Source organism: Callorhinus ursinus, unplaced genomic scaffold, assembly GCF_003265705.2.
Source record: "Callorhinus ursinus isolate GAN/ISIS: 27379988/994484 unplaced genomic scaffold, GSC_fseal_2.0 scaffold86, whole genome shotgun sequence".
Lineage (NCBI taxonomy): Eukaryota > Metazoa > Chordata > Mammalia > Carnivora > Otariidae > Callorhinus > Callorhinus ursinus.
The window spans coordinates 991,630-1,266,096 of NW_027397148.1; the positions used below are offsets into that span (position 1 = coordinate 991,630).

General features: G+C 39.9%; 2 protein-coding genes and 2 pseudogenes across 14 annotated transcripts; 1 reads left to right on the forward strand and 3 right to left on the reverse strand.

Moving 5' to 3' along the window:
* Positions 1 to 13,823: 13,823 nt before the first annotated feature.
* On the reverse strand, positions 13,824 to 30,290 carry LOC112817874 (uncharacterized; annotated as a pseudogene).
* A 36,389-nt stretch (positions 30,291 to 66,679) lies between these two features.
* On the reverse strand, positions 66,680 to 213,016 carry CEP192 (centrosomal protein 192). Of its 12 annotated transcripts, none has more exons than XM_025865172.2 (46): positions 209,109 to 213,016; positions 208,265 to 208,435; positions 202,246 to 202,413; positions 201,181 to 201,306; positions 192,707 to 192,882; positions 185,123 to 185,175; positions 182,608 to 182,728; positions 170,474 to 170,622; positions 169,210 to 169,348; positions 168,275 to 168,408; positions 155,292 to 155,652; positions 154,748 to 154,891; positions 149,062 to 149,126; positions 148,413 to 148,622; positions 146,122 to 146,248; positions 144,703 to 144,821; positions 137,687 to 138,512; positions 137,473 to 137,599; positions 129,592 to 129,760; positions 126,345 to 127,263; positions 125,221 to 125,369; positions 123,519 to 123,749; positions 119,199 to 119,324; positions 118,862 to 119,005; positions 118,671 to 118,734; positions 118,090 to 118,229; positions 117,899 to 117,991; positions 117,232 to 117,350; positions 116,166 to 116,342; positions 112,032 to 112,122; positions 111,706 to 111,882; positions 106,891 to 107,151; positions 106,532 to 106,647; positions 104,894 to 105,003; positions 101,665 to 101,815; positions 89,831 to 90,006; positions 89,103 to 89,226; positions 87,087 to 87,192; positions 86,434 to 86,641; positions 83,974 to 84,053; positions 82,967 to 83,062; positions 78,924 to 79,043; positions 78,359 to 78,480; positions 75,543 to 75,672; positions 74,992 to 75,050; positions 66,680 to 67,118 (listed from the first exon to the last, which is right to left on the reverse strand). In XM_025865172.2, exons 2-46 carry the CDS (start codon positions 208,372 to 208,374, stop codon positions 66,977 to 66,979), a joined length of 7,755 nt encoding a protein of 2,584 aa, XP_025720957.1. In that variant the 5' UTR covers positions 208,375 to 208,435; positions 209,109 to 213,016; the 3' UTR covers positions 66,680 to 66,976. The 12 variants fall into 12 exon arrangements, 10 of the variants coding, with proteins under 10 accessions (XP_025720957.1, XP_073744147.1, XP_073744145.1 ...); XM_073888046.1 differs by lacking the exon at positions 209,109 to 213,016 and adding an exon at positions 208,881 to 209,086 and having other exon boundaries at positions 75,543 to 75,669; positions 170,474 to 170,619; XM_073888044.1 differs by lacking the exon at positions 209,109 to 213,016 and adding an exon at positions 208,881 to 209,086 and having other exon boundaries at positions 170,474 to 170,619.
* Positions 143,405 to 143,966, forward strand: LOC112817866 (small ribosomal subunit protein eS24 pseudogene; annotated as a pseudogene).
* A 130-nt stretch (positions 213,017 to 213,146) lies between the features above and the next one.
* On the reverse strand, positions 213,147 to 241,090 carry SEH1L (SEH1 like nucleoporin). Of its 2 annotated transcripts, none has more exons than XM_025865178.2 (9): positions 240,830 to 241,090; positions 236,851 to 236,901; positions 234,565 to 234,711; positions 228,438 to 228,649; positions 224,283 to 224,381; positions 219,237 to 219,377; positions 217,964 to 218,121; positions 216,495 to 216,645; positions 213,147 to 213,823 (listed from the first exon to the last, which is right to left on the reverse strand). In XM_025865178.2, the coding sequence occupies exons 1-9, from the start codon at positions 240,938 to 240,940 to the stop codon at positions 213,628 to 213,630; spliced, it is 1,266 nt and encodes a 421-aa protein (XP_025720963.1). In that variant the 5' UTR covers positions 240,941 to 241,090; the 3' UTR covers positions 213,147 to 213,627. The 2 variants fall into 2 exon arrangements, with proteins under 2 accessions (XP_025720963.1, XP_025720962.1); XM_025865177.2 differs by lacking the exon at positions 213,147 to 213,823 and adding an exon at positions 214,966 to 215,445 and having other exon boundaries at positions 240,830 to 241,088.
* Between the last annotated feature and the right edge of the window lie 33,377 nt (positions 241,091 to 274,467).

Consider the following 274,467-nt stretch of genomic DNA (forward strand, 5'->3'; position numbering starts at 1 on the left):
TTATTTCTGCTCTAATTTTTGTTATTTCCTTTCTTCTGCTAACTTTAGGCTTTGTAATTCTTTTTCTGGTTCCTTGAGGTGTAAAGTTAAGTTGTTAATTTGAGATTTTTCTTGTTTCTTGAGGTAGGCATTTCTTGTTATGAATTGCCCTCTTAGAACTTCTTTTGCTGCATCCCACAAATTTTGGTATGTTACTTTTTATTTCTCTTTTGATTTCTTCATTGACCCATTGGTTGTTCAATAGCATGTTGTTTAATCTCTACATATTTGGGAATTTTCCAGTTTTCTTCACGTAATTAATTTCTAGTTTCATATCACTGTATTTAGAAAAAATGTTTGATATGATTTCAATCCTCCTAAACTAGCAAGTTTTGGCCTAGCTTGTTTTTAGCCTAATATATGATCTGTCTTGGAAAATGTTTCATGTGCACATGAGAAGAATGTATATTCTGCTCCGTTTGGATAGAATGCTCTGTAAGTTTCTGTGAAATCCATCTGGTCAAGCATGTTGTTTAGGGTGATATTTCCTTACTGATTTTCTGCCTGGATGATCTATCCATTGATGTAAATAGGATATTTAAGTTCATTATTATTATTGTATTGCTGTCAGTACCTTCCTTTAGGTCTGTTAATATTTGTTTTATATATTTAGGTGCTCTGATATTGGGTGCATAAATATTTACAAATATATATCTTCTTGTTGGATTGACACCTTTGTCATTCTGTAATGCCCTTCTTTGTCTCATTAGTGTTTGTTTTATTATTTTTATTACATTTTTTATAGTCTTTGTTTGAAAGTATATTTTGCCTGAAATAAGTATAGGTACTCCAGCTTTCTTCTAGTTTCTATTTGCATGGAATATCTTTTTCTATCCCTTCACCTTCAGTTTGTATGTTTTCTTACAGCTAAAGCTAGTCTCTTATAGGTGAGTCTTGTTTTGGGGGGTGTTTTTTTTGTTTGTTTGTTTGCTTTTATCCATTCAGCTTCTCTATGTCTTTTTAATGGAGAATTAATCCATTTATATTTCAGTTAATTATTGATACATATGTGCTTATTGCCATTTTGTTAATCATTTTCTGGTGGTTTTTGTAGTTCTTCTCTGTTCTTTCTCTTGCTCAGTTCATTTGTGGTTTGAAGCTTCAGTAATATTCCTTTCTCTTTTCTTTTTGTGCATTTACTATAGGTTTTTGCTTTGTGGTTACCATGAGGCTTATATTACTACTTTTAAGTTGATTATAGCTTAACTTTGATCCCATTGTAAAGCTCAACATTATTATTCTCCCTTCAATGTTTATGTTGGTATTTTTGGTTTTTGGATTGTTTTTGTTTTTGTTTTAAGATTTTATTTATTTATTTGGTGGGGGAGGGACAGAGGGAGAGGGAGAGAATCTCAAGCAGACTCCCCACTGAGTGTGGAGTCTGATGTGGGGGTTCAATCCCATGACCCTGAGATCATGACCTGAGCTGAAACCAAGAGCTCAACACTTAACTGACTGAGCCACCAGAGAGCCCCAACATTTTGTTTCTGAAGTCACATTTTTTATTTTGTGTATTACTTAACTAAATAATCTACTATAAACTAAATACTTAACTAAATAACTTACCTAAAAAATCAGTTATTTTCACTAGTTTTGTCTTTAAATTTTTATACTAGCTTTATAAGTGATTAATCAACTACCTTTACTACATATTTACCTTTCCAACAAGATTATTCTTTTGTATGTATTCTTGTTACTAATTAGCACCTTTTCTTTTCTGCTTAAAGAAGTTCCTTTAACTTTTCTTGTGAATCTTGTTTAATGGTGATGGACTCCTTTAGTTTTTGCTTGTCTAGAAAACTCTTTATTTCTCCTTCAATTCTGACTGATAACTTTGCTGGATAAAGTATTCTTGAATAGCAGGGTTTTGTTTTTTTTTTTCTTTCAGCACCTTGAATATATTGTGACAAACCCTTTTGGCCTGCAAATTTTCTGCTGAAAAAATTTACTTATAGTTGTTTCCTTGTACAGAACAATTTATTTTTCTCTTGCTGTTTTATAATATTTTTTTCTTGTCTTTAACTTTTGACATTTTAATTATAATGTGTCTTGATGTGGGTTTCTTTGGGTTCCTCTTATTTGGAACTTTCTGGGCTGCCTTCTCTAGGTTCAGGAAGTTTTCAGCCATTATTTCAAGTAAGATTTCTGCCGCCTTCTTTATCTCTTCTCCTTCTAAGACCCCAGTGCTACAAATGTTAGCCTGTTTGATGTTGTCCCGTTAGTCCCTTAAGCTATCCCCATATTTCTTTTCATTCTTTTTCTTTTTGTTGCTCTGACTGGGTGAATTCCACTGTCTTGCCTTCTAGTTGACTGATCCTTTCCTCTGCTTCATCTAGACAGCTGTTGGATCCCTCTAGTGTATTTTTCAGTTCAATTATTCTATTCTTCAGCTCTATGACTTCTATTAGGTACTTTCTTGTATTTTCCTTCTCTTTGTTGAAGTTCTGTCTGTGTGCATCCATTCTTCTCTACAGTTTGGTGATCTTTTTATAACCATTACTTTGAACACTTTATCAGGTTAAATCACTTATCTCTATTTCATTAGGTTTTGCTTTGTTTTGTTTTCCTGAGGTTTTATCTTGTTATTTCATTTGGAACATATTCTTCTGTTTCTTCATTTTGCTTGATGGTCTGTGTTGGTTTTTATACAATAGATGAAACAACCTCCTCTTGCAATCTTAAAGGACTGGCCTCATGTAGGAGATGAAACTTGTCATTCAACCCTGCCTCAGGTCTTGGCTATCTCTCAAACCTTTGTGTTTGTCCAAGCAAACTATCATACTTTTAATAGCTCCCAGTATTTGAGGATGTGCAAGTCCTGTCAATGTGCCAAAAAGGAGAATCATCTCAGCTCCTAGATTCAGGCTGATTGAACACTAGACCTACAGGCATCAGCTTTTTAAAGTATGGACATATATACAGTCCTGTGGAGCCACAAGTGTAAGCCCTGTTGACTACTAACTACAGGCAATCTATAGGTGTCCGTCCCCTGGGCAACATTACAGAGATCTGGACTCCAGGTGAGTGTATAAGCTTTTTTTCTGGGTGACACCAGTGAAGTGGAGCAAGGCAGCGGGACAACATCAAGATGGTGTCCACAGCTTATGATCCTAGAGAGCAGTTCTGTAGCCATTAAAAGTTTGAAAGACCTGAAGTTTGCCCCTCAGGCCAAAGATCCAAGACAAGCAAAGAGGCCTCTTTCTCTTTCACAGAAAGACTGGGGAATGTGCCTCAGTCCACTATCTGTGCAAGATGTGCCAAGAACCATCTCTCCAATTGCCACAGTTCTGTGGGACCCAAGAATGCAAACCCCTTCACAGCCACTAGAGCCAGGTGATAGAGGGGCATCCGCTGGACAGCAGCCTCAAAAGCCAGGGCACCAGATGTATGTAAAGCTCCCCTCCATGACACATTGGTGCTCTGTGAATGTAGCACCTACCCTCTGAGGTCTCTGGAAAAAATGACTGTCAGTATCAAGATGCATATTTAACTAGAAGCCTGCCCCTCAGGTCACAGTCATGATGATTAGCTAATAGGCCTCCTTCACAGAAAGACGGAGCTCTGGGTCTGTTGTCTCTAGCTGTGCCCTGAAGATAGTAGCTGTTTAAGAACTCTTTTTCTGTTTGTTGCAGTCCTGTGGGACCCAGCAGTGTAAGCCCCACTGGCCACCAGAGCCAGGTAACGTAGAGGTGTCCCTGGAAACAATAGCAAAAATCAGGGTGCCAGACGGGGGTATGCCCTCCTTTCTGAGTGACACTCTTTATTACAATCCCATAGGACCAGGAACACAAGCTCCCCTGACCTCCAGAGCCAGGTGATCAAGAGGTGGCAGCTGCAAAAATAGGGCACCAGACACATGTAAAAGCTCCCTTCGAGGAGATGCTGGAGTTCTGGGACACAGGAAAGGGAGAGCTCAGAGATGGCACCTGCCAGTCCCGGACCCCCAGAGAGTGTTCCAGCAGGCTCCTCGATGTCTGTGTTAAATTACATGCCTGCCCCTCAGGCTTATGTTTAATGTAAACAGGTGAGCCTCCTTCACTTTAAGTCTGGGCACAATCGTCTGCTCTGAGCTGGGCCCTGGGGCCAGTGGGTATGAGGGAATGAGCCCTTTTAGAGCTTTAGATCAGTCTTGTGGGTCTTGGGACATAAGCCCTGTTGGTTTTCAAAATTAGATGTTTTGAGGGTCTTGTCTCAGAACTGTATGTCTTAAAAGTTGGGAAGCCTGATAAGGGGTTCAAACTCTCTACTTCTCAGGGAGAAGCCCCAGGTTTTTTGTTTTTGTTTTTTTAAAGATTTTACTTATTTAATTTGTCAGAGAGAAAGATTGAGCACACAAACAGGGGGAGCGGCAGGCAGAGGGAGAAGCAGGCTCCCTGCTGAGCAAGGAGCTCAATTTGGGACTCGATCCCAGGACCCTAGGGTCATGACCTGAGCTGAAGGCAGACACTTAACCGACTGACCCACCCAGGCACCCCGGGAAGCTCCAGGTTTTGAGTTCCCTCCTGAATGTGGGACACCATACTGGGGGTGGTCTATGGCAGGAAGGTGTCCTAGCCTCCCCTTCCCATTTCAATGTGGTTTACTTCTTGCTTGATCAATGTGTAGTTATCAGTCAGCCAGCCTTCAGGTTGTTTTTTTTTTAAAGATTTTATTTATTGATTTGAGAGAGAGAATGAGAGAGAGAGAGCACATGAGGGGGGGAGGGTCAGAGGGAGAAGCAGACTCCCCACTGAGCAGGGAGCCTGATGCGGGACATCGTTCTACATGTGGCTGTGGGAGGAGGTGAGTTCAGGATCTTCCTATGGCACCATCTTGAACTGGAACTTCTATTATCTCTTTCTTTAATAACAGCTTTATTGAGATATAATTCACATGCTATACAATTCATCCATTTAAGTATATAATGCAATTCAGAGTTGTACCATCATCTCCACAATCAATTTTAGAACATTTTAATTACCCCCCAACACACACACACACAAAATCTGTACTTTTGGCTATCACCTCCCACTTCCTACCCACCCTAGGTCTAGGCAACCAAAGTTTACTTTCTGTCTCTATGGATTTGCTTATTCTAGAAATTTCACATAAATGGAGTCATACAATATGTAGTCTTTTGTGTCTGGCTTTTTTCCCTTAGCATACTGTTTTCAAAGTTCTTCCACATTGTATTATATATCAGTACTCTGTTTCTTTTTATTGATGAATAATTCCACTATATGGATATACCATATTTTATTCATCAGTTGATAGATATTTGATGTTTCCACTTTTTAGCTATTAGAATAATGCTTCTATGAACCTCTATGTACAGGTTTTATTGTGGCTGTATGTTTCCATTTCTCTTGAGTATATATCTAGCAGAGGAATTGCTGGGTCATATGGTAACTCTGTTTTACTTTTTGAGGAACTGTCAAACTGTTTTCCACAGTGGCTTCAAGATTTTATATTCTCTCCAGCAGTGTATGAGAATTCTAATTTCCCCACATCGTCTCCAACACTTTTTATTATCTGCCTTTTTTATGATAGCCATCCTAGTGGTGTGAAGTAGTATTCATTGTGACTTTGATCTGAATTTCCCTTGTGGCTAATATTAGTAGTGCTTCCTATCCTCACGATCCATGTACCTTGCTCAGGTGTTTCTTCTGCCCAGAAAATCATTCTCTTTCTTGCATTCCCTCGAGAGCTGTTGCACAGTCATGTCTGTGAATTAACTGTGGTGCATGGATGTGTTTATTACCTTGATTGTGTGGTGGTTTCACATGGTATGCACATGTCAGAACTTACCCAATTGTATACATCTAAGTATATGCAGTCAATTGTACATAATTTATATCTTAATAAAGCTGTCAAAACAAATAACCACCAGGGCGCCTGGCTGGCTCAGTTGGTAGAACATTCGACTCTTGATCTCAGGGTCATGAGTTTGAGCCCCATATTGGGTGTAAAGATTACTTTAAAAAAAAAAAAGGAAGCAAAGAAATAAAACAACAACAAAAAACGAATAACCACGTTCCCCACCCCCCCCCCCCCCCCCCCCCCCCCACCCCCCGCCAAGCGATGATGATGATCCATGCCAGCTGTCTGGAACTATATCACCTTGTTCTATAAAGTTTCTGGACTCTGTTTTTGCCTGAGAGCCTTTTTGCCTATGTGTCTTTTTTTTTTTTTAAGATTTTATTTATTTATTTGACAGAGAGAGACACAGCGAAGAGAGGGAACACCAGCAGGGGGAGAGGGAGAGGAAGAAGCAGGCTTCCCGCCGAGCAGGGGGCCCGATGTGGGACTCGATCCCAGGACCCTGGGCTCATGACCTGAGCCGAAGGCAGATGCTTAATGACTGAGCCACCCACGCGCCACTTGCCTATGTGTCTTAATATTGTAGTGTTTCAAAATTTCTTGGGCAATAGGCCTGATATGAGAACAGAAAGGCAGAGGGACTTCGGAGAGGGTGAGGGGCCCTCTGGGGGACCAGTTGGGGAGGAAGCATGTTGGTGGGGAGGGATGAGAAGTGCCGAATACACAGGCTCTCTGTGTCGCCCTCCAGCTCAGAGTGCTCCTGCGTGATGCGCCATCAGCCGGGACCCCTGGAGAAGCTCTGGGTCTTAGCTCTTTACATTCAAATCAACCCCATACTCTCGGGGACAGATAACAAATGATCTAAACCTGAAAACAAATCTCCGTCTATTTATAAACAATTGGCAGTTTTAATAATATCATTTAAATGTCTATGTGGCTTGACTGATAGTCTAATACGCCGAAAGCACTAACAAATGCTAATTAATAATGAACGCTAAATAATTATAAGATGATGATAAAGTTAGTATCACTTTATAATTATAATCAGGAAGATAATAATTAATAAATAAACCCTAAACAAAGAATACAGAAAATAGTTCATGTAGACTCAATTCTCTTGTACTTTCCATTAAATCCATTAAAGAAGAAACTTAAAAATCACAATAAAATTTACAATATCATATTCTTTTTTTAAAAGATTTTATTCATTTATTTTAGAGAGAGAGTGAGAAAGCATGAGCAAAGGGGAGGGGCAGAGGGAGAAGGAGAAGCAGACTCTCTGCTGGGCTCTCTCTTAAGCAACTGAGCCACCCAGGCACCCCTCTAATATCCTATTTTTTTTTAAAGATTTTATTTATTTATTTGACAGAGAGAGACAGAGTGAGAGAGGGAACACAAGCAGGCGGAGTGGGAGAGGGAGAAGCAGGCTTCCCACCGAGCAGGGAGCCCGATGTGGGGTTCGATCTGAGGACCTGGGATCGTGACCTGAGCCGAAGGCAGACGCCTAATGACTGAGCCACCCAGGCGTCCCTCCAATATCCTATTCTTGACAAGTGAGTTAGGACGCCACAGGAACATGAAAAAACAAAAACACAATGATCCGGTCTCTAATGATGAATTACATACTGAGTTCGCAAATCAACGCAAATGGTGAAAGATATGCATGCATTATAAATTGCTTAAACATCCATGAAGATAAGATTACTGAAGCTCTAGTAAAATGTGAACATATAGATTTCTGCTATTCAGAAAAATAACACAATAAATCATAAGTGAATATATGTACTAACCACATATGTATTAAACATATATGTGAAAACTTTGTCAATTGAAGTTCTAAGAAACGTAAATGAATTTTAAAAGCCAGTTTGAATATGGACTAGAAAGTCAAATGTATATATTTTGGTAAGTAATACATTTGTGTGGGGTGAAGCTTGTGACACCAAATGTGCAGTGTAGAAAGGCAAAGGTCCCTGTCCGTGTTTCCAAGGCAATTTCCAGAGCTAAGGGGCCCTTCCTCCACAAACAACCCGGTGTGTGGTAGCCAGCTAACTTCCTCCTCAAACTGCTCATGTGATCCTGAAATGATTCCCTGTGTTGGTGGTTTGTTTTCAAAGTCCTGCCCCAAACATCCCTCAGCTCCAGTAACACCTTCAATTCAGCAACCCCACCTGTAAATACATTTATGCTGCTCAAATGTCAAACACAATTACAGGTTCAGGAAATTCTCCCCTTTTACTCATTGACAATAGTGCCTTCAAGTAACACATCACCAATACCAGGCAGAGATTTGATCACGCCTTAGTGCAATGATTTACAACTGCTTGGAAACACCTTTTTTAAAGTCCAATTTACTAATTCTCTGAAAGTCCCTGCATTTTAATAAAATGTAGTTTACACTTCTGCTGTAGACCCAGAAACTGTCTTTTAACATTGGCTCTTAGCACCAGATACCATCTCCAGCGACCCAGGAGCTCCATCAGGGCCAGTGTCCCAGTCCTAATATTGTCACCCTGTGGCCTGAGCTGGTTACAGACTCTGTGTCATCTGTGAAATGGTCACAGTGTAGTGTTCACCCTGGTTTTTCAGAGAAATTTTAAAAACCAAATAAAAATTTTTTGAGCCGAAGTATCTGTAAGATGCAGAGTGCTGTCTAAACCTGAGATCCATGGAGAGGGGACAGGGGAGAGAAGAGAACCAAGCAAGAAGAAAAAGGGGGAGAGTCACGGTACTGAATTAAGATACCAGCACATGAGAAAAATATATAGAAAAAATAGAATAAATAAGTTCATCCTCAGAAGCTTTAGTTGAGACATTCCTCCTCACACAGGTGAAAGGGTACTACTTAGAATGAAGAATTCAGCTTTCCGAGGGCCATCTGTAGAAGGTGCTCACAGGGGTGGTAAGGGCCCCTCACAGACCAACTCTCCCTCAGACAACAGCCATAAACTCAGGACAAAATATAAGCAGCTTCGAGGAGGCACTAGAGGGCCCCCAGAGCAGACCGACCTTGAATAGAGTCTGTATTTGGAAGAAGGAATCCGCAAATTCTTGTTTTCTGCGGCTTTTAGCCTGTAAACTAAGGACCCCCGTCCCTGCTAAGCTGGGGTTGCAGGGATTCACATAGAAAGTCAGCAGGCTTGGTGGCTTGAAGAACAAGAGAACAGAATTTGAGCAGCCCCGAAACCCTGGAAAAAGAAAAAGCCAAAGAAGAGGAGTCCTAAATTCTGTGGCTACCTAAATCTCCTGGGAGATTCCAGCTAAGGCGGGGGTTTGTAATTGATGGGTCTCTTTGCCAGATCAGATGCATTTTTAAAATAATACCAACATGGCCTAGTAGCATATTGCGATATTATTTATTCTGGAATAAACTATGTTGAAAGAAACTGGTCATTGGTAGGAATGATAGTGCTTACAAAGCATGTTAATGTAGGCAACCATAACTTTTTATTGGCGTGAAAGTTTTAGTAACATTTTGCTATGCAAAAAAAAAAAAAAAATTTTTTTTTGGCATTGATTCAATACAACAAACTTTTGACTAAAAGGCAAGCGGATTTCTTCAGGAGAGAAGACCTCCCTGGAGCTACTGGAGGAGGCTGGTAGTATGAGCTTCTGTGGAATGATGGCCTTAGTCTCCCAGGAAGTGAGTGATACCCAAAGTCACCACTGGCTTTGTGTCCACATCCAAATGTGGACCTTGGAAAAGCCTGCAGGCTTCAGAGAACTATGATCAGCAGTCAGCTATTTTCTTCACATGCTTTTTCTGTGCATGCACATCAGGGTGCCTGTGGGATCCTTTAATTTCTCACTCTTGGTCACGTCCCTCAGTAGGCCCAGGTAGACAGCCATAACCAAAGGAGTCCCATAATATCCTGCCATCATATAGAGATAGTCAACAGGACTTTTTCCTGTGTAAACTGTGGGGTGCAGCTAAGCCCACCAGAAAGATATTTCAAAAGAGTAACATGGGCATTAACTTTACCGTCCTCCTTGTTCCCTTCCTGGCGAGTTCAATAAATGTGTTACATGTCTTCATTCTACATTTGAACGAAGGTTATGTTTTTTTCTCGTTCTACAAATGAGTTGGACAATTTTGGAGGCCCCTTCGAGATGCCTGGCAGACTCACCCGACAGAGCCACAGAACTCCCCCTCCTGCGAGTGCCCCAAGGCTATAAAATTGATGCTTGATCTCCAGGGTAAATCCCAAATGGCACTAGAACATTCCCTTCACTGACTCGCTGGTTCTTTTTCTCTTGACCCTGTGTTTCTGTTTTTGTTTCTGGTTCTTGGCCAGCTTTGATTCTGGTTCTGGTTTGGCCAGATCCAGTACTTTCTTCCCCACTAGCAGCAGCAATGCCCGAGAACCAGGTTTTATGGTTGGCCCTTAGGAGGCCCATCTCCTTTGGGGTGGGAGGGATCAACTCTAACAGGTGACAGATGACAAAAAATCTGGTTTAGTCACCTTTTTTTTCTGTCTGTTTGTGTGCTTGCCTCCATCAAAATGATGTGTTGGGTCCCCTAAGAAGAAGAATGGTTTTTAAGGGCTAGATCAGGGATTTGTCACGTTTCTGGAGCTGAGGTTATAGAAAGAGAGCTGCAAGTGCTTTCTCTGTGTTTCCAGTGAGACTTTCCTCATTTTCTCTTTACCTCTCACATCAAGCATTTGAAATATTTTCTGTATTAATATTATATTATATTATATAGAATATTAGTGTATCAATAAATTAGATTATAAAGTCTATCACAATAAATAAATTTTCTGATTGGCTTATAGCCACTAATAATGCTTACATCAATTTAATGCTCCCAGAATTCCCAGAAAATATAGAAACTGAACTTGTAATACTTTATTTAATGTGCCAAACTTTTAACAGAAAATCTTCCTCCCCCAAAAAAATTTCTCCCCAATTTTCTGTAAAAAAAAAGTGAATCTAATCAAAGTGATTAAACAAATCATACTAAGTTAATAAGTATGGTTTAAAAACAGCTAACATGCTTTTTTCTTGGTTTTAACCTATGTGAAGTATAATGCAAGCATACATTTATTTCTTATAAATTTGAGTTTGTCTTATCCTGAATAGATTAAATAATCTGAACTTCCTATACTTCTTATATTTATCAAATAAGCTAATATTACTTCCATCTAAATTTTCAGATTTAAAAAATGTAAAATCGGGGCGCCTGGGTGGCTCAGTCATTAAGCGTCTGCCTTCGGCTCAGGTCATGATCCCAGGGTCCTGGGATCGAGCCCCACATCGGGCTCCCTGCTCAGCGGGAAGCCTGCTTCTCCCTCTCCCACTCCCCCTGCTTGTGTTCCTGCTCTCACTGTCTCTCTCTGTCAAATAAATAAATAAAATCTTTAAAAAAAAAAAGTAAAATCCTGTTCAACTCTATTGAATTACAAATCTAACAAACTTTGTTGTACCAATAGTAATTATGTTCGGTAGAATGTCATTTTTATGTATCATTTCCAACGTCCTGAATTAACTTTAAGACTTGCGTTAATATTAAACTAATCAACAGATAATCTTTAAGTACTTATTTTTCTTATTTTTATATGTCACGGAGTGGTGATACCTTTGGGCCATGTTACAAGTGTGTCCATTTTTCCACTTTGATGGGTTGATATGAAACACTCTTTAGTATCTTTTTTTAAAAGATTTTATTTATTTGTTTGAGAGAGAGAGCCCAAGAAGGGAGAGGAGCAGAGGGAGAAGCAGACTCCCCACTGAGCAGGGAGCCCGATGCGGGCTCAGTCCTGGGACTCCAGGATCATGACCTGAGCCAAAGGCAATCGCTTAATGGCTAAGCCACCCAGGCACCCTCACTCTTTAATATCTTACTCTTAATTGTATCTCAGAATTCATAAACAAATAGTTTTATTGAGTTTCTTTGCTTTGAATGGCCTTATCTGTGTACATTCAATAAGAATCTGTCCTTATTTTTAATCAGGATACAACTGGACAAATTGTGCAACTTTGTTTGCATTTTTTGTAGTGTTATATTTGATAATAAATTCTATTTGATCAGGTATAACAACCTCAACGTTGAGGAACATGGATTGGACTTCAAATCTGGTAATAATACCTCTAAAACCCTCCTGAGGAAAAGGAAGGAAGGACATTTTCTCACAGGCTGGGAATCTTAGCAGTTTTTAGGACTTCGAGGAGAGTGGAATTAACCCTCTTTTATAGGTTCTGCAGGCAAAACTGAGTGGAGATTCCTTTCGTGGGTTGAGTGTCCCAGCCTCAGAGTAGAACATGTAAGAGAATTTTTAAATCTCTGGAATGGTAACGGTTATTGAAAATGCAGTCCTCGAATCCTCGTGCAATCTCCACAACGTGAGGTTAATTTTCCGGCCTCATTTGTTACTAACGCTCTGAGCTCCAGTTCCCCTGACAGATGACAAGGAGTCTGACCTGGCTTAACACCTTGGCTGGACCTGTGTCAGCGAGCCAGACCAGCCTTCCTGTGTTCAGGGTAACATTGGGAGCTTATCTGCAATTACAAGGGGGAGCACTTAAGAAAAGAACTATATCAAACTTGGAAACAGGAACACAGCTGAGAGCCTGTTCTCCCAATGCCACCCCAAAGCACCCACCAACAGGCCCACTCGAGGCCAGTCTGTTCTCCAGCAGCGGGCACGCTGGTTTTCACTGAATGCACTCTATTGAGGAGGGTAATTTATAAACCTCCTGGGGTAGATGTTCACTGACAGCAATGCAAATTATCCTTGCCCAATAGCAATGCGGTGAGTTTTGTCTTGCAAACATACAAATGGTCACTGTCCAGTAGAAAAGATTACAACCCAGAGGTTACAGTTTTATTACCCTGGGGCGTTGACCAGTTTTGTATGTAATTTAGCAACTTTATTCCTACAATCTTTCAATGACTAAAATACGTTTTAAACCAGCTCTGTCATCTTACTTGTCCCCTCATTAATGAGTTAAATAAGTCCTTGGCATGTGCTCATTCTTAAAAACAAACAAACAAACAAAAAGAACAACATCAAGGTCACTTTACAGTGGGTGCTGTCGCTGGCTAAAGCACCGGCCCCCGCTGTCTGCAGGGCTTCACCCTGGGAGTGCCCGGACTCTCCCCCAGTCACTACCCTTGCCCCATCCTCCTGTGGGTATTAGCAGGTGTCCCTTGAGCCTAGGTCCAGCACAATGCCTCACAAGTCTAGTACTTCCAGAAAACCAGCCCCGGGTTGCTTGGACAGAAGCACCCACATGCTGGAGTGGCTCTCCTCCCGACTTTGACCCCTTCTTCCCCTCGCCAGCACCCACTCCAGGCTGGGGCTGCCTGGGCATAGTGGTCAAACAGCAAGATGGGGAAACCAGTGGCTTTCCTGACATATCCCCACACATACGCATACCTTTGGGGGCTGATAATTTTCTGCTAATGGCTCAAGTGAGTCTGGAAGCTGCACAAATTCCATCATTATGATAAAATTCTTTCTGTAGACCAGTTACAGCCCCAGTTAAATCGTTGCCCTTTCTCGAGGGAATAGAAGCACCACCCCCGAGCTGATAGAAAAGTCCTTCCGGATGGAGAGGCCAGTGCAGGGGGCATGCGGGGTGCTCCCCTCACCATGTCCCTGGGGAGCAGACCCCACGCGCTCTTAGCCACCCAGAGGGTGTGGGCAGGCTCCCCAACATCAAGTGGTCTGTAGTCTGAGGTGACGCAGCAAGGGGGGCCCTTTCCCAGTTCTCTGTCCCTCAGGCCTGGGCCTCACTCTGCGTGATTCCTGTGACTCTTTCCACCCCCCTTCCCCGGGTTCCCAGCCAGGCACCTCTGATCACTCCTATCTTCTGTTCCTCTGACTCTGTTCCTTTCCCCCCCCCCCCAGGCCCTCTGTCTGAAGTCATCTGTGTCTGGGCTCCCACAGGGCCTGCTTTCCTGGAAGCGTGTCCGATCAGGCCACTATCCTCCCCATCACCTTTCCCTGGTTCCCACCGTGTGAAGCCAACCCCCCAACTTGTCACGCGCTGCCGCCCCCACGCCACACTCCCGAGGCCATCATGGTCCCCGTGCTGCAGGCCCAAGGCCTGTGGTGGCCGCCTGCTGGCTCCCAGCCCTGCCTGGCCCGGCCACCCCTGCCCCGGAGGGCTGTCCCGCCCACGGTCACCACACGCCTCTCCCACCGGGCTTTACCACATTCTGTCTCATAACCACCCACGTGTAGAGCGTGTTGGCCCAGAAGCTGGAGAGCCTCTAGCAGAGCTGAGGATGGGCAGAGGGGACACATCCCTGGGGAGAGGTCTGGACCACATGGACTCAGCCCCCTTTAAGCTAGAGTTCAACTCTCCGGTGGGACAGACAGACCCAGTCACACAGCCTGTTTTGAGGCTGCCCAGAGAGGAGAGAATCTGGCCCCAAGGCAGGCTGTCTTCATTCTTGGCTGACGGCCGGCACAAAGGGATCCCAAGGGCTTATGTGGTAGGCTTCATTACTGTCCTTTCCTCCTCCAGAACAACCGCACAACTCCTAGGCTTCCAAAGTCTATTCTTGGAACTTGTTCTGTCTGAGTGCTTTTTGGCCAGCAAGCAGCACGCTCTCTGTCATCCCCATGAACCTTATGCCAACCCTAATACTTGGATTCCAGGGCCCCACCTTGCCACTGGGGTCGACAGCATGCAGATGGCCTCACTGCTGAGGGTGAGACTGAAGGGATGCTGCCTCTCAACAAATGGCATTCACGTAAATGTAAAATTCAAGCCCCTCTCCTTTTTTTAAGTTTTTTGTTTGTTTGTTTTGGTTTGGCTTTTACTGATCTCTACACCCAATATGGGGCTCGGACTCACGACCAGAGATCAGGAATCTCATGTTCTTCCTACTGAGCTAGCCAGGTGCCCCAAACTCCTCTTCTTGGCCTGCCAAACCATGTTCTTGCCCACTAGAATGAAAGTGGGGATATCCTGAGGACAGAATGCCCAGCACGTGGCCCTGAGTCCAGTCATTGCTGTCACCTGCTGCTAACCAGCTCTGGCATCCTGTGTCTTCCCTTGAGGTAGTCTTCTACAGAGACTAAGGAAGCCTCAGCTTCAGGAAGGTGGATTGTCCATCAAGGGATGGTGCAAAGAGGCCTGGAGTCAGAACGTGAAGACTTGGGTTCTAGTCTTGGATACACCCCTTTCATACTGTGTAGTTGGAGCAGGTCAATTCATCAGACCTTCAGTTTCCTTATCTGAGGAATGGGGATACTAATTCTTTCTTTTCCATTTTGCAACATTATTCAAATTAAATGATCATTTCCTTAGCCAATATAACAAACAATGCTCAATTATTCATTGATTTATTACTTCCTAAGTAGTCTTTTTACTTTTTTTTCTCTGAAAGTATTTTAGTCTCGGGGAGCCTGGGTACCTCAGTCAGTTGAGTGTCTGACTTTTGATTTCTGCTCGGGTCATGATCTCAGGGTTGTGGGACTGAGCCTTGCATCAGGCTCTGCACTCAGTGTGAAGTGTGCTTGTCCATCTCCCTCTCCTTTTCTTGCTTGCTCTCTCTCTCTCTCTCTCTCAAATAAATCAACAAAAATAAATAAATAGCCATTGACAAAGCACCAGATTATCCTTCCCAAAACAAAATTACTTCTGGCACAAAAACACTCCTTACTTACTACCCTGAGCTGGATACTTAAAAATGGTTAAAATGGTAAATTTAATTTTGTTTTAATTTTCCTACACTTATACAGAAAGCACTCCTAACTCTCCTGGAATGTTCCTTTCATTCCAACACACCCTCAGTCTCTGCCCTCTCACAGTGCCCTGCACCAGTCCATAAGGTACTTCCTTGATCCCCCTGTCATCAGGGCACCTGTCACCCAGTGGTGACACCCACTTATGGGACATTGTGCCTCCCCAGCAAGATGGCCATCACCAAAATTCAAAAACCAAGACTTCCAGCATGTTGGCCAACACCTTATGCAAGAGGGATAGTCAGCTGATTTCTCCATCCACAGTGAAGGGAGGGAGGTGAGGCTCAGGCCTTTCAGGGATGTGACTCCTTGATAGCATGTCCTTTATTCCTCATGAATTTTGCTCACTGCATCTTTTTGATATCCATATTAATTCCTATTGCTGTCCTAAGAAGTTACCACAAGGGAGTTATATCAACTAGATGGCTAGGAAGCCCCAGATCTCATTTCCCCACACAGACACCAACGAAGCAAAAATATATAGTCCAAAAAAAGCATTATGAGAACTCTAGAGATCACTAAATAAGTCATAGTAGCCCAGGCAGGCTCAAAGCCAAGAACAAACAAATTCAAATAGGTAAGAAGAGCTGTTTAATTTCAACCCAACAGCCTTTCCCCAAGCTGGAAAGCTTGGTGCAGTAGGGAGAAAGCATCCCACATATAACTTCTCCCTCAGGAGGGGAAAAAAAGAAGAGTAGAATGTATGTCCAACATTTCAGCTTTTCAAGACACTTCCTGAGGGACTGGTTTTGGTTTCATCTGCCTCAGAAGGCTCATGGAACCAACATACTTTGGATGCCTGAGGCCATGGAAAGCAAAAGAGAGCTCGGAGGCTTGTTGAAACACCCAGGACTTGCAGTACCATAGACAGACACCAAAGGAAGTGACAGATTATTAGCTTCTAAAAAAGAAAAAGCAGGGGCGCCTGGGTGGCTCAGTCGTTAAGTGTCTGCCTTCGGCTCAGGTCATGATCCCAGGGTCCTGGGATGGAGCCCCGCATCAGGCTCCCTGCTGAGCAGGAAGTCTGTTTCTCCCTCCCCTGTTCCCCCTGCTTCTGTTCCCTCTCTCGCTGTTTCTCTCTCTTCAAATGAATAAATAAAATCTTTAAATAAATAAATAAGTAAATAAATAAATAAATAAATAAATAAATAAATAAATAAATAAATAAGAAAAGGCAAATGTCTCTGATTAGGAGATTACCATACAAGCCCAGAGAAGACACATCCTCAGAAAAGGATTAAGAGGCTCCCAGCAACTCTAGCTGTGCTGATTGGTGAGGGCTTTTCCGGTATGAAGCCAGTTGAAGACCACACACAAAAAATTTTTTTTAATTTTTTTATTGTTATGTTAATCACCATACATTACATCATTAGTTCTTGATCATTAGTTCTTGATGTAGTGTTCCATGATTCATTGTTTGTGCATAACACCCAGTGCTCCACGCAGAATGTGCCCTCTTTAATACCCATCACCAGGCTAACCCATCCCCCAACCCCCTCCCTTCTAGAACCCTCAGTTTGTCTTTCAGAGTCCATCATCTCTCATGGTTCGTCTCCCCCTCCGATTTCTCCCCTTCATTCTTCCCCTCCTGCTATCTTCTTCTTTTTTTTTCTTAACATATATTGCACTATTTGTTTCAGAAGTACAGATCTGTGATTCAACAGTCTTGCACAATTCACAGCGCTCACCGTAGCACATACCCTACCCAGTGTCTATCACCCAGCCACCCCATCCCTCCCACCCCCCACCACTCCAGCAACACTCAGTTTGTTTCCTGAGATTAAGAATTCCTCATATCAGTGAGGTCATATGATACATGTCTTTCTCTGATTGACTTATTTCACTCAGCATAACACCCTCCAGTTCCATCCACGTCGTTGCAAATGGCAAGATCTCATTCCTTTTGATGGCTGCATAATATTCCATTGTGTATATATACCACACCTTCTTTATCCATTCATCTGTTGATGGACATCTAGGCTCTTTCCACAGTTTGGCTATTGTGGACATTGCTGCTAGAAACATCGGGGTGCACGTACCCCTTCGGATCCCTACATTTGTGTCTTTGGGGTAAATACCCAGTAGTGCAATTGCTGGATCATAGGGTAGCTCTATTTTCAACTGTTTGAGGAACCTCCATACTGTTTTCCAGAGGGGTTGCACCAGCTTGCATTCCCACCAACAGCGTAGGAGGGTTCCCCTTTCTCCGCACCCCCGCCAACATCTGTCGTTTCCTGACTTGTTAATTTTAGCCATTCTGACGGGTGTGAGGTGGTATCTCATTGAGGTTTTGATTTGGATTTCCCTGATGCCGAGCGATGTTGAGCACTTTTTCATGTGTCTGTTGGCCATTTGGATGTCTTCTTTGGAAAAATGTCTGTTCATGTCTTCTGCCCATTTCTTCATTGGATTATTTGTTCTTTGGGTGTTGAGTTTGATAAGTTCTTTATAGATTTTAGATACTAGCCCTTTATCTGATATGTCATTTGCAAATATTTTCTCCCATTCTGTCAGTTGTCTTTTGGTTCTGTGGACTGTTTCTTTTGCTGTGCAAAAGCTTTTTATCTTGATGAAATCCCAATAGTTCATTTTTGCCCTTGCTTCCCTTGATTTTGGCGATGTTTCTAGGAAGAAGTTGCTGCGGCTGAGGTCGAAGAGGTTGCTACCTGTGTTCTCCTTTCGGATTTTGATGGACTCCTGTCTCACGTTTAGGTCTTTCAACCATTTGGAGTCTATTTTTGTGTGTGGTGTAAGGAAATGGTCCAGTTTCATTCTTCTGCATGTGGCTGTCCAATGTTCCCAACACCATTTGTTGAAGAGACTGTCTTTTTTCCATTGGACATTCTTTCCTGCTTTGTCAAAGATGAGGTGACCATAGAGTTCAGGGTCCCTTTCTGGGCTCTCGATTTTGTTCCATTGATCTATGTGTCTGTTTTTGTGCCAGTACCATACTGTCTTGATGATGACAGCTTTGTAATAGAGCTGGAAGTCCGGAATTGTGATGCCGCCAGCTTTGCTTTTCTTTTTCAAGATTCCTCTGGCTATTCGGGGTCTCTTCTGGTTCCATACAAATTTTAGGATTATTTGTTCCATTTCTTTGAAAAAAGTGGATGGTATTTTGATGGGGATTGCATTGAATGTGTAGATTGCTCTAGGTAGCATTGACATCGTCACAATGTTTGTTCTTCCAATCCATGAGTATCGAACGTTTTTCCATTTCTTTGTGTCTTCTTCAATTTCTTTCCTGAATATTTTATAGTTTTCTGAGTACAGATCCTTTGCTTCTTTGGTTAAATTTATTCCTAGGTATCTTATGGTTTTGGTGCAGTTGTAAATGGGATCGACTCCTTGATTTGTCTCTCTTCTTTCTTGTTGTTGGTGTATAGGAATGCCACTGATGTCTGTGTATTGATTTTATATCCTGCTACTTGACTGAATTCCTGTATGAGTTCTAACAGTTTTGGGGTGGAGTCTTTTGGGTTTTCTACATACAGTATCATATCATCTGCAAAGAGTGAGAGTTTGACTTCCTCTTTGCCGATTTGGATGCCTTTGATTTCTTTTTGTTGTCTGATTGCTGTGGCTAGGACTTCTAATACTATGTTGAAAAGCAGTGGTGAGAGTGGACATCCCTGCCGCGTTCCTGACCTTAGGGGAAAAGCTCTCAGCTTTTCCCCATTGAGAATGATATTCGCTGTAGGTTTTTCATAGATGGCTTTTATGATATTGAGGTATGTACCCTCTATCCCTATACTCTGAAGAGTTTTGATCAAGAAAGGATGCTGTACTTTGTCAAATGCTCTTTCTGCATCTATTGAGAGGATCATATGATTCTTGTTCTTTCTTTTGTTAACGTATTGTATCACGTTGATTGATTTGCGGATGTTGAACCAACCTTGCAGCCCAGGGATAAATCCCACTTGGTCGTGGTGAATAATCCTTTTAATGTACTGTTGGATCCTATTGGCTAGTATTTTGGTGAGAATTTTTGCATCCATGTTCATTAAGGATATTGTTCTGTAATTCTCCTTTTTGATGGGGTCTTTGTCTGGTTTTGGGATCAAGGTAATGGTGGCCTCATCACAAAAAAATTTTTTAAAGGCACATGAAGAAACAAGGAAACATGGCCCAATCAAAGAAAAAAATTTCATCTCCAGAAATCAATCCTAAAGAAATAATATATGAATTGCCTCACAAGAATTCAATACAGTCATCTTAAAGAAGCTCAATGTACTATAAGAGAACACAAATAGATAACCAAGGAAAATCAGGAAAAAATGCATGAACAAAATGAGAATACCAACAAGGACACTGAAATGAAAAAAGAACCAAACACAGATTCTGGGAAGATGGCAGAATAGGAAGCACCAGGAATCTGTTTCCCCACCTAGACAGTAACTACACTGGCAGAATCTTCTGCTATAACTATTTTGGAACTCAGGAGCCTATTGAAGGCTTGCAACTTCCAGGGGAAGGCTTGGATAAAAAGTTGCAGTTTGGGCACCTGGGTGGTGCAGTCGGTTAAGGGGCCAACTCTTGGTTCTGGCTCAGGTCAGCATCTCAGGGTCTTGTGATCAAGCCCTGCATTAGGCTCAGCTTTCAGCAGGGAGACAGCTTGAGGATTCTCTTCCTCTCCCTCTGCCTCTCCCCCTGCTCATGTGCACACATTCTCTCTCTCTAAAATAAATAAATATATTTTTTTAAAGTTTCAGTTAATTTCAGTCAATTTTAGCTCTTAACACAGTAGCAGCTATACATCCTCCACCCGTCAGCCATGTGAAAGGCAGCTGGGCATATGTTCCTGGAGCAGCTTGCATGCAGCTTGCCGGAGTCAAGGTGGGCAGAAAGGACTCTGTCTTCCAAACCTCAGATATGTGCTCTGACTGCTAATAGTTGCTTCTGATCACAGAAGAGCAGACACGGAAGTGAGTACCCATTGTTATACCTCCCTGATTATAGCAAGCCTCTCCTTCCTCTGGCTGAGGTGACTTCTTGGGGATTTAAAGAGCCAATGCCCACCCCCCAACCCCCACATTTCATCTTTCTATTTTTCCCCTTTTGGGAGCCAGACATAAAGATTAGGACACTCAAAAACAACTGTAGAGGTGGAGTTAAGATGGCGAAGGAGTAGGGGACCTGAGTTTGTCTGGTCCCTTGAATACAGCCAGATAGTTATCAAATCATTCTGAACACTTGCAAAATCAATCAGAGATCTGAGAAAAGAAATGCCGCAATTCTACAAATAGAAAATGACCCTTTTTTGGAAGGTAGGAAGTACAGAGACTTGAATCCAGGGTGATATATCAGACAATACAACAGAGGGTAGGGAGCTAGCTTAAGGAGGCTACCACAAAGTATTATAAACAGTGGGGAGCAAAATCAGAACTTTCAGAAGTCTGTTACAGTGGGGGATGTTCCTGGTTTAAAGGTGTTCAGGTGGTGAAGTGGGGTGGAATTCCAGGTGGGACAGCATGGTCTCAGGATCCCCGGGGTCACAAGAATAATGGGGATACCTGAGTGGCCAGAGTTCTCAGGCACAAGAGTGGGGAAAACAGCTGAAAACAGTGAGTCTAAGTGCTGGCTTTCTGCTCTGTGTTGCCATAAACTGCAAACCAGTGCATGGTCATGCAACCGCTTTCCTGGCAGGGACCCAGCAAAAGGCAGAAGTGTGGTGAGACTGACCCCCCTCCATCCGCTAAGAGGAACAGCAAGGGTCCACACTGCAGAACTCCATAAGATTTGGAGTTTTGAAACTCAGTCGCATGCCTGAGATAAAAACGCTTCGTCAGGGGCGCCTGGGTGGCTCAGTCAGTTAAGCATCTGCCTTCAGCTCAGGCCATGATCCCAGGGTCCTGGGATCAAGCCCCACATCAGGCTCCCTGCTCAGCGGGGAGCCTGGTTCTCTCCCTCCCTCTACCTGCCTGTCTGCCTACTGGTGATCTCTCTCTCTCTCTGTCTGCCAAATAAATAAATAAAATCTTAAAACAAAAAAAAAAAAGCTTCATCACATGCTGGGTAAACACAGAGTTCAGACAAAAACCAGGGAGACAAAAGTGACTGCTTTTCTGAGGGCTCACTGAAGAGTAAGTGGGCGGGGGGGGTGCAAACTTTCAGTTCCAGCACTAGAAAGCAGGGCGCCACCATGTTCATCCCACCATCAGTGCTGAAAACCTTCAGGGAGCAAAATAGCACCACATAGTAGAATCCAGAGCTGCTTACACTGAGCCCTCTCTCCCTGTGATGGGAGGCACACTTCCACTAAGGCAAGTGGACCTGGAGATTGGCACAACAGGCCCCTCCCCGAGAAGACCAGCCTGAACAACTGGCTCCCACCAAGTTTATTGACCAAAGAGGGCTGCAAAACCTCAGCTCTTGGGGAAAACAGTGTGGAGCCTTTGTTGATTTTGTTTTTTTCCTTAGTCTTTCAGTATTTTTTCAGCTCTTTTCTTATTTTTTCAATTCTTTTTTATTCTCTTTTAATTTTTATTTATATATATATGTTTTATATATATATAATTTTTGGTTTCCTTTCATTGTATTTTACTTTATTTTTGCATGTATATATCAGTTTTTCTTTTGTTCCTATTTTGGGATCAGTTTCTTGTAATAAGCACACCAAAACACACCCAGGATCTAGTGTTCTGTCTTGGTCTGTTTCTTGTTTGTTTTTTTCTTATTTTGTTTTGTTTTGTGTTTTGTTTGGTTTGTTTCATTTTCTGTTGTTCTTATTGTTGTCTTTTTCTTTCTTCTATTCTTTTCTGGACAAATTAACAAAATGGAGAAATTCACCCTAAAGAAAGAACAGGAGGTAGTAATTATTGCCAGGGATTTAATCAATATGGATATAAGATGTCTGAACTAGAATTTAAAACATTGATTATAAAGATACTGCCTGGGCTTGAAAAAAAACATAGAAGACACTAGAGAATCCCTTGCTGTAGAAATAAAAGAACTAAAATCTGGTCAAGCTGAATTTGAAAATGCTATTACTACAACACAGTCCTAAATGGGAGCTATAAAAATGAGAATAAATGAGGCAGCAGAGAGAGTGAGAGATACAGGAGATAAAATGAAGGAAAATAAGGAAACTGAAAGGAAGAAAGACTACTATTGGATCACAAAGGGAGACTTAGAGAACTTAGTGATTTCATAAAACAAAATAGTATCTGGATTAGAGTGGTCCCAGAAGATGAAGAGAAGGAGAGAGGTACAGAAGGTTTCTTTGAACAAATTATAGCTGAGAATGTCCTTAATCTGGGGAAGAAAACAGGCATTCAAGTCCAGGAGCACAGAGAACACCCCTCAAAAATCAATAAAAACAGGTCAACACATCAGCATGTAATAGTGAAGCTTGTAAATTTCACAGATAAAGAGAAAATTCTGAAAGCAGCTTGGGACAAGAGGTCCTTAAACTACAAGGGTAGATACACAAGGCTGGCAGCAGAACTGTCTACAGGGACCTGGCAGGCCAGAAAGGACTGGCATGATATATTCAAGGTGATAAATGGCAAAAATATGCAGCCAAGAATGCTTTTATCCAGCAAGGCTGCCATTCAGAATAGAAGGAGAGATAAGGAGTTTCCAGGACAAACAAAAACTAAATGAATTTGTGGACACTAAACCAGCCCTGCAAGAAATATTACAGACGATCCTTTGAGTGGAGAGAGAGCCCAAAAGTAACAAAGATCAGAAAGGAACAGAGACAATCTATAGGAACAACAACTTTACAGGTAATACAATGGCACTAAATTCATATCTTTCAATAGTTACTCTGAATGTTAATGGACTAAGTGCTCCAATCAAAAGACATAGGGTATCAGAATGGATAAAAACAAAAACGAAAACAAGACCCATCGGTATGCTGCTTATAAGAGACTCATTGTATACCCGAAGACGCCTTCAGATTGAAAGTGAAGGGGTGGAGAACCACTTAACATGCCAAAGGACATCAAAAGAAAGTCAGAGTAGCCATCCTTCTATCAGACAAACTAGATTTAAAAACAAAGACTGTATTACGAGATGGAGAAGGACACTATATCATAATAAAATGGTCTATCCAACAAGAAGATTTGACAACTGTAACTATTTATGCCCCTAACTTGGAAGTGGCCAAATATAGAAACCAATTAATAACAACATTAAAGAAACTCATTGATAATAATACAATAACAGTCGGGGACTTGAACACCTCACTCACAGCAATGGACAGATCATCTAAGCGGAAGATCAACAAGGGAGCAAGGGCTTTGAATGACACACTGGACCAGGTGGACTTCACAGACATATTCAGAGCATTTCATCCTAAAGCAGCAGAATACACATTCTTCTCCAGTGCACATGTCACTTCTCCAGAAGAGATCACATACTGGGTCACAAATCAGGTCTCAACCGGTACAAAAAGATGGAGATTATACCATGCATATTTTCAGACCACGGTGCTTTAAAACTTCAAGCCAACCACAAGAAAAAATTTGGAAGGAACACAAACACATGGTGGTGAAAGAATGAATGGGTCAACCAGGAAATTAAGGAAGAATTTTAAAAATACATGGAAGCAACTGAAAATGAAAACACGACAGTTCAGAACCTTTGGGATGCAACAAAGGCAGTCCTAAGAGGGACGTATACAGCAAATACAGGCCTTCCTCAAGAAACAAGAGAAGTCTCAAATAAACAACCTAACCGTACACCTAAAAGAGCTGGAGAAAGAACAGCAAATAAGGCCTAAATCCAGCAGGAGAAGAGAAATCATAAAGATCAGAGCAGAAATCAATGATATAGAAATCAAAAAACCAGGAGAACTGATCAACCAAGCTAGGAGCTATTAATTCTTTCTTTGAAAGAATTAATAAGATTGATAAACCTCTAGCCAGACTTATCAAAAAGAAAAGAGCAAGGACTCAAATAAATAAAATCACAAATGAAAGAGAAGAGATCACCACCGACACCAAAGAAATACAAACAATTATTTATTTATTTATTTATTTACTTATTTATTTACTTATTTACTTATTTTTGCAAACATTTCTAGGAATATTATGAGCAATTATATGCCAACAAATGAGGCAATTTGGAAGAAATGGATGCTTTCCTAGAAACATATAAACTACCAAAACTAAAACAGGAAGAAATAGAAAACCTGAACAGACCCATAACCAGCAAGGAAATTGAAACAACAATTAAAAATCTCCCAACAAACAAGAGTCCAGGGCCAGACGGACTCCCAGCGGAATTTTACCAAACATGTAAAGAAGAATTAATACCTATTCTTCTGAAGCTGTTTCAAAAAATAGGAATGGAAGGAAAACTTCCAAACCCATTCTATGAGGCAGCATTACCTTGATCCTAAATCCAGACAAATGTCCCATTAAAAAGGAGCATTACAGACCAATATCCCTGATGAACATGGATGCAAAATTTCTCACCAAGATACTAGCCAATAGGATCCATCAGTACACTGAAAGGATTATTCACCACGAGCAAGTGGCATTTATTCCTGGGCTGCAAGGGCAGTTCAACATCCACAAATCAATCAATGTGATACACCACATTCAGAAAAGAAAGGACAAGAACCATATCATCCTCTCAATAGATGCAGGTAAAGCATTTGACAAAGTACAGCATCCTTTCTTGATCAAAACTCTTTACAGTGTAGGGATAGAGGGAACATACCTCAATATCATAAAAGCCATATATGAAAAGCCCACAACGAATATCATTCTCAATGGGGAAAAACTGAGAGCTTTTCTCCTAAGGCCAGGAACACGGCAGAGATGTCCACTATCCCCACTGCTGTTCAACAGAGTACTAGAAGTCTTAGCCTCAGCAATCAGATAACAAAAAGAAGTAAAGGCAGACAAATTGGAGAAGAAGAAGTAGTCAAATGTTCACACTTCCCGGACAACATGGTGCTCTACGTAGAAAACCCAAAGGACTCCACCAAAAAATTTCTAGAACTGATACAGGAATTCAGCAAAGTCGCAGTATACAAAATCAATGCACAGAAGTCAGTTGCATTTCTATATACTAACAATGAAACAGAAAAAAAGAAATCCAGGAATCGATCCCATTTATAATTGCATCAAAACCATAAGAAAAGTAGGAGTAAACCTCACCTAAGAGGTAAAGGATCTGTACTCTGAAAACTATAGAACACTTATGAATGAAATTGGGGAAGACACGAAGAGATGGAAAAACATTGCATGCTTATGGATTGGAAGAATAAATATTGTTAAAATGTCTATGTTATCCAAAGCAATCCACACATTCAATGCAATTCCTATCAAAATACCATCAGCATTTTTCACAGAGCTGGAACAAACAATCCCAAAATATGTATGGAACCAGAAAAAATCCCAAATAGCCAAAGGAATGTTGAAAAGGAAAACCAAAACTGGAGGCATCACAACTCTGGACTTTAAGCTGTATTAGAAAGTTGTAATCATCAAGACAGCATGGTACTGGCACAACAGACACACAGATCAATGGAACAGAATAGAGAATCCAGAAATGGACCCTCAACTCTGTGGGTCAACTAATCTTTGGCCAAGCAGCAAAGATTATCAAATGGAAAAAAGACAGTCTGTTCTACAAATGGTGTTGGGATAATTGGACAGCCACATGCAGAAGAATGAAACTGGACCACTTTCTTACACTGTACACAAAAAGAAACTCAAAAATGGATGAAAGACCTATATGTTTGACAAGAATCCATCCAAATCCTTGAGGAGAACACAGGCAGCAACCTCTTTGACCTTAGCCACAGCAACTTCTTGCTAGACATGTCTCTAAAGGCAAGAGAAAAAAAGCAAAAATGAACTATTGGGACTTCATCAAGATAAAAAGCTCTTGCACAGCAAAGGAAACAGTTGACAAAACTAGGCAACCTACAGAATGGGAGAAGATATTTACAAATGTCTTATCAGATAAAAGGCTAGTATCCAAAATTTATAAAGAAGTTATCAAGCTTAATACCCAAAAAACAAAAAATCCAGTCAAGAAATGGTCAGAAGATATGAACAGACATTTCTCCAAGGAGGACATACAAATGGCCAACAGACACATCAAAAAATGCTACACATCACTTGTCATCCAGGAATTACAAATCAAAACCACAATGAGATACCACCTCACATGGGTCTGAATGACTAAAATTAACAACTTAGGAAATAACAGATGTTAGCGAGGATGTAGGAAAAGGGGAACTCTCTTACACTGTTGGTGTGAATGTAAACTGGTGCAGCCACTCGGAAAAGAATATGGAGGTTCCTCAAAAAGTTAAAAATAGAGTTACCCTCTGACCCAGCAATTGCACTACTAGGTATTTATCCAAGAGATAGAAACATAGTGATTCAAAGAGGCACATGCACCCCAATGTTTAGAGCAGCAATGTCCACAATAGCTAAACTATGGAAAGAGCCCAGATCCATCAACAGATGAATGGATAAAGAAGATGTGGGGTGTGTGTGTGTGTGTGTGTGTGTGTGTGTGTGTGTGTATGATGGAATATTAATCAGCCAACACAAAGAATGAAATCTTGCCATTTGCAATGACATGGATGGAACTAGAGGGTATCATGTTAAGCAAAATAATTCAGTCAGAGAAAGACAAATACCTTATGATTTCACTCATATGTGGAATGTAAGAAACAAAAGAGATGAACATAGGGGTAGGGAAGGAAAAATAAAATATGAAAATAGAGAGGGAAGCAAACCATAAGAGATGCTGAATTCAAGGAAATAATGAGGGTTGCTGGAGGGAAAGTGGGTGGAGGGAAGAGATTATTGGGTGATGGGCATTAAGCAGGGCACTTGATGTAATAAGCACTGGATGTTATGTGCAACTGATGAATCACTAAATTCCACCCCTCAACTAATAATAGAGTATATGTTAACTAAATTGACTTTAAATAAAGATTTTAAAAAACCAACTGTATATAGGGAGAATTTTAGAGAGTGACCATGCCTGCCTAAAAAGCTCAGAAAAGACCTGAGATTTACAGCTCATGATGACCCTGGCCACAAAGAAAACCTACAAGAACCACAAAACCAAAACAGCAACAAAGCCCAGCAAATCCTGGGGAAAGAGGAGAATCTGATTTCCAGAGTTACCACATTGTTGGATTCAAGTGTCCAGTGTTGAACAAAAAATTCATAAGGCACACGAAGAAGTAGGAACTATGGCCCATTCAGAGGAAAAAAAAATAGATCAACAACAAAAAATTAATCAAACAGTGGCAGGGTGCCTGGGTGGCTCAATTGATGAAGCTTCCATCTCTTGATCTCAGCTCAGATCTTGATTTTAGGGTGGTGAGTTGAAGCCCCGCCCCCCTTGGGCTCTATGCTGGGCATGGAGCCTACTTAAAAAAACAAACAGTGGCAGGTATACCAGACCTGGGGGAAGGTATACTAGACAAAGCTATCTTAAAGATGCTCAATGAACTAAAGGAAGATGTCAATAAAGTCAAGAAAATCATGTGTAAACAAAATGAAAATATGAAAGAGATAGAAAAGAAATTCTGGAGCTGTAAAATACAATAACTGAAATTAAATATTCTCTAGGAGTCATAGACAGATTTGAGCAAGCAGAAGAAAGGATCAGTGAACTTGAATATAGGATAATGGAAATTACTGAGTCTGAGGCACTGAAAGAAAAAAAGTTCAAAGAAGCCTGAACAGAACCTGAGGGACTCCTAGGAAACCATCAAGTGGACCAATATACATATTGTGGGAGTCCCAGGTGGAAGAGAGTGAGAAAGGGGCAGAGAGAATATTTGAAGAAATAATGGCTGAAAGCTTCCCACATGTGATGTAAGACATGAATATAAACATCCAAGAAGCTCTGTGAACTTTGAGTAAGATGAACTCAAATAGATTGACCTGAGATACATAGTAATAAAACATTCAAAAGAGGAGAAAACCTGGAAAGCAGCAAGAAAGGAGAGAATTATCACATTCAAGGGAGTCTCAGTAAGATTTTCAGCAGATTTCTCATCAGAAACTTTGGAGGGCAGAAAGCAGTGGGTTGATATATTCAAGGAGCTAAAAGAAAAAAACTGTCAATTAAGAATCCTATGTCTGGCAAAACTGTCCTTCAAAGTGAGGGAGAAATTAAGACATTCCCAGATAAACGGAAGTTGAGGGTGTATGTGACCACCAGTCCTGCCCTAGAAGAAATGCTCAAGTGAGTCCTGCAAGGTATAATGAAACTGTAACCTGAAGCCATTTGAAGAAATAGAGATCTCAATAAAGGTAAATACGTGGGTAATTATACAAACTAGTATTATTATAACAATGGTTTGTAATTCTACTTTTTGCTTTGTACAGGATTTTTAAAAACAAATACATTTTCTTAAAAGCTAGTATTATTGTAACTTTGGTTTGTAATTCCAAATTTTGTTTCTAGATAATTTAAGACACTAATGCATTTCAAGAATTATTAGCTTATGTTTGCAGGAACACAATGTGTAAAGTTGTTATTTGGTGACATCAACTAGCAAAAGAGGTGAAGACAGAGCTGTAGAGGAGCAGCGTTTTTATATGTAATTACTGAAGTTAAGCTGGTATAAATTCAAATGAGAATGTTATAACTTTAGGATGTTAAATGTAATCCCCATGGTAACCATAGAGAAAAATAGCTACAGAATATATACAAAAGGAAATGAGAAAAGAATTGAAACGCTTCACTACAAAAAAAAAAAAAATCAAACATGAGAGAATAGTAATGCAGGACATAAGGGACAAAAAAAGCTATAAGGCAAATAGCAAATTGTTATATCAAATAGAAAAATGACAGAGGTAAGTCCCTCCTGATAAGTAATTACTTGAAATGTAAAGAGATTAAACTCTCCAATCAAAAGACAGAAGTTGGCAGAATGTATAAAAAACACATGATCCAGCTATATTCTGTCTACAATAGACTCACTTTATTTTGTGTGTGTGTGGTTTTGAAAATGTTTTTTTCTTTACTGTTATTTTGTAATGGAGCATGACAATCTTTTCCAGGCACCTGGGGGAAGTCCCCTACAGAAAGACAGAGAACACTGTAGTTGGATCAAACGGCTGCTGGAAACAAGACTGACACCAACAGCAAAGTATTAGCTTAACATCAAAGCACTTAACCTGGCAAATGCCTGCCAGGGAAAGCATGGTCAGCAATATTCTCATCAGAGAAATTAGAATTGAAGGCCAAAGGCATTAAAGATATGGGCCCCTTTGGCCCCTACCTCTGCCCCTCACTCTCCTGACATCTTGTACATCTCTTTGCGTCCAATGAAATGCATCTTCTGGCTTTTTCTTAGCTCTTTCTGAGCCCTTGACATAGCTCCACATTCTCTCATCAACTCCTCACTAACCAAATGCCTTTCCTGTAAGTCCTCCTGATGGTCCTTGGGGGAATGATCCATCCTCCCATTTTTCTTTTTGCTTTTCTGGGCACATAATCTTCAGCTAGGTGCTTTTTGGCAGCCCATGGCTCAGCCATGGCTTTTGCCAGAGATTCTGGCTTGCCCTCACTATGTGGTTTTTCTCTCATTTTCAGACGTGCCCTGCTTTTCTTGCTTTCTCTCACCTTCTGGTTGTCTTTCATCATCTGGCTGTCCCTCATTCTGGAGCTTTCCCTCATGGCCTGGTTTCCCTTCCACTTCCAGCTTTTCCTCTCATCTGATTTTCCTTCATCATCAGGCTCTGCTTTATCTTTTGGCTTTCCCTCAATTTCCACCATTCCTTCATTTTTATTGTAGAGTTTTTCCATGTTGATATTTCCCCTTCTTTCCCTGTCCTGCAAGGATTCTGGACAGGCTCTTCCTCCTTTTCCAGCCTTGCAGAGTGCTGGAGACAGACACACAAACCTGCAGGTCCAGGGCAGGCCTGTGCCTTCTCAGGCTCACCAAAGTCCTCTTGCCTACCACCAGGCAGCTCAGGGAGCTGCTTCCATGCAGACAATAGGAGTGCACAGTGCAGGAACAAGACCGCAGGACAGATGAGCCAGCTACAACAGACTCACTTTAGACTCAAAGATACAAATAGATTAATAGTGAAAGGATGACAAAAGATTCCATGTAAATAGTAACCAAAAGAGAGCAGGGGAGGATGTACTAATATCGGCAAAATAGATGTTAAATCAAAAAATTTATAAGAGACAAAAAAAGACATTATACATTAATAAAATATTTGATAGAGCAAGAAGCTATAACAATTTAAACATTTATGCATCCAATATCAGGCTATCAAAATATGTGAATCAAAAATAGATTAGAATTGAAGGCAGAAATACACAGTTCTAAAACAATGGTTGGAAACTTCGATATCCTATTCTCAATAATGAATAGAACAACCAGACAGAAGATGGGGAAGGAAATAGAGGACTTAATATAATAAACCAACCAGATCAAACAGACACATACAGAAAACTCTGCCCAACAAAAATAGCGTGTAATTCTTCTCAAGTGCACATGAGATATTCCAGGATAGATCATATATTAGACCACAAATTAAGTTTCAGTAGGTTAAAATATATAGATATTATCTGACAATCTTTTCTATCCACAATGGGATAAGGTTAAAAGTCAGTAACAGACATAAGGGCACCTGGATGGCTCAGTCAGTTAAGCATCTGACTCTTGATCTCAACTCAGGTCATGATCTCATGGGTCATGAGATCAAGCCCTGCATTGGGCTTTGTGCTCAGTGGGGAGACTGCTTGAGATTGTCTCTCCCTCTGTCCCTCCCCCTACTCACGCACATGCTCTCTCTCTCTCTCTCAAATAAATAAATAAATCTTTAAAAAAATCAGTAACAGACATAAAACTTGAAGGATCAGAAACTTGTGGAAATTAAACAATACACAAACAACCAGTGGATCAAAGAATAAATCACAAAAGAAACTGCAAAGTACTTAGAGATAAATAAAAATGAAAGCACAGCATACCAAGACTTTTGGAACTCATCAAAAGCAGTGCTAAGTGGGAAATCTATAGCTATAAGCACTTATATTTAAAACAAGGGCGCCTGGGTGGCACAGTCATTTAGGCCTCTGACAATTGATTTCAGCTCAGGTCATGATCTCAGGGTCATGGGATCAATCCTGGCATGCAGCTCTGCGTTTGGCAGGGAATCTGCTTGAGATTCTCTCCCTCTCCTTCTCTCTCTGCCCCTCCCCCCTGCTCACGTGCATGCTCTCTTTCTCTCTCTCTGTCAAATAAATAAATCTTTGAAAAAGATAAATAAAAACAGGAAAGATCTCAGGGCGCCTGGGTGACTCAGTCGGTTGAGCATCCCACTTTTGGTTTTGGCCCAGGGCATGATCTCGGGGTCGTGGGATTGAGCCCCTTGGAGTCTGTTTGAGATTCTTTCCCTCTCCCTCTCCCTTCCCCTCTGTCTTTCCTCCTGCTCAGGCATGCACATGCTCTCTCTCTCTCTCAAATAAATAAATAAAATATTTAAAAACAGGAAAATCTCAAATCAACAACCTAACTTTACAAATTACAGAACTAGAAAGAAAAGAACAATCTAAACCCAAAATGAGCAGAAGGAAGAGAATAATAAAAATTAGAGCAGAGATAGAAAAACAATAAAGAAAATTAATGAAACTGAAAGTTAGTTCTTTGAAACTGACAAGCCTTTAGCTAGATGGACTATGAAAAAAAGAAGACTCAAAATTAGAAGTGAAAATAGGAACATTATTACTGATATGACAGAAAAAAGAAAGATTATAGGAGAATGTTATGAACAACTATACACCAACAAATGGGATAACCTAGGTGAAATGGACAAATTTCTGGAAATACACCAAGGAAAAATTACAAAGAAATAGAAAATCTGAATAGAGTTATAACTAGTAAGTAGATTGAATCAGTAATAAAAATCTCCCAACAAAGAAAAGGCCTGGACCCTATGGTTTCATTGATGAATATCTCAAACACTTAAAGGAGAATTAACACCAATATTTCTCAAACTTTTCAAAAAAATGAAAGTGGAAGAAATACTTCCTAATACACTTTAAAAAGCCAGTATTAACCTGATAATGAAGCCAGACAAAGACACTACAAGACATGAAAACTACAGACCAATAGTCCTTATGAACATTGATGTAAAAATCCTTAACAAAATGCTATCTATCAGATTCAACAACACATTAAAAGGATTATCCACCATGACTAAGTGGAATTTTTTTCCCCCCTGGAATGAAAGGATGGTTCAACATTAAAAAAAAAAAATCAATTAATGTAATACATCACATTAATGGAATGAAGTATAAAATCTCAATTGATGCAATAAAAGCATTTGACAAAATTCAACACCCTTTTATGATAAAAACATAACAAATAAGCTTGAAATAGAGGGAAACTACCTCAACATAATAAAGGCCAGATACAAAAAGCCCACAGTGAACATCGCATTCAATGGTGAAAGACTGAAAGTTTTCCTGTAAGATCAGGAACAAAGCAAGGATGTCCACTCTTGCCACTTCTGGTCAACATAGTACTATTAGCCAGAGCAATCAGACAAGAAAAAGAAATGCAGGGTATCTGCTTCAGAAAGGAAAAGGTAAAGTTATCTGTTTGCAGATGACGTGATCTTATATGTAGAAAACACTAAAGATTCCACAAAGAAAAAAATTGTTAGAAAGTTCCAGGATACAAAGTCAACACACAAAAAGGAGTTGTTGTTTTTTTTATGCAGTGACAATGAACAGTCTGAAAAGGAAATTAAGAAAATGCCTTTTAGAGTAACACTGAGGGGCACTTGGGTGGCTCAGTTAGTTGGGTGTCTGACTCTTGATTTGGGCTCAGGTCATGATCTCAGGGTCATGGGATCATGCCCTGCATCAGGCTCCCTGCTCAGCAGGGAGTCTGCTTGAGATTTTCTCCCGCTCGCTCATTCTTTCTAAAATAAATAAATAAAATCTTAAAAAAAAAAAAAAAACCAACAAAACCAAAAAGAGTAAAGTACTTAGGAACAGATTTAACCAAGCAGGCAAGAGACTTGTACACTGAAAATTACAAACACTGAAATTAAAGAAGGCACAAATAAATGGAAAGAAACCCTTGTTTATGGATTGGTAAACTTAATGTTGTTAAAATGTCCATACTACCAGAAGTGACCAAGAGATTCAATACAACACCTACCAAAATCTCAGTGGCATTTTTGCAGAAATAGAGAAAACCATCCTAATATTTATATGGAATTTAAGAGGACCCCAAATAGCCAAAATAATCCTGAGAAAGAGAAACAAAGCTGGAGGCCTTGCACTTCCTGAATTCAAAACATATTACAAAACCATAATGCAGTTTTGCAAAATGAAAAAGTTTTAGAGATCTATTGTAAAGTGCTTATAGTTAATACAATCGTACTGTATACTTTGAAATGGTTAAGATGTTAAATTTTATGTTTTGTGCTTTTTATCACAGTAAAAAGAAATGGAAGATAATTCTATGATGACAAAGACCTTGTCTCCAGGGTCTAACACAGTGCTGCCACATAGTAGTTGTTCAATAACAACTTTATTTGCTGAATAAATGAATGAATTCATGAAACTAAACCCTATGCTTTTAATTATTATGATGTTCTCTTTCTAAAGTGGTAATGACCATCTTATTTTGAAGATTTGAAATTATCTTGTCCAGTCTTTTCATTTAGTGGAAAAAGAAACTGAATCTCAAAGCAGTTCTGTAATTTTTTTCAAGGTCACAAAACAATCCCATAGGATGATTTCTGTAGAAATTATTGTATACAAATGTTTTAAGGACTTACTTTTACTAAATAAAATGATTTTCTTGGAAAACAAATCACCACAAGCTTAGAACTTTAATCAAAACAAATGTTTTCTCCTGTAGTTCTGGGAGTCAGAAGTTCCATTTGGGTTTCACCAAGCTAAAGTTTGTGTTGGCTTGCTGCCTTCCTTCCTCAAAGCTTTTTTTCCTGCTGATTCGGTGGTTGGCAAAATTCAGAGTGTATGCCAGAGGTCCCTGTTTCTCTGCTGGCCGTCAGCTGAGGGCCATTCCCCACTTGTAGCAGCCACCCACCGTCTGTGGCTCCATCCTCAAAACCAGCACAGCAGACTGGGTCTGTTCGTTGCTTGCCTCTGAACTTCTCCTGGGGTGCCCTCTCTCTCTCATACACTGGGAAGGGTTCTCTGCTTTTAAATTTTTTTTTTAAAAGATTTTATTTATTTATTTGAGAGAGAGAGAATGAGAGATAGAGAGCACGAGAGGGAAGAGGGTCCGAGGGAGAAGCAGACTCCCCGCTGAGCAGGGAGCCCGATGCGGGACTCGATCCCGGGACTTCAGGATCATGACCTGAGCCAAAGGCAGTTGCTTAACCAACTGAGCCACCCAGGTGCCCTGGACTTTGAGTCTTTAAAAGCAGAGAACCCTGGGGCGCCTGGGTGGCTCAGTTGGTTAAGCAACTGCCTTTGGCTCAGGTCATGATCCTGGAGTCCCGGGATCGAGTCCCGCATCGGGCTCCCTGCTAGTCAGGGAGTCTGCTTCTCCCTCTGACCCTCTTCCCTCTGTCTCTCTATCTCTCATTCTCTCTTTCTCAAATTAAAAATAATAATAATAATAAAAGAAAAGAAACATTAAAGACTCAAAGTCCACAATGTTAGTCACATCTGCAAATCCCTTTTTGTCAAGTGTCAGGGGACATCACAGGGCAGTGGACTTCTTTGAGGGGACCATTATTTTGTCTACCATGCTGTCACTAACATTTCTTGTACACCCGTATTTGCTATAAACTATATTTAAATCTAGAGATTTGTACATATTCAGGCTTGATTTCTTTGGCAAGACTATGTTATATGTTATGCAATGTACCATAAGAGGAAGCACAGGTCTCTCGTTTTGTGAGGCTGAGATTAACCAGTGGGTGTTGCTGTTGTCAGACTGATGTATCCATTCCACATCAACAGTTCCCCCGATTGAGCAACCATGGATGAATATTGCCTTGACCTATTCTTTCACTAAAGGTTGCAAAATAGCGGCACCTGGGTGGCTCAGTCAGTTAAACGTCTGCCCTAGGCTCAGGTCATGATCCCAGGGTGCTGGGGTTGAGTCCCACGTCGGGCTCCCTGCTCAGCGGGGAGCCTGCTTATCCCTCTGTCTGCCACTCCCCCTGCTTGTGCTCTCTCTCTGACAAATAAATGAATAAAATCTTTTTAAAAAAATAAAGGTTGCAAAATGGTAATATTCTATTTTTCCTTCTTTATTCTGGTCAATAAGTTGGAATTTCTCTATAAGAAAAAGGATTTCTCCTCATCAACTCTTTGATTACTATGAGTTACAGTTTATAACACAAAGGCAGGTTAAATTGATGATTGTTTTTTTACAAGTTTTCAGACAATAAGCATTGGCTTCTTAGCATCATCCAAAGGTAAGTGATGAGTTGTGGGTTTTGTTTGTTTCAGTATTATTATGAAGTCCTGGATTTAGACGTATTAAATGTGTTTCAGTCCTTTGTAGTTACTATTCTTTTCATGTTCAAATGGTCACCTCTGGGGCCTAAGGAAACCCCTTCAAGTTGACATCTGAGTCTTTCTGACATGACCCTGGTCGTCTGTGATGACTTCCTTGCCTTCTGGTGAGGCAGGATGTTCCAGATTCTGGACATATTGTGCCTCAAGCCTGGAAGCAGTGTTTCTCCAGGGACGTCTGGTTCTTTTTCCTGTAGAAGTTCTTCTGGGTCCCTTGCTCCTCAGTTAACATAGGTTGTTGTAGTATTTTTCAACAGATAGAACCAGGAAATAAATTTTTTCAAAAGAAACTTATGAGGTTATTCTATTCCCAATTCAAATTTAGTATTAAAGGGGTTTTATTTAATTTCTTTAATTTCATACTTCTTTCTCTTCTCTTATGCTGAAAATTTTGGCTCCTAATGACATAATACAATTAAATATTTGCTTTAGCCTACCAAACATAATAGCTTTTGAGTAACAATGCCAATAATATTAGTAGTAGTAATCATATTATTAATAATGCTGGTATACAATTCTTCACAATAGAGTTCAAGATACATTTGTAATACTTTTTGGCCTTAGGATATATCCCACTAGGGATGTACAATTAAATTATTGAAATCTAAAGTCATTTGAAATCATTTCTCTTTGTGTGGTGTGAAGTCATAATTCAGTAGAATTAGTTTCACTTGTTTTATTTTTTATTTTTACAGATTGATCTTTTAAGCTTTAATATTGATTTATAATTATGTAACATGTTCATGTAGATTTTAAAGTCAAATCTACAAAGCAAAATACATTCAGGTTAGTGTAACTTTCATCCTGTGTTTCCTCCCTCACACTATATATAATGATTTTTATTAGCTTTCTCTTCTTTCATTTTAAAAAAGTACAAATATACATTCGTATTCATTGGCCCCCATACTAGTTTTCTTGTTGCTGCATAACAAATCACCACAAACAGAGAGGCTTAAAACAACACCCACTGATTAGCTAGCTCATGGTTCTGTAGGTTGGAGCCCAGCAAGGCATGGCTAGGTTCTCTGTTCAGGGTCTCAGGAGGCTGAAATCAATGTGTCGGCTGGGCTTTGTCTCATCTGGAGCTCAGAGTGCCCTTCTAAGCTCATTCCTTTGGTAACATTCAGTTTGTGGCTGGTTGTCAACCACTAGTCACTGTCTGGGAGGCTTCTCTCAGCTTCTTGGGCAGGTCACACCAATAGCTGTTTGCTTCTTCCAGGCCAGCAGGAGCTCACCTATAGGTCTTCTTCTGTAACTTCCTGGAGAAAACCCGGCTCCTAAAAGGCTCATCTGATTAGGTTGGACCCACCCCAGATGCTCTCTCTTCTGCCCGGGAACATAACATAATCACAGGCATGATCTGATTCTATTTAGAGGGACACCCACACTCAAGGGTTGTGTACACAGGGGGCAGGAATTGTGGGGACCACCTTAGGATCTGGCCTGCTATTCCCCCTTTCTTAGATAAAAGGTAGCATATAATTTACACCATTCTGAACTTCCTGTTTCCTCTTATTGTTTCCTATAGCTTATCCTAAAGAAGGGGATAGACATATTCCCTCATCCCTTTTGTTGTTGCTGCAGTTTCACTTCCATTTTATTATCTTAAAGTTTCACATGCAGGAAATTCACCCTTTTTGGTGCATAGTTCTACGAGCATAAACAAATGCACACAGTGATGTATCACCAACACATTCAAGATCAAAAAGTTTTATTGGGGCACCTGGGTGGTTTAGTCAGTTAAGCATCTGCCTTCAACTCAGCTCAAGATCCCAGGATCCTCACATCGAGCCCCACATGGGGCTCCCTGCTCAGCAGGGAGTCTGCTTCTCCCTCCTCCTCTACCCCTCCCCCTGTGGGTGCTCTCTCTCTCTCTCGCTCACTCTCTCTCTCAAATAAATAAAATCTTTTAAAAAAACAAACTGGTTTTATCAGCCCTCAAACTTTCCCCCATGCTTCCTTTTTGTATTTAACCCTTCACTTCACTTTTAATTCCTAGAAAACACTGATCTGTTTTCTGTACCAATAATTTTGCCTTTTCCAGAACGTCTTGTAAACAGAATCGGATAATATGTGGCTTTTGAGTTTGGCTTTTTTTTTTTACTTTTTATTTAGCAAACTACATTTGACATTTATTTATGTTATTGCATATATCAGTAGTTTCTTCCTTTTTATTGCTGAGTAGTATTCCATTATGGTATTTATCCATTCACCATTTGAAAGATATTTAAACCTGGTTGTTTCCAGGTTTTTTGGCTATGATAAATAAAACTGCTATGAACATTCAGGTAAGGATTTTCCCATGAATGCATGTTTTCATTTCTCTTTGGTTAATATTTAGGAGTAGGATTGGTGGTCATATGCTAACTACATGTTTAATTTATTTTTTTTTATTTTTTTTTAAAGATTTTATTTATTTATTGGACAGAGAGAGAGGGAACAGAAGCAGCAGGAGAAGGAGAGGGAGAAGCAGGCTTCCCGCTGAGCAGGGAGCCCGATGTGGGGCTCGATCCCAGGACCCTGAGATCATGACCTGAGCCGAAGGCAGACGCTTAACGACTGAGCCACCCAGGCGCCCCTACATGTTTAATTTAATAAGAGATTGTGAAACTGTCTCCAAAGTGACTGTACCATTTTGCATTCCCACCAATGAATGAGAGTTCTGGTCCCTCCACATCTTAATCAGCACTTGGTATTGTCAACTTTTTGTTCTTTTTATTTTTAATGCTGTTCTAATAGATGAACACTGGTATCTCATTGGTGTTTTAATATGCATTTCTTTAATGAATAATGATATTGAGTATCTTTTGCTGGGTTTAATTGCCATCTGTATCTCTTCTTTAATGATGAGTCTGTTTAAATTATTTCCTCATTTAAAATTTTCCTTATTTTGGGGCACGTGGGTGGCTCAGTCAATTAAGCGTCTGCTTTCAGCTCAGGTCATGATCCCGGCATCCTGGGATCGAGCCCCACACGGGGATCTGTGTTCACTGGGGAGCCTGCTTCTCCCTCTCCTTCTGCCTGCCTGCCTGTGTGCCTACTTGTGATCTCTCTGTCAAATAAATAAATAAAATCTTAAAATAAAATAAAATAATAAAATAAATTTTTCTTATTTTGACTTTTGAAGATTCTTTACATGTGATGGATACAAATCCTTTGTCATTTATGTGATAATAAATATTTTCTCCCAGTCTGTGTCTCCTTCTTTCATTCTCTTAATCTTGCCTTTTGTAGAACAAGAGTTTTAAATTTGATAGAGTCCAATTTACCCAACTTTTTCTTTTATGGATCTTATTTTTTTGGAAAGATTTTATTTATTTATTTGATGGAGAGAGCACACAAGTAGGCAGAGTGGCAGGCAGAGGGAGAAGCAAGCTTTCCACTGAGCAGGGAGCCTGATTCAGGGCTCGATCCCAGGACCCTGGGATCACGACCTGAGCCAAAGGCAGAGGCTTAACCTACTGAGCCACCCAGGTGTCCCTATGGATCTTATTTTTTACAGTGTATTTAAAAACTCTGCCTTTCCCAAGGACGCAAAGATTTTCTCCTGTGTTTTCCTCTAAAAATTTTATGATTTTAGATTTTATATTTAAGTCTATGATTCATTTTGGGTTCATTTTGGTATAAGGTGCAAGGACATGTTCAAGTTCATTTTTTTCTTTTTTTCATATTTGCTTTAAAAAGTAAATGCAAACCTCCAGATTATTAGGAATATTAAAGTTGCAGATATTGATAAATTTGACAACACAATTAAATTTTTATTGTTTTTATTTTAATTCCAGTATAGTTAACATATAGTGTTGTATTAGTTTCAGGTATACAAATACAGTGATTCAACACTTCCATACAACACTTGGTGCTCATCACAAGTGTCCTCCTCAAGTCCCATCACCTATTTCACCCAACCCTCCACCCACCTCCCCTCTAGTAACCCTCAGTTTTTTCTCTATAGTTAAGGTCTTTTTCTTGGTTTGTCTCTCTTTTCTCCTTTGCTTGTTTATTTTGTTTCTTATATTCCACATATGAGTGAAATCATATGGCATTTGTCTTTCTCTGATTTATTTTGCTTAGCATAATACTCTCTAGCTCCATCCACGTAATTGCAAATGGCAAGATTTCATTCTTTTTATGGCTGAATAAAATTCCATTGTGTATATATACATATACCACAACTTCTTTTTGCATTCATCCATCAGTAGACATTTGGGCTGCTTCCGTAATTTGGCTCTTGTAGATAATGCTGCTATAAACATAGGGGTACAATTATCCCTTTGAATTAGTGTTTTTGTATCCTTTGGGTAAATACCCAGTAGTGTGATTGCTGGATTGTAGGGTAGCTCTATTTTTAATTTTTTGAGGAAACTCCATCCTATTTTCCACATTGGCTGCATCAGTTTGGTTTTCCAGCAGTGCAAGAAGGTTCCTTTTTCTCCACTTGTTTCTTGTGTTTTTGATTGTAGCCATTCTGACAGGCATGAGGTGGTATCTCATTGTGGTTTTGACTTTCATTTCCCTGATGATTAGGGATGTTGAACATCTTTTCATGAGTCTGTTGACCATCTGTCTTCTTTGGAGAAATGTGTCTTCTGTCCATTTTTTAATTGGATTATTTGTTTTTTGTGTGTTGAGTTGTATCAGTTCTTTATATATTTTGGATACTAACCCTTTATCAGATATGTCATTTGCAAATATCTTCTCCCATATTGTCAGTTGCGTTTTAGTTTTGTTGAGTGTTTCCTTCATTGTGCAGAAATCTTTTATTTTGGTGTAGTTCCAATAGTTTATTTTTGCTTTTATTTCCCTTGCCTCCAGAGAAATATCTAGGAAGAAGTTGCTACAGCCAATGTCAGAGACATTACTGTTTGTGTTTTCTTCTAGGAGTTTCATGGTTTTAGGTCTCACATTTAAGGGCTTTAATCCATTTTGCATTTATTTTTGTGTATGGCATAAGAAAGTGGCCTGGTTTCATTTCTTTGCATATAGCTGTCCAGTTTTCCCAACACCATTTGCTAAAGAGACTGTCTTTGTCCCATTGGATATCCTTTCCTGCTTTGTCAAAGATTAATTGACCATATAATTGAGGGTCTATTTCTGGGCTTCCTATTTGTTCCATTGATCTATGTGTCTATTTTTGTGCCAGTACCATACTGTTTTTATTACTATAGCTTTGTAATATAACTTGAAGTCTGGAACTGTGATACCTCCAAGCTTTGCTTTTCTTTTTCAAAATTGCTTTGGCTATTTGAGGTCTTTTGTGGTTCCACATAAGTTTTAGGTGTCCTAGCTCTGTGAAAAATGTTGTTGGTGTTTTGATAGGGATTGAATTAAATCTGTTGATTGCTTTGGGTAGTATGGATATTTTAACAATATTTGTTTTTTGGGGCACCTGGGTGGCTCAGTCAGTTAAGCATCCAACTCTTGATTTTGGCTCAGGTCATGATCTTGGGGTCATGGGATCGAGCCCTGTGTTGGGCTCCACACTCAGTATGAAGTCTGCTTGAGATTCTCTCTCTCTCTCTCCCCCTTGCCTCCCCCACATGCTAAATAAATAAATAAAATCTTAAACAAACAAACAAACAGTATTTGTTCTTCCAGTCCATGAGCATGGAAAATCTTTCCATTTTTTTGTGTCATCTTCAATTTCTTTCATCAATGTTTTATAGTTTTCAGAGTACAGGTCTTTTACCTCTTTTGTTAGGTTTATTTCTAGGTATCTTATTATTTCTGGTGCATTGTAAATGGGATTGTTTTCTTAATTTCTCTTTCTGCTGCTTCATTTATTAGTGTCTTCAAATGCAACAGATTTCTACACATTAAATTTGTATCCTGCAAGGTACTGAATTCACTTATCAGTTCTAATAGTTTTTTGGTGGAGTCTTTAGGGTTTTCTATAGATAGAATCATGTCATCTGCAAATTGTGCAAGTTTTACTTCTTCCTTATTGATTTGGATGCCCTTTATTTCATTTTGTTGTCTGGTTGCTGTGACTAGTATTTCCAGTAGTATGTTGAATAGAAATGGACATCTTTGTCTTGTTCCTGATCTTAGGGGAAAAACTCTCAGTTTTTCCCCATTGAGTATGATGTTTGCTGTGAACTTTTCACATATAGCCTTTAACATGTAGGGGTATGTTCCCTCTAAACCTACTTTGTTGAGGGCTTTTATCATGAATGGATGTTGTACTTTGTCAAATGCACTTTCTGCATCTATTGAAATGCTCACATGGTTTTTATCCTTCCTCTTATTGATGCTATGTATCACATTGATTGATTTGCAACTATTGAACCTCTCCTGTATCCCAGAAATAATCCTACTTGATTGTGGTGAATGTTTTTTTAAGTGTACGATTCAGTTTGTTAGTATTTTGTTGAGGATTTTTGCATCTATATTCATCAGAGATATTGGCTTATAGTTCCCTTTTATTGTGGTGTCTATCTGATTTTGGTATTAGGGTAATACTGGCCTCATATAATGAATTTGGAAGTTTTCCTTCTTCTTTAATCTTTTGGAATAGTTTGAGAGGAATAGGTATTAACTCTTCTTAAATGTTTGGTAGAATTCCTCTGTGAACCCATCTGGTCCTGGACTTCTGTTTCTTTGGAATTTTTTGGTACTGATTCAATTTCTTCGCAGGTTATTAGTCTACTTAAATTTTCTATTTCTTCCTGCTTCAGTTTTGGCAGGTTATATGTTTCAAGGAATTTATCCATTTCTTCTAAATTGCCTAATTTGTTGGCATGTAGTTTTTCATAATATTCTCTTAAAATAATATTTCTGTCACATCGGTTGGATTTCTCTGCTTTCATTTGTGATTTTATTTGAGTCCTTTCTTTTTTTCTTGATGAGTCTGGCTAGAGGATACCAATTTTGTTGATCTTTTCAAAGAACCAGCCCCTGGTTTCATTGATTAGGTCTCTTGGTTTTTTGTTTTGTTTTTTTAGTTACTATATTGTTTATTTCTGCTCTAATCTTTATTATTTCCTTCTGGTTTGGGGTTTTGTTCATTCTTTTTCTAGCTCCTTTAGGTGTAAGTATGTATATTTGAGATTTTTCTTGCTTCTTGAGGTAGGCTTGTATTGCTATAAAATTTCTGCTATATAATTCCCTCTTAGAACCACTTTTGCTGAATCCCAAAGGTTTTGGACCATTGTGTTTTCATTTTCGTTTCTTTCCAAGTCCTTTTTTATTTCTTCTTTGATTTCTTGGTTGACCTATTCATTGTTTAGTAGCATGTTATTTAGATTCCATGTATTTGTGCTCTTTCCAGATTTTTTCTTGTGTTCGATCTCTAGTTTCATAGTGTTGTGGTCGTAAAAGATTCATGGTATGAATTTGATCTTTTTGAATTTGTTGAGGCTTGTTTTGTGGCCTAACATGATCCATTCTGGAGAATGTTCCATGTGCACTTGAAATGAATATGTATTCTGCTGTTTTAGGATGGAATGATCTGAATATGTCTGCTAAACCCATCTGGTCCAGTGTGTCATTCAAAGCCCTTGTTTCCTTGTTGATTTTCTGTTTGGATGATCTGTCCATCGATGTAAATGAGGTGTTAAAGTCCCCTACTATTATTATATTACTATTGATTAGTTCCTTTATGTTTGTTATTAACTGTTTTATGTGTTTGGGTGCTTCCATGTTGGGTGCATAAATATTTACAATTGTTATATCTTCTTGTTGGATTGTCTCCTTTATTATTATATAGTGTCCTTCTTTGTCTCTTTTTACAGTCTTTGTTTCAAAGTCTAGTTTGTCTAGTATAAGTATTGCTACTCTGGCTTTCTTCTGACATCCATTTACATGATAAATGTGTCTCCATCCTCTCACTTTCAATCTGCAGGTGTCTTTAGGTCTGAAATGTGTCTCTTATAGGCAGTATGTAAATGAGTCTTGTTTCTTTATCCATTCTGACACCCTATGTCTTTTGATTGTAGCATGTAGTCCATTTACATTCAAACTATTTATTGATATATATGTATTTATTACCATTTTATTGGTTGTTTTTGTGGTTTTTCTCAGATCCTTTCTTCTCTTTCTCTCTTCCATGGTTTGCTGGTTTTCTTTAGTGATATACCTGGATTCCTTACTCTTTATTTTTTGCATATATATTACTGTTTTTTATGTGCAGTTATCATTCTGCTTATATAGAACATCTTCTGCCTGTAGCAGTCTATATTAAGCTCATGGTCCCAGGCATTAACAAAATTGCAGTGAGCCCAGGGCCTCGGCCAACAGGTTTGAAGTGGGCGAGTCCTTAGGAGAACAAGTGGGCAAAGCACACCACTAGCTAATAGGTAGTAAGTGTCTGTGCAGCACTGCCTCCCAAAGTTGGCCCTGTGTTTACACCAGGGAGTGGGAAAATGGCACCTGCCATTTCCTTTGTTTCCAGAGAAGTCCCCCAACAGGCTCTGAAATCAGAATAAACAGATCTTCCTCCCATTTGCCCTATGCATTTTGCAAACAGTCACTTCTATGTTGCCTCTCCATGAGCTGCTGTCTCTTTAAGGGCAGGGACCCAACTATCTCTGGCCCTCCTGGCTGGCCCAGTGCTAAGTCAGCTGACTTTTAAAGCTCCTGCTGGTTACACAAATCAGGGAATTCAACCCCTCTGGTTTTCAAAGCTAGATGTTATGGGGGCTCCCTGGTGCTTTCCCCTCTCCATGACTGCAGCTCTCTTCTTCCTGTGGGCAGTTTCCAACAGCCATTTTTGCCCTTCCTAAACTCTCAGATGCTGCTTCTCTTCTACCTTCAGTTGTGGAATTTGTTCTGCTAGTCTTCAGATCGCTCTTCAGTTTATTTACATGGATGTGAATGATATCTAGTTGAAAACGTGGGACAGGGTAAGCTTTGGGTCTTCCTACTTCGCCATCTTCCCAAGCTCCTAAAAGTTAATTTTTTTCATATGGATGTCCCGTTGTTCCAGCACAATGTGTTGAAAAGATTATATTTTCTTCACTGAATTGCCTTTGCACCCTTGTCAAAAATTAATTGACTATGTATGTGTAGGTCCATGATACATTTTCATTTAGTTTTATACCAAGTGCGAGGTATATGTCTAGGTTCTTTTTTTTTCCATATGGACATCCAATTATTCCAGCACCATTTGTTAAACAGACTGTCATTTCTCCATTAATTACTTTTGCAGTTAAAATCAGTTGAATATATTTGTGTGGGTCTACTTCTTGGATTCCCATTATGTTCCATTGATCTAGATATGTCTATCATTTTGCCACTACTCTTGATTCTTGTAGCTTTATCATAAATCTTGAAGTCAGGTAGTGTAATTCCTTCTATTTTGTTCTTTTTCAAAATTGTTTAGCTCTTCTATTCCTTTTGCTTTTCCATATAAATTTTTGAATCACCTTGTCAATATCTATACAAAATCCTGATAGGATTTTGATTAGGATTGCATTAAATCTAAAGTTCAGTTTGGGGATAATCACCATTTTAACAATTTAAGTGTTCCAATCCATGAACATGGTACATCTTTTAATTTGTTTTGAACTTTGATTTCTTTTGTAAGTGTTTATAGTTGTCTGCATAGAGATCCTGCACATATTTTGCTAGATTTATACCTAAGTACTTCTGCATTAAAATGTTATCTCAACAATTAATTTCGAAAACTTTAAACAAATGAAGATATTGATAAGTGATCTCTGTACTATAATCTCTATCAGACTGAGTGTACCCAGGTGGGTTGGTGAACAGCATTGTGAGGAGTGACCATGAGGAATCCCTGGGAATAGAAACAAACATGTTGTTTAGTCTCCATGGATATTCAGAGCAAAGTGACCTCTCTGTTTAAATGAAACTCTAAACAATTAGTACAGATTGTAAATTCCATTAAGAGCTGTGCACTAAATGAACAAGTTTGCTTTCATCTCCTCTGAGATGAAAGATCTAAGCAAGTACATGTACTATTTCATGCTGGAATAATCTTGAACGAGTCTTAAAAGGATCAAGTTATAAAAATGAACTTAAAACAGTGCTCGAAAAAGGAATTAGAATTTTTCTAATTTATTTTTACTCACACAAAACAATGAATTGGAAAGCTTGCTAATAAGGCAAACTTCACCTTTAAAAATAAGCTATGACTTTCAAGGGAAACTCTGACCACTGCCTTCCATTTGTGTAATAAATTTGACAACTTTTTTTCAGAAATTAAACATTTGGTTGATATGCATGCAGGAAAGTAATTAGGACACATTATCTGCATTTTGTTTTGTTTTGCTTGAGAGAGAAGTTGGGGGGAGGGGAGAGGCAGAGGGAGAGGGAGAGAGAGAGAATCTCAAGCAGGCTCCACGCTAAGCATGGGCTCCATCTCACGACCCTGAGATCATGACCTGAACTGAAATCAAGAGTTGAATGCTTAACCGACTGAGCCACCCAGGCTCCCAATCTACACTTTTTTTTACAAAGCATTCCTATGCATTCTTTGAGAATGCATGTACACAATTTATGGAATGTTAAAAGACTACTGTCTCCCTGAAGAATATATTTTGGAAAAATCTGTGGATTGATCTGCATTCAAGAATCACCCAAAGAATCTCATGAACTTTGGGGACCTGAGTGGCTCAGTCAGTTAAGCATCTGCCTGTGGCTCAGGTCATGATCCCAGGGTCCTGGGATTGAGCCCTGAGTCAGGCTCCCTGCTCAGTGGGACGCCTGTGTCTCCCTTTCCCTCTGCATGCCGCTCCCCCAGCTTGTGCTCTCTCTCTGTCAGATAAATAAATAAAATTTATTTTATTTTATTACTTATTTATTTTATTAAATAAAATTTATCTGACAGAGAGAGAGAGACACACACAGCGAGAGCAGGAACACAAACAGGGGGAGTAGGGGAGGGAGAAGCAGGCTTCCCACCAAGCAGGAAGCCTCATGTGGAGCTCAATCCCAGGACCCTGGGATCATGACCTGAGCTGAAGGCAGAGGCTTAATGACTGAGCCACCCAGGTGCCCCAAATATATTAAATCTGAAAAAATAAAATCTCATGAACTTTGAAGGAGAGAAACTTACATCTCCGGATTTAAGTTATAATCAATATTTTGTTCAGTGACTATAGCTCAGTTTTAGGTAAAATAAGTCAGAAAGCTCCGGTTTCTACAAAAAAAAAAGCAGTGGATACTTTGTTGTTGTTTTGAACTGTATCTTTATCTGAAGATCAGTTTCAGCTGTGACAAATAATGAGCTCAATGCAAGGATTCCACAGCTCCGGAGAAACATAATGAATGAAAAGAGCCACTATTACCATACTGCTTCTATTCCATTTCAGGTTGGTTATTATTTTTATCTTACTTACTTTTAAAAGTTACTCCTATATATAATCTGCTAAAAAGGATTCATTTTACGTAAGTGATAAAACAGAATGAAAACCAAAACTAATTTTTTTAAATGTTAACATCCATGATCACGTGCCTATGACATCATAGCCCCTACAAGAGAGGCGGTAGGCATTCTGAGCCCACACTGTTGTTGGGGCTGGAAGTAGCAATCTGCTGCCAGGTCCCAGCGTAAGGGCTCAGCACCGTGGTGACAAAGAGCAGGGAGACAATGGTGTGGTGGTCCAAGAGCTCCCTGGTGTTAAGGGCAGGGGTTAGTATGCTTGGTTTGTTTTATAAAAGAAGAACCCCAGTGTTTGGGGACAGGGCCTTGCCTCCTGGGGGCAACGCTGGGATCCAGCTCCCCCTCTGGTCCTGGGGCTCTTTCCACAGCAGAGCCCAGGCAAGGTTGTGCTCAGTCTTGAGTCCTGACAATTCACACTATGCCTTCCAGCAGCTCTAGGGTCAGGGAGCCACTCTAGTGCTGGTCAGTCACTCAGCACAAGTCCAAAGCTGGAATTTGGAACCTTGTAAAGGAGCCGGGTGTGACCCTGATGCCACCACACTGTGTCCTGAGACTGTGCTCAGGCCCTTGGCTGGTTGCTTCCTTTTTGGGGGGTTAGAAGTGTCCTCTCTCAGCCTTCATGGTGGAATCTGGCAGGTCTCACTGTCCTCATCATTTCTGATATTCTTTACAGGGTTTTTAAATGTTAGAAAATATGAAAAACAAAATTAAGTTATAAATCACCCATAATTTCGGTGCCAAATAACTAAAGAAGTGTCCAAGACTCCAAGAACGTCTCTGATTTCCCCTAAATTTGCATATATATAAGTATGTACACACATCTGCCCTTCCAACTATGCTTTATTAAAGGGAAATGTTCTGTACCTATTGGGAGACAGCTTTTTATTTTCACTCAATGTGATAATTTAGACCTTTATATCAAAACAGACCTACTTCCCTTTCTTTCCTGGTTGCATGGCATTCTGTTGCATGCGGGGGACTTGGTGGGCCCCCAGCACCATCCCAGGCTGCTGCTGGTCCACCACCAGCTAGCCTTGGCAGAGACCCCTGCGCATGGGTCCCTGTGGACTTAAGCACATGTGTCTATACAGATGTCCCATGAAAGCCAATCTCCTGCTTCCACTCTGGCCGAGAGGCTCTTTCCACAAGCAGGCTCCAGTGCAACTTGTCCACCGAGTGAGATTCTGTTGGGAAAAGGGAAAAGGTTGGGCCAGGGACAGAGCGGAAGGCTGCAGTCTTGCCTTTCCAGGCGGTGGAGAACAGGCGTCCTGGTCCCCCGCAGGAGGGGCTTGTGGTAGAGGGGCCTCAGCCTCCCGGGCAGAGCAGTTGCCCAAGTTGATTAAGGCCTCCAAAATGTTTCTAGCACTTCTCCATGTCAAACTGCTCTCCTGAGGACATTACGCAGGCTCAAGGTTTCCATTTCCTTCCCGAAAAGATGGCGTTCCCGAACATTGTATAAGCTAGCCGGCCGACGTCTGTCTCGGGACCAGCGCATGGACAGGTGGACCTATTAGTGCCCAGAGGCGTCCAAGTCGGACGGCGGAGGTGGGGCCTCCCCCTTCCCACCGCACTGGAGGGCGCCCGGGCCCCTGCGACCCTGCACCACCCCCTCACGGCCCCAGAGGTGACTCCTGGGTGTCCAGGGAAAGGTGGGGGCAGGCCCGGTGGTGTGCCTCAAAAAAGGAAACCTCAGAGACTGGAAGATAGGCCAGCTGACCAGAAACCTGGAACCCAAACCATTCATTCATCTCTCAACAAACGCCCGGGGCTCCTCCAGTGTGCCCCGCGCTGGTACCTACCCTCTCCGAGGTTCATTCCGCAGCCGGTGATATTAGCGGGTAAAAGATGCTATCATGAAAAATTAAAAGGGGAGAAGGAAGAAGGAGAGGGGTGAGGGACGTTTTCCTTGGGGACGGCAGGGAAGACCCAGTGGAGAGAGTGATGTGGGGTGAGAGTCGCCCATAAGAGTCTGTGGGAGAACATTCCAGGCAGAGGGAACAGGGGTGCCACGCTGGAGGCCGGAACAGGCCTGGCTGTCAGTGCTGCCCTGGCCTCTGCATGACTTAATATGAGAAAAAATGGTTATATCCAAATATTATTTTGTGACTTACTCTTCAACCTTAACATTTTATTATAGACATCTTTAAACATAGGCAAAGGTAGAAAGAATAGAGAATATGAACCCCTACATCACTCACCTTCTATACTTACTAATATTCTTCAGGTTTTCCTTCATCTATTCTCCCCCTCCCAGCTTTGCTATTGTCTATTGCTTTTCCTAAGACTCTAAAGCAAATCCCAGACAACACATCGTTTTATCCATAAATGTTTCAGCATGTACCACTGACATAAGGAAATTTTAAAAAATTATCACACCCAATAAAGTTAACAATACTTTTGTAATAGCCAATCCCTTGTCCATTTGTCAATTTCACTTGTCTCAAAGTATCTTTCTACAGGTGGTTTGTTTGAATCAGGACCCAAACGGGGGACTTAGGCTTCTGTGGTTGGCGTCTCTTTTATGCCTCTGTCACCTTTTATTTAATTGAAGTATAACTGCCATAAAATATCCTATTAGTTTCAGGTGCACACAGTATTGATTCGGTATTTCTGTACATTATGAAGTGGTCCCCAGAATAAGTCTAGTTACCATCTTGTGTTCTGGTCTCTTGACCTGGGTTCACTCTTCTGGGCTGTGTGTGGGGCCCCGCCTGGCTGTACTGGCATTTCCACCTGTGAAACTTGAGTACTGAACCCTCCCTTCACCTTCCTTACTGGACACCTGACGGGACACCTGCATAGAGCCAGGGATTAGAAATTGTCACCATTTCCTGTGGCCCAGCTGGGCACACAGAGTATAATCGAAGCACGCTGACTCAAAGGTGGGCGAGTCTTCATTCTGCCCTGGAAGGGTGGTCGGGGTGTGTGGGGGGGGCTGCGGCAGACAGGCTGACACAAAGCAAGGCTCATCAGCACACTCCTCAGCAGGTGCACCTGCGGCAAACACACAGCTGGGCCAACCAGCGATCACAGGCCTGACCGTCCCTTGTCACATTAGGCAAACTCTCCAGGAGCCCCGTTTTCTGCCCCTCCCCCAGATACCTCCCACAAAACAAACAAATGCGCAAAAACCAAAACAGAACATGACCCTTCCAAAGGGGCAGATCCTAGTCGAGGGCACCATAAACTTGTCCCCTTGAGACAGCAGTTCAGGAGCACAGGATTCACGAGTTGAGGGCCGAGTGGCAGCCAGCCACAGCCACCCTCCCCTCTAAGCCCTTCCATTACATGCTCACCGCCTACAGGGGAAGACCTATTAGGAGCCCTACTTTCCGAAGAAGGAAACGAGGCACAGAACAGAAAGGCTCTGAGGTCTGGTCGCCAGGCACTTGAGCCCAGGTGGCCTGCTGCAGTGCCCCTTCCTGTCCTCTGTGTCACACTGCACCCCAAACCCAGAACAGGTGGGCTAGCCCCCTGGAGAGACTTGGGGGAGAAACTGAGGCTGGAGATGGATTTTGAGGAGAACGAAGGAGAAAAGAATAACGGGCAGAGAGTGAGAGGCGGGGAGGGAAGAAGAGGGGAGCAGACGAGAGTGGGGCGTATCAGATGGTGAGGACATCAACCCTCTTTGCCCAGGGAATGATCTCCACGCCAACCCTCCGCCCGGGGCCAGTCTGAGAGAGAGAGCGGTGGGAGAGCTCTTTCGCCCCCATCTGGGACATAGACCGCGCCCGGAATTGCCCCAGCCGGCCCAGCAACCTCTCCAGAACCTAGATCCTCGAGCTTAGCAAAACATTTTTATCCTGCTAACACTTTAGCCTGCATGACAGCTGCAGTTAAGACTGAATTTTAGGCTTTGAGATAAAATAGGAAGCAAATGAGATGTGTACTCTTTTATCCCTTTCAAAATTCAAGGTGTGCACGTGAGTGTGGGGGAGAGGTACCCTCCTCCGTGTGTCACTCTGGGGAAAGAAAACAGGTTTTCCCTTGCTCTCCCCACTCCCGGGTGGAATCTCCCACCTCCCCCCACCTGGAGAAGCGGTTTTGTCCTCTAGATCCTTTTAGTTGTCCTCCTGGGAATTCTTCCAGCTCTAGCTTGCTTTTCCTCCCTTGCTCCTGACTTTAGTGCTGTGGTGGGGAGTGGTCCCAGGAGGGAGAAGTCCCGGGACTTCAGGGTCCCTAAAGTCACTCTCTGCTTTAGGATCCCTGAAGCTCCTGGCTGTGTAAAAACTTCATTCCTTTTTATCAGCGCAGGAGACCCTGCCTGAAGACAGTCTCCCCAGATGGCTCAGGGCTCCTGAGGCCGGCAAGGGGTGAGGCGGGATGGGTCTGGAGGCCAGAGCTCTGGCCAAAGGCGAAGTGAGCTACCGTAGCATTTTCTTTTTGCCTTTATATTGTCTCATGTGTGGGGTTTTGGAATCCACAGAAGATGGATAGGCAGAGGATGTAGGGACATCACTCAGTTCTCTGTGTTGAGATTCAAGACACTTCAAGGCAGAAACTCAGAACACCCTAAATTGAAAGGAGACCCCCCGCCCCTGGTAAGAGGCTCCCGGGAGCTGGTCTCGGGGTCCCTCGGGGAAATTTTCTAGCACCAAGAGTGGAAGCAAACAGGATTGCTTGAATGTGCTCAGAAGAGGGTACTTCAGTGAGAAAAGCTGCTCCCTCCCATTGGAGTGCCGCTAGAAGTCTCTAAATGGGACCCCTGTAGCTTTTTGTCTAGAGACCTGCGGGACACAAAAGCTTGCAGAGTGCAGAGAGGTTGCTGCAGCGCTCGGTGGCCCCCTGAGTCTGTGTGTGGTTCTGAGCTCATGTGGTCTACTCACCAGGAACTTAAGAGATGCCAACTCTAAAATGAAAAAGGAAGAAAGAGAAAGAAAGAAAAAGAAAAAAAAAAAGAAAGAAAGAAGAAAGAAATCTTGAAGGACTGATGAAGGATGTGATGAAAGTGTGAGACATGGAATTTGTCAGCCTTCAGTGTGTCCAAAGGTTCAATTTGGGACACTCGGGAGAAAACCAAGAAAGCACCGTCTGCTGAACGGTCTTCAGTGAGCCTGTTTGTTTGCGGTCAGGTTCTCTTCTGCCCGGACTGCACTGAACAGCTTCGGAAAGGGAAGTCATCTGTATCCAATGCCTCTTCCTGGACCTGAGGCCCAAACCAGCCAACAAATCCAAGCGCCTGGGGACCTTGGGGCTGTGTGAGGCCCTGCCCTCGCTCCTGAACCCTCCACAAGGAGCTCCTGGCCCTGCGCTGTGACAGTCCAATCACCCGGCATGATACAAAATTCCAGACCGAATGAAATGCCATCAGGAAGAGCTGTATATTGGAGGTTTTGGCATCTTTCCATGACTGATTTTACTAATTTTATGCTAGAGAAAAGAAGTTAATTGTTTTTTTCCCCACAGTGGGCTGACTGCAGATTTTTTTTTTTTTTTTGTATTCTTTCTTTTCCCTTTTCTATCCATTCCCATGTGGCTAGGTTTTCCTCTTTGACCAAAGCAGAGAAAGGCAATGGAGCGATGCCCTGAAGTTGCATGGTGGGCTGCCTCCTCCTATGAAGTGGGGGGGACACGTGTGCTCCCCAGAGCCGCCCCAGCAGTTTGCCTCGGTGATCCCAGGTCCTGGGGCTGTGTGGTCTGCTTATTCAGATATCGCAAGGGCTGGATTTGAACTTCCAAAATGGCAAATGTAAATGGTTTCACTGCAAATGGTTATCTGGTGTTCACAACACACTGAGCGTTTGAATATTTATTGTGAGTGCGCAGCATTTGTCAGAGAACATACAAAGATCTCTTACTGCAATTATCTTGTTCCAGCTTTAAAATATCAGCTGTCACTTCTTTCATGGGTCTTGTGAGAAAGGAAAGTCCCTCTTTCTTTAACTCTCTTTTCCCTTGAACGCAATTACCACCTCATTCATGGCTCTTTGTGGCCACCTAATCTTGCTGATTATGCTGGTGACATGGCCACAAAGCAACATGACTGACGTACCTGACAGCTCTGGCTGGTGACAGAGCGGCCACAAAGAGGGACAGCCCTTTGTGGGATGAGTCCCACTGACCGCCTAGCTCTGAAGAACGCAGGGCGGGAAGGTGCACACAGAGAGGGAGGGCAGGGCGACCCCTTCCTCACCCGCAGGGGTCCCTTGCTTTTAACTTGATAGCCTGGTGCCACGAAGAGCAAGGACTCCTGAGCACACCTACAAAATTCGTCCATTGTTGCCTCAACACAACACTCTGCACAATGAGGCAGGCAGGTCTGGAGGCCCGGCTTCTGTGGGGCCACCGGGGCCTAATCTGCCTTCCCCAGGCCCTCCCTGAGTCCTGCCCCACCCCCACCAGGCTGGGAGGCCCGCTGCAGCCAGGCGCCCAGCTGCACACCTGGTGCAGGGACCCCGTGCACTGAATCTCCATGTGCAGCCATCCTGGGTCGGAAGGAAGCAGATACACTAAACTGACCTGGTGCAGGGCCCCCCAAAGAAGCCCCAGTGCCCTCAAGCTGACCCCTAGCTCGACTCTTTCGTGCAGGAAGTGACCGTGAGATTCGCCCCTTAGATGGCTTAGCTAGCATCAGATGCATTGGCTTGGTTATATTCTCTGAATTTTGGTCTTTTCCCCTCACCTTTCCTTTTGGGACGATATCAGTACTACATATTGATTTTTAAAACATTATCCAACCTCCCAAAATGCAACCTGGTTGTCATTGCAGAGCATGTTCTCCAAAAGGTTCTCTGTGCGTATATGGACATCCACACCATTAGTAGTCATCCGTCTTAGAGAAAAGGACTGCACCACGCATACTGTCTTACAACCTAACATTTTTCTTTATTCTATCGTGGCCATCTTTGCATGACTGACATTTTTAGTAACTGATCTTTGGTCAGTTTTAGGGATAGCTCAGGCTTGGGCTTGAGGGGAAGCAGTCGGCAACCCTAAGAATCAAAACTCACCTCACTGGCTGGAGCCCACTCTGCAGCCATTGCTCTGGGGGAACTGACTCAGCACCCTGAAAACAGGCTTGCTTCATGTCTAAAGATTTAAGTAGCTAGAAACGCGGAAAACTCTTGGGGGCTTAGGATGGACATTAAAATAACAAAAACCCTTATCAACTGAACTTCAGTAAAAACACAAACAGAAAACCAAACTTTAAATGCAACAGCGCAACCAGAAGCACTGTGACCAAAGGTACCCAGGCATGGTGAACATTTCACTTCCCGAAGGCAGGGCAGGTTAGGGGAGCAGCCCTGCACTGGAGAATGACCGAGAAATCCTTCCAGATCTCTCAGACCCTCTGGGATCTCTGTCACCAAAGGCTCTCCAAGGTGACCGGCCAGGGGAAACCAAGCCACCCAGCTCTGTAAGCGGTTTCTCACCGTGAACACCAAACTGAAACACTTTGTAAGCAGGGCTGATGGAGAGCATCCAGCTACCTGGTTACTTCTGCTGGCCGAGAGTTCCCACGAGAGGGACCCCAGCCTCTGTGGTTCATCAGAAACACCTGGGAGAAGAATGAGGATCTAGAGAGCAGGCTCTTCAGAAGGAAAGAATCCATCTAGAATTTTACTGGAAGGTGTCACTTCAAAAGCCTTCTGAGTGGCGCCTGGGGTGGGGGGCTCAATTGGTTAAGTGTCTGACTTCAGCTCAGGTCATGATCTCAGGGTCCTGGGATCGAGCCCCGCATCGGGCTCCTTGATCAGCGGGGAGTCTGCTTGTCCCTCTCTCAAATAAATAAATAAAATCTTTAAAAAAAAAAAAAGCCTTCTGAAAAGGGCTACCGTCAATGGGTAATATTTGGTTGCCCAATTAATTGGCCCAAATACCTTAATTAATAAGTGATAACTTCCAACAAGTTTACTGAATGTTGGCAGAAAAAATCTCTTACTAAACTAATTTGTTATGTTTAGCTTTTAAAACATCATTACAAAAATTGTTAATACTTGAACATGTTAGAAAATTTGGATAGTCCAGCAAAGGCAAGCTTTCCCCCTACCTCAGTCTAGAGGTTCTGGGGTTCTGCTGTTACAGGGCGCTGCCATGGGAGGGTAGTCTGTGCAGGATCCTAGCTGTTGTAAGACAACAGGACATCAAGGCTGGCAGCTCCATAGTGGCCTACATGGCCCAGGGCATCATCCTCTGCTCTGCCATTCTCAGAAGTGGCTTCTTGTCCACATATTTGTCAATACTTGTGGTCACAGATGGCTGTCATTGCTCCGGGTTGCATGTGACAGCATCCAGAGCCCAAAGGGAAGGATGGTCCTGGGCTCAGAGGGTCTCTCTTTTGAGCTCAGCTTCAGGGGGTGCTAGGATAACCAATGTCTGGCACATTCGACCTTCTTTGCTGGAGTCAGCCCTGATGAGAAGTGGGTGAGGGATGGCTACTGGTGGGTACCTGTCATGGTGGGCTCTGCTCCAGGGTTTGAACCCATTGTGCACATTAAACCAGACGCCACCTTTCACCTATTAGAGTGGGAAAACTAAAAGTTGGCTAACAGACTGTCTTGGCAAGGATGTAGAGGAACAGGCGCTTTTCATAAATTTCTGGCAGGAGTAAAAGCTTGTATAACCACCATGGAGAGCAATTTGGCAATATCTATCCAAATTAAAACTGCTCATACCCTTTGACCCAGCAATTCCACACTCCTAGTATTTTATCCTACAGATATCCTTGAACATATGTGAAATGACATCTGTATGTAGACAGTCTTAGTAGTACTGTTCACGATAGAAAAATACTAGAATAGCCAATATGTCCATCAAATAAAGATTGTCAAATAAATAATGGCACAGCCATACGAAGATGCTAGGCAGCCATTAATGAGAAAGAGGCAGTTTTATATGTGCTGATACAGAATGATTTCCAAGTTATATTTTAAAGTTAAAAAGAAAGCAAATATAGTATACTGACTTGTGTTTTAAAAATTATGTAATTATATGAAACTAAAATTATATGGGCATCTGGGCAGCTTAATCTGACTCTTGATTTCAGCTCAGGTCATGATCTCAGGGTCGTGAGATCGAGTCCCACATCGGGCTCTATGCTGGGTGTGGAGCCTGCTTAAGATTCTCCCTCTTCCTCTGCCCCTACCCCCCTCTAAAAAACCCCTACAATTATATATACAACTTTATATCATTTATTATGTGTCAGGTACTGTTCTAAGCATTTTACAAATATTTACTCATTTTCACAAAAAATCTAGGAAGTAGATACTAGTACTGGATGGTACTAGTGAGGAAAATGAAGCACAGGTGAGATCTTCCCAATGTCACAGAACCAGTGAAGTAAGTAGGTGGGATATGAACACTGTCAACCTGGTGCATGAACGAGCTCTCTCTCTCTCTCTCTCTCACACATACACAGGAAAGACAAGAAACTGACCCACCCATTTGCTTCTGAGAGTCATCCCATGGCTAGAGGACAGATGTGAGCAGACTTATTTACTATAAACCTTTTGTACTTTATACCATGTGCATGAATCACCTATTCAAAAGAATATAAATCATGGCTAATTGGTTGTTCCACATTCTTCATGCTTCCCATATTACGTTAGAATTACACCCCGAACCTTCTGGGCCCCCATGTTGGGTTTGCCTGTGTGACATGCTCTGGCCCATGGGAAGGCGGTGGACTGGCAATGACAAGGGCTTAGGAGGCAAGCCAAGGCCTTAGAGGAGTCGTGGCGTGTGTCTGCAGGGCCACCTGTATCTCTGGTCTCACCCCAAAGAGAACACGACACACACTGGCCAAGGAGAGTGAGAAACACAGGAGCTACCTGAACCATGCGCAGCCTGGAACCTGGCCCGCCACGTGCAGGTGTGATACACCACATCCTAGGAGTCTCCGCACCCCATGACTGAGAAAGACAAATGCGTCCATTTAGAGCACTGAGATTGAGATCATTTAAGAGTTAATTAGCACACTTATTTAAAAATTTTTTAAAAAGTTATATGTGTTCCCTTTCTATTAACTGTCTGCCCATGTCTTTTGCCTATTTTTCTATTGAATTGTTTTTTTAATATCTAAAGCCCCTTTACACAAGTGCAAATTTCTCCCCAGCTTGTCATTTGCCTTTTGACTGTGGTTATGCTTTCTCCACCCAGAAAATTTTAATTTGTGTGTATTTCTATGTGGTTGAATTTATCAGTCTTCCTTAGAGGACTTCTAGTTTTTGTTTCATAATTAGAAGTTAGCTGAAATTCCTGTCCCATATTTTCTTCTGGGACTTTGATAATTTCACTTTTAACATACAATTCATCTGGAAGATATTTTGGGATAACGCATCTTTTCCCCACTAAAATGCCACCATATACTAAATTTCTGTATGTATTTGGGTCTTTCTGGAGTCCATTCTGTTTCATTAATTTTTCATAAGCCAGTCTCACCCAGGCCATCTTAATTACTGTTGTTATGGCTTGAAGCGGCCAATGAATCCCACCAGAAGCTTCTTCCTACAGGTTTCCACTGACAGATGGAAGATCAGATATAAGCTTCCTTGCTGCCATGTTGCTTCCTGGTACTTCCTGTCCTGAAGGAAGGCAGGAACCCCAGCCAGCAGTGGCCCAGGCCTTCAGCCCTCAGATGGAGGGGACAAGACCCAGAGCTGACTTTTCCTCCCCAGAGGGCTGGGACTGAGGCTGGAGGTGGGGCTGCCCCCTCTCTCTCCAAGGGCTGGAGGGTCCTCACCTCTTTAGGGTGCCAGGAGGCCAATGGCTGGAGCCTCCCCCTCTCACTACCTTTTTCCACACTGTCCTGGTGACTTGTCACGGCACTGTTCCACAGCAACATTAGAGCCACTTTTCCACTTAAAAAATACTTTGAAGGTATTGTTACTGGAAAGGCATTAAACGAGATCAGTTTAGGGAGAACTGACAGATTCAATTATTGGATCTTTTTCTTCAAAAGCAGATTCCACTATAATGCAAAATATGTATTCCTAATTAGCCTCCCATTCACACACTGAAACTGAGGAAAACAGAGTTTGGGGATGACTACTTAAAATCAAATTTGTGGGCACCTGGGTGGCTCAGTCGGTTAAGCATCTGCCTTCAGCTTAGGTCGTGATCTCAGGGTCCTGGGATCAAGTCCCACATCAGGCTCCCTGCTCAGCCGGAAGCCTGCTTCTCCCTCTCCCTCTTGCCTGACGCTACCCCTGCTTGCGCTCTCTCTCTCTGTAAATAAATAAATAAAATCTTAAAAAAAAATCAGCTTTATAACTAAAGCATTAATAGTTGTTATATAATCCTAAGCTTTAGCGCCATTAAAAGGACATGTAAAATCCTAATAAAGATATATGTTAAGTATAGGGTTTTATCCTTTAAAAACAGGAGATGCTAGGTTGATGGAGGTGCCCTACAGAGGGCGGAGGCAAGAGCACAAATGTGGCTGCTGCACAGTCAGTCTCAGGCCCAGCGCCAAGCGCAGTGACGCCACAGATGAGGGTTGAGGCCATCCCCTGTGTTTGTGGAGAACTCTCCACCAGGAGTGGGCGCAAAGCGTTAGTCGTGGGGGGGGGGGCGCGGGGCGCCACCAGGCAGGCGTGTGTGACTCAGGCTACGGGGTCCTGCACAGTGAAGTGGGCCCGTGTCCTTCCTCCTATTCAAGCTTCCTTCTGCACCCTCCAGAGAGACTTTCAAGTCTTCTTCATATACATTTTACACATTTCTTTATACATTTATTCCTAGGTGTTTTAACTTGTCTTCCATTATATTCCGACTGCTCGTTATTACTTTCTCAGATACAGAAAGATGACAGATTTTTTATATCAATTTTGTACTCATCACATGACTGAATTCTCTTATTGTTTATAATTTTTAAAGGAAATTCTCTTGGAAAGCCGCATCAACAATGAAATCACCCGTCTGATCCATCTCATCTCTTCCCCTTGTCCACCTGCTCAGGGGCCATCAGGTAGGCCTCCAGAGCCACACCACATGACACCTGTGCCGTAGACAGGGTACCCTGCTCCTGACTCCAGTGCTGCTCCATTAGCACCATTTGCTCGGGGCTTGAGATAGAAATACATCATTATATTAGGGGCACCTGGCTGGCTCAGTCGGGAGAGCACGCAGGGTCGTGGGTTCAAGCCCCACGTTGGGAGTGGAGCCTACTTAAAAAAAAAAAGAAATACATCATTAAATACATATTAAACAAGGGTCCATCCGTTCCTCTATTATTATTCATATATTCTTGGTATTTCCACTTAAATATAGGCACAGAGGCTTCAGAGGTAAACCAGCCAGCCCTGGTCCCTGCCCTCATTGTGCTTCCAGTTGAATATATGGAACAGAAGCTCAACAGAGAATCATTCAACACAATTACCCATTAGTCAATGGGCTATCTTCCCTGAGGACCTGGAAGCCAAGTAAGAAAGGTCCTCCTGTGGGGAAAGTGTCCCCATGAAAGGGAAAAACTGTTGGGAGGCCCACTCCCAGGGTGGGGGTGGGGTCTGCCTGTGGAAGAGCAAGTGAGGGGGAACCAGGCCAGCATAGAGGGATTAGGGCATGCGTGGCCCCAGCAGCAGAACAAACTGGACTTTCTGGATGTTTTAATAAAGACAAGTTCCCAAAGAAGCTGTTGAAGAACCAACCTCCAAGACTGGGAATACAGTGCTCTGCCCATAGAGGTGCCCTCTGCAAAGCTGTGCCATAGCCAAGTGGCACTGGTGCCCTCCCCCACCCTGCAGCAGTGTTACACCCACCCCCCACGGGTCTGGAGGATGCCTGTTGTGAGTGCATTCAGATGATGGGGGTGTGTCCAGCCCTGCCTCAAAGCTTCTCAGGGCAAGCATAAAAGACTGCATTTCCTCACGCTGATCCCTACACAAGGGCAATTTTGTGGGTCAACCACAATATAAGGAGAATCTGGCTGAACCAAGCAGCAGAAGGCTTCCTGTCCCACCTGAAGTCATATTAGAAGAAAGCTGCCTTAGGCTGTGTATGCCAAGCCTGCTTTTGGAATTAAACACAATCACTTTCAGGAGCTTATACCTATCTTTCAGGGTAGGCACTGGCTGTAGAAGTAAAAGTTATAAAAATTCCAAGGAGGGCTAAACGTCCAGTTGTGCTTTTACCTGCCTAGCTCCTCCTTCACCTCAGTGTTACGCTCCTCAAAGCCAGGGTTGCTCAGCTGTCAACTTTCAGTCAAACAGGTGCTCCCTTAGGCATGCACCACCCACCCCACACACCCTCCTGTCTACACAAGCCCATCCCTCTGGCAACCCGAGATTAGTAACACGGACTCTCCTTCTGTTTCCCTTAGTGCTAAGCTTTAAATGCTTGTAATCGTTTGGTGTGCATTTGAAAACTTATAGGGTTCTTGGTGCCAGTCTGCCTAGATCTTTACTTGGGCATAAAGGGGAGTGTCCATTTGCGATGTAAAGAGAGCCTTCTAATCACAAAAGGATCAATAGTCGTTGGACTGTCTCCATCCGTTACAGATAATTATTTACCACTGCAGCTGATTTCTATGAGCTTGTTCCATTGACAACAGGTATTTTTTTCATTAAGCACCACTGTTAGGTATCTTCTGCCCCATAACAAATTACCACAAACTTAGTGGCTTCATCAACAAGCATGTATGATCTCAGTTTCTATGGGTTGGGAATTGGGGCCAGCTTAGCAACTCGGTGTTGGAGTCTCTCACAGGCTACAGTCAGGGTGTTGGATGAGACTAGGGTCTTGTCTGAAGGCTCAACTGGGGAAGGACCCACTTTCAAAACTCATTTACGTGGTGGTCCGCAGGATTCACTCACTGCCTTTTGACCTGCTGGACTGCACTTCTAGGCTTCCCCCAAGATTTCTTATCTAGTTTCTCATCAGTCTCCTGTAGACTGTTCCTCACCATAATAGGTAAACATTGAGTGGTTTCTATGCGGCAGGTAGTGTTCTCAAGTGCCCTATATGCATTGTCACCCTTAATTCTCATCAGCTTTATAGAGACAGACCCTTTCTTGGCAGGGAGGCCTGGGGGAGAGAGGGTCAGAGGCCTTTCTCCTGCTGTAGCCTCTACACACCTGTGACCGTGTCTGGGAACAGAGTGCTGAGTTGGTAGCAGGTTGTGGCAATAGGATACCTTATATTTCACATATGAGTGAAACCATGCAATTGTCTTTCTCTTATTTCCGTCAGTATAATACCCTCTAGTTCCATCCACGTTGATGTAAATGGTAAGTATTTGTCCTTTCTGATGGCAGAGTATTCCATTGTGTGTGTGTGTGTGTGTGTGTGTGTGTGTATCACATCTTCATCCATTCATCTGTCAATGGACATCTCGGTTCTTTCCACATTTGGGCTATTGTGGACATTGCTGCTATAAACACAGGAACTACATTTGTATCTTTAGGGTAAATACCCAGTAGTGCAATTGCTGGGTCAGAGAGTAGCTCTATTTTTAACTTTTTGAGGAACCTCCATACTGTTTTCCAGAGTGGCTGCACCAGCTTGCTTTCCTACCAACAGTGTAGGGGGGTTCCCCTTTCTCCACATCCTTGCCAACATTTGTTGTTCCCTATTTTGATAATTTTAGCCATTCTGACTGGTGTAAGGTGGTATCTCATTGTGATATTGATTTGTATTTCCAAGTGATGTGGAGCTTTCTTTCTCATGTTGCTTGGCCATTTGTAGGTCTTCTTCAGAGAGATGTCTGTTCATGTCTTCTGCCCATTTCTTGACTGGATTGTTTTTTGGGTGTTGAGTTTGATAAGCTCTTTATAGATTTTGGATACTAGCCCTTTATCTGATTAAGATATTTGCAAATGTCTTCTACCATTCTGCAGGCTGCCTTTTAGTTTTGTCGACTGTTTCCTTTGCTATGCAGAAGTTTTTATCTTGATGAAGTCTCAATAGTTCATTCTTGCTTTTGCCTTTGGAGACATGTCTAGCAAGAAGTTGTTGTGGCCGAGGTCAGAGGTTGCTGCCTGTCTTCTCCTCCAGGATTTGGATGGATTCCTGTCTCACATTTAGGTCTTTCATCCATTTTGAGTTTACTTTTGTGTACAAGGTAAGAAAGTGGTCCAGTTTCATTCTCCTATATGTGGCTGTCCAATTTTCCCAATACCATTTATTGAAGAGACTGTCCTTTTTCCATTGGATATTCTTTCCTGTTTTGTCAAAGATTAGTTAATCACAGAATTGAGGGTCCATTTCTGGGTTCTCTATTCTGTTCCATGGATCTATGTGCCCGTTTTTGTGCAAGTACCATACTATCTTGATGATTACAGCTTTGTAATATAGGTTGAAGTAAAGCATTGTGATGCCACCAGCTTTGGTTTTTTAAGATTTTTATTTATTTCAGAGAGTGAGAGAGAGAGAGCGTGTGCACGCACACATTGAGCAGGGGCAGAAGAAGAGGGAGAAGCAGACTTCCCACTGAGCAGGGGGCCCGATGCAGGGCTTGATCCCAGGACCCTGGGATCATGACCTGAGCTGAAGGCAGACGCTCAACCGACTGAGCCACCCAGGCACCCCTGGTTTTCTTTTTCAATATTCCTCTGGCTATTCAGGGTCTTTTCTGGTTCCATACAAATTTTAGGATTATCTGTTCCAGCTCTGTGAAGAATGTCGATGGTAGTTTGATAGGGATCGCATTGAATGTGTAGATTGCTCTAGGTAACATAGACATTTTAACAATATTTCTTCTTCCAATCCATTAATATGGAATGTTTTTCCATTTCTTTGGGTCTTTCCTCAATTTCTCTCATAAGTATTGTATAGTTTTTAAAGTACAGATCCTTTGCCTCTTTGAGTTAGGTTTATTCCTAGGTATCTTATGGCTTTTGGTGCAATTATAAATGGGACTGATTCCTTAATTTCTCTTTCTTCTGTCTCACTGTTAGTGTATAGAAATGTAACTGAAAATCATCCCTGAGTTTAACTGAAGACTAAAAACAGATGCCCTCTTACCCAGTCTCATTTCTGGACTAATTAAATCAGTAATGATGCACATTAATCATCCCTGAATTCTATGGAACTTTAGGTCTTGCCTGCTAAGTATCTTGCTTGGCTGAGAAGCAGAACTGTGTGTCAGATGTGCTAATTTGTGATCTCAGGTTGCTTTATAACCAAAGGGAATCAAACTTTTAAAAAGCAGACATATACCAATGTTATAATTTCTCTAATTACCACAAGAACAGTTTCTATTATCTGCAACTAGGCACCCAAGTCAGAAAAACCAAGGTTTGGATCCCAGCCCCAGCCTATAGTCTGAGCCTGAGTTTGCTCATCCACACCAGGCTATCCGGGCTATCCTGCCCTCCTGAGACGCAGCACCACCCACAGCCTGCTACCAATCCACCATTCTGTTCCCAGACATGGTCACAGGTGCCTGGAGGCTACAGCAGGAGAAAGGCCTCTGACCCTCTCTCCCCCAGGCCTCCCTGCCAAGAAAGGGTCTGTCTCTATAAAGCTGACGAGAATTAAGGGTGACAATGCATATAGGGCACTTGAGACACTACCTGCCGCATAGAAAGCACTCAATTAATGTTTACCTATTATGGTGAGGAACAGTCTACAGGAGACTGATGAGAAACTAGATAAGGAATCTTGGGAGAAGCCTGGGATGATGTTTACTGGAGCTGGTTAGAAGCATGACTGGGCTTCTGGGTCAGGACAGTGTGCAGAGAACCTTCCAGAACAATGAGTGCGGTCAGTCATATCATACATACGTGGGGCTGACCAGGTCTGGGGATGTAGTGGTCAGGAGGGGATCCCAGGCCCGTGGTCACACAAAGCTTACATTCTTGAGGGAGACAAGTAAACTAGTCAACAAGTATGTAAGAAAGGGTCAGGTAGAGAGAGGGTTGTAATGTGAAGTATGCAGTGTGATGTGAGATAGTTTGGGGGGGTTCCCCTGGACACAGTGGTCAGGAAAGGCCCCCCTGGGGAGAGGAGGAACCAGCCATGCCAAGATCTGGGGAAGAGCTTTAGAGGCCAAGGGTCCAGCACAAGAGAAGGCCCTAGTGACTGAGTCAGAAAACAAAGGTTGCAGAGCTGGTGCAAAGTGGTTGGAGAGGGGATGAGGCCACAGATGGAGGCAGAGGCCAGATGACGAATAGCCTCCTAGGACAACAGGGGAGTGAGTGTGGACTCAGACCATGTGTAATGTAATGATATATTTAAGCAGGGGAGCCTCGGCTCTGGTCTGTATTTTTATAAATGTAACCCTGCCTGCTGGTGGAGAAGGGCTTCCTGAGGCAGGAGCACCAGGAGCAGTGTTATGAGGGGACTACGGCAACAGTCTGAGAGTGAAGATGGTGGCCTGTGCTATAGTGGCCACTCTTGGACACAGACTGAAGAACTTCTGTGAGACAGGTTCATCGGAGTTGATGGGGATAAGGGTAAAACACCCAAACCTAGAGTTTTAGCTAAGATACTGGATGGACAGTGAGGACATCTGTGGAGATGAGGAAAGCTAGAGAAAAACATCTTTGAGGTTAGGGAGGGAATCCAAAGTTTGAGATGCTTATTTGATAACCAAGTGGAAATGTCCTGCTGAGTTTGAAGCTCAGAGGAGAGGTTAAGACTCAAGATATCGATCTGGGAAGGAATGAGAAAGAAAGGGGACCAGCTTCGAGATGGAAAGCTAATTAGAGAAAGCATATATGGCAACTTCGCCTATTAGATGCTCTTCCACACTGCATATCATAGTGAAGAGAGCCAGTGGTCATACAGCAGCGATGACTGGTGGCAGTCAATCACTGGTTCACATTCAACTGCTCTCGAAACTCGAAGCATCCAGTTTCCAAATCACAGAGGCACAGGAAGAAATGCATATCCATAAAAGCATACATCTATGGAAGGAGAGTCACTTAAAGTTTATTTGCTTAACATCCCTTTCCCCTCCCTTTTTTGACCTTCTGAGTATAACCTAAAAGGCAAAGTGATGGTTCCACAGAATTGTAACAACCCTGAGGAATTGAAAAACCATGGCAAACATTTTTTAAAAAGCAATACTGGGGCACCTGCGCGGTTCATTCGGTTAAGCATCTGCCTTTGGCTCAGGTCATGATCCTAGGGGCCTGGGATCAAGTCCCCTGTTGGGCTCCCTACTCAGGGAGCTTCTCTCTCTCCGTCTCTCCCCACCACTTGTGCTCTCTCTTGCTCAGCATTCTCTCTCAAATAAATAAATAAAATCTTTAAAAAATTGTTTAAAAATAAAAAAGCAGTACCACTATTTCAAAATTTTTGAGGCTGAATGTTATCAAGTAAGTACACATTCAAGCATGAAGTCACCCACATTTGATGTATGAAATCTATATTAGAGTAGGGCAATATCAGTAACAGCAATGACTGTTTTACTTGTGTTAAAATATAAATGTTTTTTATTTTATAAAATATAAAAAAATGTTTTTATAAAGAAAGAATTTCTAAGCAAGAGAAAATAAGGTAGAAGAGGAAAGAAGAAATTTTCTTTTTTTTTAAAGATTTATTTTTTAGAGAGAGTGTGTGTGTGCGCAAGCTGGGGGAGGGGCAGAGGGAGAGAGAGAATTTCAAGCAGAGCACCGTACCTGATGTGGGGCTCAATTTCATGACCCTGAGATCATAACCTGAGCTGAAACCAAGAGTTGGACCTCTAACCGACTGAGCCACCCAGGCACTGCCCCCCATTTCTAAAGATTTATTTGAGAGAGAAAGAGAAAGAGAGACGTTTGTTTTTCTAGCTCCAGCTCACCATAACTGGTTCCAAACTGTTGTAGATTGAGGCCATCAAGGAAACTTTTTGTATGTTCCATGGTCTTTCTGCACCATCAATAATATGGAGCCACTACACAACTGCTCACAATCCGGGATTTTGCTGCTCCAAACAAGGCTGTCAGCTGGGCTCAGGAAACCTTAACAGGGGACTTAATAGTAATGATTGAGAAGCAATTCATAATCATGTTCTTCCCGGACAGAACCAGGTTAACAGTGTCACACCTTTTCCACCTCACAGCTCAAGATGCCAGAACAGGGCACTTCTGCCCCCTCAGCGACTCACTGCCTCTCCACCAGCACCTGCTTGTGGAGCATTCCTTCTACGCAGGGTTCTGGAGCAGCTGTCCCGTTTAGCTTTAATGACAATAAATGCCATTTTAAAATACATCAACCTCTCCAATGTATTTGCAGAGAATATGAATTCCCCTACTTTGGAGAAAAACAATTTCTTTAAAAGTACACTTCCTTTCTAGTCTGGGCAATTAGCTAAAAGACAGAAGGACCAGAGAAGGAATTTCTTAGAGGAAAGGAAGCTATGTAATGAAGGAAAAATCACAAAACAGACCCAGCAGCTTGAGAAAATAATTAGCAGAATAAAGCAATATTCTGATTTCTGTAAGACATCATATAAAAAGACAGGTTCAGTAGAAATTAAATTTATTTCTGGATATACCACATTAAAATATATGCCGTATTTATTCAGAGTATCATAATCAATGCAAAAATAGAATTCTCTTCTCCCCTGTAAAGTTAAGTACAATACTGTAGGCTACATACATGATATTTTAGTCCGGTCTTCAGTATTAGCTTCTCAAGACAAACAAAAATCTAGTTATACATATCAAATCAATCTTACAAAATATATACAAAAGAATATCGTAGTGTAAAAAAATGAACCAAAATATAACTTATGTAATTTACTTTACACAAAATGTATCTAGTTAATTTTTTCAAGAGCTTCACCCATTAGTCGAATAGCGACACTCTTGCCTTCATCTGTTTGAATAAGCAGCAAAGCTTCAAATTTGCCCACTGACTTTGGTCTGAACTGCACAGGCATGTTGATGTAATGCTGCGCCCTGTAAAGAGAAAGGAAAGGTCACTGGCCTGATGCTACAACAAGCAAGTGCATCACCTGCCACAATAATAATAAACACGATGTATGGCAGAGAACACAGTCGATCTTCACGAAAGAATTTAATATTGTTACATTCAGCTTAAATTTGGTTCTCATTTCTTTGATGCCATTATTTAATAAGAAACTGGCACAGAGGAAAGGAAAATCTAAAACTGGATTCAAATTAATATTGCACAGGGACGCCTGGGTGGCCCAGTTGTTAGGCGTCTGCTTTCAGCTGGGGTCATGTTCCCGGGATTCTGGAATCGAGCCCCTCATTGGGCTCCCTGGTCGGCGGAAAGCCTGCTTCTCCTTCTCCCACTCCCCCTGCTTGTGTTCCCTATCTCTCTGTGTCTCTCTCTGTCAAATAAATAATAAAATCTTAAAATAAAACAAAACAAAAACAAATAGTATTGCATATACATTCCTGGCTATCCAAAAAAATAGGAGAAGGGAAATGAGAGGTCTGTTCTATTGTGTATGGAACTGTGTGTTCTGTCTGCAGAGGTGGGTGAGAGAACACCTGACATATCCTGCCCATCTTCCTCCAGCAGGCATACTCAACTGGGAAGGATATTAAACCAACCTGTCCCATGCCCATCAGTAACAGGGCAGGACTGTACAGGTTCTGCTCCAGTATTGTTAAGAACTTTTATAAAAAATTTTCTTGAAAATTTATTTTCAGATTATGTTTGACCCTTCAACAACACAGGTTTGAACTGAGCAGGTCCACTTACCTGCAGATTTTTTTTTCTTCAAAAAGTGTAGTACTATAAATAGAATTTTTCTCTTATGATTTTCTTGATCACATTTTCTTTTCTCTGCCTTACTTTATTGTATAAATATAGTACATAATACATATACAAAAATATCTTAATTGTTTATTATTGGCAAGGCTTCTGGTCAACAGTAGACCATTACAAGTTAAGTTTTGGGGGAGTCAAAAGTAATACACAGGGCGCCTGGGTGGTTCAGTTGGTTAAGCGACTGTCTTCGGCTCAGGTCATGATCCTGGAGTCCCAGGATCGAGTCCCGCATCGGGCTCCCTGCTCAGCGGGGAGTCTGCTTCTCCCTCTGACCCTCCCCCCTCTCATGTGCTCTCTCTCTCTTTCTCTCTCTCAAATAAATAAGTAATATCTAAAAAAAAAAAAAAAAGTAATACACAGATTTCCTACTGCATGGAAGTCGATGCCCCTAACCCTCGCATTGTTCAAGGGTCAACTATATACAGAGGCAGGTAATGAGCGCCCTGTGCTTAAAACTATTATGCTGGGGGTGCCCGAGTGGCTCAGTTGGTTGAGCATCTTCCGCTTGGTTTTGGCTCAGGTCATGATCTCCGGGTCATGAGATCGAACCCCGTGTCAGGCTCTATACTTGGCGTGGAATCTGCTTGAGATTCTGATACTCTCCATCTCTCTTTGCCCCTTTCCCTGCTTACACGTGCTCTCTCTCTCTGAAAAATAAGTCTTTAAAAAAAAGAAGTATGATGTTGGGAGATTTCTATTCATAAAACTAGGTCCCAAGAGCTTCATAAATATACCTTTATTCCCGTGGTGAATGAGACCACATATACTTTATCATAGCCTATGTGATGTCACTGACTTTTAGTTTTAATTGTCTTAAGTGAAAATTTATAGCTTTTAGACTTTCCTCAGGGGAAGGTACTTCATCCCTGAGTCTCATCTATTAACTACATGTTTTAAAGTTTAACAATCAGAACTGATAGATGCTTTTGTTTCCAATATATTTCCTGATAAAACTCAGTAAACAGTGTTAGCTTTTGGGTGTACAACTGCACTGGGCTAGGAATTTAGAAAACAGTTTTTAGTATTTCAAAGCCCTTACCCTGGATATAACTGGTAAGGCAGAATTTAAAAAATGTGTGCATGCACACACACATACACTCAGTTTTTAAAAGTCTGGGTTATTTTCCCCAAATGCATTATACCCTAATTTCCTGTATCAAAGCTAATGTGCCTTTTTAAAAAATGGTACCTAGTCCTTAGCACTGAAAAACTACTATTTTATCTTTCATGTTAGCATTTCAGAATTCCAGAAAAATGTACATTTGCCAACTTAAGAGACTTTATAACTTACGAATTACTAAAAGTAATAAAGTACCCTGAAATAAATCTGACAGATCCACCATTAACAAATTTTAATATGGAACATAGAACTGTTCCATATTCAACTGAGAACATGTTTTTAAAAATGTATTATGATAAACATTTGTATCATTTGCTTTAGATTTACAGGTACTCTGAATAAATTAGAATGTAATTTAGAAAGAACTGTGAATATCATTCTCAATGGGGAAAAGATGAGAGCCTTTCCCTTAAGATCAGGAACACAACAAGGATGCCCACTCTCACCACTATGTTCAACATAGTACTAGAAGTCCTAGCAACAGCAATCAGACAACAAAAAGAAATAAAAGGTATTCAACTTGGCAAAGAAGAAGTCAAACTCTCTTCACAGATGACATGATACTTTATGTGGAAAATCCAAAGACTCCACCCCCAAATTACTAGAACTCATACAGCAATTCAGTAATGTGGCAGGATACAAAATCAATGCACAGAAATCAGTTGCTTTCTAATACACTAACAATGCAACTGTAGAAAGAGAAATTAGAGAAACGATTCCATTTACAATAGCACCAAAAACCATAAGATACCTCAGAATAAACCTAACCAAAGAGGTAAAGGATCTATACTCTAGGAACTACAGAACACTCATGAAAGAAATTGAAGAAGACACAGAAAGATGTAAAAACAGTCCATGCTCATGGATCGGAAGGATAAACATTGTTAAAGTGTCTACGCTGCCCAGAGCAATCTATGCCTTCAATGCCATCCCGATCAAAATTCCAATGACATTTTTCAAAGTGCTGGAACTAACAATCCTAAAATTTGTATGGAATCAGAAAAGACCCCAAATCGGCAAGGTAATGTTGAAAAAGAAAAACAAACCTAGGGGCATCACGTTGCCCGATTTTAAGCTATATTACAAAGCAGTGATCACCAAGTCAGCATGGTACTGGCACAAAAACAGACATATAGACCAATGGAACAGAATAGAGAGCCCAGATATGGACCCTCAACTCTATGGTCAAATAATCTTTGACAAAGCAGGAAAAAATATGCAATGGAAAAGACAGTCTCTTCAATAAATGGTGCTGGGAAAATTGGGCAGCTATATACAGAAGAATGAAACTCGACCATTCTCTAACACCATACACAAAGATAAACTCAAAATGGATTAAAGACCTCAATGTGAGACAGGAATCCATCAAAATCCTAGAGAAGAACATAGGCAGTAACCTCTTCAACATCAGCCACAGCAACTTCTTTCAAGATACATCTCCAAAAGCAAGTGAAACAAAAGCAAAAAATGAACTTTTGGGACTTCATCAAGATAAAAAGCTTCTGCACAGCAAAGGAAACAGTCAATAAAACAAAGAAGCAACCCACAGAATGGGAGAAGGTATTTGCAAATAACACTACAGACAAAGGGCTGATATCCAAGATCTATAAAGAACTTCTCAAACTCAACACCCACAAAACAGATAATCAAGTCAAAAAATAGGCAGAAGACATGAACAGACACTTCTCAAAAGAAGACATACAAATGGCTAACAGACACATGAAAAATGTTCATCATCATTAGCGATCAGGGAAATTCAAATCAAAACCACACTGAGATACAAAAACTGACAAAGGCAAGAAACAACAAATATTGGAGAGGTTGTGGAGAAAGGGGAACCCTCTTACACTGTTGGTGGGAATGCAAGTTGGTACAGTCACTTTGGAAAACAGTGTGGCAGTTCCTCAAAAAAATAAAAAGAGAGCTACCCTATGACCCAGTGATTGCACTACTGGGTATTTACCCCAAAGACACAGATGTAGTGAAAAGAAGGGCCACATGCACCCGAATGTTCATAGCAGCAATGTCCGCAACAGCCAAACTGTGGAAAGAGCCGAGATGCCCTTCAACAGACAAATGGATAAAGATGTGGTCCATATATACAATGGACTATTACTCAGCCATCAGAAAGGATGATTACCCAACTTTTACATCCACATGGATGGGACTGGAGGAGATTATGCTAAGTGAAATAAGTCAAGCAGAGAAAGTCAATTATCATACGGTTTCACTTATTTGTGGAACATAAGGAACAGCATGGAGGACATGAGGAGAAGGAAGGGAAAACTGAAGGGGGAGGAAATCGGAGGGAGAGATGAACCATGAGAGACTATGGACTCTGGGAAACAAACAGGGTTTTAGAGGGGAGGGCAGTGGGGGGATGGGTTAGCCCGGTGATGGGTATTAAGGAGGGCACGTACTGCATGGAGCACTGGGTGTTATACGAGAACAATGGATCGTGGAACACTACATCAAAAACTAATGATGTACTGTGTGGTGACTAACATAATAAATAAAATTAAAAAAATATAACTGTGCAATTTAACACAGCTCTAGAATGCTACAAGATGGATATATTTAACATAGTACATGTACTATTACTATAAAACTGCTTTAACCTCTCTTTCTCTCTCCTCTACACACACACACACGCTTAAAAGGGAAAAGGTAAGAGTAAAGTATGCTGAACCCAGAGGACAGGTCTAGTTCAAAATCCCTTACTAGCTGAGGAGTAACGTTAGAGAGCAAAGACGCAGCCGAGAGTGAGGCAGTGTTTGAGGAAGACTGCTCTAGACCACCTCCTTAACTACATGCCCCCATCTACAGAACGGACAAAGTCTCTAAACCAGATTTCCTTCTTTTTTTTTTTTTTTTTAATTGTAAAGGAATACTCTGCAGGAAAAAAGTAGCCCGTTAGCACAGCTGAGGTACCATCATTATCAAAGAAATTGAAAAGAAGTGACAAACTCCTTGGTTCCTGTGTGTTGGTAAGAAGTAATGACAGCTCAGTGACAGCACTGTCCCTGGCTGTGACTTTGGCTGAGAAGCGTCCTTCCCTATGGAATGACACAGCAGGGTCTGGCAGCTCAGCAGCAGGAGGCTCAGAGGCGGGGTGCATGCAGACGTGGGCATGGGACACCGGAGATGCGCTACTATAACGTCTCAGCAGATTAGACTTGAATAAAACAATAGGCTAACAGAAGAATGCTTTTCAGGGCTAAGTGGGAACATAAATGAATTCTTTTTACAGAGATAGGGCAGAAAGGATACCTAGAGCCCCCAAAACAAACTTTACAAAAAAATGGATAATCAGGGTTTCCTTTTCCCTAATACCTTCTTTATAATCTATTCCTTTCAGAGGGCTATATCCCCAACATACATCCATGCTCCCCACCTCTGAACCAGGCAAAACCCCTGTGGCCTCTGGGGGAAGCTCTCCTATTTATGTGGCAGTCAGTTTATATCCCAAAGGCCTCGGGCCACTTTCACGTTTCAGTGCAAGAACTACCCAGAGCAGCCCCATCAGGCCTCACAACTGCCCTACTTGAAGTAAGGCACGGATTACCTCATGTACCCTACAGATGCCTCTGAAGTCACATTATTACTCTGGAAGGCTGGAATTCATGGTGTCATAGAGCAGAGAGTGATCTAATGAACAAAAACATCACTAATGAAAAGCTGGGAACTGCTTCTCAGATTCTCAGAACAGATTTTGTTCAGCTGCCAAGCAAGCTAACCGTTGCTCTCAACCAGCATTTGTAGTTCATGAGTCCCTGTCCAAAGTCAAAGTGGGATAAATACAAAAGCACTCAACACTTACAAGAACAGGCAGCACTATTTCAGTTTTGTGGTAAAAATTTTCAAGTGAGATACTGTGGCAAAGTTTTGCTTCTTCTCCAAAGTTGAAAGAAGTCATTCTTACGGAGTACAAAGAAACCAGCTTTTCTGCCTAACTTTCTGTAAACTTTCAGCCTATGGAGGGGTCTTGAGAGAAGTTTTCTATGACCCGGGGTTTACTTCACTTGGTCTTCTTACTCATGTATTTAGCAGTGCCCACCTACTATAACAAACAGTCTAACAACACCAGTCCTAAATCAGTAGAGCAAAGCCTCATTAATTGGAGGCCCGCAGGCTGCTGGGAGTCAGGGACTCAGAGTGCAGAAGCCAAAAGACGTGCAGTTAGTAGCTTTTTAAAACTTAGGCCTTTCTCTTCCATGTGGCTGTTGAAGGGATTAAAGGGAAAGCACAGACACAAAACTGTGGTGTTCCATTCTAATCCATGGGGTTGGTCCCGATGGACCCCGCCAGTAAGGCCGGCTGAAAGGACGGTGTTGTCAGTACTGCCGAAGATGCTACCGCCTGCTGAGTGCCTCCTAGGGCTAGGCACGCACACCTGCACATCGTTTACGTCCTTCTCCTAAGGAGTCCATGCTGCCAGGAGCGTTGTCATCTCTCTTTCACAGACCAGGAAACTGAGGCTTAGAGAGATGAGGTCTATGATAACTTTCCAGCTACACTCATTGTTTAATTTGCACAGTTTATGCTCGAGGTCAGTCCCTGGGAGGCAAAGGAAGCGCTGGGCCCTCAAGTACATGAAGATCAGGTTTTACAGGGTGGAGGCTCGGAGGGGATGTGGAAGAGATGAAGAGAGAAAAGAGAAAGCGGCGAGGGAACGGGCCTCCCCCCAGAGCCTCTTTTCAGTATCTAGAGATACGGGTAACCTTCCAGAGTATGGCTCTGCTAGTCTTAGTGCCTCAGAGGCAGTCCTAGAATGTTTACAGGGTGGTCCAAGTTTTCATGGAACAGAACATGTTTTTAGAATCACCTAATACTAAAATAAAAGTTTATAGTTAATTAAATGGCTTAATTAAAAATTCAAAGATGGAGATAAAATTATTCTTCAGTGTTAAGTCTGATAGAACCCTACTATTAAAATTCTAAATAACAGTGACAACCCAGTTTGAGATTTCAATCTAAATATATATCATATAAAAAAAAAACAAATGTAGATCATACGGAAAACAAAAAGTAGCAAGGATGACAAGAAAACAAGGCCCTGGTTTAAGAAGAATAGGGTATTTCGGGGCGCCTGGGTGGCTCAATCGGTTAAGCATCTGCCTTTGGTTCAGGTCATGATCCCAAAGCCCCATATCAGGCTCCCTGCTCAGCGGGGAGCCTGCTTCTCCCTCTCCCTCTCCCCCTCCCCCCAGCTTGTGCTCTGTCTCTCACTCTCTCTCAAATAATTAAAAAAAAAAAAAAAGTACAGGGTATTTGAAGAATGAAACTGGAAAAATATCATATTAAAGTTTTCCCAATTAATCTGGGAAGGTTTTTGTCCCTAATTATTGAAAATTTAACTCCCTGATCCTTAGCACAGTGAAAATAACATTTAAAGAAGAAATTATTCTAGGGGTGCCTGGGTGGCTCAGTCATCAGGCGTCTGCCAGGGTCCTGGGATCGAGCCCCGCATCGGGCTCCCTGCTCAGTGGGAAGCCTGCTTCTCCCTCTCCCACGCTCCTTGCTTTTGTTCTCTGTCAAATAAATAAATAAAATCTTAAAAAAAAAGAAGAAATTATTCTAAATCACAAGATAATTAATGTTCTATGTATTTATGTGACGGGCAAAATACCTGGTAACAGGAATCACATGCTAAATCCAAAACCTCTCACAAAATTTGGGTTGCTAGATAGTAAAGCACACTTGTGGGCAGTCAGGAAATGCTTTCCTGGCAGGTTCATCAGCTCTTTTTTAATTGACAAGGAAGGCTCTGTGGTGCTGGTGATGGAGATGAGGGGCTATAATGGAGGTGGGGAGAGTTCACAAGTCTCAACTCCCAGGAGAAATCCTGAAGTCCTGAAAACAGTCCTGCACATCTACGATGAGAATATTTTGATTTATGATAAACTCACCTCAAAGAATATTTTGAATGTTTGACGTAGAAAGGCTCTCTGGGACTTAAAAACTTGAGCTGGAATTTAATATGAAACACTTTATTAAGTTATGCAAGTTAAGGTATTTGAGCATACTTTAAAACATACCATGCGTTTCTTTAATTAAAGGTACTTAGTAAATTTAAGTATAGCCACAAAATTAGGTAAGACAATAAATGCTCATGGAAACACATTTAAAATAATTCTAATATGAATTTACTCTAGTTCTGACTAGAGTAAATGTTATCCAGAAATATGCTGGTGTGATGGTACAGAAGAATAAGACAATTCAGAAAAAATTTAAAAATGAAAATATGAAAACAAATGCCAAATATTTTCAATTTTCAGATAAAGGGTCATGAACTTCCCATGAGCTTCTTTTCAAATACAGTATAAAGCATTTAAAAAATTAACTCAATATTATAACAAGTATTATTTATAAAACAAGCTTCTAAATTATCAGGAAAATATTTATCAAATAGTTGAATACATCCGCTTTCCCAAAACCCCCAGTACTATTTCCAACTTACGGAGTGCATAATGAAAGAATTATTTCGCAAGTTGACTTTCAATGTCCTTGATTCCCCAACCCTAGTAGGCAGAAACCGATACACATCTTCTGGGGCATAAACTCCGCGGTGTGTCAAGTCAAGCTGTCTGCTTTGGAAACAGGTCTAAAAGTCAACTATTTAAAATCCAGAGTAATTTAAACAATTTATATATATTCAACAAGGAAGTGTTTTGTGTTTTGATTTGTATTTTCTCTCACAACTCAGCTGGAAACTAGTTCTGTAATGGCAACTTCATTAATCTGTATCAAGACAGAACGCCCGACACAGTACTCTGATAACGTGCAGGGTCAGCTGCTACATGGGACAGGACACAGATGACAGCACCACCTCTGCCCCTTTCTCCCTGGGGACTGGCTCTCCACTTGCCTCACACCCCCTGTGCATGCAGGTGCTCCTGTCACCTTAGTTCACTTCACTGGATGATCTCCATTTTTCGGGAAAGACTACCCTGACGGTGGGACACAAGCTCTGGCTTCTCAGCAGCATTTGATGGCAGTGACCTTGATGCCAGGCTCAGTCTGTGCAGGCTCATCCCCACTCCCTCACCCCAATGCTGCTGTCCCCTGTGGCTTGGCCCCGGACATCCCTAACTGCTCTAGCCACAGTCTCCCTAGGCAATCCCAGCTCGATGCTCCAGCAACCCCACCCATGTGACTCCCAGATATTCATTCTCAGCTCACACGGAACATTTGGGCAACATGCCTATCACCACACAGTGATCTGGCGCCACAAATACAGACTAAACCTGGGATCCTTCTTCTCAGACCTGACCCTCCACTTGTACTTCTGTCTGGGAGCCAACTTTGACTCCCTTTCTCTCTGAAGCCCCCTTACTCAACCCATTCACTAGGTCCTTCAAATTTCCTTCCTATATACCTCTCAGATCTATCCATTTCTCATCATCTTCCTTGACACTGCTTTAGTCCTGGACTACTTAAAAATAGCTTCTGATGAGGCGCCTGGGTGGCTCAGTCGTTAAGCATCTGCCTTCAGCTCAGGTGGTGATCTCAGGGTCCTGGGATAAAGCCCCGCATCGGGCTCCCTGCTCGGTGGGAAGCGTGCTTCTCCCTCTCCCACTCCCCCTGCTTGTGTTCCCTCTCTCGCTGGGTCTCTGTCAAATAAATAAGAAAAATAAAAAAAAAAAAAAAAAAAGCTTCTGACTTGTTTTACCGTATCTACTCTTGCCTCCTAATCACACCATACCACAGCCAGAGGATTTTTCTATAAATACTCAAATCTGATTACGTCACTCATGGCTTCCAACAGCTTCCCAGATAAACCCCAAATTAACATGTGACATGAGAGGCCCTGCACAGTCTAACTCTCCCCACCAGCCCTCTGGCCTCACCTCACACTACTCTCCCTCCCTCTGGGCTCTAGGCCTCTATGTTGCCTTTGGTTCCTCAAGGGCCAACAATCCCCACTGCCTGGTCTTACAGGGCCAGGAACTTTTCCTATGCTCGTCACCTCCGTCATTTCCACTCATCCTCCTCAACTTAAAGGTCCCATTTCAGGGAGGCTCTTGCCGGGTAGCACACATCAAACTCCCTCTGTCATGTTTCCCATGTTTCCCGTTTATTTCCTTCCAGTCCTTTCCACGGGTTGTAACCAAGCCATTTGTGATGTGGCTCCTTCTCTGGGAGATAAAGCCCCTGGAGGCAAGGATTAGGGCAGTTCTGCCTCCGCTACCTGGCACATGATGTGCGCTCCGTAAAGAGGAGATGAACAAATGAGTAAGTAGCATCAAAAGAGTGTAGTTAGAACACATAATCTTTAAAGGAGCCTCATTTCTTACAAAATGCATTATTTATTCCCATTAGAAAATAAATGACAACATGTGTATTAAATTTAGCAGGTATTTTAACATACATTTTTCTTACAACTGTCTTCCTCCAGAACAAAGTTAGATCTAAACATTAATTAATTAAGGATTGCAAGAAACATATTTATTAGGTAAAATACTTAAATACTATAATTAGAGCTGTGTAAGCTGCTGGTATAAAAAACACATTTTAAGAAGTTTTTAAGGGGTGCCTGGCTGGCTCAGTCAGAGGAGCATGCGTGACTCTCGATCTTGGGGTCGTGGGTTCAAGCCCCACACTGGGTGCAGAGATTACTAAAAAATATAATAAACTATTAAAAAAATAAAAATTAAAAAGTTTTTAAGAATCTACTTTCATACAGTGTTTTTGGGAACATAAAATGGTACGGTCACTTTGGTTAAACTATTCGGCAGTTTGTTTTAAAGTTAAACACATGCTTACCATATGACCCAGCAATTCTACTCTTCAGGTATTTTTATCCAAAAGAAATTTAAAAATATGTCCACAAAAATACACATACACTAGTGTTCATAGCACCTTCACTTATAATGGCTCCAAATGAGAAGCCACCCAAATGTCACCAGGAAAATGAATCAACTGTGATATGTTCACATAAAGCAATACTCAACAATGAAAAGGACAAACTACATATATACTCTATAACACAAATGAATCCCAAAAACATGTGTGGTGAAAGAAGCCAGACTCAAGGAGTGTGTATGTGTATGAAATTCAACAAAACTAACCCATGGCAATAGATCAGAATAAATCTGGGGTGAGGGCGGGGCTGACTGCAAAGGGATATGTAAGAGCTTTCTGGGTGAGAGAAATATTCTCTATTTTGATTGGAGTGGTAGCAATGCATGTAGGTCACTGAGCATTTTACTGAATGTAATTATATCTCAATAAAGTACTAGAAAAAACGTCGTAAGAATGACAAAACCAACATACCCTGGTATGGGAGCAGAAGCGTCTGATACAGCTTGTCTTCGGGGCTTAACTAAATTATCTAGTTTAATGAGGGAGTTTGTGGAAATTTGTGAACTTCCAGACTCATTTTCTGCTTTGACACTCTGTATAAAAAACAAAAAAAAATCACAGGGTAGGGGAAGGAAAAATAAATACTCTTGGAAAATATGTTGAATTCTATTAGTTCCTTCATAGTTTTTAAAAGAAAACTTAAGATTTTTAAATTCCCTAAATTGCATCCTTCCATTTCTTACTGTTCAGCTTCTTTTACACACACACGCACATGCACACACACATGCACACACACACAATCTTACCTAATCAAGTCAAACACAGATTTCATAGAGCCAAACCCAGACTTCAAACATGCCAATCAATAAAACCAAATGAGAAAATTAAGATTACAGGGCCAGACAACAGAATTAATGAAATTAGAATAATACCAGGAAAATAGTCTGCATTTTCAGGACAGTTTTCCATGTCAGTTTCACTCAATGTTTTTAATATAGACACACAATAATTTACTTAAGTTCAGCGTAATACTCACTTGTCCAGAGAGTTGAAATCTCAGGGTATGTTTCATGTGGGGCTCTTTAAGGGGGTGACACTCAACATCCCAAAACTGAGCATAATCCCCTCTATCCCTGGGCAAAAAAGTGATGGAGACCTACAAAACAACACATCCAGGGAAGAAATTTAGACACTAAGCCTCACATACGATATAGTTGGTATATGGTTTAGCACTGGCTAGTTTTGCCACTAACTGAAAAGGAATTTGAACAATTCTTTTGGTAGAAAATTATACCAGATTCAAGATAACACTTTTCTTTAGGGCTCTATGTAACATATTCCTCAAAATGCAAATGCTATTTACATTACCAAAAAATTCTAGAGCTGTCAAGTACAAGATCTAAATGAGGAAGGTCAACCCCAGAAACACAATCCAGTCTTTCATTGCAATGCTTATAGAACCCTCTGCTGGCCACGCAGTAAAGGCCCGAGGCCTGAAACCAGTTACACCGACCACACTCCTCAAAGTTATATATGTGAACTGTATGGGTACAACCTGTAAAAAGCTCAGTAATGAGAAAGTTGTCGTATTTAAAAATAGTATTTTATAAAGTTTACCAGTGTTAAGTGTTTCCTTTGGAATTCTTTGGAATTTAGTGTTAAAAATACTATTAGCTACATTAACCACTAATCAGTATCTCTGAGTCTGGACTTAACATTAAAACTGTTAAATGACCCAATTTCTGTCAATACAGAACATAAACAATGCAGCCAGCAAGTCTTAGGGTGTGGAGGCAAAGGCAGGATACTCATGGAGGAGACGTGGTCATAAAGATTAGGGAATTACACTGTTAAAGAGGGTGTGGACACTGCGAAGATCAAGGAAAAAAAAATGAAAAAAACAACCATGTCCTAAATGGTGAAACTCTACGAATTATCTGGAACCACTGGGCATTACAGTACCATGTACTCTACAAATCCCACCAAACACTGTCTTCCAACACCAAAAATAAACAAAGAGGAGGGGACAACCTACTAGTACTGTATGTGACACACAGTAGACACATAATAGGAACTTTAACATTCATTAGCTCATTTAATCCCATTCAAACTGACCAATGTTTCAGAATATTACTATGTACATCTCTTACTGTAAGAAACGGGTAACTAACCAACTAATGTTTTCTTCCTTCTGGATCACTATTACATACATCAACAGTGGTGCTTTTGGGGGAGTACTTCCCTAAATGGTCCCAGAAGGATGTGCCTTGCTTTCTTCTCCCCTAACATAAATTAAGTACTCAGGTCTGGAATTCAACTGACAAATGTGACCTGACAGTGGGGTAAGCAATGAGTTCAGTCCAAGATATGCAGTGATGAACACAAAAAGATCAAAGATCTCACAGAGGTTTCATTTCTATGTTAGGTACTGTGTGAAAGGAGAAATTCCCAGGAGACAATCTAGTCCTGCATCCTTGTTTTTCTATTTTCAAAGTTTCACTGAGATAGAACTCATATACGATACAATTTACCCACTTCAAGTGTAGTCAGGGGTTTTTAGTATATTTCCAGAATGTGCAACCACCACCACAATCTGATTTTAAAGTATTTTCAACAATCCAAAAAAAACCCAGCCCCATACCATCAGCAGTCATTCCCCACTCCCCACCTTCACTCCCAGCCCCAACAACCACATACCTACTTTCTGTCTCTACAGATTTACCTATTTTACACATTTCACACAAATTGAGTCATATAATATATGGCCTTTTGTGTCTGGATTGTTTCACTTAGCATGTTTTCAAGGTTCATGTGGTAGCATGTTATTAGTACTTCATTCCTTTTTATTGCCAAGTAATATTTCATTGTATGGGTATACATTTTGTTTATCCATCTATCAGTTGATGACCATTTGGGTTATTTCTATTCTTTTTGGCTATCTTGAATAAGGCTGCTATGAACACTTGTGTTTATGTTTTTATTTGAACACTGGATTTCTTTCTAAGATTTTATTTATTTAGTTGAGAAACAGCGCACAAGTAGGGGGGAGGGGCAGAGGGAGATGGAGAAGCAGACTCCCTGGTAAGCAGAGAGCCCAATGCGGGGCTGGATCCCAGGACGCTGGGATGAACACCTGAGCGGAAGGCGCTTAACCGACTAAGCCACCCAGGAGCCCCTCTTTATTTCTATTCAGATCTTTACCCATTTTTTTAAACTGGTTATTTGTCTTTGTATTATCTAGTTGTATGAGTTCTTTACACATTCTGGGTACAAATCCTTCATTAAATGTATGATTTCTAAACATTTTTTCCCATAATCTGGAATGCCTTTTCACACAGTATCCTTTGATGCAGTCAAGTTTTACATTTTGATAATTCATCTATTTTTGCTTTTGTCACTTGTGCTTTACTGGTGTCATATCTAAGAAACCAAGGCTTAACCCAAGGTCATGAATATTTACTATGTTATCTTCCAGAAATTTTATAGTTTTAGGTCTATGGTTTATTTCAAGTTACTTTTTGGATATGGTGTGAGGTAAGAATCCAACTTAATACTTCTGCATGTGGATATCAGTTGTCCTGGCACCATTTGCTGAAAATGTTCTTTCCCTATTGAATTGTCTCAGTACCCTTACTGAAAAAATCAACTGACGATAAATATGAGGGTTTATCTGGGGACCCTCAAGTCTATTCCACATATTCTATATGTCTATCCTTATGTCAATACTATAGTTTTAATTACTATGGTTTTGAAAATGAAAAGTATGAATCCTCCAACTTTGTTCTTTTTCAAGATTGCTTTGGTTATGCTGGTTCTCTTGCACATCTATGTGAATTTTAGGATCAGCATGTCAATTTCTTAAAAAACAAACAAAAAACCAAACACCAGCTGGGATTTTTGATTGAGATTATATTGAATCTGTAGATCAATTTAGGGAGTACTGCTATTTCAGTAATGTTAGGTCTTCTGATCCATGAACATGGGATGTCTTTACTTTTTTTTTGCAACCCTTCCCCCACCACCTTTGCCCCAGATGTTGAACTTTTGTTAAGCAATGTGTCTATCCCCTATTATGCTGCTTTGCCACTACTGTGGGCTGGGAAATGAAATAAACTATGCTGTAGAACAGTATGTCTTTCCAAAAAAGTCAGAAACCCCCTGGAAGCCTGTTATACAGACCTAGTAAAGTGCACTGGGTTTGTGACTATCACTGCTCAAATATTCTTGTATAGTCAATAATGAGCTCACAACTACAGTCTAGAATTGATTACAAGTCTGAATCTCTGAATAAATGGACCGTCATGTAAGTGCTATAGTTTATTTTTTTAAAGATTTTATTTATTTGAGAGAGAGAGAGAGAATGAGAGATAGCATGAGAGGGAAGAGGGTCAGAGGGAGAAGCAGACTCCCCGCTGAGCAGGGAGCCCGATGTGGGACTCGATCCCGGGACTCCAGGATCATGACCTGAGCCGAAGGCAGTCGCCTGACCAACTGAGCCACCCAGGCGCCCAAAGTGCTATAGTTTAAATGAGTTTCAGCTGTTCGCTTGAAAAAGCGTATTACTGAGGCCAAGTGAATGACTAGTGTCACTAAGGGATATCTGAAAAAGCTATGTCAGGTCTACAAATGAGTTAGAACTTAAGAGGGTCATGGTACTAAAAAGATCCATCACCGTTTGCCCATGAAGATATACTGTTGCCTATGACATGAACACAGTTGTTTTTGAGCGGTGGCAGATTTTTCTATTACGGCTGGTGGACAAAACTATTGTCTAGATTAGAGCTACTCTAAGTGTATTGTAAGTACTGGCAGTCTGTGGCCACATGAAGTGCTTATATCAGAATGTAAATCAATCCTACTACTAAGCACGGCATTTTGTTTAGCTGTTTAGAAAGCAAGACCTCTGCCACAGGAAGCAGTCCACTGATGTGCACTGAGGCGGGTCTTCTCCTGGGACGAGCCGGTTGTTAGCAGAGCAGCACTGGTTTAGGTGAAGCAACCACTCGGGGTGGAAAAATATGAGGGTCTCCTGGTCAATCAACACTATGTTCTTACTATGAAAAAAATGTCAAAACTCACCTTCCGAATTCCACGGCTTTCCAGTATACCAGAAATAGGAGAACATCTGAATGCTGCATAGGTAGCTCTAAAAACATCTCCACTGTCATCAACTCCCTACAATTATTTAAGCAATCAAATGAAAAAAATATAAAAGTCAGAGTGACACGATTACCTTTATGGTTACCAAGGACACACAAACCCATTTTGCAGGGGCCAGGAGAGCTCACTGCCTGCCTAGGAGTGGGAGTGCTACTTAACTCTGCTCACAAAGGCCTCACACTGACGCTCTTCCTTCCATCAAAAGCCACTCCTCCCTGGCTACAGTCATCTTTAGGATGGTGCTCATAATGTTCAAGCTCAAGGACCCTGAAGACCCTTGCTGAATGTGCATTTTAACATCATATGCAATACCAGTTATTTTTTTTCAGTAGGAACAGCACTATCTTTTGCACACATTTTGTTAGTATTAGGGCTCAAAACTGCTACTGTCACACAAAATACATGGCAGAAAGGCCACAGCATTCTAAACAACATACATGACAACATGCTCAATTCACGGAGAGCCTACTGGTGGAGACTATTTGCAGTATAGAGCAGGCTAGCACTCACTGACAAAGAACATTCAGTTCTGGCTCCTACACTAGCTCCTACCAGCTGAAAACACAGATTAGTACTCAGAACATGGGAAAGAAAAATGCACATGCGTGTGTATGCACACACAATGCTCCATAATAAAATTTTTATATATTTTTCAAAATAAAGTTATTTTCAGATAAAAATCAGGTAGGAGGTAGCATTAAATGAACAAGCACATATTTTCACACACAATCTCTAATCTGACTCTTAAAACCACCTTGTGAAGAAGATGGGGCATGTATTAGCCCCATCTAGAGAAAATCAAGTAAGTGAATTAGTGGGACAAAAAACCCCCAATAATCTCAACCTATGCTCATAATTCAGTATAAAAACACCCCGAATAAAGTTTAAACATTAAAATGAATATATTTAAGGCAACTACTACTGACCTTGACATAAGGTGGAGCTAAGGATGACAGATGCCACTTCACTTCTGTGTTACCATGATTCTCAAGTTCCAGAAAATTTTCTACAAGGAACACACATGTCACAACTCAAACAATTCTTGGAGAAGTAAACAAGCAGATTACTGTGATAATGTGTAATAATGACTAATTACCTCATCATAGGGGAAAAATACACTCATCCAATCCTTAGAGGAGCCCAATGGGAATTTATAGTATTTTTTAACAAAATCAAATTTGACAGATATCTTGTTTTGGATTTAATCAAAGGATAATGAAGGGCTTAAGCAAGAGAGCTATAAGATGATTTACATGTTAATTTAAAGAGTTACTGGCTGCTGTGGAGAGGAGAGACCACAAGGGGGTCAAAGTGGATGAGGAGCCCTGGTAAGATGCCACAGCAGCAGCTGCCTTGAGAGAACACATGTGGGGTGGTCTGCATCAGGCTTGAGTCAGTGGGAGGAAAAGCAGCGGGCAGACAGGGGATCCATTCTGGAAACGGACCGCAAAGGACTTGCTAGTGGACTGTGTGGGAAGAGGGAGGAAGCAAAGAACAAATAACTTCCAGGGATTTGGCTTAATGAGCAGATAGTGTGGCCACTTACTGACATGGGTAGGGCTGGAGGAGAGGCAGGTTTCATGGGTAAAACAAGAGTTCTGTTTGTGAGATGCCAGCACACAGAAGCTGAGTGGGGTGCAGGGAGAGCCTAGAGAAAGAAAGGGACAGAGAAAGACCCAGGAAGAAAAAGAGTCATCAGCGAAACCTGAGAAGGAGCATGTGAAGCAGGGAAAACCAGGAGAGGCACAAGAAAAAAAGTAGTCCAAGGAGGAAGGAGTGGTCGCCAGTGTTGAGGGATCAAATTAACAAAGACCCACAGAAGAGACAATCCCTTTTCGGTGACCTCAGTAGCAGGGTCAGGGCAAGGTGGCAGCATCAGTTCGTTTACAGCCCGAGGAAATGAAAGCAGGGAGCATAATCCTTCCAGGAGGGAGGGGTGTCACAGAAGCGGGGAGATCAGCAAGGAGAGGTGGGGCCAAGAAAGGCATTCCTTAAACATGTGATGGCAGAGCTGTGTGCCAATGGAAAGGCATCAACAAAGGGAGAAACTGAGGATACAGGAGAGAGAAGGGGCAGAGGAAGGCCCTGAGGAGGCAAGAATAGATGGGCCTAGATTCCAGGCAGAAGGGTTTGTCTGGGATGGAAGCAGAAGCCTCACATTTAGTCTAACGGCTTTTGCATTTGCAATGATGTGTGAGGCAAAATCAAGAGCTGGAAGAGTGAGAGCAGGAGCAGGGGAGGGGCACTGAGAAGAGAGACGTTGTCACATGCCTACAGGAAACAGGGAAGGACACACACCAAGGAGGGCTGCTAGAGAAGCGTGGGGCTGAGCGGCATCTGAGAGCAGAGACCCCGAATGGGTGGCTTTCTCCAGCAGCTGCGCCGCTACAGGAGAGACACGGAGCTGGTAGATGGCTGGCTCTCACAAGGGTCCAGATCTTGCCAGTCAGGAATGCAGAGGGAGGGGCACACAGCAGTTGAGAGCGTTCCTAAGACAGTAATTGCAGTGACAGAGCACAGAATTCAGGCAGAAGAGGCCAGGGCTGGAGTGGGGGAGTGAGGAGGCAGCAGGGCCAGCGGCCTGGATGTCTGAACGAGGCCAGAGAGCTGCTGGGACTCCTAGAGGACATGCGTAGGGTGGATGGAGCCAGGGGATGGGCAATGACCAGGGAGGGACAGGCTTCACGGGCAGTGGAAACTGAATGTGAGTGGAAGTGAGAGAGGCAAGGAGTGAGGGCCAGGTGACAGAAGGCCCACACCCTTTCCAACAGGTCCCACATGCAATCCCAGTCACTTAGATGAGCCATCACAGGGAGGGAGAGAGACAGGGAGGGAAAGCAAAAGCAGTGTTCTCAGGACCCTGGAGGAACATTAGCAAGACTGAGTGCCTACTAGGTGACAAACACTATGCCAAGTGCTTTAAATATATTATTTCATTTATTCCTCAAAGCCCTCTGTGAGAGGAGTCAATTATGGCCATTTTAAAAATGGGGAAACTGAGCATATTTATTTAACTTCTTTAGTGCCTCAAAGTTTCATTAGTGAGGGACAGAACCAGGTTTTACCTACTTTCTCCTCTTCTTCAGCTGCTAACTTATTAGCAGTTCTGGTAAAAGACTTAGTGAGAGCTGAGGAGGGATGGTTCTGACCGGGTAGAATCTGAGACTCCCGGAATATAAACAGTTCTTAAACATCTACATTTTATCATTTTTAAGCTCCCCCAAATCTGGCATGGCATGGAAATGACTGCCAACGACAACCAGAGTCTCCCCTGAAATAGGGGATAATTTTACTCCTGTCACTACGATAAAGGTCACTAAGAACACAGAGTGTTAGACTCAACCAATCAGTGGCCATGTGAATTCTATAACCTTGTGATACCACACCTGAAGTTTCACCAGGTTCTGTTGCGGGAAAAGTAACAGTCTTGTTTCTTATCTCAACTTTTGTGGAAGGTGGTTTTGTCATTGGTTTCACCAGATGACTAACTGAAGGCTCAGTTCCTGGAGAAAGGATTCCAAATGTGCTGGAGGCCAAATGAGTGAGGAGTTCTTTCTGGGTTAAGTCTTCACGAATTTGAACTTTCACAATTTTCTGAAATGAGCCAAATAAAGGAGGTAAGACACAAATGGATCTATCATTTTAAAGAAACAATTCTTATTTTTAAAACATAGTGGAGAAAAGTAATGCCAAATAAATGAAACATGGATGGATGAGAAAATTTATTCAGATCTCAAAGTAAATCTTTGACTCTTCCTCTCTCTCCCCCAACTCCCTTCTTTTTCAAAGCAGATTTTGCAAGTTAATAATGGTTTCTAGGCTCCACTCTCCATTCCTGCCTGCCCCCCCCCTCCCACCCCCAGGAGAATCGTTCAGGTCACTAAAGGGAAAACTCTGTGCTAAGTTCTCTATCTGAGTAAGTCTAGTTGGGCTGAAAGAACAGGCCCCTTCATTTCATTTCTGAAAAGTAAGTGCTAATAAGGATCACAACACTTAAGCTGCAAAACAGGAAAAACGTTGCTAAAAAAAAAAAAAGTACCTTCTGTCCATTGTCACAGTGTATATAGATTAAACCACTCCATGGGAACATTGAATGTTTTGTGGATAAGGAGGAATTAGGACTCACAAGAATTTGTAGCTTACTCCTGAAAAAAAGAATTTAGTAATGACAACCAAGAATATCCTATACTCCAATAGCAATAACCACTAGAGTTATGTATGTTCTGTCAATGACCAGCTCTCCTTGTTGCTCAGAAAGAGCAGAGAAGGGGCGCTGCCTGGGTGGCTCAGTCAGTCAAGCGTCTGCCTCAACTCAGGTCATGATCCCAGGGTCCTGAGATTGAGCCCCACATCGGGCTCCCTGCTCAGCAAGGAGTCTGCTTCTCCCTCTCCCTGCTGCTCTGCCTACTTGTGCTCTCCCTCTCTCTTTCTGGCAAATAAATAAACAAATAAAATATTTAAAAAAAAAAAAAAGAGCAGAGAAGAGGTGAGATCCCATATATGTCTGCATCAGCCCCAACTCAGTGGCTAACAAGAAGCTGAGTGGCATAAACCCATGAACCTAAGGGGAAAACTCATGTGAAAACAGCCCATACCATAGAAATACCATTTAAAAAGCAATTCAAAATAAAAATTTCTGGAGCACAAGGCCAATATACAAAAGCTCTGAGCCACTTGATAATAAAGAATGACACAGTTACAGTACAAAGAGAATGAAATAGCAGGAAAAGAAACTGGAAGAAAAAGAGGGGGGTGGAAAGGAAATGAAAAAAGACTGTTTTTTACCCAATTGCTAAAACTTTCTGAGCTCATTACTCTCTTCAAGAGCTATGGAATGTCAAAGATGACTTTTAAATGTGGACAATGTAATCAGATTTGTGACTCAGAAGAAACAACCAGTTACAAAAGACACTTTAGCACCCATGTCAAAAATCACGGAGCAAGGGTGCCTGGGTGGCTCAGACAGTTAAGCATCTGTCTTCAGCTCATCCTGGGACTGAGGGCTGAGTTGGACTCCCCGCTCAGTGGGGAGTCTGCTTCTCCCTCTCCCTCTGCCCCTCCCCCAACTGTTCGTGCACTCTCTCTCTCAAACAAATAAATAAAATAAAATCTTTAAAAAAATGGCAGAGCAAGATTATTTTCCATTCCTAACAGCTAAATATGTGGGATGATCTTTAAAAGTGAACAATCTGTTCTATCATTTCCCTATCTTTTCAACCTTAATTAGTAAATATTTAATTGATTGCTTTGGTCCTAGGAATGTTTCTCTGGAGCATGCCTAACCATACCTTAGGTCAGTATTAGTCAGCTAAACTCTTCTAAAATGCAAACTTCATCACTTTGCAAAAGTAAATAAACTTCATGTTGCTCTTCTGCAAAGTTGCCATTCCCAAATAGGAAGCAACTTTGAGATGTGAATGTTCTGTGCCCACCCAGATGAAGTCCCTGAAAAGCTGCAGAATTACAGCTTTACCTCCTATCAATAATTAAGCTGCACCTAGAGGACTGCTTATCAGCATTTGGTCCCCAAGATTTCCTTCTTAGAATATTATTTGTAAAAAATGGCAAGCTAGGTTATGGTTCAGACATATTAAAAGTCAAGACGCTTTGTCTATAAAATGTCCTTTAGACAAAACCAGCAAAGTAAGTTGAGCCAGAACCAAGGTAATGAAGTACAGAACCATGTGGGCTTTAGGGACCACCATCCCTCATCATCTGCCCAGCTGTATGCCTTGCTTTGTAATTTGCTACGCAGGGTAATATGTCCACACAATCTGATGTCTTCCACTTCAGGAACTCTTTCCCACCTCACTCATGTCTCTTAACCCTTTTAGGCTATATACACCCTAAGTGGCTGTGAACATGGGCTCTACACTGCTAAAGAGCATGAATCTTGAACTTCATTGTGGTCCCACAAAACCACATGGAGCTCTGTATAGGGAGCATATGGCAAAATTCTACTGAAAAGATTAAAATGGCATAATATCCGATCCTTCAAAAAAGTCACCATGCTAACATCTGAATAACATCCGGAGGAAAGGGAAGTCATACTTACTCTGGTGGGATAAATCCATGTTGTGGTGTTACCGTAAGGCAATGTGCTGGCCAGTACAACTCAAATTTCAGTAACCTAACGGAATTATTTAAAATCTGGAAACATGCAGTTTTTGCCAGATCACCTATTATATCAGATAAATAAAATATAACTTACATTTAGCATTAGTGAAAAAAACCCAAATGTTAATAAATAGTAAAAAATGGAATTCTAAATACTTAATTCTACAACTTAATTTTTCTTTACAGGAATTTCAAATCCCTGGTAAAATAAGACCATTTTGTTTACTCTTAAACTACAAAAATACTGAACAAAGAGGAAAAAAAGAACATCTGGAAATTGTTACCATCTGGTCTTATCGTGGGCACATACGGTGGTACCAGATTTGTTCCTACTCTGAAGCAACTATATCAATGTGAAGAGTAAAAGATGCCAAGTACCAAATGAGCTCTTTGGGGCAAGGCATGTGGTGGGACGAAGGACCCATGGACGAATGGCCCAGTCAGATGGGGTACTGGAAGCCTGGAATGAGGACAATGGCCTTGTGCTAGACAATGCTCAGGTTGAGTGTGAGGTAGGTCTCAGTAGGGGAGAGGAGGACCCGTGTAAGCCACTGGTCACATCTGTATATACTCCAAGTATACTTCCTAGATGAGCAACTGGCCCAGAGTGAGTAGAGCCCTGGTTTTCAGAGTGCACTGCTGTTGTGTTGTTATTGATATACTCACAAGAAGGGGCTATCAAAATCAAGTGTTCAGGCTGGACAGTCCACATTTGCTTAGAGGATGATTTATCTTGAGGTGGGCAAACAGCTTGTGAAAGAAGTGGAGAATCTTGAGGACCTTTAACTGGTAAAACATCCAAAGAGACATTGCCACCATGTTTCCCAGAACGGTCAGATTCACTACAGAGACAGAGAGGGGGGAGAGGAAAGAAATTAAAAATGATAAAAAGTTTATGACTAAGGATGTTAACCATTTGCCATGCACTGCAAATGAAATACCATGTTTTCTCACCAACATTTTACTGTGATGTTTTACTTTTTGGTTGTATAGAAGCTGTGTATTAAAATATTATATTTCTGCTTTCTTAAAAAAGATAAAAAGCCAGACTGTCACATTTTTATATTAATTGTTCATAAATCTAAGAACATTTATATAAAACTAAAACTGCACTATAGAATATACTGTGTATGTTTCGTTTCATGGAATAAAAATTCTTCACTGTGTATCCTGAATGTATAAAAATACAGTATAGGTCAAATATTGTTATACTAATCTTTCATTAGAATATTCAGTGATTCAATTTCTTTCCTGTCTTGACTTTAGCATGTCATCTGAAGTCTCTTAGAAGACTTACTAGAAAACCACCCAATATTAAGAATTTTTAAAAAGCAAAACTCTTAATATATCTGTAACTGTATAACAATAACTGGTTTCATGATGCTAACACCAAAGAAAGTCTTCTGGGCAAAATACTATGGTAAGAAACTCTGATAAGGTTTAAGAAGATTTTTGATTAAGTGTTAAAAGTGTTTATTTAGCCTTAGATTACAAAAAATTGTAACTCAAATGAATTTTGTAATCACAGAGGCACATGACTTAACTGAAGTTCACCTGGGGAGTGCCCAAATCTTCCTACCCTACAGCAGAGCTCCATCTTTATTTCAAGCAGACACTCAGCAGACAGAGAGGTCCTGTCCTCACCCTCTAACCCACTGCCCTCTCACCTGCGCCTTTTCCAACCAGCCCTCTACTGCCCCAGAGACAGAGATATAGTGGAGGTACCAGCCAGAAGTCAGAAACAGGTTTTTAAAAATTATAAAGCTGCTTCTTGGCTGTTTATTTCCTAAGAACCAGTTCCTCACAATTTAAGTGGTTTTTAAGATAATTTTTAATGTATGTACCTACTATCTTTAATTCTTTGAATGAATATCTTAGAAAAGCTTATCATTAAAAGTATAGAAATCCTTTTAATATATTGTTGAATTCAGTCTGCTAATATTTTGTGGAGGATTTCTGCATCTGTGTTCATCAGGGATACTGACATGTAATTTTCTTTTTTTACGGTGTTTTTGCCTCGCTGCCGTACCAGGGTAATGCTGGCAGCATAAAATGAGTTTAGAAGCCTTCTTTCCTCTTTTATTTTTTGGAATCATTTGAGAAGCATAGATACTACCTTTAGTAGAGCGAAGGAAATCAAAACAAAAGGAAAAGGCAACCTACTGAAAGGGAGAGGATATCTGCAAATCATTTATCTGATAAGAGGTTAATATCCAGATGACAGAACTTATACAACTCAGTATCAAAAAAAATGATAGCCTGATTAAAACTATGGGCAGAGGACTTGAACATTTTCCCAAAGAAGACATAGAGATGACCAAGAGACACCTGAAAAGATGCTCAACACTGCTAATCATTAGGGAAGTATAAATCAAAACCAGAAGAAATCACCTCAAGCCTCTCAAACTAGTTATTATCAAAGACAACTAATAAGTGCTTGCAAAGATGGAGAGCAAAGGGAACCCGTATGCACTGCTGGTGGGAATGCAAACTGGTGCAGCCCCTATGGAATATAGTGTGGAGGTTCCTCAAAGAATTGAAAATAAAGCTACCGGGGGTGGAGTAAGACGATGGAGGAGTAGGAGACCTGGATTTTGTCTGGTCTCAGGAATTCAGCTGAATAGGGATCAACCCATTCTGAACACCTACGAACTCAACAGGAGATCGAAGATAAGAATAGTAACAACACTCTAAACAGAAAAGCCACCACTTTCTGGAAGGTAGGACGTGCGGAGAAGTGAATCCGAGGCGATATTCGGGAGGATAGACAGCGGGGGAGGGGGCCTCTGTCGGCCGGGGAGACTCCACTTCCTCCCCAGGGAGGAGTGGCGCGGAAGCGCACGGCAGGGATCTGCTGGATTTGGAGACTCCACACGGGGTCGGGTGCCAGACATAGAAACGCTCGGTCACAGGCCGGGTGAGCACCGAGTACGGCTGCAGACCGGGGAACGGGAGTGACTGCTTTTCTCTGGGGGCGCACTGAGGAGCGGGGCCCCGAGTTCTCAGCTCCTCCGGGCAGACATTGGGAGGCCACCGTTTTCACCCTGGTCCTCCAAAGCTGTACTGAGAGCTTGCAGGGAACAAAACCTCCTGAGAGCAAACCGGAGCAGCTTGCTTAGCCCGGACACACAAGGGTGGGGCAATTCCGCCTCCAGCAAAGACATTTGGGAACGACGGCAACAGGCCCCTCCCCCAGGAGATCAGCCCGAACAGCCAGCAAGCCAAGACCAAGTTTACCGATCAAGGAGAACGGGAGAACTCCAGCGCTAGGGGAATACTGCGCATAGAATTCATGGCTTTTTTACCATAATTCATTAGTTTTTCAGAGTTAATTTTTTTAAGTTTTTTAATTTTTCTTTTTCCCTTTTTCAAACAACATCTTATCAATCCCTTTTTTAAAAAAACATTTTTTATTTTTCATTTTTAGAGTCATATTTTTATCCCTTCATAGTAGTTACCCTTATTTTTGGCATATATATATATAAGTTGTTCTCTCTTTAAAATTTTGAGATACAATTTCTTCTAACAGATCAAAATATAACCCTAAATCACTAGTGTATGGCTTTGTTCTATTCTCCTGCCTGATCACATTCTCTCCCTTTTTTTTCCTTTTTTTTTCTTTTTAAATCTTCTTTCTTTTTAAAAACAACTTATCTTATCAATTCCTTTTATAAAATCTTTTATAATTTTCACCTTTACAGTCATCTCCCATCCCTTCATTGTATCAACCCTTATTTTGTACATATATAAGTCTTTCTTCCTTTAAAATTTTAGCAGGCACTTTCTTCTAACAGACCAAAATATGCTCAAAAGCTAGTGTGTGGCACTGATCTATGCACTAGCCTAATCATATTTGATCATATTCTGTTTTTTTTTGTTTTGTTCTCTTTTTGTTTGTTTTTATCTTTATCTTTTTCCTTTTTTTTTTCTCTTTTCTTTCCCTTTCTTGTCCCCTGGGTTCAGGTCTTTTCTGATTTGTATAGAGTATATTTGCTGCAGACGTTGTTAACCTGTTAGCATTCTGTTCTCTCATTCATCTGTTCTCCTCTGGACAAAATGACAAGACGAAAAAAATCACCTCAGCAAAAAGAACAAGAGGTAGTACCGTCTGCCAGGGACCTACTCAATACTGACATTAGTACGATGTCGGACATAGAGTTCAGAATCATGACTTTAAAGATACTAGCTGGGCTTGAAAAAAGTGTGGAAGTTATTAGAGAAACCCTTCCTGGAGAAATAAAAGAACTAAAATCTAACCATGTCGAAATGAAAAAGGCTCTTAATGAGGTGCAATAAAAAATGGGGGCACTAACTGCAGGATAAATGAGGCAGAAGAGAGAATCGGCGATATAGAACACCAAATGATGGAAAATAAAGAGACTGAGAAAAAGAGAGATAAACAAGTACAGAATCATGAGGGCAGAATTCGAGAGATAAGCGATACCATAAGACGAAACAACATTAGAATAACTGGGATCCCAGAAGAAGAAGAAAGAGAGAGAGGGGCAGAAGGTATATTGGAGCAAATTATAGCAGAGAACTTCCCTAGTGTGGGGAAGGAAACAGGCATCAAAATCCAGGAGGCACAGAGAACCCCTCTCAAAATCAATAAAAATAGGTCAACACCCCGACATCTAATAGTAAAACTTACGAGTCGCAGAGACAAAGAGAAAATCCTGAGAGCAGCTCGGGAGAAGAGATATGTAACCTACAATGGTAGAAACATTAGATTGGCAACAGACCTATCCACAGAGACCTGGCAGGCCAGAAAGGACTGGCATGATATCTTCAGAGCAATAAACGAGAAAAATATGCAGCCAAGAATACTATATCCAGCTAGGCTGTCATTGAAAATAGAGGGAGAGATAAAAAGCTTCCAGGACAAACAAAAACTAAAGGAATTGGCAAACACAAAACCAGCCCTACAAGAAATATTGAAAGAGGTCCTCTAAGCAAAAAGAGAGCCTAAAAGCAGCATAGATCAGAAAAGAACACAGACAATATACAGTAACAGTCACCTCACAGGCAATACAATGGCACTAAATTCATACCTTTCAATAGTTACCCTGAATGTAAATGGGCTCAATGCCCCAATCAAAAGACACAGGCTATCAGATTGGATTCAAAAACAAGACCCATCCATATGCTGTCTGCAAGAGACTCATTTTAGACCCAAAGACACCCCCACATTGAAAGTGAGGGGGTAGAAAACCATTTACCATGCAAATGGACACCAAAAGAAAGCTGGGGTGGCAATCCTTATATCAGACAAACTAGATTTTAAAACAAAGACTGTAATAAGAGATGAGGAAGGACACTATATCCTACTTAAAGGGTCTATCCAACAAGAAGATCTAACAATTGTAAATATCTATGCCCCTAACGTGGGAGCAATTAATAACAAAAGCAAAGAAACACATTGACAACAATACAATAATAGTGGGGTACTTTAACACCCCCCTGACTGAAATGGACAGATCATCTAAGCAAAAGATCAACAAGGAAATAAAGACTTTAGATGAAACACTGGACCAAATGGACTTTACAGATATATTCAGAACATTCCATCCCAAAGCAACAGAATACACATTCTTCTCTAGTGCCCATGGAACATTCTCCAGAACTGATCACATCCTAGGTCACAAATCAGGTCTCAACCAGTACCAAAAGACTGGGATTATTCCCTGCATATTTTCAGACCACAATGCTTTGAAACTAGAACTCAATCAAAAGCGGAAAGTCGGAAAGAACTCAAATACATGGAGGCTAAAGAGCATCCTACTAAAGAATGAATGGGTCAACCAGGAAATTAAAGAAGAATTAAAAAAATTCATGGAAACCAATGAAAATGAAAACACAACTGTTCAAAATCTTTGGGATACAGCAAAGGCAGTCCTGAGAGGAAAGTATATAGCAATACAAGCCTTTCTCAAGAAACAAGAAAGGTCTCAAATACACAACTTAACCCTACACCTAAAGGAGCTGGAGAAAGAACAGCAAAGAAAGCCTAAACCCAGCAGGAGAAGAGAAATCATAAAGACCAGAGCAGAAATCAATGAAATAGAAACCAAAAGAACAGTAGAACAGATCAGCGAAAGTAGGAGCTGGGTCTTTGAAAGAATTAACAAGATTGATAAACCCCTGGCCAGACTTATCAAAAAGAAAAGAGACATGACCCAAATCAACAAAATCATGAATGAAAGAGGAGAGATCAAAACCAACACCAAAGAAATACAATTATAAGAACATATTATGAGCAACTCTATGCCAGCAAATTAGATAACCTGGAAGAAATGGGTGCATTCCTAGAGATGTATCAACTACCAAAACTGAACCAGGAAGAAATAGAAAACCTGAACAGACCTATCACCACTAAGGAAATTGAAGCAGTCATCAAAAATCTCCCAACAAACAAAAGCCCAGGGCCAGATGGCTTCCCAGGGGAATTCTATCAGACATTTCAAGAAGAATTAATACCTATTCTCCTGAAACTGTTCCAAAAAATAGAAATGGAAGGAAAACTTCCAAACTCATTTTATGAGGCCACCATTACCTTCAACCCCAAACCGGACAAAGACCCCATCAAAAAGGAGAATTACAGACCAACATCCTTGATGAACATGGATGCAAAAATTCTCACCAAAATACTAGCCAATAGGATCCAACAGTACATTAAAAGGATTATTCACCACAACCAAGTGGGATTTATCCCTGGGCTGCAAGGCTGGTTCAACATCCACAAATCAATCAACGTGATACAATACATGAACAAAAGAAAGGACAAGAATCATATGATCCTCTCAATAGATGCAGAAAAAGCATTTGACAAAGTACAGCATCCTTTCTTGATCAAAACTCTTCAGAGTATAGGGATAGGGGGTACATACCTCAATATCATAAAAGCCATCTATGAAAAAACTACAGCGATTATCATTCTCAATGGGGAAAAGCTGAGAGCTTTTCCCCTAAGGTCAGGAACGCGGCAGGGATGTCCACTCTCACCACTGCTATTCAAAATAGGATTAGAAGTCCTAGCCACAGCAATCAGACAACAAAAAGAAATCAAAGGCATCCAAATCGGCAAAGAGGAAGTCAAACTCTCACTCTTTGCAGATGATATGATACTGTATGTGGAAAACCCAAAAGACTCCACCCCAAAACTGCTAGAACTCATATAGGAATTCAGTCAAGTAGCAGGATATAAAATCGATGCACAGAAATCAGTGGCATTCCTATACACCAACAACAAGACAGAAGAGAGACAAATCAAGGAGTCGATCCCATTTACAACTGCACCCAAAACCATAAGATACCTAGGAATAAATCTAACCAAAGAGGCAAAGGATCTGTACTCAGAAAACTATAAAATACTCATGAAAGAAATTGAGGAAGACACAAAGAAATGGAAAAACGTTCCATGCTCATGGATTGGAAGAACAAACATTGTGAAGATGTCAGTGATACCTAGAGCAATCTACACATTTCAATGCAATCCCCATCAAAATACCATCCACCTTTTTCAAAGAAATGGAACAAATAATCCTAAAATTTGTATGGAACCAGAAGAGACCCCGAATAGCCAGAGGAATATTGAAAAAGAAAAGCAAAGCTGGCGGCAACACAATTCCGGACTTCAAGCTCTATTACAAAGCTGTCATCATCAAGACAGTATGGTACTGGCATAAAAACAGACACATCAATCAATGGAACAGAACAGAGAGCCTAGAAATGGACCCTCAACTCTATGGTCACCTCATCTTTGACAAAGCAGGAAAGAATGTCCAGTGGAAAAAAGACAGTCTCTTCAACCAATGGTGTTGGGAACATTGGACAGCTACATGCAGAAGAATGAAACTGGACCATTTCCTTACACCACACACAAAAATAGACTCCAAATGGCTGAAAGACCTAAACGTGAGGCAGGAGTCCATCAAAATCCTAAAGGAGAACACAGGCAGGAACTTCTTCGACCTCAGCCGCAGCAACTTCTTCCTACAAACATCGCCCAAGGCAAGGGAAGCAAGGGCAAAAATGAACTATTGGGATTTCAAGATAAAAAGCTTTTGCACAGCAAAAGAAACAGTCCACAGAACCAAAAGACAACCGAAAGAATGGGAGAAAATATTTGCAAATGACATATCAGATAAAGGGCTAGTATCCAAAATCTATAAAGAACTTATCAAACTCAACACCCAAAGAACAAATAATCGAATCAAAAAATGGGCAGAAGACATGAACAGACATTTTTCCAAAGAAGACATCCAAATGCCCAACAGGCACATGAAAAAGTGCTCAACATCGCTCGGCATCAGGGAAATCCAAATCAAAACCTCAATGAGATACCACCTCACACCCGTCAGAATGGCTAAAAGTAACAAGTCAGGAAACGACAGATGTTGGCGGGGATGTGGAGAAAGGGGAACCCTCCTACACTGTTGGTGGGAATGTAAGCTGGTGCAACTACTCTGGAAAACAGTATGGAGGTTCCTCAAACAGTTGAAAATAGAGCTACCATACGATACATCAATTGCACTACTGGGTATTTACCCCAAAGATACAAATGTAGGGATCCGAAGGGGTACATGCACCCCCATGTTTATAGCAGCAATGTCCACAATAGCCAAACTGTGGAAAGAGCCGAGATGTCCATCAACAAATGAATGGATAAAGAAGATGTGGTATATATACACAATGGAATATTATGCAGCCATCAAAAGAAATGAGATCTTGCCATTTGCGACGACGTGGATGGAACTGGAGGGTGTTATGCTGAATGAAATAAGTCAATCAGAGAAAGACATGTATCATATGACCTCACTGATATGAGGAATTCTTAATCTCGGGAAACAAACTGAGGGTTGCTGGAGTGGTGGGGGGTGGGAGGGATTGGGTGGCTGGGTGATAGACACTGGGTAGGGTATGTGCTATGGTGAGCACTGTGAATTGTACAAGACTGATGAATCACGGATCTGTACTTCTGAAACAAATAATGCAATATATGTTAAGAAAAAAAAAGAAGAAGATAGCAGGAGGGGAAGAATGAAGGGGAGTAAATCCGAGGGGGAGACGAACCATGAGAGACAATGGACTCTGAAAAACAAACTGAGGGTTCTAGAGGGGAGGGGGTGGGGGGATGGGTTAGCCTGGTGATGGGTATTAAAGAGGGCACATTCTGCGTGGAGCACTGGGTGTTATGCACAAACAATGAATCATGGAACACTACATCAAAAACTAATGATGTATGGTGATTAACATAACAATAAAAAATTATTAAAAAAAAAGAAAAGAAAGCTACCATGTGATCCAGAAATTCTACTAAAAGTATTTAACCAAAGAAAATGAAAATACAAATCTGAAGAGATATATGCATCCCTATGTTCACTGCAGCATTATTTAAAATAGCCAAGATATCGATGCAACCTATGTCCATGATAGATGAATGGATAAATATGTGGTTTATATACACAGTGATATATTAGTCATAAAAGAGAATGAAATCTCACCATTTGTGACAATGTGCAGCTAGAGGGTATTATGCTAAATGAAATAAGTCAGACAGAGAAAGACAAATACTAAATAATTTCACTTACATGTGGAATCTAAAAAACAAGATGAATGAACAGACAAAACAAAACAGAAACATCTTAGACACAGGAAACAAACTGTTGGTTACAGGGGGTGGGGAGAGGGGCTGGGTATGGGTGAAATAAGGTGAAGGGGATTAAGAAGTAGAAACTCCTAGTTATAAACTAAATTACGGGGATGTAATATACAACATACGGAATATAGTCAATAATATGGTAATAATTTTGTATGCTGATGGATGGTAACTAGACTTATGGTGGGGACCATTTCATAATGCATAAAAATACTGAATCACTATGATGTACATCTGAAACTGAAAGGATATTGCATATGAGTTATACTCTAATGATTTTTTTTTTTTTTAAACATGAGGAAGAGGGCAAGCTGGAACGAGTTGGAGGCACTAGGTAGGTGTGTTAGCTCTCAGCTGGTGGCTGTGACTTCCAGAGAACTCTGGCAACACTGTGCCACGGAGACAGCCCATGTGATGAGAAGACTGGTTAAAACAGGAGAATTGAGTAAATGCAATTATACTGAGGATAATGAAGCCAGGATTCTCAGTATTGGAGATATCAGTGTAAACTCATGATTTCAACACATTTATAAACAGATTTGGATACATGTGGATTTATATATAAATACATATATTTCCTAGCTTTGTCTGTCCACTGAGGGGTCCTAGAAGTAGTAACACCTAAAAAGCAACAGCACACTTACTACTCATGTCTCAGTTTCTAATACTATTCTCCACTAAAAGGAATCAGGACTTCTATTCCAGGGCTGGAACAGGGAAAGTATATGTCAAACTTAGAATATCCAATATCCTTTCCTGCCAATGAATAATGAACCAGGTTAAGCGACCAAATGATGACAGTAAAGGATTAACACCGAATCCAGCAGTCCGCCCTGATATAAGTACACAAAAGAGGGTAAAGTCAATCTCTTCCTCATTGTGGAAAGACAACTAGTAAATGTAGAAAGATAGAATTAGAAAATCACCATTTGGTAAATAAGACAGTACTATTAGGATTCAGGCAATAACCATCACTGGGTGCTACAAGTGTGATAAGGAACAAGATAACTCATTATCTCTAAGGATCTCCCTTTAAAACATTAACTACAGTGGAGAAACCCTACAGACACCATTTTAACTAAGAGATAAAAACATTTCTAGCAATGGGACAAATCAGCATTGTTTACCACCTGAGAAGATGTACTGAGAAAACAAACAGCATCATTTCCATGGTGTGAGGGACATTTTACAAAGTAACTGGTCTATACTCTACAAAAACATCAAGGTCACTGGTAAGAAAACGGTTATCAGCTGGCCTGCAGCCCTTTTCCCCCTTTTTACTAGGGAATGTCCAGGAAGAAAAGGATAACTTGGTCAAATCCCCTTGTGATCTTCCAAATGACAACTCCCAGCAAACACACTAATTTACTTTTCTATGGAATGCTTATAACAGGATGTTCCTGGTCTACCAAGAATTGGTTATGGTTGGGGCGCCTGGGTGGCTCAGTCGTTAAGCGTCTGCCTTCGGCTCAGGTCATGATCCCAGGGTCCTGGGATCGAGCCCCGCATCGGGCTCCCTGCTCGGCGGGAAGCCTGCTTCTCCCTCTCCCACTCCCCCTGCTTGTGTTCCCTCTCTCGCTGTGTCTCTCTCTGTCAAAATAAATAAATAAAATCTTAAAAAAAAAAAAAAAGAATTGGTTATGGTAAAGAAATCTGAAATTTATGAATTTATGTGGCATAGTTGTTGAAAATAATATCACATAAAGTATGTAATTACCCAAGTATAAAATAGCTTTTGTAATTGAAACAGCTCCCCCTTTTGTGTACGCAACGTATCATCACATGCACGATTTAGAGACCTCACATTTAAAAAAAAAAAAAGAAGAGAGCAGGAAGGGAAAAATGAAGGGGGGGAAATTGGAGGAGGAGACGAACCATGAGAGACGATGGACTCTGAGAAACAACCTGAGGGTTCTAGAGGGGAGGGGGGATGGGGGGATGGGTTAGCCTGGTGATGGGTATTAAGGAGGGCACGTACTGAACGGAGCCCTGGGTGTTATACGCAAACAATGAACCATGGAACACTACATCAAAAACGAATGATATAATGTATGGTGATTAAGATAATAAAAAAAAGAATTTTTAAAAAACAAAGAACAAACAAAAAAATTTGAACCAGAGTAGAGTATTAATGTTGCAAAAAGGGCCTAGGAGACATCATTAGCAATCCCGATTTCCTCATGTTTTCCCCTAAAATTATTACTAAAGCTTAGAATATCTTTGATTCTGTGGCCCTGATTTGATGACCGAACCCTCTGTGTTCTGTCATGAAAGAGAAGGACAGACCAAGAAAGTGTTCTATATTGAAAAAGGGTAAAGAAGACAGGCTAACTAAATGTAATGTGTGATCTCAGATTAGATTTGGGACCAAAGAGGAAGTTTTTTGCTTATTTCTTTAACTATAAAGGACTTTATTAGGGAACTGGGGAATTTGCATGTAATCTGTGGACTAGATGTTATTAGCATTTTTACAATACTAAGGTCCTAATTTTGATGGGTTTACTATAGCTATTTAGGAGAAGGTCTGTGTTTTTAGGAAACTTAGGACAAACTGGTCATCATGCTCACAACTTACTCTTAAATGATTCAGAGAAAAGTTATATATACATAAAGAATAATAAGGTCAATGTGGTAAAACGTTAGCAACTGAGGAATCTCAATGCAGGTAGCGTAAATTCTATTTTTAAACTTTTCTGTAAATTTGAAATTATTTCAACTTAAACTAAAGTATAAAGATGAAATAAACATTTTGGAGGCAAAAAAGTACAGAGAAAAGATCAGCTCTACTATGAATTAAATTATCTTGAAATCTGGTGAAAGATGTTTTGTTTGTCTGTTTTACCTTTTAGATTCTAAGCCAGCTTTGGAAGAAGGCTGAAGGAATTCACTGCTAGACATGGAATCTCTGAATTCTCCAATTACTGAAAGTATAATTTTATGCATGTTTCCATAAAAGAGCTGAATATCATTAGGCCGTTGGGGAAGATCATACACTGAAATAGAAAATAATGTTTGAAATATATGAATCTTTACATAAGCACACTACAAATTAACAGATAAACTTATACATTTATAGCCACAGAATACTATTTTCTTAGGTTGGGAGTGAGTGACAATTGATGTTTACTACTACTGACTAGCATGAAATTATAGGCAGCTCAGGCTCTGGCCTTGAATTTGGCAACTTAACCTCTCTAAACCCTAGTCTCCTCAAGGATAATATAAAGTAACAATCTATCTCAGGGGTTCTTATGAGCATTAGAGTATGAATATGTTTAAAGCTCCATATGCAACAAGCTGACTGTGGGCCAGGTACTGTTCTAATCCCTTTGTGCATATTAATCTAGTAAGCTTTCACAACTCTTTGAGGTAGGCATCTATTATCTCCACTTCAAGGATGAGGAATCTGAAGCACAAAGAGGTTAAGGATACACAATTTATAAGTGGTGGTTTCACAGACATTTAACCTTAGCAAATCTAGAAACCAGGCAATAATATAATTAAATATTGAGATTAATAAAATAGTGCTAGAGTTGAACATCTCTAGATTAGTCCACCTGAATTTATATATACAAGAAATTTTATAGAACATGCTAGTATTCCACATTTAAATAAGACATTAAGAGGGGTGCCTGGGTGGCTCAGTCAGTTAAGCATCTGTCTGACTCCTGATCTCAGCTCAGATCTTGATCTCAGAGTCATGAGTTCAAGCCCCACGTTGGGATCCATGCTGGGCGTGGAGTCTACTTTAAAAAAAAATAATAAATTGGACATTAAGAATTATACTTTTTAAATGAAAAATTTTTTAAAAGATCACAGTAAGTGTAAACTGAAATTTATAATAGCCAAGATATTGAACTATAAAAGTTTAAATCAAGTGTGAAAATACTTGCCACAAATCACACATTTTGCAAAAGCAAGATTATAAATACCTGTAATAGTAATGTGTTCAAACAAATGTTATTCAAAATAACCACGTAAAAAGCTCAACTGCAACATTCCCATAGGTGATCTACTATACTAACCAACACAAAACAAAGTGGGGATTGGTTTCTCCCTTCCTCTGGACAATGACTATTACCATCTCAAAGAATCTAGTATTGTGGTGTCCCAATGACCTACCTGAAGTCCCAACTCAACCCTATCTTAGATGGGTGGTCTTGACAGGTTACTTGAGTTCTTGGTTGGGTTTGTCAACATGACCCTTAACATAACACATTTCTTGAATTTCTGTACACGCAGGTCCCTCTCCTTGGAATATCCTTCCCCATTCTGGTCCCCATCTTCTACATCTTGTCAACTTCTCCTCATTCTTCAAGATACCTCAAGAGTCACCTCATTTTAAATGGGGTACCCTTTATATTCTCCAAATTCCTTTTTTTGTTTTTTTAGGATTTTATTTATTTATTTAAGAGAGAGCAAGAGAGGGAGAGAGAGCACAGAGGGAGAGGGAGAAGCAGACTCTTTGCTGAGTAGGAGCCCGATGCAGGACTCAATCCCAGAAACCTGAGATCATGACCTGAGCCAAAGGCAGACACTCAATCGACTAAGCCACCGAGGCATCCCTATATCCTCCAGATTCCTAAACACAGTTCCATCATAGTCCTTTTCATACCACACTTTAATCACCTGTCTTCCCCTTAGTCTGTGAGAACCTAGAGAGCAAGGACTTCATCTTTCACCTCTACAGACTGGCAACCTCTACTTTCAATACATGTCCATTCAATCAATAAATGAAATGTTGCCAAATCACGCAACTGTGCCAACTTCTGAACCACTACAAACTTATGCTACCTACTTTTAATCACAGTCTTCAGGATTGTTGTGGTATGTTACTAAGTGTTTCCATCTACAAAGCATAATTCAGTTTAACTCTTTTATTTATTGGGATTTTTCTTACGACGGAGAAGGAAGGTAAAGCTCGGAGGAGATGAAGTGGCAGACATGGCCTTAAATCGTTTCATTTCCAAATCACACTGCTGACAAGATCCATTTCAAATCTTTTCACTATTTTTAACTAATCCACCCCTACCTTCCCTTTGAGTAGATGATCTAGACTCCTAATTACCAAAAAGATCACAGACTATTCTACATCACCTCTACATAAGTATAAATATCCTTTTATCATTTCATATTTTAGAAGCAATATATATTTTACCATTAAAAAACTAGATAACAAAAATGGAGGAAAAACCATTACCACCTGAAATTCTACTACCGGAACATAACCACTGTCAATAGCTGGTGTGTTTACTCCTGCAATTTTACCTCTGTAGCTGTATACAGACACATTAAATCATTTTTACCATGAGATGTTAATATGTAAACTTTATAAAATAATTTTTCTTAATTAATGAAGAGCTTTCTCATGTCATTTAATATAGAATCATATCATTGTTTTAATAGCTTCAACATACTCTATTACATAATTAAACAATGCCCTATTCTTGGATATTTAGGTTACTTCTAACTTCCTGCTGTTATGAACAATACTGTGATGAAAATCTGTTTTTACACAATTTGTGTGTCTCGATACATATTTTTTTATCAGTAATAAACACCATTAGATGCTTGAACAATTCAGCTCAAATAGAGCTAAAAGTCTAGGCTGGAATTATTCCACTGCTGTCTATTTTGGATTTTTTTTCCCCACCATCACATCCTCCATAAACTGCACAGCAGACACAAAAATCTCAAAATGAGTTCAAGTTTGCAATCATTAAATCTTACATAGTAATTACTTTGAGTTTAATAATGACCATTCTCCTCCTGTTTATAAGTCTATCCATAGAATAGGTGCCACAATATGTTAATAATATCTAACATTTATATAGCAAAGTTCTCTAATTTAATCTTCACAACAATTCCTTATGGATGAGAAGTTGATGTTGTAGCTCTCATTTACAAAAAAGAAAACTTAATCTCAGTAACATCCAAAGTCATATAGTGGAACTGTGGCTCAAACTCAGCCTGACTCCATAATCTAATACTCTTCCTCCCTATAACAGATCACTGGACCTAGATAACTCTTTTGGGTCATTTGTAGTAGTTAGACATGTTGAAATTCTTACCTTCAGTTACTAGTAACTCATCCTGGAATTTTTCCGCAAAATCAATGTGCTGCAGCACACTATGTTCTGGAAGTACTTGTTCTATAATCCCTGGTTTAAGCGATAGGGCTCTGCCAATAGAGATTTTTATTCAAAAATGATTTTACATAAATTAGATTTTCATTAGTGTATTTGGCAAATCTCACAAACAGCTGTCTTAAATCCTGTCTTAAATCTTAATATAAGTAATTTTTAAAAGAAAATCTGTTTTGGAAGTTCTCTTCAAAGTTACACATGGAAGTACAGTCATCACTTTCATTTAAATATTAACATCAAAACAAGAGCTCCCTAAAATAAGAGTAGAAAGAAGAGTAAAATTAGATTCTTTTCAGGTCTTACATTTTCAGTATTTGTGAAAATTTGATCATAGTTAGAAATCTGTCTCAGAAAAAAAGAGAATATGCCAAGAACATGGTAAAAGTAAGAGCTGTCAGAGAGAGACTTTTAAATTGCCATATAACTGTATTTACCTGGCCTCTTCTAAACAATCTCTGAGGTGAGAGAACGGAAATGTAAATTTCTCTGTAATACTCAGATGTTCACAAACAAAAGAAATCTCATTTCTATATATATGTGGCAAAGAGTTCTAAAACAATATGCTGATTTCTATATCCCAGTAGAGAGAAAGGGGGAAAAATAAACCCAAACCTGGTAATTTAATTTCTCCAAATGCCAGTTTCTGTATCTTAAAATACTTAACTGAGAAACAAAAGCAGGTTCAAAGTTGAGCTCTTTACATTGGGTCTATTCTAACATCATGCAGCAACCTGTCATTCAAGTCTCTTTTTAAATGTTCCGACAATCCTCAACAGATTAAAAATAAAACAATCTCCTAAATTATGTATCAGAATAAAACACAGCAGAGCACAAAGGGCTAGAAGAAGGAAATACTGGTATATCCATATAACCCTCCCCTAGTGGGAGCGAATGGTTTCCTACTGACAGATGAAATGTTCTGAGCTTCACTTATTTTACATTCAGGCCCTGTAGGCTAGGAAACAAAATTTTATAATACATTTCAACATACAAGAAAGTTACCTATGCTTAAATCACATCTAAATCTAAATGTCTAAATTTGACATTTTTGTGTATTAAACTATTATTTAGAAGTACCAAATTTTCTAGAAGCACATGGCATTAAGCTAACCAAGTTAAACACCCTACACATTTCTAAATACAACTTAATCCTTTCAAATAATTCACAACATTCCCAGAAATACTATAAATAAGTCAGGTGTGTTTATACACGTTATATTCTTTCAGTAGTTCTTAAATCTTTTCTAAATTTGACCTACCATCATTAGGAAGATAGTCCTATTATGAAGTATGAGGTACCTATTTGCATAAAGGAGAAGAGGCACAATACATCTGTCTAGAAAAGAAAGCACAATGCAAATATGGCGGACGGGTTTCCTACACGCATTTCTTCCTCACATCATGGCGGACTGTCAGCTATACAAATTTTACCAAGATTTTTCATCCACTGGTTTACTAGTAAGTAGCTGAGCATGTTCTATAACTTTCAAATCCCAAACCATTTTTAAGCCTTCATTATTTCTATGGAATAGTTTCCAACATCATCTAAGATAAGTAACCTACCTTCGATACTGCTGCCTCGAAATTTCATCACCACCAAAGAAGTATACAGTTGACAGTTCTGTTGTGGTTGTGTAATTGCTCTCTCTGTCTGATGGATTATATATTATAGTAACATCCTGATGCCAAGGAAAAAAATTAGGAGTGAGTATGAAATATTTTTCTTAAGTCATTTCATTGTGACTTAACTATCATATGAGCCTAAATAGTCAATAGACATGGATGCATAAGACAGCATTTCTAAGATCAGGTATTTCCATTCCTTTATTACTTTCAAATACTAGTTTTTAGCTATAAAATATATAATTCTTAATTTAACCTAAAAATGAGTTCATATTTTTAGTGCAGAGACTTATACTTACTTCTCGTGTTTTTTCTTTGAGCACAAATTTATCTGGAAGAATCCTTAATACTTTAGGATCCAGCAAAACTTTTTTCTGAGAATCCTTAAAACCTACTGCTTTAACAAAAGCTGCCCGAGAGCCAGTGTTATGAACAGAAAAAACAATTCTACTTTCTTTGCCAGGTACTAAGTCATTCACTGTTACCATGTAACTGTCAGATAACTTTTTAACATCTTCCAAAATAAGATTACTTGTTCCTCCATATCCAGACAAAGGTATCTAAAAGTAGAAAATATATACATCCAAAATTATTTTTATGTAAGCAGAAAGCAGAAGATTAAATTATAGCCAGAAAAAAAACCCATACAGATTTAATACAATTATTATTCTTTGTGTATTTTGGCTAATTACCCCACTTCCAGTCCAGCATTATATTTTTTTTTTAAAGATTTTATTTATTTATTTGGCAGAAAGAGGCACAGCAAAAGAGGGAACCCAAGCAGGGGGAGTGCGAGAGGGAAAAGCAGGCTTCCCACCGAGCAGGGAGCCTGATGCGGGGCTTGATCCCAGGACCCTGAGATCATGACCCAAGCCGAAGGCAGATGCCTAACGACTGAGCCACCCAGGTGCCCCAGTCCAGCACTGTATTAAAGAACTTCTCTTAGGACAAAAACAAATCAAAGAGTTGCAAAATTATCTACCTTCCAATATGCTAAATTATTTCATTGTTATACAAGCCAAGCTTAGATGATTAAGGAATAAAAGATTAGTATAAACCTGCTTAAGAAGCTAATGTTTAAGGTAAAAATATACTGATGTTTGTAATTTACTTTGAAATGCATAAAAAAAGAGACAAATTGATGGATGGTGAGATATGTGATCAAACAAATATAGCAAAATGTTAACTGTAGAATCTATGTGGTGGTAGGGTATGTGAGGGTTCACCATATAATTCTTCCAACTTCCCAATTATTCTCAATTTTGAAAATGAAATGTGTTGGTGAAACAAAATCTATTGTTCTATAATCCTATTAGCTTTTCATCTACCAGAGTGAGAAAGAAGTGTGCCAAAGGGACCAAACAGAGGCCAAGAACTCAAACAACTCTCAGAGGACAGACTTCCTGGTAGCCAGAGTGCAGACTGGAGGCAGGCTTTAAGGGCCAGTGGGTGCTGTCTCTAAGCGAGGCTGCTTCCACAGGGTTCAGCACTACCAGGAAACAAGGATTCAGAGAATAAAGTCTATAAATAAAAATGTAGGAAAACAGGTATGCTGCTAGAAAACAAACTTTCCATATCCTTTAAAATGCACTCTCTTAAGAGGCACCTGGGTGGCTCAGTCAGTTAAACATCCAACTCTTGATTTTGGCTCAGGTCATGATGTCAGGATCCTGGGATGAAGCTCCGAGCTCAGCGGGGAGTCTGCCTGAGATTCTCTCTCCCGCTCCCTCCCCCAACTCATGCACTCATGCTCTCTCTGTCTCTAAAATAAATAAATAGGGGCGCCTGGGTGGCTCAGTCAGTTAAATGTCTGCTTTTGCCTCAGGTCATGATCTCAGGGTCCTGGGACTGAGCCCCCAGTCAGGCTCCCTGCTCATCAGGGAGTCTACTTCTCCCTCTCCCTCTGTTGCTCCCCCTGCTTGTACTCTCTCTGTCAAATACATAAAATCTTTAAATAAAATAATCTTAAAAAAATGCACTCTTTTCAAAATGATCTATCATCCCTAATTATTAAACTGTGTTCCGGGGCACCTGGGTGGCTCAGTTGGTTAAACATCTGCCATCTGCTCAGATCATGGTCTCAGGGTTGTGGGATGGAGCCCCATATCAGGCTCCCTGCTCAGAGGGGAGTCTGCTGCTCCCTCTCCCTCTGCCCCTTTCCCCCGTTCATGCTTTCTCTCGTGCGCTAATAATAAAATCTTTTAAAAAATAAAATGTGTTTCAAAGAATGCCTTGCAAACTTGAAAACATCAATAGCTTATTTTGACTTGCGTTATATACTTAAAATAAATTTAGGGACCTCATAAATTGGTATTGGCTTGCCAAAATGAGTAAAGATTGGCAGCATTTTGAAGTGCTTCAGATCTGAAACTCCTACAAATCCCTCCTCATTCAGAGTGAGCTCTTGGTAGTTTTGAAAACCAAAACTGTTTCTAATTTCTCTTCCCACAGAAACTTCCAAGTAAATTTTATGTATGAAACTAGAAAATGGGAAAAGTTTGTTTCTGAAAACACTCAATGTAAGTATTCTTCCTGTATTTCAAAGTCTAAGGAATCACAAATAACTGCTGAGTAAAAGGTTAAAAAAAAGAATGATTAAATGAAATAAACTCTGACCAATGCTACTAGATCCAAAGATTCAAGAGGAAAAATTACTGCTCTAGAGCAGGTTTTCTTAACCTCGGACTATGGACATCTTGAGCTACATCATTCCTTGGGGTGGGGGCCATCCTGCACCTTGCAGGGAGTTGATGTGCATCCCTGGCTTCTACTCACTAGATGCCAGTAGCACCCTTTGCCCCACCCGCAGTTATAACCAAAAATGTGTCCACATATTGCCAAAAGTCCCCTGGAGGGTAAAACAGCCTCTGACTGAGAACTCCTGCTCTAAGGGACTGGAAAACAGAGGTAGTATGAACACCTAGAGCCTGCATAATAGATAAAAATGGGCTTTGCCGTCAGGTAGTCTGAATTTGAACCCTGGACCACCTACTGCCATGTAAGATGCACCACCATGGCAAGCACCTCTCTAGGTTTGCTTCCCTATGTGTAGCATGGAGACAGTGGTATGATCTTAGTTGTTTTGAAGATAAAGTGTGATAATCCATGTAGTGATGATTAAGAGTAGTGCCTGGCATATACTCAGCACACAATAAATGTGTCTTTATTGCAGTCCCACAATGCTTTTTGGTACACAAAGCATAATTTCACTTGTTTCTCAGAACCAAACCAGGAAGATAAGTGAGTAAAGCACGAGCAAGTGGAGACTGATCCGGAGTGAGTGCGAAGAACAGAAGCAGGGCTGCTCCCAGTGCTCTTCCACCACTGTACCAGGTTCCTCATCTCTACAAACACACAGCAGTGCTGGTGGTCCAAGCCTTCTTGTGAGATAAAGGCCATATTCATCTGTACACTTCAGGTCCCCATTCAGGCCACCTCTGAAAGGACAGGTGGAATCTACATAGGCAGGACTCCCACTAGGATCCTCGTTTGTCTTAAGAGGACATCAGCCTGAACTTCTGCTTGATGACTGTCAAATCAAATGGTCCTGCCCTAAGCCACCAGGGAATTATTAGTTCTCCAGAAATTCTTACTTAAGAATAATCTTAGGGGCGCCTGGGTGGCTCAGTCGGTTAAGCGGCTGCCTTCGGCTCAGGTCATGATCCTGGGGTCCTGGGATCGAGCCCCACGTCTGGCTCCCTGCTCAGCGGAGAGCCTGCTTCTCCCTCTCCCTCTGCCTGCCACTCTGCCTACTTGTGCTCTCTCTGTCAAATAAATAAATAAAATCTTAAAAAAATAATAATAATAATAATCTTAAACATCTTGGCTAATCAACCTGAAACTAATGGAAATATATTCAGGATAGTCTGAAAGACACAGCCCATCTAGTCCTCTCCACAAACCACTTGATTCTTACTTGAAACCAGATCATCAGGATACGTGGTACTTTGGCATTGTGTCCTCAGCTCACATGGAAGGATGTTCTTCCTAAAGACGACCACTTACATCCTTGTTTTTTAAATTAAGTAAACCCTACCCCCAATGTGGGTCTAAAACTCAGAATCCCAAGATCAAGAGTCACGTGCTCTACTGACTGAGCTGGCCAGGCACCTGACCACTTACATCTTTAAACAATTTTACCCTCCACAGCTCATGGGGCCAAGTGAAGAGCTCCACAGATAATATGTCAAGCTTCAGCATCAAAAAAGGCTAGATTTGCCATAAAGATCTACTGTTTAAAAAAAAAATAACAAAAAACGTTTCAGGGGTGCTTGGGTGGCTCAGTCAGTTAAGCATCCAACTCTTGATTTCAGCTCAGGTCATGATCTCAGGGTCATGAGATCAAGCCCCACATTGGGATTCTTTCTCCCTCTCCCTCTGCCCCTCCTCCCATCCTCCCCTCCCTGTTCTCCCTCTCTCTCTAACAAACAAACAAAACCCCAACCTTTTAAGCACTGCTAATCTTGTAATTCATTACATTCCTTCTCTAACACTAGAAAATGGACCAACATCTTAGTTCCAGCCCCACAGCCCCAAACCGTGTTTTAAGGTATGTGCTTTTATGGAGTGTGTGCTTGACCAGCTGTCCTTTTTTCCTTTTCTCAATGATTTACCACCGTTATCTCTCACTGCTCTAAATATATCTAAAAAAATGAGTTCAAATCCTTTTTAAAAATTATGATGGGAAGAAACAAAATATAAAAAGCTCTCGTCTTTGTATCCATAGTTCTGCAAAGGAGTCTAGTAAATGGTGTCAATAGGTATTTTGCTGAATTGAAAGAATACAATTTACTTGGAAAGTTAGTATGTTAAACAGTTTGATCTGGTTTTACCAAAAAATGTGTTCCTGTAAAGTTGGGTATATTTCAAAATTCTCAAGCTGAAATGAACCTTAAAGGCATGAGAAGAAATGGTTTCCTACAGTAATATACTATGGAGACTACTTTTATAACACACTTGTACAAAGTACATTAATGACTCCCTAACTTGTTTGTAAAAGGCAATCACCTATTCTGACTTACAAGTCAGTACACATAATTTACCAATATTAAACTAATAGTTACAAGATGTAAGAAACTCCATGGGAGGAAAAAAGGCAATAAAATCAATCTTACCGTGAACTTAATGCCCGGTTGTGAGCGAATTCCCAGTTGTTTAATTTCAAGTTTAGCCAACATACAAGATAATCGAGTAGGTGCAAATAACACAGATATGTGAATGTCTTCTTTTGGATGCATTCTAATCTCACAGTTACTGGTTAGTCGTTCTTCTGAACCAAAAGTGTGCTGAAGCTACAATTTAAAAACAATCACTGCATACAACAAAGGAGGAGCCCAAATTAAAACTACCATCAACCCAAAGCTTCAAAGACGAAGACACAACAGTCTGCACATGTAAGTGGTCTAAAAGAACATGAAACAGCACCATGCACTCTACGAACCTGAAAGCAGTCCTGGTCTTGTCCTCTAATGAGCAGTCGCAGATGCTGGGTTGTAGATGTACAATTATTTCGTAAAGCTAGCTTCTGAAGCCTAGGAACAATTACACATCGTAAATGTAGTTTTCCTCCGTGGATATTGCTACAACTATAAAACCAAAGCCAATTAAAACTGACTGCAATGTTTAGAGATGGACTGGATTACATATGCCATTTTATTAGCAGCCTAGAAAGGTACCTCCACAGTCCTAGGATTCCACAATTTCTGAAAACATACTCAAAACATATTCACCTTGTCAGAGAAACTCTTTGGTTTAATCATTCTATTATGGTTCCTTGGCCGACCTTGTTATTTATACTATACATATAAGTCTTATCAGTCTTGTAAAACAATCAAATGAAAATCCTGATTAACAAATTCATTAAGTCGCTAAGTCAATGCCATGCTTAGCTTGAATTCCTACCTTTCATGGCAACAAGGAGTCCCAGGTACATTGCTTAGATTTTTCACTCTAAGAGCCTCATTTGCACAAATTGGTCTTTTAAACGTACACCGAATTAACCATACTTTTAAAAAAGTTATAATATACAAGTACAACAGACTTATTAATAACAGCTGGCTGGTGGTAAAAAACAATCCTTCAATCTTTGAAAACATATGAATCCTATCTTCATTGGAAGGATAGGAAATCATGAGTAAATCTCCATTGTATTCAAATTTTGAATATTGATGGTTACATTATTTAAACTGTGGCCTATGTCTTGTCCAACTTGGGATAGAGGGGAAAGGTTGCTGAGCTTAACCTCAGAATAAAATCTAAGACCTTCCGCTATCAGCAGACCCGAGAAAAACATTCACAGGAACACTGACTGGGAAAGATTCACTGAAAAAAGAATTCTTTAAAAGCTTTTATATTTTGTCTATTTTTAAAGAAATGTGGTTATCATTTTTCAAGTAGTAGAGCTATCAATCTAGGGGGGGAGTTCAGTTTCTAGTTTTAAAAAGGAACTACACAAAATAAAAAGGGTTAACTTCATTATCATATAGGGTCCACACAAATTAATAAGAAAAAAATACTAAATTCTAAGCAACAAATAGCCAAAGTACATATGCAGACTTATGAAAGAGAAACCAGAATGAGTGAATGAATATAGGGAAAAATGCAGACTTCAAAAATCCAAAAACATCAGAATGAAATACCACTTCATTTGGACCACTTTACCCTTAGAAAATATGATTTTAATTTATTATCATTTCTATCTATAACTGAGGCAAAACCCATTACTCAATGAGAACACTGCCCCCCCCACATTATATATGAATTTTTTCCTCTTTAGTCTAGAAGAGCTTACTTCAAATCTCCATTTTTAAGAAGCACCTTCTTCCACAAAGGCAGGCAGAGAATAGGAAGTACCACATTGGAAGGGCACCTAGTAGGCACAAGCATCCCCCACCCTGTTTCTGAGTCCTCTCCCAGCATGCACTGGGTCACAGCCTCTGACTGTTTCGTAGGACATTTCTAATGGACAGAAAATAGGAAGATCTCTTTATAAGCAGAGAGCACACCACTTTATCATAAACTCTGCTGCAACATCCTTACAAAGGAGTAGCACAAGACACGTGGGTGGGAAAAATAATCGTTCTTTGCAGGACACTACCATGGAGGTAAGGGGACTACAGATGCACAAGTCCATAGTTTAGCTAGGCAGGCACTGCACTGAGTACTGTACATACATTAGCATGTGTCCTATGGATCTACTGCTTTCAACAAGCCCACTTTTAGTCATCACGTGGCGTAGCATCCAAGGACTAAGGTAGTGTCCTCACATGACTGGCAAGCTCCTCCAGGCTGAGTTAAGACACCTAACCAACTATAAACAGGGGACATGACAGCTCTTCAGGTCAATTCCCTGTGCTGGCATGGGGCTTACACTTACATCTGTTGGATTAGAAGGAGGTCCATGAATCTCTATGAGGAAGGGAAGTCAAGAAGTAAAGAAGGACAGCCTGAAGTCCCTTCACTCAGGAGAGGACCAGGGAAAAAAATGCCACTGACAAGTCCAGAAGTATGCACAAGACAGTGCGTCCATTTTCAACTTAACTAATGTAATTTCTTATTTAAAAAAAAAAAAGTTCAGCACACATTAATTTTGTTTCAGATGAGCAGTAAGATTTTAGGATGTTATGGCATCTGGAGCAGCTGGATTTTAAGAGCAGCCATTTCTACCATGTTAATCATTTGCTGCAAATTTTATCACAGGGCGGGGAATTCTGTCAGGAACAACACAAGGGTGATGATGACTCTTACTGAGCTCTCCTCTGCCTTTGATTAAAGGAAAGAGCAATAACAGAATAAGCTGTGTATCAACAGAGACACTCAGTAACTGATGCTTGCCAGAGTCTGCACTGTAATACTATGGTTGCCAGGGCATACTGGAAAGTGATTTTCCTCTTCCTTTTACTTAGACATCAATGGCTGATCTGAACAGCTAAGTTATTTCAGCCGCCTTCCAGAGCACAGAACTTCAAGGTCTCAATCGCTATTTGTACATATATTGGAACAGACCACAAATCAATGTTTCCAGGAAAAATATGGCATATAGACACTGTTCAGGTTCAACTGTATAGAGCTGGAAAAACCTATACAGGAATATGCCTTTGTTCAGCCCTTCCTTTCAATGTGTATTCCATCCTAACTGGCTGCAAAAAGCTTAACTAACAACACAGGAGCTACTAAAGAGGGCACAATACCTCAAACCCCCTGCCATTCAAGAATTTTCAAAGGTCTAGCTGAGCGAATCTTTACTGAGAGCTGCTTAAAGCCCACCATTCTTCTAGGGGCCTAAGCTGTCTCAATCAAGCCACCACATGCTTCAGTACCCAGAAAATGCTGTTAGCTGAGTGTTCACATGTGATGCGTCCTGACTGGACTGAGCAACTCAAAGGGGGAGCATCCTGATAGGAGTATTTACTGTGAAGTTGTTTTACTTTGAGACTCACTATAATGTATGGATTTCTCTTTAAAAGGACGCTGGAAGAAACATCTTTCTTTCTGAAGTCTGTAGCAGGAACAGCTATTCTCTCTCACACAGTAACTGGTTTGTTCTTAACCTTTGAACACTGTGACTTGTTTCAGGATGATGGGGGAAGAGTCAGAACCAAGCACAAGACCCACATCAAGGCAAGGGTACAGGGTCTGCAGGTGAGCCTTTGGGCACTACCTTTATGGTGACCATGTCTCATTTTCCCACAGCAGTCAGCCCCTCAACTGTTTTTATGTTACTGTGTCTTTCTGAAAGCTGCTTTCAGAACAAGACAAGGTACATATGACTACATGGATGGTCAAGCAGATGTATGAACTCTATAAAGTAAGGAGGTTCAATGAGATCCTTTTTACACTGACAAAACTATAATTTTAAAGAAGTACCTATAGTACAGATTCAGCCAGAAGTTTCTTATCGCTCAAGTGCCATAGAAATGTATGGGTAAAACATTTAGGTCAAACTCAAAAATGCAAAATATGAAAGAGGAAACACTAAGGTTTCATTATTACTAGGTTATTAATTAGCATATTTGAGGTTGGTAAAAAAATTTTAGCTATGTTGCTAAGCTTATGAAGGGAAAAATATTACCATACTATATACTATATGCCAATTTATTAACTCAGAGTTCATATTCAAAATGTATAATCAAAGTACACATAAAAATAAGGTTCGAGATGTAATTCACGTTAAACTATGACAGAACAGATCTGCTCTATTAAAGACTCCTTATACTCTTTAAAGAACAAAGTATTCACCAACTACTCTGTAAACTCCTTAAGCAGAATGCAAGGTGTCTAATTATTGTTTCTTCCCACCTTTCCACAGGGTTTTCCAGAGAAGGAACAAAGAAACTCTTAATTGCCTAAATTTGGTAATCAGCACAGAAAAGAGCCTAAGAAAACCTTAACTTATTTTTTTGGATTGCAGAGGTGAAAATATTAATTAAAACATCCGAATTCACAATAGGAACATAAGACAGCTTTATTTCAACTCTGAAAACACTAACATGGTCCTAATTAACCACAGCAGAGACTAACACTAGGTGATCACAGCAGAATCTTCATGTCCAAAGGCTGCTACGTGCATACCTACCGTGTTCTACCAAGAGGGACACCCCCCCAGGCCAGAAACTGCTTGTTGGACAACATCGATGGAGCAGCTAAGCAGCGAGAGCCAGGCGTCAGAGGTCTGTTTCCTGAAGAAACTACTTCACCTTTTAACATCACTTCATACTGAGGTCCAAATGGCTGCACGAATATTTTTAAGATCCTAAGAAAGAAAGCCATCTGAGGTGAGTCTCCAGAATTCAGTTCTACTGGCACCTATTCCCCACAGGCTTCTTTTGACCCAAGAGACGGAACTGGGCACTGAGGATACAACAACATTCCCACCCTTAGAGCTTATATTACAAAGAATACACACAAGGAAAGAGACAGTCACAATACCATCGACATAACGAGAGAGGGGAAGTTCACGGGGCCACAGGAATCTTACTAACTACTATTTATGAGAAGTCTGGGAGGAGTTGAGAAAAGCTTCCTAGATGGAAGAGTTAACCCAGTGAAGTTGCGGGCACGTGTCCCAGGCACAAGGATTCACATCGGTGCAGGCCAGCTCTTGTCCGTAAGGTCACAGGAGCGGACTGAGCACACTAAAGCATTCTATAACCCAGGTGGAGGGCAGGCCATGTGTGTCTCAGGACAAAAGGCGTCTAAGCTCTGTTTACCAAGCAAGTTCAAATACTACTGACAACGGTGCTCTGACCACTTATGATTTGCACACCAAAATGTTACAAGCCTAGAGAAGGTGTGGGGGTGGGAGGGTGTGTGGGGAAGCATCTTAAACTTTAACAACAACTGGCAATGGCTTCCTTGGAGGGTAAGGAAAGGTTAATGAGAGACATCAAGATTGATTTTATTATTGCTTTTGTCAGAATATACCTGAAAATAGTAATTTCTTAATTTCTAGTCAGCTGGGTTTAAAGGAGAGTTTTAGTAAACAAAAAGAAGAAAATGTGAGACAAAAAGAGGTTAAACAGAGGTATATTATCTATTAGGTAAGATAAAACATGTACTCTATTATTCAAGCTGTGGACTGAAGCACACTGGCTATTTTGAGGGAAGAGTAAAACTTGTCATTATAAATAATTTTATATTACCTTTCCTCACAGGCTTGGGAGTCCTTTGGAGTAAATGTAACTATAACTTCGTGTTCCTCTCCAGGTTTAAGGAACAGATTCTCTGGATCCACTGAAAAGTGACTTCCTTGATCTGGGATCTAAATATTTATACAATTATAACTAAATGCCAACTTAGGCAAATATGGCTCTTACTCAATTAGTCTCATTTTTCATTTACTCTGATAGGTTATTTTTCCCTTCTGCCTTGTCTGTCACTGCCCCACCTGTCTTATTCTCTTGGAAAGGGTACTTCCTCTTCCATAACAAACTTCATCTCCCATCCCATGACATCCCTGTCACTAATACCCTCCTGCTCACCCACACATCTCAGAAATAACGTCTACATATGTGATCACTCTCCTCCAATTCCACCTATCCATAGGATAACACATACATTTTTCAGGAACTAATCTAGAACTTGCTTCTTACATATACAACATCAGAGGTCAAAGTTAAAGTAACCTACCACCTATTTCATACTAGTGTAACCCCCAGCTTTTAAAGCACTCACACAGGTTCTTCTGTTTGATCCCCATGGCACTCTGCCAAGGGAGGCAGCTGAGCAACCTTCAGCATGAGAGGAGATACTCAGAGTCTCACAGCCCGAGGAAATACTACGTCACAGCATTCTGACACAAATTCTTACCTTGATATCTAAGTAAACGTCAATATTCCCCGCATTTTTCAAAGGTAAGTGCTGCTTTGTTGAGGAAGCAATACTGGCAAACAAGTGCATAGTCTAGAGGATGGGGTAACACCGACATTTTAAATAATGTCACAGTTAGAATGAAATCAACCTGCACATACAATCGTGGCGCAGACGAGAGTTTAGGGTACCTGTAAGTCTTTCGGAGCATGTATCCTAGCTATTCCTGTTCTTGCTTGAAGACCAATACTTTTAATGACCGGGGTAGGGTGTGGGCTATCAACTTCTATATCGACTCTTGCCAAGAACTCTTCTGCTGAATCTAAAATCTCTGCAAAAGTTGATTCTTTTAGTTCAGAGACCAGAGAGTTATTTAATTCTAAATGCCTCAGGGGTCACAAGAAATTCTTGTGAATTATACTATACCCTCAGGGGTCACAAGAAATTCTAACCAATTTAAAGAATTCAAAGAGGAATAGAAATGAGTGGAGGGGAAAGGAGAAAAAGAAAGAAAACATCCAACTGGTAGATGTGATAAAATCAGTGAACAGAAAAGATCCCAAAAGGTTTTCAGTGGTACTCGCTGGGGTTACCCAAACATGGGTTTGACCCAAAACAGCATGCATGCTCTCTGCCCCATTTTAAAAACAACACAAAATATTTGACAAATTACTCAAAGTATTCACATTTACTGATGGAGGAAATATGCCTCAACTTTGTGGTTTATTTAGCTACAGAGTAAAGCGATTCCCAAAAAACATACGTATGATACCTGAAGAAGTGATCCGCTTCTTTGGACCATGGAAAAGAACCCAAATTATCAGAAATTCTGGATCCTGTAAAATAAAATAAAATAAAATAAATTTACACTAGCATTAAGATTTAAGTCTTAATGAAAGATAAGTCGTTTGGAAACCTACCTTCCTCTTTAATTCTAAGCAGTCCTTCAATCCCCCAGCTTACCTGCCCATCGTAACTGGCAGGCATCATGTGGTTGACCACAGAAGGAGCTGCCAGCTGAGCAATCACGTCGGCATATGGAGCTGCTTTCAAAGAAGCATGGACGGGTGCCTTGGAAAACGTGAAGCAGCGCCAGGCTATGGCATTCTGTTCAGAAATAGAAGAATCGATTTCAATAAAGCCAATAGTATAATGTTGGTGTGATGTTAAATTTGTTGACAGAATCCTTAAGAAAAAAATGTACTTCCATAAGAAAAATTATTCAAGAATGATATTAGCAGTGTCTACAATTCCAAATCAACATGCTCTGTAAAGTTTCTTACTGTATGTTAGTACTTACAGCACTAATAACAAGTCTGATTGGCACAGCGGCATGAGTCCTGTTTATCAATTTTAATGGCAGAGCTTTCCAGCCACCGTAAGTCAAGTCACCAAAATCAAGAACATCTTTCTTTTCTGTTTCTACCTAATTATGAAAGAAAAGACTGATTTCTAAAAAGCAATAAATCAACAAATACCACAGCTTATATTCATATCACTGCTCTTTACAGCCACAGTCAGCATTAAATGTAAATTTACCTAAGTTTCCCTAGATCCTTTACAACTGCTATTTTCTACAAAAATAAATGTTAAATTCTTTTTTTGAGGTAGTCTATGTATCCAAATATAAACTACAGAACAAAGCAATACATTTGTTGTTGCTACTCTGAAAAGACTGTTAGATCTTAAGACAAACTGACAATTTTATAAAATATATAAGCTTCCTTTCAATGAGCTATGAGCTCTATTATTATACAATTTTAACTTATCAATTCCCGTCAAAATATATGTTGGCATTTTCATATTTAGTCCAAATTTCTTTTTTTTTTTTTAAAGATTTTATTTATTCATGAGACACAGAGATACAGAGAGAGAAAGCATGAGCAGGGAGAGAGGCAGAGGGAGAAGCAGGCTCCTCACTGAGACAGGAGCCTGATATGGGGCTCGATCCCACGACCCTGGGATCATGACCTGAGCCGAAGGCAGACGCTTAACCATCTGAGCCACCCAGACGCCAAAACTGAAAATGTTTAAAATGATATCAAAATAGACATATCAAAAGTGTAAAATGAGTGCCTATCATGACAGATGACTTCTTTAAACACTGGAGAACAACCAAACACAGACCCCTCACACCCACACACGTAGAAATGTTGGATAATATTTAAAATATACATACATTTCTTTAGCCTGGTCAAATATAAAGGGAAATCAAAAACAGATTGGCAAATGGGAGCTGACTTCTATGGTGGTCCATGAAGGTCTGAGATCAACCCACTCCTAAGGTAGCTGAGCTTCAACACCCTCCTGAGAAGAGAATGTAGGACCCTGAGCTTGCTGTGGGCAGGGTGAGGCTGGAATGGAATTTGAACTCCCTGCATCAAGTGCAGAAATTCAAAGAAGTGCCCTTTTTATGAAAAGGGGCCTGGAAAAATTCTTTTTACACGTCTGAGGCAGTAACAGGGAAGTTTGTCCAGAGATGGGTGGGTGTTAGAAGATCATCTGTAGGAAAGTAAAACCCCAGGGCTACACCACACTAGGCATGGGAGCTCCAAACTGAAAATCACTGAAACCTTTAGTGCCCTTAGCATTTATACAGAGTACTCTCCATGGACACTCTGAAAAACCAGGACACATGGGATTTCTATAGCAAAGAGCAGCCTCCATTGATGTTAACTCACATTTAAAAAATATAAATTATCAGGGACGCTTGGGTGGCTCAGTCGGTTAAGCATCTGCCTTTGGCTCAGGTCATGACCCCAGGGTCCTGGAATCAAGTCCCGCATTGGGCTCCCTGCTCAGCAAGCAGCCTGCTTCTCCCTCTGCCTGCAGCTCCCCCTGCTTGTGCTCTCTCTCTATCTCTGACAACTAAATAAATAAAATCTTTTATTTTTTTTTTTTTAAAGATTTTATTTATTTATCCAAGAGAGAGAGAGAGAGAGAGAGAGAGAGGCAGAGGGAGAAGCAGGCTCCCAAGGAGCAGGGAGCCTGATGCGGGACTCGATCCCAGGACCCCGGGATCATGACCTGAGCCGAAGGCAGACGCTTAACGACTGAGCCACCCAGGCGCCCAATAAATAAAATCTTTTAAAAAATAAATAAATAAAAATAAAAAATTTAAATTATCAATTCAAAAATTAGAAACCATATGAAGAAAGTAATCAGGAAGACCTAGCAAAACAAGCAGAAGAAATCAGCACCTGAAGAACTAGAATAATCTGGATTAACTATAAAATAAGTACATTTTAGGGACGCTTGGGTGGCTCAGTCGGTTAAGCGTCTGCCTTAGGCTCAGGTCATGATCCCAGGATCCTGGGATCAAGCCCCATAATGGGCTCCTGGCTCAGCGAGGAGCCTGCTTCTCCCTCTCCCTCTGCCTCTCTCCCTGCTCATGCTCTCTCTCTCTGTGTCTCAGATGAATAAATAAAATCTTTAGAAAAAAAAAAAGTACATTTTAAATACAGATAATAGAGTCCGTGAAAAAGATAAAAATAGAAGATTCAAGAAACAATGGTGAGCCAAAAAAAAAAAAAAGTACAAATAGCTTGATCAATCTGTTAAAGAAAGTTCAATGTTGGGGTTTTAAAACCATCTGGGACTAAAGTATTAGTCAAAGATATTACAGAAGGTAAAGATCAACACTATGACTGCAGCTTTTTGAGTTGTTTGGGCTAGAACAGAGCCCTTGACTAATTTTATACCCGAGTAACCAGTTTGAATAAAATGGGAAATAGAAATGTGTAACTTCCAAACTAATACAAAAGAAGGATGAAAGAGAATTGTTACTTTATTTTTTTAATTTTTTTTTTTTAAGATTTTATTTATTTATTTGACAGAGAGAGACACAGCGAGAGAGGGAACACAAGCAGGGGGAGTGGGAGAGGGAGAAGCAGACTTCCTGTGGAGCAGGGAGCCCGATGCGGGGCTCAATCCCAGGACCCTGGGATCGTGACCTGAGCCGAAGGCAGCCGCTTAACAACTGAGCCACCCAGGCATCCCAAGAATTGTTACTTTAAAAAGGAACGATTTCACTTAAAAGATAAAATGATCTTGAGTCTAAACGCACATAACAATAGAGCTCAGAATACCCAAGGCAAAAATCAATAGAAGAATTATAAGGAGAAAGAGACAAATCCACAAACACCTCTCTCAGAGGCCAAAACACTAAGCACACAGAAAGAGTAGTAATGATACAGAAGACTGACTGGAACCACATAGTAATAAATTAGAGTTAAAGGATACGTGAAAGAATTCTGCACTCAAGAGAAAGAAGAGCCATTCTTTTCAAGCACACAAGAAACATTAACATAAATCGAATACATACTACACTATGGAATCTCTCACTCCTTCTCCCCCTCCCCAACCCATATTCTGAATCCAATGTGGGGGGTGCAATGCGGAGAGGCAGCTGAAACATTTCCAACACGTTTGGAAATAATAAATGTACTTTAAGGGCACCTGGGTGGCTCAGTCAGTTAAGCATCCAACTCTTGTTTTGGGCTCAGGTTATGATCTCTGGGTCGTGAGATGAAGCCCCACATCAGGCTCCGCACTCAGCAGAGTCTACACCTGAGATTCTCTCCCTCTCCCTTCCCCCTCCCCCAACTCGTGCATGTGCTCTTTCTCTCTCTAAAAATAAAAATAAATAAAACCTCAAAAAAAAATCCCAAAGAAACTATAAATATACTTTAAAATGCATAACCATCCAATTTCCCCAAGAAACGACCCAAAGTTTCCCCTGGCCAGACTTAATACATAAACCTTTAACAATATGGATGAAATAGCTAACTGACTATATTCACTGGTCTTGGTACACATATATGTAGTATGTAATACAAGATTTCGAAAACCATATACATTTAGAAATATTGCTATTTCCACTTTCTATTTGAATCAACAGTTCAACAACTATTACTTGAGCCCCTACTATGTGCCAAGCACTACTCTGGAAGTGAACAAGAGACACCCACCCTGCCCCGCCAAACAGCTTACACACTAGTGTAATGTGACGTGGTCACTGAATACTCATTCGTGTAACATAGGGCAGCTGTTCTTATTTTCCCTATATACATATACACAAGATTTCCCCTACCTAACCACTTACTGTATTGTTTCTTAAAGTGATATTTAAAAGGCTAATATGGGGCACCTGGCTGGCTCAGTTGGTGGAGCATGCAACTCTTGAACTCAGGGGTTGAGTCTGAGCCCCACACTGGGTATAGAGATTACTTAAATAAATAAATCTTTAAAAAAAAAATAAAGAATTAAAAAATTTAAAAAGGCTAATATATAACATCCAACGTTTACATACAGCACCAGGGATAAACACTGATCTAGTTATACTTCTTAGTTTCCTTTAAAATAAACAACCCAATATGTCTAGTGACTTCAGAACATCTCAAACTAACAACTACATCTAGCAAGTTTACCTGTGTTTCTGTAAAATAATAGAAATAATTTTAAATTCTAAAATACAAAGATATGAAGAATCAATGGTTAGCTTGAAAGTAACTCTGTGGCATATTTAACCACATATTCATTTTTCTCAAGTATTACTTCTAAGGTTAAACAGCCTTCATTCAAATGCCAGCCATGACAAAGACCTGCTTAAAGTAGTTACCTCAATCACAGGGGTCTCGGCAACAGCCGTGAGAATGACTCGGCTTGCCAAGGCTTCTGCCTGTGCTATGGTCTCAGCATCCGCTGAAAATGGCCAAGAAGCAACACTGAATATACATCTGAAAATCCCAGGATCGGATGGTATGAAAAGTACTTTTATCTCTTCTGTGGCATGAGGTCTTATGATGACTTTATTCTTGAAGACTAAACAAGGATATACTGAAAGATCCACCTTTAAAAAAAAAAAAGAAAAGAAAAAGAAAAGCCACACATTTCGTTAAGAAATGGCTTCACAGGAAAATCAAGAATTAGGATCAACTAGTTTAAGATCCCTTTCTTCCTAAACTATCAAATCCAAAAATTTATTGCTCTTCCAAAATATCCAAGTCTTATAACTCATTATCTATAAAGTACAATTAGCCAAAATTATGAAGACTTACGAAGCTAAGTTGAATATGTGTTTCTGGTCTGTTTTAAAGTAAACACAAGGGGCGACCGGGTGGCTCAGTCGTTAGGCATCTGCCTTCGGCTCAGGTCATGATCCCAGGGTCCTGGGATCGAGCCCCACATCGGGCTCCCTGCTCCGCAGGAAGCCTGCTTCTCCCTCTCCCACTCCCCCTGCTTATGTTCCCTCTCTCACTGTGTCTCTCTCTGTCAAATAAATAAGTAAAATCTTTAAAAAAAAAAAAAAAAAGTAAACACAGCTATCTACACTCTCACTTCCACTGAAAGAGCCCCTGGAAACAGCAGTACTCTGGCACCCCACACGTCGTCCAGGACAGGTTTTTGCGGCTGTATAATCAGGGGGATTAGACTGACCTCCAAGTTCCTAGTCAGGCCTCCAAGTGCATGATTATGACTCACCTCAAACCCTCCCTCCTCACTGTACACAAGGGCATTCTTTTCGACTCCCATGTCCAGAGGCAACACTAGTTCCTAAACGCCCCTAAAAGGGCCTCCAAGCTCACCTCTCACCCTTAACGCTTTCCTCCAATCACATACTTTCCATCTAACCTCAGAATCAGAGAGGAAAGGCTAGGAAAAGGGAAGAGGGAGAGCAGACACAATCTTACTTTCCCAGGTAAATAAGGGTTATTACCAGGAGGTAAGAGGGAAAGTAAACTCATCCACCAACGCTCGTCGCAAGCAGCAGTGGTAAAACCAGAACATTCCAAGACAGGAGTTGCTGACCGTACTTCCCACCCTCCCTGCTCACTCATGTCCACATAGGTCATTGTAATCATGAAAGGAGATTTAGAATAGTGTACTTTAGCACCGCTACCTGATCATGTGAGAGACCCTTGCTGTAAGAGTTAATGTTAAAATTGTATTTCTAGATATTTAAAAAGATCATGTAAGAATGTGATCACATAAATTAGTCAAAAAGACTCCACATACTGAATGAAGGTATAGGTCCCAAGAGTAACTTTTTTGATAAATGACAGTAACTTATATTCAATCACATTTAACAAAACCAACAAATAGCGGAAATTGGAGCTTTCAGTACACTGGATGGACTACAACAAAAGGGGGGGGGGCTAAGAGAAAGATACAATGTCATTTTCTCATGTACCATCGCAATGATTCTGTGGGAAGACTGGGGGGGGACAGACTCCCCTGTACAAAAGGAAGGACTAGAGAGAGATCCAGTATTAGTCACAATGCAATTTCTAAGCCAAAGGAGAAAGACACAGAAAGCTTACCTTTTCACCATTAATACTAACGGTGAGAACCCCAATGCTGACCTGTAGCCAGCGGTCAGTTGGATTAAGTACACTGAGGAAGGTCTGTGAAGCAATGCCAACACAGCAAGCATGAGGAAACTTCAATTCCTCAGGTACTCTTACCTTCCCTGGGTAAAGATAAAGCATGGTCAAATGCAAGTTATATCAAACACCTGATTAAAAGCGCAACTGGGTAAATGGCAATTTTTATAGAAGACTACCTGTTGACACCCAAGAGCTATGGTATGAAGTGCCCTGGGTCTTAAGGAGTCCTTGACATTGTATAAGCCTCAGCACAGGCCAACAATGTTTTTCTGTTGTATCCAGCCCAGGAAGAACACATGCAATTGATCAAATCCACAATCTGCAGCTAATCGATTCTTCGATGTTACTGCCTGTTAGTAATCTCTTCCCTTTTTTCTACCACAAGTATAAGCCACTACCTAACCGAATAAGAAACTTACAGAGGGCTCTAACTTTCAAGGTTTGCACATCTACCCAGAATTTTAATAAGGCTGATCTTTTCACCATCCTTATGCAGTAACTTTAGAATTTCCTTGAGAAGAAAAAGAGGGTAGAGAAGAAGACAGCATGCCAGTGGTCATGTGCACTGTGTCAGGGAAAGCACAGCACCCAGCTCTGCTTAGAGTGGCCGTCTCTAGCAAAAGAATCCGGGGGCAGTTCAGCCACTGCAAACAAGGGTGGAAGGGTGCTGTCTCTCACAACTGTTATCCCCCAAGAGACTTCAAAAAGTGGAAGGAGACTCACTCCTCCAGGGAGCCAATTCTAAACCGGGCGGTTCCTAGTTGATAGAATAATAGAAATCTAAGTGCAGAGTACAAGAGAGACAGGAAGACAAAGGCGTCGGGGAGTTTCACCTGCATACTTAGGTTTGTGTTTTTCTAAGGCCATGCCAGGGACCCTTGCACAGCAATATATTATGGTCTGTGTTCTCAATTTAGGACAAAGAACAAAATTAAGAATAAAATTCACACCAACCAGTATCTCCTTGAAACAAACTCGTTTTGTGTCTCGCTTGAGAAAACTCAATTTTTAAATAATAGCAAGCAACAATAAGCAATAACAGAGAGAAAGCATCTTACCAAATCCTGGTAGCATTCCTGAATCCCATGGTTCAATTCCACAATTTGTACCAACAGACTGCACAGGGAAAGGTTTTGCTGTACTTAGAAGATTCTGATTTAAGGCATTAGAATATGGGTTATAAAGGGAAGAGGGGCCCATCAATCCAGAGCCGGTATTTTGTCCTAGACAAATTCCCATGGCCACAGAGTTGTGAACGTGCTCTCCTGCGACAGCAGGATATGGACAGCTTCCCGAGAGTCCACAGACAGTGGCGCTGCCAGCATGGCACTGAGGCAAAGCAACATTTCCAGCCGAAGGTAGTGTTCCCAAATACTGCTGGGCAAAGGGGGCTGTGGTAAAAGAATGTTGAGTCCAGAGTGCAGGAACTGCGGTGGGCATGTTCTGCATCACAGGAGCAGAGCCACAAGACACAGTGCTGGGAAGAGGGGCGCCCTGGTTTCCCGGGGCCATCCGCTGAGGAATCTGGCCACTTACTGCACTGTCAGTAGTTAACGTAGCTTCAGAGGCTACTCTTTCACCTTTGTTCACAGACGCCTGGTGTGATCCAGGCCGGTGTGGCATCGCTGACACAACTGGGCGGGTGATGCCTGACTTGCTCAGTAGAGCCAGGCTGATCTGGTCCAATTCACTGGGGTGAGAGGTCAACCCTACTGCACCGGTTTCTGATAGGTCTCCACTCCTGGAGGAAAGATCTTTATTCAACCTAAAGTAAGGTTTTACATCTTCAGGTATGCTACTCAGAGAAGTCATTTCAGCCACATTGTCTGTATCTGAGTTTTTCTGATTATAGGATCGTGCTACTTTACTTCTACTTTGAAATGGACCTTTTTCTCTCAGTTTTTCCACAACCTGTTCCTCTGATGGAATTGGACTGGCTTGAGTAATTGTGGTGCTCAATTCACTGGTGACATCACTCTGTGTGTGACAAAAAATGTTAAATAATCCACAAACTATTATAATTCAAACCATGCTGATATAATCTCAAATAAAGAAGAGATCTACAAATTAACTCTCTGAACAAAAGGCCAACTTACTACAGCTGTGAAACGAAAGATTATAAGTTAGAAAGTGTTAAGTTACTGCTTCACAGAAATTATGAGGAGGTTAGAGAGGAGCTATATACCAATTACATCTCTCACAAATTTACATAGACAAAGGACCAGCGACAAGTACTTTCGTTCAAATTTAAGGGACTGTTTTCCTGGAAGCTGTACAATAAAAATCTAAATAAATTAATAACACAGGCATGGGGGCTGAGCAAGCTTTCAAATGAAATTGACACAAGGTCAGGAAGAATCAACACAGCTAATAGGCTTTCCCATGCCGGTTGTTTGTTTATACTGCTGTTAGGCTTGAAGATGCTAATTTCTATGAGCACTAAGTCTTTTCCAATGTCTAAGATTATGTGGTTCTGTTTTCTTAGGTAAGAAGTAACAGCCCAGTCAATGTTCATATACTCATTTCATTATAAGGCATCACCTTAGGAGTGATGTCTACAGCTCTGCAGGGTGGACCAGATGGAATTTACATATAAGTTAAGATGCACTTAAACTGACTATTCTCTACACTTGGTTTGAAAATTTCTCTTAGACCAAATAGAAATAGACATTAATAAACAAAGACCAGGTTATTTACTAGACATCAACCAATCAATCCACAAAAATAAATAACAGCCAGTATGTATTCAGTGGTAACTTCTCGGTGCCAAGCCCTGTTCTCATGTCACTGTCCCTCCTTAGAGATGAAGAAACAAGCTTGCGGAAGTTACAGTCTATCTCAGAAAATAGCAGAGGATAGCCCATCTAACTCTACAACTCAGCCTGTAACCACTAGCTAAGAACAAAGAGACCCAACACTTACCAGCATCATCAAAAAGATGGCTTTTAATGATTTGTCCAACATGACACCATATATATAGTAACTTTAGTGGATATATTTAGTAAGGGCTTGGTGGAGGAGGACTATATTGAACACAACAGTCATATTCAGCTCATTAAAAAACCGAATACTGTCATATTCACAAAACACACACAAGTCTAGCTTCTCCCACATAAATCTCTCGGATCTACCTGCTTCTCTCCCACCCCCACTGCCACTACCTTAATCCAAGCCCAAACCATCTCTTGCCTGAGTACAGCAGCCTTGTGTCAAATTCTCCTGGTTTTAATCTTGCCCCTGCTCAGTGCCTCCTCCACACTGCTAGTGCCACAAGCTTTTAAAACATCAACAAAGGGGGGTGGCCTGGGTGGCTCAGTCGTTAAGCGTCTGCCTTCGGCTCAGGTCATGATCCCAGGGTCCTGGGATCAAGTCCCATATCGGGCTCCCTGCTCGGCAGGAAGCCTGCTTCTCCCTCTTCCACTCCCCCTGCTTGTGTTCCTGCTCTCGTGCTCTCTCTCTGTCAAATAAATAAATAAAATCTTAAAAAAAAAAAAATCAACAAAGGGACACCTGGGTGGCTCAGTGGGTTAAGCGTCTGCCTTTGGCTCAGGTCCTGTCCCAGGGTTTCTAGGACGGAGCCCTGTGTCAGGCCCCCTGCTGAGTGGGAAGCCTGCTTCTCCCCTCCCTTTGTCCTGCCCCCCACCCCGGCTCGTGCGCTCACTTCTCTCTCAAATAAATAAATAAAATTCTTAAGAAAATAAAAATAAAAAAATAAAACATCAACATAGATCATGTCAGTGTCCTGCTTATGAGCCTCTGAACTCCCAAATTTTACATCCAAGACTCTTCATGGTTTGGCCTCTCCTCCTTTCCCCATGTACAATTCACTGTAGCCATGCCAAACTTCAGGGGTCCTTCAAACGCACTGTGCATTTTACAACTCCATATCTACCCTCATTTGTTAGTTTGCTTCCTCCCTGCCAACTAGTCTTACAAAATATGGCTTCAGTATATTATTTATCCCTCCCAATAACCTTTGTTGAACCATCATTAAGTCCAGTCAGATTTGTAGTTAACTACTTCTGAATCCCACAGCAAAGGTGGATTACCTCATTCCAATGTGCCTGGCAAGTGTCCTCCACCAGACTGAAAGATTAAAATAGTTGTACTTCTACTGACTACTCAGCAAGAGTAGCTATTTGATCAAAACACGTACACGCGTACATGCACACATACACATACACACACATTTTAAAGTTAAAACAGCAACAGAAATTACACAGGCCTAAACTTCAGTCTGACTCCTACAACCATTGACTTTAAAGCCATAAACCTTACTAAAGAAATAACAGAAATGCCGCCCACCTTGCAGCCCTCAAGGCCATGATCTGAGGCCGTAGTAGGACAGGAGCTCTCTTGTTCAGACACGTAAGTCAACCTACTCACACTAGCTTGTGGACACACCAACTGAGACGACTCACTCTCACAGGGGGGCTTCTGATGAGCTGCTGAACCAAAAGACTCTAAAGCACACCTGAAAGGGAGAACATCTTGTGATTAGTTTTCCATTCCTTTATCTAACATTATCTACACTAACAAAAAGCCATCTGTAGTCTATAGTCTCTGCTCTAGCTGCCATATATGGTAACTCAACCATGGACTTTTAATCTAAAATTGTAAATCATATTCCCATTGAATGAAGTACCTGGTAAACTACTGTAAAAGAAAAAGACTGTGGCATTTTCATTAACAAATTTCATATATAGTCGCCTAACAAAGTGAGCTATTCATCTGATAAGCATTTATCGACTACCTGATATAAAGCAATGAACCAAGCATTCAAAAGTTCCTGCCCTCAAAGAGCACAGATGAAAAAAAGAATCATGTACGTAAGTTCAAAGAAATGGGATCAGTCATACACTGCTGAGTGGAATATGAAGTGGGACGACTTTTGACTGAGCGATTAAGCAATGCATACCAAAGCACTTTGACTCAAACATTCTACATCTGGGAATTAATCCTAAGGAAAAAAAAAATCAATGCTAATTATAAAGACTCTGCCAAAAGGATATATCTTAAACACATAAGAGAAATTAGGCTATGGAAATTATGGCACAAACATACAATAAAACACTACTCAGGTACTTTAAATCATACTGTTAAGTACTATCCTTTGACTCAGAAAAATGTTCATGACATTAAAAAAAAAAGATGAGAAAGCAATAAATATAGTAAGATTCCACATCTATCTAAAACACACGCCACGTTTTTAACCAATACCCATCCCAGGGCCAGCCCAGCCCGACACAAGGAGAGAAAACAGGAAGCACCACCCAAAGAGAATGGCAAAGTCATACGGGACAGGAACAGCTGCTGCCCTACTGAATGCACACTGTGTCATTTCGTTTCAGTTCAGCTCTTATTTGATTGAATTTTACCCCAACCCTTTTTGTTTTGCACAAAGTTCCGAATACTAAGCTGGGTAACAAACACAGAGAAAAATCCCATTTTTAATTTTGGATTTTTAAAAAGCCCCAAATCAAGACAGTGGTATTGACAAAAAACTAGTTAGTGACTTTCTAACCAATGTAGACAGAATATTAACCAAATTGCTTCAGGCCTATTTTAGCTTCTGCATGACACGCACCCACATGGGTTCCTATATGCATGCACACACACACACATATACACAGAGACACCATAATACAACATGAAAAAAGTTCTGGGTTACCGGGGTGATGTGCTGTATTAGTCTAGTTCCTTTTTTTTTTTTTAAACGATATTTATTTATTTGAGAGAGAGAGAGCGAACAAGTGAGAGCACGAGAGAGAGCAAAAGCAGAGAGGAGGGGCAGAGCGAGAGGGAGAAGCAGACTCCCTGCTGAGCAGGGAGCTTGATGTGGAGCTCCATCCCAGGACCCTGAGATCATGATGAGATCATGACCTGAGCCGATGGCAGATACTTAACTGACTAAGCCACCCAGGCATCCCTAGTCTAGTTCCTTTGATTGAAAGGAACAAACGCATTTTGGGTGTATTACCTCAAATAATGAGACGTGAACTCTAAGAACACCTGGAAATAGGAGTGCCTAAGTGGCTCAGTCAGCCTAAGTGTCCCAACTCTTCATTTAGGCTAAGGTCAGGATCTCAGGGTTGTGAGATCGAGCCCCATGCTGGGCTCTGTGCTGGGTGTGGAGCCTGCTTAAGATTCTTTCCCTCTCCCTCTGCCCCTCCCCGCTAAAAAAAAATGAACACGTGGAAATAAAGAAATTTTAGTTGAGATGTCAAACTTCAAAGGAATCCCAAAACTGCCAAGATGCCAGCCACACAGAGATACAAAGGCGGTTCTGGGACTAGAAGGTCTAAATCAGCTCTATGGACCTGCTGGAAACGAGCTAGAAGACTAGCTAAGAGGAATGCTAGTGAGCAGCAAAACTTATCAGATAAAGTACACTCACCAAAAAAATGTTGCCACTGAAAAGATGAAAATTCTGGCCAAGAGTATACCGTAAATATGAAAAAAAAAACCCCAAAACTTAGGGGTACCTGGGCGGCTCAGCCGGTTAAGCATCTGCCTTCAGCTCAGGTCATGATCCCAAGGTCCTGGGATTGAGCCCCACATCAGGCTCCCTGCTCAGTGGGGAGTCTGCTTCTCCCTCCCCATCTGCCCCACCCCCGACTCATGCATTCATGCTCTAAGTCTTAAAAAAAAACAAACAATGCAATACAAATTGGTAGAAACCAGAGAAAAAGAATAAAAATACCACACTCAAAAAAAATCACCCTCATTTTACCATAATAAAAAAGTACAAGGAGAACTTCAATAAAAATAAATGAACATAAAATCAAAGTCCATGTTGTCAGCAATAAAAAGCCTAACTGATGCTACAGAAAATCAGTGATGCAGAGGATAAACACCTGAGCCACTACCCCACAATACAGAGTAAATGTAAAAAGAAGTGAAAATTAGGGAAAAGAAAACAGTCATAAATGACCAGAGAAGGGAGTGTCAACTAATGGGAAACCAGGCTTTTCAAAAGGAAAGAGAACCAATGGAACACAGTCAACAATCAAAGGTAACAGAAAACAAAACTTCCTCGGTTGAAGAAATAACTGTGTATACAGACTTTATCATAACCCAGGAAATCCAACTAAGAAACTGACACATGCATTTGAAGTTGACGAGGGAAAAAGGAGAGAAAGCTGTAGTAGGAACCTAAAACAGAGCTGGAAATGAGGCTTAGATGAAAATGCATATTGTGCAACAGGAAAACAGACACACAGCACGACCACAGTCACACAATGGAGTGCTACACAGCAACAAGCACGAGGAGATACTGGTACAGGCAACCACAGGATGAATCTCAAAAACATGTTCAAGAGTTGGAAGCTACACAGAAATATGTACGATTCCATTCATATGAAATGTAGCAACAGACAAAACTAAACTATGATGATACAAATCAGAAAGTGGGTGGCAGGGTGGGGGTGGGGAAGGAGGAGAATTGACTTGAAAAAGGCAAAGGACTGTTAATGGAGGGACATGTATGTTCTATATATTTTAGGTGGTGGTATTTAAATAGGTGTATGTAAGTGTCAGAAACCCATTGAATGAAACCCCTAAGATCTGTGTATTTTACTGTATGTTAATTATACATCAGTAAAAATAAAATATAACAATGCATACTGTGAAATCCTAAAACTGGGTTAGGAGTGGGCCAAAAATCTGACAGTAAGCATGCTAGTAGGCTAAACCACACCCCCAAATGATTCATGGATTAATCTACATACCAGAGACTGACAGATCTCAATTTATATTTGCTTTGGTGGCTACGGCAGCAAAACATGTATGCTGAGTAACTCAGCAACACTCCATCACTCTCATTTCATCTTCCCCTGCGATTTTAATTCAGAGCACACTTACCCTCTTCTAAATTGGCCTTTTCTCATTAAGTCCTGTTGTTTTGCCTCACACTAAGAAGTGGGGTTGCAGGTGCCTGGCTAGCTTACGCGTGTAGAGTAAGCTTACTGATTCCATGGTCACTTTAGAAAGGTTAAATATGACACCCTCATTCAAAATATCTGAACTTATACCAAGTTCATGAGAAACTTTAGTATCCCCCTAAGGTCTATGTCCTATACATAACAGATAAGTATATTTTCTTAGAAGGACAAAAAAAAAATCAGGTGGGTCCAAGAGTAAGACCAGCCAGCCAGCATTCTGTCTCTGACCAAGGGCAATGTGATGGAAAAAATAATAATGTAAGGCTTTATATATGAGTACTTTCATTTTTATTAAATGCCTTCATATACAACTAAAAAATATCAAAACCACAGAAAACAAGATGAAATTGGAAGTACGCAGGGGGAAAGAGACATTGCAGAAAACACTGTAAGGAATGCAGAGATAAAAAATGTGAAATGCAAATAAGATGAAACAAATTAAGAAAGAGGCAGATCATTGCAGTGATGGTCAAATTCTGTATCTCTGATTGTGGTGGTGGTTACATGAATTCACACCTGTGATAAAATGACACTGAATTCTACCCACATATTCACTGTTCCCATGACAAGTTTCTGGTGATGAAACCATGCTAAAATTAGGAGAGATGCAGCCACTAGGGGAAAATGGGTGGTATCTTTGTGATCTATAATTTTTCCAAAATAATAAGTTCTTAAAGGATTAAAGAGAAAATAAATGCAGACGTCAAGCAAAATGGATCCCACATACATATCACTAGAGTTCTGGGGGCAGTAAAGGGCTGCAGCAAATTTTCCTTAAATAAATAAATGCCTGAATTCACATATTGAAGGGTATACTGTACGATGTGACAAAATAACCACGAAGAGTCAACATAGAGATATAGCCTAATAAAATTAAACTAGACTTGAAAGAGAGCATCTTTGGCATAAGCTTACAAAAAGATCAGGTCAATTCTGAGGCAGAAAGAATTGGGATGCCTCAGATTTCCCTCCTTCATTCCACAGACACAGTAAAGCAATCCCTACAAAAGACTTAAGGGAGGAAAGCATAAACCGAAGATTTTAAACAAAGCCACGCTATGCTTTCATTACAAAAGCCACAGGTTAACTGTGGAACATGAGCCTAGCGAGCACTGTTCCCTCTGTCCTCTGAGCAAACTACCACAGGACATACTTCAGTCAGTCGAGAGACAGGAAACACCTGATGGCTAGAAAAGAACATATTTATCATGGAACACTACATCAAAAACTAATGATGTAATGTATGGTGACTGACATAACATAATAAAATAAAAAATAAATAAATAAGAATATATTTAACTACAGAATAAAAACTAAACAAGTGTAGGATATGGTGATGAATCAAAATGCAAATGAAATGCCAATGCAGAAATTATGTAACTAAAAAAGAAAAAAGTAGAAAGGGAAAGAACATGAGAATAAGCTCTTATGGGTTGAGCCGTGTTTCCAAAAGAACATATGTTAAAGTATTAACCCCCAATACTTCAGAATGTGACCTTATTGGGAAATGGGGTCACTGCAGATGTAATTAGTTAAAATAAGGTCATAGTGGAATAGGCTGGACCCTTAATCCAAAGTGAATGCAGAGGCAGAGATTAGAGTAATTCATCTACAAACCAATGGACGCCTATGACTACCAGAAGCTGAAAGAGGTAAGGAAGAATCCTCCCCTAAAAGCTTCAGTTTAAAGATTTTTTTATTTGTAAGTAATCTCTACACCCAAGGGGCTGGAACTCACAACCCCAAGATCAAGAGTTACATGCTCTACCAACTGAGCCAGCCAGGCGCCCCCTCCCCTAAAAAGCTTCAGAGAGAACATGGCCCTGAACTTCTAGCCTACAGAGTATGAGGCAATACCTTTCTGTTGTTTTATGCCACCCAGTTTGTGACACTTTGTTATGGAAGCCATGGGAAACTAACACAGTTAGTTAGAACATCATTTAAAAGCTGGCACAACAAATGTCAGAAGCAGAAGCACATTTAACGGTACAAAGATAAACACTCAGATGGCTTTACAGACAAATATTAGAGGGGAGATAAAGGAGAAAAATCAGTAGATGACATCTATCATGACAAGTCAAGGCCAGATGACCTTCAAATTTGGTAGAGCTGGATGACTTCTAACGTTTTATAAACAAGAGCCGTTAAATAAGAGGTGGCTGTGTATATGAAACAGTGTTTCAAGATGAGGTATGGAAGAGTCACTGAAACAGGAAAGAATTTAAGCCCTCTACTAATTGTTAACTCTAGCTTACCCATACCATTTCAGATGAATATGCAAAACTCCAATGGCAGCCAGGGAAATACCTAATAGATAACTTTGAAATCAGATATAATTTCAACCTGTTTCAAAATACTGAACATTTTTAAGAATTTCACTGTTTAGGTAAGTTTTTCTGTTTATTAAAATCCTTCAATAGAGAAACATATAAAAGATATTTTATACAGCCATAAAGGGGGGAACTAGGTAGCTCAGTCAGTTAGACGTCCAACTCTGGATTTCGGCTCAGGTCATGATATCAGGGTTGTGAGACTGAGCCCCAAATCAGGCTCTGCACTGGATGTGGAGCCTGCTTAAGATTCTCTCTCCCTCCCTGCTTTCTAAAAAAAAAAAAAAGCCATAAAAGACAATATTCATAAATTTTAATAATAAACTTTTTGTATGGCAAAAAAAATACAAGCAAAGCAAAAAGAAAAAAAAATGCTTCTACAGACTAAATAACTCATATCACAAAGGGCTATTCATTCTGCCTAATACATCAAGGGCTCCTAGAAATGGAGACAAAAAGACTAAAAATCCATGAGAAAAATGTGCAACAATATTTCATAGCGAAGGAAATACAAATATAGAGGAATAGATGCTCATTATTACTCCTAAAAAATAGGAATTAAAGTTATACTGAGATACTATTTCTTTCACCTATCAAAATGTCAACCATCAAAAAGTTTTATAAATATTCTGTTGATGAGGCTGTGGGAAAACAGGCTCTCTCTTAAATTGTTGGTGGGATAATTAAACCAGTACCACCTCTATGACATGGTTGTACTAATTTAAATAGGTACATGAAGGCAAATACTCTGATCCAAAAATCTCATTTCTGGGAACTTATCCTATAGATCTATTTCACATGACCAAAGTGACTATAATGCAAATGAAGCTGTAATAAGTAACTTTATAGAGCAAAATATAAGAAGTGTGTAAAGGACTCTATATTGAGTATAAAAAAGGATGACATAAGAATATATATTCATATTTGGTCATGCATGCATAAAGAAACTCTAGACTACATCTAAGAAACTAATAACAGCAGTTCCCTGGTGAGGGGATTGGGGAACTAGGCAGAAAAGGAACACGGTAATGCAGGGAAATACACACAGGCACATGAGTGCATATACACATATAGACATATGTATACATTTCATATACACACATATATACATTTATAAATACACATATAAACATTTCATAAAGCAGTAAGTTTAGCTGTTCAAAAGTTATACACACACATGTATCTATATACATACTTTTTGACTAATGCAAATTATGGCATTTTTGAAAAATTACATTTTAAAAAGTTCTTATAACTTGAGTTAAATCCTATGAAGTATTAGGATTCTTCTAACCCTTGAAAAAGTATTTACCAATCTCATTAGCATTAAAAAATCAAATTAATACAAGATAAAAAAATATCCAAACCTTTAAGCTATTTAAAATATTGGTAAGAAAACAGTGAGATGGATACTCTCATCATACACTGATGGTAAGAACTCAAGTCTTTAAGACCTATTTAGAAAATAATTTGCTAATAATTTCCTGAGTTGGGAATTTCACTTCTACTTATCTATCCTTAGGAAATAGTCAAAACACAGAAAAAAAATTTTATAGGCAAAGTTGTTCATCTCAGTATCATTAAAATGGCAAAACAAAAAATAAAATGACAAAATATAGTAAAATATAGTATCTCCCATTATCCACCAGAGGCATCAAATAATCCATGGCTGATTCACTGTGCAGACTAATTTTCTCTTAAATACAAAGAATCATTATAATAAGTGAGAACAGCAAAGTATAAAACTTGCACAGAAAAATGGCTTGAAACAAATTCACAAAATATTTACAATGGTTACCTTTGAGAAATGAACCTATAAATGATTATTTTTCTTTACACTTTTTCCAATTTTCTTATACTGAACACATATTTTTATTAAAGAAAAAGAAAAAAAAAAAAAGGTAAGCACCTACCCTGATAAACTTGTTCCAGAAATTTCACTAGGAGAAGAATGACTCAGTGGAGAAGAGGAAGGTCTGAAGCTATCCTGGTCATCCTCTGAGCCATGTCCACCATGCTCAGGAGAGTGATTTTTCAAATCTATCAGAAAGGTGTTATTTTTCAATGAGAACAACAACAAAAATCACTTGTAATTTTGTGAATGTGACCAATTACTTCAACACTTACCAACGTTTTTAGGCGTAATTATGGAATGTTTTCCAAAAGTCACATGTTTTTCACCATTGCTTGCTTCACTAACACACTCATTTTGCTTCTGATTTTCTCTATTATTTGTTATTTCTTCACACTCTCCTAACAGCCAAACAGATGCTATCCTGGGGTTCCTTACTAATGAATAACTATTAGATGTTGGAGTGGATACTGAGGTGGCTGTTTTGCAGTTACTAATATCTGGTAATTTGTTGTCAATAGGATATGTCTTCACATCAACAATTGTACTTTCATTCTCTTTTCTATTTGTAAGAATTGAATTTGGACAGTTTGTTCTAAATGATTCTTGATTCTTGCTCTCTCCATTTTCACCATAAAAAGTAAATGCTGTATTTTCTTCTGGTTCCCTTATACTTATACTAGCAGCACCTAAGTCCACTGTATGGCTGTCTCGTGTAAACTGTTTTGGCAAAGATAAATCCCACCGATCAGATGTACCAGCTCTTGAAAAGTTTTCCAGTCCACCTTCATATCTACTGACTTCTGTTTTTTTAAGGTATTTCTCCATATCAAACATGCTGGATCCATTACTTTTTTCTGTATCATTAGGCAAGAAATGAGGCACAGTGGAATAGTCCTTTTGTTTATTATCTTCCTGAAAAGTCTTCTCTCTGGTTTTATTTGAAAGTGCCTTGATCATGGCAGCAAGTTGGGAAGGATCAGTACTTAGTGATGCATCTGCAATGGCTGAAGCAATGGTGCTTATCCTAAGTACAGAATCACCATCAGTAGGTGGCTTGCTTTTGTATCTTCGGGGTTTGCTACTCATGAAGAAACTGTCCTAGAAAGGAGAAAAATTCACATCAGATAAATTTATCTCAGTTTCATGGACATGTACATATTAGTTTAATCTTTAGATGTTACATAAAATTTAACAGCAGCTAGAAATTAATGGTATACCAATTAAATGCCCTAATTAAAAAAAAGACAGTTGTTATCAACTTTAATTACAGAGTACTGGGTTACTCACAAAATTGGATTATCAATTATTTTTTAAAAAATCTTCAGGAGTTAAAGAGATGCTAAGGAGGTGTCAAAACTGAACCAGACAGTAATTTGAAACAAAACATTAAGATACTGGGATTGAGAAACCATTGAGCCACTGTAATTCCAAATATAATCCTTGGTAATTTCATTCAGTTGTTAGAAATGAGGAACACCAGTAGTGTTAGATCACTTTGATCCAGGTACTGGGATTGAGCTGATTGGAGCTGGCCCTCAGTCCTTATGAGGGCCACCCTAATTTTGGTTTGCCTTTTATCCTAGGGTGTGTAACCCTTTGTGGTCTCATCCTAAAGCACAGTTGTTTACCACGGCTACTCCCTACCTCTCATCATTGGTAGGCACTGAATTCTGTTTTTATACCCTCACTCCCATAAGAACAACTTTGTTGAGTTTCTTCTTAAAATCTTATCCACAGCATCTTCTTGAAGCAACAGGTATCCACAGGGAAGAGCATTCTCAGTACTGGGATTCTTTCTTCTCTTGGATTTTGGCCCAATAGTTTTTTGCTCCTTTTTTAGCTCTCCAGTACCTTCTAAGAGATGCTTCTGGATATGTTATCCAGTTCTAACTGTTGTCAGGCAAAGTTGGGTTTGCATTGCTTAGTCTGCTATTACCGGAGACCGAAGTCTTAACTTGCATTTTTTAATATTAAATAGGTTTATGTTTCTTTGCTGTTGGTTCGATTTCGGTTATTTACCCATGGTTCCTATTTATGTCTTGCTAGTGTTCCTCATTCATGTCAGAAGCAAACATAAATCCTGTCTGGAAGATTAAATCTCCCATGGCCTCAAATTATTTCAGTGACTTTTCCTATAAAAGGTTAAAAGCAAAACAGAAAAAGATATAACATGCAAACACTCAATAAACAAGAAAGAAAGAAAGCTGGTGTTACCTATGTTAATATCAGACTAGACTTAAGGCATAAAGCATAACTGCAAACAAAGGCAGTCATACACAATGACAGAAGGTCTGATTCACCAGAGAGAACAATTCTAATTTGTATGTACCTAAAAACACAGCTTCAAAATTTTTAAAGCAAATACTGCCAGACTCACAGTGAATAACAGACACATCCATAATCATAGTGAGATTTTAATATCTAAGTAACTGAAAGAACAAGTACAATAATTTTAAGGATAGTTTCATTACTATGATTTAATAAAATTTACCTAAATAAAATATACAGAAGAGAGCAACCAAAGATCACACCACAGACATTCCTGTTATGTGCACAGAAAATATGTTCAAAAATGGAACAAATGCTGAGCCATATATCACGTTTCAGCAAATTTCAAAGGCCTAGAATCAATATTTTAAAATCTGGAAAACCCCTAAATGTTTGGAAATTGGGCAATACACTTGCAAAACAAAATGGACCAGAGAAATTAGAACACACATTAAATGGAGTAATAAAGACACAGTATGACATATCAAAACATATCTGATGTAAAAAATAGTACGGATGCAACAAAATCCTTGCTTTCAGGGAAATTTATACCATTAGATGTTTATGTAAGAAAAGCAGAAAGGCAGAAAAATTAAGCTAAACATTCATCTCCAGAAGTTAGAAAAACAAGTTAAATCCCCAGAAAATACAAGGAAGGAAATAAAGACCAAAAAATCTGAATAGAAAACAGAATAAAATTAATGAATAAAATTGAGAAATACCTGGTAAGAATGACTAAGAAAAAACAGAGGGAAAAGAGCCAATATATATAACAAAGAAGACATTCCTTAAGAACCTAAAATATTAAACAATCACAAGAGGATATTATGGTCAATATTTGTCAATTTATATGGAGTGATATATTTTCAAGTTTAGATGAAAGGTTATAATTCCTAGGAAACTACAATTTACTAAAACTGACACAAGTTTTAAAGATCAGAATAGTCCTGTAACTATTAAAGAAACTGAGGGGCACCTGGGTGGCTCAGTTGGTTAAGTGTCTGACTTCAGGTCAGGTCATGATCTTGGGGTCCTGGGATTGAGCCCCGCATCAGGGTCCATGCTCAGTAGGGAGTCTGCTTGTTCCTCTCCCTTTCCCTCTGCCCTTCACCCCGCTCATGCACTTGTGCGTACTCTCTCTCTCAAATTAATAAAATCTTTAAAAAAAATTGAATAAGCAATTAAAAAGTATTAAAGAAAATTCCAGACTCTGAGGATTTCACCAATGTACTCTACCAAAATCTAACCGCACCAATCTTAAAAAAAATAAATAAAAACAACAGCACCATTCTTATACTCTTTCAGAAAAACAGAAGAAAATGAGACGATCAAAACCTTGATACTGAAATCAAAAAGGCATTCTGCTCACTCACACAGACATAACATTCTAAATAGACCATAAGCAAACCAAATCCAATGATCTAGAAAAAGGATAGGTATATTCCAAGTACAGAAGAACAGAATATTCAAAAACTATTTCTTGTGATTCCCCACATTACCAGAAAAAAAGAAAGCTGATGCTTACTTACCTTGACGGACACAATAAAGCATTTGACAAGATTCAACCACCTTACAAGTTAAAAACAAAACAAAGTAGCAGACAAGTATCAGAAGGGAATTTTTAAAATGATGATAAAAACCTACAGCACACATCTAATTTATTTTTTTCTTCCAAATTTAAAATTCTAGTTAGTTAACATACAGTACAATATTGGTTTCAGGAGTAGAATGCAGTGATTCAGCACTTACATATAACACCCAGTGCTCATCATAACAAGTGCCCTCCTTAATGCCCATCATCCATTTAGCCCATCCCCAACCCACCTCCCTCCAGCAACCCCCAGCTTATTCTCTATAGTTAAGAGACTCTTATGTTTTGCCTCTTTTTCCCCCCATGTTCATCTGTTTTGTGTCTTAAATTCTAATATGAGTAAAATCACAGGGTGTTTGTCTTTCTCTGATTTATTTTGCTTAGCACAATACACGCTAGCTCCGTTCACATTGTTGCAAATGGCAAAATTTCATTCTTTCTGATGGCTGAGTAATGTTCTATTTTATATGTATGTCACATCTTCTTTATCCATTCATCAGTCAATGGACACTTGGGCTCTTTCCATAGTTTGGCTATTGTTGATAATGCTGCTAGAAACATTGGGGTGCATGTGCCCCTTTGAACCTGTATTTTTGTATCCTTTGGGTACATACCTAGTAGTGCAATTGCTGGGTCATAGGGTAGTTCTATTTTTAACTTTCTGAAGAACTTCTACTGTCTTCCAGAGTGGCTGCACCAGTTTGCATTCCCATCAACAGTGTAAGAGGGTTCCCCTTTCTCTGCATCCCTGCCAACATCTGTTGTCTCCTTTGTTTTTAGTTTTAGCTGTTCTGACAGGGGTGAGGTGGTATCTCATCTTGGTTTTGATTTGTATTTCCCTGATGATGAGTGATACTGAGCATCTTTTCATGTGTCTGTTAGCCATCTAGATGGCTTCTTTGGAAAAAAGTCTATTCATGTCTTCTGCCCATTTCTTAACTGGATTATCTGGTTTTGGGGTGTTGAGCTTGATAGTTCTTTACAGATTTTGGATACTAGCCCTTTATCAGGTATGCCGTTTGCAAAATCTTCTCCCATTCTGTAGGCTGCCTTTTAGTTTTGTTGATTGTTTTCTTTGCTGTACAAAAGCTTTCTATCTTGATGAAGTCCCAATAGTTCATTTTTGCTTTTGTTTCCCTTGCCTCAGGTGATGTGTCTAGTGAGAAGCTGCTACGGCTGAGGTTGGAGATGTTGCTGCCTATGTTCTCCTCTAGGAGTTTGATGGTTTCCTTTCTCACATTTAGGTCTTTCATCCATCTTGAATTTATCTTTGCGTGTGGTGTAAGGAAGTGGTCCACTTTCATTTTTCTGCATGTTGCTCTCCAGTTTTCCCAACACCATTTGTTGAAGAGACTGTCTTTTTTCCATTGGATATTCTTTCCTCCTTTGTCAAATATTAGTTGGCCACAGAGTAGCACACATCCAATTTAAAAATAAAATACTGAAGAGCTTTCCCACCCTGTCAGGGAAATCCAACATCATTCCTTCTCTTCAACACTGCTCTGAGGTGTAATAAGGTAGGCCAGTCAAAGAAACTGAAGGTATCAAAATCAGAAAGGAACAAAACTATTGTTATTCTCAGAAGATAAAACTGCATATATAGAAAAATCCAAAGAACCTACAGATAATTATTAGAGTTAATAATAAATTCAGCATGGTTGCTATATATAAGTTGAGTATTTAAAAAAACACGTATTTCTGTTTAGCCGAAAAAAGAAAGAGTGAAGCTAAGAAAGGTAGTATTAAAACACTGTTTCAACAAGTTAGAAAGCAATCTACAAAAGATGTGCATAATCTCTGCACACACACAAAAAAATCATAAAATACAGAGAAAAATTATAACCTAAGTGGAAGGATATGTAATTTTCATGAATTACAAGATTCAGAATTATAAAGGTGTCAATTTTTTTTTTTTAAGATTTTATTTATTAGGGAGAGAGAGAGAAAGCACAAGCAGGGGGAGTGGCAGGCAGAGGGAGAAGCAGGCTCCTCGCTGAGCAGGGAGCCCAATGTGGAACTCGATCCCAGGACCTTGAGATCATGACCTGAGCCGAAGGTAGATGCTTAACCGACTGAGCCACCCAGGCGTCTCTAGAGGTGTCAATTTGTTCTAAAGATTAAATGGAACACCAGTTAAAAGCCCAACAGTGCTACTGGTTGGTTTGCTGAAGGCGGCAATCTGATTTTAAAACATATGTGGAGGCCTCGCTGCCATCATGAACGACACAGTAACTATCTGGACCAGAGAGTTCATGACTAACTGACTACTTCAGCGGAAACAGATGGTCAGTGATGTTCTTCACCCTGGAAAGGCAATGGTACCTAAGACAGAAATTCGGGAAAAACTAGCCAAAATGTACAAGACCACACCAGATGTCATATTTGTGTTTGGATTCAGAACCCACTTTGGTGGTGGCAAGACAACCGGCTTTGGCATGATTTATGATTCCTTGGATTATGCAAAGAAAAATGAACCCAAACACAGACTTGCAAGACATGGCCTGTATGAGAAGTAAAAGACATCAAGAAAAGAGCGAAAGGAACACAAGAACAGAATGAAGAAAGTCAGGGGGACTGCAAAAGCCAACGTTGGTGCTGGCAAAAAGTGAGCTGGAGATTGGACAACAGAAGGAGTAAAGATGCTGCAGTGGCTTTATCTGTGGTGGTTGTGCAGATTTTTCATGAGAGGATCAATAAAATAAGAATGTTAAAAAAATAAAATAAAATAAAACATATGTGGAAATGCAAAGGGCCAAGAATAGTCAAGATACTTTACAAGAAAAATAAGGTAACAAGACTTATAAAGCCACAGTGTCATACTGACATAAGATAGACCCCAAATGTCCAATGGACATGTCTAATGGGCATAGCAAATGCAGGGTATTCATATAATAGAATACTATATATAGTAATGAAAATAAGCTGCTTTTATACTTAACATAGTTGCATCTAGTAAACACAAGTGAAAAAAATCAAAGAGAAAGAATACATGAAAAAAATCAAAGAGAAAGAATACATGGTACATGATTTCTTGTAAATAAAATTCAAAAACAGGCAAAATTAATAGTGGTTAGGAGGAGTAGTGCTCAGAAGGGGCAAAAAAAAATGGTTTCTGAGCTGCTAGTGGTGTTCTCTTTCTTGATCTGGGGGTGTACACAGGTAAGCTGTGGTAACTCACTGACAGCAAGTTTGTTTTATAAATAAATTTATGTATGCTTATTATGTTTAGTATGTATGTACTTAGCATGTATATTTATTATATGTTGATTAAAGTGTTTCTGAAAACTTAAGGACATTTATAATAAAACTGAATCCAAAAAAAACAACCAATGTTATACTACATACATTTTTCACGTGACTTTATGTTGATCTTATACAAGAACTATGACCATGCAGTTTTAGTTTTTCTCTATGGAAAGCTCAAGATACCTCTGTTTTGCAGTTATTGGCAGTTAATGTCACATCACTTTCATCCACTTGTGAAATACTCTCCAGTTCTTCAGCCTGAAGTGTAGCTGATCCTTCATTTAGCTGTGCTTTTAAGTCTCCTGTAGAAAATATACAATAATTCAACTTACATCTATACACTGTCTCACAGAAATAATCTGTAGGATAAGGACCACTCAACATGATTAATTGCCAAGGAAGAGTCTTTGTACCTCAATTAAAAGTCATCTTCACAAAAACGATTTAAATGTACAGTCACTAGGACAAAGGATCAGGGCGCTGTTAATTTGATTTCACCAAGGTTAAACTTTGAAGAAGATTGTGGATTTTAATCTCTCCCTTTCAAATACTGACAAACTCATTTAATATTTTCAGCTTTAAACATTTCACAAATATACAATAAGCTGATTTCAAAAATTAGTACTTCTTGGGGCACTTGGGTGGCTCAGTTCATTGAGCGCCCGACTCTTGGCTTTAGCTCAGGTTGTTATCTCAGGGTTGTGAGATCAAGCCCTGTGTCAGGCTCCCCACTGAGTGTGGGCCCTGCTTGAGATTCTCTCTCTCCCCCTCTCTCTCTGCCCCTCCCGCTGCTCACGCACGCACGCTCTCTAAAAATAAAAATAAAAATGAGTCTCTCTTTACAATAACAGAAAATCAACTAATTTTATATATAGCTCCTTTATTCCAACTCCTCTACTAGATACAGGCTTTTTAAGGACTGGAGCATATCTTGTACAATTTTATAATATGTAGCCCCAGGCACTGTACTAACAAAAAGTAGCTGTTCAATAATTGTATGTTATTATCAAGAAAGTCTGATTTTAAGTATTTATCATAGAGGGGCGCCTGGTTGGCTCAGTTGGTTAAGCATCCAACTCTTGATTTTGGCTCAGGTCATGATCTCGAGGTTGTAAGATCAAGCCCCGCATCAGGCTCCACGCTCAGCAGGGAGTCTGCTGGAGATTCTTTCTCCTTCTACTCCCTCACCAGCCCCCTCTCTAAGATAAATAAATAAATCTTAAAAAAAAATTTATCATGGATATTTATCATACTTAGACTATCATAGTCAAAATCTCAAAATACCTTTTAAACCGAAAGTCTATATACCTAAATATAATAACTACGGTTCACTAACTCAGTAGTTCAACAGGCCAAAATTAACTAGCCCATTTGAACAAATTATATTTACTTTGGTTTTTTACAAAATGATTTAGGTGGATTTTGGCATCTTGTTTCCACTTTCAACTAAAAAGGCAATGTGGGTTATAGAAGAAGAATATCTGTAATACTGAAAAAAGTTCAAAGCAATATATACATTTTCACTCATAAGAAAATGATCATATAACCACTAACTTATAGGTAAAAAAAAGGTTACTAAAAACTCCTCATTTAATCCATTACCTGAAAATGTATCATGGTTAAGATGAGCCATTTCTTTTTCCAAATTACTTCTTGATACATCAGATTTTCTTATGAGAGCAACAGGTTCTCTCTTCTCTGGTGATCTAATAAAATAACCAAATGATGGCTACAAAATAAACGTGAATTATTTCCTTAATTTTTAACTGCTCTGAGAAATTCTAGACTATTTTATCTTACTATGGGTAACCTAGCTAAATCAACAAAATAATTGTTCTTTTCATTTAAACTCAAATAACTAGAGATGAACTTTAAAAGTCTAGTTTTATTTCCTTACTGCTATATTCAATCATCAAAACTAATATTGTCAAATAAGCTGCTCTTACTAAGAAATCCAAATTCAAACCACCTAGAAAAGACATTTCGTTCCTTCAGTAATTATTATTGAGCAGCTAGTGTGTCAGCACTGTTAATCATCAGTGTGACATATCAATGAGAAAAAAGATAAAATGTCCTGCCTTCTTAAAACTTACAAGTATAAGGATATTTATTGTATATAATACATCCTCAAAAATCTGTATTAAGATTCGGTATGTATGGAGCACTTGGATGAAAGTGTTAAGGAGCAGGGAATTCTCATTTGTCTTTCCTATACAACTTTGACATGATAGACCTGAAATGTAAATTTATTAAATGCACTCAATTTTCGATAGATCTTCACCTGGGAATTTCTTCCCTTGATCCAGCAACTTGAATGCAAGTAACATTTCATAACTAAAACCAAAACAGAAATTCTAAATGATAGATCTATTTTTCCATGATCCACTGCTTTGTTTGTTGAGTAAGGAATTAAGTTCTTCTTCAACTTCTCTCATAATGTCAAAACCCCAATCAATCCAGACAGGAAAATCTGTCTCGCCAAAGCACTTATTTTCATTGTTTAATTCACTGCACAGACAGGAATGTATAGGGATAGGATGTGTCAGGGAACCCCAACATCATCACTTCTCTTCAACACTGCTCTGAGGTGTTATCAGGTAGACAAGTCAGAGAAATGGAAGGAATCAAAATCAGTTCAGTTTCAAATTTATGTTCTGTATATTGACTTTGAGTTCTAACACCACGGCTATTATTTCAAATTATATTTAGTGAAATCCAGTTTTAATACCACTCCCTCCAATAATCCAACTCCTTATATGGAATTTATCAAGCCTTATGACTCTACCTCCAAAAGAAATCTTGAATCCTTGATTTTTTTCTGTGTCTGTACTATCATTCTAGACTCTGGCCTTCACCACATCTCTTCCCATGTACTAAGCCTCTGCCTGCTGCTATTCCTCTTTTTGGTTCACTGCCCCTCTCCACCCAGGTTCCATATACAGTAGCATCATGTCACACATGGAGATGGGGCCGGCACCACGACAAAGTTGCTCCCTGCCTCCAAGCACTTCTTCCCAATTAATTTCAGATGAACCCAAGTCCTACAAAGACCCCTGATGATCTGGTCCTGGTCTTCTTCTACCATTGAACCATCCTACCCTCTCTCCCTCCCTCCATTTACATTAGCTCCCCTGGCCTGGTTTCTGTTCCTCAATATGCCACTCTAGTTTCTACCTCCAAGCCTCCACATAGATGGTCCCCTTTTGCTGGGAACACTCTGCCTCCAGATCTTTTGGCAGCCTCCTCCTTCCCATCATTTAGGTCCCAGTTCAATGCCATCTTCTCAGAGGTCGCCCTGATCACCACAGCTAAAGCAACTCCTCACCATTCTTCATAGAACTTACTACTTACTTGCTTACATTTTCACATTTTTACATGTGTTGCAACTTATTGCTTACATTTTCACATTTTTACATGTATTGCAACTTATTAAACCAAAAAACTTTCCTATATTTCAAAACATGTTTTCAGGTAAGAGGTTAAAAAAGTCAATCTTTGAATTCCTCCCATCAACCAATGATAGAACAATAGCAATATCAATAACAGGTATTGAATACTTGTTGCAAGTTATTCTTGGTTGTTAAATGCTTTGTGTGTCTCATCACACTTAATTCTTATGAAACCCTATAAAATAGCACCCCATTTTAAAAATTGGAAAATTAAGGCATAGATGAGTTAAATAAATTGTTCCATGTCACAGAGTTAGTTAAAAGATAGAACTAGGACTGGAGTCAGGGTCTGACCAACCATAAAACCTAAGCTGTCTACCACAATTCTATCATGTCCCTATTCTGTCCCTGCTGTAAAGATACTATGCTGTAGCTAATACCACCATAACATTCAAAATATAAGGGCTGGTGAATTCAACCACTTCTAGCACATATTATACTTACTCTTTTCACATTGTAACCACCACCAAGGCAACCAAGAGCTTCAGATCTTTGAGCAAAGAACTCTCCTAAAGATAGGCGTAAATAATTGGCATCATCTTTGTCCAAATCTGATGTGCTAAGTGATTTCCTCAACAAACTATAATTAATTGAAGTTCCCCAAGACGTATCCCCTAGAGCAGCTGAAGTGTTCTGGGCATCTATATTTTCTTCCTAGAGAGAAAGTTATTGTTTCATTTTATTTCCCCAGCAAGGCTTCTTTCTGTTCTTCTAATAAGCAAAAATAAAAAAATTGAACTAAGAAAATTTAAACATTTTAATTTAAAAAAAATAGGACAAATTCAAGCTTAAGCAGCTAATAATAAGGTAATGAACATATTCAATTTGTTTAAATAGCATTACTTCATTTTAAAACATGGTTAAAAACTACGGAAAGATCTTTAAAGCCTACTAAGGTGATTCTAAGCGAATCTTTAAAGCCTATTAAAAATAACTAGGCCAGTTATTCTTTAATCAATAATTGAGAGTAAGAATGCAAAAGCAATTGTGTAAACATGAGAAAACAAGATATAATTCTATACAAACTATGTATCTATCCAGAAAAAATACAGGTTAAAATTTTAACTTTGGTTAATGCCAATAAAATACAAACCTGCATAAATTGATGCTCTTTATTAAATTCTTCTTCATCTTGATTAATCAAATCCAGTGCTTCAGCTTAAAAAAGAATGTTTATATAATTAAATTATACTAATGCCTAATTAAAAACTAGCAGATATTTAAAACTTAGCTAGTTAGGAAAATGAAACACTAAAGAAAATAACTGAAAAAAGTATATGAAAGCTTTCATCATACAACCAATGTATCAGTTTTAAGTACATAAGTCTCTGGTTCTCAAACTTTTGGTAATGAACACTCTACTGTTACTGATTTCATCAGTTACTAATTTGTCCTAAGTTACTAAAGGGCCTTTACAATGTAAGCTTTTTATTTGTAAAAGATTCACATTAATTTTAGCTTTTGAAGATTTTGGCACAACTCATTTAAGGCACTCACCCATGAATACCTGTGAAATTTTATCTGGAACCATCACAACAGTAAGTCACTGTAAACTTGTGAACAGATCTGCTGGGGTACCCAACCACCTGTTTGCCCAGGCCTGTCTCAGTTTTAAAAAGGAAAGTCCCACATCCCAGCAAACCCCACAGCTTGGATAAACTAAAACAAATGGTTTTCCAACATCTGCCCTCAAAGTTCCTACCGAGCAACTCAGTTCACCTTAGGGAAATGAATGGGCCTGGATACCTTCAATCTCTAAGCCAAAGCCACAAACTAAAATGCCTCAGAGGCCAGAGGTGGTTGAGCAGAAAGGACCAGGTGTGACACAACAGGGAGTGGTGGGATAGTGGCAAACTAGAAAGCACATGATCCTGCTCAAGGCATTAGAATCAAAAAGAATTTTAAACATACTGACTAATCAGAAAGTCTACAGGCTCTCTGCCTACCTGCTACCTACTCTGGGCCTCTGCCTGGTACTTTAGGAGACTGGCTGAAACAGGAAGTTGCATGCAACCCAGAAGAGACAGTCTACCATGGCCCAAACAAGAGAGGTGTCCCTCCACACTCATTAGTCCATCAGGAGCTAATCAGATCCAAACTGCCCTTTTGGAAACCCTTATAGTTCAACATTAATATCTTGAGAAACACAATGAGAATAGAAATAGAATATTTCCCATCAGGAAAAATAGAACACCAGAGATAGCTCAGATCCTTACTTGTTAGGATAGTGGGGGTTCTTCACCTTGTGAACCCACCATTTCTTATATAAACACATTCTTAACCTAGAGGTCTATGAAAGGGCATCAGGAGAACAATGAAACTCTCAAAATCACATGAAAAACACAATCTTACACATAAAAATTTTTCTATGAGGATTCTCTGTGGTGCCCATGACTCAAAGTATGTTAAAAGCCATTGCCCTAAAATGTGACAGTATCAACCAACCAAATCTAACAGCCAAGGAAGGGGAGGTAGGAAATCAGACCACTAAGAAGATAGCCCAGAAAAACTTAATTTACTTCACTGCATTAAATATCGAATGTTTTCCTGGGGCTCAGTTGGTTAAGCGGCTGCCTTCAGATCGCATCATGATCTCAGGGTCCTGGGATCAAGGCCCATGTCAGGCTCCCTGCTCAGCAGGGAGTCTGCTTCTCACTCACCCTCTATACTCTCCCTCTGTCTCTCAAATAAATAAAATCTTTTTTTAAAAATCAAATGTTTTCAAACTATTAACTAACAGTTCCAACTGCTTTTTATTACATTCCAAAGTACTTTTTTCTCTGAACTTTAACAGATTCTTCAATTAAAGAAAAATCTACAGTAATATTGCTACCTTGTATGCTCACCAGAAATCAGTCAGCAATTATGAGAAAATAGAACTTCATTTTTTTTAAGAATCTATACCCAATTCTTTGCCAAATCTGAAATAGTCCTTTCAAATATCTCCTGAATGTTTTAGTTGTTAAATTTTGAAGCAGGCCATACACCCTAGCCCCCCAGCCATGTTTAAATCCTAGGCCATAAGCAGAAGTGACTGAGATGCATGGAGCTATCAGAGAGGGGCAAGGCAGAAATGGGGCAGAGGGTATCCTATCTCTCATTTTCTTTCCTTCCACCACACTTTTCCCCACAGTATTCCATAATCGTTTTCCCCATTTCTTCACCACTCATCCTCTCCAACCTGGCCTTTGTTCATTCCCTAACCACAAGGATGGTTTCATTAAACTTTTTATTTTATTTTTCCTTAAATAGTAACACACCTACGTAGCTCAAAATGCAAAGGTACACATATGTATATTATGCTTCAACAAAGAGTTTTGAGAAGTTAACCAAAGACATAAAAGGGAATATGGCACTGAAAAGTCTCCCCGTCATCCCTGACCCTACATCCCACATCTTCAAAAGCAACCAATATATAAAGTACCCCTGAAATCCCGATTTGAATCTATTTGATTTTTTAGTTCAGTAACTAGGGATTCCTGCAATCCATTTCTTTCCCTTAAAAAAAAAATTTCTGCACCATATGTCTTTATAAATATGTGTGTCCTCCCCCCTCCACCTTTTTACATAAATGTCAGAATATTTCATATGCTTTTCTAGGTCTTGGAATGTAAACAATTTATTTTCATGATTATCCCATATTAGTACCTAAAGAGCCTCTTTCCCTTTTTTTAATGACCACAGTGTATTTTCCTTGTATGGACGTACCTTATTTAATTAGTCCCCTATTATGTTTATCCATACTGCTTCCAAACTTTTGTTATTATAAACAATATGTATCACATACCATTTCTGCAAGCCTATCTGAAGAATAAATTCCCAGCAGAACCCCATGGTTACGGGGTATGTACATCTGTAATTTTGCTAGATGCTGTAATAGTGCTCTACCTAGACCCTGTGCCATAAATACTACAATACCTATTTCCTTCACACTCTTGCCAACATAGTTTTATTACCAAACTACTGGATCATTGCCAGTGAAATAATGGAAAAATAGTATCATGGAGTTGTTTCTTTCCATGAATAAGTTCCATGAACTTTTTTTGAACATTTAACGACCATTTTCATTTCCTTTTCTCTAAACTGTCAGTTTATATCTTTTGCCTAATTCTATGCTGAGAAGCTGGTCTTTTACTTATTTATTAGAACTATTTACACATTAGGAAAATGGGCCCTTAACCTGTAACATGAATTGCAAGTATTTTTTCTCAGTCTGATCACTAATTTTTAAAAATTGTTGACCAAAGCATAATATACATATGAAAAGTATTTATGTGTACAACTCAATGAACACATTTGTGTGGCCAGATCAACACCCTAGATCAAGAAAGAGAACTTTGTTAGCATCCTCAAAAGGCCAATCAAGCTTCCTTCCCATTACTACATGCCCATCGGAGGGTAACCAGTATCCTTACTTCTTACTCCACAGAGCAGGATACATTTTGAAATATATACAAATAGATTTATATAGCAGGTACCCTTTAGTCTGCCTTATTTCATTCAATACACTTGCGAAATTCATCCCCACTGCTACAAGTAGCTACACATCATTCATTCCCATTGCTAGATAGCATTCCAATGTGTGAATAAACACAATCCATTCTACCATTAATGAGAATTTGGGAGTTTCTAATTCGGAGTTGATCATATAGTGCTGCTATAAATATTTTAGTCTTTTGGTGAAGAGTACATCTATACACTGGATATATACTCTGGTGCAGAATTACCGGGGGCCCTAAAGTATGAAGTTCATAAAGTTTACCTCCAAAAGCTCCTGCTAGACAAGTTTCCAAAAGGGTTCTATCACTTTACACTCCCACCAGTTACACATGAGAATTCCATGACCACTGACTTTAAGTGACACAGTCGATATCCACTGTCCAGTCTGTACCCTCTTGTTCTTTCTAAATCAAGGTATCATTGAGCAATCTTGAACTTAATTTCCAGTTTCTGGCTCACATTTCCCACCTCAAACCACAGTCATTCAAAATTCTACAATTTCTTCTAATTTTCCCATCTCAGTTCACGGTACTGCCATTTTCTCAAGTAACTCAGACCACAAACCTCAATCTTTTCTTGCCACTCTATCTACTGAAATCCAGTCACCAAATCCGAACCATGTTATTTCCAGGTCTTTCATTATCTACTTGCTTTTCATTCTCACCGTGACACCTAGATTTCTACAACATCCTAAGGAATCTCCCAATCAACTGACCATCGGTGCAAGAAGACAACTCACAAAGGAAGTTGGACAATGAAGTCTTTAGTGGCTCCCTCTTGCTTACCACACAAGCCTCAACTCTGACATGGTAGTAAAAGCTCAACCCACTCCTTGGCCCTACTCTACCTCTCCAGCTTCACCTCTTCACCTTTTATTACTCCCCTCTTCCCATATCTTGTCATAAATGCTAGCTACATTGGACTATTTACCATTCTCAAAACACACCCAGACTTCCTCATTTCATTCTCTTTCATTGGGTTTCCTATCCATTTGGAATTTCTCATGCCCTCAAACATTTACCTGTTGAAACTCTTACCTCAAAAGCTACCTCCTATGTGAAATCCTTGTCACCCATTCATGCAAGTTATTTTTCCTCTAAACTCCAAAACCATTTGGTTTATGTCTCTTATAATGCTGATGGTTGTTTTACTCTTGTCTTATCCCCCTTAGCTGATGGACAATTTCTTAGAGGCTGGAAAAATACCTTATTTGTCTCTACCTTCCGCATCATTGGGTGTTTAGGAGGAGCTTAGTACAAACAGTAGTTAGAGTAACATCTTACTGTGGCATGTTCTGAGCCTACCAAAAATAAGACTAGGCTTGACAGGACGCTGAATGCCTTTCCTCATTGCAGGTTTAGAGGTGCCCAGCGCTGGAGGCCTCAGTGGCACATCATCTCCATAGACTAAGGCTCAAAATGTAATTTGTTCTGCAGACTGAAACCGGTTTTTCCCTTCACTGTCAGAGATTGTGCTAATCAACAAACCTAGCTGATATTCCTAATGCTCTCATCCTTTGAAATTTATCTTTTCTGTCACTTTTCTCCCATCGTTTCCACATTTCTTAGGTTTTACTCCAAAACGAACTGGATTTTGTAATTGCTCATTTATCATAATATTTCTTTTGTTCAGGACAGAATTTTAAAAGTGAGAATGTACAGTCTGAGGTCCCTTTTAACTCTGCAATATGAAGGTTCTAAACTGATGTAAAAGAATGATAGTCTGACTCACTGTCCTTAAGGAAAAGGCTCAGCTCATTCTGCAATGATTAGCACTAACTCAAGCCTTTGTTCCTATAAACACTACTGATAAGCTCAATATTACAGCTGACCCCTGAACAACATAGGTTTGAACTACACAGGTCCACTTAACACAGATTTATTTTTTTTTTATAAATACAGGATAGTGCTGTGAATGTATTCTCTCCCTTATGGGTTTTTTTTTTTTCCCTTATGATTTTCTTAACTTTTTCTTCTCTCTAGCTCACCCTACTATAAGAATACAGTATATAATACATGTAACATACAAAATAGGTGTTAATTGACTATGTTATCGCTTAAGGCTTCTGGTAAAGAGTAGGCTGTCAGTAGTTAAGATTTTGGGGAGTCAAAAGTTATACAAAGATTTTGAAATACGTAAGGAGTTGGTACACCTTAACCCCCACATTGTTCCAAGGTTCAAATGTATACTCTAAAAGTGATTCGATGCGGCTAACCAATATATACAGAGTAATCTCAGAACACCATCAAAAACAATGAAGTGGTTATCAATACACTTACAACCAGATCTGAAGTCTTCATTCATCTCATCAGTTAGAGACATATTTAAATTTTGTTCTTTATTAAAAGATGTATAATACGCAAGGTCAGTGACCCATCTGCCCTCTTCATTTTGATAGACAACACTTTGTGGTAGATCTGTTTCTAAAAAATTCCAAAAATATCCATGACATATGAAACAAAATGATATGCTTAATAATTTTACTTAGTTGACTTATCTTAGATATCAACAGTACTGAAATCTGCCCAAAACTAGTTAGAAAAAAGAAAATCCATTCCCACAAAATGAAAGTTCTCTAATGGTGGATAAGCCAGCCTTAACCCAATAAAAATTTGTAATGGAGAACTAGGGGCAAAAGGAAAAGAAAACTAAGAGTAGTACATTTCCACTAGATCTGTGAATAAAGATACAATTTCTAATCCATAAAACACGATATTTTAATGCAAAAGATAAGGCAAGTTCCACTTGAAAATATATTCCATTCAAAATGTATAAATGTTTTATACATTTCTTTACTTTTATTTTTTAAAAAAACCTACTTACCCTCTTTACTCTTTTTAATGGACTTGTAATATTCACATGTTCGCCTTTCACTAGTTGGTGACCGAAGACTATCAGTGGAATTAATTTCACTGTCACTAATAGGCTTCAAAGATGCTATGTCCACATATTTTTGAATGGACACTTTAGGCGTTTCAGTGTCTAAACATCTATCCATGGGCAAAACTCTTTCTGCACCAGATGCCAAATGCTTATTTTGATGAAGAGACCCGGCCTCCAGTTTCAAAGGGTCCATTAAGTCAAAATCACCTTTACTGGCATTTGTGTCATGAAAATAAACAGGGTTAAGTTTCACATTAGTAGCCTGGATAGTCTTCACAGGAACTTCTTCTCTTGTGCTTTCCTTTAAAAATGCATAACAGAGCAGCCATAAGTTTTGTTTTTCATAACTTATTCTGAAACTTTATGGGAAAAAATGATGTAGTAGACATAAATGATTATTATATAAAGCATCCGACTATATTTACTCTACTCTTTTAGACTATATATGAACCAATTTTAAGCAATATACCAAAACCAAAATTCATAATGTGGTCATTGCAAACATTTATCAACAGATTCAGATATCAAAAGTGGGTCCAACATGTTCATTTTATTACAGGATGTAAGAAATGTCAGTTTAACTTTTGTAATTACCACTAAAACTCTCTACAAGGATGGCAAGTCCATTAATGTAACCTAACTCATAAAATTAGTATGACTAACATCCCCTGAAAACAGATATATTAATACTTTTTAGAACTGATCCCATTTACTATTACACCAAAAAACTATAAGATACCTAGGAATAAACCTAACCAAAGAGGTAAAAGTAAAAGATCTGTACTCTGAAAACTATAGAACACTTATGAAATAAATTGAAGAGGACACAAAGAAATGGAAAAGCATTCCATGCTCATGAGCTGGAAGAACAAACATGTTAAGATGTCTATACTACCCAATGCAATCTATATACTTAATGCAATCCCTATCAAAAGATCACCAGCATTTTTCACAGAGCTAGAACAAATGATCCTAAAATTTATATGGAACCACAAAAGACTCCAAGTAGCCAAAGCAATCCTGAAGAAGAAAAGCAAATCTGGAGGCATCACAATTCCAGACTTCAAGCTATATTACAAAGCTGTAGTCATCAAAACAGTATGGTCCTAGCACAAAAAAAGACGCATAGATCAATGGAACAGAACAGAAAAGCCAGAAATGGACCCACAACTATATGGTTAACTAATCTTCAACAAAGCAGGAAAGAATATCCAATGGAAAAAAAGACAGTCTCTTCAACAAATGGTGTTGGGAAAACTGGAGAGCAACACGCAAAAGAATGAAACTGGACCACTTTCTTACACCACACATAAAAATAAATTCAAGATGGATGAAAGACCTAAATGTGAGAAAGGAAACCATCAAACTCCTAGAGGAGAACATAAGCAGCGACATCGCCGACCTCAGCCGTAGCAACTTCTCACTAGACATGTCTCCTGAGGCAAAGGAAACAAAAGCAAAAATGAACTACTGGGACTTCATCGAGATAGAAAGCTTCTGCACAGCAAAGGAAACAGTCAACAAAACTAAAGGGCAGCCTACAGAATGGGAGAAGATATTTGCAAACGACATACCTAATAAAGGGCTAGTATCCAAAATCTATAAAGAACTTACCAACTCAACACCCAAAAACCAAATAATGGGCAGAAGACATGAATAGACATTTTTCCAAAGAAGCCATCCAGATGGCTAACAGACAAATGAAAAGATACTCAACATTACTCATCATCAGGGAAATACAAATAAAAACCAAGACGAGATACCACCTCACACCTGTCAGAATGGCTCAAATTAACAACATAGGAGACAACAGATGTTGGCAAGGATGCGGAGAAAGGGGAACCCTCTTACACTGTTGATGGGAATGCAAACTGGTGCAGCCACTCTGGAAAACAGTATGGAGGTTCCTCAAAAAGTTAAAATAGTGGGGCACTTGAGTGGCTCAGTCAGTTAAGCCCCACTCTTGATTTTGGCTCAGGTCACAATCTCATGGTTGTGGTATTAAGCCCCTCATCAGGCTCCATGCTCAGCATGAAGTCTGCTTGAGATTCTCTCTTACCCTCTGCCTCTGCCTCCTCCCCCCCCACCCTCTCTCTCAAAATAAATAAAATCTTTGAAAAAAAATGTTAAAAATAGAACTACCCTACAACCCAGCAATTGCACTACTAGGTATTTACCCAAAGGACACAAAAATACAGATTCAAAGGGGTACATGCACCCAATATTTATAGCAGCATTATCAACAATAGCCAAACTATGGAAAGAGCTCAAGTGTCCATCTACATGGATAAATGGATAAAGAAAATGTGGTACATATATATATTATTTATATACACACACACATACACACTGGAATAATAAATACTCAGCCATCAAAAAGAATGAAATCTTGCCATTTGCAATGACATGGATGAAGCTAGAGTGTTATTATGCTAAGTAAAATAAGTCAGAGAAAGACAAATACCATATGATTTCACCCATATGTGGAATTTAGGAAACAAAACAGATGAACATATGAGAATAGGGAAAGAGAGAGAGAGAGAAGCAAACCATAAGAGCTTTTTTTTTTTTAAAGATTTTATTTACTTATTTGACAGAGAGAGACATACAGTGAGAGAGGGAACCCAAGCAGGGGGAGTGGGAGAGGGAGAAAGCAGGCTTCCCTCTGAACAGGGAGCCCGATGCGGGGCTAGATCCCAAGACCCTGGGATCATGACCTGAACCAAAGGCAGACACTTAACCGACTGAGCCACCCAGGCGCCCCCCATAAAAGCCTCGTAACGATAGAGTAAAAACAGGGTTGCTGGAGGGAGGTGGGTTGGGGATGGGCTAAATGGGTGATGGGCATTAAGGAGGGCACTTGTTATGATGAGCGCTGGGTGTTATATGTAAGTGATGAATCACTGCATTCTACTCCTGAAACCAATATTGCACTATATGTTAGCTAGCTAGAATTTAAATACAAATTTGAAGAAAAAAAAAAAACCAAAATACCTTTTAACAGGAGTAAAACAGCATATACTACAGATGCCCATGAGCTGTTCAACAACAACAGCATCAGACATGGCAAATTAAGCCAGCATCTCAAAACCACGCTCTCCAACATACTTTCCCAATTGGCATTTCTTATTCTTTCCTAGAATAACAACTGCTGAAAAAGTGCCCCAAGTGCCTAGAAAACTCTTTTCAGACATTCAGCTACCATCATAAGTTCAAGTGCCAATAAAGCGTTTAAGAGTAGTTTTTCTGTTATGAGATGTATGATGACAAAAACAGCCTTACAGGCAAAGTTCTTTAAAGTTAAAATACTAAAAGCAGGTAGTTCTACATAAAAGAAAAGATGCTGACTTTGGGGGAAAAAAAAAAGTCATAGGTTTAAATCCTAGTGTCAGCACTTATTTTTTTTTTAAAGATTTTGTTTATTTATTTGAGAGAGAGAATGAGACAGAGAGAGAGAGAGATCATGAGAGGGGGGAGGGTCAGAGGGAGAAGCAGACTCCCCGCTGAGCAGGGAGCCCGATGCGGGACTCGATCCCAGGACTCCAGGATCATGACCTGAGCCGAAGGCAGTTGCTTAACCAACTGAGCCACCCAGGTGCCCCCTAGTGTCAGCCCTTATTAACTGAGTGATCTGCCAATAATGTTATACAAAAAATACTTACATCCTACCTTAGATCAAAATAAATCCCAGGTGGCTTAAACATTTAAATGCAAGTGCTAGGAGAAAATACCAATGAATAGTTTTATACTCTTTAGTAGATAACATCTATGTATTAACACTCTCGTGGGTTAAAAATTTCCCAGTCGTAATCCCAGGTCCTGTAAATTGTGACCTTATTTGGAAACAGGGTCTTTGCAAGTGTAAGTAAGTTAAGGATCATGAAATAAAATCATCCTGGATTTTGAAATGGGCCTTTAACCCAATGAGCAATGTCCTTATAAGAGAAAAAAGATTTAGCAGGACACAGAGACACTGAGAAAAAAGGCCATGTGAAGATGGAGGCAAATATTCAAATGATACTGCCACAAGCTAAGGAAAACCAAGAGCTACCAGATGCTGGAAGAGGCAAGAAAGGAGCCTTTGGAGGGAGCTTAGCCCTTCCAATACCTTGAATTTACAACTTTTGGCTTCTAGAGCTGTGAGAATAAATTTCTATTGTTGAAGGCTACCTAATGTTGGTAATTTGTTCCTGCAGCCCTAGGAAACAAATACAAACATTAAAGCCTAAAATGCATAAGGACCGGGAGAGGGAAGGCCATCTGAAGACACAGGGAGAAAAAGGCCATCTATAAGGCAAAGAGAGAAGTACAAGGAGAAACCAACGCTGCTGAAACCTCAATCTCTGACTTTTCTAGAAGTGTAAGAAAGTAAATTTCTACTCTTTGAGCCAAATAAGTAAATAAATAAGTGAAATGTGTAAGAATCAAAATATCTCTTTAACAGAGAAAGCTTATAAAAACAATAGTTAAAATATGAATATTCCAACAGAAAAAAAGATAAGGAAACAAGGTAATGCAATTTAAAAACAGATAACTATTTTTCATATAGAATACTAGCAAAGATTAAAAAGAACCAGAGTGAAATAGAGATTTTAAAAAAAAAAAACAATAGATAAGATCAATGAAACTAAGAGTTGGTTCTCTGAAAAGATAAAACTGACAAACCTTTAGAGAGGCTTATCAAGATAGAGACAGAACTCAAATAAATAATATTAGAAACAAAAGAAGAAAAGACAACCAACACCACAGAAGTACAAAGGATTGTAAGAGAATACTATGAAAAATTATAACCCAATAAACTGGACAACCTGGAAGAAATGAATTAATTTCTAGAAACATACAATCTTCCAAGACTGAATCAGGAAGAAATAGAAAATCTAAACAGACTGGTTACTACTAACAAATTAATCAGTAATCAAAAAACTACCAACAAACAAAAATCCTAGACCAGATGGCTTCACTGGTGATTTCTACCAAACATGTAAACAAGAGTTAACACCTATTCTTCCTAAACTGTTTCAAAAAGCAGAAGTAATGCTTCCAAATTCATTCCACAAGACCAATATCAACCTGACACCAAAATTATAGACCCATATCCCTGATAAACACAGATACAAAAATCCCCTAAAATATTAGCAAAGCAAATTCAACAACACATTAAAAGGATCATTTACTATGATCAGGTGGTATTTATTCCAGGTATGCAAGGATGGTTCAATATTCATACAACAATCAACATAATTACCAAAATGTGAAGGCTAAAAATCATATGATCATTTCAACAGATACAGAAAAAATATTTGACATAATTCAATATCCATTTACGATAAAAACTCCAAAAGTGGGTTTAGAGGGAACACCTCAATATAATAAAGGCCATGTATGACAAACCCCAAAGCAAATCATATTCAATGGTGAAAAGCTGAAAGCTTTTCCTCTAAGATCAGGAAAAGACAAGGATGTCCACTCTCACCACTTTTATTCAACATAGTATTGGAAGTCCTAGCCCAGCAATCAGACAAGAAATCAAATAAAAGGCATCCAAATTGAAAAAAGAAGCAAAACTGTCACTATTTGCACACGACATAATACCACAGATAAAAAACCCTAAGATCCCACCAAAAAACTGAGTAAAGTTGTAGGATATAAAATTAATATACAGAAATCTGTTGTGTTTCTGTACAATAATAATGAAGTAGCAAAAAGAGAAATTTTTTAAATCCTATTTACAATATCATCAAAAAGAATAAAATACCTAGGAATAAATTTAACCAAGGAGGTAAAAGATCTATACTTTGAAAACTGTAAGACACCAATGAAAGAAACTGAAGACGACCCAAATAAATGGAAAGATAAAACCATGTTCATGGATTGGGAAAATACTGCTAAAATTTCCATACTACCCAAAGCAATCCACAGATTTAATGCAAGACCCATTAAAATATCAATAATATTTTTCACAGAACTAGAACAAATAATCCTAAAATCTGTTTGGAACCACAAAAGACTCCAAATAGCCAAAGCAATCTTGAGAAAGAAGAACAAAAAGCAATAGTAATCAAAACAGTTATGGGTGCCTGGCCGTCTCAATAGGTGAAGCATGCAACTCTTGATCTTGGGGTTGTGAATTCAAACCCCACATTAGGTGTCGAGAATACTTAAAAAAAAAATCATAAAAAAAAAAAGTTATGGTACTGGCACAAAAGTAGACACAGAGATCAGTGGAACAGAATAGAAAGTCAAGAAATAACCCACATTTACATGGTCAATTAATCTATGACAAAAGAGGCAAGAATATACAACAGGGAAAAACAATCTCTTCAAAAAACAGTGCTGGAAAAACTAGACAGCTACATGCAAAAGAATGAAACTGGACCACTTTCTTTCACCATATACAAAAATAAACTCAAAATGAATTAAAGTCCTAAATATAAGTCCTGAAACCGTAAGACTCCTAGAAGAAAACATAAGCCATAATCTCTTAGACTTCAGCCTTAGTCTCCTCAAAGGCAACAAAAACAAAGGTAAACAATGGGGACTACATGACCCTAAATTGCCTTTGCACAGTGAAGGAAACCATCAACAAAATGAAAAAGGAATCTACTGAATAAGTGAAGGTATAAATAAGCCATATATCCAATAAGGGGTTAATATCCAAAATATATAAAGAACTCATAAAACTCAACAGTAAAAAAAATCTCAAACAATCCAATTAAAAAATGGGAAGAAGACATGAACAGACATTTCTCCAAAGAAGACCTACAGATGGCCAACAGACACAGGAAAAGATGCTCAACATCAATCATCATCAGGGAAATGCAAATCAAAACCACAATGAGACATCACCTCATACCCGTCAGAATGGCTAAAATAAAAAACACAAGAAACAAGTGTTGGTGAGGATGTGGAAGAAAGGGAATGTCTGTGCACTGTTGGATGGGAATGTAAATTGGTGCAGGCCCTATGGGAAATAATATGAAAGTTCCTCAAAAAATCAAAAACAGGGGTGCCTGGGTGGCTCAGTCAGTTAAGCGTCTGCCTTTGGCTCAGGTCATGATCCCAGGGTCCTGGGATAGAGCCCCACGTCAGGCTCTCCACTCAGTGGGAAACCTGCTTCTCGCTTAGCCTACAGCTCTGCCTGCCTGTGTGCTCTGTCAGATAAATAAATAAAATCTTTAAAAAAAAAATCAAAAACAGAAAACCGTATGATCCAGTCATCCTACTGCTGGGTGTTTATAAAAAAAAAAAAAAATGAAAATACTAATTCAAAAAGATATATGCACCCTCCAGGTTTATTGCAGCATTATTTACAATAGCCAAGATATGGAAGCAACTCAAGTGTCCATCAATAGATGAATGGATAATGAAGATGTGGTGTACACACACACACACACACACACACACACACACACACATATAATATTACTCAGCTGTAGAAAAGATTCTGCCATTTGTGACGATATAGATGGACCTAGAGGGCACTGCGCTAAGTAAAATAAGTCAAAAAAAAAAACAAGTATGATTTCACTTCTTTGTGGAATCTAAAAAACAAAACAAATGAACAAAACAGACAGACTCAAGTACAGAGAACAAACTGGTAGTTGTCAGAGGGGAAGAGGATAAAGGGATGATGGGTAAAACAGGTGAAGGGCCTTAAGAGGTACAGACTTCCAGTTGTAAAATAAGTCACAGGGATAAGAAGTACTATACAGGGACTACAGTCAATAATACCATAATAACTTTGTATGGTGACAGACGGTAACCACACTTATCAAGGTAAGCATATCATGACATATATAATTGCCAAACCACTATGTTGTACACGTGAAATCAATATAATCTTGTATGTCTATTATACTTCAATTTAAAAATGAAGAAAAAAAGAAATGTCAGAATGTTGGAAACTAGTGTCTTGAATAAAGAATGCAGCCAGGTGATAGTCTCCAGAAACACTGCACTATCTGATGAAATGCATCTGAACCCTTTACGTGCTTGGCTGAGGAAGCAATGAGGCAAAGCTAGCATCTGTGGAATTATGACTGAAAGCCCCCCATGTCAGAATCCCGCCCAGGCTGAATGATAGGCAGCGACATGGGGCCTCAGCAACCATCCTGTCAAACGTACAAACATGCACTGTTGGTGGGAAACCCGGTACTAAACCAGGTTTGGTAGATGACCTACTTCTGATTTGGGGTTCCCTCCATTCCCTCCACAGCAGAGCCGCTCTCTTGCTGTGATCTAATAATAAATAATACAAAGACAAATGCAGCTGCTTTGACAGTTTTTAAACCTAAACACAAAATAGGTTTTTGTTTATATTTTGAGAAATATAACTCTCCCAGGAAAACCTGAGTTAGGAAATGTGAGGAGAAAGGAAAAAGTAAAAGCAACCCAAAGTTCTCTTAGGAGGTGGGGTGTCAAAAGGAGATAAGGAAATTATTTGAAAGTCCCATCTTACTGGCATCTAAAAGAAACAAAGAGGCAATCAAAATGCCCTGGTGGGAACATGCTGATGTCATCTCAAATAATGGCTGAAAAATATGGCTGAGAATGATTTAAGGAAGAGAAAAAATGCCCTCCAAATAATGAAAAAACAGTATCCCTCATAGACTCTAACCATTGATTTTAAGATTTGCCATTATTATATGTACCACTAAGACAGAGAACACTAAACTATGACATATCAGTAACTATAAGACATATATTGATTTCAGAAGTGTTAAAATATGAAAAATGTGTATCTTATATTAATGAAAAAAATCAAAAAAATTCCAAATGCTTAAGGAGGAAAAATGGGAGGGAAGGAAGGGGAGAGCAGGGATAAACAGTACAATAAAAATTTTGAAAATGATAAAAACCATGTAAAGTAAATATCAAATGAAGGAAATATAAAAATAAAATCAAGAATATTAATCATTACACTAAGTATTAAAGGATTAACTAGTTAATCAAAAAACAGACTTACATCAAATTACATCAAAAAGTAAAACCTAGGGGTAGCTGGGTGGCTCAGTCTGAGTATCCAACTCGATTTCAGCACAGGTCAAGATCTCAGGGTCATGAGACTGAGCCCCACATCAGGCTCCACACTCAGCGTAGTCCGTTTGTCCCTCTCCCTCCCCCTCTGCTCCTCCCACACACCCCCAGCCCCTTGCCACCACTTGCACACACATGCACACAATCTCAAATAAATAAAATCTTAAAAAAAAAGTAAAACCTAGCTACATGCTATTTATTAGAAACCCTGTAAACAAATGATAAAGAAAAATGTAAATGGGATGGAAAAGAAGATAACAAGTATACACAAAATACAGAAAAAGCAAGGGTATCAATACTAACAGACAAAGGAGAATTTAAGGTTACAAGCACTGAATAGGATAAAAAAGAAGGGCAGTATTACTAATAATTAGTGAGGTTATAAATCTATAATCTTATATGCAGTACACATAGCAGAGAAGTACATAAAGAAAAAATCGGAGGTGCAAAAATAATTTGGTAAAAATTCAATTAAAATTGGAGACTTTGACTTATCTTTTCTGGAATTGATACATCTAGTACAGAAAAATAAAAGTGATCATATGGGGAGCCTGGGTGGCTCAGTCAGTTAAGCGGTCAACTCTGTGGAGGGCAATCCCTATTTTTAGTATGCTTTGCTAGAGCCAAAGAAGCAGTAAGGATTTTGTCTCGAATTACCAGGTTCCTGTCTTCTGACTGCAGACCTGCAGGCACAGAGGCTGGTCACCAGTAATTCAACCCCCACCAGCTAAAATGATCTCCACCATATTGAAAGGAGTCGTACCTATTTCTTTAAATATTCAAAAACAACCATGTATAGAGAAAATTAAGAGAGCTGCTATACATGCCCAGGAAAAAAACACAGGCTCAGAAAGGACCTGTAAAACCTTAACTTTCACCCTATGCACATCTCTGCACAGACATACTCTATAAAAATAAAACAAAGAGCAAACCCTAGAGAAAAGGGAGAATGGAATTTCTAGAGTTATCACATAAGATTCAAATGTCCAGTTTGCAACAAAAAATCACAAGGCATACAAAGAAACAAGAAAGCGTGATCCATTCAAAGGAAAAAAATAAATCAACAGTGAATGTACATGAGGAAACCTGTGTATCAGATTTACTAGACAAAGACTTTGAAAATAACTGTCTTAAAGATGCTCAAAAAGCTAAAGGAAGATATGGACAAGCAAGAAAATGATCAATGCACAATATGTGTAACAATAAAGAGGTAAGTTTTAAAAAGAGCCAAACAGAAATTCTGGAACTGAAAGGTACAATAACTGAAGTGAAAAATTCACTAGAGGGGTTTGAAAACAGATGTACACAAGTAGGATAAAGATACAGCAAACTTGAAAATAGGACAATTGAAATTACAAAGCTTCAGAAAAATGAACACAGTCTAAGGAACCTGTGGAATATCATCAACACATTGTGGACCAACACCACTTTCTGCAAAACACAGAAGAGAAAAAGGGAAAGAAATTATGGCTGTAATAAGCAATGCAAGCAATACAGGCTACAGTATTTCTAATAATATTAATGTATTTCTCTTATGATTTCCTTAATAATTTTTTCTTTAGCTTACTTTACTGTAAAAATATAGTATATGACATATACAACATACAAAATATTTATCACTCCTTATGTTATCAGTAAGGCTTCTAGTTAATAGTAGGCGATTAGTAGTTAAATTTTGGGAACTCAAAAGTAGTAGTTTCTATGTTGAGTTCCTTAGATGTCATTAAGGAAAATGGGCTGCTAATCTTGCCAAAAAGAGGACAGAAAATTGTCACCTCATGGTAACACAAACCATATGACCTTATGATATGGGAAAAAGAAGACATCTCATGGAATAATGTAACATACTTTATGGTTGACCCACAGGTAGGAATCTCCCCCCATCTAAGCAACAAAGCTTTAATGCAAGTGCTCATTCCACACTGGAACCTCAGCAGCCAGAGGCCACTCTCACCATCCCTCCACACTCAATGCCCTCCTTCAACCACAGCTGCAGGCTTCAGGACTTTACATTTATAGGGCCTGAATGCTCCTCTAGAACCTGGCCCTCTTATGATTAAATCCTGTTTTAGAAAATGGACTGGAAATGAATCATCAGAAACTATGGTTTTACTTAGAAAGACTTCAAAACTCCAAAAAACTTTTAGAACGTAACTCAGTCAGAACTTGGGGACTTCCTTCAATAAGTATGATGAGATTCAATAATCAGGATTCTGCCTTATTTTATAGTTATCCAAGTATTTCTTTTATTTTCCTACCATGTTTCACGAAGGAAGATTATCTTTGTATAACCTACAATACCAAGCACCGTACCTATCACCAAGATGTTACCAATGATTCTTTTTAAAATCACCTGACCAAGATGCCAAGGAATTCGTGAGATTTAACAATATTAAAACTATTGTTTTTAATGACAAATAATTACTAATTAGAAAAATAATTATTATAACAGAATAAAGTCCTTAGCCTAAAATTAAATGGCCATGAATAGACAGATTTATAAAATTTATCAAATATCACATTTTGACAAAAATCAAGATTAATAGATGCTGTCTCCCTTTTCTCATTGGCTATCTCTAATCAGCTGAGAGCTGGACTATTAACTAGATATATTATAACTCCATGACTATACGTAATTATAACTCAGATGACTATACATATGACCAAGCATCCACAGTACTATCTTAGAAGGAAAAACCCATCAACTCTGAACACTTGTTCTGGTTACCTGAGGCAAGGGGCTCTGTACTCTATTCGTGCATAACTGGTTCTTTGGATGAGTAAGAAATTCTTGAAGCTGCTGACTAAGCAACTTTTGGATAAGTAAAATATTCCTATATATAAGAAAAGTACTATACTGTAGAATACAACCACCATACTGAGAATTCAGAAAAATAAATGCAGTCTAGAGTTACTGAAAAGTAACCAAGGACTTCATGAAAGATTGGAAAGATGATCAAAATCTGGATTAGGGAAGAAAGGAAGAAAACAAAATAGGAACAGGAATTTGTAGAAGAAACATACAAGAGAAAAACAGATTAATATGGGGCCAGATTATAAAGCATTTTAAGGATTATTAATTTGAAACACTGAGGCATAGAAAGTATTTTATGTATTATATACATTAAAAGCCATTGTAACAAAATTAACCTGTTGTTGACAAATGTAACGGAATGGCACAATAAATCAGACATGAGGTAGTAAGCATCTTCAACTTGAGTAGTGGTAAAGGAAATAAAGAGGAAACCTAAGACACAGTCCTGAGAACACACTGAGAGAAATTAGGTTTTCTGAGCTTCATTGCCTTTAAAATGACAATCCCATCATCACTTACTGCCTTAATCAAAAAGGATTACTATGAAGATAAGTAACTGTCTCTGTATATACCAACACACACATTCCCTCTAAATTAAAAATCATCATACAACCCTGAGGCATACATTACTTTTAAAAAGGCGACAAAGAATTGGTAAGAGTCAGAAATGACTACCAAGTTTCAAGTGTAGGAGTAATGGGTTGCTATTAACAAACAGAAAACAACGAATGGAAAACAAACACGCTTGAGCAAGGTTAAAGATCAACAGTTTGCTTTTTTATTTAATGTTCTGTTACCAAGCTGAAGAATTTTTCAAATGAATGATCTAAATGCAAGTCAAAAATATTTAAATTTAAGAAAACATATGTAATTATATTTTTAATATAATCTTAGTGATCTCAAAGATATATACCAACACACACATAAAACATTATCAGTAGGGAAACTTTTTAATATTTTTTCTATATTTTCCAGAAATCAGCAGTTGTTACTATGAAAAAAAAACTGGTATCATTCAAAAGGCTTTTTATCCTTTTCATAGAAAATTTGAAGAAAATGCATATAAACTTACTCTGCCATGATGTGGGACAATACCCTTCAAACTGTCTGCCCTTTCTTTCTCTTGTTCAATTCTCTGAGTACTAGAAGAACATGATAATACACCATCTATATGCCTTCTACTATCTCCAGTATCTACAAAATTACCTGAAATACAAGAAAAAAATTAATAGAGCAATGTCAAAGTCTCAGTAATCTAATAACTGCTTTTTTTTTTTAAAGATTTTTTATTTATTGTATTTATTTGAAAGAGAGAGACAGAGATAGCGAGAGAGAGCACAGGCAGGGAGAAGAGGGAGAAGCAGGCTCCCCGCTGAGCAGGGAGCCTGATGTGGGACTTGATCCCAGGACCTTGGGATCATGACCTGAGCCAAAGGCAGATGCTAAACTGAATGAGCCACCCAGGCGCCCCAAAACTGCTTCTTGCTATTCAAATTATTTTATGTAAACGTAGTTAATTAACAATCATATGACAAATACAGCAATTTGCATACAAGAAAAAGTAACCATCAGTAAGAGACAACAGGAAATGTGACAAACTGCGACCACACAAAGAATTCATTTTTAATTTTCAAATGTCTGAATAAAACACACTCATTTGTAATAAGAAATGCAAGCAATACCCACTACAGTATTTCTAATAATACTAATGTATTCTTTTGAAAACTTTTAGATTGTTTAAAAATTTGAAAGAATTCAACAGTTAACACAGGTTACATTATACCAAAGAAATGAATCTTTGGAAAAAAGGCAAAGTCATATAGAATTTAAGAACAATGGTATTAAGAGGGCAAGTGTTGTGATGAGCACTGGGTGTTACATGCAACTAATGAATCACTGAACACTACATCAAAAACTAATGATGTACTGTATGGTAGTTAACATAATAAAAAATAAAATAAAATCTTAAAAAAAAAAAAAACAACGGAGTCATATTTCAATACTTACTGGTCCCAGGCAGACAAACAACATGGCCTACTTCAGACTCTTTGTGGGTTGTTTCAGAATTTCCTGAAGAGTGTGAGCCATGGGAAATCAAAGAGCTGTTATTTTCTGATTGAGATTTATAGCTATCATTTTCATTTGCCTGTTGAAAAAATATCTTAGCTGTATTAATTTTTTTAAATTAAAACCAAATATTTTTAGGGGAAAAACATGAGAAGCAGAGACTGACTTCTTGACAGAAGGATGCCAGGTAATTAATGTAGAAGGAATTGGAAACATCACCATTATAATCACCAGAGGAACAGTTGTTTCTAGGAGGCCTCAGCAATGATACTAAATTCAGTTTGTGAAAGGTTCTTGGGGAATAAGAAGTTAACATGGCCTCAATGCATCATTCCCCAGATTACTTATTGATAACAAAGAAGAAAAGAAAGGCACCTACACTAGGAGACATCTAGCCAACAACACATTAACCAAGATTATCAAACACAACATCACCAATAGTGGGACCAACAGACTTCTACATCTCCTGATGTGATACAAGGAGAAGCATATATCATACTTATGTTTAATCTTAACCTGTTCATGATATACATGCTTACTTTGAATTCTTGCCAAAATCTTTGATCAGGAGGGGAAAAAAGCAATCAGATATAACCAGCTTATGGGTCATTTTACAAAAACTTTAATGACATGGAAGAACTACTCCAAAGTGAAATACTAAAGAGAGAGGACAACCAGAAGCAACTGTAATCCTTGATTAAATCCTAGATCAAAAACAATAAAAGTGAAGGACGTTTTGGAGACAACTGGATAAATGTGAATATGGACTGTATATTCATTTACATTACTGTATCAAAGTTAGATAACAGAAGTGAGATTATGCAGGAAAATATCTTTATTTGCAGGAAAAAATGTCAAAGTATTAGGGTGACATGTCAAAATATCTGCAAATTCCTCTTAAATGATACAGGAAAAAAGTATTCATGGAAGAACAAAGAAAACATAAAGATGGCCAAATGTTAACAATTGGTTAATTTGGATGAGGGGCATACACATGTTCACTGTGATATTCTTCAATTTTTCTGCAGAGGAAGGAAAAGTAAGAAGCAGCAAGAAAGGATGGACAAGGTATTTCTCATCACTTTCTATCTGGAAAAACAGAGACCAAAAAAACCAAAAGCATATGTTTTATGGTAATATCTAATGAGACCAGTAATAGTTTTCTAAAGTCAAATTTCTGAAAAACCGTAAGATTGGAACATACCTGACATGGATCACTTGTAGGTAATTTAAAATCTTTTTCTGGATGTTCCTGTTCTAGGTCTTCATATATCATTCCTGGAATAGCCAGTTGCTCAAAGTAAGCCTCCAAATGTTCATCATAAAACTCTTCATCATCAATATCATCATCTACTGGTAAAATGGTAAAAAAAAAGAAAAAGGAAACATTTTAAAGTACTGACTGAACGATAATATTTAATCAAAAGGGTTGATAAAGACTTCTGAGGAAGAAGGCAGAGTAGGAGGTCCCTAAGCTCACCTCATTATATGGATACAACTAGATAACACCCACGTAAGTGTGAATAACCCAGAAAAGGATCCAAAGACTGGCAGAGCAAACACTCCACAGCTAAATGTAGAGAAGAGGCCACATCAAAGAGCATAGGAAGGGCAGAGACACAGTCAGGAGCTAAATGAACCCATGGGATAGTCTTCAAAAGGGAGGGATTCCAAGGGTGCAGAGAGGGGAGAGAAACAGAACCTCACACCAGGCACCCTAGGCATGGGGAAGACAAACCCCCAAGACATTTGGCTTTGAAAAACACAGGGGTCAAATTTCACAAGTTCTTTCAGTCACTGGGGCATACCACCTGGAACTTTAAGAATCAGTGGGTTTGGCTCTGGCAGAGCCAAGAGGGCAAAAGGAAATGGAGTCCCTGCCTTTAAAAAGCACAACAAACAGCCCTGCAGAGATACAACATAGAAGCAACAGTCTGAAAACCACCTACGGTATGCAGGAGATTTGTTGACTAATTTTGGTGCATATGCTGGAGAAGTAGGGATCTTTGGGAGACTTCAGGAACAAGGGAGCTGGTAGGCACTATTTCCCTTCCCTACTCCCCAGCCTAGATACACAAACACCTGCAGGGACCAGTGGAGCTAAGACACTCACTAGGTAACTTGCTAACAGTGCACCCTGCCCCACACTCTCCTGCAGCTACACCCCTTCCAATATGCTCTTGGCCAGAGCACATCCAAAGTAGTGCCACAAGCCTGGCAGTGTGCAAGCAGCCCTCCAAAATGACTTCTGCCCCAGGGAGAAAGAAAGATAACCACATACATATCAAGACTGTGGTCCCAGGAGAAGGCTGAAGACAGAGAGCTAATCTGACTGCAGGCCCCACCCACCAATGAAAGCTTCCCAGGGGACAACACAGAGAAAGCATCTTGCAATTTGGTGCTACCACAGCTCTGGAAACACCTGGTCTGAACTCAACTCAAGCCCAAGGCAGCCCCAGAGTGGCCCATTACAACACAGGGACCAAACCCTGCCCATAACAGACAAAAGAAACTCCAAGTGACTGCACTGAAGGCAAAAGTGGCTCAGCCACAATAGCAGGGCACACGCAACAGGAGATACCCCTTAAGCACCAGGTTCTAGTAAACAGGGGAAACTGCACTGGGGGGCACTACAGGACCTTTTCTTCATAAGGCAGCCACTTTCAAGAGCAGGAGATGTAGATGACTGTCGAACCATATAGAAACAGACACAGAGAGTTAGACAAAATAAAGACAGAGGAATATGTCCCAGATGAAAGAACAGGACAAAAATCAAAGCAATAGACCAAAGATAAGTAATATTCCTATAGAGAATTTAAAGTAATGGTCATAAAGATATGCACTGACTAGAGAAAAAAGTAGAGGACATCAATGAAACCCTTAAAAAGGAAATAGAAAACATAAAAAAACATAAAAAAAGTTGAACCATTTCATAACTAAAATTAAAAATACATGGAACAGATGAACTAAATAGACTAGATAAAGCACAGGAATGGATTAGCAACCTGGAAGACAAAATAATGGAAGACATTCAAGCTGAACATTAAGAGAGAAAAAATAATAACAAAAAAGTGAAAATAGACTTAGAGAACTCAGTGACACCATCAAATGTAATAATATTCACATTATAGGGATCCCAGAAGGAGAAAACAGAGAAAAGGGGGCAGAAAACTTATCTGAAGACACAACAGCTGAAAACATCCTGAATCTGGAGAAGGAAACAGAAATCCAGATCCTGAAGGCACAGAGAGCCCCCAGCAAAAATCAACCCAAGGAGGTCCACACCAAGACACATAGCAATTAAAATGGCAAAAAATAGAGATAGAGAATTCTAAAGGCAGCAAGAGAGCTGGGGCGACTGTGTGGCTCAGTCAGTTAAGTATCTGACTCTTGATCTCAGCTCAGGTCTTGATCTCAGGGTCGTTAATTTAAGCCCCACGTTGGGCTCCATGCCTTAAATAGATAAAAATAAAAATAAATAAAAGCAGCAAGAGAAAAGAAAACAGTTACATACAAGGGAATCCCCATAAAGTTATCAGCGGATTTTGCAGCAGAATTTTGCAGGCCAGAGGGACTGGCATGATATATTCAATTGGCTGAAAGGAAAAAACCTGCAGTCAAGAATACTCTATCCAGCAAGGCTATCATTCAGAATAAAGAGAAAGAGAGTTTCACAGACAAACAAAACTTAAAGGACTTCAAGACCATTAAATCAGCCCTACAAGAAATGTTAAAAGGCAATTCTTTAACTGGAAAGACGTTAGGTAGGAGTACGAAAGGTAGGAAGCACAAAGGCAGTAAAAGTAAGTATGTATAAGAATTAATCAAGGGATTCACAAAATAAAAGGATGTTAAGCATGACACATACCTAAAACATACATATACCTAAAACGTGGAGGGGAGAGAAGTAAAGAATGGGTTGAAACGTAAGCGACCATCAAATTAATAGACTGCTATATGCAGAAGATGTTATATACAAACCTAATGATCACCACAAATCAAAAATCAGTAATAGATAAGGAAATAATAAAGAGAAAGGAATCCAAGTACATCACTAAAGAATGCCACCAAACCCTGAGAGAAGAGAAAGAGAAGAAAAAAACAGAACTACATAAACAGACATAAAACAAGTAACAAAATGGTAGTAAGTACATACTTAGCAATAATTACTTTGAATGTAAATGGACTAAACACTCCGATCAAAAGACACATGGTGACTGAGTGGATGAAAAAGCAAGACCCATCTATAAGCTGACTATAAGAGACTCATTTCAGACCTAAAGAACCATGCAGATCGAAATTGAAGGAAAGAAGCATTTATCATGCAAAAGGAAGTGAAAAGAAAGCCAGGGAAGCAATATTTATATTGGACAAAATAGACTATAAAACAAAGAAGGTAACAAGAAACAAAGAAGGACACTACGTAAAGGGGACAATCCAACAAGATATAGCAATTATAAATATATATGCACCCACCGTGGGAACACCCAAATACATTAAGCAACGGATAGCAAATATGCAAAATGTAAACAACAGTAACACGGTAACAATATAGGGCTTTAACACCGCACTTACAGCAATGGACAGATCATCCAAACAGAAAATCAACAAAGAAACAGTGACTTTGAATGACACGCTGGACCAGATGGATCTAATAGATATATTCGGAGCATTCCATCCTAAAACAGCAGAATACTTCACAAGCGCACAAGAAATATTCTCCAGAATAGATTACAAAGTAGACCACAAAACAAGTCTCACCAAATTCAAAAAGACTCAAGTCACACCATGCATCTTTTCTTAGCACAACACTATGAAACCAGAAATCAAACACAAGAAACTATCTGGAAAGAACACAAATACATGGACGTTAAATAACACGATACTAAGCAATAAATGGGTCAACAAGAAATCAAAGAGGAAATCAAACAATACATAAACAAATGAAAATGAAAATACAACAGTCCAAAATCTTTGGGATGCAGCAAAAGCTGTTCTAAGACGAAAGTTTGTAACAATACAGACCTATCTCAAGAAGCCAAGAAAAATCTCAAACAATCTAACCTTACAAATAAAGGAGCTAGAAAAGACAAACAAAACCCAACAACAGTAGAAGGAAGGAAATAATAAAGATTAGAGTAGAAATAAATGAAATAGAAACTAAAAAACAATAGAACAGATCAATGAAACCAGAAGCTGTTTCTTTGAAAAGATAACAAAATTGACAGATTTTTAGCAGTACTCATTTAAGAGAGAGAGAGAGAACTCAAACAAAATCAGGAATGGAAGAAGAGAAATAACAACTGACACCAAAGAAATACAAAGGATTATAATATTATGAAAAATTATATGATAACAAATTGGGACAACCTAGAAGAAATGGATAAATTCATAGAAACATGTAACATCCCAAAAGTGAATCAGGGAAAAATAGGAAAACTGAACACACTGATTACCAGCAAAGAAATTTATTTTACCTTTTTTTAAGATTTTATTTATTTATTTGAGAGAGAGAGGAGGGGCAGAGGAAGAGGGAGAAGCAGACTCCTTGCCGAGCAAGGAGCCTGACGCGGGACTCGACCCCAGGACCCCACGATCACGACCCAAGCTGAAGGCAGACGCCCAACTGACTGAGCCACACAGGTGCCCCACCATCAAAGAAATTTAATCAGTAATCAAAAACACACAACGAAAGTCTAGGACCAGATGGTTTCACAGGTGAATTCTACAAAACATTTAAAGGAAAGTTAGTATCTATTCTTCTCAAACTCTTCCAAAAACTAAAAGAGGAAAGAAAGCTTCCAAATACATTCTATCATTACCCTGATACCAAAATCAGATAAAAACACTATTAAAAAAAGAACTACAGGCCAGTATCTCTGTTGAACAGAGATGCAAAAATCCTCAACAAAATATTAGCAAACCAAATCTAACAACAGATTAAAAAGAACAACTTGTCACAATCAAGTGAGGTTTATTCCTGTGATGCAAGGGTGGGTTGATATTTGCAAATCAATCAACATGATACATCACATTAATGAGAGAAAGGATAAAAACCATATGAACATTCCAATAGATGCAGAAAAAGCATTTGACAAACTACAGCGTCCATTCACGATAAAAACCCTCCACAAAGTAGGTTTGGAGGGAACATACCTTAACATAATAAAGGTCATATCTGAAAAGCCCACAGCAAACATCACACTCAATGGGGGAAAACTGATGAAAGCTTTTCCCCTAAGGTCAGGAACAAGATAAAATGTCCACTCTTCACCACTTTTATTCAACACAGTCCTAAAAGTTCTAGCCACTGCAATCAGACAACAAAAAGAAATAAAAGGAACCCAAATTGGTAAGGAAGAAGTAAAACTTTCACTATTTGCAGATGACATGATACCATATATAGACTACCCTAAAGACTCTACCAAAAAACTACTAGAACTGATAAATTCAGTAAGGCTACAGGATACAAAATCGATTTCTATACATTAATAATGAATAGCATAAAGAGAAGTTAAAAATCCCATTTACAATTGCAGCAAAATAATAAAATACCTGGGAATAAACGTAGCTAAGGAGGTGAACAACCTGTAATTTGAAAACTCTAAAACACTGATGAAAAATTGAAAACACAAACAAATGGAAAGACATCCATGCTCACGGACTGGAAGAACAAATATTGTTAAAATGTGCATACAACAATAAGCAATCTATAGACTTAATGCAATCCCTATCAAAATGCCAACAGTATTTTTCACAGAGCTAGAACAAACTATCCTAAAGTTTGTAAGGAACCACAAAAATCCCCCAATAGCCAAAGCAATCTTGAAAAAGATAACAAAACCAGAGGTACAACAACCCCAGATTTCAAGATATAAAACAAAGCTGTAGTAATCAAAACAATATGGTACTGGCACAAAAATAAACACTCAGATCAAGAGAACAGAATAGAAAGCCCATAAACAAACTCACAATTTATGGTCAATTAATCTTCAACAAACAAGGCAAGAATATGCAATGGGAAAAGAGCCATGGTGTTAGGAAAACTGGACAGCAACATACAAAAGAATGACACTGAACCAATTTCTTAGACCAAACACAAAAATAAACTCAAAATGGATTTAAGACCTAAATGTGAGACCTGAAACCATAAAACTCCTAGAAAACAGCACAGGCAGTAATTTCTCTGAAACTAGCCAAAACATTTTTATAGCTATGTCTCCTGAGGCAAAGGAAATAAAAACAAAAATAAACTATTGGGACTACATCAGAATAAAAAGCTTCTGAACAGCAAAGGAAACAATCAACAAAATATATGAAGAACTAATATAACACCAAAAAACCAAATAATCCAATTTTTAAAAATGGGCAAAAGACATGCACATACATTTCTGCAAAGACAACATACAGATGGCTAACAGACATATGAAAAGATGCTCAACATCAATCACTGTCAGGTTGCATTTAATCAAAACCACAATTAGATATCACCTCATACCTGACAGAATGGCTAAAATCAAAACCTTGAGAAAACAACAAGAGTGGACAAGGATATGGAAAGAAAAGAACCCTCCTACACTGTTGGTGGGAATGTAAACTAGCACAGCCACTGTGGAAAACAGTATGGATGTTCCTCAAAAAATTAAGAATACAACTATCATCCAATCCAGTAATTACACTATTGGGTATTTATCTAAAAAATACAAACAGAGAATACAAGATGGCAGAGGAGTAGGAGACCTTAGCTTTGTCTGGTCCCAGGAATTCAGCTAGACAGCTATCAAATCATTCTGAACACCTGTGAACTCAAGTGGAGATCTAAGAAAAGACCTGCTTCAATTCTATAAATAGAAAAGTGACCACTTTCTACAAACTACCAAAACTGAACCAGGAAGAAATAGAAAACCTGAACAGACCCAGCAAGGAAACTGAAGCAGTAATCAAAAATCTCCCAACAAACAAGAGCTCAAGGCCAGATGGCTTCCCAGGGGAATTCTACCAAACATTTAAAGAAGAATTAATACTTATTCTTCTGAATAAGTTTTCAGAAGCTAAGGAGGTGAACAAAAACAGAAATGGAAGGAAAACTTCCATTTTCAAAAATGGAAGTTTTTGAAAACTTCCATTTTTTTCAAAAAACAGAAATGGAAGGAAAACTTCCAAACTCATTTTATGAGGTCAGCATTACCTTGATCCCAAAGCCAGACAAAGACACTACTAAAAAGGAGAATTACAGATCAATATCCCTGATGAACATGGATGCAAAAATTCTCACCAAGATATTGGTCAATAGGATCCAACAGTACATCGAAAGGATTATTCACCATGACCCAGAGGGATTTATTCCTGGGCTGCAAGGGTGGTTCAACATCTGCAAATCATTCACTGTGATATATCACATTAATAAAAGGACAAAAAAAAACCATATTATCCTCCCAGATGCAGAAAAAAGCATTTGACAAAGTACAGCATCCTTTCTTGATTAAAACTCTTTACAGTGTAGGGATAGAGAAATATACCTCAATATCATAAAAGCCATATATGAAAAGCCCACAGTGAATATCATTCCCAATGGGGAAAAGCTGGAAGCTTTTCCCCGGAGGTCTGGAACATGGCAAGGATGTCCTCTATCACCACTGCTGTTCAACGTAGTACTAGAAGGCCTAGCTTCGGCAATCAGACAATAAAAAGAAATAAAAGGCATCTGAATCAGCAAAGAAGTCAAACTCTCACTCTTTGCAGATGATATGATACTTTATGTAGAAAATCCAAAAGACTCCACCCCAAAACTGCTAGAACTCATAGAGGAATTCAGGAAAGTGGCAGCACATAAAATCAATGCACAGAACTCAGTTGCACATTTATACATTAACAATGAGACAGAAGAAACAGAAACTGCACCCAAAACCCTAAGATACCTAGAAATAATCCTAACCAAAGAGGCAAAGAACCTGTACTCAGAAAACTGCAGAATACTCATGAAAGAAACTGAGGAAGACACAAAGAAATGGAAAAACGTTCCATGCTCATGGATTGGAAGAACAAATACTGTTAAAATGTCTATGCTACCTCAAGCAATCTACACATTTAATGCAATCCCTATCAACATACCATCAACTTTTATCACAGAAATGGAACAAATAATCCTAAAAGTTGTATGGAGCCAGAAAAGACCCCGAAAAGCCAAAGGAATGTTGAAACAGAGAACCAAAGCTGGTAGCATCACAATTCCGGACTTCCAGCTCTATTACAAAGCTGTGATCATCAAGACAGTATGGTACTGGCACAAAAACAGACACAAAGAACAGTGGAACAGAACAGAGAACTCAGAAATGGACCCTTAAAACTCTATCGTCAACTAATCTTTGACAAAGCAGGAAAGAACATCCAGTGGAAAAATGACAGTCTCTTCAACAAACAGTGTTGGGAAAATTGGACAGCCACATGCAGAAGAATGAAAGTGGACCATTTCATTTCACCATATACAAAAACAGACTCAAAATGGATGAAAGACCTAAACGTGAGATAGGCATCCAACGAAAACCTAGAGGAGAACACAGGCAGCAACCTCTGTGACCTCGGCCACGGCAACTGCTTGCTAGACACATCTCCAAAGGCAAGGGAAACAAAGGCAAAAATGAACTATTGGGACTTCATCAAGACAAAAAGTTTTGCACAGCAAAGGAAACAGCTGACAAAACCAAGACAACCGACAGAATGTGAGAAGATATTTGCAAATGACATATCAGATAGAGGGCTAGTATCCAAAATCTATAAAGAACTTATCAAACTCAACACCCAAAGAACAAATAATACAATCAAGAAGTGGGCAGAAGACATGAAAAGAAATTCTCCAAAGACGACGTATAAATGGCCAACAGGCACATGAAAAGTTTAAAAAAATGCTGCACATCACCTGGCATCAGGGAAATACAACCAAAATCAAATTGAGATACCACCTCACAGCAGTCGGATGGTTAAAATTAACAAGTCAGGAAACGACAGATGTTGGCGAGGATGCGGAGAAAGGGGAATTTTACACTGCTGGTGGGAATGCAAGCTGGTGCAGCCACTCTGCAGAACAGTATGGAGGTTCCTCAAAAAATTGAAAATAGCTACTCTACAACCCAGCAATTGCACTACTAGTGATCACAAATGTAGTGATCCGAAGGGGCACGTGCACCCCAATGTTTATGGCATGTCCACAATAGCCAAACTATGGAAAGAGCCCAGATGTCCATCAACAAATGAATGGATAAAGAAGATGTGGTATATATACACAATGGAATATTACTCAGCCATCAAAAAAAGAAATATCGCCATTTGCAATGACATGGATAGAACTAGAGGGTATTATGCTGAGTTGAAATAAGTCAGAGAAGGACAATTATCATATGATCTCACTCATATATGGAATTTAAGAATCAAAACAGAGGAGCCTAGTGGAAGGGAGGAAAAAATAAAACAAGACGAAATCAGAGAGAGAGACAAACCATAAGAGACTTAATCATAGGAAACAAACAGGGCTGCTGAGGGGGGTGGGGAAGGGGTAATTGGGTGATGGACATTAAGGAGGGCATGTGATGTAATGAGCACTGGGTATTATATACGATTGATGAATCACTGAACTCTACCTCTGAAACTAATTATACACTACATGTTAATTAATTGAATTTAAACTTAAAAAATTTTAGAAATTTTAGGGGCGCCTGGGTGGCTCAGTCATTAAGCGTCTGCCTTCGGCTCAGGTCATGATCCCAGGGTCCTGGGATCGAGCCCCACGTCGGGCTCCCTGCTCAGCGGGAAGCCTGCTTCTCCTTCTCCCACTCCCCCTGCTTGTGTCCCCTCTCTCGCTGTGTCTCTGTCAAATAAATAAAAATAAAAATCTTAAAAAAAAATTTTTAGAAATTTTAAAGAGGGAAAATAAATTTAACCCAATCCAAAAAAAAAAACAGAAAACACTAATTCAAAGTCTACATGCACCCCTATGTTTATTGCCTCATTATTTAGAATAGCCTAACTATGGAGGCAGCCCAAGTGTCAACAGGTGAATGGATAAATAAGATGTGGTACACACACAAACACACACATAGGGGAATATTAGTCAGCCATAAAAGAGAATAAAATCTTGGAGCACCTGGGTGGCTCAGTTGGTTAAGGATCTGCCTTCAGCTCAAGTCATGATCCCAGGCTCCCTGCTCAGCGGGAGTCTGCCTCTATGTCTGCACCGCCACCCCCAACTTGTCCTCTCTTTCTCTCTCAAATAAATAAATAATAAAAACGTTTAAAAAAAATTTTTAAAAGAAAATAAAATCTTGCCATTTGCAACAACTTGGATGGAGCTAGAAAGTATTATGCTAAGCAAAATAAGTCAGAGAAATACAAATACTATATGATTTCACTCATGTGGATTTTAGGAAATAAAACAAACAACCAAAGTGGGGGGGGAGAGAGAGAGAAAGAGAGATAAACCTAGAAACCGACTTTTAACTAGAGTACAAACTGATGGTTACCTAAGGGGAAGTTGGTGGGCAACTGGTGAAATATGTGAACCAGAGTACACTTAATATGATAAACACTGAGTAATGTACAAAACTGGTACATCACTATATTGTACACCTGAAACTAATATAACACTGTATGTCAACTATACTGTAATTAAAATTTTTAAAAAAGGTTGATAAAAACACATGGGTCAATAGTCCATGTGATTTTGTTTTAACATCTGTAATAAAAATACTATTTATAATTTCAACTATAAATCATTGCGAACCTTCTAATACAAACTAAATATTTAATCTTCCTTGAGAGAATAGCACAGAAAAAAATTCTGGCATATGGCAAAAGTTGGAATAAATGTGGCATCAAAGATCAGTGGCATCAAAGATCGGTGGGAAAAAGGCCACCCAGGCGCCACAATTATTCAGAAAATGGTGTGCTGGGACACCTGGGTGGCTCAGTCAGTTAAGTGTCTGCCTTCGGCTCAGGTCATAATCCCAGGGTCCTGGGATCAAGTCCCACGTCAGGTTCCCCGCTCAGTTGAGAGCCTGCTTCTCCCTCTGCCTGCCACTTCCCCTGCTTGTGCACACACTCTTTCTCTCTCTAACAAAAAAATAAAAATCTTTTAAAAAAGCAAGACAGAAAATGGTGTGCCAATGGGCAACTATCAAAAAGGGACAGATAAGCCTGTCACAGGAGAAGTAAAAACAAATTCTAGGTGAACTAATGATTAAGTATAAAGTGAAACTTCAAACAATATCTGATCTTGAGAAAGAAGCAACTAAGGAAAAAAATATATAGCAAAGTTGAATACCAATAGATAGGAATAAAAATTATTCAACTTTCATCAAACCAAAAAGCTGTAAATAAGCAAAATAGTACCAGTGGTTTTTAATGTTCTAACACCCAGCCCAGCAAGGCCAGGGTAAAACTAGAACTCTCAATCACTAGTAATGGTATTATAACTTGTCACTGCCTTTTCAAGAGGATAATTTTGCAATCAGCATTAAGAGCCTTAAAAAACCTAGCCTACTAAAACAAAGGTCTGTATGAATTCAGTCAATGATTCCTTATTCACAATTCTATAATCCAAAAATATCTAAACACTTTGGCAGCAAAACCTATCATGAATTTATAATTATTTATCCCACTCAGCTCATCAGCCTGGCCTTCAAAGCTACAATTAATTTGGTCCCTTCCTATTTGCCTGAGTTTATTTCCCAAAATAGCTTCCTACAGGTGCTGTAAACCTGCCACACAAAACCGCAAGTTTAACTATTCTCCAAACATGGTCTAAAATGCCCCCACCATAGCGCCTTTACAGAAGCTGTCCTGCTTCCTGAAATACACTTCTCTTTCCAAATCTATGTTAAGGCCTATCATGGGTCTTTTCATAAAAAAGGAAAAACTGCATCCCCTTTTAAGAAAGCTTCACAGATACTTTCCTCAATCAGAACTAATTTGTCATCCTTCTATGATTCCTGCACAATTTGTACTATTGAGGTATACTTAAGGTAGTCAGAGGGTTAGCTGTGCATCTCTTCTCTCACTTGGCAGAACTTTCAGAGAGCAGAGACTAAATATTTCATTATCCCCCCAATTTCTTGACATAGAGCTTTATATTCTGTACCCTAATGATAATAAACTGAGGGATGAGCATAATCATATCAGGATTCATAATAAATAAGTTTTCAAAAATTCCATCACTCAACAGAAGTGCCATGTGAGTGCTGGTAGGGAGGAGGTACAGAAGACAAACAAAAAGCTGGCATAGTAACTACTGAAACAAAGAAGTAGAAAGACTTAGAGACTAGGAAAACACAAGTCACTTTACAGTACCAGAAGAATCCTCCAAGCTTGTCAGTGATGTAAGTTTCTCATTTTCTAATAAACTAGTGTGGCTTAAGTCATTGTGTGGATTCTTGTCTTCAAAATGTTTTCGAGCAAGAGGAATAATAATCTGTAAGAAATAAAATGCCAAGTCACAGAAGCAAACTCACTACTTTGAAGACCACACTACAAGGTTGCAAAAAAGACCACCAATGTGATCAGTATTTGTAATTCACAATTTAGGCAATGAAGGTCTAGCTGTTTTATGTGTATCAATAACTTTCTTCCTGCCCCCATTCCACTTTCCTCCCCTGACCCACCCACTTGAGACATTGCTAAAATTTAACATCTCAAATTGAACGCACAAGCTCAGAAGACCTAGTAATATAGTTAGTACACTAATACCCAACTGAATTTGAACAATACAAGGCTTGGGGTAGGAAGTGAAGATAACAGTCAAGTTGGACTCTGCAATCTACACTGAAATCGCTGATTTTTCTGCTTCTCAACCCAGGGACAATATAATCCTAACAGCACACAGCAGTATGTTAAGGGCATTCAAGGCCCAGAATAAAAGGTAACGTTGCCTTCTACATGTCAACTTTATTTCAAAATCTTAGTATATATCAGACAATACCATCTTTAAAATTAGACTGCAAAATACACAATTTTTAAGATAAAAACAAGGGCTCTCCATACAATTGCATACTTGTAGAGAACAGTGCTGAACCATGCTCATAAAGATCTAAAGGTGTGGAAACAAAAAAAACAAATGAACAAAAAAACAGAAATAGACTCAAACACATCCGAGAAAAAAGTGGTGGTTCCTGGAGGGGAGAGAGTGAAACGATGGGTGAAATAGATGAATGAGAGGTACAAAATCCCAGTTATAAAATATGTAAGTCACAGGGATGAAAAGTACTACATAGAGAATACAGTCAGTAATATTGTAATAACTTTGCATGGTGACAGAGGGTAACTACACTTCTGGTGGAGAGCATTTATAATGTATACAGGAGTTGGGCACCTGGGTGGCTCAGTTGGTTAAGTGACTGCCTTCGGCTCAGGTCATGACCCCTGGGTCCTGGGATCGGGTGCCACATCAGGCTCCCAGCTTAGCAGGGAGCATGCTTCTCTCTTTGCTGCTCCCCCTGCTTGTGTGTGCGTGCTCTCTATCTCTCTGACAAATAAATAAAATCTTAAAAAAAAAAATAATGTTTAAAGTTGTTAACTGCTTTGTTGTATACCTGAAACTAAAGAGAACATTGTAATATCAACTATACTTTAATTAAAAATAAGAAAGAGAGGTGCCTGGGTGGCTCAGTCGTTAAGTGTCTGCCTTCAGCTCAGGTCATGATTCTAGGGTGCTGGGATTGAGCCCTGCATTGGGCTCTCTGCTCAGCAGGAAGCCTACTTTTCCCTCTCCCACTCCCCCTGCTTCTGTTTCCTCTTTCGCTAACTCTCTATCAAATAAATAAAATCTTTAATAAATAAATAAATAGATTGATAGATAAAAATAAATAAATAAAAATAAAAATAAGAAAGCTGGGATGCCTGGCTGGCTCAGTGAAGCATGCAGCTCTTGATCCCAGGATTGTGAGTTTTAGCCCCATGTTGGGTGTAGAGATTACTTAAAAAATAAAAAATCTTTTAAAAAATTAATCAAATAAATTAAAAAGAGCTTATTCTCACCACTCCCCTCGCCCCTAGACACACACACACACACACACACACACACACACACACACACACACACACAGAAGTGGACCTAAGTTCAGGCTCAACAAACAGTATTTTATTCCAACCTACCCCCTCAGCACAGTGATTTACATAGGGGAGAACATATGACCCAAGTGAGCTCATTAGAGTTGTTGTCTCTTTTTTTTTTTTTTTAAATTTACCCTCAAAGAAAGTTCACAGTCTTCTTTTTTGGTCACGAAAGTTAAGAATGTAGGCTTAGGTTGCCTACAATGAAGACAGCCTCCTGATTATTCAATTACTGAGTGCCAACTATGTGCCAGGCACTCAAGATACAATAAACAAAACAAAGAGGGGTGCCTGGGTGGCTCAGTCAGTTAAGCGTGTGCCTTGGGCTCAGGGTCATGATCCCAGGGTAATGGGATCAAGTCCCGCGTGGGGCTCCCTGCTCAGCGGGGAACCTGCTTCTCCCTCTGCCTGCGGCTCCCCCTGCTCGTGCTCTCTCTCTCTCTCTCTCTCTCATAAACAAATAAATAAATAAAATCTTTAAATAAAATAAACAAAACAAAGAGAAGCCCTTACCCTCCCGGAACCATCTTTCAAGAGGGAACCAGCAAAGAATGAAGTAGAGCAAAGCTGAGAAGTCCTAATGACACAGGAAGCCCTAGACCAAGACTACTTTCACATGCTGATTACTTGAAGCAGTAACATGGATTTCTGCTATTTTTCTAACTAAAATTACTGCTATTTAACACTTACAGATTCAAAATAGAAACTTTCACTCTCCTAATAAGACACCAGAAATTGGTAACATATAAAAGATTACCTTGTTCTCCTTATTATTCATCCATGGTTGTAAACAAAAATCAACAGGTGAGTCTGTTTGAGAAAACAAAAATAACTGAGACCAAATTATTTTATCAACTAAATACCCAGTAACCCCTAAAAATTACAAATTAATGAACTAAACATTTTTCCCCTAAGTAGAATAGAGCACTTTTAAGTGATGGTATAGGAACTTATCACTGGTCAATTTAATTAAAAAACTGTCAGGTTGGAGAAATATGAAAAATTATACCAATATGCCAAAAAACCCTGAATATGAATCTAATCAAACCTTTAAAGCTAACCTTTTCCTTTATAGAGGATATAGGGAAGAGAGAAACAAGAAAAATGACAGCATGACTAAGCATACAGACAAATCCAAATCATGGAACACTCTACAGGGGACGGACTGAGTTTTTTTCAACAGGAACTGACTTAGGACACACAACAAATAATACAACGTAACATAAAGTAACCTTCTTTGGACTCCAATTCAAGCAAACTAACCTGGATAATTAGTAAAATGAACACGGACTAGAGTACTATATGATAATAAAAGAACTGTTAATTCTGTTACAGTGTTAACAGCACTGTGGTTATGTAAGAAAATATCTGTATTTTTAGAGATGCATACTAAAATATGTAGGAATAAAACGATACTTGAATTTTAAAATATCAGGAAAAGTAATAAAAAAACAGAAGGGAAAAAGCAAACATGACTAAATCTTATACTACCTGAGATTGTGGGATAAGTATATGAGTTTTTCTTAACGGATATAAAATTTGCATACCATGAAATCACCACCTTCTTAAAGCATTCAAAACAGTGGTTTTTAGTATATTCTCAAGGTTGTGCAACCATCAGCACTCTTTAATGCCACAATATTTTCATCATTCCAGAAACACACACTGTACCCATTAGCAGTCATTCCCCATTCTCCCCTTCCCCTGGCAACCACTAATCTACCGTCTCTATGGATTTGCCAATGCGGTGTCTACAGATGTCTGTGGACGATCAGAATCTTACAACATGTGGCCTTTTGTATCTGTCTTCCTTCACTTAGCCTAATGTATTCAAAGGTCAACCATATTATAGTACACATCAATACTTCACTCCATTTCATGGCTCAGTAATACTCCACCATATGGACACACTACATATTATTTATCCATTCATCAGTTGATGGGAGATTTGAGTTGTCTCCACTCTCGCTATTGTGATTAATGCTGCTATGAATATTCAGGTACAAGTTTTTGTGTAGACATGTTTTCATTTCTCTTGGGTATATACCTAGGACTGGAACTGATGGCTCATATGATAGTGCTATGTTTAATGTTTTGAAGAACAGTCAAACTACTTTCACAACAACTGCCTCATTTTACATACCCACCAGCAATGAATGAGAGTTTTAATTTCTCCATATCCTCACCAACACTTGCTATTTCCCAACTTCTTGATTATAGCTATTATAATAGGTGTAAAACGATTATCTCATGGTTTTGATTTGCATTTCCCTGATGACTAAAGATGTTGAACATTGTTTCATGTGTTTACGGGCCATTTTACAACTTCTTTAGACAAATGTCTATTGAAAACCTTTGTCCATTTTACAGTGTTTTTTTATTGAACTGGAAGACCTAAAATCTGGATGCCACTCCCTTACTATATACGATCTGCAAATATTCTCTTCCATCTTTGTGCTGCCTTTTCAGTCTTTTAAGTCTTTTGAGGCACGAAAGTTTTCAATTTCAATGAAGTCCAATTTACCAATTTTTTCTTTTATTGCTTGTGTGGAGTTAATACCATTCTCACTACTTTCATACATATTTAACACTTTTCATCAAGAGAAATACAAACAGCCACTAACGTTTTTAACAAAAACATACAAAGTACATTCATTCATTAATCCTGTAATATGGGCTAAGTACTGAACCACAATTTGGAATTACATGCTATCTTCACTACATAAGAATACAATACACAGTTTAAAAATATTTAGCTTTAATTTCTCTGACAAAAGAGAACATACAGTACTTAGAAGCAATCTGAAAGCAGAGCCTTTAAGTTATTTATTTCTTACAATCTTCCCCTAAATTTGAAAACAACTGTTCAAATGACTCCAAAGCATTCAACTTGGTTTTCTTAGAAACAATAATTTTAGAATTTATAATTCACCAATTTATACAAAATAAATTTAGGAACAAAAATGACTAGTGGTAATATCAATTAATTGGGCGGTGGGGGGGGAGTGTGAAAGGTGTGTCTTAAACACAACATGTACTGCGGCCATCTGACAGCATGGTTTCCAAAGGAAAGGAGCTTTCAGCTTAATCAGTGAAGACAATTAAAAGATTAATCAAGAGGACGGTGGTCCAAGATGGCGGAGGAGTAGGAGACCTAACTTTTGTCTGGTACCAGGAATTCAGCTAGATAGCTATCAAACCATTCTGAGCAACTAACGAACTCAACAGGAGATCGAAGAAAAGAATAGTAGCAACTCTATGAACAGAAAAGCGACCACTTTCTGCAAGGTAGGACACACAGAGAAGTGAATCTGAGGCTTATATGGAAAGACAGACTCAGAGGGGGAGGGGGAGGGGGGAGGCGTTCTGTCAGCCGGGTACTGGCAAGTGACAGAGCGTAAGGGCACAAAATCAGAACTTCTAGAAGTCGGCTCCGGTGAGGGATGTCACTCTGGTGGCTAACCAGAGGGGGTGGGGGGTGGAACCCTCACTGGGACAGTGTGGTCTCAGGACCCTCGGGGTCACTGAAAGACTGGGGGTGCCTGAGTGTGGCAGAGCTCCCAGGTATCAGAGCAGGGAAGCCGGCTGCAAAGAGTGAGCCCAGGAGTGGGCTCTCAGCTTGGGGTTGCCATAAACCATGATCCGCAGCACAGTAGGGCCCTTGCTCTTCAAGCAGGGACCCAACAAGCGGCAGATCCGGGGAGACTCCCCTTCCTCCCCTGGGAGGAGCCTCATGAGAGCCCATTGCAGGAAATCAGCTGGGTTTGGAGACTCCAAACAGGGCTGTGTGCCAGAGACAGAAATGCTTGGTCATAGGCCGGGTAAGCACGGAGTGTGGCCAGAGACCAGGGAAATAGGAGTGACTGACGGCTTTTCTCTGGGGGCTCACTGAATGGGGCCCCAAGCTCTCGGCTCCTCTGGAGCCAGAGATTGGGAGACTGCCATTTTCATTCTTACCCTCTAAAGCTGTGCTGAAAGCCTTCAGGGAAAAGAGCTACTGAGAGCAAACCAGAGCAGACTGCTTAGCCTGGACCCTGGCAAAGGCACTGCAATTCCATCTGGGGCAAAGACATTTGAGAATCAATGCAACAGCCCCACCCCCAGAAGATCAGCAAGAATATCCTGCCAAGACCAAGTTTAGCGATCCATGAGAACTGCAAAACTCTAGCGCTAGGGCACAAAGAAGTCACGGCTTTTTTCCCATGATTCCTTAGTTTTTCAACTTTAATTTCTTAAATTTTCTTTTTTTTTTTTGAATTTTTCTTCTTTCCTTTTTCAACCAACTTATCAATTCCTTTTTAAAAACCCTTTAATTTTCATTTTTACAGTCATATTCTAACCCTTCATTGTACTGAACCTTATTGTTGGTATATATATATATATATATATATATATATAAGATTTTCTTAGTTTCTGCAGTTTCTAAAAGACCAAAATATACCCAAAATCTAGTGTATGATTCTATTCTAGTCACCTAGCTGATCACATACATTTTTAAATTTTTCTTCCTTCTTCTTTCAACTGACTTATCTTATTATTTTTTAAAATCTTTAATTTTCATTTTTCTAGTCATATTCCATCCCTTCATTGTATTTAACCTTATTTTTATGTGTGTGTATTTATATATAAGTTTTTCTTACTTTAAAATTTTGGGATGCAGTTTCATCTAAAAGACCAAAATACACCCAAAATCAAGTGTATGGCTCTGTTCTACTCACAAGCCTGATCATATTCTTTTTTTTTTTTTCCCTTTTCCCCCCAGTTTCGGGTCTCTTCTGATTCATTTAGTGTATATTTCTCTGCAGTCGTTGTTACTCTTTTAGCAATTTGTTCTCTTGTTCATCTATTCCTCTCTGGACAAAATGACAAAACAGAAAACCTCACCTCAAAAAAAAGAAAAAGAGGCAGTACCAACTGCCAGGGACCTAATCAATATGGACATTAGTAAGATGTCGGAACTAGAGTCCAGAATAACGATTATAAAGATTACTAGCTAGGCTTGAAAAAAGCATAGGAAACACTAGAGAATCCCTTTCTGGAGAAATAAAATCTAACCAAGTGGAAATCAAAAAGGCTATAAATGAGGTGCAATCAAAAATGGACACTCTAACTGCTAGGATAAATGAGAGAATTAGTGATATGGAAGACAAAATGATGGAGAACAAAGAAGCTGAGAAAAAGAGAGATAAACAACTACTGGACCACAAGGAGAGAATTCAAGAGATAAGTGATACCATAAAGTGAAACAATATTAGAATAACTGGGATCCCAGAAGAAGAATGAGACGGAAGGTATATTGGAGGAAATTATAGCAAAGAACTTCCCTAATCTGGGAAAGGAAACAGGCATAGAGAACCCCCCTCAAAAATCAATAAAAATAGGTCAACTCCCCAACATATAATAGTAAAAATTACAAATCTCAGAGACAAAGAGAAAATCCTGAAAGCAGCTCAGAACAAGAGGTCTGTAACCTACAACAGTAGAAACGTTAGATTGGCAGCAGACCTATCCACAGAGACTTGGCAGGCCAGAAAGGACTGGCATGATATATTCAGGCTGCTAAATGAGAAAAATATGCAGCCAAGAATACTTTATCCAGCTAGGATGTCACTGAAAATAGAGTGATAAAAAGCTTCCAGGACAAACAGAAATTAAAAGAATTTGTGATCACCAAACCAGCCCTACAAGAAATATTGAAAGAGGTCCTCCAAGCAAAAAGAGAGCCCAAATGTAACACAGACCAGAAAGGAATAGAGACAATATACAGTAACAGTCACCTTGCAGGTAATACAATGGCACTAAATGCATATCTTTCAATAGTTACCCTGAATGTAAATGGACTAAATGCCCCAATCAAAAGATTGTACTAGAAGTCCTAGCCTTGGCAATCAGACAACAAAAAGAAATAAAAGGCATCTGAATCAGCAAAGACGTCAAACTCTCACTCTTTGCAGATGATATGATACTTTATGTGGAAAACCCAAAAGACTCCACCCCAAAACTACTAGAAGGAATTCAGGAAAGTGGCAGCATATAAAATCAATGCACAGAAATCAGTTGCACATCTATACATTAACAGTGAGACAGAAGAAAGAGGAGTCGATCCCATTTACAACTGCACCCAAAACCATAAGATACCGAGAAATAATACTAACCAAAGAGGCAAAGAACCTGTACTCAGAAAACTACAGAATACTGATGAAAGAAACTGAGGAAGACACAAAGAAATGGAAAAACGTTCCATGCTCATGGATTGGAAGAACAAATACTTTTAAAATGTCTATGCTACATCAAGCAATCTACACATTTAATGCAATCCCTATCAACATACCATCAGCTTTTTTCACAGAAATGGAACAAATAATCCCTAAAATTTGTATGGAACCAGAAAAGAGCCCAAATAGCCAGAGGAATGCTGAAACAGAGAACCAAAGCTGGTGGCATCACAATTCTGGACTTTAAGTTCTTTACAAAGCTGAAATCATCAAGACAGTACGGTACTGGCACAAAAACAGACACAGAGAACAATGGAACAGAATAGAGAGTCCAGAAACAGACCCTCAACTCTATGGTAAACTAATCTTCAACAAAGCAGGAAAGAATATCCAATGGAAAAAAGACAGTCTCTTCAACAAATAGTGTTGGGAAAATCGGACAGCCACATGCGTAAGAATGAAACTGGACCATTTTCTTTCACCATATACAAAAATAGACTCCAAATGGCTGAAAGACCTAAATGTGAGACAGGAATCCATCAAAATCCTTGAGGAGAAGACAGGCAGCAACCTCTTCCACCTCAGCCGCAGCAACTTCTTCCTAGAAACATTGCCAAAGGCAAGGGAAGCAAGGGCAACAATGAACTATTGGGACTTCATCAAGATAAAAAGCTTTTGCACAGCAAAAGAAACAGTCAACAAAACCAAAAGACAACCAACAGAATGGGAGAAGATATTTGCAAATGACATATCAGATAAAGGGCTAGTATCCAAAATCTATAAAGAACTTACCAAACTCAACACCCAAAGTACAAATAATCCAATCAAGAAATGGGCAGAAGTCGGGATGCCTAGGTGGCTCAGCCGGTTAACCGTCTGCCTTTGGCTCAGGTCATGATCCCAGGGTCCTAGGATCAAGTCCCACATCGGGCTCCTTGCTCAGCAGGGAGCCTGCTTCTCCCCGTCCCTCTGCCTACTGCTCCCCCTGCTTGTGCTCTCTATCTCTGACAAATGGATAAATAAAATCTTTAAAAAATAAAAAATAAAAAGAAATGGGTAGAAGACATGAACAGACATTTCCACAGAGAAGACATCCAAATGGCCAACAGACACATGAAAAAGTGCTCAACATCGCTCAGCATCAGGGAAATATAAATCAAAACCACAATGAGATACCATCTCACACCAATCAGAACGGCTAAAATTAACAAGTCAGGAAACGACAGATGTTGGCGGGGATGTGGAGAAAGGGGAACCCTCCTACACTGTTGGTGGGAATGCAGGCTGGTGCAGCCACTCTGGAAAACAGTATGGAGCTTCCTCAAAAAGTTGGAAATAGAGCTACCCTACGACCCAGAAATTGCACTACTGGGTATTTACCCCAAAGATACAAATGTAGTAATCCGAAGGAGCACCTGCACCCGAATGTTTATAGCAGCAATGTCCACAATAGCCAAACTATGGAAAGAGTCCAGCTGTCCCTCAAAAGATGAATGCATAAAGATGTGGTATGTATACACACACACACACACACACACACACACACACACACACACACACACACACAATGGAATATTATGCAGCCATCAAAAAATCAAATCTTGCCATTTGCAACGACGTGGATGGAACTAGAGGGTATTATGTTAAGCAAAGTCAGTCAATCAGAGAAGACAATTATTATATGATCTCACTGATTTGTGGAATTTGAGAAACAAGGCAGAGGATCATAGGGGAAGAGAGGAAAAAAATGAAACAAGATGAAACCAGAGAGGGAGGCAAACTATAAGAGACTCTTAATCTCAGGACACAAACTGAGGGTTGCTAGAGTGGAGGGGGGTGGAAGGGATGGGGTGGCTGGGTGATGGACACTGGGGAGGGTATGTGTTGTGATGAGCACTGTGTATTGTGTAAGACTGATGAATCACAGACCTGTGATACATTTATGTTATTAATAAAAAAAAGATTAATCAAGAGACCATTTCCTGTAAAAATATTAATGGGTAAATGCCAAACCATAAGTGATTTCAGTTTACCGTATTGTAGCTTAAGATAAATACCAAAGATAGATAAACAAGAAAGGAAATTGAAATATATACATTAGAAAGTAATTTCTGAAAGTTTAGTACCTTGCACTTGTTCCAGTGGTGAAATCCTATCAACAGGATCTTGGCTCTGAAAGGGTTTTGCAGTTTTAACTTGCTCCTCTTCTGTTCTTGCTATATCACTTTGCAAAGTAGACTCTTCAAGAACAGCAACTGACAAATGCTGACTTTCTTTATGATTCTTTTTCTTAGAGATAGAACTTTTCATGAGGGAACAGAATAATGACTAAATGTTAGTTACCTTGGGTAAATCAATAAAATATTCATTAATCAGTTGTGTATTTAATCTCCCAAAAAGAAAAAAAAAATGGATACAGTGAAAAGAAAAATTTCTAGGACCAGCCAGAAACTATAATTGGCTCCACTGTAGGTACCCTGGGGACTGCACATCATTTTGGGTCCAGAGATACACAGTCTACCAAAATCAAATACAGTATCATATTGCTATTCTGCCTCTTAAGTGATAAAATGAGGGTTTTTTTTCTTTTCCAAATAAGTATCTCTGAATCTATCATATGTGGAGAAAAACTCAGCTTTCTAAAAACAAAACAGACTTAAAGGATACTAGTGTATTTGCCAAAAAGCTGATTCTCTGAATATGAAATGCTTTAAAAGTTTTACTTTTAGCCCCTGCCACTGGCCTTGTCCCCATCTTTGTATCTCTGTTGTTTTATATATGTATGCCAATGTTTTTCCTTAAAGGCCATTTTCCTCCCAATCTTCTACAAAAGCTCGTGGGTCTGATGCAGCTCACCACAGCCTTCTGCCAGCAAGAGGGGGATGAACTTTCTAGAAAAAGGCCTCTAAACACAATAAATTCATCATCTGACAAACTGGTATCTAGGGATAGGCTTAAATCTGACCAGGATGGATGAAAAGAAGATAATCCTTCCATATATTCCAAGTGCTAACCCTCTGTGCCTGAGGCAACTCCCAACTCTTAATTTATCTCCCAGGTTCTCCATCTCTGTATTGGGGCTGTAATACATAGAAAGCCATTTACCATCAGCTCAATCCAAAGGTGCATTTATAGGTAGATATAGGAAAGTTTCATCCCAATCAAACAGAAGCTGAGTAAAAGAGAGGGTAGAGGTAGGTGGAAAGACTGTAAGTGGATACAAAGTTGTATGATAGAAGAAAGAGAAAAACAGGTGTGGGGGTGTGCACAACAAAGGAAAATGACAAAATGAAAAGGCAGTCTACAGAATGGGAGAAAATATCTGCCAATCAGATCTGATAAAGGGTTAATATCCAAAATATATAAAGAACTCATACAACTCAAGAGCAAAAACAAAAACAGAAAGCAAACAAGCAAACAATATGATTAAAAATGGGCAGATCTAAATATTCTTCCAAAGACATACAAATGACCAATAGGTACATGAAAAGATGTTCAATGTCACTAATCATCAGGGAAAGGCAAATGAGAACCACAACGAGACATCACCTAACACCTGTTATAATAACTACTATAGAAAAGACAAGAGGGATGCTTGGGTGGCTCAGTCAGTGAAGCACCAGACTTAGGCTCAGGTCATGATCCCAGGGTCCCGGAATCAAGGCCCGCACGGGCTCCCTGCTCGGCGGGAAGTCTACTCCTCCCTCTGCCTGCTGCTCCCCCTGCTTGTGCGCGCACACTCTCTCTCTGACAAGTACAAAACATCTTTAAAAAAATAAATTAAAATAAATAAAAAAACAAAAAAGACAAGAAATAACAAGTGTTGGTGAGGATGTGCAGTGCTGGGATGTGAACTGGGAATGTAAATTGATGCAGTCACTATGGAAAACAGTATGGAGGTTCTTCAAAAATTAAAAATAAAAACTACCATATGATCCAGCAATCCCACGTCAGGGTATTTATCCAAAGAAAACTAAAGCCCTAACTCAAAAAGATATATGGCAGCCCCATGTTCACTGCAGCATTATTTACAATAGCCAAGATGGAAGCAACCTAAGTGTCTGACAGATGAATAAAAAAAATTTTGTATATATATAACACAATGGGATATTATTCAGCCATAAAAAAAGAAGGAAATCCTTGCCATTTGCAATAACATGGATGGACTTTAAGGGCATTATGGTAAGACAGAGAAAGACAAATACCACATAATCTCATTTATATGCAGAATCTAAAAATAAGAACGAAAAAACTAAGCTCATAGATACAGAGAATAGATTAATGGTTCCCAGAGGTAGGGGATCAGGGGCAGGAGAAAAGGGGGAAGGGGGTCAAAAGTTACAAACTTCCAGATATAAAATAAGTAAGTCATAGGGACATAATGTATAGTATGGTGGCTATAGGTAATAACACTGTACTGCATATCTGAAAGTTGCTAAGAGAGTAAATCTTAAAAGTTCTTATCACAAGAAAAAAAAATTCTGAAAACTATGTAAGGTGACAGATATTAACTAGATTTATTGTGGTGATCATTTAACAGTATATACAAACATCAAATCATTACATTGCACAACTGAAACTAATGTTATATGTCAATTATATTTCAAATAAATGAGAAAATGAAAGAGAAAAAAAAGACAGTAAAGGTCCCTAGGTGACATATTTAAAAAAAAAAAAAAAGGTGGTGGGGAGGCAAAATGGTGACATGAAATAAATAAAAAAGAAATCATGACATTTGGGTTTATATTTCAAAGCCCCCCACTCCAAGAAGAACATGTGCACTTTACCCTTGAACAAGATGGGGGTTAGGGACACTGACCTCCTGCCTAATTGGAAATCTATGTCTAACTTCTGACTCCCCAAAAACTTAACTACTTAATTGAACTACTGTTGACTGAAAGCCTTACAAATAACATATACAGTCAATTAAGACACACTTTGTATATGTACTATATACTGTATTCTTATAATAAAGCTAGAGGAAAGAAAATGTTATTAAGAAAATCATAAGAGGGTGCTGGGTGGCTCAGTTGGTTAGGCGGCTGCCTTCGGCTCAGGTCATGATCCTGGAGTCCCGGGATGGAGTCCCGCATCGGGCTCCCTGCTCAGCGGGGAGTCTGCTTCTCCCTCTGACCCTCTTCCCTCTCGTGCTCTCTATCTCTCATTGTCTCTCTTTCAAATAAATAAATAAAATCTTTAAAAAAAAAAAAGGAAAATCATAAGAAAGAAAATACATTTACAGTACTATGTATTTACTGAAACAAATCTGCATATAAGTGGACCCACGCAGTTCAAGGGTCAACTGTAGTGTGACCATTAGAACTTTATGATAACAGAGCCAGTTAAATTAACCACCTCCCCCTAAATCCACTTCCTCAAAACTATAGCTATCACTTGTTTAGCCCATCAAAATTCTTCAAACTAAGTCAAATATTAAGTTAAACAAGCTTCAAGTAAAAGTGGCAAGAGTAACTTCTAGAACTGCATGAAAATGACAATAAGGACATCTATAAAAGTGAAGCAATCTGGATGAGAGCCACCAGTCCTAGCCCAAGCTTACCTCAGATTCTAGAATCTGAAAAGCAGACGGGGTATGCAGGAAAAACAAAAGCATGGTCCAGACAAGAACAAAAGGGCCTGGAAGCAGAAAACAAATCTGCCAGGAAGAACTGCAGAAATGTTTCCTGACTACAGTAGGAAGGAGGACAGGAGGGAGTCCAGAGGGAGTCCAAAGGGAGGGGATGACTGAAAGCCTATCAGATGCCCGCACTGGGCAGTGCTCCACTCCCGCTCCACAACCCACGCAAACAAAAAAGCAGTGTCAACATGACGCTGCACATCTAGGAAGGCTCTTCTTCAGAAAAGGCATATGAAACGCCTGTGCACAATGAAGTTATGGTGGTGATAGCAGTGTTAACCACCCAGCATGGAACTCGGAAAGTGAAGCTGGCCATGAGGACTGCCCAGCTCACATGAAGACCTAACAGAAATGAGATCTGGATACCCACTAGCCCACACTAGCAACCTAGAAGACAGCCGTAAATCAGATGCAGGAGAAGGAACAGCTTGAGAGATAAAAATAAAGATGAACAAAGTAAACAACCCCAGAGACAAGGATAATTTATATAACTTTGAAAAACCTCAATTAGAATTCTCAGAAAACATTGAAGTCGCTCTTATATCCACAAAAAGGAACCATTACAAAAAAATGAAAGACCAGAAAAAAGAGCTCTCAAAATTATGACTGCCAAATGATTTAATAGAAGGGTAGGGAAGAAATTAGGAACTTTATCTAGAACATTGTCTACTTGCACTGAAACAAAAGAAAAACAAAAACAAAAAAGGAAAAGGGAAAAAAATAGTGGAAATAGATCAACCCAGGCAATCCAAAACAGTAGTCCCAGAAAGGAAGAAAAATACAAAATTACCAAATAATTAATTATCTAGAACTAAAGCACACAAATCTCTGGATTGATGCCAATTAGAATTTATTTGGGGGTGGGGGGAGCACTCACCAAGGACTCGGAGGATTCTAAGAGTTTCCAGAAAGAAAAAGTTCAGATACAAATGGTCAAGAATCAAAATGACATCAGGCTTCTCACACTATGTAGCAACGCCTTCAAAATTTTGTGAAAGTTATTTTTACCTTTAAATCCTATCCTCAGCTAAAATATTCATTAATTCCAAAGTCAGAATAAGGATATTTTCAAAACATAAATTCCACCCTCCCCCAGAAGGAGCCACAGAAGCCATCCTCCACACAGGGCTAAGAGCATGCCTCTGCAGGCTGTGTACCCACCATCACAAGCAGCCATAGGAAGTCCAGGCTCTCAGACTAACAACCCAAATCTTCAGACTACTCAATGGAGGCAAGGAATAGCCCCAAAGCATCACCTCTACCCAATGAAAGTCTAGAGTGAGACCAGTACACTTCATCTAGGACTACGCCTTACCAGGTTGTCTATCTTCCATTAACAGGATCGACAAGACCACTTCCCAGACCTTCTGGCCCACATCAAAGAGTCAAGAGGTTACTTCCAATATTCTCCTCCCCTCCCCCCATGTCTAACGTCTCATTGCCAAAATCAGTTCAATGAGACTAACTTCATGATGCCCTTCAATAAGCCCAGGACTCCTTACTCCTGACATTCAAAGATCCACAAGCACATTCCCCCCTACCCAGCCCAACAAACCAACCCTGGATGAGCAAAATCTTGCTATTTCTGAACCCTTCCTATGAACATCCCTTTTACCTCACCGTTTTAGGGAAAACCTGGATGTCCTGTGAGGACACTGCCTCCCTTAAACACTGGCAAATGAAGACTATCAGTCTCTCCCACAGCCTTGGAATCACTGGGCATGGAGATGGAATGTGTGTCTCCATCAGCATGTCCCCTCAGTACAACTTCCAGATCATCCTCAATAAAGCCTTCTAGCCTGGAGTCGCCTATGACCCCTTCATGGCATCTTCCTTAGTACCTCAACTCTATAATCCTTTGATGCAACCCAAGCCTCCAATCCACTCATATCACCACATCTCACATTCCCTCACCCTTCTGCTATCCTCTCCTCTTCCTTAACCTAAATCCCATGGCCAATCATCACACACCCTCAACTTCCTTATCCCTCATTGCTTTCATCAGACTACAAGCCCAATTAAACCCAACTCTCCCCTCACATCTTGCTAGCACCCCTACAGCTGAATGTGGTTGGAGAAAACATCACAATCACAGTAAATTCATGACCATGACCCTCGAGTGAGACTCCTGATGCTGTCGGACAATGGCACTATTTCCCTCTCTGTTCACTCTCCACTCCCTTGACTGTTACATCTCTCTACTGCCCCTCTACCCTGAGTTGATGTCATGCCTCCTACCGCACTGAGAGACCCTAAGTACAGAAAAGACAACTTCCACAGATTCTTACCAGACGACCATGTACCCACACATTCTGCCTTCCCACCGGTTAATACAAAGGAGTTATCCATGGTCCTACCTCTCTAGTCATTCCTTCCACGACACATTAGATCCTGGCCTCTTATTTTTGTAAAGGTGTTGCTCTAGCAAGTCTCTTCTTTCTACATAATCAGACTTTTCTGTTTCAGATCATTCCTATTACCACATAAACTTGCATCAACCTCTCCCCCCACAAAGGAAAAAAGAAAAACTTCTCTTGATCCACTATACTCACCAGGTATCACAGCCCCATTTCTTGGTTGCCTTTTGCAGCACACTCACCATCTCCAAAACTAACCTCCCATTCTCTCCTAAACTCACTCTCCTACACCACTGTGCCTCCTCCTACTTCCACCAAAACCACTTGTCAGGGTTACCAACAACCTAACCTACGCTAATTCCAATGGTCACTTCTTAGTCCTCATTTTATTTGACACAATTGGATCCCTCTCTGTTCTTTTACATATGTTCTTTATGTGGCTTCTGACACACTGTTGTCTTCCTACCTCCAGCCACTAATCCTTAGTCTCCATGTCTATTCCTCCTCTCCCCAACTTAACATTGAAGTGCCCCAACATGAGGCCCTGGTGCTCTTCTATTCTCCATCTACCTTACCCCTTTGATAATCCAACCTCCTAAGGGGTCTTCCTGCTTCCAGACTTGCCTCCCAACAGTCTATTCACTCCACGGTAGCCAGAGTGAACCTTTTAAAACATAACCCTCTAAAATCTCCTTCCACCTCTCTCAAAATCTTGCTCACCCCGTGGCAGCCTCCTTCCTGCTGTTTGAACACAGGTATGCTCCAACCTTAGTGCCTTTACACTCGTGCAGCCTCCACCTGAAATCCTCTTCCTCCTAATGTACATGGCTAACTGCCTCCTTCAAGTCTTCACCCAGATCTTATACCTCCTCAGTGAGACCCACACTGACCATTCCCTTCAGCTTACCCATTTACCCTCCTTATCATGTTGGTTTTTTTCTAGCACTTTTCCCTTCAAATATACTATAAAATTGGTATTTTTTTTAAGATTTTATTTTTTGAAATAGAGAGACATAGCGAGAGGAAACACAAGCAGGAGGAGTGGGAGAAGGGGAAGGAGGCTTCCCACTGAGCAGGGAGCCCAATGTGGGGCTCAATCCCAGGACCTTGGGACCATGACTTGAGCCGAAGGCAGACGCTTAATGACTGAGCCACCCAGGCATCCCTAAAACTGGTATATTTTTAATGTCTTTTTGTTTTAATGTCTGTTCTGGTATTTCCCAAGTACTTAGAGAAGTACCTGGCACACAGTAGGCATGCAGTCAAAAATACACATGGAATGAATGAGTATTCAAAGAGTTAACATCTTTAATATATAGAAAGTGCTTATACCCAAATGTTACCAAGAGGCAATTCACAACAAAAATATAAGTAATGAATAAACATTAAAGTATGTTCAATTCCATAAATACTCTATTATAAATTCAAACACAGAAAACTTTAAGAATGCCTGTAATACCACCAAGAGATAACTACCATTTACATTTTGGTTTATAGCCTTCCAGATTTTCTTCTATGCACTTATGCATGTGTACAAATTTTTTTACTTCTAAAATCAAGGATCAAAAATAATACCACCAAACGTTGGGGAGTGCTCAGAGAAGTAGGCATTCTCATCATGTACATCTTCTAGTGGAAGTGTAAAGTGGTACAAATCTTCTAAAGAGCAATGTGGTGCTTTGTAACAGTCTTTAAATATTAACTCAGCAATTTCAATCCTAGGAATTTATCTGAATACAATAATCTGCTAGGTGTGCAAAGGTATACATAAAATTCAGTAAATTTATAATAGCAAAATTCTAATAATCTAAACGCCTAATGTAGTGCAGTCATTAACACGACACATATCTACCTTAATTATAATTGAAAGATGAGAATATACTAATTTTTAAAAGTTATAAATAGTATGTACAGTTCAATCCCACATTTGTAAAAAAAAAAAACTTAATATGTACATGTATAGGTGCATAGAAAGCAGTTTGGAAGGGGCTCCTGGATGGTTCAGTCAGTTAAGTGTCTGCCTTCCGGCTCAGGTCATGATCTCAGGGTCCTGGGATCAAAGCCCATGTCAGTCTTGGCACTCAGCAGAGTCTGCTTGTCCCTCTGCCCCACCCCCTGCTCTCTCTCTCAAATAAATAAAGGCAATCTTTAAAAAAAATTAAAAAAGCAGTCTGGAAGACTATAAATAATAACTATTCTCTTATTTTTTTTAACATCTTATTTTTATGAGTAATTTTTAAGTAATCTCTACACCCACTGTGGGGCTCAACCTTAAAACCCTGAGATCAAGGGTCGCATGCTCTACCGACTGAGCCAGCCAGGTGCCCCAATGACTATTCTCTAGTTAATAAGACTACAGACTAATTATCTTCCTTATAATTTTTCTGTATTTTCTACCTTTTTTAAAATGAGTTTATGTTACTTTTGGAATGAGAAAAGGTATTCTGAAAGCACTAAAAATGGTTGTGATTAAAAGCATATAAAGAAAACTCTTTTAAAAAGATTCTCAGAATTATTCAGAGACACAGTCACTCTTTCATTTTCCACAAGACTGAGTGAGACCTGCTTTTAACATGGCAAAAACAAAATGTAGGTATGAACTTACTCATCATCCTGGAAGCTAAGTTGTAACTTCTCTCTTGGGTCAGCTTCACTCTGGTTACTGGGAGATGATTCAGATGGAACTGAAAACTTCCCTTCTACTAAGTAAGATGCCTGGATATCAGAATACCTACATAAAAAAAATTCGTTTTGTTAATAGTTAAATTATGCATATTTAAAATTCACCATGACATTAGGGCCACATGACTATAAAACCAACTGCTAGGAGATAAAAACAAATAGGGCCCCCAATGTTCAAAACCATTTTAATGTGAAAAGCACTGAAAACCTATGTATCAGGAATGAGGTGTGTATGTATTAAACAGAGTAACAGAAATCTTAAAGCTAAAAGTTTTTAGAGTTAACCCCTTCATTCCAAAGGTAAAGATAATGCTTCTTACCAAATGTTCAGGTTGGGAGGACAGGAAAGTAGATATTTAAGTATGGGCAAACTTTACACATCATACAAGATGGATGAACTGTACACATCACATATGGAGATACAATTCAAATTACTAGCTGCCAGTAAGGCTGAAAACAATTAGTAGACCAAAAGGTCACTGGTACTCAGTTCCAAATCCACCTACCCACTACTGACTAAGGCAATGGAATAGGGAAATACGTAAATTTTTATAACAATTATATATAAATATATATAATACACGTACACATATATCACATATTTATACATAACATACATATCATATTACATATATAAATATATATAAAACAAAAGCTCAAGCTTGGCTGAGAAATTTTTAAATATATTTTTTTATTTATTTGAGAGAGAAAGAGAGAGAGAGAGAGCACGGACATGTCCCCACGCCAAGTGTACAGGTGAGGGGTAGAGGGAGAGAATCCCCAAGCCAACTCCCTACAGGGCGTGGAGCCCAACTCAGGGCTCAATTCCAGGATCTGAGATCATGACCTGAGCCGAAACCAAGAGTTGCGACGCTTAACCGACTGAGCCACCCAGGTGCCCCTTGGCTGAGAAATTTTGACAGAAGTATCAAGGTATTGCAGGCTTTCTAGACCTTACAAAAAAATCATGTGTTCTAACAGTTCTTACCTGTTGTCAGCACTGGATCTATTTCTAGCAAGTGTTGAAACAGCAACAGGCAAGCCAAGATTTGAAGAAAGAGTGACATTTTCCAAAATCTCACTATTACCAAGTAATGAATTGGTTAAAAAGCCTGGAAATGACTCCTCAGCTATTCCTCGGAAATCTTCCATCTCACTGCAACGATAAGTTTTTTTTAAAAATCAAGTATTACTATAAAACCTTCTCAAGTGATTAAAAGTCTCATAAATCTTAGAAAAGTGATAAATCTTAGGGAAAAATCATTTTCTTGGAACAGCACAAAGGGGATAAAATCAACAAGCATTTGGAGGTAAAGTAATTCTCAGAATACTTTGCTACTTCACAGCTGAGACTACAAATGTCAAACTTCCTTTTTATAATTAACATAATAACAAAATACAACGCAGCTTAATTTACTCTTGGTTTACTATAGCAAAGACTACCAATTGCCACACTTATCTAATAAAGAAGCAAAGACCCGACACTCAAGGAATATACAGATGATCTCAGGATGTACTTAAAAGTCTACTGGTTAGGTGCTCATTCTAACATGGACTAGGAAAAAAAAAATTAACCCAGCAAAATCTAGCCCCTGATTTCAGAAATTATTCTTAAAGATGAGTAAATGTTAGTTTAAAAAGGAAGTCCATTGAAGGAAAAATTTAAGTTAAATCAAGTACAGCCGGCACATGGACAAGGCAAAAATGGTGAAAGTGGTACTCAAAGGACTAACTCTGGAAAAAACTGGCACAGAATCTGTATTACTGAGAGACCTTCCAGCCCACATTGGCCACTGGTTCTATTTAACCCTGGTTACAGTACTTAGGAGATGAATCTCAAAATTATTTCAGTGTTTATCATGTAAGGGCTATATGTCATTCAGTAAAAAAAAATTAAATCATGAAAGGCTCAATAAATGAGAAAGTACTGGCCCTGTGCCTTGAAAAAGGAGTAGAACTTTTACAGGCCAAGTATGACATGAGTGGGTTCTTAAAGACGACAAATAAACATGAGCAAAGGAGAAAGAGAAGTAAGATTTACTGCATACCCACGACCTTAACTCATTCATCCCATTTTATGAAGAAACAAACTGAGACTAAATTAGCTAAATTTACCCAGGGTTGCACAATTAATAAAATTCAAACCCAGGTCTGACTCCAAAATCCGCTCTAAGTACTAAGTGTGTGGTGGCAATAGCCAAGTGCTTCAGTGTGTTTTGGCAATGGGTGTACAAAAAAAGATGGTGAATGAAACCATGGAGTCTGATTCTAAAAGCCTTAAAAGGTGTATTAGGAAGTATGGACAGTATTCTGCATTCCAGGGAAGGACTGATCTTGGCAGAGGAAGGGAGAGGGCTTAACACCTGACAGGATATTGAAAGAGCTACCACAACTGGTGAGATAGAGGACAATGATGGACTATGCTGGGACCAATGATAAATGCACTCAAGTATAGGTTTTAGGGGGAATGGGCTAACTTAATTACTCTATAAAGTAGAAAATGTTTAAGACCTTTAGAGAGCTATAAAACTTATTTGACTGTGAAGTATCCAGGCTCCTGTGGGAAGCTCACCTCTCTACCTGCACTTGATCCCACCCCTGTCACTAATGCAGTGACAACCACTCCAGCAACTGCCCTCCCCCTAACCGTCGTCAAATCTTCTCTGGGCAGCCGTTCCCACCAGCATGCTGTTAGTTCCTCATCTTTCAAAAAAGTCTTCCCCTATCTCATACCCTGTTGTCCCCCTGTAGCTGTACCACTTCTATCTGCCCTCCCTTTACCACACACTCCTCCAAAAGGAATCACTACTGGCATGTGATTCCACTCCTGTCATCTCCTGGACCCACGCTAAGCTGGCTCTTAACCCACCACCCCATCAAAACACTTGTCAATCACCACTGAGCTCCCTGTTGCCAAACCCCATAGGCCCACAGTCAATTTTCTTCACTGGTTTCCAAGACACAGCTGTCTCAGTTCTCCAACCCCACCAGCTGCTTCTTTTCCTTCTCCTTGGCTGGTTCCTCCTTATCTCCTGGACCTCCATTATGTGAAGGCATCAGGGCTTGCTCCTGGACCCCTTCCACCTACCCACTCTCTTTGGGTGATTGCCCTCAGTTTCAGAGTTTTAAATACAATATGAAATTTAAATCTCCAGCCTGGGCCTTTCCCCTGAACCTCAGATATGCAACTACCTACTAGACATTTCCACTGAGTTTATCTAACAGGCACCTAAACCTGAATTTTGATTCCATCACCTTCCAACCCCCTCAAGAAAGCCTGCTTTTCAGTCTTCCCCACAGAGAAAATGACAACTCCATTCTCTAGCTGCTCAAACCAAAAACCTCAGTGATTACTCACCACCACCCCCAACACACACACACACACACACACACACACACACACACACACACACACACACACACACACACACACCTTAAAAGCAATCCCTAGGCAAATCCCAAAGTCTTTACCCAACAACATAACCAGAACCTATCATTTTTCTCACTACTTCCACTGCTATCACCTTGGTCAAGCCACCACCACCTCCTGCCTGGATACTCACTACAAGATACTTTCAACTATCTCCACACTTCCACTCTTCCTCCCCTAGCCTATTCTCCACACGTTGAAATTATCCCTCTTAAGTCAAATATTGTCACTCCTTAGTGCAAAACCCTCCACTGGTTTCCCATCTCATTCAGACTAAAAGTTAATACTTAAAATGGCCAACAAGGGGCTGAATAATCTGCTCTCACTCTCTACTACTCTTCTCCTTTGCTTGCTCCATCCTCACCACCCTAACCTCTCTGCTGTCCCCACAACCTGCCAGGGCTCCGGGCTCAGGGACTGTGCCCTGGCTCTAACCTCTGTCCAGCACACTGATGCCCCAGATAACCTCACATCTTACTTTTCCACTTTTTTCAGGTTTTTGGTAAAAGTCCACTTATCTGTCTGGTCTCCCTCACCAACTTTCCTCATCAACTCCCATTTCCTTGCCCTTCTTTCTTTTTTCTGTGGTGCTGACCACTATCCAGCATGCTATATAATTCACCTATTTAACTATTTTTTCTCCATATTAGAATGTAAGTTCCATGAGGGCAGCGACTTGGCCTATTTTACCCCTGAATTTTACCTAAAGCAGTGCCTTGCCCAGAGTAGATCCTCAATAAATTTGTTCAAAAAATGAATGTCTTCAAACTATGTCAATACATAGCAAATTTAACACCAACTATCATACAAGCACCCTTCTCTCAGATCATGTCCCAGCATTTTCCTTTCTTTTCTATTTCTATTTGCTTTTCTTGATTTCTATAAACATGTTCAAAACGATCCCATATTAGGATGGAGGAGGTAGGAAACCTGTTCCCATCCTTCATGTGCGCTTCCTGCCACCACCTTCTTACCTCCCCTTCACAGCCAAGTGTCTTAGAAGAATCCAAATCATAACTTCTATAGCTCACATGACATCTTCTTCCTCTATCTATTCCTTACATGGTAGGGATACCCAGGATTCTGATCCCAGATCTTCTGTCATGCAATGTACATCTTACACTCTTAGGTAGGGATCTCAAAGTCAAATGCTTTTAGGCACTAATATTATCAGACAATAGGACTGTAAGCTGAGATCAACTAGAAGTTACAGACCCCAAGGTGAACACATTCCAATTCAGTAAGAAACACTGTTGCCAAATAAAATAGATCTATTGGTGGAGCCCATTCCCAAGGGCAAAACAGGTCTATATCCCAAACATACCCTAAATCATTCCACACCTTTCTATGTCTGCTACCACCATCCTACCGTACTGAAAAGCCTCCCAACCAGTCTCCATGCTTCTATTCTTGCCACCCTACAGTTAAATATGGACCATTAAATACAAACCAGGTACCATGCCCTTACTGAAAACTTCAGGGAGCCACCCCATCCTCCACCCCTGAGGCTCATGACTCACCATACACTGGTGTCTCTGTTTCTGTAACATCCAAGCCCCATCCCTACCTTGGGGGCCTAGAGTACTCAGCTAAATCTCTGTACCAGCTAGCTCCTTCCTAGCATCCACCTTAATTTAAATGTCACCTTGTAAGAGAGGTGATTCCTCATCATTGATCAAATGTAGCCCCACAGTCTCTCACAATTGTTTTAATTTCTTCCAGCACTTATCACTAATTGTGTATAAAATACACTATTTGTGTTTTTCTTTCCCCACTAAAAAGATTGCTCCCTGAGAACACAGGCCTTGCCAATCTGTCCATCACTCTTACCGAACACCTATAATAATGCCTAACATATTTATGAAATATTTATGAAAGAAGTGAAGAACATCTTTAACATCTTTGACTTTTTAACTTTTTTAAGGAAACATTAATGACTATTTCTCTCGCTCTCTTTTTTTTAAGTAGGCTCCATGCCCAGTGTGGAGCCCAATGTAGGGCTTGAACTCATGACCCTGAGATCAATATCTGAGCTGAGATCAAGAGGCAGACACTTAACCGACTGAGCCACCCCAGAGGCCCCACCATCTTTGACTTTAGAATATCAGTATCTTGGGGACATTTCAATCTTGTTCACCCATACAGTCCCAGTAATTGATACAGGGCTGGAAATACGAACTGAACAAAAAAACAGGTTGAAAGAAATAATCTGTACTCCCTCGCTATCTAGCTGATATATGGTGTCTACTCTATTTTCAAGTAATACACTAAGTATTTTATATACACTTCTCTAATCCCTGCATCAAATCTGCAAGGTAGCCACTATCCCTACTATTGAAGGAACTGAGGCCAAGAGAGGTAATTATGAGAATTTTCCAGGCCACACAGCACAAGTGGGAGCAGAGGATTCAGAGCCAGAAAAGCCTGCCCCAGAGTAGTCTCCTTTGCACTAATGCCATCTTCCTCATTTTCAAATCACTTCAGCTCAGACCTCTATCCTGAACTCTAGATTCCCATTTCCAAATGGTTCACCCCTAACACTCTCTCAAGTGGTGCAAAGTTAACAAATACAAAACCAAACTTATTATCTTTTCTCTACCCATTCTATTACCTTTAGTTTGACCTGTGTTATCCCTATTCTCTTGCTATACAAGCCAGACACTTGGCACCATTTCTCTTGTTTTCTCAGTCATCAAATTCTAATGCCTCTAACTCCAAACAGATCTCTGGAACTGAGATTCACTTCTATATTCCCAACACCCTATCACGTTAATCTAAACCATTACATTAAGTCTTCCAAGTAGCCTTCCCACCTCCAATCACTAAGTTTATTCATTCGTTTACAGACATGTAAACCACATTAAAATATATCCCAAATTCTTTAAGGATTTATCCCTAGAGTCAAATCCAAGAAAATTCAGATATTAAGCAAATATCATTCATGCAACAATCATTACCAAGGGCAAACCATGAAACACACTCTACTTATCATTGGAAATGCAAATATAAAGCAGCTCCCCTTCACGGAGCGGATGACCCTCATCAATTATAATCAATTATGACCCCTATTAATTATGACAGTGTTAAGTCCTGGGATGGAGCTTGGCTACGGGCGCAGTGGTAATACAAGCCAGTGGAAGATCCCTGGAGATGTAATCCAATACCTGATCTATCGTTTCCAAAAGGATTACACTTGTTTAAACCATCCATGGACATACCACATTCCTAGGAAAAATTCCCTAAATATTGCATAGCCCACCCACCCCTCCTCTATCACCTAAACATTTCCTTTTCTTTTACTGTGTCTGAACTAAGTAGCCATCTTTGGGATCTCTCTTACTTCCTTAAAGCAGTAACCTCACATTTTCACATTTGAACTTACCAGTATTTAACTGCTTTAATTATATTTCTGGATATATAAAAATGTCATTTACTGTAGTCATTAATTGGAAGTCTACACGTACACATTCAAAAGCATACGCTGTCAAGCTTCCCTAACATTCATCATTTACTTTTGGTGTTCTAAGAAAAATCTGTAATTAGGTAGGCATTTAATACATTACTTTTCAAAGCTTACCATAAACTTTGATCACAAAACTGAAATTCGTTGAAAAAACTGATTTTGGAGCAGTAAAAATTCCAGTCGAATGACCTCAATATGCTAACAGCAAACGGAAATACTTTCATAAAAACATCTGTTCTCCAAACGACTGCTTCGAAAGGGACCTCATGTTTTACAAAACAAAGTCTGTAATTAAGAGAAATCAAAAGTGTAATGATATTAAACATTGTCTTCATTCATGGTTTTTTGTGTTTTGTTTCCCATAAAGAAATCAGATGTAAGGAATGTAAGAAAGGTACTGGGAGTAAATGTGAACGCGGCCTAGCAGAAACCAAAACAAAAAGTGAATAACCGGGTGACACTAGCAGACCCCTCTGTATTTAGTTAACAACGTTACTTCGCGGGTCAGTTTTGGACAAAAAGGAGAAACAACAGCCTATCACAACACACATGAAGCAAACACCCGGTCAAGAGCGCTTTGCAACAAGAAACTCCAAACCAAAGCGCAGAGTGCGCTGGTCCCAAGAAGTCACCAAGTGGAAGAAAGTGGGGGGATACCAGGATGTGATCCCCAAAATCAAAACCTGTTTTTTTTAAAGTCAATCTCTCAGAGGCGCCCAACTGAACTCACTGAGCGGAATTCTGCGTGACGGTCGGGCTGAGTACGAAGGGTCGAACGCAGCAAGGCCGTCGGACCATAGGCAGCGCCCCGCAGCCCCCGGCCCGGAGCCTGCGCCCTGCGCCCGACCCCGGCCCAATCGCTACTGCCCAATCCTCCCCACAGCCGAAAAGCCTGCTGAAAGCGGGTTCGCGTGCCCCCTGCCGAACCGCGGTCAAGACACAGGAAACCCCTCCTCACCAAGCCCGCGACTCCAGCTGCGGGCGCCGAGAGTTCGTCAGAAAGGTCCAAGGGAGGGGGCGTCCCGGTGGCTCTGCAAATGCGCGTGCGCAAGGCGCCCCCCACACCCGCGGCCACCGGACTGGCCGTACAGCGCGCCCCTGGGGTTTACGTCCGTTCGCGGCACGAAAAACAGGGCGGGGACTCGGAGCTGGCCTTGGATTGGACAGCGACAAGGGACGGGGCGGGCAGGAGGCCGATGATTGGGCGAGGACGGTTAGTCCCTGAATTTGAAGCGAGCAAACCGCGCTCCGCAGGTCCGGAGGAGGAGCTCAGTATTGGGAAGGGTTGGGTGCACTGCGAATATCCTTCCCTCTAAAGCTGAACCGAACGGGTAACGCGATGAGTCTTGGCCAACTGGAAAAAAAAAACTGCTTACCGTATTCAGTCTGGAACCCCAAAACATCGTCACTCACTTTATACAACATTTCCGGTGAACAAGTCATCTGATACTACCCTGAGTTTAGTACTGTTTGTCACTTTGTCTTTACAAGAGCAGATGCAGAAACTTTTCTACCACTGCTTGGCAGACGCTGAAATGTGTCACAATTTGCATTATGTTATACACTGCAATAAAGGTTCAATTAGGAAATCTTGGATCTCAGGATCCAAGATTCATGATAGTTCTCTACTCCTAATCGCCTCTCTCTGACGGAGTAAGGCTGGTCGGGGGTGGAAAAAGGTGAGACATAATTCATCCCTAATTACTCCCCACGTTTTCCTGTTCTCCTTAGGCCACAAATACCACCACTGACATCTGCTTAGCACGGTGCTTTAACTACTTTACTGACACCAGAGGTAATTCAATTTCGTGCCTCTCACTTTCCTTTATCTCAAAATTTCTTCCATACAGTCTGAGAAAGAGTCCTCTTTTCCAAAGTTAACTTAATTCATGCAAGTTACTTAAACAAAATGTTTAAGATGCAACAGCACACTTGGGAATAGAGAAAATGAAAAAGTTGAGTTTAACAGTCCCTATTCCTAATTTTAGCCTGTTGGGGAATGACATGTTTATTTGATCACTTTTCTATGTCCTCTAAAATACTGCTCAACTATGATTCCTGGATACCTTCTCTACTGGTTCCTGCCTTTAGAAATGCTGCATCTTTCCACCCAAAACCAAAACCAATTCACCCTTCCTTGATTCTGTCACCTAAAGACCATTCTGTTTCTCCTACCCTTAACCACCTCCACTTTTACACCTTGTCGTTATTCATCCTATGATTATCTGGTTTGGTCCTGAGTACTATTTTAACACTTATTTTATCAGGACTAGCCTCCTGTCAAACTCGGTTGATGTCTCTACAATTCTCTTGGCATTTTTTCTTGAAACCCTCCAGCTTTGGCATTTGCAAACTGTAATTACCCCTAATTCTACCTTTGTCCACACTCAATGAACAAAGATAAGTGGAGAAAATCTCAAGGTTTTCTGAACCCAGAAAAATAAACCTACTAGCTTTAGAACTAAAAGGATGCTATTTGAGTGTAATGAGCAATCCTGTTTCACAAAGTATCTTAACTACTCTGTCTACACCATGAGCATACATCGGAGATGAACTGCTGGAATGTATTCATTCACCCTATATCCTTATACCCAACTCAATAAATGTCCTTCCTCCATAAAAATCAAGTGGCCAAAGCTCTCCTCACAACACCCCGCAACCAGGTGGAACTCTCATGACAAGGATCCAAAGTATCTGCAAGCAGGAGAGCACAGACTGATGCCAGCCTGCCAAAATCTCAATCTTGGCTCTCACTTCCTAGCTGTGCAGCCTTGGGCAAACAGCTTTAACCTGCCAATTTCCTCACGTGTAAAATGGCGTACTTAGAGCACCTGCCTCAGAGGTTTGTTGTGAGGATTAATCCACATAAAGTATCTAGAAAAGCACTGACACATGGATGTACTCAACAAATATTAGCTGTTATCAAAACTTACTTGTCAAATAAAAAGGAGGCACAAAACTCCCAGTGAATTTTAAATCTCCTTAGACATTGGGTAGATCTTTTTTTTGTGTTCAAATTAAATTCAATTAATTAACATAATGCATTATTAGTTTTGGAGGGAGAGTTCAGTGATTCATCAGTCTTATATAATACCCAGTGTTCATTACATACATGCCCTCTTTAATGTTCATCACCCAGGACACTGGGTAGATCTTGCAGAAGTCCCAGGGCTAGGGATGCCTCCCAGGGAATTAGAAGTGATGTCTATCCAGTTAAGAAAAAGCAATCATCTCCCACAGTTCTCCTTTACCAACTGCTTTAAGTGGCAAACCTCAGCCACAGATACACAAAGCCACATACAATGTGACCACAAAGTCTGATTCTAGATTAATCTACCAGCTCCCCAAATGAACCTTCTTACATCAGACTAATGCTTATTACCTGTTGCCTAAACACACCCCTGTCCTCTTTTACCTCTGGGCCATCACCTTGGAACTCCTACCCTCCTCCACTTCAGCTCCACCTGTTGAAATCCCACATGGCTTCCAAACCTGGTCAGATCAAATAAACCACTTTCTGTTTCAACCTTTATTATGAAACTGAATCCTGGTTACCTTTTGTAAATTCTGTAGAAGTCTTCTCCCACTAGAATGACTTTCTGTGCTAAGACTACCTTTCTTTTTTTTCTTCTTCTTACATATCCCAGAATGTTTAGCATAGTATCTGGCACATAGAAGAAGCTCAATATTCATTAAATTGGAGACTGTCTCATTTCATTATCCCATTCTAACCCCAAGCACCTCTATAATGATTGAAATCTCAAAGACATGAATTTTTAATTCTGAGCTAGATTCAGCCTTAAGTTAGACCCCTTGCTTTGAACCTAAACAAGCCAACAAGTGTCAAACAAGTCCTTTACCAGAAGGAAGACCTTTGAGAATTATTTGAAAAAGATTCTTCTTCATAAATTGAAATGCTAAAATGCTAACTTTACAGACAAAACATTTTAATTAGTCACAACAAAACTCAAATGTTCCTTAAGTTAAAATTAATCTCAAAAAAATTAATCTATTAGCTCCTTATCCTTTGCAGGTTAAGAAGTTTCAAGGGTATGACACTATACATAGGAAAGGTATCTTTGAAAATTAGATTACAAATTACATGGTTATAACAATTATAACTACAAGCGATTAACTGAGACACATATGAAATGCTTTTCAAATTACACCTTCTCTAGTCCTAAAGAAAGTTAAATCCTTGGCAATTCTTGAGAAAACTGAACTAAAAAGAATTTTACTAGTCTCATAGTTTTAATCACCATAATTATTGTCAATTATATTCTGATTTCAAATTTTAAAAGTATCATTGAAAAAATAACATAATGTGTAATTAGACTGGAAGTCAACATCTGTCAGTTGTAGATGTTAATCTAAATACTGACTTTCTACCTTTTAAATAAATGTCATGCTCATCTCCTAATTTTTTGATTGTTTGGGTTTTTTTTTTGCAACATAGTATTTTAAAGAGATAGAAGCTTTACCATCTATCAAATAGAATATAGTTGACCCTTGCACAACTAGGGCTTAGGGGATGCCAATGAACCCACATAGCTGAAAATCTTGAGTCTAACCTTGTACTCCCAAAACACTTAACTAAGAGCCTACTGTTGCCTAGAAGCTTTACCAGTAACATAAAGTCAATTAACACCTATTTTGCATGTTATACAAACTATATAATGTTTTCTTACAATAAAGTATGCTTGAGAAAAGAAAATATTAAGAAAATCACAAGGAAGAGAAACTACATTTACAGTACTATACTGCATTTATTGAAGAGGAAAAAAAAAACCTATGTATAAGTGGACCAGTGCAGTTCAAACCCATGTTGTTCAAGGGCCAGCTGTACATTCTGTTTTCATAAGGCAAGAGATTCATATCTTTTAAAATATATTTTATTAAATAATCTACTTGGAGAATAATTACAAAAGCTTTAAACAGTAATTCCAAGTAGTAAAAGGCAATTTCTTTTTTTTTTTAAAAAAGACCCAACAGTCCATTATTATGTTTTGCTGCTTTATACACAGGAATGATTTATTTTACAAACTAGTTGGTTGCAACATTAGCCTGTAAAATGTAAAACATTTCTTAATGTCTCAAAGGCAAAGTATACTTTATGATAATCCTTTCACATCAACCAGAATGACAAACCATAAGAAAATTAACATCGTAACAGTTCAAAATAAAACTTAATAGAATAGGCACTTTGAAATTGAAATCAGCTACTGTAACTCACAGTTCGTGTTACTTGTACTTATCTCATTTCATCAAAGGTTATCAACCAGTGAGGCAAATGTTCCTTTGATGCAGAAGCACAAACACATTTAGGTTCCAAACACTGTGTTCTGGTTGTAATACATGCAAGACAGACCCTAAATTAGAAAAATCTTCTAAAAGAAAATGAAGAAAAACAAAAAGCAGCCAGGAATGAAAGCATTTACAAGCACTTGAATAAGGCCTTTAAGTGTTAAATCAGTGTTTTAAACCCCTTCATTCTCAGGTAAGGGATTAAGAGGCCGAGAGAGAGATCGTCTGCGAGGGTGAGGATACTGGAGGTTGGCAGTGTCAGCATCGCAAGAGTGCTCTACCAGAGGAGGAGGAGGAGGAGGAAGGAGCTGGGCATAACTGGACCATCTCGATCCAGCCCGTGGGGAATCCAGAGGGGGAAAGAAATACCTGAAACAATGAAGACAGGAACAAAACACCAAAACAAAACAAAAACAACAGAAAAAAAAAAAGAAAAAACAGAAGAAAAAGAGAAAAGTAGTAAATACAAAGAGAACCAAAGAGGAGAAAACACATGCTGAAAAAAAAAGCTTTAGTATATTCATGCCAAAACTAACAGAACATAATCACAAAAATCAAGACCCTTACTCAAATCAAACTTGCTTAAGCAAGTATAGAAACTTGAAAGAAAGAAATACAATCTGTTAAACTTAAAATGTTAAAAAAATTATCAGTATGAATGTTACAAAAAAAGACATTTTATAATTTAAAACATTTTCTAATCTTTCAGAAACATATCTGATGCTTTCCTGTATATTTACAAATCTCATAAGCTTTTTCTTTATTTTAAGCAATGCTTCGTTTGAAGTAGCAGCAGGCACACTTTTTTAGTGCATACATGACACTGAGAACCAATCCAAATATACTGTCCTATAGTATGGCCAGCTACTGCAATATACTTCTGAAGAAATATGACCTTTGAAAATACTTAGGTGCTTTTCTGCAAAAACCTTAAATAGTACAAAATTTTGTTAAGTAAAAGAGCTCAAAGAATATGTCCTGTTGTTATTCTTCTGCCATTTTATAACTTACCCGTAATACTTAAGCATTTTAGCAAAGACTTACAGCTTTATCATTAAGGTCAAAGTTCTAGAGAATATGAACTAAATGATGCAGCCAACTAAATTAAATTCCTGAGACTTGGAATGTAGAGGTTAATGTGCATGCACAATTTTAGCAAATTTTTAACTGCTCCTCTTACAGTAGGTTTCCAAATTTTGAAGAAAAACTTAAGCCATGGAATACCATAAAAAAAATATACAAGCACATATTAGAAACGTTAAGCTCTTTAGTGAATATGAATTGAAAATTTACAAAGATGTCTTCATTTTACTACCAAATTATAAAATGAAGCAATACCAAATATTTAATTTGGCCACAAACTGTACAAACCACTTTCATTTTACTACTACTTCTCTCACTCCTTTACTAATATGTTTTAAATATTACAAAGAAATGACAGAGTTGCACTAAATAATATCATGTGTAAACCAATTCTACAAAAGGTAAACAAATTAGCACTCAAAACAATCTTTATGAAAAATATTTATTCAACTTTCAAATTAAAATTATAAAAATTCATCATTTTAGCTTACTGTTTAGAAAACAAAAGAAATAAGCCTATGTTCTCCAAATGGAATAAAGTGATATTTTCCCTCCTCCCAACTACTTATAAGGATAGTAACAATCCTTTTAATTTTAAAACCCATGTTAATTTCAGGAACATTTCAAAAAATTGTTTTGGTGACAATGTCTCAACAAAAAGCCTCTCCATTTATATTTCAAAAGCTTCAAATAGTGTCAATAAACTGGCTAGTACAAAAAAAAAATACACTGGATTTTTAAAGGCCTTTTGGATTGCGTTTAGTAGTAAGCAGGCTGCTGGTGTATCTTGGGAGAGGTCAAACGGCGCTGGGGAAGGGGAAAAGGAGCTCGCTCTCCATTCCTGTGTGCATGCAACAAGCAGCAAAACAGCAAAGTTACTCCAGTTAGCTGGTACTCAGCTGTGCTTTCTGTTAAAGGACATAATACAAATGGAGAAGGGAAAATGCATCACAGATCTAACACACATGGTTATTGGCACAATAAGAATACAGATCAAAACTTCAAAGCTCTTTACAATATATGCAGTACAAGACAGCAACCAAAAGCCAGATTTTTTTTTTTAATTAACAGTAGTAGCCTGTTTCATGAAATCGTCTTTATAATCTGGTATCTTCTGTGGTAACCTGAAATTGTTTTCATGCAAATACTTAAACCTCAAAATTAAACAGCAGGACCTTTTTTTATATAAAAATATAACAATATAAAAATAGTTGAAATTTTAAACAGAATTCTGTTATTTAAGATGACAACAGGATAACCACAGGACAATTTGTTAAGGCTGTGCTTTGAAGTTTCCTGAATTGCATTCCAAATTATTCACAAAGGCATATTAAGTTTATCTCACAAATTCACATATTTGAAATTTGAATATAAAAACAAAAGGATGACTCTTGAGATCACATCAAACATTGTTTATTAAGATAAACAAGAATCTAAAATATGTTAAAAATTCTAAAAATCAAGAAATCAGAATTTACCATTTCCTCTTACAATCTCCATTAAAGTTTTAAAACACACACAAAAAAACCACATCTAATTCACTCTCTTCTACAAAGCCTTAGTTAATGCAGTTTATTTAAAATTTCAGCTTGACCTGATTCAAAGGCTGCACTACTACCACTAACATACTTATGCTCATCTAGGACGAAAATCCTCAGCATTATCCCAGATTTCCTCTTCATCTCACTTTAGAAGCAAAGTAAAATCTTAAAGTTAGAAATATTTCTGACAGACCACTATATTTCAAAATATAATTTAGTTTAAGGGCTTAACAATCTACCTATAAATATGACCATGTAAGCTAAATACAGTGCTAACAAAGTGAATTTTTTCTACTATATTTAAGTATGAATTTCTTCATTCAATCTTAAAACCCATGAAATCACACACCTTTAGTACGGCTACCAGAATGATTTAAAAAGGAGGTAATTTCTAGTTTTCCCACAAAACAGCCTACCTGCCAGAAGAAGATCCATTTAATGAATTTTGAAGATTTGGGATATTTGAACCTAGGGAAGGATTTGAGTTTCCCTGCTGAGAATTCCCATTGACAGGGCTCCCATTACCTTTCAAAATACCAGTACACTTCCAATTGTCCATATAATTAGCTGAAAAGAAAATGGTCAAATACATTAACATGACTAATAGCTATGCTCAAGGGCACAAATTTGTGGTCAAGTCCTTTAGTACAATTAAAAAAAACAAGACGACTACATTTCTCTCAAGATATAGGTTACATATTTAAAACAAAAGACATATATCTCAATTTTAACAATTTTGTAAAGTTTTACAAGAATTAATTTAAAAAACATAAATTACCATTCCCTTTTCTTACAAGATAATTATTAACAAAGACGATTCTCTAATTTACCACATTAACATTAGTATCAAAATAAATTCTTTGTCTTCATGATAATGAGTTTCAGTTACACGTATATGTAGGGCAATGGAGCTGTCTTCTCAGTTATGCAAGTATAGGTCGTGTGGTACCTAACGTCCTCAGAGGTGGATGCAAGTAATAAGTCTTTGGGGTTTGAGAGGCCTACCCAACATGGCCTAATTCTTTGAACGCCAAATAGATCACTGGAGACACTGGGCCCAGGAAACTCAAGTTAGGGAGCCTGCTGGGGTGGAACTGGGTGGTCCTGACTAAAGCCCAGGCGCATGAAAAGGAAGCAAAGCCCTTGATATCAAATGACACTGAGGAAATTGAGGTCTGGGCTGGTTCTACCACAGCTAAAATTGACCACAGAAGACTCAGCCAAACTCATTTTGAGAAACAGTAACTGCTCAGGGTACACGAACTAAGTTGTAAGTCTGGATCCCAACTATGGGATGCCACCAACCAGAGTGGTACAAGGACCAAGGACACCTCCGCCCAGTGGATAAACGTCCATGGAAAAATGCAGACCATGCTGCAGGAACCACAGTCAGCATCAAGTTACTAGACTGAATTCTCAGCCAGCATGACACAAGAAACTTCCAGAATCAGTGGCCATAAGATTCAACTTCTGAGAGTTGCAGAGAGGAAGTAGGGAAGATACTGGATTTTCTCCTATTAAGGGCTGGTTGGCAAAAGCAATTATTTAATATGAGATGTCTGTGGTCCTATCCTGAGTTTGTAGAGCAGTCACACAAGTTACACATATAGCAAATGGGATCTTTTGGAGATACGGCATATTCTGTTACAATTACTTTTAGTTTTAAAAATTGCTTTGCTCCACATGGAAACAATTCAATCAGTCATAACTGCCATGAACTAGATAAACTGATGGAGGTTCAAAATAACACAAATTAATGTTAAGACATTAATATAAAAGTAACTGTAGAAAGATAATTTTCAACAAAATATTTCTGAATTTACATTTCTAAGTGAAATTTCTGACACAGCAACACAGAGCAACAACTCCTTCATTAAAATCTTACCTTTCCACAATCTTACACAGCCATCATCTCCTGAAGATGCTAGCACTGTTCCTGTTATATTCCAACTCACTCGCCAGACCTGGGAATTATGATTATCAAACTGAGCCACTATATGGATTTCAAATTTTGTGGGCCCACCAGAAGAAGTAAGTTCTTTCCTATTAATAAAAAAAATCTTCCTGAGAAATGCTGATTAAAGATTTTACACACACAGAGAGTTCTAATTTAAAAAATACAAATGGGGGCACCTGGGTGGCTCAGTTGGTTAAGCGACTGCCTTCGGCTCAGGTCATGATCCTGGAGTCCCGGGATCGAGTCCCACATCGGGCTCCCTGCTCAGCGGGGAGTCTGCTTCTCCCTCTGACCCTCCCTCCTCTCATGCTCTCTCTCTCTCATTCTCGCTCTCAAATAATAAAAAATCTTAATAAAAAATACAAATGGTCTCACATACCATATTATTTTATAAAAATGTGCATATCCATAACCACCACCTTCCTTCCCACGCCCCCCCACCTTAACTCATTGAGAGCTGGGCCATGTCAAATTCATTTGACTCCCCAGCACCTGGAATGATCCTACCACATAAAAATTATTCAGTGATTATTTCATGGAAGAAAGAACAACAGGGGCACCTGGGTGGCTCAGTCAGTTAAGCGTCCAACTCTAGTCACAATCTCAGGGTTGTAAGATCGAGCCCTGTGTCTACTCTGAGCTGGGTATGGAGCCTGCTTAAGATTCTCTCTCTCCCTCTCCTCCTCTGCCCCCCGACCCAGTCTCTCTCTAAAAAAAAAAAAAAGAAAAAGAAAAGAAAAACAAAAGAGGACTGTATTCCCCCAAACAAGATTGAGAAATTAAATACATAAATTAATTTTAAAAGGGAAGAATAGAAGGGGGAAAGGAAGGAAAAAAGGAAAAGAACTGAAACTCACAATTCCAAAATTAAAGCTTGAATAGGTTATTCACAAGAATGTCTCAGTGCTAATTTAACGGTCCCTAAGTAAACTGCCACCTCTCGTTTGTTCAAACATTTATAGAGTACCAATTATATTCAGAGGATCCAATTCATCCTATCAGCCTAAAGAAAATGCCATTAAGAAAACATGTCTCCTGTCTTTATTCAATTCCCCAACCCCAAAACTCATAAATTTATAGATAAAATGTTCAATGAAGAATCCATTCTTCAGATCACAGTTGCCTCATCATTCTTCACCACAAATGAAAATAATCATGCGTTTAGAGCATTTTTAAATTAGTAAGTGCTTCAAAAACTCACCTCACAGGCTTTAATGTAAAAATCCTCACATCTTTGGTTGCTATGGCTAGAATATGGAAAGATCTTCCCAAGTTTGGAGCAAAGGCAATGTCATGTACAGGATCTGTGACTGTCATGAGGGTTTCAGCTTTTGCATATTTCCTAATGAAAAAACAATTTAGATTAAAAATTTCAGAAATGAAAATTTTAAAAAAATCCATATTGTTGAGGTACCTCAATTTTTTTCATATTGCTCACAATGAAGCAGTGTTTACCTCTGCAAGGCCTAACCCCCCAAAACTGAATGTAACCTAATTTAGAAAAAGGATCTTTGCATATATAATTAAGGATCTCAGGATAAGATCATCCTGGATCATTCTCATAAAAGACAGAAAAGGAGAAACAGAGAAGAAGGTATGTGAAGACAGAGGGAGAGACTGGAATTACGCAGTCACATGCCAAGGACCTCCCAAAGCCACCAGAAGCCTGAAGACTAGGAAGGATTGTGGAAGAAGCACGGCCCTGACCACACCTTGATTTCAGACTTCTAGCCTCCGAACTGTGAGAATAAATTTCTATTTTAAGCCATTAGTTTGTAGTAATTTGTTATAGCAACCCTAGTAAACTAATAAAGCCCCCGGTTTCTTTCTTTAATTTTATAAGTTTAGCTTAGAACAGTTTAACAAAAACTTTAATTAGAATGAGATCTTGATTTATTAGCCATTAATATCTAATTTCAAGAAAAGAGTAATTGAATTTCCTAAGTACTTGAGTATAAATTGAAAAATGAAGCTGATAACAGCAGGAATGGAATTTTTTTTAGTGGGGATAAAGGAAGCTATACCAAAATCTATTTCATCCCTACAATTTTATTTCTCTATCTGCAAATAAAGAAGAAAACAATGAACGAGACAACAGATAAGAGTTTTCTATTATGTTTTTCTATGTCATCAATTGAATATCAGGGACAGAAGTGAACCACATAACCCTGTATGAAGAGGGAGTTAGAGAGAGGTACCTATCTTGCCCTCCTCTGAAACAGTGGTATTCCCAACATTCCATGCTTGGCCTTCTTTTCACCCTAACGTTTTTCTCAAATGTCTCCAAGCAAGGACATGCCTCAATGTTCTCTCCTTGACCTCTTCTCACCCTCTATGATCACCCTAAGTAATCTAATCCACAGCCTTGCTGCTTCTACTGTGTGGTGCTGACTTCTGTGATTGATCTTAGACAAGACATTTTACTTTGTTGATCTGTTTCTTCATTTGTAAAATGGTGCCAATATAAAAGCTACCTACCCTATTCATAAGGTGATTTTTAGAATCTGAATTTCATAAAATATGTGAAAATGCCTTATAACCTATATAAAGGCAGGCACTTGTATCACTATGAAGACCGGTCTTTTTCGTATTTTCATTCACCAACAGAAATAAAAATATATAGGGAGGCTGGGTGGCTCAGTTGGTTAAGCAACTGCCTTCGGCTCAGGTCATGATCCTGGAGTCCTGGGATCGAGTCCCACATCAGGCTCCCTGCTCAGCACGGAGTCTGCTTCTCCCTCTGACTCCCCCTCTCGTGCTTTCTATCTCATTCTGTCTCTCAAATAAATATATAAAATCTTTAAATATATATATATAAAAATATCCAATACTGGTTAATTTGACAAATGTCTCCTGTGTTCTAAAGGGTGTTATACTTACAGAAGATCAATTAGGTATTCATCATTGGATTCTACATAGTCCACTATCACATATCCTCTATGTGTAACATGTTCAATCTATGTAAGAACCTTCAAACAACTCTTACTTCAAAGAACCAGACCAAAAAAATCCAAAAATGGCTGAACTTAAAAGGTCTGATAACTTCCTAAGTCAGTTCCACACACATTCACACACACAGACACCATTACCTACCCAATGCCACTTTCTGGTCAGATGTAGAAAATACCAGGCACTTGCTATTTGACTCCCTTGCAGCTAAAGCATGGTAAGTGACCCAATTCTGGCCAGTGGGACCCAATGAAAAAACCTGCTAAGATGCTTCCAGAAAATTTTCTCTCTCCCTAATATAAAGAGACATGAAAGCAAATGCCTTTCTTTGTATCTGCATGTGAAAACCTAGAAATGCTCTTGTGATCTAAGAGGGAGCTGTCACCAACTAAGTATGACAGCAAAAAAAAAAAAAAAAAAGGAAAATACCAAGGCCTTAGATGTCATCACTGTACCAAGTGAGCTGCTTAACTAACCCCAGAACTGCTCTGCCGTCAGGTTCCTTGTTATAGGAGATAATGCAGGGAATCCAGCTCCTAATCTAGATTTATTCTGCTAGCTAAGAGACTCATTTGGATTATCTTTATCACTGAATTCTCTTAAGTTTTAGGTACTTTCTACCTGCCCTGTATTTTCTTCCAGAACTAACTGCAAGTTCTTTATCCCTTTACTCAAATATTTATGAAGTACTTTTCATTCTCCTGTTTTAGAAATGGTCCACCTTTTAAACTTTAGATATATGCCTCCAAACTCATTCTGTTCAGCTAAAGTTGAAAAAAATTACTTTAACAATATTAACTCTTTGTGAAGCCTCTTTAAAATATGCTATTAGGGGCACCTGGGTGGCTCAGTCCATTAAGCGTCCAACTCTTGGTTTTGGTTTAGGTAACGATCTCAGTGTCATGGGATCAAGCCCTGCATCAGCAGAGTCTGCTTGAGATTCTCTTCCTCTGCCCCTCCCCAGCTCATGCATGTGCACGCTGTCTCTCGAATAAATAAATCTTTTTAAAAAATGTTTGTAGGGCACCCGGGTGGCTTAGTCGGTTAAGTGTCTGCCTTCAGCTCAGGTCATGATCCCAGGGTCCTAGGATCGCGTCCCACATTGGGCTCCCTGCTCCATTGCTCCATGGGAGCCTGCTTCTCCCTCTGCCTCTCATAAATAAATAAACAAAATCTTAAAAAGAAAGTTTAGGGACGCCTGGGTAGCTCAGTTGGTTAAGCAGTTGCCTTCAGCTCAGGTCATGATCCCAGAGTCCTGGGATTGAGTCCTGCATTGGGCTCCCCACTCTGCAGGGAGCCTGCTTCTCCCTCTGCCTACCACTCCTCCTGCTTGTGCTCTCTCTGACAAATAAAAAAATAAAATCTTAAAAAAAAAGTTTATAAAAAAACAGTGCTATTAATGTTGTAGATAGTTTTAATAGCTTAAAAGGTTACAAAAACCTCAAAAAGTTCTAGAGGAAGGTTCCTATAATCTAGAACTATGCTGGCAAATATTGCAGCCACTGGCCTCAAGTGCCTAAAATTTAAATTTAAATTTATAAAAATGAACAAATGCAGTCCAGCTGTAGTAGCACATTTTGAGCTTCCATAGCTGCATGTGGCTGGTGGCCACTACATTAGCTGGCACAGGCACAGGGCATTTCCAACAGCACAGCAAGTTCTACTAGACAGCACTGTGTACAGAGATTCTCTGAAGAAATCAAGAATCTGGGAAGTTAGAGGGCTGGTGTAAGAACCCCTCAAAAACATTCTGAATTGCAGAGCCCAAAGGAATTAAAATACAGTGGTCCCCCCTTAGCCAGTCTTACTTCCCACGGTTTGTTACCCACGATCAAACTGCCATCCAGAAGATGATCCTCCTGATGTATTGTCAGAAGGTCAGCAGTAGCCTAACACTATGTCACATGCTTCCATCACTTCCCTCACTCCATCTCATCACGTAGGCATTTTACCATCTCACATCATCACAGGAAGAAGGGTGAGTACAACACAATATAAGATATTTTGAGAAAGTTCATATAACTTTTACTTAAAGTGTATTAGTTCAATTCTTCTGTTATTTCTAGCTACTATTGTTAATCTCATACTCTGCCTAACTTAAAACTTTATCATAGGTATGCATGTTTAGAAAAAAATATAGTATATACAGTTTGATACTATTTTAGGTTTCAGGCAGCCACTGGGGTCTTGGAACATATCCCCTACAAATAAGGGGGACGACTATAGTTCTTCTCTTCTGCTTCTGGCCCTGCCCAATATCTGACTCCTAGACCCAAGATTGTTGTCTAGCACATGTGAAGCCTACCTGATCAATTAATTGATGGCTGCTCTTTTCTCCTATAAGACTCTGAGTACACCTCTTTACAGCTCTCAGAGGTGTTGCAGGTATCTCAACATGACCCAACATAAATTTTCCATCATGTGCTTCTACACTCTACCCAAATCTGTCTTCTTTCCAGATGTCCTTATTTCAAGAAATTACATTCCATCCATTGAACTATTAAGCCAGAACCTTGAAAATCATCTCAATAGCTTCTCTCCCATTCTTCACCTTCTACATTCAGTCATCAGATCCTATTGATACCATTTCTTAAATTATTCTCCAATTGACCACTTCTCTCCATCCCCATTGCCACTACTCTATCCCAAAGCCACTATAATCTCCCACCTGGACTGCTGCCTTCGAAAATCTTTCCATACCTATGCAAGAGTTGAACTACCATCCAAGCCTATCATTCCCCAACTTAAAAATTTTTCAATGGCTTCACATTACCCATAAAATAAAATCTAAACACAGAACACTAGGTCTTACAGATCTAAGCTTTATTTCTCACCACACTTCTCTTTGCCTATTATATTTCAACTACAATAAAAACACATTGGTTCTCTCTTGTTCACTTACCTTATCATATGTAGTTTTCTCCATTTGGAACGTTTTGCCCTCTTTGGCTAACCTTTACGCATCCTCTAAGTCTTGTCTGGAGTGAAAATTCCTGGCCCTCTCCACCCAAGTATAGTAAACCCTTAACATCCTGATTCTCCCAGTTTATAAAATTCATCACCACTTTTTACTATTTTTGTTTGTTTTTCCAGCGAGATGGTATATACTAGAAAATCAGTCTTCTCCTCTACACAATTTAATTTTATATTATCAGAGCCTCACACAGAACTTGGCATAGCATAGGAAATTAGTAAATGTGTAATGAATCATGCATAATTCAATGAATCAATAAAGAAATAACATTTTTAAAAATTAAATGCTATTTGGAACAATAATTAAAACCAAAGCAGTACTAACCTGGTATTTTCATTATATTCGAAAATCTGAACCTTGGCCATTGCATTTGGACTACTGTCATCACTTCCTACAGCTATCATGGGGGAATGAGCACGAGAGCTAGAAATGAAAAGTAAAAACTATTTTACGTAACTATCAAGTTAATAAACATCTAATTCAGAGAATTAGAAAAACCTGGCATCAAGTAGCTCTACAACCCACAAATAAGCATGCCTAGAATCCTGCCATACATCTGAAACAGCCACACCTTGGGAGGGTATGTCCTTGAGAATGCTCAACATGGGGACAAATGATACCAACCTTTTGCTAATAGATAGTAGTTCTTGAGGCACCTGGTAACTCAGTTGTTTAAGCAACCGACTCATGATTTTGGCCCAGGTCATGAGATGGAGCCCCCATGCTGGGCTCTGCACTCATCAGAGTCTGCTTGAGATTCTCTCTCTCCTTCTCCCTGTCCCTCCCCCTGCTCGTGCACAATCTCTTGCACACTCTCTCTAAAATAAATAAAAAATCTTTAAAAAAAAAAAGTAGCTCTTTTCCCAAAAGGTTTCAAGCATTCAGATTTTAAAAAAAACAAACAGCCAAGAGGTCTTAGAATTTTTCTTCCTGAAAAATTTGGTCATTAACTATGAAATAAAAAGTAATCCTACAGTGACCAATTCATGGCAAAGGGATTTTAAGTGCGGGGCTCCTGGGTGCCTCAGTCGTTAAGCATCTGCCTTCAGTTCAGGTCATGATCCCAGGGTCCTGGGATCGAGCCCTGCATCAGGCCCCCTGCCCAGCAGGAAGCCCTGTTTCTCCCTCTCCCACTCCCCCTGCTTGTATTCCCTCACTCGCTTGTCTCTCTGTCAAATAAATAAATAAAATCTTAAAAAAAAAAAAAGGATTTTAAGTGTTTTGTACAAAAAGAAGAAACCCTGATAGAAAGAAGAAAAGTAGAAAAAGATCATCCCTCAAGAAGGTATGCTCCCCACACATCATTCTCTTTTCTAGATTCATTTGTGGTCAACTTCATTTTTAAAAAGGCAAAAGATAAATTATAAGAGAACGAACTCTATTGAAGTGAACTCTAGGTTAAATTATTATTTTTATTTCTATGCCTAATTATTTCAATATTGATTTCCTTTGCCTCCCTCATCCAGATTAAGTAATACCCCTATGAACATGACCCCTTGTATAACCTCTGACCTTGTCATCTGCCAACCTCATAAAGCTGAAAACAAAATGTAGTAATTTAAAAAAAAAAGGTTTAGTTCTTTATTACTAAAGCTTTACTAGCACTCTACAACTGGCAGAGAGAGGGACAAGAGGAAACAAAAATTAAGGTGCTCCATCCCCCAAAATCAAGTCCTCCTGCAATTTACGGGTACCCCAGCCTGCCAGTTCCCTTGGTTTATACTCCCTACAAGGAAATTCTGCCAACACACTCCACCTACTCAGTTGAAACTCAGCCAAGCCCTAGGTAAGACAGTGAACTACTAAGAAAACAGAGCACCTAACAGGAAAAAAATACCAATACCGGTTACTAGCCATAAACACTACTCTCTTATTTATAACCACAGAAAGATAGCAAAGACTAACACACAAGGAAACCAAGATGCATGATGAGAATAAAGACCAAGGTATACAAATGTGTCTTTGAGAAAGCAGATACAGCCAATCCTCATCATTTGCAGGTTCTTTATTTATAAACTGGCCTGCTTACTTAAAGTTGTTTGTAACCCCCAAAATCCAGTACTTGGGGCTTTCACAGTCACTCATGAACATGCCTGGAGGAGCTCTACAAAAAATGAGTCATCTGACCCACATGTTCCATGCTGAGGTCAAACAAGGTGAGGTTCTGCCTTCTTATTTGAGCTCTCACACTGATAACAAGTGTTGCACTCTATTTACCACCCTGCTTTTTGCATTTTTGTGCTTTGTGTTAGTGATTTCACTGTTTAAAATGGTCCCCAGGGGCGCCTGGGTGGCTCAGCTGGTTAAGCGACTGCCTTCAGCTCAGGTTTTGATCCCGGAGTCCCGGGATCGAGCCCCGCATCAGGCTTCCCGAGCGGGAAGCCTGCTTCTCCCTCTCCCATTCCCCCTGCTTGTGTTCCCTCTCTCGCTGTGTCTCTCTCTGTCAAATAAATAAATAAAATCTTAAAAAAAAAAAAAAATGGTCCCCAAATGTGGTATTGAAGTGCAGTCTAGTGTTTCTAAGTTTAGCAAGAAGGCTATGATGTGCCTTACGGAGAAAATACTGTTATTAGATAAGCTTTGTTCAGGCAGGAGTTTTAACACTGTTGGCGGAGTTCAATGTTAATCAATCAGCAACATATACTAAATAAGGTATCTTTAAACACAAACACTCATAAAACAAGGTTAAGTATTTATCAGCTGACAAAAATGTGATCAAAGGCTCGTGGGAAACCAATCCCTTATCTCCCCAAGGAGTGAAATACACGGTTGTCCCCTTGCCAGTTAAAAGCAACGTAACAAAATATTAGAAAATAGGTGAATGGGAAGTAGAAGCAAAATAAGCTAATTTCCTTTTTTAAAAAAAAGAGGTGAGTTCCTATCTAATCTAAAAAATGGATATATCATTTGAAATTATGATAATTACCAATATAACTAAAAAACCATCATCAACATTCCCACAAATAAGATATCTCTAACTGGTTGGCTCAGACGGTAGAGCATGGGACTCTTGACCTCAGGGTTGTAAGTTCGACCTCCATGTTGGGTTTGGAGATTCCTTAAAATCTTAAAAAAAAAAAAAAGATATCTATCTAGTCATACCTTGAGAAATGGAAAGCTTTGTAAATGTGCTAAATTCATCTTTTGTATAGTGAGTATAGGTACTGTTTAAAGCTAACATAGCAAGAACCAGAGGCATAAGTAAATCATTTATAAATATAATAGTAACTGGGGTGCCTGGCTGGCTCCGTTGGGAGAGCATGCGAATCTTGATTTTGGAGCTGTGGGTTCAAGCCCCATGCTGGGTGTAGAGATTACTTAAAAGTAAAATCCTTAAAAAAATAAAAATACAATAGCAACTAGCAGAATTAAAATCTAAAATCAGAACTATTAAAAGCATTTTTAGCTCTTTAGTAGGGGAACTTTCTACCTTTCATTTTGTACTCTTCTAGATGTGAAATTTTTCCTTTTTTTTCTTTTCTAAGATTGTATTTATTTGAGAGAAAAAGCAAGAACATGGTGGGGGAGGGTGACCCACCCAGGTGCCCCTGAAATTTTTTCTCTACCAAGTGATTCATTATTCTTTTAATTTTAAAAAATAATTTAATAGAAAGCAATTATGAGGGGCACCTTGGTGGCTCAGGTCGTGATTCCAAGGTCCTGGGACTGATCCCGTCAGGCTCCCTGCTCAGCAGGGAGTCTGTTTCTTCCTCCTTCTCTGCCCCTCCCGCCTGCTCGTACTCTCTCTAATAAATAAAATCCTTTTAAAAAAGAAAAAAGCAACTATGATATAGTCAGAGTCACACTATACAGCAGTTAAAAAAATAAGGTAAGACTAGATAGTATTATACTAATACACTGGAAAATACCCACAATGTATTTGTAAATGAAAAAGGCAAATTTCAAGTAAGGAGAATATATGTCTATACGTATCTCTGTGTTCTGCATCTACCTTTACATGATAGTATACGTGTGTGTTGGCATATATTTGTGTATTTAAAAACATATTAAATATTTGTTTGTATATACATGGAAAAAGCCCAGAAGTTGCACACCCAAATATTTACAATGGCTGGCTTCTTCCATGGAATAAAAATAGGAGACAAGAGACATGACAGGTGACGGCAGATTAAGGAGAACTTTTATTCTACGTAACATATTTTTAAAAATAATAAACATGGCTAAGAAAAATGTTTTAAGGAAATTAAACCATCAAATGCTTAGCTTAAAAATTACTAATCTGGGGGCGCCTGGGTGGCTCAGTCATTAAGCGTCCACCTTCAGCTCAGGTCATGATCCCAGGGTCCAGGGATCGAGCCCCGCTCCCCGCTCAGCAGGAAGCCTGCTTCTCCCTCTCCCACTCCCCCTGCTTGTGTTCCCTCTCTCGCTGTCTCTCTGTCAAATAAATAAATAAAATTTTTTTAAAAAATTACTAATTTGTTTTACTAGGATATTATCAGGTTTTCTGTGTAAGCTTACCTTGAAGGGTTCCAAGAAATACAACTACAGCTTAGCTTACATGAAATCTCATGCTGCAGAGACCACTGGCTGAGATTCATAACATCTGGCGCCTCATATATTCTTACTATACCATCTGCCGAACAGGTTGCTAACATAAGACCCATGTGCTTAGGAGCAAATTTCACATCAGTAACGGATGTTCTGCTATCCACTAGAGTTGTCCTCTTAACCTGAAAAAAAAAATTATTTTTATACAAAAAGAAAAGGATGGTGGAGTGGAAAGAACATCAGCTCTAAAATCACACTACCATTTTACTAAGTATATTACCTTGAATAGGTTATTTTAAAACCACCTGGGTCTGTATTTCCTCCACAGCAAAATACCACATACACAGTTGGCAGTCCGTAATACATCAGTGACCTGTAATTAATTATTCCCTTTAAGGTAGAAAAAAGTTCGCCTTAGAAAGTCTAACTTTATTAAGAGTAAGGACTCTCCCTTAAGCAGACCAGTCACTAAACTAGAAAGTGTTCAAATTTTAATACAGGTAGTTTTGTCTCGCAAAGTATGCTGCGAGTAGTAAATTAAATGAATTAAGATTCTTAAACAGTACAATGGAAAGCATGTAACTTCTCCAAACATAAATGCCAGTTAGCCCTACTTGGCTCACTACCATCTACTTGAAGAGAAGGCGTTTACTAGAGACCAAGAGAATGGTACAAAGCTGGTACTGTGATAATTACAGAATGCCACCAGAGCACATTCAAGCTACTTTCTGGCATCTAGATTTCTGACTGAAAATATCAACAAAATTTAGAAATCAGCACTTTACTGTCCATAGTTACTAAAATACATCTTAAGGAGTCTCAATATTAGAAGAATATCACATAAACTCCAAGGATTGCATTCTTGCAAACATTTGTCTATAAACACCACTGAATAATCAAAACCAATAAAACTGCTGAAATAGTAAATGTATTAATGGCAGCTGATTTAACTAAATGCAAATATGCAGATATCCCCTGCTTTTCAAAGGTTTGTTATGCCACTTTGCTTTTACAAAGACCTTTAGTACCTTTCTCACTAATCTGAAGAGGATTTTTGCTTTTACAACAAGAGAAAATAGCATTCATCATTTGTTTTGCAAGTCATTACAGAAGCAGCAACCACGCTTATATATGAATGGCACCACCCAGCTCCTTCCCTGGGACCTACACAGCATCTCAGCATCAAGCCTCAATAGTCTTGAACTGTGTCTGCAAGTATCTGTGCTTTATCTTGATTTATGTTGTGCAAACATTAGCAAAATGTGTCCGAAGGCATCAGAAAAGCCTAAAGGAGGTTATTTTTCGGTTCAGGAACACTCAAAAATTCTTCCATGTCAGTTAGTGGTAACTGATTCTCTACTTTATGCCATTTCAGCTTACGAAAGTTTTCCTAAGAATGCTCTATGTTCATATAGTGGGGGAAACCTTTATCTCTAAGTTCAAATAAAAATCCTTTCTCTGCCACTACTCCTCAACTCAACCTACAGTATACTAATTGACCCAACTCTGACTGTTAGAAAACTCCCTCCAATTATATACATTTCCCTTCTCTTTTCCCCCTCAAGCAGTTGTTTGCCTTAGGGAGGCCCTAGGGAAAAAATGAGACCAACCCCTCCCAACATTAAAAAAAAATTTTAAGGGCATGTGGCTGGCGACTCTATTTCTCAGGGTTGTGAGTTAGAGCCCCACATCGGGTGTAGAGATTACTTCAATCAACCTTAAAAAAAATTGTAAAACTGTGAATAGCATGCAAGCTACAACTGTAGAATAATTAAAAGAATATGATAATGGCATTAAGGAGAGACACATAGGCCAATGGAACAAAATACAGTCCAGAAATAAACCCTCTCTCTATATCTGGTCAATTGATTTTCAATGAGGATGCCAAGACCATTCAAAGGAAAGGGTGTGGTGTCTCTCCCAACCAGGTGGGGGCCCCCAAATGTGGGGCAACCCAACGGGGTAGAAGCCTGAAAAACAGGCAGTAAAAGGATTCATCAGAGGCAGAACAAAGGAGGTAGATATTTATTGAATACATGGCAAGGGAGTGGCAGGCAGGACAGCATAGAGACTGTCTGTTAGGAGGCACTGGGTGGAGGCTGTATTTAAAGGAGGAAGATGAGGAGGTACGGGGACTTCTGGAATTCTCCCTTTTTTGGTAACTGTGCCAGGTTGTAAGTAGCCCATTGGTTAGTTAGGGCCTATGGATATTTTGAGGTGGGTGGCCTTTATGGGCCTGTTTGTATTCCCCTTGCTTTACATTCCATTGCTCAAGCCTGTTGTCTAAAAGTAGCCTCTACAAAGAGCAGTCATTCCAATAAAATTTACTGGGGGAGGGTATGTGTTATGGTGAGCCTGTGTATTGTGTAAGACTGATGAATCACAGACCTGTACCCCTGAAACAAATAATACATTATATGTTAATGATTAAAAAAAAAAAAAGATACTGGGAAACTGGATATTAACATATGACAAAATGAAATTGGAAGCACCTGGCTGGCTCAGTTGGTAGAGCATGTGACTCTTGATCTCAGGGTCATGAGTTTGTGCATTGGGGGTAGAGATTACTTAAAAAAGAAAAAAAAAAAGTTGTACACTTACTTTATACCCTATACAAAACTTAAGTAAAAATGAACAGAAGACCTAAATGTAAGAGCTAAAATTTTAGGGATGCCTGAGTGGGCTCAGTTGGTTAGGTGTCAGCCTTCGACTCAGGTCATGATCCCAGAGCCCTGGGATCCGAGTCCCGCATCAGGCTCCTTGCTCAGCAGAGAGCCTGCCTCTCCCTCTCCCACTCCTCCTGCTTGTGTTCCCTCTCCCACTGTGTCTCTCTCTGTCAGATAAATAAATAAAATCTTTAAAAAAAAAAGCTACAATACTCTTAATATAAAACTTCAGGGAAAGTCTTTTTGACATTGGACTTGGCCATGATTTCTTGAATATGACATCAAAAACACAGGAAATAAAAAAATAAATTGGACTACACGAAAATTCTTAAATTTTGTGCATCGAGGGACACTGTCAGGAGAGAGAAAAGGCAACTCACAGAATGGGAGAAAATATCTGCAAATCATATACCTGAGAAGGTACTAATATCCAGAATATAAAGAACTATATACAACTCAACAGCAAAAAACCCAAACAACTCAATTTAAAAAATGGGCAAAGGACTTGAATAGACATTTCCCTAAAAAAGTAAAGGACTCTGGTACCAATTCCAATTCAGGGGGTATTGGAGGGGGGATAACCCCCAACAAATAATTCTCACATAACAGGAGCCTGTCCGAGAATTCAACTCAATTCTGACACTATCCACCCAGAAACAGCATCAGATTCCACAGGTTAAGGGCTCAATCCTGTAAGACTTCCCACACTTCAGAAACTTGAACAGCTCTCAAAACTTAGACAGGCAGTCTGCTTAACAGATACCCATTTATTATAAAAGCATATAACTCAGAAATAGCCAGATGAAGAGATGCAAATTGTAAAGTAAGGGGAAAAGTATGAGGAGCTTCTATTCCCTCTTCAGGCCTACCACTCTCCCCACATCTCCACATGTTCACCAACCCCAAAACCCTGTGAACCTATGTTCTTTGGGGTTTTTATTGAGACTTCATTACATAGGCATGATGGAGTAATGCACTGGCCATTAGTGACTGGTTCAATCTCCAGCCCCTCTCCCCTCCGCAGAGGTCAGGGGGTGGGACTGAAAGTTCCAGCCCTCTAATCACATGGTTGGCCCCATTGGCAACCAGCCCCCATTCTTAGGCACTTTCCAAAAGTCAACTAACATAACAAAAGATGCTTTTATCACTTTCAACATTTAGAAAATTCCAACAGTTCTGGGATTTCTAAGTCAGGAACTGTGTTAAGAAGACCAAATACATATGGAAAATATATTTCTTATAAATCAAAACATTGCAAAAAGATATACAAATGGCCAATTAGCACATAAAAAGATGTTCAACATCATAAACCATTAGGGAAATGCAAAAACAAACAAAAAACACCTCCACGAAGAGATACCATGTCACACCTACTAAGATAGCTACAATGGAAAACAAAAACTGCAAACATTGGTGAGGACGTGGAGAAACTGGAACACTCATGCATTGCTGGTGGGAATATAAAATGGTACAGCCATTCTGGAAAGTTATTTAGTAGTTTCTCAAAAGTTAAACACAGAACTACCATATGAGCCAGCAATTCTACTCCTAGGTACATATCCAAAAGAATTGAACCCAAGATCTCAAACAGTTTATCTATACAATAATGTTCATAGTAGCAATGTTGGTTAGCTAGGATGCAATGGGGAAGTTACTCAAATAAGAAGGCTGAAACAAACAAAAAAAAAGCTGAAAGCTATCAGCAAAGGGGAAGAGGGGAAGAGACAAAAGCAGGGAAGGAATATATTTTGTTTTGGAGAACCAACAGTTCCAGTCAAGGAGACCCCCAACTAGGTGTTTCACCTGACAGCCCCTTAGGTGAGCCACTCTGAGCTGTACTGAAGCTGAGGACACGCACAGAAGCCCCTGACCTTTAGCTCATTATATTAAGATCTTCTATGGGCAGAGTTTTCCACCATTTTTTGAACACAGATGTACACACTAGCATGTTGACATGCTAGGCATGTGCAATTGAACTGAAGTATTTATGCAAGCTCCCTGTCCCTGCCCCCTACACACTGCATAAAAGCTTCCTGTACTAACCCCATGCAAGACAGTGCTTTGGAAATGCTCAAAACACAGGCAGTTAGTGGTAACTGACTTGTCTCCTTGTCTCCTAATAAAAAGTGTTTTGCTTTCTCGGGTTGTGTTCAATTTGATGCACCCCAAATGGCAAATCCGTTGAGTTCAGTTACAGCATTATTTACAATAGCTAAAAGGTAGGAACAACCTGTCTGTCTGTCTACAGATAAATAGATAAACAAAATGTGGGATATACACACAATGGAATGTTATTCAGCCATAACATGAATGAAACTGATATATGTGACAACATGGATGGACCTTGAAAACATTTTGCTTAGTGAAATAAGCCAGACAAAGGACAAATACTGTATGATTCCATTTATATGAGGTACCTAGAGCAGTCAAATTGACAGAAAGTAGAACAGAGGTTACCAGGGGTTAGGAGAATGGAAGGAGGAGATACTATTTAATGGCAAAGAGCTTATATTGGGAATGATGAAGTTTTGATACAGATACTGGTGATGTATACACAGCACTGTAAATGTATTTAATGTTACTGAACTGTACACTTACAGTTAACATGATAAATATGTATAATCTACAATTTATAAAATGCGGCAGAAAAAAAGAGCAGTATTGACAACATACAAGCATTAGTGTTGTAAGAAAGGTGAAGAGGACTGTTAGGAACAGAGAAGAAAACACTGTATTTATATCCTTAAAAAGGCATAGACTATATCCAGAAGAATACAGAAAAAATTCATAATGGTGGTTGCCTCTAGGAAACAAACTGTGTGGCCAAAGAGGAGGAAGTTGTCACTGTATATACCCATTTGTACCTTTTGCATTTTATACCTTGTACCTGATTATCTATTACAAGAAATAAAGAGGAAAAAAAGAAAACACTGGAGTGGGTCTTCAAGGTAATCTAGTTCAATTCTCTCACTTTATAAACAAGGAACTTGACCAGTACACACATTATACTCTTTTTAAAATTTGAACATCCAATCAGGGAAGAGCTAGAGTAAATAGCAGAAGCAGGTAAGAAGAGTATATTTTATAAGAAAACAAAGGTAACCACAAAAGAGAAAAAACAATTTTTTAATGGATTTTTAGAGGGCATTCAACTGTATGACAAAGCAAATACTACAGATTCATCATGAAAGTTATAATTAAACAATGCCACAAGTGCTCCTCAGTACCGCTTCAGGCCCGAGACAAAATTAAATAAACAAGTAGAAGAAAAACGTGGAAGAGAAAAAATGGAACTAGTAAATGTAGAGAGGAGTGGTAACATCTTATCAAGTGCCTGAAGCATTCCCGGAAAGACTGATGCTCCTCAGATTCTCATGCACCCCTCTCCCCATTCTATTCTCCCAACCCCTGAAAACCAACAAATGTCTCACCCAATGACTCTGTCCTCGAAGTTTATCATTTGATTCTCCTACTATTTCTTCCCACACAGCAGCTGTTCGGTCAAAAGAACAAGAAGCCAAAACCTGTCCAAATTCAGGATGGGCCCATGTCACACGCCACACAGATCCACTATGTGTCTGAGGAATTATTTAAAAAAACAAAAACAAAAAAAACAAAAAATTGACTTTACTCATATTTCACACATATAAAGTTTTACTTGAGGAAATAGAGCACAGATATTTTTACTTCAGTAAGAACAGAAAGCTATTTAATTTCACATTTAAATAAAAAGTTAAGTTCTAGAAATTTGTAACTTTTAGAAGATATTCTCTATTTAGGATTGTGGCCGTTCTGGAGTCAAGTCCTTCTAACATTTTACTAATAAAGAAAAATCCAGCTGGATAAAGTTGACCTCTTCCAGTGCTAACAGAGACCTGCTTCAGAGTTTAGCCTAACCAGGGTTTAAAAAAAAAGATCTACCAGTCCACCATTTTTTTTACTTGCCAATTCTCTCTACAGGAAATGGCCACCACCTAATAAAATAAATAAGACTAATCAAAATTGTTGGCTTCAAAAGCCTAACAGTACATAGAAACTGTAGCAATAAAACACTTAACCGATTCCGATACCTGGCTAGACAGTGGACTATTTCAGGAAAAGAAGCAATGAGTGATCAAATTTAGAGAAGCCCAAATCCTTGTATTCTGAGAAAATAATTTGAAGCTCAGTAGCATTACCTTTAATATTTGAAAAATGGCAAATTACTATTCTTCAATTCTTCATGTTGACCAAAAGAAAAAGGAACAGATAGGTCTCAAAGCATTTCACATCCACAGAATTTCATTTGTGCTTTCCGGTAAAGATACAGTATGACAACGAGTATCAGTCCACCAATAATGTTTATAAACTTTGTTTTATGGTTCTGTATATCTAACACTTTCACACTCAACAATCTCAGGACACTTTCATAATTGTGTAATTTCTACATGGTAAATATGTCATCCAAAGGTACACTTTGCACCCTTATTTTTTATCCTTTGTTTTGTCCAGTCTTTTTGTTTCACTTTTAATTCTTATTTATACAGGCTATCAGGTAAAAAATGCACTAGAGCAGTGAGATTTTGTTAAATATTAGATTTCCAGTAAAGCACAACCTAACTAAGAAATAAAGATTACGCAGAGATAGTCATCAAAATAAAAAGGGAACTACTATATTAGCTATCATCAGTTGAACAAAACAGTATATTTACTGATATATTTATGTTTTACTGCTATATTTATGTTTTTTAACAGGCTTTAAAAACCTATCAAAGTATTTATTACCTAAGTTTTAAACTAAAAAGCAAGAAATAAGGGTTTCCTTTTAGAGTGATATAATTTTGGAACTGGATAGAGGTGATAATTGTACCAACATTGTGAATGTAGTAAATGCCATTGAATTGTTTATAAAAGATCAAACTACTAATACATGCCACAACATAAATGAACCACAAGGAAAAGGGAAAGTAGCCAGACATAAAGAGCTACATACTGTAGAATTCCATTTACATGAAATGTCTAGAAAAAGTAAAACTAACCGAGACAAAAAACAGTTCTAGTGGTTGCCTAGGGCTTGGGTGGGGAATGGGGATTGACCCCAAACAGGCAGAAAGGAAATTTCCGGGTTGATTAAAGTGTTCTAAAACTAGATTGTGGTGACAGCTGTACAAATGTATAAATTTCCTAACATTTGTTGAACTATTCATGTAAAATTGATGACTCCAATGGTACTCTGAGTAAAGCTGTTTTTAAAAAAAGAAACAGAACTTGTACAAAATATCACAACTATTAAAAATATGCCGGGACGCCTGGGTAGCTCAGTCAGTTAAGTGTCTGACTCTTGAGCTCAGCTCAGGTCTTGATCTCAGCGTCCTGAGTTCAAGCCCCATGTTGGGCTCCACACTTGGCATGGAGCCTACTTAAAAAAAAAAAAGGCGTGTGTGTGTGTGTGTGTGTGTGTGTATATATATATATGTATATATGCGCAAAGGAAAAAGTAAGTAATAATACTAAAATGCTAAAAATAGTTATATCAGAATGCTATGGAACTGCACATTTTCCTACTCTCAAATTTTATGAAGTATATTTTTGTTAGTTTAATAGTTAAAAACATAAGATACTTTAGGAAAAGAAGTATACATTTTACAATTTTCTCAAAGACAAATAGCAAGTCACTGATGATACCAAATAAATAGTAAACATCTGAATTTTTTAAAAAGCACTGTAAAAATACTAACCTTCCAGCTAGCCGTACAATGCCAATCCCCACTTTCACTTTTATCCCAGACCTGTAAGAAAACAAAAGACATATTTTATTCCTACATATTCCTACAAACATGAAAAACATTAACACTGGATCAGTATTAGGGCAAAAGAAGCGAACATAAATTCACAAAATAACAACAACCAATAAGTAAACACTCATTCGCATACTAATTGAGAACCTGGGTAGTGCCAGACACCAGGCTGAGCACTCAGGGGTCAAGGAATCTGTGCTCTCGTAGGTAACAGTAGGTAACAGAGACGAGTACAGGTGCAGTCAAGTCTTGTTATTGAAGTAGTTGTGTTCTACGATGTTGCTGAAAACACTGAATCAGCAAATACTGAACCATCGCTCCCAGGGGAAAGACAAGATCTGTAGGAGCCTGTGGTCACAAAATATTCGTCAACCAATCAATACATAACCTTGTTTTATGGATGTACCTGTTTAATGACACCTTTTTAGTGTATATTATTGATTCATTCACACTGAAATCATAGCTAACAGTAACTGTCTGAATGAAGCTTTCCTAACACATAACATTTTCTCCAGAGGGCAATCACAGCCTTCTTGCACCTCAGAACACTAGGCAGCACTTCAGGGCTACACCTGGAGACAATTTTAAACAGTGAAATCACCAACAAATAAACAAAAATGTGAAAAATGCAGCACAAAATAGACAAGGAAAAGGACACTTGTTTACAGAATAAGAGCCCAAATAAGCAGGGTCACCCTATTTAACCTCAGCTGGAAACATGCACATCAGGCAACTCCAATTTTTTGCTACTCTGTGCTCATGTCAGCAAATAACTATGAGTACTGATTTTGGGATTACAAATAAATTGTAAAGAGTAGGTAAATTCACAAATACAGAATTTGCTAATAATGAGGATCAATTGTGTATCTAACAACAAAAGCAAAATACTGATGCTTACTATCAAAAAATATAGACGACAGGGTTGCCTAGGTGGCTCAGTCAGTTAAGCGGCTGCCTTCGGCTCAGGTCATGATCCCGGGGTCCTGGGATCGAGTCCCACACTGGGCTTCCTGCTCAGCAGGGGAGTTTGCTTCTCCCTCTCCCTGCCGCTCTGCCTACTTATGTGTGCACTCTGCCTACTTCCGTGTGCGCTCTCTCTCTGTGTCAAATAAATATCTTTTAAAAAAAGTTATAAATTCCTCAAAAAACGAAAAATATAATTACCACATGATCCAGCAATTCCACTTCTAGGTACATACCCAAAAGGGCTGACAGCAGGGTCTCAAAGAGAGATTTCTACACCACATTCATAGCAGAATTATCCACAATAGCAAAAATGTAGAAGCAAACCAAGTCCACTGACAGATGAACGATAAGCAAAATGCAGTATTCACTATACATATTCAGCATTAAAAGGAAGGGAAGGAGGGAAGAAATTCTGATGAACTACATTTTGCTTATCATTCAGCCTTAAAAAGGAAGAAATATTTACAATACCTATTCAGCCTTAAAAAGGAAGAGTCCAACACAGATTCCAACATGTACAAACTTCAAAGACACTATGCTAAGTGAAATAAGATAGTCACAAAGCAGAAATATTTTATGATTCCACTTATATGAGGTACCTAGAGTAGTCAAATTCTTCGAGACAGAAAGTCGAATGGGGATTGGCAGGGGGATGGTGGTGATGGCTGCACAAAGATATGAATGTACTTAATACTACTGAACTATACACTTAAACATGGTTACAAGGATAAATTTTATGTTATGTGTATTTTACCACAATTTACAAAAACTAAAGAAAAAATGTTAATGCCTGGCATGGATAATGATCCTACCAAATCAATACTCTGGCACTGTAAAATAGAACCTTGGAAATGGCAATATGCCATTATTCACAAAAGCTTTCAAAATATCCACTAGTTTCTCTACTTGAATGAGGTTAAGAAAATCATTCAAAACATGCAAAAAGCTAAAGTAATGAAGATTTTCATTGCAATACTACTTCTGACAAAAACCTACAAAATCAAAAGATTAAAAGATTCAGTAAGTGGATAAGGAAAAAAATGGCAGATTCAGTTAACAGAAATTAATGCAATATTCGACAAGTGGACTGATGAATGGATAAACAAAATGTGTACATATACAACAAAATAGTCACTCTTTTTTTTTAAGATTTTATTTATTTGACAGAGAGAAAACAAGGTGGGGGGGGGGGCCCTGGAGAGGGAGAAGCAGTGAGCAGGGAGCCTGACTCCGGGCTGGATCCCAGGACGCTGGGATCATGATCTGAACCCAAGGCAGACACTTAACGACTGAGCCACCCAGACGCCCCATCAATCTTTTTTTTTTTTTTTAAGATTTTATTTATTTGTCAGAGAGAGAGAGTGCGTACACAAGCAGGGGGGAGGGGCAGGCAGAGAGAGTGCAGGCTCCCTGCTAAGCAAGGGAGCCTGCCTGGGGACTTAATCCCAGAACGGGGATCATGATCTGAGCCCAAGGCAGACTCTTAACCTACTGAGCCACTCAGATGTCCCAATGTTATTCAATCTTAATGAAATTATGATACATGTTACAAATACAGATGAACCTTGAAAACATCATGGTAAGCGTAATAAACCAAACACAAAAGGACAAATATTGTATGGTTACATTTATATGAGATACCCAGCATAGTCAAATTTATAAAGAAAGGATTAGAAGTGACCAAGGGCTGGGGGCAGTGGGGAAGAAGTTACTGTGTAGAGTTTTAGTTTAGGATGAAAAGAAAGTTCCAGAAATGAATAGTGGTGATGGTTGCCCAACAATGGGAATGTTGTGCCTAATGCCATTTAACTATAAAATATACTTAAAGATGGTTAGTTTACCACAGTTTAAAAATTTTTTTAAGTGATTTTAAACCTTTTAGGAATTACAACGCTATTTTTCAGAAGGGAATTTATGTATCTATGTATGTATGTATTGGAGAGAGAGAGTGCATGGGGAGAGGGGAGGAGAAAGGCAGACCCCCGCTGAGCTCAGAGACCCATGCAGCTCCATCTGAGGACTCTGCTATCAGGACCTGAGCTGAAATCAAGAGTCCCATGCTCAACCAACTGAGCCACCCAGGCGCCCCAAGGCTAGTTGTTATTAACTACCTTTGAGGGATCACTGGTATCAAACTTGTCTGTGAAAACAAGTAGTAAAAACTGTCCTTTGGCTTTTCAGTTATTTTGGAGTCATCGAGAATACACATAATCCACACTCCAGCTTTCGTCTTCAAGACTATTATCATTTACTGCATAATCTCTAAAGTTCCTAAAACCCAAAGGCCATCCTCTTATCACATAAATTCTTCTTGTCAGCAGTGTACATCTACACGAACTGTAAGAAACAAACATGGATTTATGCTTCTTCCATTGCGAAAAGAGATGAGCTTCCTATCTGAACATAAGGAGAGAACAATCTCCGGAAGACGGGGACAAGGCACACAGCACTTGAGACAAGGCGAACTGACTGCATTACAAGTCGCAAGGCAAAGTCCCCTGGATGAACCAGCGTGGTAACAAGGCAACTACCCCCAAACCCGAGCGGTCTGACAAATCCCTCGCGCAGACAAGGCTGAGGGGCTCTCTCGCTCTTGCCCACAAGGACCCGAGCCTGCGCGGGCTGAACACGCGTGCTCCCAAGGCCCCCAGCGGCGGGAGCGCGCACGTGGCCACGACGCCCGCCCTCCCCCTCCGCGCAGGCGCAAGGCAGCGTGCCACCTCCCACCCCGGGGCGGGGGGGCGGCTGTGACCCCACAATAGTGAGGGAAGGATGAAGGAGCACACCCGCCGCCCGCCCGCCTTGGGCTCCAAACCTCGTGCCCAGCGGTGCGCCTCAAAATCGGGAGGTAGTCCCCTTTCCAAGCGCCGCTCCTTCCGCTCTAACAGGGAATCGTGCACGCTCTCACTTCCCCTCCTTCCGGGCCCGGCCCGCCCCAAGGCTCCGCGCACACCTTGACGCTCTGGTCGCTGGAGCAGGTAGCCATCCGTCGCCCATGGAAGTCGAAAGAGACATCATGGATGAGATCTTTATGGTCCGCCGCGATGTGGCGCGCCACAAACATGGCTTCCGTCAGGCCGCGCCTCCTCCGTCTGCCCCTCCCACCACCGAAGAGGGCGGCCGCGGCGGCGCGGGGACCGCAGCCCACCAAGACCCCGCAGCCGACAGGGCGCGCACGGCGCGTGAGGTCCGCGCGCAACCCGCGCTGCGCCCCGCCCCTTTACCCGTCATGCCCCGAAAGGCTGCGAGGAGGGCGACTGCGCTTGCGCCTCCTGACAGAGCCCTGCAGCCGGAAGGCTGTACTCTTGGCAGACTCGACTTTGACTTTGCTGTGCTGTAATGAAAGTTAAAAGAATTTATTGTTAAAGTATGATAATTGGGAAAAGTGAGAAAGTTAGAAAAAAACATACACAGACCTGGGCCTCGAGTCAGGATTGGACAGTGTCTAACCCCCTACCCAGACACTGGCTCAGAGCAAGTGAAGACGGAAGGGCGCTTTGCTGGGACAATTAAGGAGCAAGGAAGGGTGGAAATATGCCGAAAGAGTCCAGGCTCGGCCTAAAAGTGAAGAGAGGAGGGATAGAGTTGAGAGGGAAAAACCAAGGGGTTATGGAGGTCGAAGAGCTGGTGTGAAGGAGAGAAAAGTAAGGATCCAAGGTCATCAAAATGTTTATAAGGTTTTTACAGAACAGGCTTGGGGATGTCAAGAACCAAGATATGGGCAATGAGATACTAGAAATTAGAAAGTTCTTCGTGAAGAAACTCAAGTCACCTAAGAAAATGGCAGGAGCCAAAATGACCTGGAAGACTGAAGTCTGGAGCCAGAGTTCTCAATGAAGAAGCAAAACAAAAACAAAACCTGGCAAGAGACCAGTGAAAAAGAGCCCTCAAATCAATGATTCTGTCAAACCCGGAATTTCCCTTGCCTATCTGAAAGTAGAGCATTTCTATAAAACCTTTCCCAAGATGAAATGGCATACAGAGAAGAATCAATTACCATAAGTTTCCATGTAAACTTTTTAAGCGGTCTCAGACCCAAATAAATAAATTCTTTTAGGTTTTTCTGATACCACCTTAGGTCACACGTTGTTAATGGATGCACAAAATAAATCAACATAAGGCACAGATGCTCACACAAAGTTCAAAGCTCTGGAAGCTTGATGTTCAGATGCTGTGTAGTTCCCAGGGAAGAAGCTCTGCATTGCCACTGATGCTCCCAGTTACTGCTGCCTCTATAACAGCTAGCTGCAAGACAAACACTGTTATTTTCCCTTTTCACCTCTTTCTGTAAAAGTAAAAATTCCCTTTAGATTTTTGTTTTCTGTTAGCAAAAACAGGTACTGATATAGGTCTTGCATAAAAGCAAAGTAGTGTAACACGAACTTTTAGAAAGAGGCAGATGCTTCTATTCTGCAGAGAGTTTAGCGATTAAGGGTATTTTGTTTATCAGGCATTCTAGAGGGCTTAGTGGTAAAATTAGGATGGGAAATGGTGGAATATTAGGTTGGGGGAATGGAAATAGAAAAAAAATCAAAAATAAGCCTGCAGAAAGGGTTTATATTTTGGATTATGGCCAGAAATGAGAAATGACAAGAATGTGGGGCATGGTGAGGTTAGCTGCCTAGAAAGTTTTCAAAATAATTAGTCCCAGCTGTCCCCTGATGGATTGCACAGAAACCTGCAGAGGAAGGTGGAGAAATGACTTAGCCTTTCTGGAATTTTTTTTACTTTCCTTTTTTTTTTTTAACTAAAAGTAAAATGTTGGGGTACCTGCGTGGCTCAGTTAAGTGTCCTACTCTTGATTTCGGCTCAGATCATGATCTCAGGGTTATGAGGTTGAGTCCCAGATTGGGCTCCACTCTGGGCAGAGCCTGCTTGAGATTTTCTCTCTACCCCTCTTCCCCTACCATTCTCCCTCTCTTAAAAAAGAAATTAAAAAAAAAAGTATTTTTATTGATACTTTAACAGACAGGCCCAAAATCTGTGAGTTGCAGGTATGATTACTAATAACAACTGTAACTGCTTTAAGGTCAAAAAGATTCTTTTCCAAAAACAATACTCATTATCTATAAAAATCCAATCAATTTAGAAAAGCTCTAAAACTTTTTAAAGTTTTATTTATTTAAGTAATCTCTACACCGAATGTGGGGCTCGAACTCACAACCCCAAGATCAAGAGTCATATGCTCTTCTGACTGAGCCTAAAAGCTCTAAAATTTTTTAAAAATATTCCTTATATGAAAAGACACTTCTCTGAAGAAGACATACAAATTGCTAAAAGACACCTGAAAAAATGTTCATCATCATTAGCCATCAGGGAAATTCAAATCAAAACCACATTGAGCTACCACCTTAGACCAGTTAGAATGGCAAAAATGGAGAGGGAAAGAAACAACAAATGTTGGAGAGGATGTGGAGAAAGGGGAACCCTCTTACACTGTTGGGGGGAATGCAAGTTGGTACAGCCACTTTGGAAAACAGTGTGGAGGTTCCTCAGAAATTTAAAAATAGAGCTACCCTATGAACCAGCAATTGCATTCCTGGGTATTTACCCCAAAGACATAGATGTAGTGAAAAGAAGGGCCATATGCACCCCAGTGTTCATAGCAGCAATGTCCACAATAGCCAAACTGTGGAAAGAGCCGAGATGTCCTTCAACAGATGGAAGGATAAAGAAGATGGGGTCCATATATACAATGGAATATACTCAGCCATCAGAAAGGATGAATACCCAACTTTTACATCCCCATGGATGGGACTGGAGGAGATGATGCTAAGTGAAATAAGTCAAGCAGAGAAAGTCAATTATATGGTTTCACTTATTTGTGGAACATAAGAGCATGGAGGACATTAGGAGAAGGAAGGGAGAAATAAAGGGGGGGAACCGGAGGAAGAGATGAACCATGAGAGACTATGGACTCTGAGAAACAAACAGGGTTTTAGAGGGGAGAGGGGAGGGGGGATGGGTTAGCCCGGTGATGGGTATTAAGGAGGGCACGTACTGCATAGAGCACTGGGTGTTATATGAAAACAATGGATCGTGGATCACCACATCAAAAACTAATGATGTATTGTATGGTGACTAACATAACATAATAAAATTTTTAAAAAATTCTTTAAATTAGGGGTGCCTGTGTACCCCAGTGTTTATAGCAGCGATATCCACAATAGCCAAACTATGGAAAGAGAGCAGACATCCATCGACAGATAAATGAATAAAGAAGATGTGGTGTGTGTACACACACACACACACACACACACACACACACACACAATGGAATAGTACACAGCCATCAAAAAATGAAATCTTGCCATTTGCAACAACATGGATGGAACTAGAGGGTATTATGCTAAGTGAAATAAGTCAATCAGAGAAAGACAATTATATGATTGCATTGATACGTGGAATTTAAGAAACAAGGCAGAAGATCATAAGGGAAGAGAGGAAAAGATGAAACAAGACAAAACCAGAGAGGGAGACAAACCATAAGAGACTCTTAATCTTAGGAAACAAACTGAGGGTTGCTGAAGGGGAGGAGGGGGTGGGGTGATGGGGTACCTGTGTGATGGGCATTGGGGAGGGTATGTGCTGTAATGAGCACTGGGTATTATATAAGACTGATGAATCACAGACCTGTACCCCTGAAACAAATAATACATTATTAATTTGAAAATTTTAAAAATAATAAATTAGAGGTGCCTGGGTGGCTCAGTCAGTTAAGTGTCTGCCCTTGGCTCAGGTCATGATCCTCCCAGGGTCCTGGGATTGAGCCCCACATTGGGTTCCCTGCTCAGCGGGGAGCCTGCTTCTCCCTCTCTCCTCCCTGCTCATGCTTTTTCTCTCTGTCTCTCTCTCAAATAAATAAAATCTTTAAAAGTATATATTTTTTAAATTAAAAATATTTTTACAGCTCAGAGACAGTCAACAGATCAATATTTGCCAGAGATTATCTAGGTGGAGGATTGAATAGGTGAAGTACAGCGGATTTTTTTTTAAAGACTTTATTTATTAGAGCAGTTTTAGGTTCACAGTAAAACGGTGCAGAAAATACAGAGTTCTCATATACATGCCTCCTCTACCCCCCCCACAGCCTCCCCCACTATCAATTGCTAGCAACACAGTAATACAATTATTATAATTGATGAACTATGCTGACTCATCATCATCACTATCACCCAGAGTCTACAGTTTATGTTGAGCTTCACTCTGGGTATTGTATATTCCATGGGTTTTGATAAATGCATGGTGACATATACCCACCATTGTAGTATCATACAGAATAGTTTCACTGTCTTACAAATTCTCTGTGCTCTGCCTATTCATCCCACCTCCCCCCAACCCTGACAACCAATGATCATTCAACAGTCACCAAATTTTTTCTTTTCCAGAATGTCATAAAGTTGGAGTCATACAGTATATAGCCTTTTCCAATCAGCTTTTTTCACTTGGTAATGTACATTTAAGGTTCCTCCGTGTCTTTTCAGGACTTGATAGCTCATTTTTTTTAGCACTGAATAATATTTTTTTATTAACGTATAGCTGACTTTTTTATTTTTTTGAAGTATAGTTGAAGCTCTGAATAATATTCCATTGTCTGGATATACCACAGTTTATCAATCCATTCACCTATTAAAGGACATCTTGGTTGTTTCTAAGTTTTGGCAATTATGAATAAAGCTGCTATAAATATCCATGTGGACATAAATTTTCCAATTCTTTGGATAGACACCAAGGACTGTGATTGAGGTATCATAAGGTAAGAGTATGTTTAGTTTTGCAAGAAACCACCAAACTGTCTTCCAAACTGGCTGTACCATTTTGCATTCCCACCAGCAATGAATGAGAGTTCCTCTTGCTCCACATCATCACCAGCATTTGGTGTTGTGTTTTGGATTTTCATCATTTTAATAGGTGTGTAGTGGTATCTCATTATTGTTCTAATTTCCATTTCCCTGATGGCATACGATATGGAGCATCTTTTCATATGCTTATTTGCTGTCTGTATATCTTCTTTGATGAGGTGTCCAAGTCTTTTGCCTCCCCCCCCTTTTTTTTTACCAAGTTTTTGTTTTATTTCTGAGTTTTCAGAGTTCTTTGTATACTTTGGATAATAGTCCTTTATCAGATGTGTCTTTTGCAAATATTTTCTCCCATTTTGTGGCTTATCTTCTCATTCTCTTGGCCATTTCTTACATAATTATTATACGACTACTTACTATAAGAAATGTTTGGGGTGCCTGGGTGGCTCAGTCATTAAGCATCTGCCTTTGGCTCAGGTCATGATCCCTGAGTCCTGGGATCGGGTTCCACATCGGGCTCCCTGCTCAGCGGGAAGCCTGCTTCTCCCTCTCCCACTCCCCCTGCTTGTGTTCCCTTTCTCCCTGTGTCTCTGTCAAATAAATAAATAAAATCTTAAAGAAAGAAAGAAAGAAAGAGAGGGAGGGAGGGAGGGAGGAAGGAAGGAAGGAAGGAAGAAAGAAAGAAAGAAAAAAGAAATGTTTGAGGGGTGGTGCCTGGGTGATTCAGTCAGTTAAGCATCTGCCTTCAGCTCAGGTCATGATCTCGGTGTCCTGGGATCAGGCCCTGCTTTGGGCTCCCTGCTTGGCAAGGAATCTACTCCCTCTCCCTCTGCCCCTCCCCCTGTTCACTCTCTCTGTCTCTGTCTCTCTCTCAAATAAATAAGTAAACTCTTTAAAAAAAAAAGAAAGAAAGAAATGTTTGAAAATACAAGTTTATATAGCGGCACCTGGTTGGCTCAGCCGGTTAAGCATCTGCCTTCAGCTTGGGTCATGATCCCAGAGTCTCGGGATTGAGCCCCTCCTAGGGCTCCCTGCTCAGTGGGGAGTCTGCTTCTCCCTCTGCCCCTCACCCTGCTCGTGCTCTCTCTCTCTCTCTCAAATAAGTAAATAAAATATTTTTAAAAAAAAACAAGTTTATATAGAGTAAAAAGTTAAAGTTCCCTTTCACCCCACAATCTAATCTTCCGGCCCAAAAAATATGATTGTTACTCTGTTACCCCTTCACACATTTTCTATGGATTACAGAACATAAAACATATAAGTGTAACTAGTATCAGAAAGTTTGTTTGGGTTTTTGAAAATAAATTTACAAATACTATACCATTTTTTGCTTTTTAAAAAATATCCAATATGCCTTAGAGATCTTTCTACATGGCCCCAGTTCATTCTTTCAGTCTTGTAACCTATGCATTCCAAAATATGGATGAATTGTAGTTTATTTAACCATTCTCCTGCTAATGTACTAACATGTGAAGATCACCATAGTAAGTTCATGTCAGTTTAACTATATGTGATGCATTATAGGTCTAAAGTTTTTCTTCATATAATTGTACATGTTTCTAATTAGGCTTATTAAATCTTTTAACAGTTTCTTATACTATTGTGAATGGGCTCTTTTTTGGGGGGAGAACACTTTTTTTTCTATATTGTTTATAAGAAAGCTATTACATTTTGTATGTTTATTTTTTTTTAAAGATTTATTCATGGGGTGCCTGGGTAGTTCAGTCGGTTAAGCGTCTGCCTTCAGTTCAGGTCATGATCTCAGGGTCCTGGGTTCGAGCCCCACATCAGGCTCACCACTTCACCAGGAGTCTGCTCCTACCTGTCCCTCTGGCCCTCCACTGCTCATGCTCTCTCTCTCTCTCTCTCTCTCTCAAATAAATAAATAAAATCTTAAGATTTATTCACTTATTTGAGAGAGAGAGAGAGAGAGAGAGAGAGAGAGTGGGGTGGGGGAAGGGGCATAAGGAGAGAATATCCAAGCACACTCCCACTGAGTGCAGAGCCTGACACAGGGCTCGATCCCATGAACCATGAGATTAGGACCTGAACCAAAGCCAAGAAGAGTCAGATCCCCGACCAACTGAGCCATCCAGGAAACCCTAAATTTTGTATATTTTGTATTTGTTCCCTTATTGGATCCTAGTTCATTTAGCTTCTACATTGAATTTCTTGGGTATATAGGTAATTAAAAATCATACCAGGTGCAAATAATGAGTTATAGATTCTTTGTGTCAGTCAGTTTTCAATCACAAAAACAGTATCCATTCAAGTTATTTGAAACAGGGAATTCAACACAGGAAATTGGTTATAAATATATTGGAAGCACTAGTTAAGAGCAAAAAGGGAACCCAGAGAGTATTAACTACAGGAAACTGTTCGCACCCTTAGGGCAGGAAGAGTGAAGGAGAAAATAGAGCCCGCCATCACTGACCCTCAGGCACTGATGTTCAAACATCAGCAACAGGCAGGAAACCTGGAGCTAACGCTCCAGATGATTCTGCAGGTGTCTGTCTGGCAGTAGCCACAGCCAGAGGAGGAAGGGCCCCAAGTTCTGCACAGCTGAGGTTCTCGGAGCCTCTGCTGCAACTGCAGGAGCCAGAGCAGAGTGCTACGGCTACTCTTTCTGTTAGAACCCCACTCCTAAGCAGGAAGCCAGTCTTGCCATTTGCCAACACTGTGGCAGCTGTCTGAGATGCCTCCACTGAAAGGAAGAAAGTCTCCTCCCTTTCTCTCACGTTCCAGTCTCCTACCAGTGTCTCTTGTAGGAAGAACCTGACTACAGAGCTGGTAGGAGTCTGGGAAAACTAACAGAGGTTTCCAGTTCCCTGTATTATGGAAAGAAAGAAGGGTGGGATAATAAATCCAGTGCTAACTCTCATATATTGTTGAATAAGAGCTATGGCCATACTTACCTTGTTACTAATGTTAATGAAACCGCTTTTAATGCAGTAGAATTTCTTGAAAGGATGAATTTCTATTTCTAGCTTCTGAGGAATCTTCATTAGGAATTAGTGTTTTAGGGGCGCCTGGGTGGCTCAGTCAGTTACGTGTCTGCCTTTGGCTTAGGTCATGATCTCAGGGTCCTGGGATGGAGCCGCGTGGTGGGCTCCCTGCTCAGTGGGGAGCCTGCTTCTCCTTCTCCATTTCCTCCTCTACCTGCTTGTGCTCTCTCTCGCTCTCTCTCACTCTCTCTCTCAAATAAATAAAATATTTATTAAAAAAGGACTTAGTGTTTTATTTTATCATCTTTTCCCTATCAGTACATTAATAAATTTCCTAATGCTAAACCATTATTATTCTAATACATGGCTAGTAATTCACTAATATTTTATTTAGGATTTTTGCCTCTGTCTTTATAAGGAATATGGGCAGATAGTGTGTACTTTACATGCACACATGCATACTGTTCTTGTCTTTTTGTGGTTTCTGAATTATATTAACCAAAAATAAGTCAGGAAGCTTTCACCTTTTTCTGTTCTGGACTAGTTTAAATAACACAGGAGCCACTATTCGGCAAGTATTTTGCAGATGACATCCACAAAATTATATAGGCCTGATGCCTTTGGTAGTGAGGGAGTGGTTGATTTTAATTACCTTTAAATCTTTAAAAAATTATTGGTCTCACTACAGATAAAGGGCTGGTATCCAAGATCTATAAAGAACTTCTCAAACTCAACACCCAAAAAACAAATAATCAAGTCAAAAACTGGGCAGAAGATATGAAAAGACACTTCTCTGAAGAAGACATACAAATTGCTAAAAGACACATGAAAAAATGTTCATCATCATTAGCCATCAGGGAAATTCAAATCAAAACCACATTGAGCTACCACCTTAGACCAGTTAGAATGGCAAAAATGGAGAGGGAAAGAAACAACAAATGTTGGAGAGGTTGTGGCGAAAGGGGAACCCTCTTACACTGTTGGTGGGAATGCAAGTTGGTACAGCCACTTTGGAAAACAGTGTGGAGGTTCCTCAGAAATTTAAAAATAGAGCTACCCTATGACCCAGCAATTGCACTCCTGGGTATTTACCCCAAAGACACAGATGTAGTGAAAAGAAGGGCCATATGCACCCCAATGTTCATAGCAGCAATGTCCACAATAGCCAAACTGTGGAAAGAGCCGAGATGCCCTTCAACAGATGAATGGATAAAGAAGATGTGGTCCATATATACAATGGACTATTACTCAGCCATCAGAAAGGATGAATACCCAACTTTTACATCCACATGGATGGGACTGGAGGAGATGATGCTAAGTGAAATAAGTCAAGCAGAGAAAGTCAGTTATCACATGGTTTCACTTATTTGTGGAACATAAGGAAGAGCATGGAGGACATTAGGAGAAGGAAGGGAAAAATGAAGGGGGGGAATTGGAGGGAGAGATGAACCATGAGAGACTGTGGACTCTGAGAGACAAACAGGGTTTTAGAGGGGAGAGGGGAGGGGGGATGGTTTAGCCCGGTGATGGGTATTAAGGAGGGCACATACTGCATGGAGCACTGGGTGTTACACGAAAACAATGGATCGAGGATCACCACATCAAAAACTAATGATGTGTTGTACGGTGACTAATATAACATAATAAAATTTAAAAAAATTATTGGTCTCTTTAGATTTCCCACCTTTCCAAGTCAATTTTGATCATTATTTTCCCTTAAAAATCAATCATTTAACTGAGATATTTAAATGTATCAATATAAATTCATCTGGTAATTTCTGGTCATTAGCTCAAAGGGTCTGGGTGGTCTGGGCCAGCAGGAGGTCTTGTCAGGGCATCACCTGAGGGGTGGTTTCAGGTTTCATTAGCCTGAGTTAAGAGGTAATCCAGAAAGAAGAGCTTAAGGAAAAATGTAAGACAAAGGTTAGTGAGTATACACGGATGGGCAGTAAAGATCAGGTCTTGGGGTCTAGCTGATAACATCACCACAGAGCTGAGATTTCTGAAAACCGAATCCAGAGTCTCATCCTGCAAGTGGTTCAATTCCAACACAAATTGAATCCCCAGTCTCACAGGGAACTGCAGCGAAGTCATGGATGGAAAAAAACAAAATCCTGAAAATTGGAATGGAGACATATGGATAGATCATGATGAAGCTAGGGGCATGGAGCCCTAAATTATGTGTCTTCTTTGCTGGTAGAAGCAAACTTTCTGGGGCACCTGGGTGGCTCAGTCTGTTAAGCGTCTGCCTTCACCTCAGGTCATGATCTCAGGGTCCTGGGATCAGGCTTCCTGCTCAGTGGAGAGTCTGCTTGTCCCTCTCCCTCTGCCTCCTGCTTGTGCTCTCTCTCTTTCTCTCTCTCACAAATGAACAAATAAAATCTTTAAAAAAAAAAAAGAAAGAAAGAAGAAAAGAAAAAGCAACCCTTCCACTCCCACCTGAGGATATAGACCCTGCTTTGTCTGAGGAGCCTGCAATGGCCTCTTTTGAGGTAGCTGCTTTGCAAGACACTGCTGATCCTCCTTAGGACTCACTCCAGATACCCCTTCTTTGCTTCTAGAAATATAGCAAAACTCAAGTCCCAGCAAACCCTCAAAAGGCAGGAAGTTTGACCCATGAGGAAGTACAGTATGCTCCAAAAGAATTGGAAATATTTTTCCAACTTATATAGACATAATTCTGGGGAATATGTGTGGGGATGGATATTAAGAATATGAGGTAATGGTGGGGGCACCTGGGTGGCATACTTGGTTAAGCATCTGACTCTTGGTTTTGGCTCAGGTTGTGATCTCAGGGTTGTGGGATTGAGCCCCATGTCGGGCTCCATGCTCAGCATGGAGTCTGCTAGAGATTCTCTCTCCCTCTCCCTCTGCCCCTCCCTGCTGTGTTCTCTCTCTCTCTCTTTTTCTCTCTCTCTGAAATACATAAATAAATTTTAAAAAAAGAATATGGGGTAATGGTGGAAGGTAAAGAAAGTAGGATCAGGCTGAATTTGTGGATATGAACCCACTAAGCAGAGATTTTTTTTTTTAAGATTTCATTTACTTATTTGCCAAAGAGAAAGAGAGAGCTAGCACAAGCAGGGGAAGCAGCAGGCAGAGGGAGAAGTGGATTTAGCAGGGAGCCTGATGCAGGACTTGATCCCAGGACCCTGGGACCATGACCTGAGCCAAAGGCACACACTTAACCAACTGAGCCACCCAGGCATCCCATAAGCAGAGAATCTTTTTTTGTTTTTTAAAGATTTCTATTTATTTATTTATTTATTTATTTGACAGAGAGAGACATAGCGAGAGAGGGAACACAAGCAGGGGGAGTGGGAGAGGGAGAGGCAGGCTTCCCGCTGAGCAGAGAGCCTGGTGCTGGGCTTGATCCCAGGACACTGGGACCATGACCTGAGCCAAAGGCATACACTTAACGACTGAGCCAACCAGGCATCCCAGAGATTCTTTATTTAAAGTTGCAACTCAAGGGCTTAGAAAGAACCCTTGTTGCTTGATTGGTTGGTTGGTTGGCGGTTGGATGAAACATGGACGAAAAGGTAACCTACCCTAAATGAAGAAATGCCAGATCTGCCTTGGTATACTGTAAAGGAAAGGATCCAAAGGTTTAGGGAGTCTGGAATATTATCATGAAAGACCTGCTCACCCACTCCAAGAGGGTCTTGGGAACATGCCTTTCACCACGACTGTAAGAAATAAATTTGCGAGCAGAGCCCCAGAATCCTTAAAGAACTCTTATGGTCACTCTTCCCCATAGGTCAGAAATGACAGTTGGAGGGGTGCCTGGGTGGCTCAGTCAGTTAAGTGTCTGCCTTCAGCTTGGATCATGATCTCAGGGTCCTGGGATCGAGCCCCGCATCGGGCTCCCTGTTCCATGGAGAGCCTGCTTATCCTTCTCCCTCTAGCTGCCACTCCCCCTGCTTGTGCTGTCTCTCTCTCTGTGTGTGTCAAATAAATAAATAAATAAAATTTTAAGAAAAATAACAGTCGGGAAGTGTTGGTAAGGATGCAGAGAAAGGGGAACCCTCTTATACTGTTGGTGGGAATGCAAACTGGTGCAGCCACTCTGGAAAAAGTATGGAGGTTCCTCAAAAATTTAAAAATAGAACTACCCTACCACCCAGCAATCACACTACTACACTTACCCAAAGGATACAAAAATACAGATTTGAAGGGGTACAGGCACCCCAATGTTTATAGCAGCACTATCAACAATAGCCAAATTATGGACAGAGTCCAAATGTCCATCGATAGATGAATGGATAAAGATGTGGTACATATATACACAATGGAATATTACTCAGCTGTCAAAAAGAATGAAATCTGGCCATTTGCAATGATGTGAATGGAGCTAGAAAGTATTATGCTAAGCAAAATAAGTCAGTCAGAGAAGGACAAATACCATATGATTTCACTCATATGTGGAATTTAAGAAACTAAACAAATGATCATAGCAGCAAAAAAAAGAGAGAGAGAGAGAGAGAGAGAGGTAAACCAAGAAACAGACTCTTAACTATAGAGAACAAACCAATGATTACTGGAGGAGAGGGGGGGGGTGGGTGTGTTAAATAGGTGATGGGGATTGAGGAGAGCACTTGTGATGAGCACTAGGTGTTGTATGGAAGTGCTGAATCACTATATTGTACACCTGAAACTAATATTACCCTGTATGTTAACTAACTGGAATTTAAATAAAAACTAAAAAAGAAAAGAAAAGAATAACATTTGGGAATTACTGCCTCTAAACTGGGATCCCTAAATGCAATGGGAATAATTGGATCCCAGGATGTCAGGATAATTGCCAAAAACAAAGTAGGCCTAGTTACCATAATTGACAACAGATTCAAAGCAGCAGTCAGGATAGTCTTATTGGGAGAGACCTATGGCATTGGCTAGTAGATCATGGTGTCCTTGGAAGAAAATAGATAGGCAGTCTATCAAATTATTCCTCGCTCTGTAAAAGTGGAAGAGTTCTAGGTCAAGTGCGCAAAAGCTTAACTTGTATCATAAAACCAAGAGTCACAGCCTTTCAACCAATTCCTGACATGACCCACTTTACAGACCCAAAAACCCTTGAATAAAAGGGGAGGCCAGATCCCCTTGAGGAAGGACTGTGTTGCACTGCCAAAAATAGGTACTGTTAATCTTCCTCTCAGCCTTCCCTCTGGACCTGCAGCCTTTTACCATAGTGATTATGCGTTGGGGCAAAGGAAATAATTAGACTTTGCAGGAATTACTAAACACTAGCTCTGAGCTGACACTAATTCCAGGAGACCCAAAACATCACTATGGTCCAGCAGTCAGAGGAGGGGTTTATGGAGATCAGGTGAGCAGAGGAGTTTTAGGCTAAGGTTCATCTCACAGTGGGTCACCAAGCCCATTCTGTGGTTATATCCCCAGTTCTGGAGTGCATAACTGGGACAGACATACTCAACAACTGGCAGAAACTTCCCATAGGTGTTCTGACCAATAGAGGGAGTGCAAGTGGAAGCCACTAGCAGAAGCCACAGAACTGCCCTTCCCTAGGACAATAGTACACCGAAAGCAACTCTGTATTCCTGGGATTGCAGAGAGTAGTGCCGCCATCAAGGATGTGACAAATGCGGGGTGGTGATTCCTACCACATCCCCATTCAGCTCACCTATTTGGCCAGTGCAGAAAACAAACGGACCCTGGAGAATGACAGCGAATTATCATACATTTACCCAGGTGGTCAGTACATTTGAAGTTGCTGTTACAGATGTGGTTTCATTGCTTGAGCATGCATCACTGGTACCTGGTTTGCAGCTATCGATCAAAGAGTTGCTTTTTTCTTCAATACTTATTAAAAAGATTTCCACCAGAAACAATTTGCCTTCAGCCAACAAGGCCAGTGATGCACTTTCACTATTGTATAAGTCTGCTTAGATGGCCACAATAGAATATCCCAGACTGGGTGGCTTAAACAACAGAAATTTTATTCTCACAGTTCTGCCTGGAGGTTAGAAGTCTCAGATCAAGGTGCAAGAAGATTGAATTTCTGGTAAGAGCTGTCTTCCTGACTTTTAGACTTCTACCTTCTCACTGTGTCCTCACCTGATCTTTCCTCTATGTGTATTCAAACAGAGAGAGATCTCTGGTGTCTCTTCCTCTTCTTATTAGGATCCAGTCATATTAGATTAGGTCCCATCCTTATGCCCCTATTTAACCTCCCTATAGGCCCAATCTCCAAACACAGTCACATCACCTAGTGAGTGAGAAGGAGCAACTACTCTAGACTTATTAATAAGACATTTTGTGCCAGAGGTTAGGAAATAAATCTGACAAAAATTCAGGGGACTTCCACCTTAGTGAAATTTCTAGGTGTCCAGTGGTGTGGGACATGTGTAGTTATCCCTTATAAGATGAAGGAAAAATTGTATCTGTCTCCTCCTACAACCGAAAAAGAGGTGCAATGTGTAGTGGGCCTTTTAGGACTTTGGAGGCAATATATTCTTCACTTGGGTATGCTACTCCACCCATTTACTGAGTGACCCCAAAAGTTGCTATTTGTGAGTGGACCCCTTGGCTCCCGTTTTTGCTACATTACCTTCTTCATTGCAACCGCCACCTATAGACTCATGGAGAGTTGCCTTTAACCAGTTGACTGGGAAGAGAAAACATATACAAAGGTTCTGCCCAATATGCAGGCACCAGCCAGAAGTGGACAGCTGCAGCACTGCAGCCCCTCTCTGGGACATCCCCAAAGAACATTAGTGAAGGGAAATCCTCCCAGTGTGCATCTGGTTGGTCATTTTGTTTGGAAAGAGAAATGGCCAGAAATACAATTGTGTACCAATTCGTGATCTCTGGCTTGATGGTCAGGGATGTGGAAGGAACATGATAGGAAAATTGGTGACAAGGAAACTTGGGGAAGAGATGTATGGATAGACCTCTCTGAATGGGAAAAAAAAATCATGAAGATATTTGTGTCCTATATCACCAAATGGTGACCTTGGCAGAGAAGGATTTTAATATTCAAGTGGATAGGATGACATGTTCTGTGGACACCAGTCAGCCTCTTATCCCAGCCACCCTGTCATTGCCCAGTGGGCTCATGAATATTGTTAAGGTGGCAGGGATGGAGATTAGGCAGGGTCTCATCAACAAGGGTTGCCAATCACCAAGGTTGTCCTGGCTATAGCCACTGCTGAATGCCTAATCTGCAGAGACCAACAGTGAGTCCCTAATTTGGCATCATTCCCCTGGGTGATCAGCCAACTATCCAGTGACAAGTTGATTACAATGGACCACTTTCATCATGGAAGATTCAGAGTTTTATTCTTACTGAGAGAGACACTCTGGATATGGATTTGCCTTCCTTGCATGAAGTGCTTCTGCCAAAACTACCATCTGTGAACGTACAGAATGTCTTATTCATCATAATGACATTTCACACAGCATTGCTTCTGACCAAGGAATTCACTTAATAGCAAATGAAGGGTGCTGGCAATAGGCCTATGCTCATGGGACTAACCGGTCTTCCTATGTTCTCCAACATCCAGAAGCAGCAGTCATGGTAGAATGGTGGAATGGCCTTTGAAGACTCAGATACAGCAGTGACTAAGTGGTGAGCTAGGTGGCGATACCTGGCAAGCCTGGAGCTGTGTTCTCTAGGAGGCTGTATTGCTGAGTCAGTATCCAATACATGGTGCTATTTTTTCATAACCAGGAATCAAGGGGTGGGAATGAGAGGTGTTCCTCCTGCTATTGCCCCTAGGGACCCACTAGCAAAATTTCTACTTTCTCCTGCTCTAGAAACCTTAGTTTCAAAGGAAGGAGTGCTTCCACTCAGAGACACAAAAATGATTCTGTTGAACTAGAAATTAAGACTACTGACTGGCCATGGTGGGCTCCTCATTTCTCTGAGTTGGCAGACAAAGAAGGGGTTACTGTGCTGACTGGGGTGATTGGTCATCACTACTAAGGGGAAATTGGGCTGCTCCTCTACAGTGGAGGTAGGGAAGAGTATGTCTGGAATACTGGAGATCCCTTAGGGTGTCTCTTAGGATTATCATGCCCTAGAATTAAGACCAATGGAAAACTTCAACAACCCAATTCAGACAGAGCAAGAATGAAGATTTGGGTCACCCCACCAGGCAAAGAATCATGACCAGCTGAGATGCTTGCTTAGAAGTGTGTGTGTGTGTGTGTGTGTGTGTGTGTGTGTGCGCGCGCGCACACGCGCGCGTGCACGCGCAAAATATCTTTGTTTTCTTCCCCTCTTACTCCCTTTTATGTAACATAAGATGTGTTAACTTTACATTATAGTATTTAGACTTTTATATCATAATATTTCTTCTTCTTTTTTTCTCTTAAAGATTTTATTTATTTGTTTGACAGAGAGAGACACAGCGACAGAGGGAACACAAGCAGGCGGAGGGAGAGGGAGAAGCAGGCTTCCCGCAGAGCAGGGAGCCCGAAGCAGGGCTCGATCCCAGGACCCTGGGATCCTGACCTGAGCCGAAGGCAGACGCTTAACAACTGAGCCACCCAGGTGCCCCTTACATCATAATATTTAAGGTGAGGAGTAAATATCACTCAAGGACTTGGTCTCCTCTCCCGGGGAAGGGATTTGTTGCATGCAGGATAGTTGTATCATGCTAAGCAGAATTATGACCTTGTTGTTGTTTTATTTGTTTTTTTTTAAGATTTTATTTATTTATTTGACAGACAGAGACATAGCAAGAGAGGGGAACACAAGCAGGGGGAGTGGGAGAGGGAGAAGCAGGCCTCCCGCTGAGCAGGGAGCCCAATGAGGGGCTCAATCCCAGGACCCTGGGATCATGACCTGAGCCGAAGGCAGACGCTTAACGACTGAGCCACCCAGGCGCCCCGTTGTTGTTTTATTTGAAAATTAATTATGGTTTAAGGAAACATGTACCAAGTTGCCAGCGCAATGGTTAATTTTCTGTGTCAACTTGGCCAGACTATAGTGTCTAATTGTAAGGTCAAATACTAGTCTAGATGTTGCTGTGAAGGTATTTTGTAGATGTGATTAACATCTATAATCATTTGAGTTTAAGTAAAGAATATCCTTGATAATGTAGATGGGCCTCATCTATTCAGTAGAAAAGCTTACCAGCAAAGACTGAGGTTTCACAGGGGAAAATAAGAAAATCTACCTCAAGACTGTAACACAGAAATCCTGCCTGAGTTTCCAGCCTGCCAGACTAACCTACAGATTTCAGATTTGCCAGCCCCAACAATCACATGAGCCAGTCCCTCAAAATAAATCCCTAAATATAAATATAAATATAAATATTGGCATCCTCCCACTTATCTCCCTGCATATATAGGTAATTGATTTATATAAATTATTAAGTATCACTATTTTATATAAAGGAGATTGAAAGAATTTAAGTAATATGTATTCTATTGGTTCTGTTTCTCTGAAAAACTCTGACACACTCAGTTTTACCTGGTTTTGTACTTTCTGTAAGTGGTACAATATATACTTTTTCCATCTAGCATCTTTCACTCTGCATTGTATTTGTGAGATTCATCCCTGCTTTGTTTAAGTCCCTCCATCCCACTGTGGATAGACTGCAGAAGTAGGCCACTTGGTGGTCTGGAGCTCCTCATTAGTAGCCTGTAGGTGGCACTAAAACACCTTCTGTAGAACTTCAAATGGCCTTGTAACTGTCGATTTCCTAGGTGGAGGCAAAGTTCCAAATTTTTCATGGTCTACAACAGAGCAGACAGCATATGAAATTGGAAATGAAATCTTTACATTCCTAAATTCACTGGTAATTGATTCGATCAGCTTGAAGTCCTCAAGACTCAAAGGCCTTGACATGATAGGCGGGAGGCCGGGGCCGGGAGTGGGGGGAGGAGGTGCAGTTTGCTCCTAATCCAGCACTAGGGAGTGTCCACACCGGGGAAAGGGTCTGAGTTTTCACCCTACTTGTAAGCGAACAAGGGAGGCTAGGCAAATCTCACGGAGACTGGCAAAAGCCATGTTATTACTCATAACAAAAGAAATAGCCCCAGCACCTCCATTTTGTTGCATCATTTCCCTGAGCCCCAGTATGACTGAGCCAGGTGACACCAGCACACTCAGAGGGTTGCAATTCAGAAGGAATTCTGAGCATAGGGTGTCTGAATATGTGATAATAGGCAGTAAGCCTGCCTACCCCTTTGTTCCAGAGGAAGACACTCTATCCACCAATGGTGTAAGCACACTGCCCTTTGCTCTGGAGAAGGGCTGTTTGCTATACAAATGTTCTTGAGAAGCCAGGGCCTTGCTTGTAAGACATGCAGAAAATGAAAGACCCATAGAGAATCATCTTGTGACAGGAAGATTGCAGAGGGTGAGGGAGGTCCTCTCCCACTGGAAGATTTGGTGAAGAAGAAAGGGGTGCACTTCTAGAATTAAGAAGATGGTTTCTGAGCACTGACATCAGTCCTTAGGGGCAAAATCTGTGTGGCCTTTCATAGTGTTCCCCTCCTGAGAATTTGAGAAGGTGGTATTCTCCCTCCTATCTCCCTCCAATGGGTTATGGAGAAGGTGGTCATGCAGACTTCCTTTGCTACTCTGCTCCTGACCTTTGGAAGGGGGAGCCTGTCTAAACTGGGTGTAGAGGGCTGGGGGACATGTTTTCCTTTCTGGTTGGGGCAGAAGAAGAGAGAGAAGGTGGTGATTTGTGGCTCCAGCAGAGGCAGAAGTCATGCTAGGAAAGGCAGAGGGAGATTGTAGGAGCCCAGGAAAGCTGCCTTCCTATGTAGGTCCAGCAAAGCGTTGGAGAGAATAGAGACTGTTTCTGGAACACTGGCTAGGTTTTAGAGGGAAACCCTTGCTATTCTAGCCTCTCTCCCCATTTGAGGCTGGGATGAAAGACCAGTCTCTCCTGAAAAGGGTTCAGAGGGAACTAGATTGAACTGCCAACAAGGGTCTGTGTTCCAAGACAAGGATGCCTGTGATTATGGGTATAAGGGAAACACAAATTTTCCATGGTCACTTCTTTGGGATCTGTACTTCCCACTATAATTTGTGTTATATATTAAAAGGACACAATAGGAGTAAAATTATAGGACAACAGATTTTATTAGTAGAAAGGACCTCAGAGATGGCCTTCTCCAAGAGTTTCTTAACTGAGGTCCTAGGACTCCTCATGCCTTTATGGGTGGGTTTCAGGGGTCGGACTCTCTCCTAGCACGAGGTATTTGACACTCTGGATGTTCGCCTTTTGACGGGATCAAATAGAATAGACAGGTCTCAGGAGTTTGGACCAGAAGAAGTTGGTGTGGCCTGGTGTGCCTGGCTTGGCTGGTGTGGCCAGGTAGGAGGTAGTGTCCACGAGCAGGACAAGGGATAAGGCACCAGGCACTGTGGGTGTCTGGAAATGGCCACGTGGTGCAGAGGCAGAATCCAGCAGCCTTGGCGTCCTTTAACTGCAACATGCAGGAAGGATCCTTTCTGACATTTCATATCAACACTTCAAGTGACAAAATAGAAAAGAGTTAAGTATCTCTATTTATATTGGTTCTACTGGAGCGTGAAGTTCATTTTGCGAGTCTTGGGGGAGAATGTTAGGCAGGACAGGGCCCCAAACGCCAGACAGAGCCCCAGGTCTTCATCCCCTAGGCAGGAGAGAGCTGTCAGTGCTCCGCCGGCTGGGAAACAACACAGAAGAGTGGTGCCTCAGGGATGCTCATGCCTCTGGAGGAAGCTGAAAGAATGAGAGTGGGTAAGGCAGCACAACTGCTTTCCGAACTCGTGTCACTTGGCACATGGCAAGCCCTCAGAAACATTCGGGGAGACAGAGAGAATGCCTCACACTTGGTTCTACCAGCATCTATTGTTCTTTCTAAGAGTCAGCTTTCTAAGAATCCACCATCACAGTTTAGGTGGGAATATATATGCCTCAGCAAATATTCCTCACTGCACTTTTTTTTTAAGATGTTTATTTATTTATTTAAGAGAGAGAGAGAGTGAGAAACAGCACGAGAGGGGGGAGGGTCAGAGGGAGAAGCAGGCTCCCCGTTGAGCCGGGAGCCCGATGCGGGGCTCGATCCCAGGACTCCAGGACCATGACCTGAGCCGAAGGCAGTCGTCCAACTGACTTAGCCACCCAGGTGCCCTCTTCACTGCACTTTTAACTAATGTTTGCGCTTCCGCTTCCCTCGCAAAAGAGGGAGGGCAGTTACTCTTCTCTAGTTCTCACACTGTAATGGGGCTTGCTGTCTTGGGACATGAGAAAGGAAATTGAATTTTCTGCTAATGGATCACTACCCCAGGGCCTGGTTATTTGGGACAGCTGACGTGCAATGCTATATAGTCTAGGGAGATAAGGAAAATTTTTGCAGGTCACTTTAAAAAAAAATAGTTTGAGATAGCTATGGGACCTTCTTCAGCCCTTTGAATTCTAACATTCTAGGTGAGGAGTTAGTCCTCTCTCTGATATCTGAAAAACTGCATTAAAAAAATTTTTTTTTAAGATTTTATTTATTTATTTGACAGAGAGAGACACGGTGAGAGAAGGAACACAGGCAGGGGGAGTGGGAGAGGGAGAAGCAGGCTCTCCACTGAGCGGGGAGCCCGACGCGGGGCCCGGATCCCTGACCTGAGCTGAAGGCAGACGCTTAATGACTGAGCCACCCAGATGCCGCCCCCCACCAAAAAAAAAATTTTTTTTAAAGTAATCTCAACTCCCAACATGGGGCTTGAACTCATGACTCCAAGATCAAGAGTTGCATGCTCCACCAACGGAGCCGGCCAAGTGCCCTTGAAAAACTGTATTCTGAACAGCAGTGTGGTAGGCCCCCCAGATATGTCCACATCCTAATCCCCAGGACCTGGGAATAGGTTACCTCACATGGTAAAGGAACTGGGCAGATGGGATTAAGTTAAGGGTCTTGAGATGGGGAGATGATCCCGGATTATGCAGGTGGGTCAGGTATCATCCCAGAAGTCCTTATAAGAAGGATGCAGAAGGACCAGAGTCACAGGAAAAGGCGACGTGATGAGAAACAGACAGTGGAGCTAAGATCGGAGCCAATGTGGGACAGTCTCTAGAGGCTGCGGGAGGTAAGGGACATGTCCCTCCTGGAGCCTCCACGAGGAACAGAGCCCACATTTTCACCCCTTAAGACTCATTTTGAACTACTGCCATACAGAACGGCAAGAGAATAAACTTGGGTTGTTTTAAGCTACTAAATGTGTTGTAATTTGTTACAGCAGCGGTAAGAACACACACACACACACACACACACACAGAGCAAACATTGATTTCTTGGTTATTACACAGGCTTCCCCCTCCACCAGGGAACTTGTAGTGGCCTGGTACAAAGGGCCTCAACCTTTGCTTCACGTTGGAATCACATGGTGGAATTTTGAAGTTCCCCCTACCCAGGATATGTCCCAGAGTAATTGAACTAGAGTCCCTGGGAGTAGCACCCAGGCATTATCATCTATCTGTCATCTATCTATCTATATTTGTAAATAGAGAAATAGTCCACATGGCAATAAAATGTCCATATCTTAGGTGTTCCGTTCAAGGGTTCTCACAGTTGAATACACCTGTGTAACCACTGCCCAGAACAATATACAGAACATTTCTACTGCAAGAGAAAGTTAGATGTCCCTTCGCAGTGAATTCTGACCACCCCCCACCTCCAAGACGCAGCCACTTTCAGACTTTTATTACTACAGGTGAGTTTTGCCTGTTCTTGGACTTCATGTAAATGGAATGCATATTTTGGGGTAGGTTTGGCTTCTTCAAAGTAATGTTTTTGACATTCATCCATGTGCTTATATATTCGTTTTGATTGCTGAATAGTATTTGTGTACACAAATGCATTGCAATTTATTTATCCATTTTGAAGTTGTGGGATTTTGCCGTTGTTTACAGTTCTGGGTTGTTATGAGTAAGATTATGTAGTGATTTTAAAACATGGCCACAAAATTTTTGCCACTCCTTCATCAGAAATGGTCTTCTCACCCCCTCCTGCTAAAGCTGGGCAGGCTTGTGACAGTTTCAACTAATAGAGAATAGTGGAAGCGACACTGTTCCAGACTGAACTGTGGCCCTGAAAATCGTTTGTGGGAGCCCTACCCCCAGTGTGACTATATTTGGAGATGGGGTCTGCAGGGAGGTCAGTAAGGTTAAATGAGGTCTAAAGGCCAGGGCCCTAATCTGATAGGGCTGGTGTCCCTATAAAAACAGGAAAAGAGGCCAGAGTTCTCTCTCCCTGTGCACACACAGAAGGGCCTTGTGAGGAAACAGTGAGAAGGTAGCCATCTGCAAGCCAGGAAGAGAGCCTCACCAAATACCAACCCTCCATCTTGGACTTTCCAGCCTCCAGAGTTATGAGAAAATAAATGTCTCTTGTTTAAGCCTGCAGTATTTGGCAACCCTAGCAGACTAATAATACGGACTTTACATTCTTTCTGAGGCTATAATATAAAAGGTTGTGTAGCTTCCCCAAACTGGAAAGTTGTCTGGGAACACCTGCCTTAAAGCCCTGAGCTGCCATGGAAGAAGTCTGGCTACCCTGAGGCCACCATGCTAAAAGGCTACTGTAAACATTTGGTAAGTACCAGCTAAGCCCAGACTTCACCCATCCCAGCCCAGAGGTTAGATGTGAGTGGGTGAGCCATCTGGGAATGTCTGTGTCAGATACCTGCCAAGGTGGGGCAGAGAGGAGCTGCTCCACTGTGTCGCTCCTGGTGCCCTGACCACAGAATCTGAGCCTGAAAAATGGTGGTTGTATGCCATTAACTTTGGGGTGGTTTTTTAGTCATACTGGATAACTTGAATGATGCTACTATGAGAATTCTTGGAGAAATCTTTTTTGGGAAACTATACATTCATTTCTGTCCATTAAGTATGTCAGAATTGCTGGGTTAAAGATTAAATGTGTTTTCTACTTTATGCCCACATTTTGCAACAGTTCTCCAATGTGGTTGTATTCGTTTACACACCCAACCAACAGCTAGGCATGAGTTTCACTTGCTCTACATATCTGCCAACACTTCGTATTATCATTGTTTTTGATGGTAGCCACCGTGGTGGGTGTGACAGGGCATCTCACTATTGTCTTATTTTCAGTCCCTTTGTTACTAATAATGTTGAACACCTTTTCATGTGCTTATTGGCCATTCATATGTCTACTTTTGTGAAGCATCTGCTCAAGTCTTTTGTCTATTTTTAAATACTAGGTTACTTGTCTTTTTATTGTTCGTTTGTGAGAATTCTTTGTATATTTTGGATATAACGCTTTTGTCAGATAAACTGTGAATATTTTTTCCTAGTCTATGTGACATCGGCATGATTCCAAGATATACCCAAGGCTGAGAGCACTGACCTGGTACTGATTTCCTTTTATTCGGAGGGCACAATGGGGGTTTACTGTGCAGGGTTTGGAGTCGGACTGCATGGTGTTGACATGGCTTTGACTGTTACCTGTCGCATGACCTTTGGTGAATCATGGTAAAAGAGAAAATGAGGCACATTAAAATTTTCAGGAGTTTGAGTGTACATCAGTCCAAAAGAGGCAGCACAAACCAACGTGGGTGGGAGTGCTCACAGCAGGAGCCCGGGGAGAGGGTTCTATAGAGAAGACACTGAGGCAAAGTGAAGACACGGTTTGATTGACTGTAGCTTAAGCGGTTGCCCTGTTTGGGAAAGTCCAGGTGCCTGGGACTGGTTGTTCAGCATTTCATTTTCTTGGATCAGTGTGCATTGACTCCGGCTTTGGTTTTGGTTTGCTTATGTGGGCTGTCAAGGCATTGGAGCCACCCCCCGTCTAATGGCCTCCTTGTTTCATTACTTTGTCACTTCATAGCTGTGTACATTTTCTTATCTCTAAGATAGAGTTAATAATAGAGCCATGAAGAGTGTTGTAATAATTAAAGGAGATAAAAAAAATAATAAAGGCGATCAAATGCAGAACCATTAGTATGGTAACTGACACATGCATGGATTATGGCATCTTCAGGACAGTAGCAGGCTTTCATATTAAAATTTTTTGTACTTGGAGTACCTGGGTGGCTCAGTCAGTTGGACGTCTGCCTTTAGCTCAGGTCAGGTCCTGGGACTGAGCCCAGTGTTGGACTTCCTGCTCAGCAGGGAGTCTGCTTCTTCCTCTCCCTCTGCCGCTCCCTCTGCTTGTGCTCTCTCTCTCTCATTCTATGTCAAATAAATAAACAAAATCTTTAAAATCATTTTCTCGTACTTACATACAATATTCTACATTAGGTAAATTTTTCAGGTCACCAATAAATATGGTGTGGGAGGAGGAGACGGTTATAATACTTTAGATATATAAGGAAATCCTTGAAAATAATATCTCCACTAGGTATTTGTTTGTTTGTTTGTGCTTTAGATGGTCTCCAGTTAATAAGGGAAGGGAAAGGAGGGAGGAAATGCAGAGTGGTCAGTGCTGGCTGGCAATGACACAGAGTCTGGCACTGCAGGTTTTCCAAATGCACTGTTTCAAGACTGAAGTTGACACTAGGTACGTCAACTACTCAGTAATGCTAAACCAGGTCATTCTCATACCTGGCTTCTTTTGGGATCAAGGCTCATGTCTGCATGGCAACTCTCTAAGCCTGTGACAACACAGAGATCCAGGAATTGACAGGAATTGAACACAACACAGGAATTGAATATACATGTGAGGTAACACATTTTTATGTTATTTTATTAAGTTTTTTTAAAATTTTAATTTACTTTACTTTTCCCTGGTTTTTTTGAGATGTAATTGACATATAACGTTGTACAAGTTTGAGGTATACAACAGAATTATTTGGTATATACGTTGCAAAATGATCACAATAAGTTTAGTTAACATTGAATCCACGCGGGGGCGCCTGGGTGGCTCAGTCGTTAAGCGCCTGCCTGCCCTCGGCTCGGGTCATGATTCCAGGTCCTGGGATCAAGCCCCGCATCGGGCTCCCTGGTCAGCGGGAAGCCTGCTTCTGAACCCTTTCCCACCCCCACTGCTTGTATTCCCTCTCTCGCTGTGTCTCTCTCTGTCAAATAAATAAATAAAATCTTTAAAAAAACAAACATTGAATCCACGTGAAAAACAGCATGGCCTTATTATCATTGTGCTTTAATCAAAATGATATACGGTTTACAGGAACTTTACAGGTTTTTTTTTTAAGAGTTTATTTATTTATTTGACAGAGGGGGAGAGCACGAGCAGGGGGAGCAGCAAGGAGAGGGAGAAGCAGGCTCCCTGCTGAGCAGGGAGCCCAACGTGGGGCTCAATCCCAGGCTCCCCTGGGATCATGACCTGAGCCAAAGGCAGATGCTTAACCAACTGAGCCACCCAGGCGTCCCTGATGCCTTTTACATATTTATTTTAGGTGGACTTACCTTATAACAATCTTGTGAGGAAGGAGCAGAAAGGACAATCATCTCCAGTTTGTGGATAAAGAAGCTGGGCCTCAGAAGCCACACAGATGGAAAAACTCAGAACTGTCACAGGAAGTCAAATTTTCCAGGTCCAAGCCCAGGGCCCTCCCCCCTACACAAGGCATCTCCAAACTTGAATCTGCATCACCTAGGGAGGTGGGGGTGGTGGGGGGAATGCTGTTAACATGCAGATTTTGACTCAGTAGGTCTGGTGGGTGCCAAGTTCTTGTATTTCAGATGGATCAGCATCCAGGTGATACTGATACGGACCCATGGACCACACTCTGAACGGCCCAGCACTCCACCACACTGTTTTAGTGAATCAACTAGCCACAGGGCTCCATTCTCAGTGTCATCACTACACACTGCTGACCTCTGAACAAAAATCAGGTAGAGGTTGGCTTTCGGCCGGTATACCCTCCAAGGGTAAGACTCACTAATCAGCCAAACCTGATTGTTTGTTGTTTTCCGTAGACTGCTCTTCCTTCCCAGGACCAAGCAGAAGAATGCTTCAGGTAATAAAAAGGTCATGGTGCCAGAACACATCTTATCCTCACCTTTGCCAAGAGCTCTGACAGTGAGTAGGCCTGTTGCCTCACAGAAGGAAACAAGAAATGATGGAGATATTGTGATTTCTGGCCTGGACTAGGGCATTGCTATGGCCTGTAGCTTACCATTCTTATTCTGGAATCTACCCACAAATGTGTGAACATTATGTTGATGCTGCAACATGCAAAATTGACAAAAAGATGCAAACAAAGTGAAAAGGCATCAGGTTTCTCTGAAAGCAAAGGACACAGGAACTTTCCTGCATGAAAAGACTGCACAGAGGAAGAAACGATGTGGCATACTCCCAGCTGGACATGAAGGTTCTCCCCCAAATCCTCCTGGGGACACACTGCTGCCAACTAAACCTCTTTTGCAGAAGCCAATGTTGTCAGGCGTGTGAAGCACACCCTTGGATGTTCAGAGGGGACTTCACACCCTCTTCACCCTTTCTGACTGTTCCCAGAGACTGTGCCTGCCAGGTGCAGGTGTGCAGAACAACCCAGCTCTTCCTGCCTGTTCACTGCTGGCTGGGGGAGGCAGAGACCAACTCCCAGCTACCTGGCAGGACCCTGACCAGATCCTGGGACTCCTGGAGGGCCTGTCCCACCACTGTGTGTGTGCGTGTGTGTGTCCTTGTCTCTCTTTATTCTCCTTTCTTTGTCATTTCTCTTTTTTCCTGCCATCTTCCTTGAGGCTCCTCCTACTGTTATTTGTCCAGATTAGAACACAAGTCCCACGTTTCTTTCCCAAGGCCATGTCCCCTGAAGTGTTCTGGCTACTCTTTTGTCCTAGAAACATCATCTGGGGGCCAGGTAGACGGATGGCTAAGGAGGCAGGTCGGGGGCTCGAGCAGGGTTGACCGTTAGCTGAGAAGCGCCAAGTTCAGCCTGCTGAGGCACATCTGTTCTGCTCATCATTGCCCCTGCTGTCCTGACCCTTCCATATTTTTAATATCTCCCCTAGGCTGGGGATACAGAAGAAGTGCAAGCAGCTCCTGTGAACACAGGTTTGCAGGCAGTACTGAAACCTAGGATGCTCCTGAGCTGGTGTCTCGCTCCCCAGACTCTCTGGATCTGTATCTATGTTGCAGGGACAGGTTTTGTGTGCAACAGAAAGATGGGAGCAGATGGAGAGCTGGGACATCGAAACTGAGCTAATTTAATATCTAAGTTTGTGGAGAGAGTAAGGAATCCAAGCTTCTTTCCCATCAGTCCAACCTTAGAGCAGGGAGGCTGTTGCTTATTCAGTCCCCTGAGGTTTTCCCACATCAAGATGCTCCCGAATATGACAAGAATAGCGCTGGACCATCAGAGAATAATTTGCCAGGCAATTATTAAGTGTTTTCTGAAAGTGATGTTGCTTTGCTAAATGTTTTAAAATAAATTGAATGGGCAGTTCCACTTAGAGATGAAGCGAAGCATATCATTTGGTTTCATTTAATAATGATTTAGATGACGGTAAGAGGGGGCAAGGAAATTCAAATTAAATCATTGGTTTTCATGATTATACACTAGAATGCCAACAACAATAAATGACAGATCTTTTTCTATCTGAATAAATTCTAATTCTTAGAAAATTGCATGAAAAATACGTATTAGCCACTGTATGTGATGAATGGATACACTGACATTGTTATTTATGGAGTCCTTGTAGAGTGCAGGCCTTTGCAATGAATTACCATATAGTCATTTTTCTCCAGTGACGTGGGAGAATGTAATGGGTTCTTCTGCAGAGCATCTATGTCTGCCGGTTAGTGGCTGTTCCGCCTGGTGATGGATGTTTTCCAGGCAACTGACAGAACTTGCTAATAATAACTCAATCTTCATTGAATAATCTGCAATACCAATGAAATTCAATTCAAAAATAAACCTCAGTCTACACTTACTTTTGTGATTCATCCATTGGCATATTGATTCCATTGCTCACATTACATTCAGAGTGTTTTTTAATGTGGGAGCCCTATTTACACCATGAGCGGAAGACGGAGGTGAGAAGGAAGATTTTATCCTCCACTCAAGTTTACTTCCAGATGAGAGGTTCAGAATCAGGAACTCCCACCTAGATACAATTTTCCCATCCCTGGGAAACACGAAGGCAATTTCTGCCAAGGTTTTTCATTACTCACAGTACCTAGATCATAGTTTTGTCGAAATAGACCGTATGATTAATACATTTTGGCAAATGTATTCGTTCAAATCATAAATGAATGAAAGTCAGCTTCATATATTCTTTTATGCTAAATTTTTTATTGTACTCATATATGTAAATAATTTATACAGTTTCTGCCTAGAACAGATACTTTAAGACTAATGGAAAGTCCTACATCATACCAAAGCTAATCTTGGGATCCTCATAAACTAAATAAGCCTTCTAGGATCTTAAACTATCTGTGGCCTAGGATTTAACTTAGCTACCACCTCCTCCACTTTTGCATACTCACTGGTTCTCTGGACATAATGGAAGACCCAGAACAACCTTCAGATTCAGCTCAACAGCTGCCAGACATCTCTGGTCTTCTCCACATGCTTGTCTCTGGTTCCAGTTGCCTCTGCAGGGATCAGTTCCACGTGGTTCCGGCTGAGCTCCTACAGGGGCGTCCTGATAGCACTTTGCCTCTGTCCCTCTTGCCTCCTGCCCAAGGTTCTCAGTTGGTAATGAGGCATGGAACGAGTGGACCACCTCTCAGTGCGCACACATGCATAACCCAGAAGTACGGGGGCGTTAACTCCCTGTGAGGTAAAGTTCCATCCAACAGGATACAGGAACTGGTGGACATTTACTTCCCGTGTCTTTCCTACATTCAGTTGTACAGCAGCTCACAGGACTGTCCCACAGACCATGACCTGCCCTCAGCCAGGCCAAGTCAAAAACCATATCTCAGATTGACTCCTCGGTTCCCCTGGGCCTTTACTCCTGCTCTTAAAGAACTGCACTCCTTAATAAAATAGAGCACTTGGGGCACCTAGGTGGCTCAGATGGTTGGGTGTCTGCCTTCAGCTCAGGTCATAATCTCCGGGTCCTGGGATCAAGCCCTACGTCAGGCTCCTGGCTGGCTCAGCGGGAAGCCTGCTTCTCCCTCTCCCTCTGCCTCTCCCCCTGCTTGTGTGCTGTCTCTGTCTCTCTCTCTCTCAAATGAATAAATAAAATCTTAAAAAAATAAATAAATAAAATAAAATAGAGCACTTAGCCTTTGCCCCAGGGCCTGCTTTTTGGGCCTTCCAGGTAAAAACGAATACATTCCTTTGATTGAGGCTTGCTTTCCTCATTTTCAAAATGGCGTAATAAGACCTACCTCACGAGGTTATTTTGAAGGTTAAGTACATATTACTGGGGCGCCTGGGTGACTCAGTCAGTTAAGCCTCTGACTCCTGGTTTTGGCTCAGGTCATGATCTCAGGGTTGTGAGATTGAGCCCTGCATCCAGCTCTGTGCTCAGCACTGAGTCTGCTTGGGATTCTCTTTCTCCCTCTACTGCTCCCCCTGCTCACACGCATGTGTTCTAAATTAAATAAATATTTTAAAAATATTAAATATTAAATAAATTAAATATTTAAAAAATAAACAAGTAAATAAATAAATACAATTACTTCGATGACAGTATTTTGTGGAGTGTAATGTTACTGCTTATAATTATTCCCTTGCTGCTTCTCTTCTTCAGGCCCAGTTTTGAATAGCACAATCAGTTGGGTTTCCCTAGTGCTTATTATGTCCTAAGTCCCACAGAAAAGAATTACCCTCCACTTGCTTTTGACCCCTGTGTTTCTGTAGTTTCCTTTGTTCATTGTCTTACTTGGCTGATCCACTGAACTAAATCAATAGGCCTACCAGCAACCTTGTGCATCTTAATTATTGTCATCGGTGTACCTTTATTCATGTTGTGAAATACTCGGGCATCTCTCACAGCTGAAGCTCCTGATCTTCCAGAAGCCTTTCTAATTACCAAGCTCCATTCTGACATCCAAGTGATGAGATCTCATTTTATTCCCAAACCACTTATAGGCTGAGGTGAGATTTGGTCTATCAGCAAATAGCCAAACTAATCCAAAAGCTATACATTTATAATTATACTAGAACTGAAATATAATACTGCTTGCTGTGGATGGAATCTGGTATACGGTGAATTTGTTTGTTTTGCCATATTTAATGTACATATCCATCAGATTTCTTGGTTGCAATCTTAAACATGGGGAAAATTTATTGTAGAGATATTGGGGCTCACAGAATCAACAGGAGGCTGGAGGATCTGAATTAGAAAATAGATGGGAACCAACAGACCTCTGGAGCAACAGAAACTGTAGCAACGACCAGACCATTGGAGTGGTCTTGTCCACACGAAGCTGCTTTGGCTGTGTGTTGTACAAAGAGGAGTCAAACCCTGGAAAGATAGCACGTGTCTATTAATCAGGGTAGCCCAAATTACGCTGCAGTCACACTTTAACCCTAAAATATCAGTGAATGAACACTACAGTCTACAGTTTTTGCTTATTCAGCCTTCCTCGGCTCTTCAGGACAGCTCTTTTCCATGTAGGAACTCAGGGATTCAGTCCACTTATGCCCCGTGGCCCTGTCACATCAACACATGGTTTCCAGGCAGCCTCAGCAGGATAACAGAAAGCTAGAGGGCTGTACAGGGACTTTTCATGACTTCAGTCTGCAGCTGACACACATCACTTTCTTTCGTGGTCCATTGGACACAACTGGTCACTGGCTAACAGCAAGGTTGCTGGGCAGTACAGTCACCAGAAGTCAGCAAGCACTATTAATGTGCACCACCACGAGATTTTTCCTATTCCTGAGGTGCTCCCCTAACACCCCTTCTCCTACCAAACTTTCCTATTCACATTTTACCGTTCAGCCTTAACACCTTTGTGAAGTTTTCCTAGCGATATGGACAGAGGCGCCAGCCACACATTCCTGGGTGCTCTCGGAAGTCATGGTGCACATCTTTAATGTGGCCGCAGGCAGAGCCTGTGGTTTTTAACTTGCAACCTAAGTCTCAACTGGGCTCATCCTTTCTTTCGGATATAAATAAAATATGGCTCAAACCAAGATCCCATTTAGGATGGCTGATACAGCTAACCTGGGGTCTTCCTACATGTCTCCGTGTTCCCCACAGAGATCCTTCATTGCCTTGGATCCTCAACCTCTCTCACGCCTGCTTCCTTGCTGCGTTATGCTCTTTGCAATGTGGATTAAAGCATAGACCTTTTTCCTTGGTTTCCTTAAAATAAATGCACACAAAGCATTTAAATGAGTGGCCAAGTTCAACGAAGATTTGGGGTTACAGAGAACATTTACATCATAGAAATACCACTTAAAATTAAATAGTGGAGGGGCACCTGGGTGGCTCAGATGGTTAAGTGTCTGCCTTCGGCTCAGGTCATGATCCCAGAGTCCTGGGATCGAGCCCTGCATCGGGCTCCCTGCTCAGTGCAGAGCCTGCTTGTCCCTCTCCCTCTGCCATTCCCTCTGCTTGTGCTCTTCTATCTCTCTGTCAAATAAATAAATAAAATCTTAAAAAAAAAAACTAAGTAGTGGACCTGTTTGTTCTTCGTTTAACCTTTATATAAACAGTTTAAACACATATAAACACAAAGGAAGTGATGTAGAAATGAGATTGTTTGTTCTTTTTTTTAAAGATTTATTTATTTATTTCAGTAAGAGAGAGAGTGCAGGGGGGAGGGGCAGAGGGAGAGGGAGAGAGAAACTCAAGCAGACTTCCCACTGAGTACAGAGCCTGATGTGGGTCTCCATCCCACGACCCGAGATGAAATCAAAAGTTGGATACTTAACCACTTAATCAACTGGGCCACCCAGGCACCCCAAGATTGTTTGTATTTTTATTGTAAAAGTAATAAACACACATGATTTAAGAATTCAAACAACAAAGGGAAAGGAAAATATCCTTTTAGCACTTTCTCCTCTACCTTTTCTACTCTCCAGAAATAGTCAGAATTATTTTTTATGTATCCTTCCAGAAATTTGTTATGCATATACAAACATTATTTTCAAAAATTGGCTCCTATTATGAATAAGATTATCTTGTGATTTGCTTTTTTCACTCAACTTTATCTAGGCCCCCTTTATGTACATGTATATATATATGTGTATGCGTATACATATATATGTGTTTAAACTGCTATATATGTTTCATTTTATACATTTACATATGCAATCATTCATTCAATAAACATTTAGTGAGCATTTACTATGTGCCAGCCATTTTAACCAGTCTCCTATTGATGGACATTTAATTCCAGTTTGTTGCCATTATACACAGTGTAATTATGAACATTATTGTGAAACTGCTGGGTCAAAGAGCACATACGCTGTAAGTGATACCACTGACAGATTCTTTCATACTGCTTGCATCAGCTCAAAATCTCACCAACAGCATCCCCATGGCACCAGACAATACCAGGAAATCATCTTGCTTTTTCATTTTTTCCCCATATGATAAATAACAATGGCCTTATTGTTTCATTCTGCATTTCTCTATTTATAAGTGAGGTTGTACATCTCTCCACATTTGTTGGAGAACTCTTTGCTCTTATAAATCTGGCATTCTGTCACCAGAAACTTTTTCCTGGGTCCTTATGCCCACTTTAACTGCCACCATATTGGTGGCCACTTTGGCTCATCCCCAACCTTCTCTTCTTCCTCTAGTTGCTCTACTGTACCTCAAAATTCCTTTCAAGGGATAGAGGTTAACAAGTCTGAAACCACTACACATATATTGAACAATTTAGTAAAGGTATGATATATGGTGTGAAACAGGTCTCTCACTGTTGAAGTAGGAGGTCACAGATAAGAAAAAGTGAGAAGCTACAATGATTAATATGATAATGAATCAGAGTTGGAGATACCAGTATGAACTCCTCTTTAGCTTAATATAGATACAAATAGTTACACATAGAAATATTTCTAGATACTAGTATATATACATATATTTTCTTGTTCTGTCACCTAGAGGCAACAACAGCCCAATTGCAATAAGCAAATCTAGCACCCACATCTTGGTTTCTAGTATCAGTTCAAAGGACACAACAGCTAACTGAAGGAACTCCCATAGCCAACACTGGAACGATTTGAGAAATAAAGTAAATAAAGTATTAGATTATAACCCAAAATATAAAATCCATGCATCCATACCAATATTAATAAATCATTGAAAAATAAATAAATGATAAAGAATAGCAACCCTCCCATGCTGAAGAATTCCAAATAATTTATGTAGTAGGTACTCCCTCCTTAAGGAGGTGCAGCATCACTCTCCAATCCATAATTGTGGGCTGCACATGGTGACTTCTTTAAAAGAGTACAGTATATCCAGGAGGAAAAATAGTAATTTAATAGCAGAGAACCCTGACAAACAAGACCTCAGCCAGGTGATCAAGGTCAGCATCAATACTAGTAAGTCATGTTAACAGCATGTTCCTTTGTTACAATGTGATGAGAAGGGCACTTTACCTCTGTGGTCTTCCCCCTACCCCACTAACACATAACCCCAGTCTACTCATGAGAAAAATGTCAGTAAAACCCCAAGAGAGGGACATTCTACAGAATACCTCATCAGTATCCCTCAAAACTGTTAAGATCATCAAAAGCTCATATAGTCTGAGAAATTGTCACAGTCAAGGAACCTAAGGAGACATGATGACCAAATGTAATGTAGTTTCCTGGATAGGATCCTGGAACAAAAAAGTGATATTAGGGCGCCTGGGTGGCTCAGTTGGTTAAGCGACTGCCTTCGGCTCAGGTCATGATCCCGGGGTCCTGGGATCGAGTCCCACATCGGGCTCCCAGCTCAGTGGGGAGCCTGCTTCTCCCTCTGACTCTCTCCCCTCTCATGCTGTTTCTCTCTTGCTCGCTCTCTAATAAATAAATAAAATCTTTAAAAAAAAAAAAAAAG

Excerpts from the sequence above, each read along its gene's own strand:
- SEH1L (XM_025865178.2), bottom strand. The coding sequence starts at position 240,940 with ATGTTTGTGGCGCGCCACATCGCGGCGGACCATAAAGATCTCATCCAT. Across the intron at positions 228,650-234,564 it reads TTCGAGGACAGAGTCATTGG|GTTAAGAGGACAACTCTAGT; the intron begins GTGAGACATTTG and ends TTTTTTTTTCAG. Across the intron at positions 219,378-224,282 it reads GAATATAATGAAAATACCAG|GAAATATGCAAAAGCTGAAA; the intron begins GTTAGTACTGCT and ends TTTTTTCATTAG.
- CEP192 (XM_025865173.2), bottom strand. The coding sequence starts at position 208,948 with ATGGTCCGACGGCCTTGCTGCGTTCGACCCTTCGTACTCAGCCCGACC. Across the intron at positions 116,343-117,231 it reads TCCCAAGCCTGTGAGGAAAG|GATCTTAAAAATATTCGTGC; the intron begins GTAATATAAAAT and ends TTTCTTTCTTAG. Across the intron at positions 84,054-86,433 it reads AGAACCTGGTGAAACTTCAG|AAAATTTTCTGGAACTTGAG; the intron begins GTGTGGTATCAC and ends TGTTCCTTGTAG.